A 288358-nucleotide genomic window follows, 5' to 3' on the forward strand; every position below is an offset into this window, starting at 1 on the left:
ACAGTAAATACTATATGTATTTCCAAGCATAAAAAAAAAAAAAAAAAAGCTAGAGGGAAAAAATATAAAATTTGAACCACTGTAGGCAACTGACTTCCAGAAAAATATGTAGGAATATTTTTAATAACTTTTCTTAAGTCTACACCTAATTAAAATACATTCAAAAAGTTATTCACATGACTCAGGTATTTTTAAAATCTCATTTTTTGTGAATAGCCAGTGAATAATATGATTTTGATCTTAATAATAGAATGTAGTCCATATTTTTACATTACCAAAGAGAAACAAAGAAAAAGCAAGTGTCAACAGAATGCTCAGTTCCAAGCTGTTAATTCTTCCAAATTTGAACTGGCGAGTAACACAAGCTGACACTTCTTGTGAGGGCGCAGTCCTGTTTAAATACAACTCCTCTTGAATTTCTGTGGAAAAGAGTGAGTTTGGACACTAGAAATTCACAATCTAGTAAATAAAATATACTTGACAATCCCTCTGGGTGAATATATTGAGCCAAACTCTGACTTCTATGCTTGCCTTAGGCTCCTATCAAGGTCAGACAAGTATTTAATTCGGTTGAATGTTCAAAATCCTAGAAACTTTTCTAAGTACCATAATTAGAGAGGGAGCAAACATAAGTTTTCTCTTAATTGGAAGTTTCTATTTTATATCGCTATCCCCTGAATTCTTAAATCCTGCAGGAAGAGAAGGAAAACTATGTAATACTTTATATCAGCGATTTTCAACTGGTGTGCTGCATGAATTTTTAAAACATGCAATACCTTACTATTTAGTCAAGGTAATGACCTCTTTTCCTTTAGATTGTCAAATTTAAAAAAAAAAAAATGACAGCAGCCAACACAATAGCCATCTAGTGTGAATGAATCAAAATTATACCTATTTTTTGGTCATATTGGCAAAAAATATATTTGTTGGTGTGCCACAGAATTTTAGTAATTTGTTTATGTGTGCCATGAGATAAAAGAAGGTTGAAAATCGCTGCTTTATATCTATTTTGGAAGGAAGAAAGAGGGGGGGATGAGAGAGAGGGAGGAAGGGTAGAAAGAGGAAGGGTAGGAGGGAGAAAGGAAAGAAGGAAGGAAAGGAGTGAGGGAAGGAGGGAGGGTGGGAGGGAGGGGAAGCCCAGAATCTGTGGAAAATGCAACCAGATAAATAGGTGCACTCCAAATGAGGAGCATTGTGCAGGGGTGGCAGAGTGTAGGGTGCCATCTCAAACTAGGACTCTCATGAGAAACAGCCTAGCACGCAATCTGGGGATGTGTCCTGATCAGGAATCAAACAGGCAACCTTTTGGTGCACGGGATGCTGCCCAACCAACTGAGCCACACTGGCCAGGGTCAATTTGACCATATTACTAGTAATTCTTGTTTTTCTTACCTCTGAAACATTTTTTGACTGTTCTTAATGACAAAGCTATATATAACATCACAGTATTGAATATGACTGTGTCCCTGTTCTCATTTCCAAAACCTCCTTAATTGTCATTCATTTAGGTACCTTCCCCAATGGAGTGAAAGTAATTTCCTAATATTCAGGCATCTTTAAATGTCTCATCCCAGTTATAGCATATCATTTCCATGACAAACTATTTACAAAAATAATAGTATGTTTGACCCACAAAAAGTCCCAGAAAAGGAATTATTATTTCCATTCATAGTTAGAACACTGTAGTTTTCTCCCTTTAAAACTATTATATCTCCACATATTCTACTGTATTCACCCCATGATTATACATATAAAACAATTAAATACATTTTTCTCTTGTTCTTCTTACTCATTTAAGAGAACCTGTAAAATGGTCAACATTAAAACAATTCTCCTGGTATTTTGAGAACCATATGCTTACATTTTATTCTCACTGACCAGTTATTAAGAATATTTTCACAAAAATAAACTCAAAATGGATAAAGGACTTAAAATAAGATAGGAAACCATAAAAATATTAGAGGATCCACAGGCAGCAAAATCTCAGACATATGCTGAAGCAATATCTTCACCGATACAGCATCTAGGGCAGGGATGAGCAACCTTTTTGTGAGTGCGTGCCAAATCCAGAAAAATCTCTAACTCAAAATTCTTCTGCGTGACAACCCTAATTTTTTGAGAACATGTTATGCCTACTTGATATCTCTTAAGGTGAAGAATCTTGAAGAAATAATAAAATTCATTCGAGTGACAAAAACACAGTATATGATGATGAAAAATACATTTATTTTTTAATGTATACATGTACACTGATAGTCTGACAGAAAACTTTATGACTCCATTTGATATTATCAGTGGGACTTTTGCTGCTGCATCACTGATGACAGGGATTTTACATCAGGTTTATATTTCGTGACCTTCAGAGATATGCATGAGCTACTACTTTCATCCGTCAGGCTACTCCTATTATGAGACTTAACAAAACTCATCACTGAGAACAAAGATTCACAAGCATATGTGGATGAAACCAAAGCACTGGTCAGATCTAGGAAGGCAGGGAGAGTTAAGGCAGAGGCATAGAAATTGCTCTTCCCCTTTCTTGTCAATCCATGTCTATGGTCTTTAAGATAACTTGTTATGTAAAAATTATTTACTTATCTAAGATGCACCTACACTGGATTTATCTGAAAAATAAAAAAGTCGATATTAAGAAAAAAATTGTAAATGGGAGATTATAAGAGAGGGTTTCGCATGCCAGCAAAATTTACTGGCATGCCATGTTCAGCACGCGTGCCAGGGGTTACCCACCCCTGTCCTAGGGCAATGGAAACTAAAGAGAAAATAATCAAATGATACTACATCAGAATAAAAGCTTCTGCACAGCAAAAGAAACCATCAACAAAACAATAAGAAAGCCCACTGCCTGAGAGAACATATTCACCAATGTTATCACTGATAAGGGTTTAATTTCCAACATTTACAGGGAACTCATACAACTTAACAAAAGGAAGATAAACAATCCAATCAAAAAATGGGCAACAGACCTAAATAGATACTTTTTGAAAGAGGACATAAAGAAGGTCAAGAGACATATGAAAATGCCGGGAGCTGGTCCATGCTTGCTGTTTCAAGGGACCTGGCATATATGGCATACTGTTCTTAATATGTTTGCTCACCTTCTAGGCACTATGTGTTTTAACCAAGGTCACCACTCTGAGAAAGGTTGTTTCCCCAGGTAGGGATTTTCCCCTGAAGTTAGGGAGGGAATAAAACCCCTCAACTAAGTGCCAGGCAGGTCATTAATCACTTTAACTACAAACAATCATGCTTAAGCTACATAATCTTTACTCCCTGGAATGGAGATAAGAAACGCCCTAACCTTTGAAATAGAGATTGATAGGATTGGAATCAACTGGTATAAATACAGATGTAAGAAGACAGAACGAAGAGAGACAGAAATTGGCACAGAACCTACACAGACCGTTCTCTAGAGACAGAAGAACTTCGCTGGAGAGAACATGGCAAAAGATCCTGGACAGAAACTGGCCTCAGAACCTAGAGACAGAACCTAGCGAGAGAACATGGCAAAAGATCCTGGACTGAACCTGACTACAGAAATTGGCAAGAGAACCTGACTAGAACCTGGTGACTGAACCTGGCTGGAGAACCTGGACAGAACCTGGCTGGAGAACCTGGAGAACCTGGCTGGAGAACCTAGCAAGAGACCATGGACACAGAACCTGGCTGGAGATCCTAAACAGAACTTCGCTGGAGATCCAGACCAGAACTTGGCTGGAGATCCTGGCTAGGCTGCTGATCAACTGAACGCTGTCTCCGTGTCATTCCTTCTTCGCCGACTCCGTCCACACCTTTGGGGACCCCTGGACCCACTGGGGTTGGACCCCGGCATGAAAACATGCTCAAAGTCACTAATCATCTGAGAAATACAAATCAAAACAACAATGAGGTACCATCTCACACCTTTCAGAATGGCTATCATCAACAAATCAACAAATGACAAGTGCTGTCGAGGATGCAGAAAAAAAAGGAACACTTGTGCACTGCTGGTGGGAATGCAGACTGGTACAGCCACTATGGAAGACAGTATGGAGTTTCCTCAAAAAGTTAAAAATGGAACTCCCATTTGAGCCAGTGATCCCACTTCTAGGAATATATCCCAAGAAAACAGAAACACCAATCAGAAAGGATATATGCACTCCTTTGTTCATAGCAGCACAATTCACCATAGCTAAGATTTGGAAACAGTCTAAGTGTCCATCAACAAATGAGTGGATTAAAAAACTGGTACATCTACACAATGGAATACTATGCTGCGGTAAAAAAGAAGAAATTCCTACCATTTGCAACAGCATGGATGGAACTGGAGAGCAGTATGCTAAGTGAAATAAGCCAGTCAGAGAAAGATAAATATCACATGATCTCACTCATTTGTGGAATATAATGAACAACATAAACTGATGAACAAAAACAGATCCAGAGACAGAGAAGCATTGATCAGACCATCAAACCTCAGAGGGAAGGTAGGGGCAGGGGGGTAAGGGGGCGAGATCAACCAAAGGACTTATATACATGCATATAAGCCTAACCAATGGACACAGACACCAGGGGGGTGAGAGCATGAGTGGGGGGATTGGGAGGGAGTGGGGGGATAAGGACACATATGTAATACCTTAATCAATAAAGAAAAAAATGAAGGGCAAAATAAATGAAAAATAAAAATAATTTAAAATAATAATAATAAAAGAGTATCTTCAAATAATATTATTAGTGATTAGCTATATTCCTTGTGAGTCAGACTCACTGGAGTTGGGTCTTCCCTAAATTCAGGAAATATTTTTCTGCAAAGAAATCTTTTATCTAAACAAAATACTTTTTATCTAGGATATCTTAGAATGAGTCATCTGTCAGTTAACATCTGTGGTTCGGCCATTAGAATATCCTCTAAAATGTTTGCACTTTCTTTTTTTTTAATTGTTTTATGGCTTAAAGTATTACAAAGAGTATTACATATGTCTCCTTTTTTTCCCCCCCGCCGTTGACAATCCCCTGGCCTCCCCTTCCCACCAGTGTCTTATGTCCATTGGTTATGCTTATATGCATGCATACAAGTCCTTCAGTTGATCTCTAACTGCCCCCTCCTGCCCCCAACCCTCCCCGGCCTTTCCGATGTAGTTTGATAGTCTGTTCAAGGCTGCTCTGCCCCTGTATCTATTTTTGTTCATAAGTTTATAATGGTCTTTATTATCCATAAATGAGTGAGATCATGTGGTGTTTTTCCTTCATTGACTGGCTTATTTCACTCAGCATAATGCTCTCCAGTTCTATCCATGCTGTTGCAAATGGTAGGAACTTCTTCTTTTTTACAGCAGCATAGTATTCCATTGTGTAGATGTACCACAGTTTTCTAATCCATTCATCTGCTGATGAGCACTTAGGCTGTTTCCAAATCTTAGCTATGGTGAATTGTGCTGCTATGAACATAGGGGTGCATATATCCTTTCTGACTGGTGTTTCTGTTTTCTTGGGATATATTCCTAGAAGTGGGATCACTGGCTCAAATGGGAGTTCCATTTTTAACTTTTTGAGGAAACGCCATACTATCTTCCATAGTGGCTGCACCAGTCTGTCTACATTCCCACCAGCAGTGCACAAGGGTTCCTTTTTCTCCACATCCTCTCCAGCACTTGTCGTTTGTTGATTTGTTGATGATAGCCAGTCTGACAGGTGTGAGATGGTACCTCATTGTTGTTTTGATTTGCATCTCTCGGATGATTAGTGACTTGGAGCATGTTTTCATATGTCTCTTGGCTTTCTGAATGTCCTCTTTTGAAAAGTGTCTATTTAGGTCCTTTGCCCATTTTTTGATTGGATTGTTTATCTTCCTTTTGTTAAGTTGTATGAGTTCCCTCTAATGTTGAAGATTAAACCCTTACTGGTGATAACATTGGCAAATATGTTTTCCCATGAAGTGGGCTTTCTTGTTGTTTTGTTGATGGTTTCTTTTGCTGTGCAGAAGCTTTTTATTTTGATGTAGTCCCATTTGTTTATTTTCTCTTTAGTTTCCAATGCCCTAGGAGCTGTATCGGTGAAGAAATTGCTTCAGCATATGTCTGATATTTAGTTGCCTTTGGATTCCTCTAGTATTTGTATGGTTTCCCTGTTTGCACTCTTGGCATCCTGGCAAGGCCACCACCTCCATCCCTCAGGCCACGTGTCACACTGGTACCAGAGGAAATGCTTATATAGTGAGTTTTCTTTAAGAAGAACACTACAAAAAAAAAAAAAAAAGAAGGAAAAACACTATGCTTTTAGACTATACTTTTGCAGGAAGTTTATTTTTGGAGAGTCCCAAAATAATACATATTTTAGTCTTTCTATTTGTGTGGGTGTTACTCACTGGCAGGCCAGGCACCCCAAAAGAAAAAGACATTCTAGGAATGTGCCAAGCCTGCCAGGTGTGGGACATCCAGCACATTCCAAGGAAGGCGTGCCAATTGATAACTTATTTCAGTTCCAAATCTTCTCTCTGTAAGTGGTAGACATGATTCAAAATGATGATTTAAAAATATTCTAGTTCACAGCCGGCCAGCATGGCTCAGTGCTTGAGTGTTCCTATAAACCAGGAGGTCACAGTTTGATTCTTGGTCTTGGCATATGCCCAGGTTGTGAGTTCGATCCCCAGTGTGCGGTGTGTAGGAGGCAGCCGATGAATGATTCTCTCTCATCATTGATGTTTTTATCTCTCTCTCCCTCTCCCTTCCACTCTGATATCAATAAAAATATATTTTTAAAAAGAAATTATTCTAGTCCAAATCACCATAACAAAACTAATAGCAAGCAGTGTTTACACTGAAGTACATGTTTTGTGAAGACATTGCAACAGATTTGAAAAAGCAAATGGCCAAAGTCAAAACTTAATGGGAAAATGGAAAGAACCATCACTAAAGAATTTCTAGTCATCATTTTGTTTCTATAAATCCAAAGGTCCTCTGACAATAAAGAGTGATTTATTTGCACCCTAGGTTTGGTGCTCAGAATGACAGGAAACGAGGGAGCATCTGTCTATGAGTCAGTGGTTCCACATTAAAGGAAGATACTTCCTTTAGAAATAATCATTCAAAGTGATTCAGAGAAGGGGATATTTTTAGTAAGTCATTTACTCAAAACACTTCGCTTGAAGAGCAAATATCAATTTATTCTCAGAGAATATAGTTAAATATTCTGAGTTGAAGTAAGGACTCTGACATTTAAAATTAAATATGAAAGCAAGAGCAAGGACTTAATAAATAAGAGCACATATTTGTGCCTTACAAATGAAACCACCCAGAGGAAAACCAGGAATGAATGGTAGGAAAGAACAGCTGGCATATATTGTCACTGACCTACTCAATGAAGACCCTTATTTCTATCTAGGATAGAAACATACCCTTTAAATCTTTATTACCAGACTCAAAACAGGAAATATACAATGAGTAATCCATCTCTCATTTTCCTTTCTTCAAGTAGCATTGTAGAAAGTTGCAACAATGTTTTGAAGGTGCATTTTAAAGGTTTTCCTTAATGGCTTAGTATTATTTTGGATAATAGCCAGTGTTGTTTTCATGAAATGGAGTACCCTCCATAACCAAGACCTATCAACACAAGTAAATTGCCGGGGTCCAACCCCAGCAGGTCCAGGGATTCCCAAAGGTGTGGACGGAGTGGGTGAAGAAGGAATGACACGGAGACAGCGTTCAGTTGATCAGCAGCCTAGCCAGGATCTCCAGCCAAGTTCTGGTCTCCGATCTCCAGAGAGGTTCTGCCGTTTATTGTCTTGTTACATCCGTATTTATCCCAGTTGATTTTAATCCTGTCAATTTCTATTACAAAGGTTAGGGCGTTTCTTATCTCCATTCCAGGGAGTAAAGATTATGTAGCTTAAGCATGATTGTTTGTAGTGATTAACTACCCGCCTGGCACTTAGTTAAGGAGTTTCATCCCCTCCCTGACTTCAGGGAAAAATTCCTACCTGGGGAAACAACCTTTCTAGGAGAGGCATCCCCTCCCTGACTTCAGGGAAAAATTCCTACCTGGGGAAACAACCTTTCTCAGAGAGGTGACCTTGGTTAAAACACACAGCGCTAAGGGGAGCAAACATATTAAGAACAGTATGCTATATACACCAGGTCCCTTGAAACATATGCTGTGCAGATGTTTCTTTCCTGCAGCGACTGTGTCAAGCAGCAAGGATGGACCGGCTTCCGGCAGTAAATGCTATTAAAATTTGGAATAAACAGGAAATAGAAAGAGAGTGAGACCTCACTTTTATAAATAAATTTTCAATGGAAGAAACATGTCTATTAGCAACATAACTACTCATAATGCCTGTAGAACTCTGAGAACACTATGACCAATGGATTAAGTTAAAAAATTTTCAGTTATACTGGAGGAAGACTTGACTTTGGTTGGTAAACACACAGTACAAAATACAGACTATATATTATAGAATTGTACACTTAAAACCTATATAATTTTATTAACTAATGTCACCTTAATCCTGTATAATAAAAGCCTAATATGAAAATTGTCCTCTTGACTGGGAGTTCAACTGGGAGTTCGACCAGGGGGCAGGGCTGGCAGCCACTAGGGACACTACCTGTGCATGAATTTTGTGCACTGGGCCTCTAGTAAATTCAATAAAAATTTAAAATTTTCCAAATTCAAAAATAGTACACAGCGGTAAGCAAAAGTAGGTTTACAGTTGTGAGTATGCAAAACAGAGTTTATTCTTGAATTATTTATTTAGTAAATATTGCATTATTTATTTATTTTTTTAAGATTCTTAATTAAATCTTTATTGTTCAGATTATTACATTTGTTTACATTATTTATTATTATTACTATTAATTTACTTTTGCCCAAACTTGTATATAAACTGGAAAAGGTAAACAAAAGTTTTTAAAAATTCACAATTCAGCAAAAGTCACCATTAATATTTTGAAATATTTTCTTCCAGTAGTTTTCAACATATTTTTGGATTTTTAAAAAAACTGTGATATAAGTGCCCTAGCTGGTTTGGCTCAGTAGATAAAACGTCAGGCCTGTGGACTGAAGGGTCCCAGGTTCAATTCTGGTCAAGGTCACATGCCTGGGTTGCAGGCTCAATCCCCTGTGGAGGGCATGCAGGAGGCAGCCAATTGATGATTTTTCTCTCATTATTGATGTTTCTATATTGAACATCAATTGCAATTGAATTCAATTGCAAATCTTGCTTGAATTTTGGGACACGCTATATCTCTCTCTCTCCCTTTCCCTTCCTCCCTGAAATCAATAAAAATATATTTTTAAAAATTTGTGATATAAATAATATGTAACATTATATTAGTTTCAGGTGTACAACAAAATGATTCAATATTTATATATATGGCAAAATGATTAGCACATTACCTAGTTAACATTCATCATCACATCTAGTTATAATTTTTTTCCTTGTGATGAGAACTTTTAAGATCTGCTCTCTTAGCAACTTTCAAATACAGAACTATTACTCTAGTCAGCATGCTCAACCAGGACTTGTTTATTTTATTTTGCCTTTACCTACCCCTGCCTCTGGAAATCACTAATCTACTCTCTTTGTGAGTTTACTTTGTTTTTGTTTGTTTGTTTTCTTATTCCTCACCTGAGGACAGGGAGTAGAAGGGAGGGGGGGAGACAGAGAGAGAGAAAATCGATATGAGAGAGACACATCTATTGGTTGCCTCTGCATGCTTTGAGCCTGCAACGGAGGTGTGTACCCTTGACCGAAATCAAACCCAGGACGCTTCAGTCCACAGGCTCTAACCAGCTAAGACTGAGTTTTTTTGTTTGTTTGTTTTTAGATTTCACTTACAAGGGATATCATATTTGTCTTTCTCTGTCTGAATTTATTTCACTTAACATAATGCCCTCAAGTTCCACCCATGTGTCACAAATGGCTGGATTTCCTTTTTCTTAATAGCTGAATAATATTCCACTGTATATCTATATGTCACATTTTCTTTATCCATTCATCCATGTTAATGGGCACTCAGGCTGCTTGCATGTCTTGGCTATTGTAGGTAATACTGCAATGAACATCAAAATGCATTTATCTTTTCAAGTTAGTGTTTTCATTTTCTTTGGATAAATACCTAGAAGTAGAATTGCTGCATCACATGGTAGTTCTATTTTTAATTTTTTTTCAGGAACCTCCATGTTGACTTCTATAGTTGCTGCACCAATTTACATTCCCACCAAGTGTGCACAAGGATTCCCTTTGCCACATTTCTTAATAATTATTGTTGCTTCTTGTCTTCTTTATAATAGCCATTCTAATGGGTGTGAGGTTATATCTCATTGTGTTTTGATTTGCATTTCCCTGATGGTGAGTTGTGTTGAATACCTTGTCATACATCTGTTGGCCATGTATGTCTTCTTTGAGAAAATGTCTATTCAGAACCTCTGATGTATTTTAATGGATTGGTTTTTGTTATTGAATTGTATGAGGTTTTTGTATATTTTGGATATTAACTCATCAGTCAAGTGATTTGCAAATATTTTCTCCTAATCTGTAGGTCACCTTTTTCATTTTCTTAATGGTTTCATTTTGTTGTGCAAAAGCTTTTTAGTTTGATGTCTATTCTTGCTTTTGTTGCTTTTGTTTTTGTTGTCAAATCCAAAAAAATCATCACCAAGACCCATGTCAAGGAGCTTACTGCCTATGTTTTCTTCTAGGAGTTTTGTGGTTTTATGTCTTACATTCAAGTCTTTAATCCATTTTGAATTAATTTTTGTGGGTGGTGTAAGAAAGTGGTCCAGTTTCATTCTTTCGCTTGTGGTCCAGTTTTCCCAGTCACCATTTATTGAAGAAACTGTCTTTCCTATTGTATATCTTGGCTCCTTTTTCATAAAATAATTGATCATATGCATGGGTTTATTCTGGGATCTCCTTTCTGTTCCATTGATCTATATGTATGTTTTTATGACAATGTCATATTGTCTTAATTACCTGTAACTTTGTAATATAATTTGAAATCAGGAAGAATTATACCTCCATCTTTGTTCTTTCTCAAGATTACTTTGGCTAGTTGAGGTCTTTTGTGGTCCCATATAAATTTTAGGATTGTGTGTTCTATTTCAGTGCAAAATGCCTTTAGAATTTTGATAGGGATTGCACTGGGTCTGTAGATTGCTTTGGATGCTATGAACATTTTAACAATATTATTTCTTCTAATCCATGAACACGAAATATTTTTTTCATTTATTTGTATCTTTTTCAATTTTTTTCATCAATGTCTCAGAATTTTTAGTATATAGGTCTTTCACCTTCTTGGTTAAATCTATTCCTAGGTATTTTATTCTTTTTGATGAAATTATAAATGGGTTGTTTTCTTCATTTCCATGATATTTTGTTATTAGTATATCAAAATGCAACAGATATTTGTATATTAATCTTATATTCTGCAACTTTATGAATTTGTTTAATTAGTTTTAACAGGTTTTCCTGGAGGAGTTTTTACGGGTTTCTCTATATAAAATAGTAACAATTTTATTTTTTTCTTTGTGATTGAGATGCTTCTATTTTTTCTTCTTGCCTAATTGCTCTGAAAGGATTACCAATACTACATTGAATAAGAGTGACAAAGGGGGGGATCCTTGCCTAGTTCCTGCTCTTAAAGGAAAAGTTTTTAGTTTTTAACTATTGACTATGATGTTAGCTGTAGGTTTGTTTGGCCTTTACTATGTTGAATTACATTCCCTCTACACCTGTTTGTTAAGAATTTGTATCATAAATGTATGTTGAATTTTGTCAAATGCTTTTTCTTTATCTATTGAGTTATATGATTTTTATTCATCACTTTGTTAATGCAGTGTATATCACATTGACTGATTTGTATATGTCAAACCATCCTTGCATCCCTGAAATAAATCCCGCTTGATCATAGTGTATGATCTTTTTAATGAATTGTTAAATTTGGTATACTAATATTTTGTTGAGGATTTTTGCATCTATGTTTATCAGGGATATTGGCCTGTGATTTTCTTTTATTGTGGTATCCTTGTCTAGTTTTGATAACAGGGTAATGCTGGCCTTGTAAAATGAGTTTGGAAGTGGTCCTGCCTGCTCTTTTATTTTTTGGAAGAATTTGAAAAGAATTAGTATTCATTTTCCTTTAAAGGTTTGGAAGAATTTACCAATGAGGCCATCTGGTATTGGACTTTCATTTTGGGGGGAGGCTTTTGATTATGGATTCAGTCTCTTTACCAGTAATGAATCTGTTCAGATTCAGTCTTCATAAATTGTATGTTTCTAGGAACTCATCCACTTCTAAGTTGTCCGATTGTTGGCATATAATTGTTCATCATAGTCTCTTTTGATTCTTCATATTTCTGTGCTATCAGTGAAATGCCTCCTCTTTCATTTCTGATTTCATTTCTTTTAATGCTCTCTCTCTCTTTTTTTCTTGGTAAGTCTAGCTAATGATTTGTCAGTTTTGTTTATGTTTTCAAAAAATCAGCTCTTAGTTTCATTAATCTTTTCTACTGTCTTTTTAGTCTCTATTTCATTTATTTTGCTCTGATTTTTATTATTGTCTTCCTCCTACTAATATAATAATTGCAATCTTATTGTAAGCATAGTTTTGTATTCTTTTTTTTTTTAAATTTATTGCTTAAAGTATTACAAAGGGTATTACATATGTGTCCATTTTATCCCCCCGCCCTATACAGTCCCCTAGCCTCCCCTATCCCCCAATGTCTTATGTCCACTGGTTATGCTTATATGCATGCATACAAGTCCTTTAGTTGATCTCTTACCCCCCTACCTCCTGCCCCCCAACCCTCCCCGGCCTTCCCGCTGCAGTTTGACAATCTATTTGAGGCAGCTCTGCCTCTGTATCTATTATTGTTCAAAAGTTTATAATGGTCTCTATTATCCATGAATGAGTGAGATCATGTGGTATTTCTCCTTCATTGACTGGCTTATTTCACTTAGCATAATGCTCTCCAGTTCCATCCATGACGTTGCAAATGGTAAGAGTTCCTTCCTTTTTAGAGCAGCATAGTATTCCATCATGTAGATGTACCACAGTTTTCTAATCCATTCATCTACTGATGGGCACTTAGGCTGTTTCCAGATCTTAGCTATGGTGAATTGTGCTGCTATGAACATAGGGGTGCATATATCCTTTCTGATTGGTGTTTCTGGTTTCTTGGGATATATTCCTAGGAGTGGGATCACAGGGTCAAATGGGAGTTCCATTTTCAGTTTTTTAAGGAAACTCCATACTGTCTTCCATAGTGGCTGCACCAGTCTGCATTCCCACCAGCAGTGCACAAGTGTTCCTTTTTCTCCACATCCTCTCCAGCACTTGTCGTTTGTTGATTTGTTGATGATAGCCAGTCTGACAGGTGTGAGATGGTACCTCATTGTTGTTTTGATTTGCATCTCTCGGATGATTAGTGACTTGGAGCATGTTTTCATATGTCTCTTGGCTTTCTGAATGTCCTCTTTTGAAAGGTGTCTATTTAGGTCCTTTGCCCATTTTTTTGATTGGATTGTTTATCTTCCTTTTGTTGAGTTGTATGAGTTCCCTAGTTTTGTATTCTGACTCCCACTATTATAACACTAACGTCTCACTGTATTATTGTAAATTTTTAATGACACTAAAATATTTCATTGAATAGATATACCATGTTTTCTTAACCAACCCTTTATGGCTTTCTTTTTATTTTTTGCATTTCAGATAATGCTGTGATAAACATATTTTTTCATGAAGCTTTTTTAAATATCTGATTTGTTTCTGAAAATCAGCTTCCAAAATTGTAAATACTAGTTCAAACACTAAGCACAATTTGAGGAATCTAAAAACATTAAGCTAAATTGCTTTCAAACATGTTTTCTAATTTACATCCCCACCAGCTGTGCATGCCAACTTAGACATTTTTTCTTTTTTTTAATATATATTTTTATTGATCGGCTGCCTCCTGCATGCCCCCTTCTGGGGATCACGCCTGCAACCTGGGTATGTGCCCTGACCAGGAATCAAACTGTGACCTCCTGGTTCATAGGTCAGTGCTCAACCACTGAGCCACCTGGCCAGACTCAGACATTTTTCAAAGAGATCTAGCCCACTCCACACTAATTCCAAAATAAATAAATTATTATGAGGAAATAGAAATGACATTTAAATTAAATATTTCTTAATGCTTGATATTACTTTCAAGGTTACTTCAAGTATACAATTATAGAATTTTTATTTTAATGATACTGCTGTTAAATGTGTTTTCAAAGAAGCCTTAAAACCATTTTAGAAAATTCATCAAAATTAATTAAGGTCAAATTTATTATTCAATAGTTATACCAAATCAAGATTTGTAAAGACCAAAAATAATCACTAGTCAGGGAAGCTAAAGTAGCTGATACTCATGGACATTAAGTGAAACTTCACTTTGGAATATAAGACTGTGAAAGCCTAGTGTTAGATGTTATGTTTTAAGAGATTCGAAGAGGTCTTTATTTAACTCTTTTTTTTTTATGTTGAAACACAACATACTGTGGACTAAAAAATTAGCAGCCTAAATTTTCTATACTTTTATTTTCTTAACTAAACAAAATGTTAAACCATCTCTCTGGTTACTTACACAAAATAAGTGATAAGACATTCCCAGAAGAGAACATGATCTAATAATACTTACAGTACCATGAAAATCAAGAATTTCTGATGCGACTCCCACCTTCCTCATTTACTTCTGCAGCCTCGAATTTAACTACTTTTTAGTTCTATCTCTCCCCTTAAAAAAAAAACTGTGCAGAGTAGCGATTTGTTTCACATTTTGGTAAGCATGGGGGTCGAGGATGGGAATAGGTAGGGAGTGTAGCAGCCAATAAAAATTCTGAGGTTCTTAGAAATATATCTCACTATAAAATATTATTACAGTCATGAAAATCAGAAATTACCTAGTTGCTCATCTATAGCCACAGCAGCAAACAAACACACTTTTAAAAAGAGCTAGGCGAGGAAGGGGGCCCAGGAAGTAATATGTATTGAATTGCTACACTGAGGTAAACAGTGTGCTGGATTATTTGTGTGCTTTATTTAATTGAGTCTTTAAAACAATTAAAAAACCAAGGCTCAGGAAGGTTAAATGATTTCCCAATTGAGCATGGCCAGCCAACCACAGAATTAGTATCTAAAAATAAGTCTGACTCCCAAATCATGCGCATGTCCTCACAGTGTACCCAGAAGGACAGGGTGGTCAATTCTGCTACAGAACGAGCAAGAGAACCAAGGAAGTCATATTTGTCTGGATTAAACACCTCAGTTTACAAACCCTTTAACTTTAATATAAGGTAGAACATGGGATTTCAAAAGAAAGGAAGAACAGGGACGTGAAACTAAGTTTCAGCAAGGAAGGCACATGAGCAATTAAAAATAAAACTTCCATGATTTGCTCCCACAGGCAAGGAAAATAGTTTTTATTAATCCTGCTTAAACCAATGTGATTTGAGTTCGTTACAGTATTATAACCACTGGTGACAAACCAGAGAATTTATTGTATCCTTGCACAAGTAAGGACTTCTTTGAAGCAGGAAGTGCATGAGAAATGAGACCAAGTTATTAACGCCTCGGTGTGCAGCTTTCTGTTATGCATGCAGAGGGCCCTACATCTGCACCTCATGGGTGTTGGGAGTGCCGGCCTACACAGTCCAGACCAGGAAGTCTATACTCCATTCTGACTGGGAAACCAGGATGTCCCGCCCTAGTTGGGCACTAAAACACAGTGGAGTTAGAAAGTCAGAAGGAAATTTGCACACCATCCAAACTAATACTTTAAAAATGGGGGTCAGTGTCTTTAAACACACTGGTCGTTAACAGCAGAGTCCCAGATTAGAAAGCTCAAATTTCAGAAATTCAACTATTCCTCCAAAATAAATGCATACTTTCATTTGCAAAGTAGGGCATCATTACCTAAAGATAACAGCATCTGCAGAAATACTTACTTAGCAACTAAATCACAAGGTCTTCCTTAGAGCTTCCTTTAGGCTAGAAATAGTCCCTGCTTAGCCAGCTGGCCTGGAAAACTAGTGACAAACATAAAACCCAAAAGAATTGCAAAGCTTGTTCTATCCCCTCATGTACTTGGGAGAGTGTCTGTAGCACTTTTTTGAGAATGGGGGTTATAAAGCTAATGAAGGAAATGCCTGAATTTTCTTCCTTTGTGGCATGTTTTCATCTCTGGAAATACCCCCCTTTCTGATTAATCAAATATGCAATGTTTTATTCAATTGATTCTTAAATTTAAGGCTGGCACTATTTGCAAAGACTATGTTAGCCATGACTTACTCAGTGGCCCCAGGTCTGCCACCAGTGAGCCCAAGGAGAGCACAGACCCTGGGCTGTGTCAGAACTGCCCGTAACTGCAGTGCCTGGGCCCATGGGAGCACAGAGTGATGCTGATTGCCAGGTGGCCTAAGGATTCTGGGAGAAGGATACTTTCAATGGCCTGGGTCTAAAAACGCACTTAAAAGTTCCCATTGCTACTATCCTAATTTTGTCATATTGTTTTTCTAATTTATTTTATTTGCCAAGAAAGTAAATATTTCCATATAAATGTTATACTGATTATAAAGAAAAGAATGAGTTTATGTCATATTTATTCCTCTAATTTACAACAAGCTGTATTTTAAATTCATACATGAGCACATAAAAAGAGACAATAACTGTACAACATATTATCTCTAGAAAATGTCAATTATTATTTATTTTGACCTAAATATAGAGACAGAAAAACTCATCAAACAGAACTTCCTTGAATCACTAATATCATCATATTTTCATGGAACACTCATGATATGTAAGATATCATCATAAATGGTGATGGAAAAAATTAAATTAAATTTTAAAAAGAAAGAAAGATATCACCCTTGCTGGGGTCCAACCCCAGCAGGTACAGGGGTCCCCAAAGGTGTGGACGGAGTCGGCGAAGAAGGAACGACACAGAGGCAGCGTTCAGTTGATCAGCATGGTTGGGTTCTCTTGCCTGGTTCTATTGCCAGGTTCTGTAGGTTCTCCAGCCAGGTTCTGTAGCCAGGTTCTCTCGCTAGGTTCTCCAGCCAGGTTCTGTCCAGGTTCTCCAGCCAGGTTCAGTCACCAGGTTCTAGTCAGGTTCTCTTGCCATGTTCTATCCAGGTTCTGTAGCCAGGTTCTGTCTCTAGGTTCTTCAGCCAGGTTCTCTCGCTAGGTTCTGTCTCTAGGTTCTGTGGCCAGTTTCTGTCCAGGATCTTTTGCCATGTTCTCTCCAGCGAAGTTCTTCTGTCTCTAGGTTCTGTGTAGGTTCTGTGTCCTGTTGTCTTGTTACATCTGTATTTATACCAGTTGATTCCAATCCTATCAATCTCTATTCCAAAGGTTAGGGCGTTTCTTATCTCCATTCCAGGGAGTAAAGATTATGTAGCTTAAGCATGATTGTTCGTAGTTAAAGTGATTAATGACCTGCCTGGCACTTAGTTGAGGGGTTTTATTCCCTCCCTAACTTCAGGGGAAAATCCCTACCTGGGGAAACAACCTTTCTCAGAGTGGTGACCTTGGTTAAAACACATAGTGCCAAGAAGGTGAGCAAACATATTAAGAACAATATGCCATATATGCCAGGTCCCTTGAAACAGCAAGGATGGACCAGCTCCCGGCAGGCCTAACTGGTTTGGCTCAGTGGATAGAGCATTGGCCTGCAGACTGAAGGGTCCCAGGTTTGATTCTGGTCAAGGGCATGTACCTTGGTTGTGGGCACCTCCCCAGTGGGGGACGTGCAGGGGGCAGCTGATCAATGTTTCTCTCTCATCGATGTTTCTAACTTTCTATCCCTCTCCCTTCCTCTCTGTAAAAAATCAATAAAATATATTTTAAAAAAAGAAAGATATCATCAAATGTATTATAGAGTTGTACACTTGAAACCTGTACGATTTTATTAACCAACTAGAGGCCCAGTGCATGAAAATTCGTGCATGGGGGTGAGGGGGTCCCTCAGCCCAGCCTGCATCCTCTCGCAGTCCGGGAGCCCTCAGGGGATGTCTGGCTAAGCCACAGTCTGGCCTCCCTCTGCAGGAGGCAATTAGGTGGGCCAATCAGGGGATAGCCCCCCTGATCGCCCCTCCACCACTGCTGATCACTGCCGCCCCCCTCCCCATCACCATCCCCTCTCTCTGCCCACTGGCATGCGCCTTGACTGGCCTGGTGCCTCCTGCTCGCCAGCCCTGCCCCCCGCTGACTGGTCGTTCTGCTTTTCGGTCCATTTGCATATTATGCTTTTATTATATAGACTGTTACCCCAATAAATTCAATAAAAAAGACAGGTATCATAGATGCTGAGGAAATAGGAAGATCTATGAAATAAAAACCCTGCTTCCATTGATTCTGGTTTGAGTAAAGCTAAGAAATACACACTTAAAATTCAGTGCAGGTCAGTATACAAAGTACCCTGCACACCTGCTACCTGTTTTATTGTGGCTCATGAACTAAGACTGCCTTTTATATTTTTAAATGGTTGGACAAAATTCAAAAATCTCATATATCACGGCACTTGAAAATTGTTTGAATGTAAAATTTCAGTGTCCAAAAAGTTCTGTTGAAACACAGCTACACACTTCCTTAACATTTTGTCTATATCTGCTTTCATGATACAACAGCAGAGTTGAAAGTTGCTGCAAAGACTGTATGGCCTTAAAAGGCTGAAATAGTTACTATCTGGCTGTTCTCAGGAAAAAAAAAAAAAAGTGTGTCAATCTCTGTTCTAGAGGATCAAGGAAAGTTTTATGATTGATCTGCGTTTTGAATCAATTCCTAAAGGATATGGTCGAATTTGTACTGGTAAATGGTGAGGAGGGTGTTTGTTTTCAGGGAAACAATGACCAAAGCATAGCACTGGGAAGTCCCATGGCTTGTACAGAAGGTAGAGAACGTGTCAGTGCTGCTGGGGTGGAGAGTCCATGCTGAAGGTAGGAGAACATCCATTGAAAAGACATTGGAGGGTGAAGACGAAAGAAGTGCTTCTCCCCACCCCCACCCCCAAACCACTTCCACTTTCTGTGGAAAATAAAAACCAATTAAGGGTGGGTGTTGTTGTTTTTTTATCAAAGGGCAATGTACTCAAAGGAAAGTTTTTCAAAAAACTGATTTTGTAACAATATGTGAGATGGATAGGAGGTTGGCTGGGAGAGGATGAAAAGATAATGGAGAATGAAAACAAAGATTTAGAAAGAGACCCTCAAGTAGTTCTGTCAGTAAAGAAGGAATGTGGATAATCGTATGGCTGCCTCATACAGAAATCTGCAAAGAGGATACACTTAATATATCCTGCTTGGATAAAAGCACAAATGGATAAAAAGAAGGAAGGAGAAGGGAGGAAGGGAAAGAAAGAGGGAGGGAGGGTAAAATCATGGACAGAGTTTGTCAATTGACTGAGTGAAGTAGAGAACAAATGCATGAACCAAGTTTAACTTTAGGTTTTTAGGCAACAAAGAGGCATTCACAAGAAAATATCTAGCAACAAGTCAGAAATATGAGATGCTAGCTCTGGAGCAAAATCAGAATGGAGCTAGAGATCAGAAGCATTATCTACCTTCAGAGATCAGCCACTGTGACAGTCCCAACAAACTTCTCATGGATAATTGGTAGGAGCTTATTATGTTCATATTTATGTTAGCATGGGTATGGAACGCTAAAGCTTCAAGCGAAAGTTGTAAAGACAGGATCTGTCACTGTGTCTAGCAGTTTGCAAGGTCTACTAAAGGGAACCCTATTAGCATAGCAGTCATTGGTCTCAGAGATTTTACACCCCCATGATTATCATTATTTCCATCAATAGCAGAGAGAAAGAGAGATGGGGGGAGAGAGGAAGGGATAGGTATCAAGGTACCACTCTGTTCTTTGGAAACAGATGTTTGTTTCTGGAACATTATGATACAGACTAGGTGACCAGTAGAAAATACTGACTTCATTTTTCCCTCACCTAGATATCTCTTAAGTAGAATCTGGGAAATGGGTTTTTTAAAGTATGCTTATAAATGTTCTGTATTTATTTGCAAAGCTGCCCTGGAACACTTTCCTGATCATGCTCATTTCCAGCAATTATTTTAAATTATGTTTTAACAATTAAATGATTCTAGGAACACAGAAAGGGACAATAACAATCTTATGGTATGACACACTTTCTGCGAAGTGCACTGAAGCCAGAGGGTTGAAACAAATAAAGTAGTTTTTATCTCTAGCAAACTTACTCAAAAGACATGTGTGTGTGTGTGTGTGTGTGTGTGTGTGTATATATATATATATATATATGGAAACCTGTAGGCAGTTCCCCATTTCCTGATGAACATTGGCTTTTCTTGAAATATATGCTTAGCCATGACATCTAGCAAAGGATCTCTCTGTGTTTTAGAAGTGGCGTTATCAGAACAATGGCATGCAGGGAATGAAAAGTATCTCCACTGGGGATTTATGTTCATTAAGAACTCAGAAAACACAGAATCGGCACCTGCTACAGGATAATATTAGGCTTACAAAGCAAAACAAAGATTTCAACACAAAGCTAAAGATATTTACACTAGTTGGGATAGTTACTGAACTGAGTCAGGAGAAAATTAAAACAGAAATGACTACTTACGAAGGCACCCAAAGTCCAGAATATTAAGACACTGTTAGATACAAAGAATTTAGATTTGTGCCGGAAAACAATAGAAAAGATACTATAGATCAGATTACAAAGGAAGGAAGGGTGGGACCAGCCCTGCCAGTTCTTACGATTCATTCTGCCCACATACACATCTTACAGGGACTTTTCTATTTTTGATTGAGGCAGAAATGCCTCAGATTTTACACGCCTGTTATGAATAACACTGAGACCCTCAAGGATAGCAACAGGAACCTAAAATGGTTTTCTGGGTGTTTATCTACAGAATGTAACACAAGACATTGTCCTTGCTGTCCCCAACCAATAACAAGGCCCTTTCCACCTCCTTCCTGTAACTGGGGGCCCTCCTGTCAGCATTATGACTGTGACAATGAAATGAACAGGAATCCTCAAAACTGCTTCCCGAGGCTCATAGGTCATGGTTCAAACCAAGCAGAGTGCATGTTCCTGCTCCAGTGCTCTTATTATTTACCATAATAACTCCTTGAATTTAAATAATAGCTTTCCTCCAAGGAGCACAAAATGTTCTCAAACATATACTCCGTAACTTTTCTTATCCTCACCCATGGGTATGCTTTTATTGTTTTTAGAGAGAGAGGAAGGGAGAGGGACAAAGAGATAGAGAAACATTGGCTGGTTGCCTTCTCTACGTGCCCCAAACTAGGTATATGCCCTGACTGGGAATTGAACTCGTAGGTGCATGGGACGATGCTCCAACCAACTGAGGCACACCAGCCAGGGCTCTCATATACCTTGCTTTATTCAGCCTTACTACTTCCCTTAAATAAAGGAAAGTAAGAATTTGTTGATTCCATTTGAGATGGAAGAACTGAAAGACAGTAATTTAATGAATGATCAAATGTGATGCCAGAATGTGCATGGTCTTTTAACCTAGCATTTCTAAGTCAAAAGCCTATTCTCTATTTGCTATATTATAATTAAACTGGAGGCCCAGTACATGAAATTCGTGTGCGGGTGAAGTCCCTAGGCCTGGCCTGCAGTCAGGGCCATCTTTCCCAGCTGCTCGCAGCCGACCCTGGCCCCCACCGCCACCCACCCCTGGTTCCCCGTTTGCCACCGGGTGGTCAGTGCCTGATGGCCAGGGGAAGGGACCAAGAGGTCGGCTGTTCCTGCCCGCTCGCCAGCCCCACCCCTGCCACGGGTGGCCATCAGGCAATCAGAGCCTGCTGGCCGGGGAAAGGGACCAAGAGGTTGTCAGTGCACCTCATAGTGACTGATCCAGCGGTTATTCTGGCCATTCTGCCGTTAGGGTCAATTTGCATATTACCCTTTTATTATATAGGACTGGTGCATGGGTGGGGGCCAGCAGTCCTGCCCTGAAGGGGACCCCCTATCGGGGTGGGGGGGTCCCTGCTAGGGGGCGGGGCCAGCCGGGGCGAGGGGCCGCAGGGTTTGCCGGCCAGCGCCAGCCCCAATCAGAGTGGGGGTCCCTGCTGGGGGTCAGGCCCACCTGGGTGAGGGGCCACAGGCAGTTTGGAGGCCAGCCACACCCCCAGCTTTGTCAGGATGGAAGTCCAAAGAGACACCCGGAAGATGTCCGGTCTATCTGGTCTAATTAGCATATTACCCTTTTATTAGTACAGATAAACTATCTCTGACAGGCGATAGCTTTTACTTGGTTAATTTGGAAAAAGCCCAAAGAATTAAAGGTAATTCTTGATTCCAAGTTTGAATACAAATAATATTTATTAAGAAATAATAAGCAAAATATTTTCAGCATTGTCATTATAATATCAAATTTTCTAGTATAACAAATAATATTTGGCTGTACAATAATTAAGTATCTAAGTCTAGTGGCTATCCTGTATCTGGTAACTGTCAGTTTTCAGTTTTCCAATATTCATGACTAAGGAGTCAACTTAAAAAGAGTGAGAGGAGACTTCAGATTTCCTTAAACCCTGAGGAAGTTCTTAGGAGCAAACAGAAAATGTGAAATCACAGGCATTGTTAGTGTGCTCCTTGGCAGGTCAAAAAATACTTCTTAGAGATGATTATTGAAGAAGGAAATCAGACTACGGATGTCAAATTGTCAAAACAGAAAGAAGAAGGCAACAGAAGGTGCTGCACAGAAAAGGGAATGGGGCCTCGTGGCTCCTTACAGAAAGCATTAGAAGAGAGGGCAGGGTCGGAGGCTGTGGCTGAGATATATAGCATGAACAGAACATAGGGCACGTGGGAATAGGCCTGCAGGTTTATTGAAGAAGAAAAGGCTGTGACCAATGTGTTTCGGATCCAAGGAGAGCCTTTATAGGACATCTCTGACCAAGACTAATTTAGTTTACGATTACTGTGTGACAGGCATTGTGTTAAGTATTTTCCACATATTACCTCATGTGACTCTTACTAGTCTCAACGTAGGTGTTATTTTGCCCAGTGTAGAGATGAGAAATCGGGTTATGAGATGTTATCCAACCACTGCTACTAATTGAAAAAGTCAGAATAAGAGCCTAGAATGACCTATCTCCACAGCTTGCTTTTAACCGCTCTGCCATGCTGGCTAATTTTGAGAAAAAAGATTTTAAACCTCTGAGAAAAGCTAACAAGGACTTTTTCTCAAGGATTTTATCTCGTACACCAGTTCCTCTAGGCTTCCCTTTTTCTCTTGAACTAAAATCCTCCCCCGTTTACCAAGGGAGGGTGGGTCAGAAAAACATTCACATATTATGCCTATTACTCATGTCTCACAGGAACCTGTAAGACAACCCTGCTGGGTAGTCACGAGCAGAGGCGTATGAAGAATCTCTAGTACCTGAGTGAGCTCCAAGATTTATACTTCTCCCCGGCCCACTTTTCTTTATACCAGTTTTAGAACTAAATATCATCACACACACACACACACACACACACACACACACACACACACGCACTGCGCACCTAACCCCAGTAAGTCAAGAACAGCCACAAGTGCTCATCATGTGCAGACCTATGTAGTAAAAGCTGTGGCCAGCTCTGCACTCTATTTGGTTTTGTTCCTGCTGGGTTCAGCTGTTCCCACCGTGGCACAAACATCCTTTTGCCATCAGTAGAGAGAAATAGCATATTCACATCACCCCTTCCCAGCCAACAGGATAACGTGCTGTCATCAAATAGAAGCTCTAACAGTCACATCGGTAACAGTCTCTGAACTAAGTAACGCAGACAAAGCCGGTCACAGCCTTGCTTTCTTCTCCTCCATCATCTCCCACTCTTCTCTTCTCACACCCCAGGCTGACGTCATCCACATGGAATTATTTTCCAATCCAGAAATACACCGTGCTCTTTCATGATTCTGGGTCTTTGAAAATGCTATTCATTTTCCCTGCCTGTTATTTCCTCTCTGAGTCAATTGACAAATGTATTATCCCTCAAGATCTAGCTCAAAAGTCTTCTCTAGAAATCCTCCTCAATTTTCTGTCCTTCCCCTTCTGTGCTCCCGTGGAACTTAGCATGCCTCTATTCTGATGCCCATTATTTTACACATAGAATTTATTCACATGTTTTATCGCCCCAGTCAATCTGTGAATCCCAGCACCTACAGCTGTGCCCAACATGTAATAAACATTAGATAGTGACTAGATGGTCTGCGAGGGAATGAAGGAACAAGCATAAGAACCTATGCTTTTCCTCAAATGCCTTGAAGTTTTCCTACTTTGGTGTTACTGACATCATTGTTCTCCATGCATTGAAATAAAGGCTGTAAATGTTGCTATTTTTCCTTCCAATAGAAAAAAATTCTGCTTGAGGTTAGTGGGACTGTAGAATTGGCAAGCTCACAGGACCCACGCTCCAGAACCACAAAGAGGTGGAGGACTAGGAAGGAAGTGAGTAAGAAGGGCAGCATGCTCACTGGGAGCTGTTATCACCACAGATACCAACAATAGCTCTGATTTACATAAGTTGCTTCAACACTAGGAGTAGTCTTGATTCCTTGGCCTATTTTCCTCTCAGGTGACAGTGCTTGGCTTTCTGGCCCTTGACAGTCGTAAGCCCTGCTGCTGAGTCATTTGTTGCAGTTCTCTCTGGCATCATTCCTGTGCAGAGAATGTATTTCCTCTTCCTATTCATCAACATTGCTTTCTTGATAAATTCTGCAGCTACTGTCGTTATGGTGTCTAAGTCACCCTTTGCCCTTAGAAATTACATTGTGTGGGTAATGAACATTTTGTCTAAAATGTTTTCATGTTACATTTTCTGATTTATTCTCAAAATATTATCTTAGAATAAGAAATAAGAATAAAGGGGTAAAAGAAAAAATATATACTTTTAAAAGCAAGAACATAAAAAGTATAAACTATTTGTGTTAATTGACTTTATATTCACACAAAGACTTCCAACATTTTAAGTGAACAGAATGTACAGGGGGAAATAGAGTAATGGAAAAATCTTACTAAAGGTATTTCAATAATCCATTCAACCAGCATATACTTGGCACTCTGCAATTGACAAGGTCAAGTAACAGAATCCTAACTGGTTCATAATCTACAGGAAAGGCTCTAATTATAATGCAAAGTGATAAGAGGGAGAATAGACATAATCTATGTAATGGGTATAAATCTCACCTTACAAATTTACATGCACAAGAAATATGCTTATTATATTCTATAACTAGAGGCCCAGTGCATGACATTCGTGCACTGTGTGTGTGTGTGGGGGGGGGGGGGGGTGTCCCTCAGCCCGGCCTGCACCCTCTCACAGTCTGGGACCCCTGTGGGGAGCGGGCCTAAGCCAGCTGTTGGACATCCCTCGAGGGGTCCTTAGCCTCTCCTGCCACCACCTTTGGGCTCTCCAGCCATGAGTCTGGCTTGTGGCTAAGCGGCATTCCCCCTGTGGGAACACACTGGCCATCAGGGGGCACTCCTGTGTTGAGTGTCTGCCCCCTGGTGGTCAGTGTGCACCATAGTGACCGGTCATTCTGCATATTAGGGTTTTATTACATAGGATTATTCTTTTTTTATAGTTGTACATTTTTTATTTTAGTCAATTATAGTTTATATTCAAATTACTTTGTATTAATTTTAGGTATACAGCATAGTAATAACTAAAGGATAATAGAAATAAAACATGCTATAAAACTAACCAGGATGAACTCATTGGTCTTACTAAAAAGTTTAAATTTTTCCTATAATGGAGTATTGATTTAAGTAGAGGAGTGACCAAATCAGTTATAAATGATAAAGATATGGAGCAAGACTAGACACAAAAGATAGCAGTTTGATAATTAGGCAAAGTCTGTAGTGGTCCAGGAAAGGAGATTAAAATATAGGATATAACTTTCTGCTCCTCTGTAATAGAACTGTATATTTCACCCTTGCTACAGCTTTGTGGAAGGGAAGGCTAAGTGAACTTCGCCTTGGCCTTGGACTCAGTCATGTCTTTTCTTTGACATGACTGAAAGGACGTTAGTGGGCATGGAACAAGTATAAGCTTGAAATGTGCTTGTGCACTTGAGGTAGCCTTTTGAACTCTGGGGATCTGCCATGAGAAGAACATGCCCCATAGCCACTGAAATCCAGCCTAGGCCTCAGCCTGAGACACATGTAGCAGCCTGAACCCAACTTGCAGCCTGCAGCTCAAGCCCAGCCTACAGAATCCAGACTTACCCCCTAAATGAGTCATGGAAATTTTAAAAAGTGTTGTTGTAAGGTGGCCATTGAATTTTAGAGTAGTTTCTGATAAGGTACTCTGGATTCTAAAACTTGCATTTCTTTTTCCACCAGCAGCTTTAGTAAGGGCATTTTTCTTTTAAACATGCTGGCCTCCTCTTCACACTGCCTTCTCTGCTTTTGACAATGCTACTTTCAAAGTGATCGGAAAGTCCTTGAGGAAGCCTGTTACTTTGTTTCCATGAAAAAACAAAAGTAAAAACAAAAATAAACCCAGAAGAGTACCAACTCATTGTTTGGAAGAAAATCCTGAACTCAATGAAAAAAACACCAATGCAAATGCTTCAAAACAGAAAGTTAAGGATTAATAATGTAAGTTGGGGGATTTTTAAGATGAACTTTTATAGATGTGTTTTTAGAAAGAAGTTTTTCACAAACTGGATTTGAACCATGTTATAGGTATCAATGACTGCATATTTACAGAGTTGTTTATCTCAGTCTATGATTATGTATTTAAAATGTAAAGCAAGGAGAGAGAGAATAGTAAGAAGGTCTTTGAGCCGCAATTCTCCTCCCACTTTATACTGCTAAAAAGAAGGCCTTCTGAGGCCAGCACACACTCTCCTGGATGGCTGCATTGAAATGAGGCATTATTTACGGCAGAAAAACCCTGGCAGGTTATAGAGTTATAGGGTTTTTCAAGGGCTCGTACAGCAAGATCACAGCTTCATGGCTAGGTGTAGAGCTTTCCTTGAAGAGAGTTTATCTTCTCATTGTCAATCATCCTGGATGAAATCCAATATGAGTCATAATATGTGGATTTAGAGTCTTATATTGATGTTAGCATCTTCATTTTGGGCCCAGAAATTTGGACAGGGCTCTGAGTCATGGACATACTGGGACATTCCTGGCAAGATGTCAGTCAGTCTGAAGTTGGACCAATAACAAATCTGAGGTTCTGTCTACCCTAAAATAAGTGACTTTTAGTCCTGGTCGAATGGCTTAGTTGATTGGAGCATTGTCCTGTACACCAAAAGGTTGTGGGTTCGATTCCTGGTCAGGGCACATACCTAAGTTGCAGGTTCATTCCCTACTCAGGGCATGTATGGAAGACAACTAGTGTTTCTCTTTCTCTCTCTCTCTCTCTCTCTCTCTCTCTCTCTCTCTCTCTCTCTCATCAATAAAAAAACATATCCTCGCCCTGACCGGTTTGGCTCAGTGGATAGAGCGTCAGCCTACAGACTGAAGGGTTCAATTCTGGTCAGGGGCATATACCTTGGTTGCAGGCAGGTCCCCAGTAGGGGGTGTGCAGGAGGCAGCTGATAGATGTTTCTCTCTCATCAATGTTTCTAACTCTCTATCTCTCTCCCTTCCTCGCTGTAAAAAATCAATAAAATATATTTAAAAAAACAACAACAAAAAACACATCCTTGAGAAGATATCCTTGAGATATCCTTGAGAATTAAATAAATAAATAAATAAATAAATAAATAAATAAATAAATAAAAGCAGCCACTTTTATAGCCATGGTAACGTACTGTCTTTGTTGTACTTTCCTTCTAAAGTCTAGTCAACTATTTAACCTGATCTCGGTTGTGCTGTGGGGAGTTAAGAGGGGTCTGTCTCATTTTTCAGATAGGGAAGAGCCAGCGTCAGGCTTGCATGAAATCAGAAAGGCAGAAGTGGTAGTGATTATTTGGGGAGGACAAGAAAGCTGAGCCCATATGTTTAGTGGTCTCATGAGCAGGACCGACCACAGAAGCAGCCGTATAATGAGGAGGCCACCTGCTTCTGAGCAGGTGCGAAGCAGGACTCAGGAAAACTCTCAGGAGTAAAAAAAAAAGACCTATTTCTGGTGCCTACAATAGTAGAGGCTCGAGCTGTGATGAGTGGGGAATTAAAAGAAAGCATGATCTTATTTTATGGTTGCTAGCTGGTAAAAATCTGGCTTGTCAAATAGCAGCAATTACTCAATTTACCACTAAATAATACTTTCCCAATTTATGAAAGACCTTTTTCTTAAAACCCAAAATGAATGCAATCCTATAAGAAAGATTAAGAGTATAATCCAAAATGTAAATTCTCAACTATAAATACATTTTTCACTTAAAAAATTCTACCTTTGTAAACAATAACTAACTTATCTGGCAAATAACTGCTGACAGGGATATATGGAAGGAATGTAGATGGCTGGGCATTTTGTGAAGGCCCTTAGTAAAAACTTATCTAAAATAAGATGCTTTTATCAATGCCAAGAACATATTAAGGAGAGTGAGGAAATCACATTCTTGGCTTTTTAAAGTCGCATTTGGCTTCTCTCTTTAAAGGCTACTCTCCTGAAATCAAAGCACTGATGTTTAAAAAAAATGTATACCTTAAAAAATGCAGAACGTCGTTTTTTGGTTAATTATTTATAACAGCTTAAAACAGTTTGGTTTCTGTAGCCAAGTTAATTTAAGAACCAGACTGAGGAAAAGAAGCACAAGCTTTTTCTTCTTGTCCTAAAAAAGAAGACGGATCTGGTGTTTTCGAGTGAAGTTTTAATTGATAATATTTAATATTATTTAAAAACTGTGTTTTAACAAAATGCTTGGCATTTGACTTATTCACTTGTAAGGTTTATAAAATAGAAGCATGACTGATTTTTGTGAGTAAGGATCAGTTACAGCATAATGTATGACAAGGAAAGAGTATCCCTTTCTATGAAGCCTTTAGTAAGAGCAAAGTCATCCATTCACCTCTCAGGCCATTGCATTTTTCTATAACTTCTTTGTATGCATATTGTATATTCGGGACCATCTTAAATATTTTAAATAAGAGACTGAATTGGTAGTATAGAAAATAAAACAAGAAAAAATTTAATCAGGATAATTAATCTAATTTTCTGATACACATCCCTGTTTTTCAAAAAGAGAAAATATAGATTTCATTAAAAGCCATTGAATCTTTTAAATGTGTTTTTAAATAATTCTCTAAGTAATCTAAGCTCTCAACATGGTTAAAATGAGACAGTCAGTCTAATGTGAAGTGGAAAATGGAGATACTTTGTGGGGGGGAGTTATTTATTTATTTTATTAAATTTATTCAGGTGACATTGGTTAATAAGATTTCATAGGTTTCAAGTACACATTCCTATGATACATGATGTGGATGTTGCATTGTGTACTCACCACCCAATTGTCTTCAGCCACCATATATTTGGTCCCCTCTACCCTTTACTTCCCCCAGTCCCCTTCTCTCTGGTAACAATAATACTGTTGTCTGTGTCATGAAAATACTTTTGCTTCTCATAAAATGGAGAAACAACTGTTCATTTCAATTTTAAATCTTTAAGATCTTAATACATTCTTGAGAATCAGTATTTTTTGCTTTCATTCACAATTACAGTCTAGACTGCTGCTTAATTAATATTTATTTACTTATTTATTTGTAGAACACATGAACCTGGGCCTGATTAGCACTGGACATTTGCATGGCCCTGCCAGAACTATAAGCAGCAGGACATGAGGGACCTAACTCTCTAATAATGCCAACACTTTTTTATCAAGAGGCAAAATTAAAAACCTATATGTACTACTAAAAAAAAATATTTCAAATTTATTATTTGAACTTCAAAAGCTGCATAAAAACTAAATAATCAGAAAAAAACAAAATGGCGGCATAGGTAAACACCAGAAATTGCTGCCTCACACAACCACTTCAAAAATACAACTAAAAGACAAAATGGACATCATCCAGAACCACAGGAAGGCTGGCTGAGTGGAAATTCTACAACTAGAAGGAAAGAGAAAAACACACTGAGACTCAGAGGAGGTGCGGAAGTAAAGTGCAGAGGTATCGAGGCACACGCAGCAAGGGCTGGCAACTGAGGACACGGTTGTCTTTTTCAATCAGGAGGGAGTCTCAAGCTCCCGACTGCTCTGAACTCCAGCTCCGGCTGAGTCTCTGGAGACCCAGACTCATACGGGGAGAAACTGGACTGTCTGGCATTGGTCGGAACTCGAGGGCGGCTTTCCCTCAGAGGTGCTTGCAGTGATTACCGGGACACTGAGACATGGGGCCTCTTAGGGTAGGACTGAGGAGCAGCCATTGCTGCTTGCTCCGCACTGTTGATCCCTTGAGACCCCGCCCCACCAAGGCTGTGCACAGAGGCTTTTGCATATGAAAGGCCTGGCCCTTTGCAATCTGAAAATTACCTAACAAACTGCAGCTGGGTCAGAGAGACCCAGAACTTCCAAAAGAAGGCCCAAGGCCCATGGCCCAAGGCCCCAGAGCAGCTTGCATTGCTTCACAGCTGGGCCTCATCTGGGCACCTCCAAATCTCAAACAAAGAAGAGGAATCTGCAGATCTCTCCATAGCTCCTGCTGGGTAGCCTCAGGCAGAGGCTAAATTAGCACCTCCTTAGATCCAAGAGCCAGTGTACCCAGTGGTCAGAGGGGGACCATCCAGATTACAACTCCTCAGATCCATAAGGGACACACTCAGGGGGCAGACTCAGTGAGCACCAAAGCTCCACTGAAGCAAGTCTTGCCCCAGAAGGGTGTCTCCAGCACAGAAGTTATCCCACCATAGACACAGCTGATTCTCACAGCCAATTGGCCTGGAGGTCAATTCCTCCCAGTGATCCTACAACAATCAAGGCATAACTACAACAAGACTGTGCACAAAGCCCACAAGGGGGTGCACCAAGAGTGTCCACCTCAGGTAACTGGGGAGGCTGAGCCACTGGGCCCTATAGGAAACCTAGCACACAAAACCACTCTACCAACACAGGGAAGCATAAAAAATGTGGAGACAAAGAAACAGGTCACAAATGACAGAAATGGAGGAAAGCAAACTACTGGATATAGAGTTCAAAAACACACTTTTAAGGTTTTTCAAGAATTTTCTAGAAACCACTGATAAATTTAGTGAGACCCTCAAGAAATCTAGTGAGACTCTTGAGGTTATGAAAAAGGACCAACTAGAAACTAAGCATACACTGACTGAAATAAAGGATATTATACAGACTCCCAACAGCAGACTAGAGGATCGCAAGAATCAAGTCAAAGATTTGAAATACGAAGAAGCAAAAAACACCCAACCAGAAAAGCAAAATGAAAAAAGAATCCAAAAATATGAAGATAGTGTAAGGAGCCTCTGAGACAACTTCAAGCGTACCAACATCTGAATTATGGGGGTGTCAGAAGAAGAGAGCAAGCAAGATATTGAAAACCTATTTGAAGAAATAATGACAGAAAACTTCCCCTACCTGATCAAAGAAATAGACTTACAAGTCCAGGAAGCATAGAGAACTCCAAACAAAAGGAATCCAAAGAGGACCACACCAAGACACATCATAATTAAAATGCCAAGAGCAAAAGACAAGGAGAGAATATTAAAAGCAGCAAGAGAAAAACAGTCAGTTACCTACAAGGAAATACCCATATGACTTTCAGCTGATTTCTCAACAGAAACTATGCAGGCCAGAAGGGAGTGGCAAGAAATATTCAAAATGATGAATACTTGTCTATGGCCATACCACCCTGAACGCGCCCGATCTCGTCAAAATGATGAATACCAAGAACCTACAACCAAGATTACTTAACCCAGCAAAGCTATCATTCAGAATTGAAGGTCAGATAAAGAGCTTCACAGATAAGAAAAAGTTAAAGGAGTTCATCACCACCAAACCAGTATTATATGAAATGCTGAAAGGTATCCTTTAAGAAGAGGAAGAAGAAAAAGGTAAAGATACAAATTATGAACAACAAATACACATCTATCAACAAGTGAATCTAAAAATCAAGTGAATAAATAATCTGTTGAACAGAATAAACTGGTGAATATAATAGAATCAGGGCCATAGAAAGGGAGTGTACTGACTATTCTCAGGGGGGAAAGGAGTATGGGGGGTGCGGGAAGAGACTGGACAAAAATCGTACACCTATGGATGAAGACAGTGGTGGGGGGTAAGGGCAGAGGGTGGGGTGGAAACCGGGTCGGGGGGAGCTATGGGGGGGAAAAAGAGGAACAACTGTAATCTGAACAATAAAGATTTAATTAAAAAATAAAAACTAAATAATCATCGATAAGACCGTCAAACCTCAGAGGAAAGGCAGGGGAGGGTGGGGTGAAGCAAGAGAGATCAACCAAAGGACTTGTATGTATGTATATAAGCGTAACCAATGGACACAGATACTAGGGGGGTGAGGGCATGAGTGGGGGGGCAATAGGGGAATAAGGACACATATGTAAAACCTTAGTCAATTAGGAAAAAATAAACAAAAACAAAACTAAATATTTCTACTAGTATATAATTTCTAAAAATGCTCCCTTATTGCTTCCTAAAAATATATCTTTTCAAAGCATAATGGTATCATCATAAATAGAAACAAATGGGGAGGAATATCAGCATGCCAGCCCAAAGAACTTACGTGCATAAAAATGAAGTGTGTTAAGACTTTTCTATTATTAATGAAATGGAGTTTCACAAGGAAATGCAAGGAGACAAGAGTAGTAGCAAAGTCATGAATTAAATAGTGACTGAAAAGCAGGAGTTCCTAGTTCCCTGGCACATGACACCTACCAACTAAAGTTTATCCAGTGATGGAATAGAACTATTGCTTCAAAAAAGTAGAATCAACATACAGAAGAATTATTCCAGTACCAAGATGTTAAGGTGAGTGACATCAGGTACTTATTGCGGTTATTTTAACAGCTTGTACACCAAAAACATCATGTGCCTTCCTTGGCTGCGCATAGGTAAGGGCTCTCTATGATGTATGTTTTCCTTACACCAAAAGGAAAGTCAGACCTACTGTTTATTGTGTCTGAACTTGCTACTCTAAAGATGAATTTTGCAACTCTGACAACATTATAAAAATATTAATAGTGAAAGAGGAGTCTCAGAATGTAGCAGAGGTTAGTTCATACATACCACTTACCACCAAAATACACCAATAACCATGCACAGCTTTTGTGCCAATCTCTGTAATGCCCTTGAAATTACTCCTGAAATAGCCACTTTAAAAAGCTTGCAATGAAGGTAAAGTAGTTTTTCCAATATCTTTGTAACAGAAAGGGCAAGAGGCTTTATTTTTAATTAAGCTCATTTCACAGTTCATCAATCTTCATTTAAGTACTTTGAGAAAAATATGTCTTATTCATTTATGATTCCTCAGCACTTAATTATCATAACAAGTATTATTTAATTAGTCCTTATAAAAGCGTATTAAATAGAATAATAAATTTTAAAAATACAATGTCTAGGATATTTTTATCTATATATTTATTTGTAATGTAAGGGTAACATAGTAGCAAGCACTAGAGAAATGATCTATCAGGATCATGCGTCAAGTGCCCAAAAGTAATAGTGTGCAACTTATTTTATTCCCTAAGGCTTAGAGTCCATGTTTACAAATAAAGTAAACACTAAATGTACCATAAGAATTAAGGAAAATAAAAGATCAGTGAATTATGTTATTTTAGAGTCCTTTAATACTTACTCCTGAAAGTTTGAGACAATGTTCCTAAGAAGTTTGACAGGGTTTTTGTAGCTCAACTAATATATACAGAATAGAATTCTTTATTTACAATGGACAATATCACCTTTAAATAATAATAGCAAATAGGTTTTCTTGGCAACTTGTCAAGAAACACAAAATCATTGAGAGTCCCAGAACAGGAATAGCTAATGTTGGGGTAAAATAAGTAAGAAAAAATAAATACATGCTATGACTCAACCGATCACCATACCTTCTGAACACATTTATTGTTTAAGGTATACAAATTTTACCTTTCTTATTTTCATGTCAAATATCACTTCAGTTTTTGGAACTACTTTTCAGGCTATTGGATTACCTTCAAACATAAACTGTGTTCTTACATGTGCACAACTATACTTTCAACCCTACCTATCTTCCCTGCCTACCCCAACATGCAAGAGGGGAAAAGTCACTCATTTGCAACAATGAATGTTTAATAGATGGCTCTTATCTCCCCTGGCAGTATGAATGACCATGGAAAAAAGCAGAACACAAAGAGATTGGATCGGGCCTAAACCGGCAGTCAGACATCCCCCGAAGGGTCCCAGATTGGAGAGGGTGCAGCTGGGGCTGAGAAACACCGCCCTCCCCCGTGCATGAATTTTGTGCACCAGGCCACTAGTCATAATAATAAAAGGCCCAGAGGTATCACAACCAAACGACTGGTTACCATGAGGTGGCATTGACCACCTCAACCTGGGTCCTGTGGGTGGCGGCGGCAGCCAGAGTGAAGCAGACCAGTTCCCAGGTGTCTGGCAGCAGCTGGAGCAAAGCAGCCTGGGTTCTGGGTGCAGAGGGAAACCAATGCCGGCAGCTGGATGAAGGAAGGCTTATTCTTGCACGAATCTTCAGACATCAGGCCTCTAGTTTAAATAAATAAATAAATAAATAAATAAATAAATAAATAAATAAATAAAATGGAGCAATAAAAATGTAAGAAGATAATAAGTACTATTTATGTTCATCTTGAGATAGTGAAATTTTAGTACAGAGAAAAATTACTATAAGTAAAGGTGAAAAATACATGACAAGAAAAATGTTTGTAATATACATGACAAAGGGTTACTGTCCACTGTGAAACAGAGAAGAGGGCATTGTGACTAGGCTTGGAAGTCACCTGCAAAATTAGCATTTCCCAAAATTAACATTTCCCAAAATATAAACAAATCCACAGGTGCACACTATTTCTCTCCAGTGCTCTAACTTAGTAAATGAATAGAAAGGATAAGGTAAAATTAATGTAATACTAGCAAGAATGTGACCAATTTGAGAATATACACATCTTTGTGAAGAAGCCTTACAAACCAATAAGAAAAAGCAAACACCTCAATAGTAACTAAGAAAAGGGCATAAATAATCAATTCACAGAAGTATAAAAATAGATAAAAAGTTTACTTTTTTAATCTAACAACCTGACCATGACTAAAAGAATGATAAAATCCAATTTGGGATGAAAATAGAAAAATTGGCACTCCTACACTTTTTGTCAATACAAATTACTTCAGCTCTTCTGTATGGCAGATGCTTATACTGCAAATAAAAGATGATCATGATATTGTCAAAGAGAAGGCAAATTTAAAAAAAGAAAAAATATAATGTGTCCCTTTTATTAATATGAGGAAATTTTTGTCAACTTGTTAATGATTGATGTGATGTTATGTTTTGTGAAAGAGTTCTTATCTTTTAGAGGTAAATATTGAAGCATTTATTAATGAAATGATAGATCATCTGGTTTTGCTTTAAAATAATTCAAGGCTAAAGGCATAGGGGAAGGTGTAGCAAAAACAAGATGGCACATCTTGATCATTGTCGATGACACATGGGTTTTATTACAGTTTTTCTACTTTTTTACATGTCAAAAAAATCCAGAGTAACAAGTTTTTAAACTATTTATATACTAACAACCAGATTTTGTATGAAATAAGATCAAATTTTAAAAAGAACAGATGGAAAGATACCAAAAGTTAACAGTGATTTCACTCATATGTGGAATCTAATAAACAAAATGAACTAACAAGCATTAGTTAGATCCATAAATAGAGAGCAGGATGACAGCTGTCAGGGGAGGAGGTGGCTGGTGGGGCTGGAGGGATTGAATAAAAAAGAACAAACTCATAGAGAGAGGGAAGCCAGGTGGGGCTAGTGGTGGAGGTATAAGGGGGATGAATGGTGATGGACCGACTTGTCTTGGGGTGGTGAGCACACTATACAGTGTGCAGATGATATGTTGTAGAATTATGCACCTGAAACCTGTATAATTTTGTTAACCAGGAGGGCAGTAAGGGGTGACCAGGCCAGCGGGGTGGGCAATTAGGGGTGACCAGGCTGGCAGGGGCGGTAGTTGGAGTCTACAAGTCTAGCAGTAGGGGTAGTAAGGGGTGACCAGGCCGGTGGGGGCTGGGCAGTTGGGGGCAACTAGGCAAGCAGGGGGGGCAGTTAGGGGCAATCAGGCAGGCAGGCAAGTGAGCAGTTAGGAGTCAGTGGCCTCGGATTGTGAGAGGGATGTCCAACTGCCAGTTTAGGCCCAATCCCCAGGATCAAGCCTAAACCTGCAGTTGGATATCCCCCAAGGGGTATCAAATTGCAGAGGGTGCAGGCTGGGCTGAGGGGACGTCCCCCCCTCCCCCGTGCATGAATTTCATGCACCGGGCCTCTAGTAAGCTATAAGCAACATACAGCAAGATAAAAGTATGCCTTAAGATATTTCAATTATTCAGGCAGATACCATTGTAATGGGACTTGTTAAGCAGTAATGTTAGAGTCTACCAAAATAAAGTAGAACTGTGCTTTAAATGAATTTTTTAAATAGCAGTGAACTATATCTGTCCCTTACATTTGGGTAGAGCAGAGTATTATAAGATCAAAGAGAAAAGTGAGTTTACAATATAATGTTTGAGAGGAGAAAATTGGCCTCTCTGCCTCCTCCTCCCACACCAACCCATCAAGTTTGCTGAATATTTATTTTATAAAGATACAAGAGTCTGATAATTATCATTATTATCATCACAACACTGTACGAAGTATATTCCATTTATAATCACTGATCGTCATAAACATCTCTACAGGTTTATATAAGTACCCTCTACTATAGGAGGAAATCGAAAAGGATGAAATATGTAGTTCAAAGTCACAAAGCCTGGATTCATATACTGTTTCTATCTTATGCCAAATCTGTGCTCTTTTGATTCCACTACATATCATTTATAGACAGAGCACATTATGTGGATTGATGGGGAATGAGATGGGGGCAGGAAAACATGAGATATGGCAAGATTAAAGAGAGAATAAATACTCATTTCATCTGTGATGGTTGTTCTTATTCTATTTTCCAGCAATAAATATGTATTAAAGGAATTTATAACAATGTTTTAAATTTACAAAGGCATCTCTCTTGCCATTTGCTGCATACCAATGTGTCCTGGGATGATTCATGGATTCAGAGGATATTAAAACTAGACGGAGTAGTGGAGTCATCTAATGGAATATTTTCCTCTTACGAAAAAAATGGTTATGAAAGAATATTGTGAGGTGCTTCTTCATCTATAAGCTCAATTGCTGTACCTGTTTTGATACCAAAAAACAATTGGGTGTGAATTGTATTTTGTTTGAAAACTCCTCCAGTAGCATATATACTCTTAAATGCAGTGACTATCACATACAGGGTGGGGCAAAAGTAGGTTTACAGTTGTGACTACGCAAAACACCAGTTTATTCTTATATTATTATTTGTTAATTATTATATTGTTTTCCATATGAGCAACTGTAAATTTACTTTTGCCCCACCCTGTATATTTCAGTAAATGGGTTACAGAAGGGGCAAGTCACTGAACTGTAAGTAGAAGCCTGAGGCTTTGGTTTTACTTGGATTTCTAACACGCTGAGTGACTTTGATTACTTAAATAAGAGTTTTTCAACCTGTGTGCCATGGCAGGCACACTGGAGTGCCACAAGAATTTTTAAAACATGCGATACCTGACTACTTAATCAGGGGCACTGATCTCTTTTCTCTTAGATTATCAAATTTAAAAATGACATAATTTTGTATCACCACCCTCACTGAAAGCAAAGAAATAGACACCTATAAGATTCAAATATTTCTGAGTGACATTCAAAAAATTTTTATAAGTGTCTCTCCCAGTTCAACACAAGAATAGCTCCTATTAAACAAATAATAGCACCCCTTAAAGTCATTAATAAATAAAATGTTTGTAAATTGAGTCATATATTTAATATTTAAGTGAAAGGCTTCTTTTAAAAATACTTTCGTAAAATATAAATTCATTTTGTGAAGTGAATAATTAATCCCTGGATTATATGTTTTATGTTTAAAGTTTTTATGCTTATTTATTCCATTTGCTAGGAATTTGGTAACCCTGAGTTTTTGCTGTAAGACTACATTTTGCATTTGCTTTATTTATGGATACATTCCAAAGCTTGTTGGATTTTTAGTTAGTTTATGCCACATGTCGGCTCAACTTATATGTTCACTTTTCCTGCATTTCAATTAATATATTTAGTCTTTATTCTGTATTTTTAGCCAAATGAATAGTGTTCAGGGTAATATGAAAACAAACCTTTAGTTAAACATAAAAATAGTCTAAAGAACTATTTAAAAATATGACTGACAGATGTTCAATAAAATGCCCTGTTTTTCTAATAATTAAAAAGCAATTGATTGAAAAGACAAAAACATATGTCTTATCCCTTTTGTGTTATAACTGGTAGCATTTCAATTGCCCAAGGCTTTGTTCATATTCTTTCATGGTTGATGTTTGCATAGATGTTTCTTCTATAATTGAAAACTGGGAATACATATTCCGTTTACGCCTAGGAGATCCATTATATCACTAGCCTCTTCAGATCTTTTCTTGTTAAATCTTAATTGAATAAAATATAAAAGCCTTGAATTGTGTTGCTTGTCAAAATGCAGGATACAGCAGCATCTCAGCTGAGATTTCTGTATGTTCCTGAGTTTCTAAAGAAAATATTATTTTGATTTTTATGGCTTGCATCTTTTAGTCAACTGCAGAAATTGCTTGGACATATGAAAAAAAAAATGTAGGTTGAAATTTAAATAAGATCATCTGTTTCCAAAGTCCTTCTTTTAATTACTTAAAAGAAGAAAATAGGCTCTCTGTAGTTTCCAAAGGAATAGATACTGAAGGGTGTAAGAACTGTGTCTAGATTCATTTTTATTTTGCTTGTGGAAGTCCATTTATTTCTTTGTCCAAGATTGTGTTTATGGAGGTATGTTTCTGGGTTCTCTATTCTGTGCCATTGATCTGTTTGTCTGCTCTTTTGCCAATACCACAATCTCTGATTACTGTAAGTTTACAGTAAGTCTTCAAGTCAGAGAGTGTCAGTCTTTCAACTTTGTTCCTCTCCTTCGATATTGTGGTAGTTTTTCTGGGTTATTTGCTTCTCCACATAAACTAAGAATTAATTTGTTGATAACCACAAAATAACTTGCTGAGATTTGATTTGGATTGCATTGAATCGATAAATGATGATGGGAAGAACTCAACCCTTGACAATATTTTGTCTTCTTTCCATGAACATGGACTATCTCTACATTTATTTAGTTTTTCTTTGATTTTTGTTCTTCAGATTTTTGTAGTTTTCCTCATATAGGTCTTATACATATTAGGTTTATATCTATGTATTTCATTTGGGGGTGCTTATGCAAATGGTATTGTGTTTTTTTAATTTCAAAATCCACTTTTTCATTGCTGGTGTATAAGAAAGTGATTGACAATTCCAATCTTGTCTCTGAAATATCCTGACTGTGGGAACTTGACTAGCTTATTTAACATCCCTGAGCTTCAGGTGTTTCAACTGTAAAATCAGGATAATAATTTTCCTGACACTGTGTTTCAGCATTTAGCAAAGTAACAAGTATGTAGTATGCACTTAATGTATTTGATGTTGTCCTAAACTATTTAAATAAGGCCAATAATTCATAAGAGTGTATATGTGCATTCCAAATGTGTGTCTGTGTTACAGGGAATATACATTTCAGTTTCTCAGAGTATAGCATAGATTCTTATGTTGTTATCATCCTTTTTTATATATATCACCTTTATATTTTTTTTCACTTCCCGTTTTAATTCTAAACATAGAAGGGATGATTTCTAGACAATCAATAGAACAGCTGCTGGAGGAAAAAATAGAAATAAAATGGCTAAATGATTAAAGGTTGATACTTAGAAGAATAGTTTTGCAGTTAACAGCTGTACATCCCAGAAATAAAATATCTGATAAATACATGAGAACAAAGACTAAAAATTGCTATCTAATATTTAGAATTCATAGCTGGAGAGCTGAGAACTATTGAAAAACAATGACACATTTTTAGCATTGTGCTTAATTTTCTTAACAGCTTAGAGTTTCATAAGAAATAGGGAAAACAATAAATCCCCTTACAAACTCTAAATTTTATGGCATTTCAGGCATAAATGAAAACTGTGAAATATACTTTAGATATCATCTTAAGTTTTTAAAACATGTTTTGAATACTGATCAATCAATGTAGGTCATTGTAAACAGCAGTGTTCTCCTTTAGCTCTAACAATTTGTCTCCGTTCTTGTCCTCTGATCTTGGTCTCTGGGTCTACCCCACACGCTGCATCACACACACACACACACACACACACACACACACACACACACACACCACCAGTCTTTTGTACCCTTAAAGGTGTACTCCTTCTGTCTTCTCTATGTGATGAGAAAGCATATGGAACTAAAAGCCTGGGTACCCTTCTGTGTAGTCACATTTGCTAAATGTGACACATTGGGCAAGTTTTTTTGCCTCATTGTAAAATGGGGATTAAAGTGAGCTAACATCTAACACAGACATTTAAGAAGAAAAATTGCTGTGCATAAGCTTTGTCGTTTGACGTAATCCCATTTGTTTATTTTTTCCTTCCCCCCAACCTTGTCTTAGAGATATATTGGCAAAAATATTGCTAAGAGAGATGTCTGAGATTTTAATATGTTTTCTTTTAGAATTTTTATGGTTTTTGTAACTTACATTTAAGTCTTTTATCCATTTTGAGTTTCTTCTTCTGTATGGTGTCAGGGGGTGGTCTAGTTTCTTTTTTTTTGCATGTACCTGTGAATTTTCCCAACACTTTATTAAAGAGACTGTCTTTACTCCATTGTATGCTCTTGCCTTCTTTGTCAAATATTAATTAACCATAAAGATGTGGGTTGATTTTTGGGATCTCTGTTCTGTTCCATTGATCTATAAATCTGTTCTTATTCCAGTATCAAGCTGTTTTGGTTGCAAGTATCATCCAAATGCAAGATCTTATCGTTAATCTCAGGTAGTACTGTGAAATGGGTAGTAAAAATGTTCCCAAATCTTATAAGGCCACCAATCCTACTGGACTAGGATCCCAGTTTTATGAATGTGTTTAATTCAAGTGACCTCCTAAAATCCCTATCTCTAAATATGGTCACATGGGAAATTGAGGGGACACAATTCAGTCTATATAGCATAGACCCAGATGTCTTCTTTAAGAAAAGCAATACAGAGTTAGTACAGAGCCTTTCAAAGATCCCTGAAACGGCTTTCTCCAGTTTCATAGTAACTATTTAAAAGGTCTATTAGGTGTTCATTCAGATCAAACTAGAGGGTGTGAGGGGAAGGGTGCAGGTAGCATAGTGAAAAGAGAGACTTGGAAAACAAACCTAAACTCAATGAGCATGACTGAATAAAGCAGGAGGCCATCCTGCAGGAAGTGTTGACAATGGCCATTTCAGAAACCCCAACCCCTCCACTGCAGCAATGGCCACCAATGTCCATGTCAAACAATGGAGCCTAAGAGGACTTGCTCAGTATCACTGGTGCAATACCCCCTGGGGACCTCAGAAATAAGTAGAACAGGTTCTGAAGTGAGCTGGAGGGCCAAATATAACAGGTGGGGTGTCTGCCAGAGAACTCACTGAAACTGTGATTCCCCATACAGTGGTGGAGGCTGGTGGAGCCTGGGGACACACAAATTACATCACCTTGTGACTTCACCCAGGTTAGCATGACTCTAACTGTAATAGTCAAATTTAGACTAAAATATTCTACTGTCACCCATGTTAAACTCTCAAAGTCAGCCCAAGCAGAGTGTCCATGTATTCTCATTTTCTAATAGTACAACTGTAAGGACATTTTCTTCCTTAGGATGACCGGCAGTTTCACTTTGGCCTGAGGAATTTGGGGGATGTAGTCCTTTCACTGCTAAAACCTGGACAGGCCAGGAAAACTGGGCACTCGGTCACCCTGCCTAAGTCTAGCTCCTACCCTGAGAAGGTAGGAGATTTCCGCTGGTGGAACAAGAGAAAATATTGTCTCCAGGTCCCCAAACATAGGTTGCCTGGCCCCATCAAGTAATCTTTAGTTGTGATTTTACTCAGAATCAGAGCTTTCTTCTTCTGTAGACTCCTGAAAGAAAGGCCACTATTTGAAACAATTTGGAACTCAGAGCCCTTGTGTTAATAGAAACATGTGGCTGGCCCATGGCTGTCATTTGCTTATTTGATTTTTAAAGAAACTTAATGTGATAATTTAAGTTAAATAATTTACATTAAAATATTATTTATCTTGATTACCGAGTTTTGGATGCTTCTTAAATTTTACTCCCAAAGCAGATGCCTCATTTGTTTCACCCTAGTCCAGGCCTGCCAATAAGCAACAGGCTTGGACCTCAGGTTCTGAGTGGTTTCTGGTGGACAATCAGTGGCCCTCGAAAGTCCAGTCCTCAGTATCTCCAATCAAGTACATCAAACCCTCAGTCAACTACACTGTGGTCCCACCAGCCTAACAAGTGTACCCTGTTATACTCAAGTGTACAGTAAGTAACAACATTGAGCTTATGTTATGGGACCTGTTCCATGCTTGTGTTAAAATTAAATGATCTGATTCTTTGAAGATAAATGTACAGTAGGTGCTTTTAATCCCAGCAAAGGTGTATAATCGAGTGCAGAACAGCATAGTGTTAGAAAGAACAGTTCTTGAAATCAAATGAGATCCCTGACATTAACCACTATAAGTATCATGGCAAGTTAAATAACTTTGATGAATTTCAGTCCTATAAACTGTAAAACAAAGACCTACCTCATCAAATGTTTATGAGGATTATGTAAATTAACAAATATAAAGTGTAAATCAGCTACCTGGCACCAAGTGTTCTGTGAATATAATTCTCTTTCTTGCTTCACGTTTCCTTCCTGGCCTCCTTACCACTTCTCACACACAAAAAAACATTTTTGTGACTAATATAATGTTTGTGGATCTAGAATTTTGTTTTAAGAAGACATTGGACGTATTTTCAAATGTCTTAGAAAGACAACATTTTATTTTGCATTGTACCCTCAGGTTCAAAGTATAGCTTGTTTTGTATTCCCCTGAACTATTTACTGTCTGAAACGTAAATAATCAGACTAAAGATTTTTAAAATCCAACATGATTTAAAAATACATATATTTATTGAGCCCAGCAGTTTTCCTTTCCAGGTTCCCTTGATAGTACTGGTACTCACTTCAGATTTCTAAAACTTTAAAAAAATGTTAAGATTAGAATGCGGCTGTGTTCAGTGCTCTCGACCAGGAGCTGCCCTTGGGCACAAGGACTCTCCTTCATGCTCTCCCCATCCCTGAGCTCACTCTTCCACAGTGCTTCCTCTATAAGTTAAAAGCTTTCTATCGTTCTCACAGAGAGAAAAACCACTCAGAACCATCTCAAGTATTTTTCAATTAAAAAGCAAAACAACCAACAATTTGATTTAGAAAGTACATGATAAAAGAAGCAAGTAGTAAAATAAAAATGATTACCCCTCTGGCTATTGTTTTATACAGAGTATATGAATATAGAGGCAACCAAATTTTTTTAACCTCTTGTTTTGTGCTACAATAATATTTTAAGAACACTAGATCTCAAAACAATCATCTATTAATAACATCTACATTTCATTGGAGAATAAAGTACTTTCAGAGTCTAGTTTTTTGCTTGTGATTCACTACTTAATGAAATTCTATTATATATAGCAACTAATGGAACATACTCAAGCCTCCTGCCATCATAGGCATATTAGAAAATTACTACTTATATGAACATAATTATGCTTATTTTAATTGATGGAACTTATAATAAGTTATAAGAAAATGTTAAAGGAACTAGTGGCAATTATGTTTGCATATGTTGTTGTTTTTTCCCGAAAAGTTATGTCATCAGCTGTGTGTGTGTGTGTCTGCACGCATGTGCATGTGTATGTTTGTGACATGCATAAGAGACTTGGTTTTATCCTTTGAGTTTTACTTAATCAAATGAGGTTAGAGCTAGAAGAGATCTTGGAGGGCTCCTAGTGCAACACATCATTTTACAGGCAGTGAACATGTTAATGGCTTGCCCAAGGCCAAAAAGCTGGAGTGAGGGAGATCCAGAGCTATAGCCTAGGTTTCCTGGTTTCCCGGCCAGTGCTTGTCCTACCCAGCTCTACACCAGGAGTGCTTCATTGGCCTCCCTGCATCTTCCTGTCCACAAATGTATTTATATGATAAAGAGAATGAGCTACTCACATCACAGTCCCCTTCAGGAAAAAGTGGAGCTGAATGATAGCTTCAAAGTGAAAGGTTTAAGGAAATGAACTCTAATAAAGTAGACAACACAAGATATAAACATTTAGTGAAACTTCAGGCAAGAAGAGGAGCTCCTGTCTCTTTTCCTTGTCCTCTTTAAAAATAAAAGAAAAAATTATAAATGTCTTTAGTTTGAGGGGGGGAAATGCTGTATTAGTGAGTCAGACTTTCAAAATAATGTGAGCAAAGGAAGTGACTGCCAATGCGTGGGCGAGATTTTTTTTAGAAGTCACATAAAAAAAAATAGCTTTATGTGTACAGTTCTGAAACATTCTTCCTCTCCTCTTCAGGGCTTCCTCAAATGACCAGGCTGCCATGGACTAATTTAGGTTTATTTTGCTTTCTCACCTCCTGATTCATGCATCCCAAGATTTAGCCTAAGAATGCTATCATTTTCTTCCAGAATAATAAGTATCTTAATACTTCTGTGACTTTGCTATTTTTCTTTTACTTGTCTGGAATGTCATTTTTCTCCTTCTCAACTTCCCAAAATCTTAGGCATATATTAACACTTAATTTATTACTACCTCCTCCTTGAAGCCTTTATGGATCCGCAAATGTATAAACAGTGACTGCTTCCCATAGCCGTTTTAGAGAAATTAGTCTGCCTTGTTCTGTAGAGAGTTTGGCTGTCTTTCCTGTAATATTCAGATCTACTTGAGACCTAGAAAAATATGTAAATTTTATACATGCCAGGGACATGTGGGATTCCAGAATAAACACAAAAAAGTCAGCCTACATACTTAAGGGTCTCAGGTTCAATTCTGGTCAATCAAATCATCGCTGTTGCATACTTTAAATATATACAATTTTATGTGTCAATTATACATCAATAAAGCTGGGGAAAATGAGCAGGGCCTCAGGTCCGCTGACAATCCTCTGAGAAACCATGTAGAACTCTATTCCGAGATGAGGACAGTGGGGTAGAAATCTCTTGTTTGAAGGTTGCTCCTGGGGAGATTAACTCAAAGTCTCCAACTCAAAGCAATATTGTCTCTGGGCTGCTAATTCTGCTTAAGGAGCTAACTCAAAGCCAGCCCTATTCTTAGGCCAAGCATTCCTCCAACTAGCCAGAGAAGGCCCCGAGGCAAAGATGTAAGTGTTTGAGGCAGGAAGCTGTTGGCAGGTCCTGCAATTGGCCACCACAGCTATAGATGATCTTCAAGATGGGCTCAGAGGGCATAGGCAGAGTAGGCCATAAGCAGTTACTGTTGCGTTTACTTCGGCTGTTGAGTTTAAATGAATCTAGTTGCCCCACTTAAAACGAAATGCTGAGAAAGTACTGACTTTACTCTCGTCTAAGAAAACTGAGGGTGGTTGTTTTTTTAAGTATAATTTCCTTACCAAACCAAAATATATATATATCAGATTTGATTTTCTCTGAATTACTGAGTTACAAAAACATTTTACTTTCAGGAATAAGTTAGATTGTTCCTGATAGAAGCTACTCTCCAAGAGTAGGTTTGGAAGCTGCTTTTTGTCCGAAGTATATTCTTTATTTTCCTTGAGATTTTGTCATTTTCACATTTAAGAATAACATATGCTAATTATAGAAATATAAAATACACAAGAAAAAAGAAAATAATTCATTGGTTTCACCAAATACCTGAACAGAAAAATAACATGGGATTTTCCTGACCACAGGGCCCAAGCATTTTCTTTAATGAGATTATACACTAAACACTGCCTCACCTATGTTAGATTATTGATAATTTATTGTATTATTAAAGGACACTCTTATTTCCTGTCATTTAAAAAAATTCCTTAAGCAGAATTAGCAGCCTAGAGACAATATTGCTGCTTATATTACAGACATGTAGAACTTTAAAAGATATTCATCTGTTATTTATTTCTAATTATAACACACTTTTCTAGCTAGGAAAATGCACTTAGCCTGATGTTGATATTTGGAATGTGTTGAAGCTTCATCATTGGCCTAGTATGTGACAATTTTTGTGAATGTTCTGTAGATTCCCAAAAAGTGTTTATGGTCTCAGCTTTTTAAAGGATATGCTTGTACTACCTTCTTCACACTGAAATCTTGAGCATTTCTTAGGCAACAGTATTGCCTACCATCTTGCATATACTTTTCTTAATCAAGCACTGCAATGGGGTCCTAACAATACACCAGTTTGGAAAATTACTAGTATTATGCCCTGAGAAAAATCAATGGTAGAAACTGCTCTCCTCCTCATTACAAACTGGAAAGATACACTTCTCTAAAAGTATCCAAAACATGTTGAGAGAGAGATTTCGCCAGGAGGACAGCAGAACGGTGAGAACGTATGTCCAGAATATATGCAGAGAAATCCATTCCATTCAATCCTAGTGCACACTGCAGAGGACACAGAGAATACACTCTGGTAGAAGGATCCCTCTGACGAAGTGTACTGTTCAAAATCAAGCACAAAGCATTCCTCAATGTTTCTCATGAGGCCAGCTGTGTTCTTCCTGGAACCCCATGCTCCCTTAATATTGACAGAGAACACAATATTGATAAACGAAGTTGCAAGTGTAAAGGAAGACATTTTAGTCCTAGCATTTTCCAGTCATCATCCATTTCCCATTACATTCTCTGAAGAACCAAGAGCTTACTAATCCAGAAATGTCCCTGTTACTTAAGAAAAAAATATTAAAGAAGAATACTTAAATGAAATGAACTAGAATCCTAGTGAAGTACATCTTTTGTACTACCAAAGATAAAGCCAAATAGTAAGGTGGAACACATAGAGACCACAAGTGGATTATGAACAAAGGCTCTAAGCAGTGATGAAATTCAGCTCCTATAGACAGTTAACTACTTTCTATTCTTTCTGGAAAGAAAGACTTTGTAGAACTTGACCTTGCTGGAGCTCTCTCAAGAAAAAAGTAAATAAAAACCTTGCAGTCTTTGCTCAAGGTTTATAACCACACAAATATCTGTAAGACAGAAAGCCCTATATTTAATTTTATCTTGAATACTTTAGCTGTCACTAAAGATTCCAATTTTGCACCACATCTATGACTGGTCTTAACATTACAAAATTGTTTCTCTGTGAATATATGTTTGCTTCATGTTCAGATACAAACTCATAAACAAAGTTTTAAATAGTGACCTGTGGTTAAATTGGGAACTGACTACATTAATTTCACCGGACAGAAAGTTTTTCACTCAGGATAATGATGAATCATCAGAACACATTGCTTCAGAGTTTAAGAAACTGATTTCCTATCCTGAAAGAGTTAATCATTATCATATACCAAGAAATCCAAATTCTAAGAAAGTACCTTATAAATTAGAACAGTCCCACCATTTTCTAACATAAACTCTATTGTCCTAGGTCTATGGAAGTTAGAGTCTGTGGGTTTGGGTGGTGTAGGAAAACATCACCACCAATTTCCTAATTAGAAAAAAAAAAGCCTTTTATTCTATTTTTATGACATATACATTCATAGTAATATAGATTGACAACTGTGAGTCAGATGTATTTTTAGAAATTGTTGGTTTATTTAGAAATGAAATTACATTATGAATGTAAAAGTAAAAGAACCGGTCATCAGTGTATTGGTGAATGGGTATTGAAGGAATTCCTATGTGGTTGATTTATTTTACAAATAGATTTGTAATCTTTACAAAGACATTACTAATTGTTCCACTTGCATACATGTAATTAAAAGGAGGTTTATGGCTCCAACACTGTTACAGTAGCAGAAAAATATGTCCAGCCATCGGGCTAGAAATTGGGAATTGGCTTTGACTTGAACAATGGTAAATATGCTACCAAATCTAGGAATAATGCTGACCAAACTTGTAGCTCACCCTTACTTAAAATGAATATTACAACTAATAACATTTTTAAACACCAACATTACCATGTACTGTGAATTTTCTACACATCTTTAATCTTCACAGAAAGCTTCTGTATACTGTGGGCATTGTTCTCCCACTTTATTGATACAGGAGCTGAGACTAAGGAAGGTGAAGTAACTTGTCTAAAACCCTAGAGAAAAGACAGCATTTAGAATATGTATTTTTGATCACTGTATGTATCATTCGTGCTCAAAAGTACCAAACTCACTGGTCCCCAATTAGTGAGTTCCTACCAAGCTCACTAAAATCAGGCCTAGAAGCCAAAGTATAAAGTCTGTAGTACAGCATATAATTCAGTGAACTGGAGTAATGCATTTTGAAAAAAAATTAAGTATATTAGGGTATGAGACATTTAGATAAAGTCTAGCTAATTCCTTGGGTTTCTACTTTACTTAACTTTTCTTCATATTCATTTAAAAAATAAATGAGATTGAAAGCACAGATAATCACAACTAAGCTCTTAGTCATTCTTATTTTATTATGAATATACTTGGCAAAAACCTTCTCTTGAGTTCTCTAAATTAGATAAACAGTCCCAGAAACTCACGTTATGAACAATGGCTAAAATTTTTTTAAGGAATAATAATGGTAACTGTGTCTTTTGATTTTTTAAAGTACAACTGAGTAACTGAGTGTAACAACAGTTTCCTAAGTGCTAGTAGTGCTCCTCTTCCCTACAGTATCATACTTGCTCCCCTGGTCCAGCTATCTATGAAAAATAATTTACCCATTAAGAAATTAAAGTTTAGCATCTCAGGATACATGGGAAAAAGGCTCTTTTTAACATTGCCAGTGCCTTTTGGGGGTGATCCTAATACAAAATGTATATTTCAGGTGGTTTATACTTATAATGTTTTTCTTAACTATGAATAAAAATGCACATATGGACAAATAATAGAGTATACAGAAGTAGTTGTCATTGAAGTCTCATATTCTAAATTTTAGTAATTACTAATAAATGGTGATAAAAAGCTGGAATTTAGACTTGACAAATAGACACTTAAGATAATGAAAAAGTTGGCAGTAGGCTTTGCCATGGTATACATTCAAGACAGCAATTTCAAAATCCATCTCCCTTATTTTGTAACTTTGATGGAGCTGTTACAAAATGGGTGAGATTCATTTAAATTATTTCCTCCACCCAAAGAACCTGACCTTGACAGACATGGACTAAATGAATCCAACCTGTTTTTCAATTTCGGAATTTACTGGGAAGCTATCCAACCAAGAAGAAATAACAACTGTCTAGTGTAGGAGAAACAAAATCACATACAGCAGAGCCAAGCAAAAACATAGTTAAGGGAGGCCACATTGATCTCAGTAGAAAGTAGGCTGAATTTGTAGGAATACTCAGTCCCAAAATCAACCTTTGACTAAGGGTACAGAGAAGAGGACAATGAAACATGTATCCAGGGAAAAAAAGAGAAAGAAAGAAGAAGAAAAAAGGCCTTTCTTTGAATTGTTCAGTGAGTCCTTCAGAGTTGCCATCTGGTGGAATGCCAAAAGCAACAGAGAGAATTTCTGGCAAATATTTTGCCATCCCATACCTAAAGGCTAGTATACCTGTGTGATGGGACTATGTTGAGACTAGCCTTGGGGTAGAGAGGATTCCTTTAAAAGAAAATAAAGTAGGTTGGAGGCAGAAGTAGTGCCAGTACCGGAAATTCTAGACTAAAGTTAAAGCAAGAAGTGAAATGATGCCTTCATGTACTTTTTAATAAATACTGATATATGGACCTTGACCATATACTTAGATGGGATCTTTCAGTAAGCCTGCAAGGAACCTGATCCTCTGGAAAATATAAAGATACCTTCATATAAACTCTAAAACCATGGGAATGTAGCAGTTAACAAAGTGTCTCTGCCTTTTCTTAGGAGGAAAAAAAAAGGGCATTGTCTGAAAAAGAAAGGGTATGTGTTCTGCTATTAGAACCCAAAATCTTTCTTCTATTTAGAATCTGATATTTTTTTTAAAACTATAGTATTGGCTTTCTCCTTGCCTTGCAACAAAATGAATTTGGGTTTGTTATACGCAAATGACATGCATACTAGTAGTTGCCTAAATGATGTTATTTAAGGAGCATTAGAAAAGCCTCTCAAACAGACACCCAACAGCAGACCAGAGGAGCACAAGAATCAAGTCAAAGATTTGAAATGTGAAGAAGCAAAAAACACCCAACCGGAAAAGCAAAATGAAAAAGAATCCGAAAATACGAAGATAGTGTAAGGAGCCTCTGGGACAGCTTCAAGCGTACCAACATCAGAATTATAGGGGTGCCAGAAGATGAGAGAGAGCAAGATATTGAAAACCTATTTGAAGAAATAATGACAGAAAACTTCCCCTTCCTGGTGAAAGAAATGGACTTACAGGTCCAGGAAACGCAGAGAACTCCAAACAAAAGGAATCCAAAGAGGACCACACCAAGACACATCATAATTAAAATGCCAAGAGCAAAAGACAAAGAGAGAATCTTAAAAGCAGCAAGAGAAAAACAGTCAGTTACCTACAAGGGAATACCCATACGACTGTCAGCTGATTTCTCAACAGAAACTTTGCAGGCCAGAAGGGAATGGCAAGATATATTCAAAGTGATGAATACCAAGAACCTACAACCAAGATGACTTTATCCAGCAAAGCTATCATTCAGAATTGAAGGTCAGATAAAGAGCTTCACAGATAAGGAAAAGCTAAAGGAGTTCATCACCACCAAACCAGTATTATATGAAATGCTGAAAGGTATCCTTTAAGAAGAGGAAGAAGAAGAAAAAGGTAAAGATACAAATTATGAACAACAAATATGCATCTATCAACAAGTGAATCTAAGAATCAAGTGAATAAATAATCTGATGAACAGAATGAACTGGTGATTATAATAGAATCAGGGACATAGAAAGGGAATGGACTGACTATTCTTGGGGGGGTAAGGGGTGTGGGAGATGCGGGAAGAGACTGGACAAAATTGTGCACCTATGGATGAGGACAGTGGGTGGGGAGTGAGGGCAGAGGGTGGGGTGGGAACTGGGAGGAGGGGAGTTATGGGGGGAAAAAAGAGGAACAAATGTAATAATCTGAACAATAAAGATTTAATTGAAAAAAAAAAAAAGAAAAGAAAAGCCTCTCAAAAATTTCCCCTAGGCCAGATATTCCATTATTACAGAGTTAACTATTGGTTCATTGGATTGCCATTTCTATGGGTACACAGTTACAACACACTAATATTCCAGAGGGGGATATTTATTAGGCTAGTATGTGGCACAATGTTTCACTGATAATGTGTATACCAGATTGCATTCCATAGTAGCAACTATCTGAGAGGAATGCAGTTGGTGATAAGGCACAGGTAAACTTTGGTTAGAAAGAAAAGTAAGGAATATAGAAGAGGGACTTTGGTGACTTGATCACTGGAGAACCTCACTCCAAAATCAGTGATAAACATATATATGCACAAAATCCAATAGGCCTGAAAATATATTTCCAGCCAACAAAATATACCTCAACCTCACCCTTGGCTTTACTAATATAATTATGTTCCAGATTTTATTGCTATTAAAAAAATCCATCAGACTGTTCAAATAGAACCTCTGGAAACTGAGACCCAGAAATGTTAAGTGATGTGCCCAAGGTTACTGACAAGTTGATGGCAGAATCCCTTGCGGACAGCTAGGTCAGCTTCCTTCCTGTTATTCTATGTCAGTGTTTGCCAATCTTCAGTCATTTCTATTTCCTCTTTACTTTTTGCCCTATCTAAAAATCACTAGTACTATCATAATTTTTTTCTAAAATTCATTTACTGTTTTTTACTTAATACATCTACACAAAGAAGGAACTGTGTCACAGTCGTGAATAGAAAAACAAAATAATTTGACATAAATAGAATCAATAACTATTAAAACAATAGAGTAAAAATAACAAAATTGTCTTACCTGATGAAAACTCTGTCAGAGGCCTGTTCTGCCTTGTTAAAATTGAAGATTCAAGAAATTTAGACATAAATTAACACCCAATTATTACTTCCTCCTTGATATAATCACAAGGATTGAATAATGTTCGCAGCAGTAGGGCCACCCAGATCTTGGTTTCTAATATTATTCTCCAATAAAAAGAACTAGAATCCTTGCAGAAATTGTTGATTCTATGGCTGTGGCAGTATGATAGGAAAAATCCCCCCCTCCCCCCCACAGGCCCATATCCTAATCCCCAGAATTTGTGAATATAGTATGGAAATGGAAAAAAAGAGAATAAATTTACAGTGGAGAAATCTGACAAACATATCTCAGCCAGGTAATCAAGGTTAACATTAACAGCAATAAATTGACAGCATCTACTCCTGATATAATGTAATGAGAATGGCACCCTACCTCTCCTGTTTCTTTCTCAAAACTCATTATGACAGTCTAATCATGAGAAAAACTTCAAACAAACCCCATTTGAGGAGAATTCTACAGAATACCTGACCAGTATTTCTCAAAATTGTCAGAGTCTTCAACAAGAAGGAAAGCTCGAGAAACTGTCACAGCCAAAAGGAGCCTAAAGAGACATAACTAAATACAATGTGGTATCCTTCATAGGATTCTGAAACAGAAAAGACAGTAGGTAAAAACTAAGAAAATCTGAACAAAGTGTGGACTGTAGTTAATAATAACATATATATATCATTTCATTGGTTGTGCCAAATGTACCATACTAATGTGAGATATTAACAAAAGGGGAAATAGAGTGTAGAGTATAATAGAATTCACTGTATTCTCTTTATAACTTTTCTGTAAATCTAAAGCTATTCTAATATTTTTAAAGTTATTTTTATCATTGCAGAGAGATTTCAGAGGGATAAATGTTTTATGCAAGATCTTAAAGGAAGTAATAACTGGTTTGGTGGCTAATTGGACAAAATAGATGAAAAAATAATGAATGAGTCATAGATTATGCCAAAGTTTTGACCTGAGTCGTCAGGAAAATAAAATGCCAGTGACAAAGAGAAAAAATGAGAGAGAAGACTTGCTGGTGATTGAGCAAATGATAAGCTTGGGACAAAACAAAGTTAAGGCAAAAATGGCCAATTCAGCCCTACCCAATTTGGCCCAGTGGATAGAGCATCGGCCTAAGGACTAAAGGGTCCTGGATTCAATTCTGGTCAAGGGCACATACCTCAGTCGCAGAATCGATCCTCTCCCCTGGTCGGGGCTCATATGGGAGACAACCAATCGGTATCTCTCTCACACTGAAGTTTCTTTCTCTGTGTCTTTCCCCCTCCCTTCCACTTTCTCTAAAAATTAATGGGAAAATATCCTTGGGTGAGGATTTAAAAAAAAAAAAAAGACAATTTAGGTATAAATATAATCAGCAGCTAGAGATAAAGAACTTGGTGTTGGCTGAAAATTCATGAATTGAAATGTAAATTTAATCAACCAACCAGTAAATATATATGAAACAACTGCTTATAAGGCCCTGTATGGAGAAAGGGGAGGGAGTATGTACTAAAATGCAAATTATTGGAGTGTCAAGGCATATGCCTGCATAAAAATAACAACAGAAAATAATGCATAGTGTCGGATAAGACATAGCAAAAATAAGCATTATAAAAGTTCTGTGTAAAAGCCCCAACGAGTACACTTGGTCAATGTAAATGAGGTTGCTGAGGAAACAGATGGGGTGATAAACTGAATGTTTGTGTCCCCCTCCTCATTCATGTGCTGAAGCCCCAGTGTGGCTATATTTTCAGGTGGGACCACGAAGGAAGTGATTAAATTTAAATGAGGTCATAAAAGTGGGACCCTGATCCAATAGGATTAGTGCCCATAAAGGATACCCTCCCCCCCAGCATGCACCAGTGAAAAGCCATGTGTGGACATAGTGAGAAGATAGCCATCTGCAAGCAAAGAGTAGAGCTCTCACCAGAAACCAAGTCAACTGAAATCTTACCTTGGCCTTCCAGCCTCCAGAACTGTGAGAAAATAAATTTCTATTGTTTAAGCCTGTGATATTTAGTGATGGCAGCCTGAGTAAATAATAATATAGATGGTCTTAAGAGGGTAAATAAGGAGAGTGGCAAGAGAAAACCAAGACCGTTCAAGCCTAAAACTTTGGCATAATCTATGACTCATTCATTATTTTTCATCTTTTTTATCCGAGTAATCACCAAACCAGTTGCTACTTCCTTTAAGATCTTGCATAAAACATTTATCCCTCTAAAATCTCTCTGCAATTAAGAAAGGAGAGCAGTAAGAAGAAAACCAAGATAACCTAGCAACAAGGAAGCCAAAGATAAAAAAAGGCTTAATTTATTTATTTAAAAGTATTGATTGAGAATTTATTTTGTGCCGAACACTGTATTAGATCTCAAGGATACATAATAAATAATATACAACTCCTACCTACATAGAACTTACATTCTGTGAATGTATCATAAACAAGAAATAGTAGACAGATACATAAGTAGATAGAGATCATGAAAGTGCTGTGAAGGGAGATACAATGAAGAGTAATTACATATGGTATAGGTATGTCTTGAATAGTCAAGGAAGAACTCTCTGTGAGATGGCATTTATGCTGAGACCTAAAGGATAAAAATGAGCTAGCTGTGCAATAATGCCAAAGTGAGAAATTTGTAGGCATAGAGAACAGGAATCACAAAGGTCATGCCATCAGAAAGTACTTGGAAATTTGAGAAACAGAAGAGAAGCCAATGGGATTCACATATTGTAATCAAGAACAAGATGGAGGTGACTTTGTAAAGATAGATATTTGCCAGCCTAAGAACTATAGATCTATTTGTAAGACAGTGAGAAGACATTGAATGGTCTATGAAACAAGTGACAGGGCTGATTTGTTTTTTACATGCTAATTGTTTCCTATATTTTAAAAAAAATAAGAACAAGAAAAGAAGCAAAGAGACCAGCTAGGGAGTTATTTCAAATAATACAGAATAGAGATTATAATCACTTAATTTAGGATGATGGTGTACATATAGAGGAAAATGGCTACTCAGGTATTTTTGGTGGTAGAAACAAAAGAACTGGATGATGGATAGAATGTGGGGAATTGTAGAAAAAGAGAAAATAAAGCTGAGACTTAAGTTTTATTTAAGAAAATGGATCAATGGTGGTGCCAAATATGGAGATGAAGAAGTGTAGCAGAAGACTAGACTTGTGAAGAAAATCAAAAGTTCAGTTTTGGACATTGGACTGGAAATTTAATTTTGAAAGCCATTAGCATATACAAGGTACTTAGATTTATAAGACCAAATGAGACCACTTAAGGAGAAAGTTCTGATAGAATTGAAGAAAGGCTAGCTCTGAGCCTTGGCAAAGCAACAGTGAACTAAGAGGAAAACCAGAAGAGTATGTCACAGAGCCAAGGGAGGAAAATGTTTCCAGGAGGGTGTGTTCGGCTGTGTCAACTGTTGTCAAGGCAATACATCAAAGAACAGAGGAGTCAGGTTTGGCAATGTGGGGATTGTGGGAGACCTTGACAAAAGGGGTTTTGGTGCATGCAGAGGTGGAAATGGAAAACAAATTAGAAAGAGGGAAGACTTAATAATTGGAAGAAATAAAGAGGTGCTAGTGAGCAATCTCATGTTCAACATGTTTAACAGAAAGATGTAGAGGAATTGAGCAATATCTGCAAAAGAATGTGAGATCAACAGAAGAATGTTTACTTTTTAAAAACAAACAAACAAACATGGGATTAACATCAGGTATGTTAATTGGCATGATCCAAAGCAAAGAGTGAGAGGTAAAGGAGTAGATCCCAGTCCACAAGAAAAAGAGGACTAAATCTGGAGAAAAGTGGAAGGACTTGCATTTGATAGGGGCAGGGATATTTCCTTCACTCTGACCAATAGGGCATAGGTTCCGTTTGGTTAGATTAGGGTGGGAGGATAGTTAAGCTCAGGGAAAGGGTATTAAGATTGAAACAGTCATCTGAGAAAGGGAAAAGCAAATTCACTATGAAAACATACAAGAGTACTACAGTATTGAATGGACATTGCTGTTTTGGTCATGAATTTTAAGTATATCAGTCGGCCTAGTGTTTTCCACCACTGTTCAGAAGTGCAGACAAGGAGAGGTGTCTGTATATTGGAGATTATAGTACAGTTAAAGAGCTGCAGCAATGAGAGACCAGAATGAGTAAAATAAAATAGGAGGTGATGTCATAAAGTAGGATACTTTGAATAAAAGCTTAGGAGGCGTTTTCTTTACTGGTGATGACAAATTCCAGTGCTCATGTGAGTAGGTGACAAAGGTGATGTTGAGGAAGAGAGTGAAGGAGGGGAGGTCAGGAAACAGAGAGGCTAAGTGTAGGGTATTTCATTCACACGGCTCTTGCAATTACTAAGAACAATGACAGGAATTGAGATGTACAGGAAGGCAGAGAGTCAGTAGTTCAAGTCTTAAGTGAATAAGGACAGATGATTAGGAAGGTAGCTATGAATTATCACCAAGAACACTTCATATACAGTAAAACTAGATAGGAACCTACAGACTAACTGCTCAGCTAAGCTTATGAAGCTATTGTCCTGAACACAGCGCAGCATGACTCTATAAAGGAAAATATATATACTGTTAATTAACTTCTGAAATAAATACCTTCATTTTTTAAATTGCACACTTCTTTCAATCAAGAATTTTTAATTGTCTAACCACTATGCTGTACACCTGAAACTAATACAAATAATATTGAATATAAGCAATAATTTAAAAAATTTTTAAATTAAAAAATAAATTCAATTAAAAATAATTTTGAGCATATACTACAATATATACTTATTTATAAAGTACATATGACTCTAAAGATATTTACTATAAAAGATATTTTAAAGATGAAAATTTATATAAAATAAACTACATTTAAATCTATTTTATTTTATTAATATAATAAAACCTTTTGGTTCTCACCAGAAAATTAGTATTAATCATTTTATAATGAAAAATACTTTATTTTTTAAAACCCTGATCTAAACTTTGTAACTGGGTGATCTGAAGGTCTGATACTGTTTCGTTTATATCAGTACATGGTTTTAATGACTTTTAGCTGAAAAAAGAAACCTCATAAAATATTTATATCCAAATGAAAGAAGTATTTCATTGACTGTGTTTACCATTTTCTTATACTCATTTTTCAATCTCCTCTACAAAGTATACAAAGGTTTTCAGTAAATTTTATTTAGTAAATTTCAATTTACCCTAATGCTAATTGGCTTTCTTAAACCAATCAAAAGTGCAACATTTTTTACTAGAGGAATCCAAAGGCAACAAAATCTCAGACATATGCTGAAGCAATTTCTTCACTGATACCACTCCTAGGGAATTGGAAACTAAACAGAAAATAAACAAATGGGACTACATCAAAATAAAAAGCTTCTGCACAGCAAAAGAAACCATCAACAAAACAACAAGAAAGCCCACTGCATGGGAAAACATATTTGCCAATGTTATCACCAATAAGGGTTTAATCTCCAACATTTAGAGGGAACTCATACAACTTAACAGAAGGAAGATAAACAATCCAATCAAAAATGGGCAAAGGACCTAAATAGACACTTTTCAAAAGAGGACATTCAGAAAGCCAAGAGACATATGAAAACATGCTCAAAGTCACTAATCATCCGAGAGATGCAAATCAAAACAACAATGAGGTACCATCTCACACCTGTCAGAATGGCTATCATCAACAAATCCACAAACAACAAGTGCTGGAGAGGATGCAGAGAAAAGGGAACCCTCCTTCACTGCTGGTGGGAATGCAGACTGGTGCAGCCACTATGGAAGACAGTATAGAGTTTCCTCAAAAACCTAAAAATGGAACTCCCATTTGACCCAGTGATTCCACTTCTAGGAATATATCCCAAGAAACCGGAAACACCAATCAGAAAGGATACACGCATCCCTATGTTCATAGCAGTACAATTTACCATAGCTAAAATTTGGAAAAAGCCTAAGTGCCCATCAGCAGATGAATGGATTAGAAAACTGTGGTACATCTACACAACGGAATACTATGCTGCTGTAAAAAAGAAGGAATTCCTACCATTTGCAACAGTATGGATGGAACTGGAGAGCATTATGCTAAGTGAAATAAACCAGTCAATGAAAGAAAAATACCACATGATCTCACTCATTTATGGATAATAAAGACCATTATAAACTGATGAACAAAAATAGATACAGAGGCAGAGCAGCATCAAACAGACTGTCAAACTATAGGGGAAAGCCAGGGAGGGTGGCGGGGGGTGGGGGGGTAAGAGATCAACCGAAGGACTTGTATGCATGCATGTAAGTGTAACCAATGGACACAAGACACTGGGGGGTAGGGGAGGCTGGGGGAAGGTCAAGGGGGGGAAGAAAAAGGAGACATATGTACTACTCTTTGTAATACTTTAAGCAATAAAACAAAATTTTTAAAAAAGTGCAAGATTTTTATGTTTGTAACAAATTTCAAACTCACTGAAATTATTTAGATAACTTAGAATAAGTTGGGAAGCTCTCTGTAGGTGTGCAGCTCAGGGAGTATTTATAAGTGCTATACTTAATCATTTTCAGTTACAATATCATATGAAGATGAATATTTTATAAAGGTTTATATCAGTGATGGCGAACCTTTTGAGCTCGGCATGTCAGCATTTTGAAAAACCCTAACTTAACTCTGGTGCCGTGTCACATATAGAAATTTTTTGATATTTGCAACCATAGTAAAACAAAGATTTATATTTTTGATATTTATTTTGTATATTTAAATGCCATTTAACAAATAAAAATCAACCAAAAAAAAATGAGTTCGTGTGTCACCTCTGACACGCTTGTCATAGGTTCGCCATCACTGGTTTATATTAAAAATGTTTTCCCTATGAAGTCCCCTTTTCTTGTCACTCCTGGGTCCAGAGGATTGCACTGTTAGATGAGGATATAACACATAAACCTTCTCTGTAGGCTCTGAACCTAAGCAATATAAATACTCTTCTAAGATACAGTATGAACCTCTTATTGTATAAAATATGTTCATGATAACATCTCCTCTAATTATATAATATTTCAAATAATATAGGAGATATAATCATCTGCTCTATTCAACCAAGCACATATGAACTACTATGTGGTGATACGACTTCATACAAATGTGGGCACCAGTGAAAAATATTCCACATTGTGAGACTCTTTCCTCAATCATACCTCACATACTATATGTGAAGTGTGAGCATCTGAGAAAAGGTCTGATTTTAGTCAGATCCATATTCACAGATCTCCTCAGTCAAACACTAGAGGTCTGATGCATGAAATTTTGCAAGAGTAGGCCTTCCTTCCCCCAGCTGCTGGCACCAGCTTCCCTCACAGCCTGGGACCTGGGTTTCCCCCACAGCCCCAGCTTCATCTGGAAGGTCATCTGGAAGGACATCAGGTCTAATTAGCATATTATGCTTTTATTATTATACATAAGTTTAATATATTTATCTTTCTATTGAATTAACTATGCACCCTTTCTTGCGACATGCATCTCATTATGGAGAGAAGATACAATCAATGCCTACTTTGCAACAATTCTCTCCATGGTAGTGGTGAAGTCATCAGACATCTATGCCCCATAAAGAAGGAGAGAGATGCCATAGGTGGTTTGGCTCAGTGGATAGTGAGTCAGCCTGTGGACTATAAGGGCCTCGGGTTTGATTCCCATCAAGAACACATGCCCTGGTTGCAGGCTGGATTCCCAGAAGGGAGCATCAATGATTCTCTCTCATCATTGATGTTTCTATCTCTCTCCCTCTCCCTTCCTCTCTGAAATAAAAAAAACAACAAAACAAAACCATTTTTTAATAAAGGAGAGAGAGAGCCTAATAAGAAAATAATTTTCATAAATTATGAAAATTAATTTTAATCAACTTTGGAAAAGATAGAAGGCAATGCTTTTTAAAGTAGATGATCCTTTCTTCAAGTAGTATTTGTTAATATCTTAGTCAGCATTTAAATATAAATTAATTATTAACTTTCTCTTAGATTCCATTGGCTAGAATTCAATCTTATGAACAAACCTAACTGCAAGGATTGCTGGGTAACATTTAGTGGTTTGTCCACAAATGAAAGAAAAATGGTGTAGAGAACACAGATTAACCTGTACCAAAGACTGCCATATACACATGCTTTGCAAATAATTAAATCTAGTATTTCTACTTAGTCTCAAGAATTTCAAAAGAATATATCAGGGTCTTTTGTTTTCTGGAAGGCTACAGGCATTATAGATATTGAGATGCTGGAAAGATTCTATTTACTCTTACTCTTCCAAAGATATAACCTTTATTTTGTGATTGATGAGGGAAGCAGTCATACTCAAAGTATGAAACAACTATGCTCCTTAAAGGAGTTTTCTCTCTTTAAAGAATGGAGGGTATTGGTACTAGCATCAGATTCCAGCCCCCTCCCCTCCTCCCCCTTCCCAGAGTTGGTTCTCCCTCAACACTTTTTCAAATTCATCTTTCCCATCCTTCCCTAATTAACTTGGATGTTTGTGGATAGTATCTTAAGCATCATGATGTCAATGTGAAGCATTTACCCTTGTAAGATCCATCTGATTCCCTTTGTTTTGTGGTTGCTCTTTTTAATTTCTTTCAAACAAAACAAAACAAAAAAAATCATGGAAGGAAATTTCTACACAACAATACAAACTCTTCACAATTTTTGGAAAGAAACTAAGTACAGGAATTTTTTTTTATAATACTAACCCCAAGCATTATTTTCTTAAACTAAATATAGCATGCTATAGTAAGAATTCAGGAAAACTATGGTCTGTCTATATATTAAGATGCTAATGGAAACACATTCATTTCTTTGACTGATAATACTCTCTCCCCTGCTATTCCATTCTTCAATCCAACAGTGTATTAAATTCAGAATTAGAAGACTCAGTTCTAGTTCGTTCCCTGCCACTTAGTAACTATGAATTTTGGCAAACTACTTCCTCTAAATATATTTATTAATTTGTAAAATGAGGAAAACAAGAACTGCTTTGCCTCACCAGGATGTTATAATGTAGAAATGAGATGCAACATATGACAGCTTTATAAATCACTATACAGATTACATTTTTTACATCATCATTAATGGTCTTAGGATCAGAGTAACAAGGATCTGAGCCAGGGTGTTTTCTTATTTCTGACATTACCTCATGCTCTTGGCCATGGTTGTTGACCTTCATGGCATTGTGCCAGAGATACCTTTTTGTGTTTTTATTCCGTTCCTGGTTTCCTGCTAGGATATGTTGTTTTTACTTCTGTTTTTATGCAGAATTTATTCTTTAACAAATGAATTTCAGTTCATTGTAATTTTTTATATAACTAGAGCTCAGTCATTTATAAAATTGTTTTATTAAATTATAAATCAATTTATTTCAAGATGATTAAATAATTTTAAAAGACCAATAGAAGTGCTCAAAAGGTTTTGCAAAAACAGAAATCTATTGCTGCATCTTAATTATAAAAAAGAGCTTTTTGACAAAATTTTAATATGAAGAGAAAACATAATAAAGAAAACAACTAAATTTCATCATGTAATCAAAGGTAACAAATAAAAATATGTATATAAATTCTAATGATTTATTATAATGTAATGAAATATATATGTATATATATATATATATATATATATATATGACATTAAGTTTTCTGTGCCCACAAATGTTCCTTTATTTTCAGATCAACTGTTGCAGAGTTACTGGTTTACTCAGACTTTCCCTAGGAAACAGTCACCATCTGCCTGATTAGTCTGTTTCCTTGGTATCCTGCCTGTTCTAGCTATTTAAGTTTCTGCTCTATTTCAAGAAATGCACTCAATAGGATGGTCACATCTGTTATCATTTGAAAAGAGGTACACATATTCAAAAAACAAGTAATAGAGCTTTGATATCTTATTAACTGTAAACAGGATATGTCTTTTTTCATCTACCTTACCTTAAATGCTAACAAAGAATGGCATGATCTTTAAGGTCTCTCCTTCAAATACCATGAATCTAAAATAAAAAGGAGTGCTCAAATAGTAAAGTTACCACTTGAACATTTTCCTTATGTTCATATTTATAAGCACATACAGAAAACAATACCATCTGTTAAGAAATAGTTAACTGAATACTAGCACAAAATAACAAAGTCATATTCCATGCCCTTCCCTACCTTATCCCCATAACAAATAGAGTCACTATGTTATATTATTCCCCTCATTCGTTAAATAAACATTTACCAAGGGCCTGCTGTCATTAGGCACCATGCCAGGCTCCAAAACTGCCACAATGAGTAAGTCACAACTCTTGCTTCAAGGACCTCCAAGGCCCCATGCAGTGGTTTTGCTTTTCCTTTAGTTCACATACTTACTACACTTGCTTTATGTCAAAAACTTAACTAGTTGTCTTGCCTCTAAACTCTCCTTACATCTCATTGGTTCTCCATGCTGCTGCCAAATCATTCATTTATTCATTCAGTGGCCCCTCTGTTAGTCACTGGTCCAATGCTAAGACTATAGCACTGAACAAGCCAACCAAATTCGCTGCCCTCGGGGGCCATGTGTTCTAGTGTAAGAAGTAAGACCACATATAAAAGAGTAAAGTCTCTCGTGCTGTAACTTTGTCTCAATCCTCACTTGCTCTTAATACTTAAAAATACAACTTGTCGGGCCTTCCTCAATGTGCTTTTCCCTCTTTTTCACTGCTTCTTTTAAACTTTTTTTAAGTATATTTTTTTATTTATTTCAGCGAGGAAGGGAGAGATAGAAACATCAATGATGAAAGAGAATCATTGATTAGCTGCCTCCTGCACGGCCCCCACTGGGGATTGAGCCCCCAACCCAGGCATGTACCCTTGACAGGAATCGAACCCAGGACCCTTAGGTCTGCAGGCTGACGCTCTATCCACTGAGCCAAACCAGCTAGGGCCACTGCTTCCTTTACAAATTATTCCCTTTAATTAGGCTGGCTTGTCGTTTTTGTTTGTTTGTTTTTTAATTTACTGTTTAAATGCCCACACCGATCTTTTTTTCCTCTCTTCTGGCTACCTTCCTGCTCCTACCAAATTCTCTGTTAAGTCTTTCCTGACTAACTAAACCAAGGTGCCGTCCCTCTTCTGGCTTTCCCATAGTATTTATTAACTGTTACCATGTTGTTAAGCACATGTTTTCTGGTAGCATAGTCAGATGCTTTTGTACAAGTATGTATGCATTTCATATTTCCTCCAGATCCTCAGTTCCTTTAGGGCAAAACCTTTCTTTTGTGTTTCAGTATCTTCAATACTAATTTTAGTGAAGATATCGATGAACTTGTCCTTCTTTCAGAATTAGGTTAATCACCTATTCAATACATAGTCCCTTTAAGCAGTAGTCATTTTCAAATAATTAAACCATTTTATATACAATTTTCCTCACATAAAAGAGTACTTCATGTAAAGAAAAATTACAATTAACTAATACCAAATTAGGAAGTTTTTTTCTCTCAAGCCTTGATAAAATTTCTACAGAAAGTTTACAAAATTAACAGGACCTTTTTGTCTCTCCTATTTTTGTATTCTCCAGAGTGCATTCTTTCCATGACCTTCCCTACCTTATCCCCACAACAAAGAGTCACTTTGCTCCAGGCACTATGCTGAACATTTCATGAATATTATCTTCAAATCTTACCCTCATCCTATGATAGCCACTAGTACTTCCATTTCACTTACAAGAAGACAGACTTCCATTTCCAGCAATCTGGCAATCTACTAGTATATCTGAAAAACTTCCCCAAACACACACATATCACACATACCCGGTAAAATATAAGAAACATACTTTTAAATGCATATAGCTGAGCTTGCAAGAAAGTAAAGGAAATCCTCAGAGGTCAAACACCAAGAGAAAACTAAAAACTAGAGCTACAGATTGTGAGTTGGTCTTAGGGCGGGGCATGAGATATGCTTGCATTCACTGTAAGCATAGCTAAATAGGAAGGCAAGGCTTGGACCTGGCGAGTTTGGGGGATTAAACTGAGACTCTTTGCAAAAACATGGATTTACTGGGATCCAGTGAAAGGGTTAAAAAAAAAAAAAAAAAGGTTAACCCAGTGACACCAGAAAACAGGAAATCTTGTGATTTCACTGAATTCTGGGTCAGAAAACAAGGTTTCTTCATAATTTGCTTCAGAACAGCATTCAGATTTTAGATTAGATTAGATTTTACCCTCAGGGCCTGGAAACCTTTAAACCAAGAAATTCTCAGCCTCAGGGTCAACTCCCTACCTCTGGTTCACCTAAGCCGGCCTATTCTCTTCTCCCCGTGTGTGCGTTAAAATCAAAGTTAATAATACTCATGGGAAGACTTGCAGAAGCAAATACCAAATCAGTCTATAAAATGATTCTCTTTATCTTTGGATATATTTTGAGTGTTATTAATATAGCCATTCCAATGTGTGTTGGCTATCCTTTTACATTTAAAACTATGTCTTATTATTTGAAGTGAGTTTCTTGTAGATAGTATATAATTAGGTCTATCTTTTTTTTAATCAAATCTGTCAATTTCTGCTTTTAATTGGTATAGAAGTTCTCATAGAGATCTCTGAACTTCTCTCTCTCTCTCTCTCTGTCTCTCTCTCTCTGTCTCTCCCTTTCTCCTTCTCTCCCTCTCTCCCCTCTCCTCTGCCCCTTCTCCCCATATTCTGATGTGTAACTCCAGCCTCCTTGGCCTTTCCATATTCCACATTTCTAGTTTCATCGCCTCACCTCAAAAAAACTGCCAACTTTCTCCTGTATACCCTTTCCCTGGAAATCCTTAATCATGGATCTCACTTTATTTGTTTCCCATCTCTCAGGGATCATTGTCTTTGTTGCTTAATATGTTATTTTTTTAAACATATTTTTATTGATTTCAGAAAGAAAGGAAGAGGGAGAGAAATTCAGAGACCTGTATGAGGAGACTCATTGACTGACTGCCTCCTGCATGCCCCACACTGGGGACTGAGCCTGCAACTCGGGCATGCGCCTTGACTGGGAATCGAACCTGGTTTATAGGTCGACACTCAATCACTGAGCCATACTGGCTGGGCAATGTCTGTTATTTTAAAAAAACAAAACTGTTGCTCCATTTATTTTGTCTACATTTTTAGTTGTTTCAGGAGGATAAATATTATTCCTATTACTTCATCTAGCCTAGATGTGGAAGTAAAAGTACAAGACATTTTAGAAGGGTACATTGTGCAGGATTCCCACAAAGAAAGCTGTGATTAAAATGTTCTCATAATCCAAAACACACGAGGAAATAAGTCATCATGACTTAAAGTCAACAAACAGCATAGTTAGACCCCCTAAGAACTTTAGAAAATAGAATTATTAGATAATGACTACAACATAAGTATGTTCAAATGATTCAAGGGCAGGTAGATAGCTCTGGTGTGGGGGTGGGGAGAGTAATAAGGAATTGAGCAAAAACAGAAAAGACAAAGAGAAAGAATTATGGACACATGGACACGGGTAACAGCGCGGTGATTGTGGTGGGCGGTGGTGGAGGAGGGTATGGGAGGGATAAATGGTGATGGAAAACATGAAAGAAAGAAAGAAAGAAAGAAAGAAAGAAAGAAAGAAAGAAAGAAAGAAAGAAAGAAAGAAAGAAACCCTAAAACCCTGACATTCTCAAACAGTGCCAGAAAATACCAAATAGAACTTCTAGAACTAAAAATTATAGTCAGTGAAATTACCTATATAGAAATTGAAGTTCTTTAAGCTTAATTTGCCTAAAATCATCTAACTTGTATGTGGTAGATCTGGAACACAAGCTGTTCTAACTAAAAACAATGCCTGTGGTCTTTTCATTGTCTGTATCCTGAACTTAGTGGAAAAATGAATGAGCAATGAAGGCTTTCCATATGTGATGTCTTTTGATTTAATGTAACTAATACTTGAATCAGTGATAATGAAATTAACATAACTTTATAATGATTAACACACATGCTTTACTAATCTAAGTGCAGCTCGTTTTATTGAACTGAAATTAATAACATTGTGCTTACTTTATTTCAACTTCAGACCATATCAACTTGAAAACAATTTTCATTTTTTATTTTTCTTGTATCCTTCCACCCCACTGTCTTTTTTAAAAAAAAATCAGAGATGGAGAAGGGAATGCTTTGACTTTTGGCTTGAATCACTCACAAGAGAGATCTGGCTTGAGAACAGACCATACCACATTCACCAAACTTTTCTTCTTATTCTTTTACGTAACATTTTTGCAGAAGTGAACCCTGATAAAAATGAAGCTACATAAGTAGAAAAATTTTAGTGAGAATTCAATGCAAATGTGCCTTTAATAAACATCAAGCAGTTTCAATCTTAATTTCAAATCAAAGAATATTTGAATCTTAGAACTCAAATAGAAATAAATGGTTTTATATACACACTAGAGGCCCGGTGCACAAAATTTGTGCATGTGTGGGGTGGGTGTCCCTCAGCCCAGCCAGCACCCTCTCCAATCTGGGACCCCTTGATGGACTGCCCATTTAGGCCCGATCCCTGTGGAGATCCAGGATTGCTGACTCCCAACCGCTCGCCTGCCTGCCTGCCTGATTCCCCCTAACCGCTTCTGCCTGCCAGCCTGATCACCCCCTAACCACTCCCCTGCCAGCCCGATTGCCCCCAACTGCCCTTCCCTGCAGGCCCGATTATCCCTAACTGCCCTCCCCTGCTGGCCTGGTCACCCCCAACTACCCTCCCTTGAAGGCCTGGTCACTCCCAACTGCCCTCCCCTGCAGGTCTGGGTCCCCCATAACTGCCCTCCCCTGCTGGCCATCTTGTGTCCACATGGGTACAGCCATCTTGTGTGTTGGAGTGATTGTCAATTTGCATATTACCTCTTTATTATATGGGATGTTTGTAAATATATACATATATATTTATTTATCTTGGTGGTTACTAATCTAAATGGCATACTGTTCTTATTCTAACTTTGCCTTAACAGCACAAAACTATAGTGAAGAGAAAGACCCTTTGTTCACAAAAGAAATAATAAATAGCTACAAACTATGACATAATGTCCTAAAGTTGGGGTGTGATATTGACTCATAACAACTAGTCAGACACACTAATGGAGTATTGTAATACAACTTCAGTCGAATGGAAAGACATTGCATTTTCAAGAACTTTTGATAGATGTCTTCAGATGCATTTTGCTTGGGGTTTTTTTTGTTTGTTTGTTTTATTAATCCTCACCTGAAGATATTTTCCCACTGATTTTTAGAGAGAGTGGTTAAGAGAGGGAAAAAACAGAGAGAAACATTGATGTGAGAGAAACACATTGATTGGTTGCTTCCTGCACGAGCCCCAACCAGGACCTGGCTGGGGAGAAGTCTGCAATCAGGGTACATGCCTTTGATTGGAATTAAAACTGGGACCCTTTGGTCCACAAGCCAATGCTCTATCCACTGAACCAAACTGGCTAGGACTTCAGGAGCATTTTGTACTGTCCTCCTCTCAGGCTTTTCCTTCCTCTTGGTTGGGCAAGAGTTATTTCTAAATGCTTGGAAAATTATAACTTTTTATTCCCAATTGTTGGTTGATGAGATGAGGTTCTGCTCATCTCTTGCTAAAACCTCCTTTCCTATTGTTCGAAAGATCTTTTTACAAAGTAAAATATATATTACAATATCACTCTTCTTTTCGCTATGGAACTTTTCAAACCTACCTAAAAGCAGAAGGATTGGGATGATAAACCTCAAAGTATCATCATCATCTAGCTTTAACAAGTATTCATGTTTTGCCAGTTTTATAATAATTTTTTTCTCAAATTTGTTAATAGGTATAGATATTATTTTAAAGGGGATCTTTCTTTAAACCTGTGTTCCTCAATCAGATCATAACTGTAAATGGTTGTATTCTATTTCTCTATGTAAAGAGAATCATGAGCCATTCAGAGGAAAGGGGATACATGAAGCATATTTCCTCTACAGAAAGCAGGAAGTAATTCCTTACTTTGTTAAAAACACAACATACAAAAGACCTCTATTTAACTTTCAAAAAGTGTGGTGTCAGAAATCTCTTTGACATACAAAAAAATTTCCAAAATTTTGGATAAATCATCTTATTTCACATTTATTTATGCAACTTTCTCTTTTTCCTCCTTGGTATTTTCATTCAACAGTTGACGTTTGTGTGTAGTGGAGGAAAGAAGAAGCATTGCAAGCAGGTTCCTTGATCTCCCATTATCCAAACTTGTAAATATAATAGAAGCTTTCCCTGAATGCCAAAGATAATTAAAATATGAAAGTTCTAATGTTACTTCCTCCTTTTAATAATAACTCACTATGAAAGTCAAAGATTTTTTAAACGTAGGATATGTGTGTAATGCAGCTGTGGGGTCCCTCTTTGGCGGTCGAACGACCCTTGCACAGGGGTCGCCTAAGACCATCCTGCATATCAGATATTTACATTACGATTCATAACAGTAGCAACATTACAGTTATGAAGTAGCAACGAAAATAATTTTATGGTTGGGTCACAACATGAGGAACTGTATTTAAAGGACCAGAAGGTTGAGAACCACTGGTGTAATGGGAGAAAAGGCAAAGTAAAGACAATAAGTGCATGAATGGAGAAAATTATATTTAGAGAGAAAAAGGAGGTAGATGATCACTTCACTCTTTATACTAAAAGAAATTCCAGATGAATTGAAGATTTAAATAGCTTAAAACTGAAACCATAAAAGCACCAGAAGATAACTTGAGAGAATTTCTCAAAATAATCTTATAATGGAGACGGTCTTTTTAACTATGACACAAACCCAGGAGCCATAAAGGAACCTAGCTGGATGACATGTCCATGTTTAGTTGCAATTAAGTGCCAAAGGGGAACAGAATTGTCAAAGACTGGCTTGAAGCAGTTAGAATTCATTGCTCAAGCTGGACACATTGTCATCCTGAACAACATCAAGATTCAGTCAGCAAGAAAGAGTTAGGATGAGGTTTATGAATAAACAACTAACAAGATCTGCCATTAAATCACTGTGTCCTTTCCTTGCAGAATCCTTAAATCTTGTCATAGATTTGTCTAATTTTATCTTCTGCTAAAATTTTATTTTAATTACAGAAGTAACAATAAATGCTAATTTATCAAACAGTTAATCAATAATATAAATTATAAAATATTTACTATGACAGAATATAAGACTGATATAAAACTTTTAGAAATAACTTTATTATTGTTATGAGAAGCACATGACATAGCCTTAATTAAAAACATTTATCTAGTCTATATAAAAGAAAACATTATTTTCTCCATTTACAAAACAAGAAAATTTCAAATCAATTTAAAAATAAAAATAATTACTATAAGGAACAGCAAATTATTTTAGATGAAAATGAATCATATTTTTATTCAGAACTTTTCTTCACATCAGATGAACAATATAATATGAAGGCTTTATAGTTCCAAAATATAGGAAAGATTAAGTATTACCACATCCTCTTCCAATAACTACTGAACTAGGTAAATTTATTCATGTGATGTTATGATGATTAGTTTAATAGAATATTTTTAAAAGCTAAACTTACTTATATCATCTAAGAACAAAGATTATATAAACAGCATATTGTCCATGACCTCAGTCAAAATGTTCCAGGAAATAGTCATCAATATATAATGCATTTAAGAAACTTCAGGCCAAAATCATATCACGGTTTGGCTAATGCCAAGTCTTAAAAGACTCACTATTTTCCCTTAGGAAAGCACAATTTTAAACAAGTCAGGCTATATGCATAAGCCATAAATTTTTAAATGCCTAGAAAAATAATCTGGCACTGTATTTTTCAACCTACTCTATTTTCTTTGATTTTTCAATAAAAAAATCTTTGACATGCTTTTCTAGTTCATTCAAGCATCCCCCAGAATATAGAAATATAATGACTATCTTTTTTTATTAGCTAAGACATCAACTTTTGGATTTGCTAATAAACAAAGCAATTAGAGAAATGGTAAAACTAAATCAGTTCTAATAATTCAGTCCAAAAGACCAAGGATTACCCACCCCAAACAAAAACCTAATTATTTATCCTATCTATCATGAATGTTTGAATTCTGTAGATTAATCCATGCATTTTGTCCTAACTATGACTATGTAGACAGTTACCTAAATAATTAAGATTTTAAAGCCTTTTCATTCTTCAATAATCTTCATAATCTTATGGAAGATATTTTTGGTTATTTCCAAATGGTAGCAAAAGCTTATTTATAATTCAGATTTTAGTCCATATAAACTTGTATCATTTTCTAACCATTAGCATAATACCAAATCACCATTATGTTTTACTATATTTGACTATTTGTTATAGCCTGATTGCCTTTATTAATTAGTCAGCTTTGCTTCAGTAACAAATGATCCTAGAAATGTTAGTTAAAATAATAATGGCTCATTCCTTGCTTACATTACATGTTGGATGACAAATTTGCCTGTGGTTTTGCTGCATGGATCTTCTTATTCAAGAACAAGACTCTGCACAGAACTTTCTATTCTTACGGCAGTAGGAAAGAGCAACATTGTTGGCAGAAATATTCAATGGTATATGTCACTTCTGTTTACATATCATTGGCCAAAGCAAATCACATGGCCAAACCTGACAATGGCCAAACCTGCCATTGGTAGGACAGCACTGCAAATACATGGCCAGGGGTGGGGACATATAATTCTCTTACAAATAAACAGGGAGCAAATCCTGAGGAATATAATCTACCAGTTCTGTCCTCTGAGGTTTAATATATTGGAGTCATTAAAAACAAACAAGAAAGTAAGCACATAAGCCTCTGTCATCTTTGATTCTCACATGTAATCAGTTACAAACTCCCTTAACAAAAGATGGAAGGGAGTTGGAGGATAAGTACCCCCAGTCTCCTCACTCCTCAAGCAGGATAACTCTGAGATGTGATTAACTTGGTTTCCCATAGTTCTCCCATGGAATTGAGGCCCACCCTTGCCCATAGAGATTGCCTATTTGACAACAGACACTTTATTGGCTTCCTTCCCTTCCCTATCTCCCTACTCCTCTCTGCAATGGAGTTTCTTGGGATCACCACTAATTTACAATCCAATTCATGTCTCAGGGTCTGCTTCTGGGTACACTCAACCTAAGCCAGTAGTTCTCAACCTTGGCTGCCCATTAGAATCACCTGGGAATCTTTTTAAAATCCCGATTTCTGGGCCTCATCCTCCGGAAATTGTTTCTTTGTTATGGGGTGAGGCCACAACATTAGTAACAAAGAAACAGAATTTCCGGAGGATGAGGCCCAGAAATCAGGATTTTAAAAAGATTCCCAGGTGATTCTAATGTGCAGCCAAGGTTGAGAACCACTGTTAGGGGCAGAGGAAGGATTTAAATACAGTCTACCTGTCCCAGCATCCCAGGTTTGGGGCTGATTTACTGTCTGCATTATTATACTGCGACACTCTGTGAACACTCAACAAAAACTCTGTCAAGTGACTATAAAATCTTGACAAAATATATTCATTCAGCTTAGTCTTTTCTTCCTTAATATAATCTATCTCAGTGTGAAATGCTGCATTTGTTTATGTGGCCAGTTGATTAAATATCTTTCTCACTCTAAAATGTATGCTCCATAAGAGCAAAACAAAGACCATGCATATTTGGCTCACTATTGTTTCCCTGGCACTTAGAAATTTGTAAGTGCAAGCAAACAAGTAGTGGAAGCCGTCAGTAAGCAGGAATCATGAGGTAGGGAGGTATAGAAAGAGAGGTGGTTGGTACAGTCAAAACCAAGAGAAGCAGTGGCTGTATTGAGCAAAGAAACAGAACAAAGTAGCGATAGAGTACTTCAGTCGAGGAAAAGGTGCCACCACTCAAGGAGATAATCACACAGTTCCCATTCTTCAGACATAACCACAGCATTATGCCTGTTAGCTCCCCAGAGCTCTCTGGATCCTGAACAGTTAGATATTACGGTTCCCTATGAGACTAGATATTTTGTTGTGGAACAGTTTTCCTGTTCTATGTTACTTCCCCAGGAATCCTTATTATAAACCTTTAGCACTTGAGGTAAATTGATCACACCTTTGGCACTCAAAAGCTTACAGATCTGTCAATTGACAATAATGTCGTCATACTTTTTCAGAGTTGTGAAAGAGACAATGGACCAGGAAGCACTTTGACAACTTTAAAATTTTCTACAAATTCAAGACATGGCTTTTGGACTACCTTAATACAACATGTAATCAAATTATTTCCTCAAAAACACTGTTGTAATATTCATGATAGTTTTTCTTAAGTATTTCCCATTTGGTTGTCAATAAGGTATTTCATGTCCAATACATAATCACTTTTGCTTCTATTATATCATCTAGTAAAAATATATGTTAAAAAAAAAGAAATGACAGAAAATATATTTGGAACCAAGCAATAAGTAGATACTCTTAGAATATCACTCCCTCTGGTCAACGCCGCTTCTGTGATAATAAACATTACTGGGAAATGAGTTCTCACCCCAGTCACACCTTGATAACCCTGAATGAATGTCTTTGTCATTTGAGCTAAATAGCCTTAGTAGGTCAAAGAGTAGGATACATTAAATATAAAGTGGTTCAAGTTATAGCAACATTCAATAGTACCTATATTTAACAGAAATAAGTTACTGTCAAGCCCACACCCACTTGGCATACACCTGTTCTGTGCATGCAATGGCTTCTCACTGCAAACACCAGTAACTTTCTACCTGAGGGCTTTCTCTTAGCCATGGGAGATGCTTGCACACAGTTCGGAAGTGTTGGGGAGGAGATACTTCCAGGAGCAGCCCACAACCAATGACAAATAGAGACTTTTTTGTATAAATAAAAATCATGGTTTCTGTCCCTCAGACATGACAACTCTCCATGGGTTCGGTGCTATCTCCCAGAGCTCCCCAGTGGGACTGAGCCCCAGATGCTCTTACCAATAACCTGCTCATTAACACATCCTGCATTGGTTTTCTTCCCTTCCCTTCCCTATTGTCCTACTGAAATTTCCTGGGATCACTTTCCAAAAAACAATACTCCTACTTTCAGAGTCTGCTTCTCTGGAAACTCAAACTAAGATACCTGGTCTGTAAACCAATACCAACTTTTTAGTAAATCCATGGAAAAATGAAAAAGAAGGATATAACATACAATAAAGGGTCTGCTGTCAATGCACATTTTATAAAGCTACATTTATGTAATTCAAAAGATTTTTTAAAATCTGGAATTATTTCCTTTCCTTTTTTTTCTCCTGCCCTTCCTTCCTCTCACCCTCTGTCTCCCCATTTTTTCTGTCTTTCTGCCTTGAAATGTCCTTTCCTTTTATGAAATAGTGGTAAGAAATGGTAATAACAACAAAATACTTTTCACTTAACAAAATGTTAAAGTTGACAATTCATAACAATTTAAGTCTCTGTTTTTGTTGAAGCCTTAGTAGTCTGAAAAACCCAGATATTTGAAAATTACTACTTTGCTATATGTTATATTTCATTGTTATTTTAACAATGAGAAAAAGAATGAAGAGACACTTAAAAAATAAAAAAAAAAGTTGTGTTAAGAAAATAGGCAGAGTTGAAAAGTTATTTAAAGGAACATGTGAATTTGAATTTTTATAGTCAGAAATATCTTAGAAAAGTGGCTTTAATTTAGTAAAGTTATATAAATCACAATTTCTTCTGATGTTCTTAAGACATTCACCTTCTTTTATTTATAATTTTCTCAACTCAAGGTTCCATTCAACCCTTTCATTGTATAGATATTTTAAAGACTATTAAAGAGGCTTGTGAATTAGATATGCTGATTTTAGAGGTGAAGGGGACTCTCAGGTGGACTTAAGAATGTAACCAAAATTAGAGACTTTCCAGGACTCCCAGGTAGAGAGGTCAAAGGTTAGTTGGATTCCATGACTGTGCTTCCAGGTGATGTTTAAATTGTTGCTGACACAGACAAAGAATGGGAGTGGTAATTATGAGAAAAATATGGACTGGAGTCTTACTCACCTGACTCCCTCATTTCCTTTGACCTGAAAGTATTGCACTTGCTTTTTTCTTCTACTTCAACCTTGGGTCACTATCATTTATAGGAACCACGGCACAGAAAGGAAACATAGAAATGATCCTGGTCAGAGGAAAATAGTAGGCAAAGAAAAACAGACTAGAAATAATGAAGGGAACAGATTTCTTATAAAGAATAATGAAATATCAGCAAAATAAATGACAAAACTTTTTTTAAAAATTAAAAATACATTTTTCTACACTTCTTTCAAGAAAAGGGATATTTAGGTCCAACTGCTCTACGCACCTTTAACCATATATAGGTTTAGATGTTCCAAGAGGGCTCCTGCATTGGCTTCCTTTGAAGTTTATTTTCCCACCTCAGAGATTGTGCTATTCTTTAATTTTCCCATGGTGTTTATAATTTTCAAAAATCATATTTGGTTGTTATACCACATGCTGCAATCTCTGAAGAATTATTTACTTTTTCATCAAAATAATTTCCTTTAACCTATACTGCCTCAATGTTATTTTCTCAAAACACTTCTCTAATAAGGAAATTTGTTGTCTTGAGGATTTTAAGATGAGGTGAGCAAATGCAATAGGGATACTGGGGGTTAGGAATAAAGACTTTATTTCAAATTTCAGGGTCAATGAAACCTTTTGACACTATTTGCATAAGCTTAGAAGCCTGTTTGTACAGCTAAGTATGTACTAGGGTATCAAACACAATTTGGAATTCTTTAAACACAGCTGTAAGCTCTTTATCATTTCTTGCTTAATCTTCTCCTCAGGTGTTACTCATATATTTCTTGTGAACACCTTGAGGTTACTAAGAATTACCTTTCATACACTGAAGTATCAAAATATTTCAGAATATTTGGGTTTCCAATAAAATCAGAGTAAGCCAAAATCATTTTTTTTAATTAAATGTTCAGATTCCTTTCACCCACAAGTCTTTATCCAGCATTTTTAATCATTTATTCATTAAATAGTTTAATTTAATATTTGGATTAACATTAAACCATAGTAGTAACTGTCCTTAAAGATTGTTTTACTAAAGGTAAAAGCTATTTTTCCTCTCTTTTCTTTTGTATATTGTTCTGCTTTTCAGTACCTCCCTGTTTAATATTATCTGTGAATTTAATTAACAGACTGTTTACTTCCCTTTGTTAACTGATGTTACATAACACCACACCTAACACCAATTCCTGCAGAATCCCTGTAAGGCTTTTCTCCACATAGATATTTCATAGTTGGGTTTTTTGTTTGTTTGTTTGTTTTTTGTTAATTGTTCTTTAGTTTTTGACTCATGAAACTTCAAGGAGCATATCTATGTTGGGAAATTCAGAGGAGAAAAAAGGAAAACACAGTAGAAATTGAGGGGGAAATTATCAGAAAAAAAAAAAAGAGCATGAGACTATAAATGAGAAAAGGACAGAATATCAAGGTGAGTAGAAAAAAAAGGCAATAGACAAAAGAAGGTAGAAACATTTAACCCTTTTGGAAAAAATAAAAAGTTACTGAAGAAAGACAACTGATTTGAGATTAAGAAAGTACAAAAGAAAGAGTAAAGATCTGTCTAATAAAAGGAGTAATTTAAAAATACCTCTTCAAAATATGTGGTAATCTTTTTACTTTTTATTTTATTTTTTTAATATTTTTTATTGATTTTTTAGAGAGAGGAAGGGAGAGAGATAGTCAGAAACATCGATGAGAGAGAAACATCGATCAGCTGCCTCCTGCACACCTCCCACTGGGGATGTGCCCGCAACCCAGGCACATGCCCTTGACCGGAATCGAACCCGGGACCCTTCAGTCCGCAGGCCGACGCTCTATCCACTGAGCCAAACTGGTTTCGGCTGTGGTAATCTTTTTAGATGAAAAGGGCAATACAACTGTAAGATTGAACATAAGGTAAAATTAATGTTTGATTGATTTACAAATAGACTTTTAGTATTTCTTTCCTACTAGTTGAGCTATTGATGGCCAAAGATGTGAGCTGGTCTATTCCAGAACTGGTTAAAAGGATGAAGAGCTGTTCAAAGGAAGCCAAGCACTGGGAGAGGCAGTATTTGTATAGTATTTTAGTAGTATAGTATTACCAGAGGCCTGGTACACGGATTCATGCACTGGTGGGGCCCCTTGGCCTGGCCTGCGCCCTCTCATAATCCAGGACCCCTCGGGGGATGTCAGAGAGCCAGTTTTGGCCCAATCTCCGCAGGCCAGGCTGAGGGAACCCTCCAGTGCACGAATCTGTACACTGGGACTTTAGAATACATAGAAGATCTTTGGTTAATCTTTTCCCATCCTTCCCCTCACTCTTTCCCTCTGAAATTCATCAGTCTGTTCCATGTTTCCATGCCTGTGCATTGAGCATCTGCCCCCTGGTGGTCTGTGTGTGTCATAGTTACTGGTCAAATGGTCAAAAGGTTGCTTAGGCTTTTATATGTATAGATAGTGAAGTATTGTAGACACATACACTAGAAAGCAATAAAACTCAGCATTTAATTGGTGTTGGGCTGCATTAAATATTGGCCTTTAATTGCCAAAGAATTTTCATAAAAAGGGAAGGAGGTAATTCTACAAAGTAGAGTAGTGAGTCTGATCTCAAACCTGTGTGAGCAGTTAGAGAAATCAGTGATACCCAAGAGTTGGTGATAATCTTCAGTCCAACCTCCTACATTCAAAGGCTGATGGTGGTAATTGAGGTGGGAGTTTTGGAGGATTGGGATGCTAACACACAGTGGATTTGAAACATAGGCTACATGTAAATTCATTGGCAGTGGGTGAATAGGCACTTTGATGGTCTAACTCTGAGGATCTAAGTTTAAAAATATACACAAGAAAAGGTGTTTTTAGATAGGCAACTGTAGAACTTCATTATTCTCTATAGTATGGAATTACCTTATTATGCATATTCTCATTTTCTAACGTCCTTTCCAAAATAGCACAGAACTTAGTAACCCAATACCTACATCGCTATCCCACCTACCTAGTGAATAACACTGAGTTGGTTTTCTTACTCATTTTTATTTCTTTCAGAACCATTTTTAGGTATCACATACCTCCTTCCTGATTAGCATACTACAGTACAGTGGTTTTTAAATGTGTAAACTTGAAGGCTCATTAAATCATAGATTGCTGCAGTTGCTGATTCAGAAGATCTGGGATGGCCCACCCAAATTTGCATTTCTAATAAGGTCCTAAGATAATGCTGGTCTGAGACCACTCTTGAGACTAGTCCATCTCCATTCTCCCAAGGAGTACATGGCAAAAGAGGTAAGCCCAATAAGGGGTCTTCATGATTACTGTTAATCAAGTTTGTCTCTGGCTTGGTAAATAGGCTTAAGCAGACTTCTAAAGTAAAAGAAAATGTCTTGCAGGCACCCTGCCACCTCTTTCAGTGGTCTTTTGCTTTTTCCCTGAACCTTTATTACAGCCTCTTCCCATCCTCAATATGCTCCTGTGTTGGTTTGATCATCCTTAGCAGAGAAAATATTGATCTCAAAGTTCAATATTCAATGGTATTTAATATGGGATTCTTCCTGGGAGAATTTAAAAGATAAGAACAATATATGAACCCAAAAAGGCAAGGTTACCTGCACTGTAGTTTCAAATACTAGTAAAGGGAATGATTCCTCCACCTATATGAATGCATATAATAGTTTACATATATCCTATCTAATAAAAGAGAAAAAGAATAATTAACCGTACCTCCACTACGCTTCCCATTGGCTAATCAGGGCGATGTGCAAATTAACTGCCAACAAAGATGGCGGCCGGCAGCCACGCAGCTGAAGCAAGCAGGAGGCTTGCTTGCTCCAGTGATGGAGGAAGCCAAGGTTCCCCGCCTGCTGCAGCCAGGCTCTAAGCTCCGAAATCAACATAGTTTCAATTATAGAAGCTAAACAAACCCCAGATACCTGCTTTCAGCAGGCGGTGGCCTCAGAGCTGGAGCCAGCTCTCAGCTCCAGTGACAGCAACAATGTTTCAATTATAGAAGGTAAATAAATCCCAGAATAAAAAAAAAAAAAAGAAAAAAAGGAGAGGCTGGGAGCTTCAGTTGCCAGCCAGCCTGAAAACGGCCCTCAGCCCGTCACCCAGACTGGCCAGGCACCCCAGTGGGGACCCCATCCTAAAGGGGGTGTGACCAGCTGCAAACAGCCATCAGCCCCTAACCCAGGCTGGCCAGGCACCCAAGCGAGACCCCCACCCTGATCTGGGACACCCTTCAAGGCAAACCAGCTGGCCCCCACCCGTGCACCAGGCCTCTATCCTATATAGTAAAAGGGTAATATGCAAACTGACCCTAACAGCAGAAAGACTGGGAATGACTGGTCACTATGACACACACTGACCACCAGGGGGCAGACGCTCAATGCAGGAACTGCCCTCTGGTGCTCAGTGCGCTCCCACATGGGAGAGCTCTGCTCAGCCACAAGCCAGGCTGATGGCTGCCAGTACAGTGGTGGTGGTGGGAGCCTCTCCTGCCTCCTCAGCAGCGCTAAGGATGTCCGACTGCAGCTTAGGTCTGCTCCCCACTGGCAAGTGGACATCCCCCGAGGGCTGCCGAGCTGCCAGAGGGATGTCTGATTGCCAGCTTAGGCCCAATCCCCTGGGGAGCAGGCCTAAGCCAGCAGGTGGTCATCCCCTGAGGGGTCCCAGGCTGTGAGAGGGCACAGGCTGGGCTAAGGGACTCCCCTCCCACTCCGAGTGCACAAATTTTTGTGCACCGAGCCTCTAGTCCCAGTATAAAAGACAAAACAAAACCCTTCTCTTGGGATATATTAAGGGTGAGATTTCAATTTATTGGTAACTTTTGAACCTATACATAACTGGCACTTTTAGGACCTTGACATCTGTCCTGTTGAAGGTGCTCTGTGCATCATCACACATGCATTGTGGAAAATGCTCTGCTGTCTTTCTCACCTGAGGACAAAAGAGCACTGACTGTTATCCTATATGGCACCCCTCCTCTTCACACCCCATTAAGACCTACCAGACTTGCAATGGCATGGTGTGTGTGTGTGAGAGAGAGGTAGAGAGAGAGAGAGGGAGAGGCGTGTGGGGGAGGGAGGCGCCGTGAAGAAAACGTGTATAGTTGTAGAAATCTGACTTCACAACCATTATTGCTACCAAAATTCTTAGCCTTCTCCATATGGCACCCCCAATCCGTTCTGTTTTCTTGAGTTTCAGAACCTACAACAGTGGGGCTTGACTTATGAGTGTTCCCACTAACAAGTTTGTTGAGATACCAGCTGTCTCTGGGCAGATTTTTTGCATTGCCTTGATAGAGTAATTTGAGTTAACGAGCTCCTTAACGAGCTGGGTCTCCGAACCAATTCAACTCGTAAGTCAAGGCCGCACTGTATTTTATTTTAGTTTGTAATGGTCATATAGCGATTTAGATTATGTAACAAAAATGAAAACATGAAGAGTCCCGCCTCAACCTTGGAAGCAACCTGCAGCCTCTCCTCCCAGGCTCGGCCGTTAGATTTCCACGCCGCAGGCTGGGTCAGGAAGCAGGGACCGCACCGGCTTAGCGCGCCACCCTTCCCTCTCGCACCACCCTTCCCTCTCCCACCTCCCTTCCTCTCTCCCACTCCCGCTCCCGCCGGCCTCTCCGGCTCTCCCGACGCCCGGCGGCCACCGGCTTCGGTACCCCGCCCTCCCCTCCTCCGCCCCACCGGCCCATCGCACAAAGCCCAGGGAGACCGGCGCGCGCCGCGGGCCCCACGGACGGGAAAGGCGGCCCCGCCGCCACGCGCTCTCCCCGGACCGTCCCCGCGAGCGCGCGCCCGCGCTTCCTTCGCTCCCGACTCTTCCCTTTCCTCCCGCGGGCCCGGCCCCCGCCCGCGCCTGCGCAGACGCGCGCTCCCCCCCTCCCCGCCCTTTCTCCCCCCGCCCCCCCGCCCCTCCGCCGGCGCTCCGCCCTCCTTTCTCTCGCGTCGGTTTCCCTGAGCGCTCCAGGTTGGGAGCAGTTCGGCCGATTTCCCCACTCCCCCGCCCCCCTCCTTCTGTTCTCCCCACCCCTCCCGTCCCCAGCCCGGTGGACGATGCGGCGGCTGCAGCGGCCCCAGCCCCGGCAGCGGCACCGGCGGTGGCTGCGGTGGGGGTGGCCGGAACTCGGGTGGTGAAGCGGCAGCGGCGGCGGCGGCGGCGGCGGCCGGAGGGGCGGCAGCTGCCCCGCCGCGCTCCCGGCGCTTCCCTTCCTCTCTCGTGCAGCCAGGAAGTTTCTCGCTTCTGTGCATGTGTGCGCGTGAGTGTGGGTGGATGAGGTGAAGGTTTGGGCGGCAGCGGTGCAGGCGCTGGGTTTTTTGCCCACTTCGCTTCCCGTCACCCGGGAGCCTGGGCTGTGGCCCGAGGAGGGGGCGCGGCGACGGGCTCCCTCCTTTTGTTGTTGTTTCCTCCGCCTGGGGTCCTGAAGGGGGGACGCGCCGGGGCGGGGCGGCTCGGAGCCCGGGCCTGGTGGCCCGCGGGGCTCCCGGGCGGGCCGGGCGAGGCCGAGCCGAGCGGGCTTCAACATGATGGCGGCCGAGGCCGGCGGTGAGGAGGGCGGCCCGGTGACCGCCGGGGCCGCGGGAGGCGGCGCGGCCGCGGGCGCCAGTTCCTATCCGGCGGCGTGTCGGGTGAGGATCCCCGCGGCCCTGCCGGTGGCCGCCGCCCCCTATCCCGGGCTGTCGGAGGGCAGAGCGGCCGGGACTCTGGATGGCGGAGCCGCGCTGGGATCGGGGTTCCCGGGAGCCGGGTGTGGGGCCGGGGCGCTGGGGGGAGCCGGACTGTCAGGGGGAGGCGCCGCTGCTGGCGTGGCCGGTGCCGCCGCCGCCGCCGGACCTGGCGGGGAGATGGCTCTCGCCAGAGGGACCACTGCGTTGCCTGCCGAGCCCTTCGGGGCAGGCGGCGGATTCCCCCCTCTGCCGCCGCCTCCCCAGCTGCCCGCGTTGGGGGCGGGCCTGGGAACCGTGGACGAAGGGGACTCTCTGGATGGACCCGAATACGAGGAAGAAGAGGTGGCCATCCCGCTGACCGCTCCTCCAACGAACCAGTAAGTGAAGCCCGCTGCTCGGGGGCCGGGGAGAAGTGGGAAAACATGCCCGTTCTGTCAGCTGTGATTTGTTCCGAAAAGTTTGGAGGCTTCAGGTTCCGTGCGTAGGGATTTAATTGGATCGCTTATCTTCCCTACAGGCATACTCCCTGGCGTCTTTGTATGTTTATTGCTCCTCTGGGAAGATAAGTTTTTAAGATGGGAAGCTTGGGAAAATGTGTATCAGGTGAGAACCGGATATGGTTCTGCCCCTTCCAAGCAGAGTGGCGTCCGGGGATTCAGCTGAGCTTGCAGCTACCGAGGCAGCTGTGGTTCATTGTGTCGTGTCACCGTGTGTGTGCTCCTTGTTGAAGCGAGGTGCGGGAAGCTTTGCATGGGAGTGTTTGAATGAGTATTGCCCCAGTACTGTTTGCAACATGCCTTGGTCGGAATGCGTTGTTTTTGCTGCACTGCAAATCTACACTTCAGCCTCTTGAAAGCATAGCGATGCAAAAAGGTCTTTGGATCACTCAGGAAAACGTGGGTCAGCGAGAAAGGAAAGGAGATTTATGAATTACAGGTGTGCTTACGGGCCCATACTCCAACAGTGTCTGTAACTTGTGCTTTAGAGTTCTCATTTGTTAATATCAGTGCGATTTTTTTTTAATAGTTGATACTTTGTAAGTACAGCGTTGAAATAAAGTTAAGAGCGTGCTTCCCTTCAACACTTTTTGTTGGTGGGCAATGCAATATTTCTAAATTAATGTTGACGGTACTGCAGAATACATAGAACAAGGACTTTTCTGTATAGAGTTAGTATCTCCCTCTTGTTCCCTTCATAAGTGAATTTAGGTATGAATTTATATGTAAAGGTGGGACCTCTTGATGGGAAGTGGTATAGTAGGCAAAACTTGTTTTATTAATCTCTCACATCTGTCCTAATTGACTTTTAGAATTTGACAACCTTGGTGAGTATCAGAGGAAAAAAGATTTGGTTCATGTGTTGAGACTGGAAGTATTATTATTTTGGGGGATGGGATGGTCTATTTCTTTAGAGGATTTAGAAGCAATTAAACAAATTAGGAAAAGATTTTGTAATACTAGTCCATTTTGACTTATGACTATATCTTTTGGTACTTAGGTGGAAAAGTGAAGTTAATCTTATGTCAGTCATGGTATAGGGGTATTGTATTCATTTTATATTGTTCAATAGAGTCCCTTTGTTTTTTGTCTAATTTTATCCCAACTTATATCATGTCTAGTATTGCAGACTTTCCTGAAAGGTGTTCAGAGAGTGATACAATTCTAATTTACACACTGTTACACATCTTCAAGCCTTTTTGCAAAAAAAAAAAAAAAAAATCAGTAAGTTAAATATAAAGTGCCCACTATATATACTCAGCACTGTGGTTATAATAAACAAAGTACAACTTTTTATACTGAAAGAATATAGTCTTATGCCAGTTCATAACTGAATTAAATTAGGCATATTTAGTATATTGTAGTTTTAAATATTTAAAAGGTATAATTTATTTAATAGAGCAGTTTTAGGTTGAGAGTAAAATTGAGCAGAGAATACAGAGCCTTCCCATTCAATTTTTAATAATAAACATGAATGATTGCATAGGAAAAATTGTATTTGTGAGTTCATTGTGTGAGGTTTTCATTATTATATGTATTTGAGAATTCAAATATTTATGTGACTATGTATATGAGATTTGTTCTATTTTAAAAAAGTACCTCCATTTCTAGTATGTTTTTAAATTTATCACTGAGAAGTACAAATTTCCCTCTTTTCTTTATCTTAGATATCAACCCAGAGTCACTGGAGGCAATACAGTGTAGTGGTTAAGCGTCAAAATTCTGAAGTTAGACAAGATTTGGGTTGGAATCCTGACACTACCACTTACTAGCTGTGTGATCTTGGAAAGGTCAGTTTCCCCATCTATAAAATGGGGATGATAATGGTACCTTCCTCATATGGTTGTTTTCAAGGTTTAATGGGAACCCTGAACATATTCAGTAACAGTACCTGACATATAGTAAGTGTTCAACAAATGGTCTCCCAAAATAACAATAATATAATTTTATTATCATTAAATTGACTACTAATTCTGTTGGAGTAGGGAGTCCCTTACTGATAGCTATTTTAGAGAATGTTTTGAACTCCAAAGTCCTGTCTACAACAATTAATTATATTAAAAATTTTATTTTAACTTCATAAAGCTAAGCAGGTTTATGAAGAGATGAAATTCGTGTTTTCTATTTCTATTTTTAAATGGAAGAACGAAGCCTTAATCCCTTGGTTAAATAATGACAAATCTTTCATAAAAGTATTAAATGTTTTGGACTAAATTAATATTTGATTACTGGTGATGGGTTGTCTTACTTACTGATAACATGATAGGAGGTTCAAGTTACTGGATTGAGTCCACAGTGGTTTGTTAGGCTGGGTTTCCCTGGTCATAGAGTTCAGCTTTGTATCCAGCTAGTTTGATGCTGTTGGTTTTAAGAGAGTCAAGTGACAGTATGTAGATTGACCAGTGTAAATATAATAATGCCATTAGTATTTTGTATCTGGTTTTTCTGTATACGTGGTGAATCATTAGTTTCATGTTTGTTAGTTTTGTTAAGGCCAGAAAAGTTTGTGTAATTTTAACTATCACATTTATTTGAATATTTTCCTTTCTGTAAGTTCTGAGGGAAAAAAAATTTAAAAAGAAAAAAATTATTTCCATATATTTTTATGCTAAAAAATTTCAATACTCAAAACTGCTAACAAATTTCTTTTTCAAGAAAGAAAAAATTTAAGTTAGTTTGTCACTGGTATTCCCTGTAATTTTATGGAGCTGCTTCTCATTATTCTTGTTATATTTTTCTATTTTCCCTAAAGGTAAGGGAGAGAAAGTAAAGGAATGTTGGTCTCTTAGTATACCTTAAAAAAAAAAATTATATACACACACACACTAATAAAAGTGTAATATGCTAATTAGACCAAATGACCTTCCAGACAAAGCCATGGTGGCTGAGGCCAAGGCTGAGGCAGTTAGGGGTGATCAGGCAGGCAGCGAGCAGTTAGGGGTGATCAGACCAGCAGGGGAGCAGTTAGGGGGTAATCAGGCCGGCAGGTTAGGGGCGAGCAGTTAGGAGCCAAGGGTCCCGGTTTGTGAGAGGGATGTCTGGGCCTAAACTGGCAGTTGGACATCCCCTGAGGGGTCCCAGATTGGCGAGGGTGCAGGCTGGGCTGAGGGGACCCCCCCCCTCCGTACTTGAATTTTGTACACCGGGCTCTTCTCTCTCTCTCTCTCTCTCTCTCTCTCTCTCTCTCTCTCTCTCTCTCTCTCTCTCTGCAGTAGCAGAAGGACCTTGAGCTGAATCCAACAGATATACTAGTATAAGACTTGCTCTTAGTGTATTTGAAATCTGTTGTTGTAATTAGTTGTTATCATTTAAACATTGGAAGACTTCAGCATAGTTCAGTGGTTGAGCATTGACCTATGAACCAGGAGGTCACAATTCAATTTCTAGTCAGGGCACATGCCCAGGTTTCAGGCTCCATCCCTAGTGTGGGGTATGGAGGAGGCAGCTGATCAGTGATTCTCTCTCATCACTGATGTTTCTATTTTTCTATCTCTCTCTCCCTCTCCCTTCCTCTCAAATCGATCACAGTCTATTTTTAAGAAATTGGAAGACTTCACATTTAAGAAGGCTCAATTTCCAGTATCTCTTGAGAAATCACAGGTTGCTGTTTCTTCTTGAGAGTAGATTGCTAGAGCCCAGTGGAGGTTGTCTCTTTGAGGTGGGGTCTGAGTTTTCCATTTTGCTGTAGTCTCCACCAGGCCTGCTTTGCCATTGATATTATTTGCCTGGCATCTGGCCAAGATCTTACCCTGGATCTAATAAGCAGGCTTCTCAGGCCTGAAACAAAGGAAAATGAAATAAGGAATTTAAATAATACCTTTTTCCCCTTAAAAAATAATCTCACTGTCTCTACAAAAGTAAAATAATTCTTAAGTCAAATAATTGTTAAAGTTAATGTTAGTACATGTAGTGTTCATTAACTCTGTCACTGATAGCATTATAACTATGGGTGAGTCATTATTTCCTAATAAAAATAGGGGTGAGAATTGCAAAGATTAGTTGTGGACACAGTGGTTGCTGACCAGGACCCAGATTTTGTACCATATTTTTAGTGGATGCTTAATTTAAGGGATTACAACAATGAGTAAGATGCTCCTTTTCCCAGTGAGTCTCTCAGAGAGTTTTGGATCTAGTAGGAAGTTAAATAAACCTATTATTATGATTCAGGATAGATTAAGATAAATATAATGAGTGTAGTATGAGGAATGGGTCATGGGGGTTAAAAGAATAAGACATTGATACAAAGAGGATCAGTAAAGTCTGAGGAAAAGTAGGAGGTATGTTTTCCTTGCTGCATAATTTATTATCTGAACATGAAGTTATTGGTTCCTATTGCCTAATGATTTTATCAGGTAAAAAAAGAATTATGAGTTAAATCAGTATAAACTTTTGACCTTAGTGAAGAGTCTGAACTCTTATTTACCTGTGGTCTGGAGGGAGGTTGAAGGAGGTGCCTGTAGTTACTAAGAATACAGAGCACAACCAAAGGCTAGAATTGGTCAGGGTCATTGAAAACCAGACAAAGGCTGACAGACAAAAAATAAAAAGGACAGCTGTAAATTAGGAAGAAGAAAGGGAAAACTTAGAAGGGAGCATAAGGGGGTGGGGCAGAGAGGAGGGGAGGAGAGGATGGCGGGTGGGGGGGGGAGGGGGGGGAGTAGGGAATGGGGTAGGGAGAGGGAGAGTGTATGTTATGCCATGCCATCCACCAGCTGTCCCAGCTGAGGCACCAGACTTATGCATTAAGACACCTTGGATGTTCATGTGTCATCTTTTGGCTATATCCGTCCTCTCACCCTCCCTTTCTCCTCCTCTCACTTTCTCTTACCCTCTCCTCTCTCCATCCCTATAGTCTCTCTACTTCATTAGGTTGAGCTTCTTCACAGCATGGCAGCTGGGTTCCACAACAGCGTTTCAAGAGGACAGGACTCTCTGTGTTATCACTTATCAAGTCTCTGTATTCTTCATGTGTGTTAATATTCCAATGACCAATGCTAATTACATGACCCAGTGCAGATTTAGTATGGGATGTTGGTTATTGCTAATTGTTTGAATATGCAAGGGCATTAATACTGGGAGTTGAGATTTCTTGGGGACACCAAAGTTATAGCCTACTCCATGTTTTCATCTACATGTAATATCAGATAATACTAGAATGCCAGTGGTAAGGGAGGAAGTAGGAGAAAGGACAAGTACTTGCAAGTTCTTTCCTTAGGCTCAGCATGATTGTCTTTTATTACACGATTCAAATATATCCACAATAGGTTTTGCTTCTTACCACCATTATCTTAATTTTAAATAAAAATATTAAGTATGGACGTTGGTTATGGCTCATTGTTTGAATATGCAAGTATATAGAAGGTAGGTGTGTTATCTTGAAATTATCTGCAGTACATTTCAGTTGTGAGCCAAGTTAAAAATAGTTGTCAGATACAGTTTACTTCTCCACAAGTTTAATCACATCGCAACAGGATTTAGGGTATGATTTTAGGTGTTTCAGTAATTATGTGATTTTTGTTAGTAAAACAATGAACATTATGGTGGACAAAAAATATATAAAAATATACACTCTAATTGGAAGATGAGGCATTAATGATAGAGAATTAAGATGATAAAATTAAATTACAGACATAAATTAGTGTCCATAATTTTTTAGATATGTTTAGATTTGAGTAATACTTAGAATTAATTTTTTTAAGGAAAGGGATGGAAAGGCAGAGGTGGCTTATTTATTATTTACCATATGCTAGGTACTTTACATAGATTATCTCATTTAATTCTCACAACTAGTGCAATAGGTATTCACATTCTTATCGTTGAGAACACTTAAGTGATAGACTTGGAATTCTAATGCAAAAACTATATTTTTTCTTTTGCCTTGCCCCCTTTCAGTACATGTAACATATATATGTGCACTCATACAAAACTTAATATACTTCAGGGCTGGCCAGTTGCTGGGTGTTATGGACGGAAATGTGCCCTCCCCCCCAAAAAAAACCAAAACAACCAAACAAAACACCCAAATTATATGTTGAAGACCTAACCCCAAGTTTGACTATATATGGTGGTAGGCCTTTAAGGAGGTAGTTAAGATTAAATAAGGCCATATGGGTGGTTCTATAATCCAAAAGGACTGTTATTCACATAAGAAGAGGAAGAGACACTAGGATTGCATATGCACAAAGAGAAAGCCATGTGAGAAGCTGGCCATTTGAAAGCCAAGGAGAGAGGCCTCGCTAGAAGTCAACTCTTGGCACCTTAATCTTGAACTCAGCCTCCAGAACTATGATAAAATAAATGTCTGGTGTTTAAGCATCTACTCTGTGGTACTTTGTTATGGTAGCCCAAGTTGACTGATACGTTGGGTAACCTTGCATCTTTAAAAGTGGTTTCGGATGATTTTGGAGCAGATTGAATGCATATCCACTACTTGAAAAATAGCGTCCTCATTCATTTATTTCTTTCATTGTAAGAAAGAAAAACTTTGTTTCTTTTTTACCTTCTTTCTTTTTTAAAAAATATATTTTATTGATTTTTTACAGAGAGGAAGGGAGAGGAATAGAGAGTTAGAAACATCAATGAGAGAGAAACATCTATCAGTTGCCTCCTGCACACCCCCTACTGGGGATGAGCCTGCAACCAAGGTACATGTCCTTGACCAGAATCGAAACTGGGACCCTTCAGTCCTCAAGCCGACGCTCTATCCACTGAGCCAAATTGGTTAGGGTTTTACCTTCTTTATGAGTTAGTGATGTGTCTCCTCTTTTGACTATAGCTATGTTGAGAGATGGAAAATATTTAAATGCATGTCCGATCACTATAGCGTAAAAAGAGTTTTCACATGACCATGGATTGTAGTCATGGAATATCCTGTGGTTGAGACATTACTCCAGCAAATTTTGTGTATTCATTCTGTGTTCATTGTTGTAACAATGCTACTTTTAAATTGCTGTTCTCTTGTATATCTGTCTTATGCTAAGGGAATGACCTAGAAGTCTCCCTCAACTCTTAAGTCTTTTTATTTTTTTGTAGAAATAACCCACTAAACTGGAGTCACAGTTAAGAAATTATATAATAATAGAACCATATTTCTGCTCCATGCATGTCTATCTAAATATTGAATTACCTCTCAAATTTTTAAAATTAAACTTTATTTTCAGATAATTATAAATTCATATTCAGTTGTAAGAATAACAAAGATGCACCCTTCACTCATTTTTTTCTTATTTGCAACATCTTGTATCACAACAGGATATTGACATTGATAAAATTCACTTATCTTATTCATATTTCACCCAGCTCTGCATACACGTGTGTGTGTGTGTGTGTGTGTGTGTGTAGTATATATTTAGTTCCATTCAGTTTTATCATGTGTAGATTTGTGTAATCATCACAATAATAAAGATATAGAACACTTTCATTGACACCAGGATTCTTTGTGCTGTCTTTTTATTTTTGTGTGTGTGCTGCCTTCTTATAACCAAACTTGTCTCCCTTCTCCACTTCCTCCATCACTAATCCCTGGCAACCACTAATCTGTTCTTCATTTTGTTATTTCAAAAAGATTATATAAATGGACTCATATAGTATGAAATCCTTTTGGGATTAGCATTTTTAAAAGTGGCTTCCCTCAAGATTCCCCTCAATATTCATTCACTTTGTTGCATGTATCCATACTTTGTTCATTTTTGTTGCTGAGTAGTATTCCGTGTTAGGGATGTACTACACTTTGGCTATTAGGAAAAAAACCTGCTATGAACATTTATGTTTATGTTTTTGTGTGAACGTAAGTTTTCATTTTTGTCAGATAAATACCCAAGAGTGCAGTTGCTGAATGGCATGGTAATTAATATATGCTCAGTTTAATAAGAAACTGTCAATCTGTTTTCTAGAGTGGCTGTGTCCTTATATATTATCACTATTAATATATGAGTGATCCTGATTTTCTGTATCCATATCAGCATGTAATATTGTCACCATTTTTTATTTTAGCTATTCTCATAGATGTTTAGTGATATCTTATGGTTTTAATTTGCATTTCCCTAATGGCCAATGATGTTAAAAAATTTTTCAGGTGCTAATTTGCTATCTGTATATCTTTGGTGAAATGTCTGTTTATCTCTTTTGCCCATTTTCCAATAGTTTTTTTTTAAAATATATTTTTATTGATTTCAGAGAAGAAGGGAGAGGGAGAGGGAGAGATAGAAACATCAATGATGAGAGAGAATCATTGATCAGCTGCCTCCTGCACTCCCCCCACTGGGGATCGAGCCCACAACCTGGGCATGAGCCTTTGGAATCCAACCTGGGGCCTTTCAGTTTGCAGGCCGATGCTCTATCCACTGAGCCAAACTGGCTAGGGCCCAATAGGTTTTTTTTTTTATTGCTGAGTTTTATGTATTCTAATTATTCTGTGTTTGATATGTGGTATTCAAATATTTTTTCCATTCTATAGCTTGTCTTTTTCTGCTCTTAACAGAGCAACAGTTTTTAATTTTGAAGAGGCTTAATTTATTTATATTTTCTTTTGTAGGTTGTACTTTTAACAATTTTTTAGGAAGGGGGAGAGAGAGGGAGAAAGGGAGAAGGAGAGAGAGGCAGAGAGGGAGGGAGGGAGAGAGAAGAGGGGTTGCCTCCCTCAACCTAGGTATGTGTGCTGACCTGGAATTGAACCTGCTACTTTTTGGTATAAGGGATGATACTCCAACCAGTTGAGCCACACTGGCCAGGGCTGTAGGTTGTACTTTGCCTATTCTAGGTCTCAACGATTTTCTCCTATGATTATTTCTAAAAGTTTTATGTTTTACATTAAGTCCATGATCCATTTTGATTTCATTTTCATAAAAGATATGGAGTTAAAATTGAGGTTCATAGTTTTGCCTATAGATATCCAATTGCTCTAGCAACATTTGTTGAAAAGGTGAATATCCTCTTTCCATTGAATTACTTGTGCACTTTTGTCTAAAATCAATTGGGCATTTATGTGTGGATTTACTTTTGGTTCTCTTTTGTGGTCCATTGAGATATCTCTCTGTCTCTCTCTCTCTCTCTCTCTCTCTCTCTCTCTCTCTCTCTGACACACACTGACCACCAGGGGGCAGACGCTCAATGCAGGAGCTGCCCCCTGGTGGTCAGTGCACTCCCACAGGGGGAGCTCTGCTCAGCCACAAGCCAGGCTGACGGCTGCCAGCACAGCGGTGGTGGTGGGAGCCTCTCCCACCTCATCAGCAGCGCTAAGGATGTCTGACTGCAGCTTAGGCCTGCTCCCTGATGGCAAGTGGACATCCCCCTAGGGCTCCCGAGCTGCCAGAGGGATGTCCAACTAAGTCACCAGTGGACATCCCCTGAGGGGTCCCAGACTGCGAGAGGGCACAGGCCAGGCTGAGGCCCCCCCCCCCCCGCCCCCCCCGCCCCCCCCGCCCTCACGTGCACAAATTTTTGTGCACCGGGCCTCTAATTATATCTATATCTATATGTATATCTATATATCTATATCTTCATCTGCTATTAATACACTTTTGATTACCGTAGCTATGTAGTAAGCCTTAATATTGGGTAGGGTGATTCCTCTCACTTTTCATTAAGGTTTTAGCTATTCTAAGGCTTGTGTCTTTACATATGAATATTATAACAAGCTTGTCCATGTCTACAAGAACTTTGCTGAAATTTTCATAGGATTGTATTAAACCTATAGATCAGTTTGGGGAGAATTGACATCTTTACCATATTGACATGGTATATATCTCCATTTACTTAGGTCCTTGATTTCTTTATTCAGCATTTTAATAATTTGTAGTGTATTATTCCTATACACATATTGTTAAATTCATAATGTTTTTTCTTTGGAGCAATATTACAAATGTTATGTTTTTAATTTGTTTCTCCATGTTCATTTTTAGTCTGTAGAAATGCTGTTGATTTTTGTATGTTGGTCTTGTATCCTGTGACCTTGCTAGACTTACCTTTAGTTTTAAGAGGCTTTTTACAGATTCCTTGGGATTTTTTACAATTATGTCAACTGCAAATAGGAACATTTTTATTGCTTTCCTTCTAATCTTATATGTCTTTTATTCCTTTTTTTTGTCTCATTGCAGTGGCTAGAAATTCTATAATATTGAACGAGAGTGGTGAGAGCAGATATCCTTGCTTTGTTATTTGTCTTAGGTGGAAAGCGTTTAGTACTAATTTCACTATTAAGTATGTGTAGGCTCTTTTGGAGCGGGGAGGGAGATAGATACTTTCCATTAAGTTGAGATAGATCACCTCTCTTCCTAATTTACTCAGAGTTTTTATTATGAATGGGTGCTGGATTTTGTCAAATGCTTTATCTGAGTTAATTTATGTGATCATATCATTACTTTATTTTTATTTTTATTTTTTAGCTTGTTGATATAGTAGACTACACTGATTTTGTAATGTAGAACAAGCCTTACATACCTGGAATAAATCCCACTTGGTTATGGTGTATAATGCATTTCAAACATTGGAGAATTTAGGTTGTTGATCTGTTGAGGATTTTTGTGTCTAAGTTCATGAGAGATACTGGTGTGTAGTTTTCTTGTGAGATCCTTTTCTTATTTAAGTATTTGGGTAATACTGGTATCATAGAATGAGGTAGGACATGTTCCATCCTTGTCTGTTTTTTGGAAGTGTTTGTGAAGTATTCCTCTTAATTCTTTAAATATTTGGTAGAGTTCTCTAGAAAAAATATCTCAGCCTGGGATTTCATTTTATACAGATTTTAAATTACAAATTTTTAAATAGTTACAGGATTATATATATATATTTTATTTTGGTTGAGTTTTGGTAATACTGTATGTGGCTTTTGAAGAAATTGGTTCATTTGTCTAATTTATGAGTATAAATTTATTTATATTATTCCCTGATTACCCTTTTAACAGCTATGGAATATTCAAAGATATAATCTTTTATTCCTGATATTGATAATTCGTATATTCTCTCCTTTTTTGCTTTGTCAGTCTTGCCAAAGATGGATCAGTTTTATTTGTTTTTTCCCCAAAGGATTTAGCTTTCTGTTTAATGGATTTTTCTCTCTAGTTTTATTTTCAGTTTCATTAATTTTTGCTTTTATTGTTATTATTTTATTGCTTTTTTTCTGTTGATTGTTTTGGGTTGATTTTCCTCCGATTTCTCTGGTTTCTTGAGCTAGGAATTTAATGTATTTGAGGACTTTTCTATTTCCTAATGTAAGCATTTAATGTTCTATCTTTCCCTCTTAGCACTGGATCTCACATCTCTTGATATGCTGTCTTTTTATTCAATTCTGTGTTTTAACTTTGAGACTTACTTTTTGACCCATGGATAATTTAGAAGTGTGTAGTTGAATTTTCAAGTGTTTTGAGATTTACCAGTTGTCTTTCTGTTATTGATTTCAAATTAGAATTAATTATGGTGAGGGAACATGTTTTTATGATTTCCATACTTTGAAATTTGTTGATGTTTGTTTTATGGCCCAGAATATGGTCTTTTTTGGTGAGAATTCCATGGATGTTTTAAAACATGTGTATTTGCCTGTGTGTGTGTGTGTGTGTTGTTCTCTACATGTCAATTATATACTTTGAATTTATTATATTTAGAATTTTCAATCTTTGCTGATTTTCTGTTTAGTATTTTTGTGAGTTTCTGAGAGGAAAGTGTTGAAGTTCCTGACTTTAATCATAAATTTGTCTGTTTCTCCTTTCAGCTCTATCAGTTTTTGCTTCATGTATTTTGGAGCTCTATTTTTTGGTGTGTACACATTTAGGATTGTTCTGTATTCTTGGTGGATTGATTCTTTTATCATTATATGTTGTTCCTCTTTTTGTCTCTAACTATTATTTTTGCTGTAAAGTATATCTATTATTAATGAGTCACTACTTTTACTTTGTCTAAATGCACTTTTCCCCCATCCTTTTACTTTTCATGTCTTATTTTCAGTGGGTTAATTATCGACAGCCTATAATCAGGTCATTTTAAAAATTCCACACTACTAGTCTCTGCCTTTACTTGGTGTACTTTAACTATTTACATTTACAGTAATTTTGCTTATTTTTTAATATACTTTTATTGGTTTAAGAGAGGAAGGGAGAAGGGAGAGAGAGAGGTAGAAACATCAATGATGAGAGAGAATCATTGATTGGCTGCCTCCTGCATGTCCCACACTGGGAATTGAGCCTGCAACCCCAGGCATGCGCCCTGACTGGGAATCGAACTGTGACCTCCTGGTTCATAGGTTGATGTTCAACCACGGAGCCACGCCAGCCGGGCTACAGTAATTATTGCTACGTTAGGAATTTCAGTGAATTTTTTTGTTCTCATTTCTCTGTTTCTCTTTTCTTGCACTCCTATGGGTTGCTTGAATTAGGATTTCATCCTGATTTATCTATAATGTTTTTTGTTTTTGTTGTTATTCCTTACCCGAGGATATTATTTTCAATTGATTTTTAGAGAGAGTGGAAGGGAAGGAAGGGAGGGAGGGAGGGGGGCGGAAAAAAAGAGAGAGAGAGAGAGAGAGAGAGAAACATAGATGTGAAAGAGATACATTGGTTGGTTGCCTCTGGCATGTGCCCTAATGGGACCAACCTGCAGCCCTTTGTTACGTGGCTTGATGCTCTAACCCAGCCGAGGGCAAACTACGGCCCGCGGGCCAGATCCGGCCTGTTTGAAATGAATAAAACTAAAAAAAAAAAAGACCGTACCCTTTTATGTAATGATGTTTACTTTGAATTTATATTAGTTCACACAAACACTCCATCCATGCTTTTGTTCTGGCCCTCCGGTCCAGTTTAAGAACCCATTGTGGCCCTCGAGTCAAAAAGTTTGCCCACCCCTGCCTGAGTCTAACCACTAGCAAACACCAGCCAGGGCTATATTGCTTTTTTAATTTTTTAAATATATCTTTATTGATTTCAGAGAGGAAGGGAGAAGGAAAGAGAGAAACATCAATGATGAGAGAGAACCATTGATTGGCTGCCTCCTACATGTACTGGGGATTAAGCCTGCAACCCAGGCATATGCCCTTGACTGGAATTGAACCTGGGACCCTTCAGTCTGCAGGCTGATGCTCTGTCCACTGAGCCAAACCAGCTAGGGCAATGTTTGTTTGTTATAGATGTGAAAGAGATACATGGATATTAAAATATACTTATGTAATTTACCACTACTTGTTGGTATAAACTTTTTATCAGTTTGAGTGAAGTGTGGAAATTCTTCCTTTTAGATCCCTTTGCCCTCCCACTTTGTAAATATTATTGTTTTGAGTATTTTTGCTGCACAGTACATTGAGCAGACATTAGACAGTGTGGATTTTTTTATGTACAGTTCTGTTCTATGAAGTAAATTCACACTGTTGTACAACCATTACCACCCTCCATCTCTGGAACTTTTTCATTTTCCCCAACTTAGACTCTGTGTCCCTTAACGCTAACTCACCATTCTCCTCTTCATTATATACTTCTGCAGTACTCAGTGCTTTCACCACTAGTAATTATTTAATTACATGTTTCTTTCTTCTACTGTTAAAATATAAATGCTTGTGAGGGAGGTAATAGTAATTGTGGTATTTGTTGTGTCCTCACTATCTGGCATATTGTAAAACCGATGCAAATAAATTACATGTATAATGTAAACAAGAAAAAAAAAGAAAAAGTGTTGGATTCAGTGGTTAAAGGTAGTAACTTTTATATATAAAGTCCGGTGACTAGAACGATTGGAATGACCAATGGCTATGATGCACACTGTGGCAGCCAACTGGCCTGATCCGGGCCCCAATCGGTCCCCCATCCGGCCGGCCTGGCCCCCGATCAGCCCCTACCACCCTGATCTGGGGTGGGGATGGCCAGCTAACTTCCTGCGGCCTATCCCCCCAGGTGGCCTAGCCCAATGGAACCCCATCGGGGTGTGCTGGTTGGACCCCACCTGTGCACGAATTCATGCACCAGGCCTCTAGTCCTATATAATAAAAGGATAATATTCAAATAGACCGAACAGCAAAACAATCGAATAACCAAAGCGTAATATGCTAATGACATGCTAAGGCTGCTAAACCGCTCGCTATGATGTCCACTGACCACCAGGGGGCAGACAGTCAGCTGGTTGACCATTCACTATGACATGCACTGACCACCAGGGGCAGATGCTCCGACCGGTAGATTAGCTTGCTGCTGGGGTCCAGCCCATCAGGACTGAGCAAGATGGGTTGGACACGCCCTGGAGCCCTCACATGGTTCCTCCCTGGCCCAGTCGTGCACAGTGGAGTCCCTCAGCCTGGCCTGCACCCTCTCGTAATCCGAGACCCCTTGGGGGATGTTGAGAGCAGGTTTGAGCCCGATCTTGCAGGCCACTCCCCCTGGGAGGGTGCCAGATGCAGGGCTCATGGTTGGAAGTGCTACTGTGGCAGCACGAGCCTCTCCTGATCGGGACTGATTGGGCGTGAGCCTGCGGCAGGCACAGTGGGGCCGGGATGAGTGGGAGCAGCAGGTAGGAGCTGCAGGCGGCATTGGACTATGGGTTTCAGCCTGATCTCTGCAGGCCACCCAGAGGGACCCTACCCATGCACGAATTCATGCACCAGACCTCTAGTCCTTCCTATCTAATAATAGACAAGCATGGTAATTAACCATACCTCTGCTATGCTTCCCATTGGCTAATCAGCAGGATATGCAAATTAACTGCCAACAAAGATGGCGGCCAGCAGCCACACAGCTGAAGCGAACATGAGGCTTGCTTGCTCCAGTGATGGAGGAAGCCAAGGTTCCCCGCTTGCGGCGGCCCAGCTCTGAGCTCCAGATGCAACAGAGTTTCAATTATAGAAGCTAAACAAACCCCAGATACCTGCTTTCAGCCAGCCACAGCCTCAGAGATAGAGCTGGCTCTCAGCTCCAGTGACAACTATAGAAGGTAAATAAATTCCAGAAAAAAAAAAAAAAAAAAAAAAAGAGACTGGGAGCTTCAGTCGCCTGCCAGCCCGAAAACGGCCCTCAGCCCCTCATCTAGGCTGGCCAGGCACCCCAGTGGGGACCGCCACCCTGAAGGGGGTCTGACCAGCTGCAAACAGCCATCAGCCCATCATCCAGGCTGGCCAGGCACCCCAGTGGGGACCCCCCACCCTGAAGGGGGTGTGACCAGCTGAAAACAGCCATCAGCCCCTCAACCAGGCTGGCCAGGCACCCAAGTGGGATCCCCACCCTGATCCGGGACACCCTTCAGGGCAAACCAGCCGGCCCCCACCCGTGCACTCTATCCTATATAGTAAAAGGGTAATATGCAAACAGACCCTAACAGCAGAAAGACTGGGAATGACTGGTCACTATGACCACCAGGGGCAGATGCTCAATGCAGGAACTGCCCTCTGGTGGTCAGTGCGCTCCCATATGGGGGAGCTCTGCTCAGCCACAAGCCAGGCTGATGGCTGCCAGTACAGCAGTGGTGGTGGGAGCCTCTCCGACATCCTCAGCAGCGCTAAGGATGTCTGACTGCAGCTTAGGTCTGCTCCCTGCTGGCAAGTGGACATCCCCCGAGGACTGCTTGGCTGCCAGAGGGATGTCTGATTGCCATCTTAGGCCCAATCCCCCGGGGAGCAGGCCTAAGCCAGCAAGTGGTCACCCCCGAGGGGTCCCAGACTGCGAGAGGGCACAGGCCGGGCTGAGGGACCCCCTCCTACCCCGAGTGCACAAATTTTTGTGCACCGGGCCTCTAGTATATAATAAAGAGGTAATATGCAAATTAACCCTCATGCCCTCATAAGATGGCTGCCTACAACCAGGCTGGCCAGGGGGGTTAGTGAGGGACGACCAAACGACTGAACAGCAGGCTGTGTGGGGTGACTAGGCCGGTGGGGGGGCTGTGAGGGGCTACCAGGCCAGCATGGGGGGGCAGTAAGGGATGACCAGGCCGGCGGGGGGGTGGGGTGGGCGGGGCAGTTAGGAGTGACTAGGCTGGCAGGGACGGAGCAGTTGAGGGTAACCTGGCAAGCAGGGGGGACGGTTAGGTGCGATCAGGCTGGTGGGGGGGGGCAGTGAGGGGCGATCAGGCCGGCACGCAGAGGCAGTGCGGGGCGATCAGGCCAGTGGGGGTGGTGGGGGCAGTTAGGGGCGACCAGGCAGGTAGGCAGAGTGATTAGGAGCCAACCGTCCAGGATTTTGAGTGGGATGTCCGACTGCCGGTTATCCCCCAAGGGGTCCCAGATTGGAGAGGGTGCAGGCTGGGCTGAGGGTCCCCCCTGCTCTTCCCCCCCTCCCCATATGCATGATTGTACACTGGGCCTCTAGTAGATAATAAAAATGCTGGTTGAGTGAAATAGTGAGTGCTTGTAGAAAGGCTTAAAAGGAATGGCGGTGTTTTTACCAACTCAGTTTTTTTTTTTTTTAAATTAAGTTTTTAGAGCAATTTAAAAAGAATATATATTTTATTGTTTGTTTTTGTTTTTTTTTTTACAGAGAAGAAGGGAGAGGGATAGAGAGTTAGAAACATCGATGAGAGAGATATATCGATCAGCTGCCTCCTGCACACTCCCTACTGGGGATGTGCCCGCAACCAAGGTACATGCCCTTGACTGGAATCGAATCTGGGACCCTTCAGTCCACAGGCCAACGCTCTATCCACTGAGACAAACCAGTCAGGGCAAGCAATTTTAGGTTCAAAGTAAGATTGAATAGTAAGTACAGAGAATTCTCATATATTCCCTGTCCCTGCATTATCAACTTCCTCTACTATCAACACCCCTTAGCACAGTGGTACATTTGCTAAAATCAATGAATCTATATTCATCATTATTACCCCAAATCCATGGTTTCCAGTGTAATCCACTCTTGGTGCTGTTCTCAATGTAAAATTACATCTATCCACCATTGTAGTATCATACTGCCTTAACAGAGCTGTTTCTCTATTGCCACCTAATTATCTCTCCTTCCCCTCCTCAACCCCTGGCAATCTTTCTATTGTTTCCATAGTTTTGCTTGTTCCAGAATGTCATATAGCTGGAATCATACTGTATGTAGTCTTTCAGTTTGACTTTACACTTAATGGTGTGTATTTATGGTTCCTATGTCTTTTCATTACTGGGTAGCTCATTTCTTTTTAGTGCTGAACATTATTCCATTTTGTGGATGCACCTCATTTTATCCATTCACCCACTAAAGGACATCTTAATTGCTTCCAGATTTTGGCAGTTATGAATACAATTGTTATAAACATCTGTATTGGAGGTTTTTATATGGACATAAGTTTTTGATTCATTTGGGAAAATACTAAGGTGTGCAAATGCTGTATTACATGGCAAGAATGTTTAGTTTTTAAGAAACCCCCAAACTTCCATAGTAGTATCATTTTGATTCCCACCAGCAATGGATGAAAATTCCTGCTGCTTCACATCCTTGCCAGCATTAGTGTTGGGTTTGGTTAATCTAATGTTAGTGCTTATAGGTAGATGTGTTTTTTGCAAATATTTTCTCCCAGTCTGGCTTGTCTTCTCAGTCTCTGGATACTGTCTTTCATAGAGCAGAAATTTTGAATTTTAATGAAACCTAGTTACCTATGTCTTTGATGAGTAATGCCTTTGGTGTTGTATCTAAAAACTCATCACCCTCTTGAAGATCATCTAGGTCAGTGGATCCCAACCTTTTTTTGGACATGCCCTATAGCAGTGGTTCTCAACCTCCTGGCCCTTTAAATACAGTTCCTCACTCATGTTGTGACCCAACCATAAGATTATTTTCGTTGCTACTTCATAACTGTAATGTTGCTACTGTGATGAATCGTAATGTAAATATCTGATATGCAGGATGGTCTTAGGCGACCCCTGTGAAAGGGTTGTTCGACCGCCAAAGGGGTCGCGACCCACAGGTTGAGAACCGCTGCCCTAAAGCATCTCTAAAATCTTAATGTACTCTCCCACCCCCGTGACACATAATTCTTATTATTCAATAAGTGAACTCCTATTCACATGGAGGAAGCCTAAAAGGCCATTCATTTGGTCTAAACAAGCTTCCAAAGAATATGACATCCATGAAAGAGAAAAATAGAAGAACGAAAGGACAGTTGAAGTACTGAGAAGGAAATCACTAAGAAATTGTTTAAAAAATAATGATATGAAGTGATATGAAAAATAGCAAATAAAGTTTCAAAACATATAATAGAGAACTGAAATGTATAAATACGTCACAACATATATTTATATTAGGCCCCTAGAACCAGAAGAAATGCAAAAAATTTACTGTGAATAACTCATTCTTGAATTGTCTCCCTTAAAAATCAAATTGCCCCCAGTGGGGTATGTGCCCCACATTGGGAACCACTGATCTAGGTTTTTCTCTTATGTTATTTTTTAGGACTTTAAAGTTTTACATTTTACATTTAGGTTTGTGCTCCCTTTTGAATTAATTTTTGTGAAAGATGTAAGGTCTTTGTCTAGGTTTGTTTCTTTGCATATGGAAGTCCAGTTATTGCAGCACTAGAAATGTGTGCACTGGTAGGGTCCCTAGTGGCTACTGGCTGCCGGCTGGGGCCTCCCTCCCTTCCTCCGGCCGCCCTCGCCCCCTGGTTGAACTCTCAGAGGAACTCCTGGTCGAGGGGACATTTTGCATACTATGCTTTTATTATTTAGGATCATCTGTTCTAAAAACTGTCTTTGCTCTATTCTATTGCCTTTTCTTCTTTGTCCAAGATGAGTTGACTATATTTATATGGGTCTATCACTGGGTTCTCTGTTCTGGCCCATTTACCTGTTTGTTCTTCCACCAATACAACCCTATCTTGATTACTGTTTTTTTTTTTAATATATTTTATTGATTTTTTACAGAGAGGAAGGGACAGGGGATAGAGAGTTAGAAACATCAATGAGAGAGAAACATCAATCAGCTGCCTCCTGCACACGTCCCACTTGGGATGTGCCCGCAACCAAGGTACATGCCCTTGACCGGAACCGAACCTGGGACCTTTCAGTCTGCAGGCCGACGCTCTATCCACTGAGCTAAACTGGTTAGGGCTGTTTTGTTTTTTTTTAAAACATGTTTTTATTGATTTTTTAGAGAGGAGTAAGGGAAAAGGATAGAGAGATGGAAACATCGATGAGAGAAGAATATCATCGATTGGCTGCCTCGTGCATGCATCCCCACTGGGGATTGAGCCCAAAACCCAGACATGTGCCATGATGGGAATCCAACCAATGACCTTTTGGTTCCTGGGTCGATACTCAACCAGTGAGCCATACCGGCCGATTGGTTCCTGTGGTTTTAAAGTAAATCTTAAAGTCAGGTAATATCAGACTTTGTTCTCCTTCAGTCTGAGTTGGCTATTCTAGGTCATGCTTCTCCAATAAACTTTAGAATTACAGTTGACTTTTAAGTAGCATAAATGTGAACTGTACAACATGTAGACTAGAGGCCCGTTGCATGAAGATTCGCACAATAGGCCTTCCTTCCCCTGGCTGCCGGCACCAGTTTTCCTCCGCAGCACCCGGGACCCAGGCCTTTGGTCCGACCACAGCAGCGAGGCTTGGCTTCTCCGCTGCAGCCGGAGCGGAGAAGCCAAGCCTCTTCAGTCTTCAGTCTTCACTCCATGCCTGCATATGCAAATTAATCGCCAACTTTGTTGGGTTAATTTGCATACTCATCCTGATTGGCTGGTGGGCGTAGCAGAGTGACACCAATTTGCATGTTTCTCTTTTATTAAGTGTAGATTTTTTTCAATGAATACTGTAAATGTATGTTCTCTTATGATTTTCTTTTCTTTTTTTTCCTATGTGGGATGTTTGATCTCGAGCCTGCAGGGAGCAAACTGGCTCCAGACTTCTCCAGGTCCACATTTCTTTGCCTCCAATTCTTACATGTCCAAAGACAGGGAACCACAGACATGCCTTTGTAGGTGGTTTGATTTTCTTAATAACATTTTCTTTAGCATACAATATAAATATATAGTATAACATACAAAATATATGTTAATCAATAGTTTATGTTTTTGGGAAGGCTTTCAGTAGGCTATTAGTCGTTAAGTTTTGGAGAGTCAGAAGTTATACAGGGATTTTCATCTGCATGGAGGAGTTGGCACTGCTGATCACTGCGTTGTTCAAAGGTCAACTGTAGTTTATTGATACTTACAAAATGAGTTGCTGGGATTATGATTGGGATTGCCCACAATGTAGATCAAGTTGGGGGAAAAACGACATCTTGACAATGCACATGGAAAATCAGAGTTTTCATCAGAGTTTTGTAGTTTTCCTCATATGGGTCTTATACATATTTTGTCAGATTTATACCTGTGCATTTCTTTTTTGGGGTGCTATTAATATAAATGGTAATGTTTTTCAAATTTCAAATTCCACTCATTTATAGCAGGTACTACAGTATATAGGAAAGCTATTGGCTTTTGTATATTAACCTGTATCCTACAACCCTGCTATAATATTAGTTTTAGGAATTTTTTTGTTGATTCTTTTGGATTTTTTAATATATGGACAATCATGTCACCTGTGCAGTTCCTTCCTAGTTATATACCTTTTATTTCCTTTACTTGTCTAATTTGTTAAGACTTCCAGTGTGGCCCTATCTGGTTTGACTCAGTGGATAGAGCGTTGGCCTGTGGACTAAAAGGTCCCAGGTTCGATTCCAGTCAAGGGCATGTACCTTGGTTGCAGGCTCCTCCCAGGCTTGGGCCCTGGTTTGGGCTCCTGCTGAGGCAACCAATTGGTGTTTCTCTCACATCGATGTTTCTGCCTTTCCCTCTCTATTCTACTCTCCTTAAAAGTCAATGAAAAAATATCCTTGGGTGAGGATCAACAAAAACCGAAAGACAAACAAACAAAAAAGACTGTAATCAGGTGGTGAGAGAAGGCATCATTGCCTTGTTTCCCAACTTAGTGGGAGAACTTCTAGTTTCTCCCTATTAAGGGTGATGTCAGTTGTAAGTATTTTGTAAAGTCCTTTAAAGTTGTCAGACTTTCACAAATTAAGGAAGTTACCTCATGCTCCCAGATTTTTAAGAGGTTTTGTCGTATTATTAATGGGTGTTGGATTTTGTGGAATGTGATTATATGGTCATGTGATTTTTCTTCTCTAGTTTGTTGATGGGTGATGGATTACATTAATGGATTTTCAATTGTTGAGCCAGCATTGCATACCTGGGATAAATTTCACTTGGTAATGGTGTATAATTTTTATATAATGTTGTATTTGATTTGCTAATAATTTGTAATTTGTAGAGGATTTTTGTATTTGTGTTCTTGAGAGATACTGATGTGTAGTTTCCTTGTCAGTTTTTCGTTTGGTTTGGTATTCGGATAACCATGGCCTCATAGAATCAGAAGGAATTCCCTCTACTGTTACTTTCTGGAAGGGATTGTAGAGAATTGGTAAAATTTCTTCCTGAAATGTTTGGTATAATTCACAAGTGATTGCATCTGGGCATGATGCTTTCTGTTTTGGAAGGTGGTTGTTGATTTAATTTCTTTAATAGATATAACCTATTCAGATTGTCTGTTCTTGTGTGTGTTTTGGCATATTGTGTCCATTTTATTTAGGTTATTAAACTTGTGGGCATTGAGTTGCTCAGTGTGTTTCTTTACTGTCTTTTGATGTCCCTCTTTTTTTTATTATTAATTAAATCTTTATTGTTCAGATTATTACATTTGTTCCTCTTCCCCCCCCCCCCATAACTCCCCTCCACCCAGTTCCCAGCCCACCCTCCACCCTCACTCCCCACCCACTGTCCTCATCCATAGGTGCACGATTTTTGTCCAGTCTCTTCCCGCATCCCCCTCATCCCTTTCCCCCCCAAGAATAGCCAGTCCACTCCCTTTCTATGCCCCTGATTCTATTATAATCACCAGTTCCTTCTGTTCATCAGATTATTCACTTGATTTTCAGGTTCACTTGTTGATAGATTTGTATTTGTTCATAATGTGTATCTTTACCTTTTTCTTCTTCTTCCTCTTCTTAAAGGATACCTTTCAGCATTTCATATAATACTGGTTTGGTGGTGATGAACTCCTTTAACTTTTTCTTATCTGTGAAGCTCTTTATCTGACCTTCCATTTTGAATGATAGCTTTGCTGGATAAAGTAATCTTGGTTGTAGGTTCTTGGCATTCATCACTTTTAATATTTCTTGCCACTTCCTTCTGGCCTGCAAAGTTTCTGTTGAGAAATCAGCTGACAGTCGTATGGGTACTCCCTTGTAGGTAACTGACTTTCTTTCTCTTGCCACTTTTAAGATTCTCTCTTTGTCTTTTGCTCTTGGCATTTTAATTATGATGTGTCTTGGTGTGGTCCTCTTTTGATTCCTTTTGTTTGGAGTTCTCTGCACTTCCTGGACTTGTAAGTCTATTTCTTTCACCAGGTGGGGGAAGTTTTCTGTCATTATTTCTTCAAATAGGTTTTCAATATCTTGCTCTCTCTCTTCTTCTGGCACCCCTATAATTCAGATGTTGGCACGCTTGAAGCTGTCCCAGAGGCTCCTTACACTATCTTCATATTTTTGGATTCTTTTTTCATTTTGCTTTTCTGGTTGGGTGTTTTTTGCTTCTTTGTATTTCAAATCTTTGACTTGATTCTTGTAATCCTCTAGTCTGCTGTTGGGAATCTGTATAATATTCTTTATTTCAGTCAGTGTATGCTTAATTTCTAGTTGATCCTTTATCACAACCTCGAGGGTCTCATTAGATTTCTTGTAGATCTCATTAAGTTTATCGGCAGTTTCTAGAAAATTCTTGAAAAACCTTAAAAGTGTGGTTTTGAACTCTATATCCAGTAGTTTGCTTTCCTCTATTTCTGTCATTTGTGTCCTTTTTCTTTGTCTCCGCATTTTTTATGCTTCCCTGTGTTGATAAAGTGGTTTTCTGTGCTGAGTGTCCTCTAGGGCCCAGTGGTTCAGCCTCCCCAATCACCTGAGGTGGACACTCTTGGTGCACCCCCTTGTGGTCTTTGTGCACAGTCTTGTTGTAGTTAAGCCTTGATTGTTGTAGGTATCACTGAGAGGAATTGACCTCCAGGCCAATAGGCTGTGAGAATCAGCTGTGTCTGCAGTGGGATAACTTCTGTGCTGGAGACACCCCTCTGGGGCAAGACTTGCTTCAATGGGGCTTTGGTGCTCACTGAGTCTGCCCCCTGAGTGTGTCCTTTATGGTTCCATGGAGCTGTAAACTGGATAATCCCACTCTGACCTCTGGGTACATTGGCTCCTGGATCTCTAGGGAGGTTGCTAATCTAGCCTTTGCCTGAGGCTATCCAGCAAAAGCCTCCCTGTAGGGCTTGGGTGGGGCAGGTCCCATGGGATCAACAGGGCGGGGCTAGCAGTTATGGTGTTTCTGCTTCTCAGTATCCTGGAAATCCCTGCCAGCCCCTCTGAGAGAAAGCTGCCCTCGAGTTCTGACCAATGCAAGACAGTCCTGCTTCTCCTGTTTGAGTCTGGGCCCCTAGAGACTCACCCGGAACTGGAGCTCAGAGCCTGAGACTCCCTCCTGATTGAAAACGACAACCGCGCCATCAGCCGCCAGCCCTCTCCGCATGCACCTCCGCACCTTAGTATTTTACTTCCGCACTGCACCTCCTCTGAGTCTCCGTATGCTTTTCTCTTTCCTTCTAGTTGTAGAATTTCCACTCAGCCAGCCTACCTGTGGTTCTGGATGATGTCCGATCCGTCTTTTGTATTTTTGAAGGTGTTGTTTGAGGCAGCAAACTCCAGTGTTTACCAATGCCGCCATCTTGGTTTCTCTCCTGATGTCCCTCTTCAATTTTTAATATTAGTAATTTGTCTTCTTTTTTCTTTTTTCTGGTTAGAGAGGCTTACCGATTTTATTGATCTTTTCAAAGAACCAAGTTTTGGTTTCATTGTTTTTTCTCAATTGATACCCTGTTTTTAATTTCAGTTTCAAAAAATGGAGTTTAACTTTGTTTCTTCTGCTTGCTTTGGGTTTAATTTGCTGTTTTCCTAGTTTCCCAAGACGGAAGATTAGATTATTGATTTTAAATCTCTTCTAATTTATGCATTTAGTGCTGTAAATTTCTAAGGACTGTTTTCACTAGATACTACAAATTTTAATAAGTTGTACATTTATCATTTGGTTCAAAATATATTTTGACACATGTATTATATGGAGGATATTGTTTAATTTTTAAGCATTTTGGGATTTCCAAACTACATTCCTGTTACTGATTTTTATTTTAATACCATTGTTCCTGAAACCAGACATTGTGTAACCTCTATTTTAAATTTGTTATTATTTTTTTAAATTTTATGGCCCATAGTCTGTGATGAATTTTCTTTTTTTTCTTTTTTTTTTATATATTCTTTTATTGATTAAGATATTACATATGTGTACCCTCTACCCCCCCCCCAACCCCCCCCCTCTGCTCATCCCCTCACCCCCCCGTTGTCCGTGTCCATTGGTTAGGCCTATATGCTTGCATATAAGTCCTTTGGTTGATCCTTCCCCCTTGCCCCCACCCTCCCCTACCTTCCCTCCAAGGCCCGACAGTCCAATCAAAGCCTCTCCGTCTCTGGATCAGTCCTTGTTCATCAGTTTATGTTGTTCATTATATTCCACAAATAAGTGAGATCTTGTGGTATTTATCCGCTCTCCAGTTCCATCCATGCTGTGGCAAATGGTAAAAGTTCCTTTTTCTTCTTCCTCTTCTTAAAGAATACCTTTCAGCATTTCATATAATGCTGGTTTGGTGGTGATGAACTCCTTTAGCTTTTTCTTATCTGTGAAGCTCTTTATCTGACCTTCCATTCTGAATGATAGCTTTGCTGGATAAAGTAATCTTGGTTGCAGGTTCTTGCTATTCATCTCTTTGAATATTTCTTGCCACTCTCTTCTGGCCTGCATGGTTTCTGTTGAGAAATCAGCTGACAGTCGAATGGGTACTCCCTTGTAGGTAACTGACTGTCTTTCTCTTGCTGCTTTTAAGATTCTCTATCTTCTGCTCTTGGCATTTTAATTATGATGTGTCTTGGTGTGGTCCTCTTTGAATTCCTTTTGTTTGGGGTTCTCTGCGCTTCCTGGACTTGTAAGTCCATTTCTTTCACCAGGTGGGGGAAGTTTTCTGTCATTATTTCTTCAAAAAGGTTTTCAATATCTTGCCCTCTCTCTCCTTCTGGCACCCCTATAATTCTGATGTTGGTACGCTTGAAGTTGTCCCAGAGGTTCCTTACACTATCTTCATATTTTTTGAATCTCTTTTCTTTTGTCTTTTTCAGTTGGGTATTTTTTGTTTCTTTGTATTTCAAATCTTTGACTTGATTCTTGGGGTCCTCTTGTCTGCTGTTGGATCTCTGTAGATTATTCTTTATTTCAGTCAGTGTATGCTTAATTTCTAGTTGGTCCTTTTTCATGTCCTCCATGGTCTCACTATACTCCTTGAGGGATTCATTAAATTTATCGGCGGTTTCCATAAAATTCTTGACAAACCTTATAAACGTGACCTTGAACTCTATATCCAGTCATCTGCCCTCCTCCGTTTCTGCCAATTGTGACCTGTTTCTTTGTCTCCGCATTTTGGCTGCTTCCCTGTGTTGATAGAGTGGCCCTGCGCGCCAGGTGTCCTGTAGGGCCCAGTGGCTCAGCCTCCCCAGTTACCTGGGGTGGACACTCTTGGTGCCTTGGTTGTTGTAGGATCACTGGGAGGAATTGACCTCCAGGCCAATTGGCTGTGGGAAGCAGCTGTGTCTGAAGTGGGAGAATGGTCCCCCTCTGACCACTGGGTACAGTGGCTCCTGGATCTAAGGAGGTGCTAATTCAGCCTCTGCCTGAGGCCACACAGCAGGAGCCACGAAGAGGCTCAGCTGTGAAGCAATGCAAGCCGCTGCGGGGCCTTGGGCCTTCTCTTGGAAGTTCCGGGTCTGCTTGGCTGGGCTGTAGTTAGGTACATTCACATGCAAAAGCCTCTGCTGCAGCCTGGGTGGGGCGGGGTCTCAGGGAGTCGAAAGGGCGGAGAAAGAAGCTATGGCTGATTCTCCGCGCCCGGAGTCGTGCGTCTCAGTGTCCCGGTAACGGCTGCAAGCACCTCTGAGGGAAATCCGCCCTCAAGTTCGCCCGCTGCTGCCTGACAGAGCAGCCTCTCCCCATATGAGTCCTGGGTCCCCAGAGACTTCCCAGAACCGGATTTCAGAGCAGTCGGGAGCTTGTGATTCAAAAAGACAGCCGCGTCCTCAGGTGCCACCCCCTTTCCGCGCTCGCGAGCCGCCGCAGTACCTCTGCACTCAACCTCCGCAGCTCCTCTGGCTCTCAGCGTGCTTTTCTTTTCTTCTAGTTGTAGAAATTACACTCAGGCAGCCTTCCTGTTGTTCTGGATGATGTTTGCTCCGTCCTTTGGGATATTTTTCAATTGTTGTGGGAGGCGACTATTTCCCGGTGTTTATCTATGCCGCCATCTTAGTTTCTCCGATGAATTTTCTATTTGAGCTTGAGAAGAATGTGTTATCTGCACAGCCATCTTGAGAAAGAAGGATGAAGTTTGAGGAATTATGCGAATGTATATGAAACAGCATGGTATTGGTATAAAAACAGACATAGATCAGTGGAATAGAATAGAGGCCCAGAAATCAATCCACACCTTTGTGGTCAATAAATATTTGACAAAGGAGACAAGAATGTACAATGGAGTAAAGATAGTCTATTCAATAATGGTGTTGGGGAAATTGGACAGGTATGGGCAAAAAAAAAAAAGAAATTAGACCACCAATTTACACAAGAATAAACTCAAAATGGATTAAAGACTTAAAAATGTTAGACTTGAAATCATAAAAATCCTAGAAGACAATATAGGCAGTAAAATCTCAGACATTTCTTATAGCAGTATTTTTTCTGATATATCTCCTTGGCAAGGGAAACAAAAGAAAAATAAATGGGACTACAATGAACTAAAAAGTTTTTGCACAGCAAAGGAAATCATCAACGAAATGAAAGTACAGCCTACTGAATGGGAAAACATATTGGCCAATGACACATCATATGGGGTTAATAGCCAAAATTTATAAAGAACTTAAAAAACTCAACACTAAAAAACAATCCTGATTAAAAAATGGGCAAAGGGCCTGAGTAGACACTTCTCCAAAGAGGACATACAGCTGACCAATAGACATGAAAAGATGTTCAGTGTAACTAATCATCAAAGAAATGCAAATTGAAACCACAATTAGACATCACCTCACACCTGTCAGAACGGCTGTCATTAAATCAACAAACCACAAGTGCCAAGGATGTGGAGAAAAGGGAACCCTCATGCAGTGTTGCTGGGAATGCAGACTGGTGCAGCCCCTGTGGAAAACAGTCTGGAGTTATCTCAAAAACTTAAAAATGAAACTGCTTTATGACCCAGCAGTTCCTCCTCTGGGAATATATTCACAGAAATCCGAAACACTAATTTGAAAAAATATATGTGTTCCGATGTTCATTGCAGTATTATTTACAATAGCCAACATTTGGAAGCAGCACAAGTGTCCATCAGTAGATGAGTGGATAAAAAACTCTGGTACATTAACACAATGGAATACTATTTAGCAGTAAAAATGAAGGAACTTTTACCTTTTGTGACAGCAGGGATGAACCTAGAGGGTTTTATGATAAGTGAAATAAGCCAATCAGAGAAAGAGAAATACCATATTGATTATACTTATTTGTGGAATCTAATAAACAACAAAATAGAACAGACTGACAGCTGTTGAAAGGGAGAGGTTTTTTTAGGGTGGAGGCGGGACTGGGTGAAATACATAAAAGGATAAAGAAAAAAACATCTCATAGACACAGACATATGTATGTTGATTACCAGAATGATAGGCTGGTAGGGGTAGGTAGATGGGTAAAGGGGGGATAAATGATGATGGAAGGAGACTAGACTATGGATGGTGAATACAATACAATACAATATGCAGATAATGTATTATAGAATTGTATGCCTGAAACCTATATAATTTTATTAATCAATGTCACCTCAATAAAATTCAGTTAAAAAAAATCTTATCTGCTCTTGTTGGATGGAATAATTTATAGGTGTCAATTTTATCTAGTTGATTGATGGTATTGTTGGAGGTCAGCTGTGTCCTTGATGAATTTCTGTCTGCTGGATCTGTCCATTTCTGATTGAGAGTTGTTAGTCTGCAACTATAATTGTGAATTCATATATTTCACCTTGCAGTTCTATCAGTTTTTTCTCACGTATTTTGACTCTGTTGTTACGTGCATCTACGCTGAATATTATATCTTCTTGGAGTATTGACCCCTGTATCATTATCTTTATTTCTTGCTCTGATGTCTGCTCTGTCTGAAATTAATACAGCTACTCGCCTTTTTTTTTTTTTTTAAACTAAGTGTTAGCATTATATATTTTTCTTCTCTTAACTTTTTACATATAGGTACAGGTTTTTTTTTTGGGGGGGTGATAAGAACTTTTAAATCTCCATCTTTTTACTTTTAATCTTTGTGTCTTTATGTTTATTTAAAGTTGATTTCTTATAGAAATATATATTTGGGTCTTGTTTTTGTGTGTGTGCGTGTCTGTGTGTTTTATCTAGTCTGACAATCTTTCAATTGACCTTTAAAGTTATTGATACAGTTGGTTTAATAGCTACTATATTTATTGTTTTATTTGTTGCCTTTGTTCTTGTTTTTGTCTGACACACTTTTTCTGCCTTTTGCAGTTTTGATTATTTTATATGATTCCATTTTTTCTTACTTAGCAAATCAGCTTTTCATTTTACTTTTTCTGTTTTTTCCCCCAAAGAGTTTGCAGTATACATTTACAACTGATTCAAGTTCACTTTAAATCAGTACTATACTGCTTCACAGATAGTGCAAGTCCTTTATAATGACAAAACATTTCTAATTCCCTCTCTTGTCTCTTGTATTGTTGCTGTCATTCATTTTACTTATATATAAGCATACAATCAAATACATTATTGCTGTTATTATTAGAAAAAAACTTATCTGTTAAATCAATAAGAAAAGTAAAACTTTTTGTTTTACCTTCATGTATTCATTCTCTGATTTTTTTTCTTTTTTTAATGTAGTTTTTTGATCTATGTCATGTCTCTTCTCTTTGAAAACTTTTAACTTTTGTGACAAAACAGATCTTTGAACAAATTCCCTCAGTTTTTCTTGATCTGAGATAATCTTTATTTCCCCTGCACTTTTGAAAGATAATTTTACAGAGTACAGAATTCTACGTTGGTGATTTCTTTCAATACTTCAAATATTTCACTCCACTCTCTTCTTTCTTGTATGGTTTTTGAGAGAAGTTGGATTTAATTTTCATCTTTGCTCCTCTGTGGGCAAGGTATTTCCCCTTCTGGCTTCCTTGAAGATTTTTTCTTTACCTTTGATTTTCTGATGTTTGAATATTGTATGTTTGAGCATAATTCTTCTTGGTGTTTTAGTTTCCTGGATCTGTGGTTTGGTGTCTGACAATTTGGGGAAATTCTTAGTCATTATTGCTTAAAGATTTCTTGTCTTTCTATTTTTCTTTGGTATTCTCATTACATGTATCTTATATTTTTTGTAGTTGTTCCATAATTCTTGGATATTCTGTGTGTTTTTTTCCCTCAGTTTTTTTTTTAAAGTTTTTATTGTCATATCCTTAGTTGTTTTCAGGCTATTATTGAGCTCATCAAAGGCATTCTTTATTTCTGTTATGGTATTTTGATCTCTAACATTTCTTTTTGATACTTTTGTGGAATTTACATTTCTTTGCATACTTTGTCCTTCTGTTCTTTCATGTTGTCTACTTAATATTTTTGTTTTTGTTCTTTTAACCCTCTCAGTTGGAACAGGATAGCTATAGAGGGCTGGAGTTGAGTATTTCCTTTTCCTTACGTGGAAAGCTAGAGCTGGCTGGGGTAGGTGTAGGGTATTTCCCTTCTCTCAGGTGGGTTGGACTCTTGATAAATAAAGAAAACCCAGCAGATTAGCCTGTGATAAATTAATTTCTCCCTTATTATGAAGAACTAGAATGCTCTGGTGTTTCTCAAAATGGTTCCTTTCCCTCCCCTGCCAGAACATGAAGTGATTTTTCTCAACTATTCCCTAGCAGGAGCCGTAGAGTTCCTGAAGTTTTTAACTCTGAGGGTTGGTGCACCCCCAAGCCTTCAATAATTTGTCAATCACAGTTCAAGTTTTCTTATTCTGTTGCTGGTTCTCAGGGAGGTTTCTGGGCAAATTATGCTTCTCTTTGTCCACCTGTCTCTTTCTCAGTTTTTGCAGTGGTTTGCCCCACGATTCCACTTGTCTAATGGATTTAAGAACAATTGTTGATTTTTATTTTATTTTATCTTTTTCAGTTTGTTAAGCTTCTTACTTGTTAGTACACAGTAACAACTTCTAAGTTCCTTGTATGTTACTGGAAACTGGAAGTTTGCTGGGAGCTGGTCCATCCTTGCTGTTTCAAAGGACCTGGCATATATGGCATACTGTTCTTAATATGTTTGCTCACCTTCTTGGCACTATGTGTTTTAACCAAGGTCTCCTCTCTGAGAAAGGTTGTTTCCCCAGGTAGGGATTTTCCCCTGAAGTTAGGGAGGGAATAAAACCCCTCAACTAAGTGCCAGGCGGGTAATTAATCACTTTAACTATGAGTAATCATGCTTAAGCTACATAATCTTTACTCTCTGGAATGGAGATAAGAAACGCCCTAACCTTTGGAATAGAGATTGATAGGATTGAATCAACTGGTATAAATACAGATGTATAAGACAGCAAGACACAGAACTTGGAACACAGGACTTAGAAGACAGAATCAAGAGAGACAGAAATTGGCACAGAACCTACACAGAATGTTCTCTAGAGACAGAAGAACTTCGCTGGAGAGAACATGGCAAAAGATCCTGGACAGAAACTGGCCTCAGAACCTAGAGACAGAACCTAGCGAGAGAACATGGCAAAAGGTCCTGGACTGAACCTGACTACAGAAATTGGCAAGAGAACCTGACTAGAACCTGGTGACTGAACCTGGCTAGAGAACCTGGAGAACCTAGCCAGAGAACATGGACACAGAACCTCGCTGGAGATCCAGACCAGAACTTGGCTGGAGATCCTGGCTAGGCTGCTGATCAACTGAACACTGTCTCCGTGTCATTCCTTCTTCGCCGACTCCGTCCACACCTTTGGGGACCTCTGGACCCGCTGGGGTTGGACCCCAGCATATGGCGCCCGAACAGGGACCCCTAGGTAAGCGCCCCACACTTGGGATGGATAGGACTCCACCGTAGGAAGAGGGTGGATAGTCTTCGCCGACTCCATCTAGACCTTTGGGAACTCCTGGAACAGGATTCCCCTAGGTAAGCCCCCCTCCCCCCCATTGAGAACCCCACACTCGGGACGGATAGGACTCCACCAGGGTACTGCAGACCCCCCTACAGAGGATAAGTAGGGTAAGAAGGTGGATAGTACAGAACTCAGATTGAGAAGATGTTCCATACTGAGTTCAAAGAAAGAAGACTCTGTATTGATTCTTAGATTGAGAAGATGTGCCATACTGAGTCCAAAGAAAGAAGACTCTGTATTGATTCTTAGATTGACAAGATGTGCCATACTGAGTCTAAAGAAATAAGACTCTGTATTGATCTTTTAACACATATGCTTGCTAGCAGAGGAATTAAGGTTACTCCCAGTCAGACAGAACGTTTTATACAAGAAGTATGTCCATGCTTTTCTGAGGAAGGAAAGGTAAATGTAAAGGCATGGGAGGAGGTAGGCCCAAGGAGCCTTATCCTTAACCCCACTGCAGCCTTTCCACCCCGGGAAAGTGCAGGATTGGCAAGCTCTCCCAGGGGTGATAGATCAGGACTCAGGTAATAGCGGAAAGCGCCAATCCTACTCTTAAAATGGATACAAGAGAGCATTTTGGGTTTTTCTTTTTAATGCCTGCTTTTAAAAAATAAAAAAGGGGGAATTTGCTGGGAGCCGGTCCATCCTTGCTGTTTCAAAGGACCTGGCATATATGGCATACTGTTCTTAATATGTTTGCTCACCTTCTTGGCACTATGTGTTTTAACCAAGGTCTCCTCTCTGAGAAAGGTTGTTTCCCCAGGTAGGGATTTTCCCCTGAAGTTAGGGAGGGAATAAAACCCCTCAACTAAGTGCCAGGCGGGTAATTAATCACTTTAACTATGAGTAATCATGCTTAAGCTACATAATCTTTACTCTCTGGAATGGAGATAAGAAACGCCCTAACCTTTGGAATAGAGATTGATAGGATTGAATCAACTGGTATAAATACAGATGTAATAAGACAGCAAGACACAGAACTTGGAACACAGGACTTAGAAGACAGAATCAAGAGAGACAGAAATTGGCACAGAACCTACACAGAATGTTCTCTAGAGACAGAAGAACTTCGCTGGAGAGAACATGGCAAAAGATCCTGGACAGAAACTGGCCTCAGAACCTAGAGACAGAACCTAGCGAGAGAACATGGCAAAAGGTCCTGGACTGAACCTGACTACAGAAATTGGCAAGAGAACCTGACTAGAACCTGGTGACTGAACCTGGCTAGAGAACCTGGAGAACCTAGCCAGAGAACATGGACACAGAACCTCGCTGGAGATCCAGACCAAAACTTGGCTGGAGATCCTGGCTAGGCTGCTGATCAACTGAACACTGTCTCCGTGTCATTCCTTCTTCGCCGACTCCGTCCACACCTTTGGGGACCCCTGGACCTGCTGGGGTTGGACCCCAGCAGAAGTTGATTAAAGGAGTATTAAGTTAAAAGTTTTAAAGAGGTTAAAATAATTTGGTTTTAGGAATTTGGAGGCTAAAATCTTCCAGAGAATGGTACCTAGAGAGGGTAGCAAAGCAAGGGGAGCAGGTTTTTAAAATTAGCCAAGAGAAGTAATTTGAATAAGAATAATTTTATTTCTAGTATCTTTTAAAACAGTCATTTAGGTTGGATTTCTTGTTTTACTCAAATATATGCAAAATCAAATGCTTTATTTTTCAATGTATTTAATATATCTAGTCAAAATGTAGAGAATTAAGGTAGAGATTTTTTTCATTAGAAGAAAGCATTTTGAACAAATACAGTGAATTACTAGACAGTCAGCAAGTGTCTACTGTCTTTAGCTTCTCATAGCGTTTGTAAATTGTACACTGCATTATTCATAAGAATTGGTATTCTGTGACTTTAAAATGTATTTTTATTGATTTTAAATATATATATTTTTTATTGACTTCAGAAAGGAAGGGAGAGGGAGAGAGATAGAAACATCAATGATGAAAGATAATCATTGACCCGGCTGCCTTCTGCATGCTCCATATTGGGGATCGAGCCTGCAACTTGGCCATGTGCCCTGGCCTTGAATTGAACTGTGACCTTTTGATTCATAGGTCCACGTTCAACTACGGAGCTACACTGGCCAGCCTTTTGTGACTTTTGAGAGTTAAATAATTTGGGATTATGCTTTTGGAAATCCAGAATAGTACAGGATTTCTAAGAGTCTTTACTATATTAAACAAACTTTTTTTTGTTAACTCTGCTTTTCCTAAATTTAATTACTTGCTTAGTGAACATTCTTGGTAGAACATGTTTTGAGAAACATAGTGATAGCAAATAGCCAGGTTTCTATCCATCTAGTACTTACAGGGGAAGTGGTTCAGAGGAAGAATCCATAGTTTAGGCTTTGGAAAACCTGAGTTTCTGTTCTTAATGCTTGTAGCGAATCACTATATTTATTGAAAAATTTATTTAATTCATGATTCAATTTTCCTTTTGTGAAATTTGGTAACTTTTTTTCTAATTTACACTGATGTTGATGTTTTATAATTATCAAAAAAGCTTTAGTAAAACACATATAAGGTTTGTGTATGATTCTTATAGAAGATGAACCTACCTTCTGGGGCAGATAACTTGATTTGAATTTTGACAGAAATCAGAAACCTTGCCATGCCGAAACCCGGGCATGTGCTGCCCTCACCAGGAATTGAACCAGGACATCCTGGTTCATGGGTCAACAATGCTCAACCACGGAACCACACTGGCTGGGTGCATCATAATTTTTTATCTCAATAAATTTTAACAAGTAGTATATATGTATTAGTGCATAGGTATTGTCTATGTATTAATACATACTAATACATTATTAATACTCTGTATTAATACATAGAAATACATTATTTCTATTATTTATAAATAATACCTATGCAATCCATATTTAAATCAAGGAACATAATATTATTAGCATCCTAGAAGTCCTTTTGTGCTTGCTGTCAGTCTAATAACCATATGCCCTCTCCCAAAGGTAAACACAATCCTGATTTTTTACATTCTAGATTATTTTTGAATTTTATATAAATTGAATTCTATATAAATTGAATCATATAATATGCATTCTTTTGTGTTACTTTACAAACTTTATGAGATTTGCCCATGTTGCATGTAACACTATTTCACTCATTGCATTGCATTGTGACTATGACACAGTTTATTATCCTACTATTGATAGACATGACATTTAGCTTGTTTCCTGATTTGCCTCTTACAAATAGTATTGCTACAAATTTTCTTGCAGTGTTTTTTGATTAATATCTGTATATATAGTTATGTTGTATACCTAGGATTAGAATTGCTGGGTCATAGGATGTTCATATAAGTTTAATAGTTTTGCAGAGTGCTTGTACCAATTTACATTCTCAGTAGTATTGTTTGAGAATTACAGTTACTCCACATTTTACAACATTTGGTATTGCTTATTCTTTTGATTGTAGCTAGTTTGGTGGTGAGTGACGAAATAGCCCTTGTGGTTTTAATTTGGATTTTCCTGATATGATGGATAATGACGGTGTGCATGTTTTTATATTTAATGATTTACTTGGACAACCTCTTCCATAAATTGCCATTTTTTTCTGTTGGCTTTTATTTTATCTTACTAATTTCTCCTGGCTATGAGTCCTTTTTTGGATGTATATCTTACTAGTACAGATACTGATTTTGTATCTTTCCTTTTTAATTGCTTAATGCTATCTTTAATGAACAGAAGTTCTTCACTTTACTATATCAATTTTTCTCTTTATGATTGGTGCTTTTATTGTGGTCATGAATAATAAATCATTGCCTTTGCCGTAAGGGCATGAATATATCTGCGTATGCTTTTTCTAAAAGCTTTATTGTACTTTACTTTTAGATATAACATGCATATGGAATTAATTTTTTGTTCATGGAGCATGGGAAGGGGTCAAGATTATTTTATTTTTAATATGGCTATCTAGTTGACCCAGTAATTAAAAGATCTCTCTTTTTCAGGGTTATTATCATTGTCATAAATTGATGTCAGTCTCTGTGTGAGTCTGTTAACATGTCAATTCTGTTTCTTTGGTTTATTTGTCTATCTTTGCAATTAGCCTTGGTAAATGATAGCATAGCTGTTTTTCTGTAGGACTGTAGGATTTCTTCCTTTTTTATTACTGAAATTGATAATATATGACGTTTTTATTCTTTTGATTAGTCTTGCTAGAAGCATCAATTTTATAATCTTTCCAAAAGCCAACTCTTAATTTTTTTTCTGAATTGTTAGATGTTTGCTTTTGATTTCATTAATTTTGTTTTTTACTACTTTGTTGCCTTTTCCAGGATTAACTTCTTCTTTCTCTTTTCCTGAGAAAGATACTTAATTTTGTCATTCTCCCTTTTTAAATAAAAGTATTTAAGATTGCAGGTTTCACGCTTAAGTGTAGCTTCAGTTGTATGTCACAACATTTTATATGTCTTATCTTCTTTATCATTTATTTAAATAACTTTGTTTTCCATTGTGATTTCTTTGAGTCAAGAGTTAAGGAATACATATTCTTAATTTCCAAATAGTTGTATTCTGACTTTTGTTGTTGTTGTTAGCTTTTTCTTTTTCTTTCTTTTTTTGTTTATCAATTATTAAGAGAAGTGTTAGAGTTTCAACCTAGTAAGGTTTATATTTTGATGTTACAGTCTTGGGTATATGTCCTGTTAGCTTAGTTATAAATTCCTAGTGAAATTGACCCCCCCCCCTTTTTAAAATAATGAAATCCCCCTTATTATGCTTCTTTAATAATTTCTTGTCTTAAAATCTAGTTTGTCTGACATTATTTTTGTTTTGATTAGTGCTAGCATGGTCTTTTCCTATCCTTTTACTTTCAACCTTTCTGGGCTCTTTTATTTAAGATGTATGTCTTCTAAGTGTTTTTCATTTTCTTGTCCATTCTGTACAAGCTTGATCTTTTAGTTGTTGCCCTGGAGATGACAACACATTGCATTGACTTACTGCAGTCTACTGAAAATATTTACTTTTACCACTTCCTTAACAATGCTATAACTTAGCACACTCGACTCTTCTTACACTTCTGCTTTTTATATGATTGTTTTGAATTTTTCACTGTACATATGCTTTAATACTTATTAGATATTATTCTTTTATACAGTCAATGTTTATTTAGATTTCCCCATATATTTACTCTGTTTGCTTTATATTTAACTAGAGGACCGATGAACAAAATTCATGGAAGGGGCTTGGCCCTCACAGCTCCAGCTGCCTCGGCTGGCCCTCGCAGCCCTGGTTGGCCCTCGCAGCCTTGGCCAGCCCTCGCAGCCCTGGCTTCGTCCAGAAGGTCATCTGACTGTTCAGTCTAATTCGAATATTAGCTCTTTATTATATAGGATTTCCATTCATTTCTGTGGGAACCTTTTTTTTTTTTTTTTTTTGCCTATAGAACTTCTTGTAGTATTTCTTTTAGTTAAACAACTGGAAAAAATATTAGTTTGTGTTTACCTGAAAAACATGCTTGTTTTTGTTTTTGGAAGATCTTGGTTCTGGGCATAAAATTCTAGGTTTGCAGTTATTTTCTTTCAGAAATGTGAAGATAATCCATTCTCTCAGGCATTCTGTTGCTAAATCAGTGAAGATATTTATTAGTATTTATTTGAAGATAATGTCTTTTTATTCTGACTTTTAAAATTCGGTCTTGTCTTTGGTTTTTAGCATTTTTACCATGGTGTACCTAGATATGGCTCTTCTCTCTCTTCTCTTCTCTTCTCTTCTCTTCTCTTCTCTTCTCTTCTCTTCTCTTCTCTATACCTGCTTGCTTGGGGTATACTGAGGTTCTTAAATATGTGGGTTGATAGCCTTTATTGTAGTTGGAAAATTCTTGGCCGTTTTCTCTTCAGCTCTTGATTTTCTTCCATTCTCTTTCTCTCCTTCTGAGACTCCACATACACATTTGTTAACCACTTTTTAAAAATTATGTCACATTTATTCTTTGTGCTCTTTTAAAATATTTCTATCCAATTTCATTTTTGTGTTTCAGTAAGGATATTTTACGTGAAAGTTGTCCATTTATTAGCTTTAAAAAATATATACCCAATATGCTGTTAATCTCATATATTTAGTTCTTAATGTTGTGAATTTGATTACTTTTTAATCACTTCAATTTTATGGTTAAATTTTATGTTTACCTTTTTAATATTTTCTTGAGTTGTTAAACTTCTGATAATTTCAGATTTATTCACCTGTGGTTATAAAATGGATAATTTGTGACATTTTTCTTCCTCTCTTCAGTCTTGCTAGAATTTGTTGATTTTATTAGTCTCTCCAACCAACTTTTGATTATTTTAGAAGTTTTATATTATACCTTTGTTTTTATATTTTTGCTTGTTTTTTTTTATTGGTTCCTGCATATTGGCATGCTGTTAATTTTTAATTAAATACAAGACATGTATTAGACTAGAGGCCCGGTGTACAAAATTCGTGCAGGGAGGTGGGGGGGTCCCCTCAGCCCACCCTGCACCCTCTCCAATCCGGGACCCCTTGGGGGATGTCCGACTGCCGGTGTTCTCCAATCCTGGGAATCGGGCCTAAACCGGCAGTCGGACATCCCTCTCACAATTCTGGACCACTGGCTCCTAATAGCTCACCTACCTGCCTGGTTGCCCCTAAATGCCCCCCCTGCCGACCTGGTCACCCCTAACTGCTGCCTGCTGCTGGCCAAGTCACCCCCAACTGCCTCCTCCCTGCCAGCCTGGTTGCCTCTTACCACCCCCCTCCCCCCCCCCCCCCCCCCCGCCCCCGACTTCCTGCCAGCCTGGTTGCCTCCCACAGCCAGCTGTTCAGTCGTTGGTCATCCTTCACTAACCCCCCTGCCGGCCTGGTCGCCCCATGCAGCCTGCTTCTTCAATTGTTTGGTCGTCCCTCACTAAACCCCCTGCCGGCCTGGTTGTATGCAGCCATCATGTGATGGCGTGAGAGTTATTTGCATATTACCTCTGTATTATATAGGATAATTTATAGTGGATCTGAATGATAATTGGCTAAAGAGAATGATCTTCCTTTATTCCCCTTAGCAAATGGAATGCAGTCAAAGCACCTTAATCACAAAATTTTCAAATACTTCATTGTGCTATACAGAGTCTTTGCTGAGTGTCATCCCTGTAGCTTCAGGATTCATTAAATGTCTCCAGAGGGAAATAGTTCAGTCTGGGGTTCAGGTCTGTCAGTCTCTTTTTCATGACCAGAATCCTGGCCCTTCAAGTCTCTAATGTGTTTCACCAGTTCTGTTAGATGGCCAAAACCTCTAGTGGATCTTTTCATCCCCGTTCCCCCCCGCCTGTCCCCCCAGGACTCAGGTAGAAGACCTGGGTCTTTTTTTTTTTTTTTCTTTCAGGAATTCTTAGCCTCTTGCTTTGGTCAAATACTCAGAACGAAGTTGCAAAGTGGCTGCTGAATGGCATTCTGCTTTCTCTGAAATTCTGGCTTCTCAGTACTAAGATTGCCTTAGCAACTTTTGGATGACTTGAAATAGACAATCTCTCCCCCCGCCCCCCCATATTTTATTTGCCTTTTGTAGTTATTCTTGGTGGGAGGATTGATCTGCTACAAATACTGTTAAAAGTATTACATGAATACCTCTTGTGAAAAAACAAGCACACAAAAAACAGGGAAAGTCTCCACTTCTTTATACCTCCACAATGCCACTGCTCTTAGTAGTAAATCATTGATTGCTATTATATATGTATATGTTTTATGCAGAACTCTAGAGAAAAGCGGTGGTCACTTAGAGGGTATACTGTATAATATACACAGATGCTTTTTATTTTTTGCTTTTACCCACCAAAGCTAGGGTCAGGTAACTTTTTTTTGGAGACAATGCTACCTTTTTCTTTTTCCCCAAAGTGTACACCTACTACCTGAAAAGAGCCATGAAACCTATGTTAGTGCCTGCTGGTAACTTTTCTGATGATATTGGTGGTTATTGGTGGAGGTCCCTAAAACCACCCTTAGGTTTAGTGATTTTCTAGGACTAACAGAACTCAGCAAAGCTGTTATACTTACAGTAAAAGTTTATTAGAGTAAAACGATACAGATTAAAATCATCAAAGGAAGAAAGTGCCTAAGGCAGAGAGCAGGGGAGCAGACTAGCTGCTAGTTGTTCTTTCCCAGTGGAGTCATACAGACAGTGCTTAATTACCCCAGCAGCAATATGTGACAATATACATGAAGTACCACCAGGAAAACTCCCCTGACCCTTGTGTCCAGAACTTGGGGGTTTTAGGGAGAGGAGAGGTTGGTCATGTAGGCCTGGAGCCTCTGTGTGGCTGACCTTAGTTACTTTTGACTCCAGAAATCAAACTAATAATATGTGGTCCCCACCACAAATACCAATGTTATTGCTAATTATCTGGCATGGCTCATTTTCAAGGCTTAGAGGTCTGGGTTAGGGCCAGATGTGCAGAGTTTAGACAACCTAGGCCTACTTTGCATAGTGGAATGTGAAGATATGAAAGACTTGGAAGATTTCATAGCTCAGTGGATTGATCTATCTATCTATCTATCTATCTATATATTTCTGAACAATCAATATTGCCAAATGACTATTGGATGATGCTACAAAATATGCATGAATAAATAATAGATTGATTTTAATGGAGCAGAGTACATAATGTTTATAAGTATGATCCGATTGTATAGGGTGGGGCAAAAGTAGGATTCCAGTTGTGAGTACACAATACAAAGTTTATTCCTGCATTATTGTTTATTAATTATTGTATTATTTTCCATACGAATAACTGTAAACCTCTTTTTGCCCCACCCTGTACATTTCATCTGACTTTAAGTAACTGCATTATCAGTCTTCATATACCTTGAATCAAATAGTATATAGCAACTGATTGAATTTAGAAACAGATATGAGAATCCAGATGTCTTAAGTTAGCTATCAAAGAATTGTATAAAAATGTGAGGGCTCGATCCCCTATAGGGGGTGTGCAGGAGGAGTTGATACATGTTTCCCTTTCCCTCTCACTTCCTCTCTATCTAAAATCAATAAAAGCATATTTAAAAAATAAAATAATGTAAACTAATGCTACTCTTTTCATTAAGTGGATTTTAAAAACATAAAGAGTAGGTCTTGTTTATTAATAACTACATTTGTGTTCATTAAAAATTAATTGTAAACATTTTAAATGTTCTCAGTTTTAATTTATATCAATAATATTGACAGATAGAACCTACATAAACAAATTTCTTTTGGGTCCAGTAACTTTTTAAATATGTGAAAGGACCTAGGGACCAAAATCTTGGTAATAAAAGGATGAGACCAAAGATAAACTAAGGAAACAGTAGGCTTGTAAATGGGATTACCCAGATAACTGGACAGGGATTTGAATGCTGTCATAAATCTCCATTTTTATCTCTTTATCTGTTAGGTCCTGTCAGCCTCATTCTTACTATAGATTGGCTCTTCTAAGTGGTGGAAAAAATAACAAATAAACAAAAAATCTTTCTTTGACATTGCATCCTGTAACTTTTATCATCAGAGTGCAATTTTTGGATCTAATGTGAAAAAGAAAAAATACTTGAAAAGAAGTTTGACTCTGCTTGATTCAGTGCTCACCATGGATGATTGATTTTGATTAAACCAGTTCTTAAAAAAAAAAAAAGAAAAGAAAAGAAAGCTTTTTCAGAAACCATATTGTTGGAATTGGGGGAGGGGAGAAAGAGGACCCAGAGAAAGGGTGTGAGTCTGTCTTCTCTGAATGCAATGGGTGCTGAACAGGCAGCTTTCAAATCAGCATCTTTGAATGTCAGCAAGCTGTATGGATTGCAAAAATAATGTGAATTTAGAGTAGGAGAAGTAGGGGTATCCAGGTGAGGGAACTCATATTTCTACTTAAGTATGTTTCTGTGAGAGAATTTATGTGATCACTAGCATTATATACTAAGTGGTTTTTAGATTTAAAACATCACTTTGGCCAACAGTGGTCTTTAGATGATTGAGGAGGTGGGATATTGGCTCTGCCTGGTGGCTTAGGTATTCCCGGTGGGCAGAGTGATTAAATTTTTTGAATGGGGGTGGAAGGATAGTGCAGGTTGAGGAAACAGCATGAATGGGAGAATGCAAGGCATTCTGTAGTTTGGCTAGAATAATGTGGATTCCCGTAAGGGATTATGACTTCAGAATTTCAGCGTAGGCAGGGATTTTTGACTAATTTGTTTTTCTCAACCATACACCTGTCAGTGCTTACTGTGTTCAAAGAATTATATAACTGCTAGAATAGACAATTGTGAAGATAACTTAAATGCCCTCATTATCCTCAACTACCTTTCAATTTAATGGAGAAAACAGATGTGAAAATGACTATATTGCATATAAGGCAAAATGTCAAAAAAATAAAAGAAATAAGCTGAGAGCATGGTAAAAATTATTTATGACCAGAGGATGAAAGAGATGGCATTTGAGTTTGTCATTGCTAGTCATTGAAGAATGACAAAGGGCTGGCAATGAGGGCATTCCAAAGGAAAGGAGTTGGATGATCAAAGGGATAGAGGTTTAAGAGTGCATGCTTGATATGTTTTGGAAGTGGCAAACAGTCCTGTGAGGAATGGAAAAATCATAAAAATTACTGAATGCCATGCCAATAGTTTGGACTTAATTCTGTAAGCAATGGGACTATTTCAGTTTTTGAGTTGTGATTTAGGTGTAGTTGTTTCTAAAGGTATTATTACAGATGTAGAAGTAAATGGAAGAGCAATGAAGCTAGACCTATTGCAAGAATTGTTACACATGATGAGGAAGGCCATTGACAGTGGGAAAGGAAAAGATTAGGTAGATAAAAGGGCACTGAGAATTTGGAATTTTAAGGCTTTTTGACTGATTGCATAGAGGAATGAATAAGTCAGAGATAATGAGAGGTTTACACTAGGTTGAATCATGTAATTGCTTTATTGTGACCCTAAAAAAACAATAATATATGGTTTTGACTAATAGCTTGGGTGAGTAAATTGATGTATGACATAAGTAAAGATGAGAAGTGGGAGAGAAAGAAGTTAGTAGAAGAGATGTGGGGAGAATGAGGGTGAGGTCATTTTTTTTTTTTTTTTTTTATGTATTGGGTTTGAGTTATCTGTTGAGATACCCAGATTGAAAAGTCCAGGAGCTGTTGGAAATCAGGTCTGTCCTTCAGGTCAACTGGAGAGATACGAATAAATTACATTGGTTAATACTCTATCATGACACCAAATGAGTATGCTGAATATTTGACCGATTACATAAGTGGTGTGCACTCTTTATTTTGGAGATTCTAAACAAAATTTTCTTTAATATTATACCAGTTTTTGAGGACATTATATTTGGGAACTAGGCAGAATGAGGTTTACAAATTATTTAAAATGTAAAGAGTTTTATGTTAAAATGGGTATATTCTGATTTTCCTATTCACTGTATTCATGAATAAGTAGAGAATTGTGTTGCAGCTCTTATTAATGGCTAACAGTTAAAAGCTTCCTTTTAAAAAACCTTGTGTTTTTAAAGAATATGCTATATTCTGGGATTTTCAGAGAACATCTTCATTGGATAAGTATAGAGTAATGTTTGATACTCATGTTAGAATATGGGAGAGGGTCATAAATTGATATTTTTCTATGTACTATTAAACAAGCAGCAGCAGATTGAGAATAAGTCTTGTTTTCCAGTTTTTATGTATTAGTATTCAAGGAAATTAAATACTTCCTAGCATTTATGGTTTTTTGTTTGCTTGAGAACAATGTTGATATAAAATAGTGTACACTACAGGTAAAAAAATAAACCTAATTTTAAAAAATGAATATGTAGGGCTATCCTTCAGATTCTATTAGTGAAAGTTCAAATTTTTAATCAAAATTTTCTATGGTTTCTTAGTTTAGTTGTAATTTAGTTTATTTACAATTTCATTAAATTTTAAAAAAATAAATAGATATTCAAATCTATCAAAGTTATATATTTAAACTGACATTTCTTTGTGTATAAATTTCAGATAGTTATTGATGTTTGATTTGTTTTTGTTAGAATGTCTTGAGACCAGATCTATTTATTTGAAACAATAAGCTAGAAGAGTATAAATTTAAAGCAAATATGAAGAATAATTATTAGCTTATACGTTTGCTCTCCGGTCTTTAACAAATGCTCTCTCACATATTGTTCTGGTCAAGGTACCTACCTGGAGAACAATTCTTTCTTTGGATGGTTAAAATTGTTATTTTATTGAGGACCTATTGGTTTCATAATGCACTTGAAGAAATGTAAAGACTCATTATGAAAAAACTAGCTTTTCAAAAGTTAGTGAAAGCTTATTCTGACTTTCAGATAAGCAGTAGACAGTTAAATTAAAAAAAAAAAATCATTTTAGAGAGGGAAATTGGTTGGTTCCTGTATATACCCCGACCAGGAATTGAACTTGGCAACCTTGGCTTTTTGAGTTACCCGGCCAAAGCAATAGACAGTTAAATTTGACAATCACAGACATACTTCAGAACCTAAACTCATTTTCTTTTTCATCTTTCTCTTTTCTAAATTCTGCACCTTCCTCCCTCCAAGGTAGGTTGGAGCCTTTTGTGATGTCTTTCAAATATCTAGTTGAATAGTTTATACTTCATTTAGTAATGGTTAGATAGCCATTTGTAGACTTTTGAATTAGGATGAAACGATTAAGCATATAGTTTAGGAAGAGCCTGTTAGGAAGATGAATCTTTCCTCAGTTGTAGGGAGAGTTGAAAAGTATAGAGGAAAAGAGGGCCTGAACTAGAGTAATCAGTGTGTGAATGGAAAACTGGAGAATAATTTGTTGGAAGTAGTTTTATGAGTAAAGATATAGGAAGGAATCAGAGTTGCTTTTGAAGTTTTGAGTCTGAACACTAGAAAGGATGCTGATGCCATTAACACCATAGAAGAATAAAGAGGAAGAGGAGTGTGTTTGTGTGTATGTAGAGTTGCTAATTTTTAAGATTTGGATATTCACTTAAAGTGAAGATTCTTAGCAGCTACTTGTTAACCTAGGCCTGAAGCTTAGGAGTAAAGCCAGGATTAGAGAGAAGAATTTGGGGATCATACTCATAGAGTTATAGTTTGAGCTGAAGGGTATTGATATTTCCACAAGTCAGAATAAATAAATAGAAAATTCTGTTGAAATAAATCCATTAGAAATGCTTTAGTTTTAAGATGCCCTTTGGCTAAATTGCATAATCTTTTCACTTCCATTAAAAAATGTTATATAAGAAAAACATCTTGAAAGCACAGAGGGATAAAACAGTGCCTAAAATATAGCAGGTGCTTAAAAGAGATTTGTTGCCCAGCCAGAGTGGCTCAGTGGTTGAGTATCAACCTGTGAACCAGGAGATCATGGTTTGATTCCCAGTCGGGGCACATGCCCAGGTTGTGGGCTCGATCCCCAGTGTGGGGCGTGCAGGAGGCAACTGATGAATGATTTGCTCTCATCATTGAAATTTCAATCTTTCTTCCTCTTCCTTTTTTTCTGAAATCAATAAATATATATTTAAAAATAATAAAAGAGATTTGAATGCATAAATGTAATTTGGTTGGTATATAAGGAACATCAAGGAAAATAATGGGCATATTATGGAACACTGAGTGCTATGGTGTAATACCCATGCCTTCCCACCACCCCTGTAGGGTTCTTGCTAGGACTGCTTGAGAGAATAGATCTGAGAATATTTTGAACTTTTAAAATGTTCTTTGAGATATATTTCTGCCTAAGGAACATTGTTAGTGTAGTCCAGTGGTCGGAAAACTGTGGCCCCTTGAGTGTGGCTCTTACACAAAATACCACATGTGAGCGCGCACGTACAGTACGATTGAAACTTTGTGGCTACACTTAAGGGGCCAAAGAGCCGCATGTGGCTCGCAAGCCACAGTTTGCCAACCACTGGTCTAGTCTAATTGGAAAGCTTATATTCTTTCCATTTCATCTGATAAGAATTTGACTTGTGAAGTATATTTTGAAAGTTTAAGGTATTCTTATGTTTCTATATCTATATATAAACTTTTTTTGCCTGTACTTTTCCCTCTTTTTCACCTTTTTAAAAAACTAATAAATCTTTATTGTTCAGTTTATTGCAGGTGTTCCTCTTTTTTCCTGCCATAGCTCCCCTCCACCCGGTTCCCACCCCACCCCACCCCATGCCCTTACTCCCCTCCACTGTCCTCGTCCATAGGTGTAAGATTTTTGTCCAATCTCTTCCCGCACCTCCCGCACCCTCTTCCCCCCGAGAGTTGCCAATTCACTCCCTTTCTATGCTCCCGATTCTATTATATTCACCAGTTTATTTTGTTCATCAGATTTTTTTATTCACTTGATTTTTAGTTTCACTTGTTGATAGCTGTGTATTTGTTGTCACTTTGTTCATAATTTTTATCCTTACCTTTTTCTTTTTCTTGCTCTTCTTAAAGAATACCTTTCAGCATTTCATATAATATTGGTTTGGTGGTGATGAACTCCTTTAGCTTTTTCTTATCTGTGAAGCTCTTTATCTGACCTTCAATTCCAAATGATAGCTTTGCCGGTTAGAGTAATCTTGGTTGTAGGGTCTTGCTATTCATCACTTTGAATATTTCTTGCCATTCCCTTTTGGCCTGCATAGTTTCTGTTGAGAAATCAGCTGACAGTCATATGGGTACTCCCTTGTAGGTAACTGATTTTCTTTCTCTTGCTGCTTTTAGGATTCTCTCTTTATCTTTTGCTCTTGGCATTTTAATTACGATGTGCCTTGGTGTGGTCCTCTTTGGATTCCTCTTATTTGGGGTTCTCTGCGCTTCCTGGACTTGTAAGTCTATTTCTTTCACCAGGTAGGGTAAGTCTATTTCTTTCACCAGGTAGGGGAAACTTTCTGTCATTATTTCTTCAAATAGGTTTTCAATATCTTGCTCTCTCTTTTCTTCTGGCACCCCCATAATTCGGATGTTGGTACGCTTGAAGTTGTCCCAGAGGCTCCTTACACTATCTTCATATTTTTGGATTCTTTTTTCTTTTTGCTTTTCGGGTTGGGTTTTTTTTGTGTGTTCATATTTCAAATCTTTGACTTGATTCTCGGGATCCTCTAGTCTGCTGTTGGATCTCTGTATATTATTCTTTATTTCAGTCAGTGAATGCTTAATTTCTGCTTGGTCCTTTTTCATACCTTTGAGGGTCTCACTAAATTTCTCAGAGGTTTCTAGAAGATTCTTGAGTAACCTCATAATCGTGGTTTTGAACTCTATATCCAGTAGTTTGCTTTCCTCCATTTCTGTCATTTGTGACCTGTTTCTTTGTTTCCACATTTTGGCTGCTTCCCTGTGTTAATAGAGTGGCCTTGTGTGCTAGGTGTCCTATAGGGCCCAGTGGCTCAGCCTCCCCAATCACCTAAGGTGGACACACTTGGTGCACCCCTTTGTGGGCTGTGTGCACACTCTTATTGTAGTTAAGCCTTGACTGCTGTTGGTATCACTGGGAGGAATTGACCTCCAGTCCAATTGGCTGTGAGGACAAGCTGTGTCTACAATGGAAGAACTGCTGTGCTGGAGACACCTTTATGTGGCAGGACTTGCTTCAGTGGGGCTTTGGTGCTCACTGAGTCTGCCCCTTGAGTGTGTCACTTATGCATGTGAAGAGTTGTAATCTGATATGGCCTCACACTGACCTCTGTGTACACTGGCTCTTGGATCTCCAAGGAGGTGCAAAGTCAGCCACTGCCTGAGACCACCCAGCAGGAGCTACAGTGAGATCTGCAGATTCCTCCTCTTTGTTTGGGATTTAGAAGTGCCCAGATGAGGCCCAGCTGTGAAGCAAGGCAGGCTGCTGCTGCCGCCGAGCATTAGGCCTTCTTTTGGAAGCTTTGGAGCTCTCTGACCTAGCTGCAGCATGTTAGGCTGCAAAAGGACAGGCCATTCATATACAAAAGCTGCTGGGCACATCTTGGGTGTGGTTGTAAATTGGGTGGGGCGAGGTCTCAGGGAATCATCAGGGCGTAGCAAACAGCAATGGTGCCAGTCAGCCCTGCGTCTCTGTGTCCTGCACAGGAACAATGATTGCTGCGAGCACCTCTGAGAGAAAGCTGCCCTCATGTTCCTGTCCCAAGCCAGACAGTCCTGTTTCTCCCCGTATGAGTCTGGGTCTCCAGAGTCTCGCTCAGAACTGGAGCTCTGAGCAATCAGGAGCTTGTATCTCCCTCCGTTTGAAAAAAAATAATAGTGCAGCCAGTTGTCAGCCTGTTTCGTGCGCACCTCCGCACCTCTGCACCTCATACCAGTCTTAATGCACTTTTCTCTTACCTTCTAGTTGTAGAACTTCCACTCAGCCAGCCCTCTTGTGGTTCTGGATGATATCTGTTCTGTTTTTTAGTTGTAGTTTTGATGTAGTTGTGAGAGGCAGTAAGTACAGGTGTTCACCTATGCTGCCATCTTGGTTCTCCTCTCTCTTTATTTATATGTGTGTGTGTGTGTGTGTGTGTGTGTGTATGTATGTATGTATGTGTATATATATATGTGTGTATATATATATATATATATATACACACACACACATATATATACATATACATATGTGTGTATATATATATATATACATATATATATATATATATATATGAAGGGAGAGGGAGAGAGAGATAGAAACATCTATGATGAGAGAAAATCATGGATCGGCTGCTTCTTGCACACCCCCTACTGGGGATCAAGCCCACAATCGGGCATGTGCCTTTGACAGTCGAACCCAGGACCCTTCAGTCTGCAGACTGACGCTGTATCTGCTGAGCCAAACCAGTTAGGGCTTTTTCACCTTCTTAATCTCTTGCTTTCTCAGAATTAGTTGCTACTCATCTTTTATATTTCCGTTTAGCAATCAGTTTTTTCAGGAAGTGTATGCTAAAATCTTGAGAGTGATATTTTTCTATATGCCCCCACATTCTAGTACTTACTGTATCAGGTTGAAATTGCTTGTTTTATCTCTATTTTCTACCAGATCAAAAACTTCTATGTCATAGTGTTCTATGGTGTTAATTTGTTTTTCTACCATTATCTCAATGCTTGACATACACTTTGTTGGAGATGGACTAAATAAAAGGCAATGTTAAACTAAAGTTTGCTCTTAACTTTCAGTTTTGGTGCTTTAAAGATATATATTCTAAAATACAGGGTAAGAAATGTTTTAGCTGCAATAGGGAGGAATCACCATACCCTCCAAAGTTTTAGATTGAGCATTGCAAAATTAAAAACCAACACACACACACACACACACACACACACACCAGTATTTGTTTTTAAGTAAAAGATTGCTTCAAGGCAGTTTACAACTATGTTGCAGCAATGCATTGGATCAGATGGCCCACAAGAAATTTCATTGCCCTCTTTCCATGCATTTAGTGGTGTGACACTGTAATTGTTGAAGTTCTAAGAAAAACTCAACTGTAAAAATTGGTAGTTTCTGAAGAATGACATAGATATAAGACATTGAGCATATGAGGTAGGAACTGATGTTAGCCTTCTGCTGGTAGGTATTGTATTTTTCTTATTTTTTTTTAAACATTTTTGATTATTGCATACCATTTTTGGAGAGAGCGCCTTTTTCTACTCTTCATTATATGTTTTCTAGGGTGATTGGAGTTAAGGGTAGTGAGAATAAGAGTTAGTTGAGTGCATTTTAATATAAACTTTTGCCTGCATAGCTTGATGTTGGTGCCCATCTTTTGTGTATTAGTCTTTCAGTGGACTGATTTTTTTGGTGGCTAGAGTGTGTGACAATGCTGTTTCTTTCAAAATACTTCCTCCAGATGAAAACCTTTTTTTGGATTCTGCAAATATGTTATCAGTTGCAAAAGCAAATAGAATTTCTGATCTTGCCTTGAGCTGATTTGATCTGAGGTATAAAACTAAGTACATAAGTATATACACTTGATATTTGCCTGAACATAAATCTACCAAAGTTGTCTAACATATGATTGTTTCTCCTTAAGTTTGTGATGTAGTTGGTCGAAGAAGTTCTACACATATTATGCTTAACCTAGTAGTTGTTCAAGTGAATTTACTAGGAACTAAATTTTAGCTTCTACATAATGGTAAAATGACAGTATTAGGTATATTTTCTTTACTTTCCCCTTCACTTTAAAAAGTCAGGGTTTTTGTTGTTGTTTTTTTTTTTGTTTGTTTGTTTTTTAAAATATATATTTTATTGATTTTTTACAGAGAGGAAGGGAGAGAGACAGAGAGCTAGAAACATCGATGGGAGAGAAACATCGATCAGCCGCCTCCTGCACATCTCCTACTGGGGATGTGCCCGCAACCCAGGTACATGCCCTTGACCGGAATTGAACCTGGGACCTTTCAGTCTGCAGGCCGACGCTCTATCCACTGAGCCAAACCGGTTTCGGCTGTTGTTGTTTTTTTTAAAAAAAACCAGAAAACTATTTATTGCAAAGGTACAAAAGTGTCACAGCAGAGATGTACAGCCATAATTTTGGTGGTAGCTGTGGGTGGGGTGGCACTGGGCATGCACCACAGGAACAAGGGCCACGACAGAGGGTCTCTTCTCAATAATTTATATCAGGGTAAAAGCAGCACAAAAATAAATATTGAAATGAAATTGCTGAACACTGAGGCGAGGGGCTGGGGTGAGCTTGCAGACGGAGGCCTGCCCCTGGGAAAGGCAGGTGCCCTCAGGAAGGACTCCAGTCTGAAGCACAGGAGACAGAAAACAAACCTATGTGACAGGGGCCCTCACCTCTTCTCTTAATTAAAAACCCATATATTAAATGTGACAGTGAAGTTTCAGTAATCTGAAAGGAAAAACATAAGGGACACCGCCAGTCTTACTTTCGTGACCCCTGTCCCCAGGGGGTGGGCTGGGGGGGAGCCACCTGTGTGTCCCGTCCCCCCCCCCCCCCCCCCCCCCCCGACCAGGCACTCTGGGAACTCTGCAGAGCTGCTGAGCGGGACCAGGCACTCTGGGAACTCTGCAGAGCTGCTGAGCGGGACACCTGGCCAGGCCCCTGGCCCAGTCGGTGGAGCCTGCAGAGGGCAGAGGGAAGATGGGGGGTGGTGGGCAGAGCTCCAACCTGGACCTACAGACTGCAGCTCTGCTGTAAATTTACAGTATCAAACAGGAAAAGGTATAAAATCTGACGATAAAATGTGTATGGAATCAATCTCTCTCTCTCTCTCTCTCTCTCTCTCTCTCTCTCTCTCTCTCCCCCCCTCTCCCTCTCCCTCTCCCTCTCCCCCTCCCTCTCCCTCTCCCTCTCCCTCTCCCTCTCCCTCTCCCTCTCCCTCTCCCTCTCCCTCTCCCTCTCCCTAGAGTCCTTACTGATATCCAGTGTGGATCACCTAACATAGCTATGGCATCGACAGCTGCCTCACACCCAGTCTCCGTTCTAGGGTGCAGCTCGCTCAGCCTCCGCTGGCCCCAGGGCACAGCCATGAGCCAGCCAGTCACGTCCTGTCCTTCTGTGATAGACAAAGTGAGGACGTGGCACCTTCTACTCCCTTCTCCAGTGCAGCGGGCACCCTGCCCGGGGTGGGGGCTACATTGCTTGCTTGGTCTTCCTGGGTTGGGGGCTGGAGCCCTAGCTTCATTCAGGCCAGTTGTGGGGCTGGGGCCTGCAGCTCACCCAGCCTCTTCCCAGGATGGGCTGGACATGGTGGGCACACCTGCAGCAGCTCTCCGAGGTCATCTGTGACTGGGAGGCAAAGGTTGCAGAGGCAGAGGTTGCAGGAGATGATTAAGCACCAAGGTTGCAGAGTCCCCTATCCTCTTTGCTCTGACAGACCATGCAGGCGCCCCAGGAGGCTGGTCTGCATCACCTTCTGGCGCCTCCTGAGGCCACAGCCCCTGACTCTGTCACCACCTCTCAGTGCGTTTCTCCAGCCAACAGCCCCACCCTGTTCCAGGTGACAGGGCCTCCTTCCCACAGTGGACCGGCCTGGGGTCTTCCCACTCTAACCCCTGCTTACCTTTAATACCTTGTTCTGTTTGCAATTAGTCCTCATAACCTGGGCACCGTCACCTGGACAGAACTGCCTGGAAATCGTAACTGGCATGCCTCGGGGGTGCGGCCCAGTTTCTTTTTCTTAACCATCAGCCCAGACAGTTTGACTGTAGGAACTATGTTTGTTAAAAGGAAATATGGGGCCTTTAGGAGAATAAAGTAGTCTTAGCAAATTTGTGTGTGTATGTCTAGCCAACCTGAAATAACCAATTTAATTTCAGAAAAGGACAAGCACGTGTAAGAAAATCTGGTTAGCATCTTTGAGAGTTACAGAAAAACTTAGAAGTTTGTAGTGTGATCAAGCACACAGAGTCCCAAGTGATTCTGGTGATAGAAGAACTTTCTTGGCAGTTGTATTTCTGCAGATATATTTCTCTGTAAGAACTTCCGTGCTGTTGGTGACATAGCTAAGAGGAAGGGCATAGTGGAAAGTAAAGGTGATCTGGGAACTAAAATTTGGTTTCCTTTTTAGAAGGAAGTCTGTTGATAGTAGCCCTATTGTAATTGTTTTCTACTGTAGTGGGCAGTTTCCATTAAAGATTGTCAAGTTAGTTTTAAGTAATTGTGCAGTTTGAATGAAGTATCTATCTGTATTCAGGCTAGGTTGTTTGCTCATTGCCTAGATTTCTATATTATTCCTGGTTAGGGGAGGCCAACTAAAAAGCACAAAGGCCCCTCTTAGGCCCCTCAACTGTGCTCCAACGATACACAACATGTGTTAAGAAAACATTTATGTGATTCCAAACTTAGAAGTGACGTGATTCCTGCATCTTGTCCAACTTGCCTTTTTTATTGTTTTATTTAATATATAGTTTTTTTCTGGGATACTATGGTATTTTAGATGAAGTAATTGTGTATTTTCTAAGGAAATGAAATCAAGGGACTCCACATCTTCCTGTAACATTTCTCAACCGAAATTTGCAAAGCTAGCTGAAAAACATGTATTTAAAATTTCCTGTTGTTTCCTTTCCTAATCTTTGGGGGATGGAGGTAGAGAATGAGAATGAATGAATTTGCCTTTAGATACAAGAACATTATCACAGCATGTCAAGTGCATTCTGTTCTTGCCATCCTTCAAAGAATACAGGTTGGGGCAAAAGTAGGCAAAACAGTTTATTCTTGTATTATTTAATAATTATTGTACTATTTTCCATATGAACAACTCTAAAACCTACATTTGCTTTACCCTGTATATCCATATTGGGGAAAGAGTGGTGCTATTTGAAGGTTTTTTTCTAGAGTTGCCAGGAGAAGTGGAAGAATTTCTAGTTTATAAATACTACAGTCCTCCAGCCCCAATTAACATGATCTGTAATGTTCTAAAAGGAGTCTTTGGGGAAAAAATTTCTTTTTAACATCAATGCTTTATCAGAAATAAGAATTGGTTTCTACTGTTCTCTTCTAAATTTTAATGGAAGGTAAAGAAGAATAAAAAATAGGAAGATAATTGTGGCTTAGATGATTCATTATCAACAATCATAAAATTTGTGATTTTCATTGATGAAGTTGTATTAATGAGTACGGTAGTTTTTTATGTGTATACTAGAGGCCTATTGCACAAAAAGATTCGTGCAATAGGCCTTCCCTTCCCCTGGCTGCCGGCCACTGGTTTTCCTCCGGCACCTGGGACCCAGGCCTTTGCTCCAGCCGGAGCTGCCTTCAGTCTTCGCTGCTCCAGCTGGAGCCACCTTCAAGCCTTCGCTGCTCCAGCCGGAGCTGCCTTCAGTCTTTGCTCCACCACTTCGCGCCTATGTATGCAAATTAACCACCATCTTTGTTGGAGGGTAATTTGCATATCTCTCTGATTAGCCAAATAGGCATAGCAAAGGTATGGTCAATTACCATGTTTGTCTATTATTAGATAGGATAATTTATATGTATATATGTATTAGTCATTTAATAATATCAAGCCAACCTTGTATGAGATAGGTACTGTTATTATTTTATAGATGAGGAAACTAAGGTTTGAAAAATAAGTAATTTGCCCTTATTTGTACAGTGAGGTGGCAGAGCTAGGTAGGATTAAAACATAAGCAGTGGCTTTAGAGTCTTTACCCTTAACCATTACGCTAGAGACTATGTAGTTCTTTTTCATTTTTATATTTTTCTTTGAAGAAGTTTAAGACAAATATTTAATTTATTCTGAGATTGAGATAATTTTCCCAAATTTACAAGTGAGACACAAAATGTAGTGACTTGACCATAGTTATGGAAATGGTTTCTGCTAAATCTTGGTTTTACCAGAGGGCTTAGTTTCTTTTGAAGGAGTTTAGGGGGTGTCAGTATAGACATTTTCCTTTGAGCTCTATCAGCCTAAGTTGTTTTCATATTTTAGACAAAGATAGCTGTCCTCAAAGATTAGAGCTTGCTTATTGTAGACATTAAAGAAAAAAAATTACCTTTTTTTTTTTCTGCATTGGCAGGGAGGTCTAATTGGACTTCTAAAGTTTTTCTAATATTGTTTTATGATTCAACACATCTTCCTTTATTCAACAAATATTTTTAAAATTAATATTATATGTGCCAGGTTCACTCTGTGAGTTATAACTGCCACTGATATAAGCAGAGTAGAAAATTTAATTTAGGTGTTTTAGCCCACAGATAAATGGTAATCTTCACATTACACTCAGAGTATCTTCATACCCCTAATATAACCCTTCACTTTGTGTTTTTGCAAATATTCTAGATTCCAATTGCATTTCTTACTCTTGTTGTTTATTTGAAAACGGTCACCAGCAAGATTATCATTAAAGAGATATAATAAAGCTTTGACTGTAAATATTTAAACAGTTTTTTCTTTCATTTCCTTGTATTGATGCTACTGTAACTATTTGAACAATGATTAAGTGTAGCATTTTTATTAAATTGAATTTTTTAGGCAAATATCTACTAAGGAAGTGACTCCTTAGGGAGTGTTATATCTTTGGTATGGGGAGCATGTTTTGAGAAGATATATTACACATTTTTTATATAGAATAAATTATAGATTTCTCAAAGATAGTATGTTTTTGGCAGCTGAGGTTAAATATAATATATAATGATTCTTTATGAGAAATTGCCAACTGGAGACTCTCAGTCTCCTGGTATGTAAAATTTTTATGTTTATCAAAAAAATCATAGGTTAAAAAAGATTGAGAGAGATTGTTTGAAAGTAGACCCAAGGACTAATGATCAGGATATAGATTTTTACATAGGTTCTTTAAATCTGTGAAGTATTTAAATCAAGTTATATCACATTAGATTTGTGATTTATAAAACAGTTTTAGCTGCATATCCTGATGCTATATGCAATTTAAATAAAATGATTATTTTTATCTAATATGATAATTTCTTTTTATTTCTAATTTTTAAAATAAAATAAAGGCTGTATGCAGTAACAGTTTAATTTAAGTTCTTTTTATGCTTCAATAGTAACTTTAAAACATCAGTGCAGATACTTTAAAAATATTTTTGTTACTATGATTCACCTTGATAATTTGAAGTAAACAATAAAGATAATTCAAGAAATTCTAAGTTTTAAGACCATTTGATTTTTTTTTTTATAGAACAGTCCAACACTTATAATAGGGGGATGTTTTAATACTTTTTGAGGATTTATTGTTGGACAATTTAATTTCAGTTTATAATCATAATCAATAATTGGCATGTTTTGTTTTTTGTGTTCAAAGCTTATTATGAGCTTTGGGCATGAAGGGAGTCAGTAATATTCAGGAAACAAAGTTATTTTTATTTTATTTTTTATTTAAAGTATTACATATGTCTTCTTTTTCCCCATTGACTCCCCCACCCCCCTGCCTCCCTCAGGACAAGCCCCCACTGCTCCAGTGTCCATGTCCTAACATGCGTGCATACAAGTCCTTTGGTTGATCCTCTTACCCAAAGTTATTATTTTAGATCAATGTTTCTGTCTTGAACTTAATACCCATTTTAATGCCAAGATCTTCCAGATGGTACACATATATAAGTAAAAATCACAAGTATATCTGTTATACTAATATATCAGTCAAGGTCTTTAGTTAGGTATTTATTATACACTAGTGCCCTGGTGCACATTGAAAGGAAATTAATTAGAAGAAATATTTTAATATCGCTATTTTCGTCTTGCTAATGAAAAGAAAATAGGATTCTACAGAGTCTCCTATCTACCTACTCCAGGACTTCTGTGAGGATCAAATGAGATGCACGGGAAAATGCTTCACAAACATTTGGTTAAACTATAAAATTTTTGCACCTGGCTATAAAACAAGTCGGAATCCTGGGCTGAAGAAACTCCAAGGATGCTAGTCGCTAGGGAGAGGAAGCCAGGCATTGGCTACGTGACGTCATTACCCAGTGCCCACAGCGACTGTTTCTGGGTTGGGCTGGGCTATGGGCTGCATTTTGCACCATGGGGTCTTGGCAGCGTTGGTTATGATTTGGTGGGGTGTCACTCCGGGGTGGTGGCAAGGCCTGTGTCCCACTTGGGGGAAGCTGAGTGTTGTTTTGTCAGCACCAGGTCCGTGGTGCCATTTGTTTTTAAATGGCTAGTGCGCATCATAGCAGCTCCTGCGTTGAGCGTCTTTCCCCTGGTGGTCAGTGCACATCATAGCTACTGGTTGGACAGACAGACACTTAGCCATACACACACACACACACACACACACACACACACACTCTCTCTCTCTCTCTCTCTCTCTCTCTCTCTCTCTCTCTCTCTAGAGGCCCAGTGCACAGATCTGTGCACTGATAGGGTCCCTCGGTGGATGTCAGAAGCCTGTTTCAGCCAGATCCCCGTAGGCCTGGCGGAGGGACCCCACCAGTGCACGAATCTGTGCAGCGGGCTGGTTTTGGCTGGATCCCCGCAGGCCAGATCCAGGGACCCCACAGGTGCACGAATTGGGTGGTCATTGCATGTCATAGCTACCAGTGGCTTTTATATATATAGATTAGTAATTGTGTAATGCCTCTTGTACCTCTATTGTCTCATGGTGAGTTCACAAGATAAAGGAAATTGAATAAAATATTTTAATCTTGATATTTTGCATAAAATACAACAGGAATTTAAGATCAAGTACACAAAAATAGGAACTTAAAATTGTCCTTAATTTTGTCTTTGATTTATAAATCTGCTCTTTGGTGTTACTCCACTGTAATAAAGAATTACCAGCTTTATATACTAAGGAAGTTCCATGTACAGTAGGTCCTCGGGTTACGTTGGAGATCTGTTCCTACAGTGTGACGTAACGTGATTTTCACCGTAAGTCGGAACCCACCTACATAAGCACCTAGGTCACTCACATGGAGCACTTACACAGCAGTAATGAAGTGAAACAGCAAAAAAAATTTTTAAAGAAAGATAACAATTCCTAACCTTTACTTGTGGTAAATAAATAATAAAAAACATAAAACACATATGTACATACATTGAAATGACAGAACTTTTTATTTTATTTTATAAATAAATGGGAGATGGCGACGTAACCACGAAACGACGCATGTCGAGTCTGATGTAACCCGAGGACTGTCTGTATTTTCACAACTAAGTAAACTTCTGTCCTAGAGTTTCAAAATTTTGTCCAGATCATATATTGTTAAATTTTAGATCTTTAAGGAACTTTCAATGATCATTAGTCTAAACTTTTCCTTTTAAATTAAAAAACAAACATGAAAAAAACTATGCTCTTCAAAGTTAAATTTACTTGTCAATAACCTCAGAGGTAATGGCTGAAAGACTAGAATTTTAGAGGAATGCAATGTTAATTGTTCTTTCCCTTCTTCTAAATACTGTTTAAAATTGTTTTTCATATTAAGTTATAATGAAATTCCATGATTATTTCATAATTTTATTTCAGTCTTATGCACAGACTACCAGGTAAATGGGCTGGTTTTTAGAAAAAAACTAAAAATAATTAGTTTGAGAAGTTTAAGGTGTTTTTTTTTTTTTTTAAATAAACTAAGGAGTCAAGAATAATACTAACCATTTATTATAGCAAAAGTAGTCATAGTAGTTCAGCAGTTTTGCCTGACTTATCTCTAAATATTAAATATCTCAATGTAATATCAATGTTTATTGTTTTCCTTGGAATGTGTCAAATTAGAGTCCAAGTACCAGAGGATATATTTTGGGTGACTAACATTAAAAGTGTAAAAATATTTCATAAAAATTACTTCGTAGATTTGTTACCATGACCATATGAAAATTCCAATCTATTTCTAAGTATACTTCTGTTTCTATCAATCCAGGAGACTTTTATAGGCATAGTACGAGGGATGCCAGAGTTTTAGCCAGTCATCTAAGCAGAGCATCTGGTAGTATGTTAGGTAGAATGTAGTTAAACTGAGAGCAGAAAAGTTAAAACGACAAAAGGTACTACTTATTCCTCACATGTTTGTCAAATAAATTTGAGGAGTTGAGTTCAAATGAGTCATTATGGAGTAGATCATTGTAAGACCAAAGTAAATAATCAGCTTATTGATGAAATAGGAAATTAGAAAGTAGCCGTTAGTGTCATTCTATTTTCCTATTCTAGGGCAAAACACTAAAATGGAATAAAGTTTTATTTTCTCACAGATGTCATGTGCTTTGTTCTGTCCAATCTTGGTTCCTTAGTATGTAGAGAAAGTAATAAAGTAATCATTTGTTTCCATTGTCCATCTTACTCTTATTTTTCTAAGTATTTGATTGCAGTAAGTGTTTGTATCTTGAACATACAGACAGTCCGGTGGTAGAGAGATGGGCAGCAATGGAAGCACTTAATTAGGTGAGACGATTACGCCTGAGCTTGTAGAATAAATTGAAAACTAAGTAAATGAATTCTTCTGGAGAGACTGAGAAGTTAAAAACGATTGAGTTAGAACTGGAAAAACTGCTTCAGAGTACAGTGTAAATGTTCATGTTACAAAGGTATTTACAACTGCTAGTAACTCAGCTGTCATTAATATTTTTATGGTTGCTATTGTTATTCTAATCTTACAATTTTTCCCCTTAGGTGGTATCATGGAAAACTTGATAGAACTATGGCAGAGGAACGCCTCAGACAGGCAGGGAAGTCCGGCAGCTACCTCATCAGAGAGAGTGATCGGAGGCCAGGGTCCTTTGTGCTTTCATTTCTTAGCCAGACAAATGTTGTCAACCATTTTAGGTAAGTTTTTATTTCTATTATGAGGCTGTATAATACAGCTGTTTTGCTATACTATTCGTAAAACTATCTATTTTAATAAAGGTGAATGACTCAATGACATTTAAATAATGGACAAGGAAATTTGTTTTCATTTAAATGATTTATCAGCGATTTAGAATAGATGTTGAATGTTTATATTTTTCTTTAAAAGCCAGTATCATTACTGGTGTTACTGTACTAATCCCAAATGTAATTATTACTTTTAAAGTATAAATTCTTTCAATTAAAAGGAAACTTTGAGTGATAAAGTGGAAATACAGAATAACAAAAAATACAGGAAACAATTTTTAAGAGTCAAGGTGTGTGCCCCTTAATTCATTTTAGCTACACTGTTCTGAAACTCTTTACAAATATTTATTTCAATTAAATGTGCATGTAGGTATTTGCAAATATACATAATCAAAGTCTGTATGTATAAATATATATACATATTTTATTTGCTTTTATTTTTATGGGCATGAAAAAATCATCTAGTGCCTATAATGTTAATGGATAAAATGTTTGTATACCTTGATTTTTAGATTTTAATATCAACTTTAAGAGGTCTGTTATATTCTGCACTGTATTAGTACCACATGTAGAATGGAAATTATTATACTGTGTAAATATTTCAAGAGATCTATAAGCTGCTTTTAGCCAGAGGTTTTTATTAAAATGCTGTTGAGTCATTCATAGGGAAAATGAGAAGACATATGTGAGGATGGATTCACAAATATTTTAATGAATTATGTAATTGAGATTTATCATGTGTTAACATATATATTTCTTATGAAATGCATGCATATATATTTGCAGAAGAAATAACCTCAAGTAATTAGCATATGGTGAAGATACTAATAAGTAATGTTTTAATATAGGGATGCAGTTAAAAGAGTATGAAAATTATGGGTTTATAATTATGGAACTTGGTCTTCAAAATTATCTATAAAGGTTTTTGTTACACTGTATTTTTTCCTATACAAATAGGATTATTGCTATGTGTGGAGATTACTACATTGGTGGAAGACGTTTTTCTTCACTGTCAGACCTAATAGGTTATTACAGTCATGTTTCGTGTTTGCTTAAAGGAGAAAAATTGCTTTATCCAGTTGCACCACCAGAGGCAAGTAAAACTTGAATAAAATATCTTTCAAAACTTTATTATTTCACTTTACTAATTGGAATATCTCTCATTCAGTTTCTTGTGATGTTTATCCTATATAATAAAAGGCTAATATGCAAATTGTCCCCTTGGGAGTTAACTGACCAGGAGTTCGACGGCTCGCTATGATGTGTGCTGACCACGCTGGGGGGGGCGGGGCACGGAAAAAAAGGAAAGCCTGGTAGCTGGCAGCCAGGGGAAGGAAGGCCCGATTGGCCCCAATTGCCAGCCAGGCTTAGGGACCCTACCCGTGCTTATTTGCCACAGTAAAAGGTCAGGAATTGTTATCTTTCTTTTGAATTTTTTTTACTGTTTCACTTCATTAACTGCTGTGTATGTGCTCCGTGTGAGTGCCGTAGGTGCTTATGTAGGTGGGTTCCGACATACAGCGAAAATCGCATTACATCACACGGTAGGAACGGATATCCGATGTAACCCAAGGACCTACTGTAATTTTGTATTTAAGTTACTTGATTTTTTATAATATTGTATAGTGATAGCCTAACAAATGCCTTCTATCTATATCTATATCTATATCTATATCTATATCTATATATATATCTAGATATATCTAGATATATATATATATATATACACCCACACACACACACTCTAATAAAAGACAAACATGCAAATTGACCATACCTCTGCTATGTCTTAAGCCACGCCCACCAGCTAATCAGAGCGACTGTATCCAAATTAACCCAACCAAGATGGCGGCTGGCAGCCACGGAGCTGAAGCGAGTAGGAGGCTTGGTTTCTCCTGTGATGGAGGAAGCCAAGCTTCCCGGCTGGCTCTGAGCTCCACTCAAAGCAAAAAAGTTCAATTATAGAAGATAAATAAACCCTAGATACCTGCTTTCAGCCAGCCCTGGCCACGGAGCTGGAGCGAGCAGGAGTTGGCTCTGAGCTCCACTGAAGACAACAAAGTTTCAATTGTAGAAGGTAAATAAATCCTAGAATAAAAAAAAAGAAAAAAAGGAGAGGCTGGGAGCTTCCGTTGCCGGGGGGCTTGGCCAGCCTGAAAACAGCCCTCAGCCACTCACCCAGACTGGCCTGGCATCCCAGTGGGAACCCCCCCCCCCCCAAAGGGGGTGTGGCAAGCCTGCAAACAGCCATCAGCCCCTCACCCAGGCTGGCCAGGCACCCCAGTGGGGACCCCCACTCTGAGGGGGTGTGACCAGCTGCAAACAGCCATTAGCCCCTCACCCAGGCTGGCCAGGTACCTAAGCGGGACCCCCACCCTGATCCAGGACACTCTTCAGGGCACAAACCAGCCAGCCTCCACCCATGCACCAGGCCTCTATCCTATATAATAAAAGGGTAATATGCAAACTGACCCTAACAGCAGAAAGACTGGGAATGACTGTTCACTATGACAAACACTGACCACCAGGGGCCAGATGCTTGATGCAGGAGCTGCCCCCTGGTGGTCAGTGTGCTCCCACAGGGGCAGCTCTGCTCAGCCACAAGCCAGGCTGCCGGCTGCCAGTATAGCCATGGTGGTAGGAGCCTCTCCCACCTGCTCAGCAGCGCTAAGGATGTCCGACTGCAGCTTAGGCTTGCTCCTCACTGGCAAGTGGACATCCCCCGAGGGCTCCCGGGCTGCCAGAGTGATGTCTGACTGCCAGCTTATGCCCAATTCCCCAGGGAGCGGGCCTAAACCAGCAGGTGGTCATCCCCCAAGGGGTCCCAGACTGCGAGAGGGCACAGGCCAGGCTGAGGGACCCCCCTGAGCGCACAAATTTTTGTGCACTGGACCTCTAGTATATATAATCAGAGACTCCTCTCTCTCTCTCTCTCTCTCTCTCTCTCTCTCTATATATATATATATATATATATATATGATCAGAGAAAGGTTAATTTATATGTTCCATATAGTTTATTTCAAACTAGAGGCCCAGTGAACGAAATTCGAGCACGGGTGTGGTTCCTAGTCTGGGCTGGCGATCGAAGCGCGAGCGTCCGGTGTGGAAGGGCAGGTCCCAGCTGACCTTTGGGCCTTGGGCAGCACCTGAGCCCCTGTGCACCCCCTTCAACCTGAGTCACGGCATCCAGAGATGCAGTGAGCACGGCTGGACGCCACAGGCCGGGGCGCAGCATGGGCTGCTGGGCCGCCTAGCAGCGCTGCACAGAAGCTGGGTGAGCAGTGCGCTCTCTTCTGGCCAGCCTTGCAGACCGGCTTCTGCGTGAACCCATGGGGAGCCTGACCGGCCCCTCCAGTTCCAGTGGCTGCAGCCCAGCTCATCTAGAAGAGGTCGCGTGGATGCCCAGCACCTGAGCGCTGGGGCTTCCCTGGCGCGCAAGCCCTGGTGTGCCAGGGGAAGTTAGGAGGGGGAGTGAGAGCGAGTTCGGTGGACACCCCCTGTTCTCACTGCACCTCCATCCCCGTCACTTCCACCCCTAGGTAGCTGGCGAGAGGTTGCAGTTTCCCTCCCAGGCGCCACCACCCACCTCCAGTTCCCCATTCCAGCCCGGGGCCTGGCCCTGATCAGGTGATCAGGGTCTGCCGGCTGCTGGTCGCTGTCTGTAGGGCCATCAGTTGGGGCCAGGCTCCCAGCATGGCTCTCTCAGTGCCTGGGAGCCAGGTGGCGGCCTGATGCTGCTGATGGTGGCCATCTGCGGGGCGATCGGTGGAGCAGTCGGGTCCTGCTCGCACTGGCCTTGGCTGGCGCTGCCTGCTCACCATCCTGCCACGGTCCCGCTCTCGTTGGGGCCCGTCGGTGCTCATCGGGGCTGGCAGCGTCTCCACTGCTGCCCGCTGCCAGCACTGCGTCGCCAACGCCTGCCCTGTCCCATGCCGCCCCACATCATAGCAAGCGGTTGAACTTCCGATTGAACTCCTGGTCGAACAATTTGAATATTAGGCTTTTATTATATAGGATTTACTGATTGCTCCTAATGCTTGATAAAACATAAGTTATACTATTGCAAGAAATTCTATAAAAATAACAATAAAAACAAGACAAACATTTATAGGCTTTGGGTATTTAGAGCATCAGTAAGACATAGTTTGAATGAGTCTATTGGTTTTTATTGGCTTTCACTTTGTGTGGACATACTTGATTTGACTTTGCTATAAGAAGGTTATTTACTTTTGTAAATCATTGTTTATGGTTTTTAGCCAGTAGAAGATAGGAGGCGTGTTCGAGCCATTCTGCCTTACACAAAAGTTCCAGATACTGATGAAATAAGGTATTTATAACATATTCTCATTTGTTGGCATTTGAAAGACTTTGCTAACTTATTTCTCTTGGATCAGAAAGGTTTTGGAATTTGAGGAAATAACATGCAGCAAGGTAAAGGTGCTTTTAATATTGAATCTGATGTTTTGTAATCATAGTTGGCTTGTCTGTTTAGATTGTGGATTTGGATCAGAGTGGCCACAGTGAAGATGACAGGAGAAATAACTTAGCTTTTATTAGACTATCTCTGAAAGTAAGGAGAGTTCTGTTATATTCTATACTCTATTTTAATTTTATTACTACAAGACATCTGTTTCTCAACTGTTCATGATAATACTAAGACATTTGCCTTTTTCAATGTGACATTTGCACTGATAGTACAAAAGCAGTTGACAGTAAAACTGCTGGCCTTAGCACAAATCAAGATAGTAGCTGTATACCAAGCATGTCAAACTAGCAGCCCATGGGCCGCATGTGGCCCACAACAAATATTTTTGAGGCCCAGCCAATATAATGGTATGTAAGAAATGTTTTAATAAAAATTTTGTAACTTAATTTTTACAATATCCTGTTATATATAATCTATAACAACAAAAGCATAATAAGCTAATTAGACCGACATCCTTCCAAATGAAGCTGGGACTGCAAGGGAAGCCCCGGTCCCAGGTGCCTGCTGGCGGCCAGAGGGAAGCCCGGGCCCCGGGTGCCAGAGGGAAGCTGGTGCCGGCAGCCAGATCAAGGAAGGCCTACTCTTGCACGAATTTTGTGCATTGGGCCTCTAGTTACTAACAATGAACTACAACGTTCGCTAATGACTGATTACTATAATCGTGTTGCATTCATTTCCCTTATGCCCCTTATGTGCAGGCGCACCGTATCTCTCCACAAATACCAGCAGCAAATATTTTAGCAGCCGATTGCCACACCATCAGTCTTATACTGACTTGTTTGATGTGCGCAACAGGAAATATTTCCCTTTCGGAGATAAGAAAAATAGGTTTATTTGTGTTACACTTATTAATTTGTACAGTTATTCAGTTGTCTGGTAAGTTAATGTTCAAGAAAAATATTAATTTTTATTAAAATGTTCTATTATTTTATGTTAACGATTATTCATTTATTTCAGCCCCTTGTATTCAGCATGTCTCTGTCGAAATAAACCTACATTGCTATGAAAATTGAAGCTTTTGTTTTTTTTTGTGGCCCACATAAACTTGAACCTTGTTTATTTGGCCCATGTTAGCCTTTCAGTTTGACATGCTTGCTGTACACATTCGCAGTTAGACAAACAAAAAAGCCAGTTTCACTTAAGGTTGTTGTTGTTGTTTTATTATTAATTCTCACCCGAGGATATTTTTCTGTTGATCTATTTTTTATTTTTTATTGATTTCAGAGAGGAAAGGAGAGGGAAAGATAGAAACATCAATGATGAGAGAGAATCATTGATTGGCCGCCTCCTGCATGCCTCCCACTGGGGATTGAGCCCGCAACCTAGACATGTGCCCTTGACCGGAATCGAACCTGGGACCCTTCAGTCCGCAGGCCCATGCTTTATCCACTGAGCCAAACCAGCTAGGGCTTTCTATTAATTTTTAAAGAGAGTGGAAGGGAGGGGGAGAGAAAGAGAAATATTGATGTGAGAGAGACACATTTGATCAGTTGCCTGCCGCACGAGCTCCCACCAGGACCAGGGATTGAGCCTGCAACCATTGTATGTGCCCTTTACCAGAATTGAACCTGGGATGGACCTTTCTGTCCAAGGCTGATGCTCTATCCACTGAACCAAACTGGCTAGGGCTTAAGATTGTTCTTGATTAGACAGTAAGAAATACTTATTTTATTAAATCTCAACCCTTGGCTGTGCCTCTTTTTTTTTTTTTTAAGTAAGTTTACCTTTTTTTTTTTTTTTAAATACTTTTATTGATTTTTAGAGGGAGAGAAAGAGAAACATTGGTGTGAGAGTGCAACATTGATTGGCTGCCTACTGCCTGCCCCTTTATAGGGGATTGAGCCCACAACCCAGGTATGTGCCCTGGTTGGGAATTGAACTGGCAACCTTTCAGCATAGGGGACGATGCCCAACCAACTGAGGCACACCAGCCAGGGCACTACGCCTCTTGTAAATATTCTGTGTGATGAAATGGGAAGTATTATATGAATAAAGCTAGCATATCCGCTGTGAAGTTCAGTATCTTGAGGAATAGCAGTGGGTTCAGAGCTGAAACAGGTGCTGCTTTTGTGCACACCATTTTTACTTAATACAATGACTAAGAGGAAAACTATGATTATTCATTCTCAAGTATTTGACTTTTTTTTTTTTTTTTAAAGAAAGCAAAGTGAATATGTTATTTCAAGGGAGATAACTGGCAGTATTTTTTTGCCAGTGACAAAATTTAATTTGAGCTTTCAAGCAAAAATTAGAATTTTGGAAATCTTATATCTGCTTCAGGAATTTGACAGCTTTCCAAATATGTAATGAGAGTGGTAGAAATATTAAAGAATGTGATGTTTTGATAGTGTATAATGTGTTTACATCTGGAAGATCTGCATAGCTCAGTGAATCAGTATTTTCTAAATGATCCAGCATGATGTTACAAAATTATGTATAAGTAAAAGATCCATTCAAAGTATGAGATCTGTCATTGGAATGGGTACAGAAAGTTTATTGATAGTTTTGGATTCCACATTACAACTAACGTTAAAGAAAGTGACACTTGTTGAGTTTTTGTTAAAATATCATCTGTAATTATCTGAAAGGCTATTAAAATATTCATCACTTTCACAACTACATATTTGTGTGAAGTCAGATATTCTTCATGTATTTTAAGCAAAATATCATATTGCAACAGATTAAATGAAAAAAAGATATGAGAGTCCATCAGTTTTTAGTTAAGCCAGACATTGAGATTTGCAAAAACATAAAACATGAATATTCTCACTAAAATCAACAACTATATAATTATTTTTCATACTCTTTGTTACTATGTAATGGGGTATATTATTATTAGTAGCATAGTAGTAAAGGAATTAGTATATATTTTAAAATATTTATATTTCAAATTCTAATATGATTAAGTATCAACAGCTATAACCCATATAAATAAAAACCTTTTAAAGTATCAATTTTTAAGAATGTAAAGGTGTCCTAAGAGACTGCCTCAGAATCGAGAAATACTGATCTAAGAAGATGAAAATTTTAACAAGAATTTGAATTGTATACATTTTAATTTTACTATATAAATATGTATGAAGTTAAGAGTCTTTTTGAAATTTGGATATACCTGTGAAGTTTTTTAGGTAAAAATATCTGAAGATTGATGAGATTTAGCAAAGCACTTTAACCCCTTATGGTGAAAAATGCAGAATAATATAGAATGAATCTTTTAATTATATTGTTTGTGCTAAGAAGTTTTTTTAATTTTTAACCCGTTGCGGTCGTATTAAATTTGGACATGGGTGTCGTACTGGTCGGAATTAATTTCCATTGAAAGAGCAGTGATACATAACATGCAAGATTATGAAGGATAAACAAGATTTATTAATTCTTTTTTGGAACTACGTCACTACTAGTACAATCTCTGCAAACGTTACCACTTTCTACGTCAGAGTCAGTATTCAAGGTGCCAAAATAAAACTCTTCATCGTTACTTTCAGATTCGCAGTACACTTCTTTCGGTAACTTTCTTTTTGCCATTTTGGAGTATTTTGAAATATTTTAACAAGCGAGAATGCTTAATTACAGTTAAACGTAATTTGTAAAGCTTTATTTGAAATTCTGCGAAGTATCTCCGAAGCTTGTCGATTTCTTCACTCTCAAAAGGCGACTGACTGGCCACGGTGTTTTGCATGGCGAGTGTGGAACAACCGCGTTTGTTTATATTGAGTTTCGATATCTCCGATTTGTTGGGGCAGTGTTTTGGTTCGTGACAAGGTCGCTTCGACACTTAAGAGCTTTCAGAGAAATTATGAACTGATACATGAATGAATAGAGTTAAGATTCGTACGGTTCCTTGCTGTGGTGGCTGAGAGCAGACATACGACCGGAACGGTAAAAAAGCTTTGGTGGCTGAGAGTAGACAAACGACCGCAAAGGGTTAATTTTTTGTGTGTTTTTGCACCATAAAAAGTTAGTAGTATAGCAACAATGACAGAAGCCAAAAATAAAGTAAAAACTTAGATGACTGCTTTTGACCAATAAATGACACTTGTCACTTCTCATTTCTCTTTTTTCTTGTCCATATGTACTCCCTTTTTTACTCATTAATAACTATTTTATTGAATGTATTAACGTAGTTGGTTTTAAAAAGGAAAAATTTACTTTTAAGTGTTAAAGTCTGCTTCTGTTCAGCTAGTAAAATATTGGTTACCATTAACAAGATTTGTAGAAATCAAGATAGAATGCACAAAGCCCCCTAACCTCCTTGAAGGGATTATGCAGGGGAAAAATACATTATATATGACACATAAACAAGGGCCAACAACTGTTGTATGGTGACAGCCAGAGGGAAAGGGGGGTGGGAGGAGGTAGAAACCGGCAAAAGGGGGGGGATAAATGGGTAGGGAAAAAGACTTGACTTTGGATGGTGAGCACATGATGCAGTGTGTAGATGATGTTTAATGAGTTGTATACTTGAAACCTATATGGTTTTATTAACCAGTGTCACCCCAATAAACTTTTTAAAAAGTAAAATAAAAGTAAGCAATTTAAAAGATAGAATGCTGTATTCCATACTTATTCAAATTGAGTACCACATCTAAAGTGTTGTATACAAGAATTTTGTTCTTAAACTTGTCCAGAAAACCATGCAGCTTGAGATAGCCTGGAAAAAGTTTTTTAGATTTACCTAATTGAACTTCAGTTTGTGAATATTAAGACTGAAAGAAAAATGGATAAAGGAATATATGACACATACGAATTTTGGAATAGGATCAATGGTAGTATCCTACCAATCTTGAAACCTTAAGCCTTCAGAGGCATTTATTCAAGCCTAAAAAGAAAAGTTCAAGGAATTACTGATGGTTTTATATTGATGACATACATCAACAACATATTTCTCCTGTGATTGTGTGGAGGTTGAAAACATCTAGATTCCTATGAGAAGAAACTAGGTAGTATAGGCATCCCTCTAGTCAGAAATAGATAAAAAAAACATGCATGTGTCCTCATAATATATTCCTTGGTACCACTTTTAAAGAAAGAATGCTATACTTGTTGGCTCATGGATGTCTGAATGAATTAAATAAAACAATATTTTTAGTAGAAAATTGTTAATTCTTATAAGCTTTTTCATGATAAGGCTAATTGTGCTTATGTCAAATAAACTTTTTCTAAAGTAAGTATCTTGTGTATGTGTAATGAGTTAATTATTTTGTGTTTATAATTTTATATCTAATTTACCTCTGAAAGATAACATTGACACTTAAATTTTCAAATTCAGGTTTCTTGGAGTTATACCCCAAAGCCCTACAATACACATATAATTATTGTTTACAAAAATTCCAATTTGAATCTAACCTTAATCCAATGATACATACAGTCCAGAGACCTTTATTAATCTGTTTTACCCACGAGGAAATTAATTCAGATTTTTTAAATTATAAAACATTTACTTGTAGATAATGCCAGAAATAGGACAAAAATCTCAGGGTATTTGACTCTAATCTGTTGCATTTTCCAGTATCATATTATCTCTGTGGTGTGTTACATGATTACTCAAATTTTCAAGTTTAAAATTTTTAAGGTCAATACCTTTATACTTGCTCTTTTCAGTTTCTTAAAAGGAGATATGTTCATCGTTCATAATGAATTAGAAGATGGGTGGATGTGGGTTACAAATCTAAGAACAGATGAACAAGGCCTAATTGTTGAAGACCTAGTAGAAGAGGTGGTAAGTTTTGTTCTGTTCTTCTCACTCTCAGAATTTTAAATCTCTGTAAAATTGTGGAACTTGTCTATAAACACGGAAATTATCTATGAATGAATACATTTTTATCTATAATAAACCTCAGTTTACAAATTTTTATTAAAATGTATTTTCTATTAGTGATAGCTATTTATTTATTAAAAACATAGCCAAGATGGCATATTTTGATCTATAGCTGCCAATTTTCAGAAGGTTTCTTAAGTTTCTAAGAATTAAAAAAAATGTATTAGCATTTGTGCTTATTTGTATTCTTTTTGTCGTCTTGATATTCCTCATAATTGATGTTATGTCACTGATCATTGAATCTCAAATTCTTTGTCTCCCAAATCTACATATAATTTTCTAGTAACCTTGGAAAAACTCAGTTATATTATACACATATTATCATATGGTTCTACATTTTAAATATTCCCCTTGTTTTTATTGTCATCACATAATACATAATACATCACATAATAGTAACAGTATAAATAATCATATTTGCATATTTTCAGGTAGGAGGTCAGCATTCCAGCAGCATTTGCATTTCAGAGACAATACTAAAAGTATCACTGAAACATAGCAAGTATTATTTTACAAATTTGGAATAACCTTGCCTTTTGGATTTGTCCAGAAAAATGGAATGTTTTTTTGTCACCTTTTACAACCCTCAGAGCTAATGTTTTTATTTTTTTATTTTATTTTGTTTATTTTTCCTTGATTTTTATTTTTATTTTTTTACTTTTTATTTTTTAAATATATTTTATCGATTTTTTACAGAGAGGAAGGGAATGGGATAGAGAGAGAGAAACATCGATCAGCTGCCTCCTGCACACCCCCTACTGGGGACGTGCCCGCAACCAAAGTACATGCCCTTGACTGGAATCGAACTTGGGACCTTAGAGTCTGCAGGCCGACGCTCTATCCACTGAGCCAAACCAGTCAGGGCTTTCCTTGATTTTTAGAGAGAGTGGAAGGGTGGGGGAGAGAGAGAGAGAGAGAGAGAAAGAGAAAGAAATAGCGATGTGAGAGAGGTACATCTATTGGTTGCCTCCCACATGTACCCCAACCAGGGCCAAGGATTGAGCCTGCAACGGAGGCTTGACCAAAGTGGAACCCGGGACCCTTCATTCTGCAAGCCAATGCTCTATCCATTGATCCTACCCAGCCAGGACTAATGTTTTTAAATTATGCCATGAACCTGGAAATAAGCTATGAAACCTGTGCCCTGATTGTTCCGGGAACACAGCAGTGGAAAATATTTTTCTTTGCTATTCTCTTGTCTGCCTATTCTGGCAGCCAGATCTTGATATGTAGAAGTAAGTTATATGAGGAGTTAAGGAAATGGTATGATATATTCTATACTCATAGTCACATAGTTATTTAGTAGAAGAGCCAAGATTAGAATTTCGAATCCTTAGATTAGTATTCTGTGTTCTACAGTAGGAGAGATATTTATTCCATATAGGCAAAAAGTGTTCAAACTGAAGAAACTTACTACCTGTATTGGTTTTACTACAAAATTTCTTAAGGTAAAGCTTTTATGTTGGAATTTTCTCCTCCTGCTGTAATCCTCTGCCCCCCCCCCCCCCCCCCGCCCTTTTTCTGGTCATTTAAAGGAATTACAGTATAATTAAACTTTTCCTGAGTGTTTTGGAATTCTGGGTCAAATTTAACAAGATATACTTTATTAAGAATAAGTGAAAGTTACCTGAAGAGTACAGAAAAAAAAAGTTGCTCAATTTAAGATAAGGAGACATGACCTAAAACCTATACAAGGAAAGGGGGAAACAAAAGAGCGAGAGAAAGTTAACTCAGTATGAGTAAACAGTGTGAAAACAGTGTGATGTGCCTTCTAAAAATGAATATAGTAATACTTTAAATTACTAGTGACCTAGTTACAAGTTGGAGTTACAAAAAATATTTTACTCTAATATTCAGAATAAATTTTCATAATTATCTTCATTGGAATATAGTGATGATTCCTTGTAGATTGAAAAGCCATCAAAGAATGTCTAGATTTCAGGCATTCAGTTCAGTTGGTGATTGGATTTAAATAGTTTCCCACTCTGAAACTCCAATTACAGTTCTCCAGGCACATTTAGACTTTCATGTTTTAACTCTAGAATGTAAACTGAGTTTTGTCTCTGACTCAGTTATGTATCCCCATTGTCTTGAATAGTGTCTGGCATTAGTAGGCATTCAGTAAATGTTTGTTGAATGAATGATTGTCTCTGTGTCTATTCTTTTCCGTCTTCCTTGGCATTTCTGCCCTGCTAGGCTGCCTTGTAAAATTGATCATCTTTATCCGTTCAGTTTAGGTGTTGCCCTTTCTTTCACAGAGGTTTTATGCATTTCTAGATTTTCTTAGGCTAAATTGTTCCATCTTATGTTTCCATAGCACCTTAATTTTATATTTCATTACATTATAAAACATTGATTTATTGTGTAAACCTCTTCTGTAGAGATTAACTCCTTTTGGACAATGGTAATATATTACGTTTTTATGTAATGTTTTCTAGTACACTGCTTTGTAATATAATGGGCATTCAGTGAATGTTTGATTTTAGTTTGGTTAGGTATTTAATGAGTGAGAAGTATATCCATATATGCAGTCAGGTCATTTTTCTATTCTCTTTCATTATTCATTGAAAACTTAGTGCCAGGTACTAAGCTTGGTAAAACTACAGTTCAAGTTATACTGGGTATGGCAAAAGGTTTACAGTTGTTCACATGGAAAATAATACAATAATTAGCTCTGTGTTTTGTGCACTCACAGCTATAAACCTATTCTTGCCCTTCCCTGTATTTTCAGTGAAAATTATATGCCTAGCATTGTGTTAGTGGTTGTGTTGGTGATGAATGTTAACAAAGAAGCACTAAGAGTTTAAGATGCTTATAGTCACTATAATAGAATGAATAACACTGGTATATCTTAAATAATAGGAGTGTCAAATAGAGTAAGATAAAGTTCAAAAGATGATATAAAAAGGATGTCCTTTCTATTCTAAGGAAAATTTCATATTTACATTTTAGGGACTCAGTTCCTCACTTATAAGATGGTGTTTCAGATAGATCCTGTCTAGATGGTTTAGGTTTTAACAGGAAGCAGTGAGTGGAAAGGACATTTTAAGTAAAATAAGTTACAGTGTTGGGAGAATGTAGATAAGCAAATAGGTAAGTTATGTGTGACAGTGGAATAGATACTTAAAGAGAATTGTTAGCATGAGAATGGAAACATAGGTTTGAGTCATATGATAAAGGATTTTGGTTGTAAAATGAGGAATTTGTTAGGCAGTAGAGGGGTATTAAAGGTTTGGTTTTAAAAAATGTATTTGTTTTCATCTTGGTGTTTCTTAATGTAAGACAAACTGATGAATCCAGATTGGAGTGGCAGGGTAGGGCACTAGTTGGGCTACTGTAATAGTTTAGGAAAAGAGCCTGAATTAGAGTAGTCACAGTAAGTAAGAAGAATAAGGAGAGAGTTTTTGTAAAGATATTTCTGCAACAGAAACACCTTTAAAAAAAAATATATATATATATATATATATGTATAAATAAATATGAAGGGCAGGGGAGAAATGTTTCAAGGAATGATTTTTATTAATTTAAAAATAGATTAATAGTTAATTATATAAAATACTGTCTTAATGTCTTTCCCTTTAGGGCCGAGAAGAAGATCCACATGAAGGCAAAATGTGAGTTTGTATTAATTATTAAAAGGGGGGGGGGAAATTGTAAACCTACTAATTGGGTAACTTTGGACAAAAAATATTTTTTTAAAAATTAATACTTTGAGAACCTAGTGATAAAGTGTTATTTTTAAATAATGAAGGTGGCTTATACCTATATATAACTTTTATATCACTAAAGACTCTTCAGTAAACATTACATTAATAACATTATGAATGTCACAATTTCTTATATTTATTTATTGATTTACTAATAGCATTTTCTGTTTTAATCACCATGCTTTTTTATGTATTTTACTAGAAGCCCGGTGCACGAATTCATGCACCAGTGGGGTCCCTTGGGCTGGCCTTTGGGATTGGGCCAAAACTGGCTCTCCAATATTCCCAAGGGGCCCTGGATTGTGAGAGGGCACATGCCAGGCCGAGGGACCCCATCAGTGCATGATTGGGGCCAGGGAGGGATGCGGGAGGTTGGCCAGCCGGGGAGGAACCACGGGAGGGCTCTAGGACGTGTCCGGCCTGTCTCGCTCAGTCCCAATGGGCCAGACCCCAGCAGCAAGCTAACCTACCAGTTGGAGCATCTGCCCCCTAGTGGTCAGTGCACGTCATAGCGACTACTCCACTGGTTGTTTGCCCCCTGGTGGTCAGTGTACGTCATAGCAAGGGGTTGGGCGGCCTTAGCATATCATTAGCCTGTTACACTTTGATTGGTTGAATGGATGACCGGACACTTAGCATATTAGGCTTTTATATAGGACTAGAGGCCCAGTGCACAAAATTCGTACACTCAGCGGGGTGGGCCCCTCAGCCCAACCTGTACCCTCTCTCAGTCTGGAAGCTGTCAGTCGGACATCCAGTGGGAGAGGCTCTCACTACCGCGGCTGCGCTTGCCAGCTGTGAGCCGGGCTTCTGGCTGAGCAGCACTCCCCCTGTGGAAGTGCACTGATCACCAGGGGACAGCTCATGCGTTGAGCATTGCCCCCTGGTGGTCAGTGTGCATCATAGCGAGCAGTCGTTCCGCCATTGGGTCGATTTGCATATTAGCCTTTTATCACATAGGATGATTCAAGTATTTGAATGGGTGGGTAGAGAACTTTTCCTCCAGATCATTGTTCTTTCCCATATAAGACTCTGCAAGGACTTTCTTTTCATAATCTTTTTAGGCTGATTTTATGTATCTTGTAAGGGCTAATTCAAAGACCAAGCATTACTACACTGATACTTGCCACATTCGTCTTTTATATTCCAGAAGTTATTAACTTTAAACAATAACCTCTTATGGGAAATCACTCTATATGGTGTTTCAGCTTTGCTTTAATTGTATTATTGTTCTTGAAAATCTTAACTTTGTGGGTTTTTTTAAATTTTTTTTTTATTTAGGGAGAGGGATTTGTTGTTCCATCTACTTATGCTTTCATTGGTCGTTTCCTGTATGTGCTCCGACCTGGGAACCAAACCCGCAACCTTGGCTTATCAGGAAAACACTAACCATCTAAACTACCTGGCCAGGGATAAGATCTGAACTCTTAATCCCAATTCTGTTCGACTCATTTTAATAAACTTCATCTTCTAATATCTTTTTGGTGGAACACTTTTTTCATGTCATTCTGTTAGCATTAATCGGTGGAATTTAAAGCTTGCCTCTCAAATATTTGCTTATTTTGTTTCCGATCATTAGAACATAAAACATTAAGCTAAATACTACACTTTATTTAGTTCCCCACTCTTCCTCCAGTGGAATATATGAGGTTTTTTTTTTATGAGTTCACTTTCTGTATCTTTCTATGTTGCTGCAAAATAGGCTCCATCAGTGAAACCGTATCTTATTGACTCTATTAGTTTGAAGTCTCCCTACTATCAGGAATTACAGATTCTAATGAATGCCTGGAGGGTACATACAGATAATAGAAACAAATGAAATGGACTAGTTGAATATCTCATTTTTTTCAAATTAAAATATCCTTGATCCTTATTTTCTCTCCTGATAGAGATCAAGGTACATGGAAACAACATTGTGGTAATAAACAGCAACTGGCACCCACTCTTTACATTAGGGAAGACTGAGGGGATTAAAAAACTAGAAAGTGTTTGCTTGCAGTATGGTAACCCCTCTAACTGATGTGTGCAAGAATGGGAGTCTAGTGTTGTGAAATCCTCTTGTATTTCAAGAGCAGCTAGAAATCTATATTTTTATCCCTATTAAAATAATACCATATATTTATTTTAAAAAAGAAAAATGTCAAGTGTTAGTAAATATTTAAAACAATATCCAGTTTTCTTATTCCCACTTTCACTTGGAAATCATTTTTTATTTAATAACATTTCAATTCAGTTTTTTGAACTTTATAATTCTCTATTCATTAACTATTTAGCATAAGCTAAATTTGCATTGTTGGTTTATGTATTTGTCATCTTCTAATTTCTTAAGGTGGAGACTGGCAATGAAGCATCCTCAGTAATGCCCATCAGTGCTCTTTGAGATTAAATAGGTGGTATAACTTCAGCTGTGGTTTTTCCAGCTCCCTATTTCTGTAATATAGGTGCCAAGTCCTGATAATTTTATCTTCTAAAACATTTCTTGAATGTTTGCCTTCTTCTCAATCTTAACTGTATTCTAGTTCAGGCTCTTTTCATCTCTTACCAGGACTTGATGTAGCAACAGCCTCCAAGTTGTCTTCCTTAATACTAGCTTCTGCAGATCCTTTCTTCTAATAGTCAGAATTATCTGTCTAAAACATGTATCTGACTGTATCACTTTATCACTTAAGACTTTTTAATGGTTCTCTACCATCTTTACCTGGTAGAACCTAAAAGGATTCTCTGATCTAGCTCTTGTGCCCTTTTCGAGTGCTCCCTCATATCATTTCTAGTATTATACTCTCCAGCTTGTAGATCTTCAAATGCATACTATTGTTTTTCTCCTTTGCACAAGGTACCTCCTAGGCCAGAAATCTCCTCCATTGTTTTTGGTTAATTCCTATTAAAGACTTAACTCATATATCACTCTTCCGAAGAAGTCTTCCTTTACTGTATGCTCTCTACAGAATTGGTGCCCTTTCTCTGTTATTCCAAAAGTGCCCTGAGCACATAATTTTCTTTCACTATGCTTTATTACTTTTTCTACATTGTTTTTATAGTTATACAGTATTTGTGTCACTTTTTCTTACTAGTGTGGGGACTTCCTAAAAAAACAGATTGGTTTTTCTGTTAGTGGTATAAACTGTGTGCTTGTAATATTTACATGTTACATATAGGGAATAAATGTATGAATGAAGAAACTCAAATCTAATCCTTTCAGAAAACGATATTACCGATTTGTTCTCTAAACTTCATTTGCTGTCCCTCCTCCTTAGAATTCCCTTTTCCCCCTTTATTCTAGCTATGTAAATATAGGATTGGCCTTGGAGGTCATTTAATCAACTCTTCCCTGGAATATAGAAATCCTGTCTTAGCATTTGTAGTAAATAATCATTTAGAATATAATTGAGTGCAATATAGAACCTTACTACTTTTTAACACCACCCAGATTGCTCTAGTTGTTGTATATTTGGCTTTGCATTGTTCATAATTTGCATTGAGAGTCCCAGGAGATCTGTTAATGGTTAGCATAGAGTTAAAGAGATAATTTAAAAGTTTAACTTCCCATTCATTCACATTTCATGTGAAAAGGTAAAAATTCAGTTACATTTTAATACTTTGATCAGTAATAGCATGGCTAGTTTAAAACAGTGTGAATAGCCTCTAAACCTGTAACATTGGATTTTAGACCACTTATATTTTTATTCTGGTAGTATTTCTACTTTATGCCACTATTAAAGGCAATTGTAGACCCTAAGAATATATGGCAAAGTGGTAGAGAGTTGATCTGGAGTTGTCATCTATTAAATCTTATTTTCTGATTTTCAGTAAACTCTGAATCAGCCTTATTTTTTAATTTTTATTTGAAGAGAGAACTTATCACATATTATATGGAAATTCACTTTGAGAGAAATATGAGAAGAATGTCTACCTTTTTTTTTTTTATTCTGGTTAATTTTGTAGTGGGCTCTACCTATACCACCCCTTCCTTCCAATAAAAAGAAAAGAGAACACTAGCTGTGATGTAAGGATGTAACAGTTTGTCATTATCAGGATTAAAATCATTGCTGTTTTTGTGTTGGTAATTAATATGGAAATTGTAGTTCATACTAGATTGTTCCTAATTTTTCTTTTGTTGAATTTATGCATGTTTATAAAGTGTTGTAACTTAGATGTAAAAGGAATGAGATAATTGATCACTTGTATTGCATTTATTTTATCAGTTTGAATTATACTCAACAGCCAAAAATACTGTTCTCTTTTTAAGATGGTTCCATGGGAAAATTTCCAAGCAAGAAGCTTATAATTTACTAATGACAGGTACTCGTATATTCACTTGTCTTTTCTGATGTCTTCATTTAAAAATACTTTAAAAAAGCAAACCAACTATTTTAGTATGTTATTTTGCCTTTAGCATTCATTTGATATTTATGCATATTGTAATTTCTTACCCAGCACTGAGAAACTTGTGTTTTTGTTTTTTGGTATTTTTCATTGAAAGCATACATGCAGTATAACATTCAGTAAAGTATGTTTTCCTTCTGCCTCAGGCCCCTGTCCTCCTCTTCTCCAAAAGCAGCACCAGATGAGAGGGTTTTTGTTGTTGTTTCTGAAGCTTTCTGTCTCTTCCTTACCCCTAAACACACCCTACACATACCACCCCACACACACTCATAGAAACATACAACATACTTTTTTTATATTAGAATATATTTGGGGAAATTGTGTCATATCTGCATATATAAATTTTCATTTCTCCTTTTTAATGATCATGAGCTTTCCATTGTATAAAAACCATAATTATGATCATTGTTTTAATTATTATTATTATTTCTTGCTATTTACCTGCAGCATATGTTACTGCATTTATCTTTCTGCACTTATAGAATTATGTAACTGGACTTTTAGAATATATTAATTTGAACATTTCCCAAATTGTGGTTATAGAGATATGCAGTGTAACAACTGACTTCTGTTGTGGGTTTATATTTAAAACAAAAACTATTCTATCAACATCCTAACTAAATATTTAAGACAAAATTATTTAACTACCAAATATTTCTTCAGCAAACCATACCATATTAGGATCTGAAACAAGTTACATGCAATCTGTAATTTAGAATTCTTCGTCCTTTAAAGAACAACCAGAGTTCAAGAGTTTCTATGTTTTCTGTATGTGGTAAATAAACTACTGATAAAGATGTTATCCGAGTTACTTGGAGCCATAAGGCATTGCATTTTAATGTAGTTACTGTGTTGCTCTTTTGAAAAATTTGAGGCAGTTTTAGAACTGTTCAATTTTATTGTGAGGATGTCGGTTAACTAGGTTAAACATAAAGAACATGATAATGCTATTTGGTAGTAAGGAAGGCCAAATGCTCAACCAAAATGACATGTTATCAGCTTTCAGTGGGACCAAAATATTTATTTTGTGAATTTACTGAATTTTGGGTATAAGTTTATATGCACACCACCAAATACTTGTACTCACTGTTGTTTTTATTTTTATTTTTTTAATTTTAAAATATATTTTATTGATTTTTTTACAGAGAGGAGAAGAGAGGGATAGAGAGTTAGAAACACCAGTGAGAGAGAAACATTGATCAGCTGCCTCTTGCACACCTCTTACTGGAGATGTGCCTGCAACCAAGGTACATGCCCTTGACCGGAATCGAACCTGGGACCTTCCAGTCCGCAGGCTGACGTTCTATCCACTGAGCCAAACCGGTTAGGGCTCACTGTTGTTTTTAGGCATATTAAGTTGAAAGGAGGTAAACTTAATTTCCTTACATTAATCTTTTGTTTTTATTGGATATGTGCTCTTTAAGAATCTTGTGATTTTTCTCCCCTGAAAAGTACACAGGCACATGCATACACAATTTTGCATTAATTCCAATTCTTTATATTGAACATGAAATGACTTGGTAGTAAGTGTCTGGGTGGAATGATTGGAACAACTTGTAATTTACATAAAAATTAAGTTTGATATTTTGAGTGTTCATTGTGTTTTCCTAAAAGCAAGCAAGTTCTGATTTATGTCATTAGGATTTAAACAGAGAGAATGCAAATGCATCTTAGTATTGAGTCACTGCCAATTAAAGATATCAAAAAGACGTCTCTAAAATTAATATGAAGATATTTTATATATAATGATTTGCTTCTATATGACTTTTCAGGACTGTAACTATTGAATGAAATATAGTGCATGTGTATTGATTTTTATAAGTTGTGCAAATATTTCAGTTGTTTTGAATTTACCTTTGTAAACTTTTGTTACCATTTTATTTTAGTCTCTACTTTTTAGTATTTAATCAGAAGCATTGATAAAGTACAGAATATCCTTAAGCAAAATTCACTGTAACTTTTTTGGATTTTTCTTTACTAAATGGATTTACCAAAAAAATGGCATTTTAACTAGTATTCCCTAACTGTGCTTAGATTATTTTTTTCCAAGTTTGACAGGTATTGACATTATTAACCAGTAGTCACTGTTGCAAACTTCTGTCCTGTATTATATAATAAAGACAAGCAACGTCATGGGTTTTGTGACTCATAACAAGAAAAAAATTTTTTTAAGTCTTAAGATTATCTTTATTATAAAATAAGTTCCTGGTGAAAATTAGCATGCATTTATGATTTTTTTTAAAAAATATATTTTATTGATTTTTTACAGAGAGGAAGGGAGAGAGATAGAAACATCGATGAGAGAGAAACATCGATCAGCTGCCTCCTGCACATCTCCTACTGGGGATGTGCCCGCAACCCAGGTACATGCCCTTGACCGGAATCGAACCTGGGACCTTTCAGTCCGCAGGCCGACGCTCTATCCACTGAGCCAAACCGGTTTCAGCAGCATGCATTTATGATTTTTGATTGTACTATTGTAATTATATTAATTAATGCTGTTTATTTGATAATTAGGGGATAAAACTAATAGCTTAATTTTTACAGTTGGCCAAGTCTGCAGTTTTCTTGTGAGGCCCTCAGACAATACTCCTGGTGACTATTCACTTTATTTTCGGACCAGTGAAAATATTCAGCGATTTAAAATATGTCCAACACCAAACAATCAGTTTATGATGGGAGGCCGATATTATAACAGGTAAGTTGAGAGAAAATTTTTAGTTCTCTTTTACTTTTGCAAAAAATAGTCAAAATCTCAGTAATATAACTATCATATTAAAAATTAATATTTGACTTTTTAAAATCTAAAGGTATAAAACCTTTAATAATTTAGTAGTAATGTCCAAGAATTCTTTAGACATGAATATAAATTAATAACTTATTTTCCTCAAATTTATACAATTTTTTGATTATTTATGAACAAGCTATATGCAACAAATTTGCCAGATCATTATCTATAGGAGAGCAAAACACTTAAGAAATGAAAATACATTCTTTAATCAGTGAGTCATTTTAATAGGAAAAAAGTTGTTAAAGAGTAACCAGAGTCTTACTACAAATGTAATTGGATTGTTCTCAAATTGATATTTCTTATTTGTAATTATTGATTCTTCTCATCTTTAAAATTCTAAGTAAACTCTTTGCTTGCAAAACTCAGAATGGATTTTAGTCACTTGATTAGGTAATCTATAATAATAAAAGCATAATATGCTAATTAGACTGTATGTCCTTCCGGACGACCTTCTGGGCGAAGCTGGGGCTGCGAGGGAAGCCCGGGTCCTGAGTGCCTGCTGGCGGCCGGAGGGAAGCCAGTGGTGGCAGCTGGGGGAAGGAAGGCCTATTCTTGCACGAATTTCGTGCATCGGGCCTCTAGTAGTTAATAAAGAAATCATATGCCAGGATGTCACCTGTTTTTTCCTGCATAACAGAAAGTCATCTTTTTTTTTTTTTTTAAATATATTTTATTGATTTTTTACAGAGAGGAAGGGAGAGAGATAGAGAGTTAGAAACATCGATGAGACAGAAACATCAATCAGCTGCCTCCCGCACATTTCCTACTGGGGATGTGCCCACAACCCAGGTACATGCCCTTGACCGGAATCGAACCTGGGACCTTTCAGTCCGCAGGCCGATGCTCTATCCACTATGAGCCAAACCGGTTTTGGCAGTCATCTTTCATTTTATATTGACTATAAAAGTTTTCCCTTACTGGATAACTCTAGATAGTATTGTTTTCCTATTTTGAGTTTTGCATAAGCTAAAATGAAAGTTCAAATATGGTGTCTGTCATTCTTTGTTCCATTTAGAATTTCTTCCAATTCCAGCTTGACGTTGAGTATATAGGGATTCACGAGCTGGTTTATTTGGAAAACACAAAATAACAAAAAAACACACACCAAAAACAGTTCTTACTGCTTGTGAGAAGTTACTAGACACTTATAAAGTATCAAATGGAAGATGTGAGTCTACAGATCTTTTGCACACCTTACAAATAAGCTGCTGAGTACCTTCTACATTACAGTCTGATCTAGACATTCTCACTGCAATTTGAGCTCTTTAGGAAGGTAAATTAATATTCCCCAGCCCTAGCTGGTTTGGCTCAGTGGATAGAGCGTCTGCCTGTGGACTGAAGGGTCCCAGGTTTGATTCCGGCCAAGGGCACATGCCTGGGTTGCAGGCTCGATCCCCAGTAGGGGGCGTGCAGAAGGCAGCTGATCATTGATTCTCTCTCAACACTGATGTTTCTCTCTCTCTCTCTTCCTCTCTAAAATTAATAAAAAATATATTTAAAAAAATATTCCCCATTGTCCAGTTTTCTGGGGATTTAGAATCTATAAAACTGAATTTTAAACACATACTCTTAACTGAATTGATAAATGCCTATCTTGACACTTTTCTAAAAGATAAAATAATTGCCTTGGCCAGTGGCTCAGTTGGTTGCAGTGTTGTCCTTATGGATGTTTCTCAAAATCATCAATAAGGCTTACAATAATCCTACATGTAAGATTCCTCCTACTCTTTCTTTTTTTTTTCTTCGGCTTTCATCTGCTATATATATGTTTTATGACCTAACTATATTATTGTCATTATAAAAGCAGAATATGTAAATGATTTGATGATAAAAATTCTTAGTTTAATACTTGCTAATTCACTACTTGCTAATAAGTAAATGGCATTTCTCTGTGAGTTTCTTCTTTCAGTCTCATAAATACTCTTATTAAAAATTTAAAAAGTAGACTTTTAATTCTTTTCTTAATAGTGACTTTTAAGTATGTGTATAAACAATTGGAATCTTTGACTAAGGTATTCTGATTGTAAACCCATATTAGGAACATTCTTATTTTTCTAAAATAATACGACTATTATGATTTTATAGTCTGTTAATGTATTCTGGTAATATGCTTTGGAAAAAATTGCAAACACATCACTTTTACTATGAGACAGATGATAACAATGTAAATAATTTTTATTTTAACAGTATTGGGGACATCATAGATCACTATCGGAAAGAACAAATTGTTGAAGGTTATTATCTTAAGGAACCTGTACCAATGCAGGTCAGTGTTTTCTTTTTGCAATAATTAGCATTTTATTTCAAAATGCATTTTTGGTATATGTATGTACACACTCAAGCATTTAAAATTGGATTGAATTTAAAACTTTATATTTTTCCTGATTGTCATACTTCTTTTTGTAATTGGGGTACCAGGAGCGGTTAGCACTTAAAACATATTATTCCTAAAAGTCACAGTGTTATGTGAAGTCATGCAGTAAAAACCGCAGAGTAATGGGAAAAGTGTGGTTAGGGGCACAACACTAAAACTTCATCAGTGACGCTTAAAGAACCTAATAAAAATCTATCATAGTTTTTACGCATATTAAGTAGTTAATAAATGAACACTACAATAAATATGGCATTTTACCTTGAAAAAGATCAGGTTTACTTGTGGAAGTCGCCATTGGAAGGGTTTTGAATACTATGAGGTGGAAAGAAGAGGATTACCTGAAATAGATGGCATTATAACACCAGATGTGGGTAGATGAGTATAGCATATAACACTCGGGGCACTGAGGGGATCTGAGTTGTGTTTTGTATATTCCCCATATTTCAATCAGCTGGTTGCAGTTTTCTGCATTTACCGAGTGTATCTCACATATGTATCTGTACATAAGCAAACAGGATTTAACTTTATGCTTAAATTGGTTCCTAATTTTCCATTATGTTGGGACAGATTTAAGTTTACAAAATGTCATTTGCTGTAAACTACAACAAAACCGACTGTACAGTACTCCCCTCTTATCCAAGGGTAATATGTTCCAAGTCCCCCCAATGGATACCTGAAACTGCAGATCAGCAGTTCTCAACCTGTGGGTCGCGACCCCTTTGGGTGTCAAACGACCCTTTCACAGGGGTCGCCTAAGACCATAGGAAAACACATTTATAATTACATATTGTTTTTGTGATTAATCACTATGCTTTAATTATGTTCAATTTGTAACAATGAAATTGGGGGTCACCGCAACATGAGGAACTGTATTAAAAGGTTGTGGCATTAGGAAGGCTGAGAACCACTGCTGTAGATATTTTCCTACACATACATACCTATCATAAAGTTTAGTTTATAAATTAGGTACAGTAAGAGATTAACAACAATAACTAATAAAATAGAACAATTGAAACATTATCCTATCTATTAAAGAGGGAATATGCTAATTGACCACTGTCACAAAGATGGTGGTGCCCACAGCCAATAAGGAGGTAATATACTAATTGACTGCCAAGCCCTCAAAATGGCAGCACCTACAGCCAGTAAGGAGGGAATATGCTAATTGCCCTGCACTCAAAGATGGCAGTGCCCATGCCACAAGATGGCGGCCCCCAGTCCCCTCAGCCCCCCGGCCGCCCAGGGCTGCCTGAGGCTCAGGTAACCAGGGCCGAGGCTTTCGCTGCTGACAGTGGCAGCAGTAGAGGTGTGATGGGGCATCGCCTTCCCCTGATCACCAGGTTGCTTCCCACTCCTGAGGGCTCCCGGACTGTGAGAGGGGGCAGGCTGGGCTGAGGGACCCCATCCCCACAGTGCATGAATTTTCATGTACTGAGCCTCTAGTCCTATATAAGAAAGAGGCAATATGCAAATTGACCATCACTCCAACACACAAGATGGCCAGCAGGGGAGGGCAGTTGGGGATGACCAGGCCAGCAGGGGTGGGCAGTTAGGGGCAACCAGGCTGGCAAGGGAGGGAAGTTAGGGGTGACCGGGCCAGCAGGGGAGGGCAGTTAGAGGTGACCAGGCCTGTAGGGGAGGGCAGTTAGGGGTGACTGGGCCAGCAGGGGAGCAGTTAGGCATCGATCAGGCTGGCAGGGGAGTGGTTAGGGGCGATCAAGCAGGCAGGCAGGCAGGAAGGCGAGCAGATGGGAACCAGCAGTCCTGGATTGTGAGAAAGATGTCCGACTGCCCGTTTAGGTATCGGGCCTAAACGGGCAGTCGGACATCCCTCGAGGGGTCCCAGATTGGAGAGGGTGCAGGCTAGTCTGAGGGACACCCCCCCCCGCCTGTGCATGAATTTTGTGCACTGGGCCTCTAGTCCTATCTAATAGAGAAACATGGTAATTAACCGTAACTTCGCTACCCTTCCCATTGGCTAATCAGCAAGATATGCAAATTAACTGCCAACCAAGATGGCGGCCGGCAGCCAGGCAGCTGAAGCGAACAGGAGGCTTGCTTTCTCCAGTGATGGAGGAAGCCAAGGTTCCCTGCCTGCCGCTGCTGGCCTCTGAGCTGCAGTCTAAGAAACAATGTTGCAATTATAGAAGCTAAACAATCCCCAGAAACCTGCTTTCAGCCAGCCGGGCCTCAGAGCTGAGCTGAAACATTGTTTCAATTATAGAATCCAAACAAACCGGAGGTCTCAGAGCTGGCGCCGAGCCTCAGAGCTAAAGCCAGCTCTCAGTTTCAGTGAAAGCCATAGAAGGTAAATAAATCCCAGAATAAAAGAAAAAAAGAAAAAAAGGAGAGGTTGGGAGCTTCAGTAACCCGCCAGCCTGAAAACGTCCCTCAGCCAATCACCCAGGCTGGCCAGGCACCCAAGTGGGACCCCCACCCTGATCTGGGACACCCTTCAGGGCAAACCAGCCGGCCCCCACCCATTCACCAGGCCTCTATCCTATATAGTAAAAGGGTAATATGCAAACTGACCCTAACAGCAGAAAGACTGGGAATGACTGGTCACTATGACACACACTGACCACCAGGGGGCAGACGCTCAATGCAGGAGCTGCCTTCTGGTGGTCAGGGGTCTCTCACATGGGAGGAGCTCTGCTCAGCCACAAGCCAGGCAGATGGCTGCCAGTACAGCGGTGGTGGCGGTAGCCTCTCCTGCCTCCTCAGCAGCGCTAAGGATGTCCGACTGCAGTTTTGGCCTGCTCCCCGCTGGCAAGTGGACATCCCCCAAGGGCTGCTGGGCTGCCAGAGGGATGTCTGATTGACATCTTAGGCCCAATCCCTCGGGGAGCGGGCCTAAGCTAGCAGGTGGTCATCCCCTGAGGGGTCCCAGAATGCGAGAGGGCACAGGCCGGGCTGAGGGACACCCCTCCCCCCCCCGAGTGCACAAATTTTTGTGCATTGGGCTTCTAGTATATATATAAAAGCCAAGCTACCGAAATGACTGGTCACTATGATGTGCACTGGGGCAGCCAACAAGGCCAGTCGGGGCCCTGTTCAGGCCCCCCAAACTGCCCTCATCCACTCCCACTGCCCCGGCCCCGATTGCCCCCATAGGGGCAGACAACCGGACCCCACCCATGCATGAATTTGTGCACTGGGCCTCAAGTATTGTAATAAAAGTTATGTGAATTTGGTCTCTCTCAAAATATTTTATTGTACAGTACTCACCTTTCTTGTGATAATGTGAGATGATACAATGTCTACGTGATGAGATGAAGTGAGGTAAATGACATAGGTGATGTAACTTAGTGTTAGGCTACTAGAAGGGTTACTTGAAAATAAGCACTGTGATACCTCAACAGTTGATCTGAGATGGCTCATGGGCAAGAAGCAGATACAGCATGGATCACTGGAAAAAGGGATGATATATGTCCTAGGCGGGATTTCATCACAGTACTCAAAATAGCATGCAATTTAAACTTATAAATTGTTTCATTTCTGGAATTTTCCATTCAATATTTCTGAACAGTGATTGACTTCAGGTAATTGGAAAACATAGAAAACAAAACCAGAGATAAAGGGATTTTGAACTATATTTTTGAAAATACATTTTTCATACTGTATTTTTGAAAATAGGTAATTAGTTGTCTGTTTTTGAGAAATGGTAAAGAAACCTTTTTGAGAATTTCTTTGGAAAGCAAATGACCTCTTAATATATGTGTTACAATCATTTAGATTTTAGTACTTAAAATATTTTCTTAATGTCTAGGTAGACACATAATCTTGTTTTTAATTTGTAGTTGAGTGTATTTTATTTAATTTCAATCAAGAATTCATGAAACAATTTTAATACTTTTTTTAAAAACTCAGGATCAAGAACAAGTACTCAATGATACAGTGGATGGAAAAGAAATATATAATACAATTCGTCGAAAAACAAAAGATGCCTTTTATAAAAATATTGTTAAAAAAGGTTACCTTCTAAAAAAGGGTAAGTGTAAACCTTAAGACTAAAGATTCAATTTCAGTATTTTGTTATTTAAATAGAAGCATTGTGCTTACATTGAGATATGTTACCTAATAAGTTGTTTTGACATGAATTATTCGTAATTGACCCTTGATTAGAGAGCTTTTAAAGTTTTAGGAAACAGCTTATGTATTTCCAATTGTCTTTAAGTCCTGAGGTCAGTTCCAGTGCTAGGCATTTGATTCTTTGCCTCGTTCTTACATCATAACACCACCCCCACCCCATTTTTTAAAAGAGAAACTTGGCATATTTATGGTATTATTTTATAGATTGGCCTCAATCTGACTTGAGAAATGTTAGGGGGCTGGAAGGGCACATGGTTACTGGAAGAGTTTTATTTTTAATTGTTGTGTGTGTTTTTATGACTGAAAAAATTACTCCTAAATAAAAAATTTTGAAGAGTTTATCATAATGAAATTTCCAAAAATATAGGTTAGATACCCTTGTCATTTACTCTGATTCATTAAAAAAGAAGCAATATAACAATATTCAGTTTTCTACAGGTAAATTATAAACATTTTCTCATTTTCTAAGGATTAGTATGTTATTTAAGCTTTGGAATAAAAATTAAAATATTTTCTTTTCAGTAATGATAATTTTTATGATTTTAATATGTATGACATCATTCATCATTTGGCTAAGGGAACTTTTCTTTTTCTAACAGGCAAAGGAAAACGGTGGAAAAATTTATATTTTATTTTAGAGGGCAGTGATGCCCAACTTATTTATTTTGAGAGTGAAAAACGAGCTACAAAACCAAAAGGATTAATAGATCTCAGTGTATGTTCTGTCTATGTTGTTCATGACAGTCTCTTTGACAGGTAAGAAATTGGTTTCCTGTTTCTTTTGTAACTGTTTTATTAATAAAAATAGTGGGTGTGTTCAGATCATTTCAAATAATAGAAAACCAATTTTGAGAGCCTTAAAATCATCCGAAGATATCAGATTTACTTTCTAGGATAATTTTTGTCTTCCTTACTTACTTCAGACTAATCTGTGCATAAAATTCTACTCCACTGTATTAGTTAGAACTTTGGAACAACATTTCCTATAGTAAGACTTGACCTGTGTATAGCATGTTTCTTCTCGGTCCCTATCACCAATCATTTGAGTGACTTACCCTGAGACTAGTTATTTTCACCCTATTTTATAACATTCTCTGTTAACTTAGTGCATCTGATAGTGGTAGGTGTATATTCATTTGTATTGTTAACTTGATAGGCGTGTTTCTAAGTAATGTGACATTGAGAAACAATCCTACTAATAATAGACAAACAGGGTAATTGACCGTACTTTCCCTACGCTTCCCATTGGCTAATCAGTGAGATATGCAAATTAATCGCCATCTGGTGGTTAATTTGCATATGTAGGCGGGACGTGGCGGAGCGAAGAGTGAAGGCGGCTCTGGCCGGAGCAAAGGCCTGGGTTCCCAGTGCCGAAGGAAAACCGGTGCAGGGAGCCAGGGGAAGGGGAGGCCTATTGCACGAATTTTTTCATGCAACAGGCCTTTAGTCTACACTAATAATAGACAAATATGTAAATTGACCACCCCTCTGCAATGCCCACAGCCAATCAGGAGTGAGTATGCAAATTAACCTGACAAAGATGGTGGGCCTGTGGGCAGTGCGCATGCACGCAGGTGCTGAGCAGCTGGGGGTGGGGTGGGAGAGCAGGCGGCTTGGGGGGCTTGGCAGAGCAGGAGAGCGGACAGAGAGCAGGCGGTTTAAGGGCTTGGGAGAGTGGACTGAGAGCAGGTGGCTTGGGGGTGTGAAAGCCCAGAGTGTAGGGAGCACCAGGAATTCTGGGAATCATAGTTCTGGTGGCAGCCCCTGGACCAGGAGTGGAAGCCCAGAGCGCGGGGAACACCAGGAACTCTGGGAATCATAGTTCTGGTGGCAGATGCATTGCGGGATTTCCTAGACCAGGGGTGGGCAAACTTTTTGACTCGAGGGCCACAATGGGACTCAGAAGAAGGAGCTGCGGCCGTATTTCCCGACGTTGCCATGTTAACACTGCTGCTGGTGAAGGGGCGGAGGGGAGAGCAAGAGAATCCTCCACTCTTTCGGCTCCGCGGGCCGGATAGAACAGCCGAACAGGCCGGATCCGGCCCGTGGGCTGTAGTTTGCCCACCCCTGGTCTAGACACTCGAGCAAAGTGATCCTGGAGCAAGTTACTCTTGCAGGTGGGGGATGGAGAGAAAGCAAAGGTGAGAGACATAAGTAAAGTCAGAGTGTCAAGGAAAAATTCAAAGGAAGATATCCTGCAACTTCTAGGAAATCTCCACCAATGGAACAAAGAAAAAAAAATGCCTCTATTATTCTGTGAGCAACAAACCACACTGGGTTGGGGTCTCAGACAATTCGCTCATATGATTGCAAAAACAGAAACTCCTGGATTGGAGAGGGCTCCCCTGAGGGCTCCCAGATTGGAGAGGATGCAGGTTGGGCTAAGGGACCACCCCCCCACCCCCCCACCTGCCTACCCACCCCCCTGCACAAATTTCGTGCACCGGGCCCCTAGTTGAAATATAAAAGTAATTGTTTTAGTAGGAGAATATCTCAGATTTGATAATAAAACATTTTTCTTACCCATATTTTAAAGTTTAGAAAAATATATAAAATGTATACACTACAGCTAAATCCTGAACATCACAAGGCAAATCCAGCTGTTGATTACATCTAGTTTTTTTGCTCAAGTACAAGAGTCTTTCTTTACCTTCCATCATCTGTATTATCAGTAATCCATTTTAGAATCTTTTTAGATATATTAACCATTCTTATTACTTACTGTTATGATTAATAAAACACAAAGCAATTAAAATGTTTTTAGCAACTTGTTTTTCTGCTGTAGGATGGCATTTCTAGTTTTATACTAACTAAATTGGTAAAACTACATGAGAGATACCTGTAGAGTGACAACTTCGTCATTTCTTTTTTCCAAATTGTTTTGGAGATCACAGTAGTGTTATTTATGAGTTTAAGAGATAGTCAGTTTTTTGTTTTTGTTTTTTGTTTTTGTATTTTTTTTTGATAGTTTTTTTAAATGGTTAAAATAGCTTTGTGAAATGCTGAACTGAATAGTTTCCCTACAGCAGCGCTTTTTGGAGTCTCAGCTAGTGTTTGTAATGTGAATCATTAAAAGTGGAGTAGAATATTAAGTATTTCACTAATTTATTTGACTTTGATACCCTCCCCCCTTTTTTCTGAACACTTCATAATATCCCATAAAAATAGCTGTTCCAAAAAGTAAACAAAAATAAAACACAAGGAAAAAAGTTTTGGTAAGACATCTGGCTCCTTTTCAGCTTTTTGCTTTGCCTTCCTTTGTGTGTGCTGGATTCTTTCTCACAGAGCAGTTTCCTTCATGGTACCAAGGTGACAAATAACATCAGAGAAAGGAGTGAGCATTCCCTCCAGATCTATTGAAAATCCAGAGAATAGGATTGAGCCACCTCTAGCAGTTTCTAGTCTTGGGTTCCCTGAGGTAGCAATAGAATGGAGACCATTGCGTGCCCAGCCCTACTACTGGAGGTCATCCCACCCAAACAGTGAGGATATTTTGTTCTATGGGGTATAAAATGGATGTCAGGGAGATAGTCACACTATAGCTTATTTGTGCTATCATTAGTTGCAAGAGGGAAGAGAATTTGGAGACTTAGCTTATTGAGATGAGTAATATGAAATAGGTGGTTTAAACTATTGAAGGATAAGTATGAATCCATTTAAGTAAGGCAGAGCTTCAGTATGTCATGAATAAGTTATAGCTGTTCTTAAAATATTAGTGGTTGTAAAAATTATAACACTTGAAGTTATATGGTTCTATAAACTGTTGAAATTCTTGTTTTATTGTGGCAAAAGAATTGGTACGTAACACTGTAGGCAGAAAGTTCTCTATAGAGGCCATACCTCAGTACTTCTCTGTGACTTGCTTATTGTATCACCCAGATACTCTGAATATTATTTTATTCACTGTTTTTTGTTGATCATCAATGTAGTTAACTTTCTATGTTCATGTTTAAAATTTAGTTTCATTTTGTTTTTCATACATTTTTTCTGTTAACACAGAAGTTAAAATTGCATTACTGTAAAATATGAGGGCTTTCTTGAAAAACATAACTAATTTATATATTTTTCATTATGTTATGTTATGATTGACTTTAATGTACAAATATTTATTTTCCCACCATACCATAAAGGCAATTTTGTGCTTAAAACTGGCAAGTCATTAAATTCACAAGATAGAAATAATAGTCTTAATTTTAAAAATCCAACCCATTAAGTAGGCCACTTAATAAGAAATGCATAGAATTTAGATAAAGTCCAATAAATATTGTCTTCCTCAGCTTAAATATTGCATAATAGTTACTGAATAAATCATCGGTGCCAAGTACATTGTGCTGGCACCATACTGCTAAAGAACTGTGAGCTTCAAAAACACCAGTCTCTCTCTCCTCCCTTCCCCTAATCCTCTCCTCTCATATTTCTGTTCCTGCAGTATCAGGTTAACACTTGTTAAGAGATCCTGCAATTACAGCTAAAGCTAAAGCCAAATATGCTTCATAGAGCTGGAGAGCTGCTTGTTTTATCAGTCTGCATGAAAACTGCCAACTCTGTGTTTGAGACCAAAAAGCAAAAGAACTAGAAGAGATACCATACCACTTTCAAATGCTAATAGATTGTGTTCTGATTACGATTGTCAGTAAATGAATTGATGAGTCGAAAGGTACAGCGAATACATTTTCACTGCAGACTTGGAAGTAAATTATTGGGCATTCAAAGAAACTAGGAAGATATTATGGAAATAGTATTTTAAGTTTCTGATGATAAGGCTTCATGATAGAAATATTTAAAAGATTTACATCAAAAATTATTCTGGAAAATAAGCAATACAGAGATGCTCTGATATGTAATAGTTTGTATACTTGAATTCCATATGAAATAATATTTTTACATAGAACCTAATAAAATCCATGCTGCGTTAGCTGCATGTTTTTAGTTTTATGGGAAGAAATGGGATCAGTATACCACTGTCCTGTTTGATATCAGAGTATATAAGCTATCTAAAGCAGCGGTCACCAACCTTTCGGACCTCACAGACTACTGGTTGGCGACCACTGATCTAAAGTTTATGATCTAGGAAAAAGAAAACTTTGATGAGTGATTCTCACTTTGCAGATTTATTGAAGAATGGGTAAACTTCCTCAAGTTGGAAGTACAGCACAAAAAGATACTAACATGTTCTGAAAGTTTTTGGATTCAAAGCAGAAATTCAACTTTGGAAAAGTGAGGTTAAAAATGCCTCACTAGTAATACTTATAATTTGAATAATATGAATCTTAAAGAATTATTAAGATCAATAAAGCAACAGCTATATAGTTTGAGGAAAGGCTTTACCATTATTTTGATGAACTTTATATTAACATGCAACTGGATTGAAAACCCGTTTGTAGTATCAAAAGAAAGGTCAACGTTAGATTTGCCAAGTAAAGAAAAGACCTTCTGGAGTTGAAAGATCAGATCTTTTAAATGCAATTTTAAAAGACATAATTATTCCTATTCTGGTTAATGATATTAAGAAAGGTGTTTCTGTCAGGTAGTGTAAAGCAGTAAATACACATTTACCATTTGCTACCAAATCATCACTTGCTTATTGTGCAGTTTCTTGTTGAAAGTGACTCAAGAATTTGAAGACATTTGTAAAAGTCTGGGTCAAGAATTTTATTTAATGACTAGAGGCCCGATACATGAATTCATGCATGGGTGGGGTCCCTTGGCCTGGCTGGCAATCGGGGCCATTTGGGGCCATCTCACCCAGTCCTGATGGGGGTCAGCTTGCCGGGAGGAGGGACTGCGGGAGGTTGGCTGACTGTGGGAGGTTAGCTGTGGGAGCGCACTCCTGCATTGAGCAGCTGCCCCCTGGTGGTCAGGGCGTGTCATAGCTATCTGCTGGTTGTCCAGTTGTAACAGTCGCTTAGGCTTTTAATATATAGACTAGTGGTCTGGTGCACGAAATTCATGCACGGGGGTGGGGGGGTGTCCCTCAGCCCGGCCTGCACCCTCTCCAATTTGGGACCCCTCAGGGGATGTCCAACTGTCGGTGTAAACTGGCAGTTGGACATTCCTCTCGTAATCTGGGACCGCTGGCTCCTAACTACTCACCTGCCTGCCTGCCCAATCACCCCTAACCACTCTGCCTGCCGGCCTTCTTGCCTCCAACTGCCCCCCTACCCCCCTGCTGGCCTGCTCATCCCCAACTGCCCCCCCCCCCCGCACCGCTGTTCTGATTGTCCCCAACTGCCCTCTCCAGCTGGCCTCATGGCCCCCAATTGCCCGCCTTGGCCAGTCTCCTGGTCTAATTAGCATATTACCCTTTTATTAGTATAGACTAGGGACCCGGTGCACAAAATTCATTCACTGGGGGTGGGGGGGGTTGGTCCCTTAGCCTAGCCTGCCCTCTCTCACATTCTGGGAGCCCTCAGGGGATGTCCTACTGACGGTTTAGGCCCTCTCCCTCCTCCCCTTGGGGAGCAGGCCTAAGCCGCAGTCTGGCCTCACTTTGTGGGAGGCGACTGGGCTGATCAGGGGAAGGCACCAGCCCCATCACCCCACTGCTGCAGCCACTGCCAATCACCGCAGCCACAAAGGTGTTTTCATCAACACGGACTCCAGTCCCTTCACCATGAAAAAATGACAACTTTCTTTAGGCATTTTCAAGATGTGTCTTCCATAGGATATGAAATTTCTTTATTTTTTTATCCTTACCTGAGGATATGTTTCCATTCGTTTTTAGAGAATGTGGAAGAGAAAGGGTAAAACAGAAACATCAAAGTGAGAGGAACTCTGATTGGTTGTCTCCTGCATGAGCGCTGACCTGGGCCCCAGCCAGGGAAGAGCCTGCAACCTAGGTACACGCCCTTGGTCAGAAATGAACCCAGACCCTGTGGTAGGCAGGCCGAGGCATTATCTACTGAGCCAAATCAGCCAAGACAGGATGTGATATTTCTTAGACCCTCCAGCAGCAGACCTTCGTATTTTTCTCCAGGAGTGAGGTGGAAAAACCCTATATCACCTTCTTGGATTCTTATTACCCAAGTTACTAAGAATATTACCAGTGGCATACAGGGAGCTTAGCCAATGAGCGGTCAGAAAAGGTGTTTCCTTTGTAGTTCACACGGATCCCCAGCTTGGCCCCTGCCCAGGCCTGAGGCCTTAGGCCAGGCATTAGGCCTGAGCAGGGGACCCCAAGTCCCGGGCGATTGCCGGCTCCGCCCATGCCCAGGCCTCAGGCCTCTGGCTGGGGCGTTAGGCTTGGGCAAGGGACCCGCAGCCTGCTCTGATAGCAGGTTCCGCCCATGCCCAGGCCAGAGGAGCGTCAGGCCTGGGCAGGGGACTCCCAGGCAGCTCCGATCGCCTGCCCAGTCCTAAGACCTCTGGTCGGGGCCTTAGGCCTGGGCAGGGGACCCCCAGCCCGCTCCGATCAAAGGCTCTGCCCCTGCCCAGGCCTCAGGCTTCTAGCTGGGGCGATCACTGGCTCCCCCTCCCTGGGTGGCATCTGGTGCTGCCCGCCCCACCTGCAGTATGCAAATTTAACGGCCATCTTTGTTGGGTTAATTTGCATACTCTTCTGATTGGCTGGTGGGCGTAGTGAAGGTACAGTTAATTAGCATCTTTGTCTTTTATTAGTGTAGATGTAGATACCAAGTCTAAACTTACTATGGAAAAGTTATATCCATGGGAAGTAACACAAGTTTTTCTGTTGTTTTTTTTTTAATGTTTAATTTCTTTATTGGTTAAGGTATTACAAGTGTGTCCTCATCCCCCCCCAATAACCCTCAACCTCCCCCCTTCCCCACATTCATGCTCTCATACCCCTATTGTCCATGTCCATTGGTTTGACTTATATGCGCACATACATATCCTTTGGTTGATCTTTTCCCCTTACCCCCACCCTCCCCTACTTTCCCTCTGGGGATTGATAGTCTGATCACTGTTTCTCTGTCTTTGGATCTGGCCCTGTTCATCAGTCTATGTTGTTCTCTGTAATCCACAAATGAGTGAGATCATGTGGTATTTATCTTTCTCTGACTTTCTTATTTCACTTAACATAATGCTCTCCAGTTCCATCCATGCTGCTGCAAATGGCAAGAGTTCCTTCTTTTTTTTTTTACTGCAGCGTAGTATTCCATTGTGTAGATATATCCATGGGAAGTAACAAAAGTTTCTTATTTTAAAAAGTGGTGTTTTTTCCCCCGAGGTATGCCAGTTTACCATCTCAACTGTATTTGTGTGTGCATTACTGTAAAATAGTTGGGAAATTCCAAGAAATCCTGAGTTGAATGCCAAGGAAAACAGCATCTGTAACATATATTTCAAGGAAGTGAAAAGATACCTCTACCAGATAATAGGACTAGTGAAAAACAGGGTAATACCAAATTATGTATCAGAAAATGGACATATAGCACAAAGGAGGAATTGTGGATAAATGCTGTTATCTTTTTCTTTGTTGTATTATCAAATATATGGCAGGCATTGAACATTTCTTGCATTTTGCAAGCATAGAATCCAGTACACTGATGGACTTTCAGCATTAAGGTGCAGTCTAATGTGAAGTTAAAGGCAGCCCTCTGCAATAGATGTGATGGTATGCATGTTCAGGAATGTTGTGAAGGAATTGCTCATTTGGCTGTTTTCCTGTCCACTCTGATTGCACAGCTGCACAAATTTTTCAGATTATTTTCAATATTAAGAGGTCTTTTAGTCTCTATTTCTTTATATGAAGCTTCTGACTCTTAATATTGCTTTACTTTATTAAAATTTTTTTTTGTTTTTAAACGTCTCCTGAGGATACTTTTCCATTGCTTTTTAGAGAGTGAAAAGGAGCAGAGAGACACAGAGAAACATTCATGTGAGAGAGACACATCAACTGGCTGCCTCCCACACGCATCCCCACCAGGGCTAGGAATCAAAAGACACCTGTCCTTAACTGGGATCAAATCTAGGATCCTTCAGTCCACAGGCCAACACTGAATCACTGAGCCAAACTGGCCAGGGCTATTTTTTAAATTTTTATTTACTTTATGGTGGTGGTATTGGTAACTAAAATTATATAGGTTTTGGTGTACAATTCTATAGCATATCATCTTTATATAGTTTTATGTGTTCACCACCCAAATTCAAGTCTTCTGTCACCATTTATCTCCCTTTACCCTTTTACACTGTTTTACTTTAAATAACCATTTCAGGGCACAAGTTAAAGACATTTCAAAGATACAGAGCTATTGTATTGAAATATATGTGGGAACTTTTACATCTTTATCTTTATACTATTGCAGTATTTGTTTTCATTAAGGTTTTTTTGCTGGATATTAAATTTGAGGTTGGCAATTATGTTCTTTCAGCATTTTAAAGATTGTTTTCTGCCCTGCAACATTTTTGTTTTCATTCTAATTGTTTCTCTTTTAGAGATAACGTATCTCTCTTTTTTTCCTCTCTCTCTTCAAGGTACTGTCTTTTTCTTTTCTCTGGATGCTTTGACATGCGTTCCTTATCTTAGATTTTTAGCAGTTAAACCAAAATGTGCCTACAGTAATTTTCCTTTAAAATTTATCCTAATGTTTGTAGAACTTATTCATTAACCTCAGACCTGTTGTCTATTGCCAGTTTTAGAAAGTTCTTGGTCAGTAGCTCTCTAAATAGTCTTCCACATTATCTTTCATCTTCTGGGAGTTGTGCTGCACATTATATCTTCTTACTATGTCCATTTGTCTGTTATATAGTTTTCTATGCTTTTCATCATTTTTCCTTCTCTATGACTTAGGCTGGATTTTTTTCTGATTTGTCTTTCAGTTCACTAATCCATTCTTTTAAAATTTAATGCATTTATTAAGTCTTAATTTAATTGATTTTAGAGTGAGAGGAAGGGAGAAAGGAAGGAGAGAGAGAGAGATCAATTGGTTGTTCCACTTACTTAGGCATTCATTGGTTGCTTCCTGTATGTTCCCTGACCCAAGAGAGAACTCACGACCTTAGCATATCTGGATGACACTCTAACCAATGGGGCTACCCAGCCAGGATCTCCATTTAATTCTTTTATAGAGCTAGTTAGCTGGAAAAATTCTCTTGTTATCTATCTCCTTGAACATTGTAATTACAGTGTTTGAAAGTTCATATCCAACCTCAATATCTGATTATGTGGCTTTTTGGCCCTATGAAGTGTGGCTCTTCCACAAAATACCACATGCGGGCACACATACAGTGCAATTGAAACTTTGTGGCCCATGCGCAGAAGTTGGTTTTCAGCCTGGGCGAGTCTATTTGGAAGAAGTACTGTTGATATTTGGCTCTGTTGACTAATGAGTTTGCCGACCACTGTCCTAGACACTAGAGCAAAGTGAGCCTGGAGCAAGTTACTGTTGTGGTGGAAGATGGAGGGAAAGCAAAGGTGAGAGACATAAGTAAAATCAGAGTGTCTAGGAAAAATTAAAGGGAAGATATCCTAGAACTTCCAGGAAATCTCCACCAATGAAGCAAAGAAAAAAAAATGCCTCTATTATTCTGTGAGCAACAAACCACACTGGGTTGGGGTCTCAGACAATTCGCTCATATGATTGCAAAGACAGACAGAAACTCCCAGATTGGAGAGGGTGCAGGTCGGGCTGAGGGATCCACCCCCCAGTGCACGAACCTTCGTGCACTGGGACGCTAGTAAAATTATAAACAAGAAAATGAAAATTGACCCATCTACTCAGAGATAACCACTAAGAACATTTTTGGTCTACAAATATGTTTGTAGTCTTTTTCCAGTGCAGATAAATGTATATTTTATATCATCCTGAATCAATACATTTAGTAACATTTTATTTGCTTTTAAAAAGTGTTTAGAATAGCTATGTGAAATTCTAACATTTTTGCTTCAATTCCTTTGTAAGTTTTCTATTTCTAATGTCCTTTAAAATTAATTTATACAGTAGCTTTAAAGTTTTTAAACTTTGACAGATAAATAAAATTTTAAAAATTTTTGTCTAAAAAGTTTTCTAAAATATATGCAACGGACATTTTCTTTTTAGTAATGACCTGGTACAATGGAGAATTTCTCTAAGAGTTATGTTAATTTTATATAAATTATTTAATATATTGTGATTTTTTTTTAAGTAGTTTATAAGTTTTTTAAGTTAATAGTACTTTTTGTTAAGCTGCCTAATAACTTTTTTGTTTGTATTTAAAGGCCAAACTGTTTTCAGATAGTAGTTCAGCACTTTAGTGAAGAACATTACATCTTTTACTTTGCAGGCGAAACTCCAGAACAAGCAGAGGTAAGTTAATTGTTTCTTCAGTGTAAACATTTAGCCCATGTTTTCTTTAATTTATTTTTCAATTACAGTTGACATTAATTCATACACACACACACACACACACACACACACAGAGAGATTAGAAATTTATATACTTCACAAGCCTTTGTTTTGTGATAAAAAGGATGTTTGAAATGTAATCATCTTTTTATTTTAAGGAATGAGATCTTTCAGGTATAAAACTTATTTTTTTAAAGAAATGCAGAAAAACACAGTGAAGGGTTATTATAAATGAAAACTCCATTTTAAATTGGCCTTTAAATATTCTGTGATGTTGAGTCCAACTGAGAATGCTTATTTAAAATCCTCTTCGCGGAAAGGTTATAGATATTCTCAGTACAATCAAAAGGTAAGCCAGTTAGTTTTGCTCACAAGTGTTGTTATTTTTCACTGGTTGAATTCCATATCCAAAAACAGAAGTTCGGTCATCAGAAAGAAAACTATTTTAGGAATTTTTTATAAGTCTTAAGTATAATGTCTGCTTTTTGGACTAGCCAATGATCTATTTGCAATGCCCTTCTAAAAACCTTTAGTGTATAACTAATACTATGAAGAAATAATGTTTTTTAAAAAATTCCTTTTAAGATATTTTGAGTTTTTTGAATCATATTTCCTGTTTTTTAGTGGTATTTTGTGAAAATATGGCTATATTTCTGCTTCTATTCTATGGAAGGAACTTGAAGGTGGTTAAGAGGTCAAAGAAAGCAACTACTTTGTAAGCAACTTCGTTGGAAATAGAAGATAATTTGCCTTTGAGGCAGATGCTGTGGATGCTTTCATAATTTATGAAAATATCCATTAAAAATTATGAAAATATCTTAGACTCTAGAATAACTTGATAAATGAAACATTGTTTTATGACTCATAATCAAGTCATATTTCAAATCTTTGCAAGATATCTCAAATACTCAGCATATAACACAAAAACATTTTATATGTATATATCCCTAATTTTTTATTAAACGTAGATGAAAAAGTGGGGCTCAAAACATTTGGTAACCTTTTTTTAAATATTAGAAATTGAATTGGGAAGGAAATTTAAACTTTACTATCCCATCTTCTAGTTATTTTACCGTGTCCTCTTTCTAAATAAAGATGTGTTACATACCTTGATATTTCAGTATGTTTTGCATGTCTCACCGAGCTGTATGAATAGAACATTTTATTATTGCATTTTTATATACTTTTTCTATATTCTGTATTTCCAAATACTAGTGTCCAAAATACCACTGATATTTCCAATTTTCATTACTTTGGTGGCTCTCTTCTGGTTACTCTCTGCTATTTCTTTTAAAAAATTGATTTCAGAGAAGAAGGGAGAGGGAGAGATAGAAACATCAATGATGAGAGAAAATCATTGATTGGCTGCCTTCTGCATGCCCCACACTAAGGATCAGTCCTGCAACCCAGGCATATGCCCAGACTGGGAATCATACTGTGACCTCCTGGTTCATAGGTCAACTCTCAACTACTGAGCCGTACAGGCTTGACCTCTCTTCTATTCCTAAAAGCTGTAATAATTGATCTTAATTTGCTCCTACTATAAAGATGTTCTCTAAACACTGACAAAGTTCAGGTTCATTGAAATAGCCTACAAATTAAAGAAATAATTGAGTAAAGCAATGGTATATAGAGCTTTCTAGAAACATGTACTCCAAAGTGAAATATTTAGATTTATTTTTCATAGATGTAAAATTTCTCTCTCTCCAGAGCACTAGATGGGTTAAACATTTTTAAAGGTAGCTATAATTTAATTTGAATATTCGGGTAAACATTTTAAAATCTAATGTTATATTTCAAACACATATATAACCCAGATACCCTTATACATGTCTACTTATATCATAGTCTAATGTTGAAGATTAAAATGCTTGTCATCAAATTAGTCATCACATTATCCACTGGTTTTGCAGGCAGCCCTCCTTTCATAAAATACGTCAAGTAAATTCTGCTTTAGGTATTTCAAGTGTAACAGCTTACCTATTCAAAAATATTTTGGTTAATTAATGTACCCTTCTTTGTACACTTAACATTAATTTAGAAAATCTACAGAAACACAAGTTTTTCAGAATTAAACTTTTTTAAATCATTGTTTTACTTTATTGGGGTACAAACATATTGCAGTACTGTGAGCTTAAAAAATGGCAATCTCAAAAAGGAAAGAATATTGAATTAACAAATTGATGATTGGAAATTAAACTGTACTACAGTATATTTCTTTGAACTGTTGTTATTTCTTGTAGGATTGGATGAAAGGTCTGCAGGCATTTTGCAATTTACGGAAAAGTAGTCCAGGGACATCTAATAAACGCTTGCGTCAGGTGAAACTTAATTTTCTTTGATTTGTGACTGTCACATTTTGTTTTATCACTTTGTTCTTTATTTTTATTACATTATGAACTGTTTGGGGCAGTATTTCAGATACTTTATAGAGTTCTTAAGAGAAATTAATTTTGTCAGGCAATTTAAAGCTCCCACTTGCTTCAGTAGCAGGAGAAATAGTTATTTCCTTACGAAAGAGAATTTTCTTTATATACCTGCTGGGCATATAATGGCATCTTTTAAATACATTACCAAGGGTGTTTTTTTCCCCTCCACTCAAAATAAAAATACCAAACCAACAGTAACAGAAACTATTCTGTTGGGCACTTTTATTTTCTTTTTTCCTTAAAAATGCCTATTTCAAAAATGTGGAACTAAAAGTACTTATTGAAAAAATCATCTTCCTTGAATTACTAATCCCAATAATTTTTCATTTTATAGAATTTATTTTTGAAATGTCATTTCATAACTCTTAGATAGTATCCTATACTATCTTAATTGAAACATTAACATGTCCTGTATGTTCATTCATAGAGAGTTAGGCTAGGCTCTTTCTTTCAAAGTGTATAAAGTCAACTTTATATTCTCCGTTTCTTTTGCTTTTTTTTTTTTTTTTATAGTTATCCCTAGATAATTGGTTAAATATCAAGAAATTTTAACATTCTTGATTTTCGGGGTGATTTTAGTACAGTGTTTATTGACCAAAGTTACTCGTGTTTTATTTATAGGAATTTTCCAATAAGCTTGATGATTTGAACATATTGTTCTATTGGAAATGGATATTAATATTTAGATTACTATTTTATATCATCCCCTGTACCAACAGACTGACTCCACAAGGAAATTTATACACATAATCACTATGTGCTCTCAAAACATATGTTAACATTTTGTAAGCAATGGAAAAGCATGTTGAATTTTTACAGATTGTCTTGTGTGAAATTTTAGCCATGAAATTATCATTTATAGGTATAATATAATATGCTATAGCTAATAGCTCTTGAAACCCTCATGTCAGGTACTCTACTATGTGCTTTACACATATTATTTTGAATCTTTACAGCAACTTGCAGTGTAAACTTTGTTTTAATTTTATGTCTGAGGAAGGTGAGGCTCAGATAAGCAACTTTCCTAATGCAGGTAATAGGTGGCAGGAGGGAAAAGAAGACGTGATACTAGAAGGTATCTGGTCTAAGTTTTGGCATCAAAACTAACAAATATCTATTCTTTTTTGGATCTGTTTCCTTTTCTGTAGAATGAAAAGGTAGAGTGTGTTTTAAAAATACTTTATAACTGTGGAATTCTTTTCGAAATTAAATCTTTCAATGAGCATTATGTAACAAATAGGATTTTGATTTGAGTTGTGACAGTTTACTTATGTTAATAAAGATTCCTTTTCCTTTTCTCTGAACCATGGTTTTATATTAAAAGGTATATTTCACTTTCTGCAAGAATATAATTAGAGGAATAACTTGTAAAACAAAATTACAGTTATAGTAATTGCTTTAGAAACTTAATGCATAATATTTGAAATCTGGTGTAACAATTTTTTTGCTTTCTTTAGGTCAGCAGCCTTGTTTTACATATTGAAGAAGCCCATAAACTCCCAATAAAACATTTTACTAATCCATATTGCAACATCTACCTGAACAGTGTCCAGGTAGCAAAAACTCATGCAAGGGAAGGCCAAAACCCTGTATGGTCAGAAGAGTTTGTCTTTGAGTAAGTCTTGTTTTATCGTTACATTAAATCATTTTCTTTTATCATACTGCATTTTCATTCCTTACTTTTTCTTTATTATGTATGTATGTATGTATGTATGTATGTATTTATTTTTGTTTCTGCATCTAAACTGTCAGAATAGGGCACCAAGTCCAGTCATTTTGATAGTACTTCCCCCTCCTTCCCCCCCCCACACACACTTTTTTTTTAGTAATGTGCTATGTCCTTTGTTTTCCACCTAGTAATTAATATGAATTAGCATTTAGTGACAAGTCCTAAACCATTTACTAACATACAAATATAAAATGTTACGAAGGTTTCCAGGATTTACCTGAGGAGGTTATAAAGATGTTAGGGAAAGTGTAATTTACTGGTCTATATTCCCATATACCAAGCAATAAAACATTTTGAATCTAGTTGTAAATCTAACATATTCAGGTTGTTTAGTAGCAAACTAGGAGCCTTATTGGATACTAGAAATAAATGAATTAAATAGCTTAATGCCAGGACATTTTGTTAATTCTATTTCTTTTTGCTCTTTTAGTGATCTTCCTCCTGACATCAACAGATTTGAAATAACTCTTAGTAATAAAACAAAGAAAAGCAAAGATCCTGATATCTGTAAGTTGATACAGAAATTTCTTTCTAAACTAAAAGACAAACATGTTTTGTGTACTTTTAAAATCCATAATGTACTATAATAGAAAATGGAAATTAAAAATAGAAGTACAAGTAGTATAATTTGAGGTAGTTTTTTTGTACTTCTAAAAATAATTGATATGACTAAATTATACATACTCTAAACTGAAGCCCTTAAGATTAAATTACATATCTATTCACCCTCCCCTTCCTAATGAGTAGGAAGAACAAGAAAACAGTGAAAGTGGTCATCTTTCTGTTGTTCTTCCCCTATCCCTTCTTACCCTTTTTAGGTTTTTCCTTTTCTACTTTGCAAGTAAGTGGGAAAAAGCACTCTATTTAAAACACTTTTTTCTATATACACGAGTGTACTATTTGTTCACTTTTTCCCTGCCTGTTGCTGAAACAGGTGGCAGTGGGATTTAGCATTTCACATATCTGTGAATTAGGTTAATACCTTCTTAAAAGTCATGTTTAGAGAAAGAAGTGCTTTGTATTAACAGATAGGTCCAAGCCTGAATCTTTCTCTATAAAATGTTTACTTTATTTCCCTAATAATGCCTGTATCCTAAATCATTGCCTGTAACAGAGTTTGACACATAGTAGACATTCAAGAAATGAATGAAGTAAATATTAAATGAAGTAAACTTCTTTAATAAAAGCATTTAACACTGTAGAGAAGGCAAAATATCAGAATAATTTACGTGTACGACTAATTTATAATGTCATCTTTTTAGATAGTAATCATTTGATGTTTTTCTATCCAAGTATTTATGCGCTGCCAATTGAGCCGGTTACAGAAAGGGCATGCCACAGATGAATGGTTTTTGCTCAGCTCCCATATACCATTAAAAGGTATTGAACCAGGATCCCTGCGTGTCCGGGCACGATATTCTATGGAAAAAATCATGCCAGAAGAAGAATACAGCGAATTTAAAGAGGTAATCAGTTATTTACCAGTCTACTTATTTTTTACAGCATTAACAGAAATATTTAACATTTAATAAAAGATCCATTAAGTGTAATAATTCCATAGCTTAGTGTCACACTAACAGACAAAAGAGGGTTGAACACCCTTTGGTAGTATGAGGTTAGTCTCAGGAAACAAAAATATGTAGGCTACAAACTTATTCTTTTTTAAATAAATTTTTTCAATACAACATATTTGTAAATACCTTGTCTAATAAAGAGGGAATTTGCTAATTGAACCTCATGCCGTTGCAAACATGGCAGCATCCACAGCCAATAAGGAAGGAATATGCTAATTGACTATCCTGCTCTGAAAGACGGTGGTGCCCACAGCCAATAAGAAGGAAATATGCTAATTGACTGCCACGCCCTCAAGGATGGTGGCACCCAGTCCCCTCAGCCCCCCAGCCGCCCGTGGTTTACACTGCTGGCAGTGGCAGCAGCAGAGGTGTGATGGTGTCGCCTTCCTCTGATGGCCGGGTCGCCTCCCGCCCCTGAGGGCTCCCAGACTGTGAGAGGGGGCAGGCCGGGCTGAAGGACACCCTCCTCCCACCCCCCCAGTGCATGAATTTTCATATACTGGGCCTCTAGTAAGAACGTAAAAGAACATATTTTGTTAATCTCACTGCGAATGCGTAATGCTGTACTTTCAACAATCTTTCTTGATGTCATTTTTAGCTTATACTGCAAAAGGACCTTCATGTAGTCTATGCTTTATCACATGTGTGTGGACAGGATCGAACACTACTGGCTAGCATCCTACTGAGGATTTTCCTTCATGAAAAACTTGAATCATTGTTGCTATGTACACTAAATGACAGAGAAATAAGCATGGAAGGTACAGTATGGATGTGTTAATGTGATACTTTTAAAAATTTGGTCAACACTTAGATTTTAAATAGCAAATATATGTGGATTCTATGTTAGAATATATTAAACAGTTTAATCATCTTGCAAAATAAATTATTTTTTCCTTTATTAAAAATTAGTTAGAATGCCAGTTCTGATTCTTGTGCTGGCTTGGTATGGGTGGTGGTTATTTTAATACAAGTTTCTGTCATGACGAATTAGTATTAGAAGTCATAAGAAAGTGACTTCTGTGTGCAGATCAATGACTTCTAGTCCTTTATTAAGAACAGTGTGATATACATACTATGTTCTTTTACTTTTTACTTACTAATTTATTGCACAGAAATTGGTGCCAGCTGAATTTCATTTCTAAATTCTACAGATAAGTAGTTCCTGGGCACTATAGCTAGGCACACAGTGCTTTGTAACAGCTTACAAATATGTCAGAATAATAACTTCTAGCCAGCACTTTGACTCAGTGACAGTGTTTGCCTCTAGGCTCCCCCAAATAAACTGTAAAATCTAAAACTATTTACTTTTAATCATAGAAAATGTAATATACAGATGTGTCAGGAAAGATCAAGTGGTGATATGTATTTTACACTGGCAATATTTGTGTTTTTTAGAATTTTATTTAAATCACTATTGGCCCAGTGCATTAATTTCATGCACATCAAAAGGGAATTATTTAGCCCTAACCAGTTTGACTCAGTATATAGAGCGTCGGCCTGCGGACTGAAGGGTCCCAGGTTCGATCCGGTCAAGGGCATGTACTTTGGTTGTGGGCACATCCCCAGTAGGGGGTGTGCAGGAGGCAGTTGATCGATGTTTCTCTCTCATTGATGTTTCTAACTCTCTATCCCTCTCCCTTCCTCTCTGTAAAAAGTCAATAAAATAAATTTTTTAAACAAGGAATTAGAGGAAATATTTTAATATTGCTATTTGCCCTTTCTCTATAATAGAAGTGTCAGAGATGAAAGAAAATTAGTAAAATGTATATCAAAATCTCCCTCTTGTCAGAGTCTGGGGCGCACTGCAGGATCCAGAGTCAAGTCCCTGTCCACCCATGCGCACCTCAAAATTGCACAAGACCCAGATTGGGCTGGCCCCACCCCCGTCAAGCCCTGCAGGGTGGGGGGAGGAGCCTCAGGTCCCCTGGCCTGGCGCAAGGGTGCAATGAACATTTGCATATTAGCTTTTTATTATATAGGATTAGTAACCATGTTTTAGGCTCATACATTAATTTGGGGGTTTTATGTTAACTAGTCTAAACCTTTTTTTTTTTTTTTTTTGGTATGAACACGATAATAGTAATCCCTTCTCCTGTTTATAATCTAATGCAATAATAGATATAGTAGGTCCTCGGGTTACATTGGAGATCCGTTCCTATGGCACAGCATAACGCGATTTTCGCCTTAAGTTGGAACCCACCTACATAAGCACCTACGTCACTCACATGGAGCACATACACAGCAGTAATGAAGTGAAACAACAGTTAAAATAGTTTAAAAGAAAGATAACAATTCCTGACCTTTACTTGTGGTAAATAAATAATGGAAAACATAAAGCACATATGTACATACATCGAAATGATGGGACTTTTTCTTTTTTTAATATATTTTATTGATTTTTTACAGAGAGGAAGGGAGAGAGAGAGTTAGAAACATCGATGAGAGAGAAACATTGATCAGCCGCCTCCTGCACATCTCCTACTGGGGATGTGCCCGCAACCCAGGTACATGCCCTTGACTGGAATTGAACCTAGGACCTTTCAGTCTGCAGGCCGACGCTCTATCCACTGAGCCAAACCGGTTTCGGCGGGATTTTTTTTTTTTTATAAACTAATGGGAAATGGCGATGTAACCACGAAACAACATATGTCGAGTCTGATGTAACCTGAAGACTGTCTGTATTAGCTTTTTGAAGACTTAAGTCTATAGAATATAGGATGTCATTATAATCAGTACTTTAATGCTGGATGGAAATAAGCATACTTAAATGGTTAAAATCATTGAAGTAAAAATGAATTTATTTAATTTCTAGTCGGTTCACATTAGTACAGTTATTTACAGATAACCTTTTAATATATTTATGTAGATGAAGCCACTACCTTATTTCGAGCCACAACACTTGCAAGCACCTTGATGGAGCAGTATATGAAAGCCACTGCTACACAATTTGTCCATCATGCTTTGAAAGACTCCATTTTAAAGATAATGGAAAGCAAGCAATCTTGTGAGGTATGACAAACAGCATATTTTAATAGGTAATACTTTATAGTTAACTAGAGGCCTGGTGCATGAATTCATGCACAAGTGGGGTCCGTTGGCCTGGCCTATGGGATTGGGCCAAAACCAGCTCTCTGACATCCCCCGAGAGGTCCCAGATTGAGAGAGGGCACATGCCAGGTCAGGGGACCCCACAGGTGCACGATTGGGGCCGGGGAGGGTCATGGGAGGGCTCCAAGGTGTGTCCAGCCCGTCTCGCTCAGTCCTGATTGGCCAGACCCCAGCAGCAAGCTAACCTACCAGTCAGAGCATCTGCCCCCTAGTGGTCAGTGCACATCATAGTGACTGGTCAACTGTCTGCCCCCTGGTGGTCAGTGCACATTATAGTGAGCAGTTGAGTGCCTTAGCATATCATTAGCATATTACACTTTGATTGATTGAACGGACGACTGGACACTTAGCATATTAGGCTTTTATTATATAGGAAGGATTACATTTTAAAGGAACTACATTAGCTTTCTAAAATTATCAGAGCAGTTATACCTGTTGTACTACTACTTTTGGAAAATGTTACCTAAAACAGATTTTTTTTTTCTTAAAGATGGCTTTACTTGGGGATTAAAACCTCATATTGCACCAGGAATTCATGAAAGTACTTTATTATTTCTCCTACTATACTGATAAATATATGCTACTTTCAGAAGTTGGGAGTAACAGAATCTTAAGTTTCTGTTGTATAACCTAGTTAAATTCTATGTAGCTCATCACAACATTTAGATTTGTCCTTAAGGCATTTTGGGGGTGTGTGGGATAATATGATATAATCTTCACAAAAGAAAAAAAAAGGCTGCAGTGTAAATTCCTAGTAAATCATTGAAGAGAAAGAGTGGTATCTCACTTATGGCTATTCTCTCATTTTATTCTGAAGGTAGAGCAACTACAGAAGATACTAAATATATTTTTAACTCTAATAAAATAAATTGCTTTTGACAGTGTACACTGAGAACATGTTAATTCTGCATTAAGTTGTCAGTTTTTACTAATTAGAGAATTAGTGTTGAAAACTTGAGGTAACACCACAGATGGTCTAACTAGTAAGGATATAGGAATTCAGCAAGTCTGCAGAGTGTCCGGTTGCTGGATCCAGGCTGGGGAATTTAGACATCTCTAGAGAAATGTACTCCAGTCTAGATCAGGACACTTACATTTCAGGGAAAAGTTTTGAGAAGGGTTCATGATTCTGCCCCAGGCATTTGGTATTTTCTAGTGATAAATAAGTCTTATCCCATTCAGAAAAGCCATTTTTTCCCTCAAATAAATAGAATTAAGACAGACATTACAATAACAGTATGGTGATCTTTCTTCCCATTTAAATACTACTAGTATATTTGTGACTATTTGGCCACTAAAACTGTGCTTTTTTTTGTTTTTTATTTTTTGTCTTTTATCTTAGAATACTGTATTTAAAATTAAGTCTAACCCAATTTTATGTGAATGTAAAGATCTATGGTAAAATCTGATAAAATGAACAGAAGAGAACTTTAATACTGGCATTGATTCCAAAGCAACTGAAAGTTGTTGAATAATCATAGCTTGCTCTTCAATTCAGTACAGTTGAACCTGGAACAATCTGGAGTGGGGAGGGTTAAGGGTGCTCTCCAACTCCCACTCCTGCATGGTCAAACCCACATAAAATTCATGACTCCCTCAAAACTTAGTTTTCCTTCTGTATTGCTGGGGGTTTGGTTCCAGGACCCCCATGTATATAAAAATCTGTGGATGTGCAAGTTTATTATATGAAAATCACAGATCAGTGCTACAGTTGGCCCTTTGCATTCATCCTCCCAACCACAGATAAAAAAGTAAAGGTATTTATTGAAAAAGTCCTCGTATAAATGGACCGGTACAGTTGAAAACGATGTTGTTCAAGGGTCAACTGTAATTGGAAATTAATGGTAACAAACCCAAGGAGCTTCATAGCATATACTACTTTAAAATTCCCACTTATATTCCCCCCCTCACCTGCCGAAAGTCTAATACAGATGGAAAAAATAGAGAACCTTGAAAAGAACTGTTTGATTACTTTGATTCATTTGTGTTTATCATTGCCAAGATGCATTTATATTGATTTATTCCTTCTCTTAGTTAAGTCCATCAAAATTAGAAAAAAATGAAGATGTGAACACTAATTTAGCACACCTATTGAACATACTTTCAGAGCTTGTGGAGAAAATATTCATGGCTTCAGAAATACTTCCACCGTAAGTGGTGAATTTTAATTTGACAAGAAATTGTGTCTGCATTTTGAAAAATTTGTATTTCTAAAATGTAAGCTTTTCCACTGTGCTGATGTTAGGATACTTTGAAAGAGGGGTTTTAATTTTTACAAAATGAATTGTGTTTAAGAAGACTGACTTGAAGAAGCGTGTGAAATATTTATGTTAAGTAAAACAAATCATGTTTTTATACAAACTCATGTCTGATTTATATAGTGACTTGGGGAATGAATAGAGGTATAGTCTTAGATTTGAGGAAATGATAAAAGACATATCTCTATCCAGTCTGCTTAATGGCTTCCAGTGTTAGTTAACTCAATCAGGTAGAAGTTGTTAAAGTCAACAACTCCCCAAAACCTGAACTCATTAGTTCCTCTGCATCCTTATCCCAATACTTTTTTCATAAATTATTATAATCTAAATATGGTAAGATTTCTTCCAAAGCAAATGTAAAAAAATTGGTTAAATGGTTAATGATGAAAACTTGATTCTCTCATTACTTTGGGAAAAGGTCAGTTGCATTAAAATGTTATGTATTTGGTAAATTAAACTTTGGGTATATTGAAATCAGTATTTTCACTTGCTTTCTGTATTGAGATGATTGTGTTATTTTGGCAGGACACTGAGATATATTTATGGGTGTTTACAGAAATCTGTTCAGCACAAGTGGCCTACAAATACCACCATGAGAACAAGAGTTGTTAGGTAAGGCTAAGCAGTTCATTTATTACATCACTGTATATGGTACACACTGAGAGTCCAGAGGATAATTGTGAAAATTTGAAGACTATTTGAAGACTCAGAGTACACAGTGTACAATTCAAAACCTTTTCTTTTTATTCTGAACCCTGTTGAGTATGTTCTGAGTTCAGATGGCTCCTAAACTAACTTTCAGTGTTGTTGGGGTGTTCTGGGGTTTTTTTGGAAGTTACTATGACTACCGAGATAACTTTTGCATTTTCTAAAAACCCAAACATTCATTTATAGTCAGTTAACTATTGGAGATTTTTATTTTATAGAATGAGGTTAAAAGTCAAATAATCAACAAAATCTGTAGTTAACTTTATAGTACTCTTTATACACACACACCCCCACATATACATACTTACCTATAGACAAAGGGAGGAAGAAAGGAAGGAAAGAAAAACAGAGATTAACTTGGTGCTAAGAAGAGCAATAATTGAGCCATTTTGATATTAATTGGTTTGTAACACAGTTTGTGACCGTGGGCTAATCGCCAATCAGAGCCTCTAGTTCTGAAGTTTTGTTGGTATACTCATTGTGCAGCAATTAGGAGAAACTGCAAAGTTAGTGGCTAAGACAGAACTAAAGACTAAACTTCTAAGACACAATCTAATATTGTATTTAAAAAATATATGTATTTTTTACTGATTTCAGAGAGGAAGGGAGGAGAGAGAGAGAGAAACATCAATGATGAAAGAGAGTAATTGACCGGCTACCTCCTGCATGCCTTTCTGGGGATTGAGCCCACAACCCAGGCATGTGCCCTGACCAGGAATGGAACTGTGAGACCTGATTCATAGGTTAATGCTCAATCACTTAGCCACACAGGCTGGGCCCCAATTTAATATTCTGAGTACTATTGCAGGCTTTTGTAAAGCACACCCCAATCCATTCAAACCAATTGGGAAATTAGTGATAAAGCATCAGAGAATATAGTAGTCTAATAATGATAGAATTTACTATTTAGAATATATTTTGCCAGTCATGTTCTGCCCCTTAAAAATATTACCCAACCACTAAAAAAAACCGTAACATACAATTAGTTTTGAAAGTGTGTGTTAATCTGGCCCCCAACCTAAATTTTTTAGAGGCTTCTAGTCTTTATAGGTAAAAATCTTAGAATCATATGACCAAAATATTTAAAAATTATAGGTTCTGTATTTCTTGGCTTTAGTAGTGATTGAGAATAAAAAAGAATCACAAGCGTATTCTGCACAATTATATGTGTGATGTAAATGAACACTTCTGTAAACTCTTAAGTTTCAAACAAGTGTATGTGTTAAGCAGGCACAGCAGGAAATTCTGCTGTGGACTGTTTGCTACTGCTGGGTATTTTAAGGGGCATTTATACCCAAGGTGATGATTTTTGCTCCTAATAAGCTTTTAAATGTATGTGTAGGTACTTAGTATCCCTCTTAAAACAGAAAGTAGATTTGCACATTGAAACTCTTTTATGCTTTGATGTTGCCTCTAACACTTAAGTATCAAAATATGTTCAGGTAGAATCTGTACAAGAGTCTTCATAAATACAAAATAAACCCAAATTTAAAGACTTAATCATTGTTAGCGTATATTCTAATTGCAACTGCATATTCACTTTCTAAGAGTCCAAAATTAATGAAGTGTCAGATTTTGGAAGGTAAATGCTGAGAATAGAGATGGTACTGATGATTTTAGCCTCTAAAAGGAATTTTATCAACTATCCTATATAATAAAAGGCTAATATGCAAATCAACCAGTGGAACAACCAGTTGCTATGACGCACACTGACCACCAGGGGGCAGACGCTCAATGTAGGAGCTGCCCCCTGGTGGTCAGTGTGCCCCCACAGGGGAAGCGCTTCTCAGCCAGAAGCTGGGCTCACAGCTGACAAGCACAGCGGTGGTGGCGGGAGCCTCTCCCGCTTCCCTGGCAGTCAGATATCCCCCGAGGGCTCCCAGACTGCGAGAGGGCACAGGCTGGGCTAAGGGACACACACACACACACCACCACCACCACCACCACCACCACCACCCCCTCCCCCAACCCAGGTGCACAAATTTTGTGCACCAGGCATCTAGTTTTGTTAATAATGCTTGTCTTTATAAGAGGCAAATAAGAGGTCAACTGTTAGTGTGTATTCCTCTTAAAAGGAAATTAGAGAAAAATTGTCTACATGAAAACATATACTCTATCAGTAACTGAAGGTGGCAGGTTAGGAAAAAGCTTAATAGCTTGCAGTCTTACATAATATATTGTTCTCTAAGAGAGTAAGATTAACAGGTAAAAATCATATATGACAATGTTGTTAAGCCATGTTCTTTAACATTACTTTTTGGTTTTTATTATTTTGTAATTTGAGAACATATTTAACTTGAGAAAGCTTATCTTTTTCTTTATGGCCATAAAAGCTTTTCAGCATCCTATTATATATTTTTTAATTTGTCAAGGAGTCACCTGTTCCCTAGTAAAATGGATTCTTATTTTCATATCACTTATCAACAGAATCAATAGAATGAACTTATGTCAGACTTTACTGGGTTGTTCTGTTTAAAATACAGAAAGAAAATTGAGATAATGTAAGTTTTAAGACCTTTCAGAACTATGTATCCATATAAAGGTTTATTTGTGCTCCTGTAATTTTTCCAGAAATTCTTAGTGTTTTTAAGGACACTGCTTTCTCAAATTAAATTTAAAATGTACTACTAGCTTGGAATAAATAAATAGTAGCCAAGATACTAAGTACTATAAATATTTAAATCTGCCCAACATAAACCTAAAATTCCAAAATTGGGAAAAGTGAGTATGTTTAAGGATATACATTTTTGTTTTTTTTAAATATACTTTATTGATTTTTTACAGAGAGGAAGGGAGAGGGATAGAGTTAGAAACATCGATGAGAGAGAAACATTGATCAGCTGCACACTCCCTGCTGAGGATGTGCCCGCCACCAGGGTACATGCCCCTGACCAGAATCGAACCTGGGATCCTTCAGTCCGCAGGCCGACGCTCTATCCACTGAGCCAAACCGGTTAGGGAAGGATATAGATGTTCTTAAAGTAAGACACTGTTAGCTATTTTCTTAAAGCTCTGTTTGTGGTTCCCTATATTAGTTCAAAGTTCATGGTTCTATGAGTATTAAAGATTTTTATTTTTTTAATGTAGTAGTTTTCTAAAAAAATAAAATTATTTCCTCCCATTCAGTGGTTTTGTTTTTCTTCGACTTATCTGTCCTGCCATCCTGAATCCACGGATGTTTAACATCATCTCAGGTAATCAATTTTTGATACATTTTTAAATTAAAAAATTAGAATAAAACTTCATTCTATTTAATGAGGTTACATGGTTTCTCTTTACCTTTTCTTGCCATTTTGCTTCTTTTACCCTTCTCATCTAATGAAGCCAGAGGTGGCATGATTAGATACATACTCCTTTTTTCCCCATTTCTACTTGTGTCTCAAACTCTTATTACAATGCCTTTTTCCTATCTGCATCTTGTCCTTTTCATGCTGGGGAGAAGAGCTTTCTGTGTGCTATATTTGCAGTAGTGCTCTGTGAATACTTAAAGTGGCTCTTTAGAGATTTTCCATTAGGAATTTCTTATCACCAGTTATATAATGTTTATCAGCCGTTTTTTAATTCCAATAAACCAGATACAATTTTGCTTATTACCTGTATGTCCACTATGTAATGACTTGCAGATGTTGTACGTGATATTTGTGACTCAATGTAATAATGAGCCATTATTAGAATAAGGAGTCTGAACCATTTTTATCTTAATGATTTAAAGCTAAGAGTTGTATTAAAAATATTTAGGATTATCTTAATTTTTACCTTTATAGCCACCCAATTTCTGTTATTGTCTTCTATCATTACTAAAATGGTTAAATCTATGGTCTATTAAAATTTAAGGGTTTAGAATTCTTTTGGAGAGATTTACTTATCTGAATGTTGGCCTCTGAACCACTAGGCAATACTATCTATAGTTTATAGCTTGAGATACAAAGAGTAAAATCTAGTAAAATCAGGCATTCATACTCCCTATAGGTTTTTACTATTAAATTTTAGTAATTATCTCGTTTCAGGGCTTGCGTTTAATAGGTACTTTTCATTTACATCCTACTATGTATATTCTATAAAGAATTGTTTCCTGACTAATCTTTAACATATTTTAACAGTTTATGAAATTGCATGTTTTTCTCTTAAAAATAGAGCAGGGGTTATCCCAGACTGAGCTTTACAGTGAATTATTTGGTCAGTTGGGGGTTGGAGCTGAGAATTGCTCAGAGTGCAAACTGCTAACCTGAGTGGGTTGAAATTAGCTTTGTGAATTGTCACGGAGATTGTATGGAGTGATAGGTTTTATGTTTAAGAAAATAAAGCTTTGAGGTATTCTGAAACATTCATTAGTTGGGAATTGCTGAGTTGCAAAACTAGAAGCATTGAGAAGTGCTTCAACATTTTCCCCTTTTACTCAAGTTTTTTTTGAATTGTAGAGGTCACATATTTTCAAAAAAAGTATGAGTTCTGAATGGGAGAACATTAGTATTTTAACAGGAAAGAAATATTAATGTCCTAAATTTATAATGGTCTTACCTGGAAGTACTTTTGGAGTTGGTCTCATTAGCTCTGCCTAATTCTCTTACAGATTCCCCATCTCCTATTGCTGCAAGAACACTGATATTAGTGGCTAAGTCTGTACAGAACTTAGCTAATCTTGTGGAATTTGGAGCCAAGGTAAAAACATTTTTTATTCTTTAAAATATTCATGAATGAAATTTGACATAAAATCATAAAATATAGCTTAAATGTACAATAATATGTACAATAATGGGTAGTTCATAGAGAATTTTTATTTTTGTTGATACGTTATTTTAAAAAATGTTTTGTTTAGATTTTACATTGTATATAATGGAATTTTTAAGACCACTATTCTAGCCATTATAGAAAACAATATCTTCAATTTTCAGTATAAAAAACTGTATCTTCAGTCAGTCAGCATATGTTAAATGCTTGCCAACCCATCTTTAAAAATTTATTTCACAATAAACATTCACTATAAATTTTAAAACTTGGATGAACTTTTAAAAAACGCATGTGAGATCCCATGACTGAAGGTTAATATTAATATCATGATAAGGATCATACTATATCACCTGATGTCGTCATAATGTAACAAACTTGCTGTACCTGGAAATATTTAACTTTTATAGTGCTTAATGATTATTTAGTATGCCACCATGTAGGTAGATGTTAAATAGTTCTCTAATAGCTATTTAGATGGCTTCCAATTTGGCACTATCATAAATATTGCTGTAACAAGTGTCTATGTCTTCCCTTCCAAACTCATCTAGTTATTATCTTAAACTAACTTTGGAATAAAATTATAAGACTTTTTGCTCCCCACAGCCTTGATGAAAAATAAGCATAATGATACTTTGGTGTTTCATTACTCATACAGAAATTGAATGATTTTTCATGTTTATTTCTTGGAATTAATGAGGTCTTTATCTCATCTCCTTATTGAACTTAAACTGATTTTAAAAGTGCTTGTGTTAATACTAACCTCCTATAATACAACATAGCATATAAGATTTTAGTATGAAGAGCAGTTTGTATGTCTGGCTTAGTTCTTGGATTTATCGAAGTCATACATATTTTCCTATTATAGTCCTTAGCACACTGTATTTTAATTCCCTACATTTTCGGCTAGATTCTACCCTCAGGGTTGAACCCATGTTTGTCTTGGTGCTTGACAAATAATATTTTCTTAGTAGTTATTTTTGAATGAATTACATATGAGCAGTTTGTATCTGCTAGGCTATGTGTTCTGATTTGTTCTCATTCCAGAATTTATTTTTTCATTTAAAAATTCCAGTTCACTAGTATAGCTGTTTGCTTATATCAGAATGAAAATATTGTCACTGTGAACATGTATTGCTACTGATACAGATACATAAGAATTCTTACTACATGTATGTTTTGTTATGTAGATCAGACAGTGTTTGTTTTTGATACATATAAAGTGAGCTTTTTGTTTATATTTTTAGGAACCCTATATGGAAGGTGTCAATCCTTTCATCAAAAGTAACAAACATCGTATGATCATGTTTTTGGATGAACTTGGGGTATGTATATAACTTTTTAAGTACTTTGAGACCTATAGTTAATAGAGCTGAGAGTAAACTCATTTTAGCAACAAACTTTTTTTTTAAAATATATTTTATTGATTTTTTTTACAGAGAGGAAGGGAAAGGGATAGAAAGCTAGAAACATCGACGAGAGAGAAACATCGACCAGCTGCCTCCTGTACACCCCCCACTGGGGATGTGCCCACAACCAAGGTACATGCCCTTGACTGGAATCGAACCTGGGACCCCCGAGTCTGCAGGCCGACGCTCTATCCACTGAGCCAAACCAGTCAGGGCAGCAACAAACTTTTAAAGAGATTTTCTATCCAGAACTAAAAAAACTGCATACTTTTGTTTACCTTCTTAAACAAAATATTTTGACTATAGTTTTAACCATTCTTAGACTAAATGATTTATACCAAGCATACATTATTGGAGCTTTTGGATTTGTGTCATTTTCTAGTTTTCCTTCATTATTCTATTAGCTGTTTTACCTTACTATTGTGACATTCTTTTGCTACTTTCAAGTAAATGGACTGGAGAATGAATATTCTTATGGCTTTCTAGGAATAACATACATGGATTTGGAGTTATACTTCATTCAGTTAGTACGACTACCTATACCTTAGTTGGGCCTTTATAAGTAAAATAGTGATTATGAAATTAAGAATGGGAGTTTTAAAGAAAATAATTTCTAAGACCGTGGATTTCTTATTCTTAGTACAATTTAATTAGTTATAAATTTTCAGATATTGATTCAATTTAAAATCAAATAAATGTATTTGCTATTCAGTTCATATATATAGAAACCAAAAAGGGAACATATATATGTGAATTTAGACATGGTATTAGGGAATACTCCAGTAGGAAAGTGAGATGCTCATGTTCTGCCTCAATGCATTCAAATTCAGTTAATAACAGAAAAACAACAACTATACCGCTATGCAGTCAAACCTATCAGGACTGCTTGTGGGCCCCTAGTTTGCAATTTTAGGTATAAAAAAAATACTGTAGAAATATGGATCTATGCTGTAAATAATTTCTTATGAAACAAAGTGGGGCAAATAATTGTGTTCATCATGTTTCCATATGTGACCTCCTGGGAAGTTTTGAAGATAGAAATACTTCTAGTTTCTAAGAAATCTAGTTGGTCAGTGGTTGAAAACTGTTTATCCAATATTTAAGGCTAGCTCATTTTATCTTAAGCCACATTTCTAGGTTTTCAGATTCATGGTTGGAACTCCATTTTCCATAATCATAATTATCTACAGTTCAGCTTTCTCTACCACTGCCACATGTGTAGTCTAGCCTATCAAATTTTCAAGACTCACCTGAAATCTCTCCTTCAGGAAGGCTTTGCTGAGCCCTAAAAAACTGAAATTTCTTTTGCTTCTTAAGTATATTCTGCATGTCTGTGATACAAAATTCTATATTGCTATGATCAGTTTTGTCATATCAACTAGACTGTAAGCTCTCTCAGGGCAAATACTAGTGTCTTTCATTACTGAGTCATTTAATAAATAAGAATGAATTATATTCTAATTATTTCTTTATACTAAACAGTGTTTTGCAGTATTTAGGAATTGTACAGCAAATATTGTCACCATTCTGGAGCCCATGTCATATTTTATTCTGAGGCTGAGGCTCAAAATATCAGTATTTAGTGTTAATAAAGTAGTACTATCAATGTCCTATAGTGACTGTTACTTTACGAACCTTATCTGAAGTAACATAATTAACACTGATCATATTCACACATTAGCAAGTGTTTTGGGAATAGGCTTGACACATTCTTCTCACATATGTTGATAAATTTAGACAAACTATGATATCTTAATAATGAGATTCAGTCTGAAAGGAATTTTAAGTTAGGTTGCATTTAATCCATATTAGCAACCAATACAGACAGTACTTACATTTTTTGGCATGTGTTCCACATTTAAAAACAAAACCAAACAAACGTCTATAAAGTTCATGAAACCCATTTATTTAGAATAGCAATAATAATGCACAGTGTTCAGCCATGCTGTGGAAGAAAATGGTTTTGATGTGAATACCAAGATCACAAAATCTGTTTAGCGGAATTAGCACTGAATATTTCATTCCAGTAAGTCCTTAGGATTTTAACAGAAATTTAAAAGGATATATTATGTGTTAATTCTATTATAACCAATTAGGATCTTTTCAGAAGAAATTTTAAGATTTATATTTCTAAATGCAGTTTTATGATTTCCTTAAAGAATGTACCTGAACTTCCGGACACTACAGAGCATTCTAGGACTGACCTCTCCCGTGATTTAGCAGCATTGCATGAGATTTGTGTGGCCCATTCAGATGAACTGAGAACGCTCAGTAATGAGCGTGGTGCACAGCAGGTAGGTTTTTACCAGTCTTCATCAACAATGTTTCATTAACAGTTCCATTCTCTGAGAGGTAATAAGTAGCTGAGTTATGGTCAACATTTTTATCAGTTATATTTACATTTTAAAGAATGAACCATAATCCCAGTAAGGCTCTCAGCAGACAGCAATAATAGGCTCAGAGTATGTATTTTTGATATTGCAAAATGTCAAATTTTGCTGTTTTATATAAATTGTTACCTCTGCAGAAAAAATGATACACTTCAGTGGCATGTGTGAAAATGGGAAATGAGCTAATAAGTCAGCAGTGATGTGGCTTTGTCTCTCACACACCGTACATGTGCAAGTGATTCACAAACAGAATTATTCAGAAAGTTTGATAAAAATATTTCAAGCTCCAGATCCAGAAATTCTAGATGTGACATTGGAAACTGCGATTACTAATAAGCTCTTCCAGATTAGGTCACTACATTGGCCAACCATTTGTCAGGGACCTTATAGGACAAAGGACTGAGTTTTCTTCAATCTGAGATTCTAAAATCAAAGTTTAAGATAATAATCTGGCTCATTAAGGTTCTGATCACTTTAGAAACTTGGGTAGAGTATGTACCATGGGCCTACTAATATGCCCATGGCATGCATAATTTTCTCCTTGCTATACTGGGGCTAGGTTTATTATTACTTAAATCTTTATTGGAGGATTTGGCCCAATTAAAACTTTGTAAGACAGGTAAAGGTGATATTTGTTTTAATTTTAAGCCAAATGTAATCATGATTCTTTAAAGTAATCACTATGCTACAAGCTCATTGCCCTTATGTGATCTTATTGGGCTTAAGATGTATCATTCATAAATCTGTGTTCTGGACTAAGATGTGAGAATGCCAAACACATGAATGAATTTATAGTCACTTTAGTGTACAAAAGTCTAACTTAAAAAATATTATGACTAAATCTACTCCAAAATTTTCACAAGTTTATGATTTTAATGGATTATGGCTTTTTTTCAAATTTAGGTTTCCATACCTGAAATTTCTGACCAAGCTTTCATTCATTTACTAATTATTTTCATACCATTTTTCTTTGTCTAGCATGTACTGAAAAAGCTTCTGGCTATAACAGAACTGCTTCAACAAAAACAAAACCAGTATACAAAAACCAATGATGTCAGGTAGCAGCCTTCACCCAAGTGTCTGCATGGATTCAGCATGCCAACATGGTAATTCACATCAGTATGTTTCCTTTGCTCTTGCCAAAAAATAGCACACCTTTCCACATTCCAGTGATGTGTGAGCTATGCAAACAAAACCCTAGATTCTGCTGGTGGATAATTGTACCAGCAGCTTTGTAAGCTATCTGTGCAGGATATTTGCACTTTTTCCACATATGGAATCAATCTTTACCAACCTCTGAGCCTTGGTGTACAGATCACCTTTCATACAACATATGACTGTACTTTGAGAATATATTTTCAATACATCCAATTGCCAAAGTTTTGCTCTCTCTTGGGAAAAGAACTATGAAATCAACTGACAAGAAAAAGCATTCTCTGTCAACAAGTGAGTACAACTGGATTGCATACTATTCTTACTGTAACTTCTTCCTGATTAGGAATATGACCGTTTGACTGTTATTTGTTACAGTTTCCAGAATTTGCCATTATAATAGGAACAACCTTTGCTGTATACTTTTTTTAAAATACTGTGCTACTTCTCTTGCTAGAACTGTTGAAAGAAAATATAGATGGAACTATTGCTCATCAGCTTTATTTTTTAAACATACCACTTATTTGTTCAAACTGTATTTAGATCTCATAATGCTTTTGTTAAATGTTTACAACAGTAAATAGTTTAAATTCAATAAATATTGGTCATTGTACTGATCGATGCATGTTACCCAAACATTTTAGACTACCAATTTCTTTTGTGTTAAAAAAACACCTAGAATGCTTTTTGTTGAAAGTATTCATTAATTTCCAAATTGATTATGCAAACAACCTCATGAGTCACTTAACAGCTATCCATCTTTGAACTTCTGACTACTTGTTGTATCTGCTGGGTATTTAGTTTGTATAGTTTTATTTGCTTCTGTATGTGTATCTTTGTGAAGTATTCACAAGGGTTAAGTTAAAATAAAACCAAGGGATATTAACTAATTGATTACTCTGTCTAAATACAGGTAAGCATTTAATTTAATTTTCTTCCTTGTTTAGAAACAGTTCAAATTTAGTATTAAAGCAAGGCCCAAAGAGAAGATAAACCTTCAGGTCATTTTTTTTTTTTTTTGCTAATGGTCTCTTTAGAAGGATCATATTAATTCATTCACTCCTATAACTGTATAGGGGATAGGTATTAAGCAGCATATCAAAAGTGGATGAGACAGGAACCAAAGGAGATTATTAGGAAAATCATTTCCCACACTAAAGAAATTTTCTAAAGGCCTATATTCCAAGAGCAACATTTTATTATATCCCCCTGATTAAAATGTAGGAAAAAACAAAGTGTTAAGTATGAGGGTTTAAAAGATTTCTGTGGAGGCAGCTAGCCCTGGTATAGCTATAATCACAGTTGAATAATGACAGAAAACTCAGCTTACCCTGTACTATACCTTTTATTAATGTCAATTCAGTTCTACTTTTTCTCTGTATCATATTCCTTTCCTTTCCCTCCCTCCTGCTTTTCAGCGGGATCACCACAGTAGTATCCAACTTGGTCTCCTTCCAAAAACCTAGTGCTAGGAGGTTGGTTCCCTCCCAGTCTCTTAAGCTACAATAGGAAACTTGTTATTTACCTTTGCAGGCCTTGCAGTAACTAGCTGGTCAATGATGAAATAAAACCTCTAAAACTGGGTAGGAAAATCTGAAATAAATGTGGCCCTTGCTTTGATGCCAGTTTAGTGACCTAAAAGAGAAACAAGGTATTGGTGAACAGCTTCCAATTCTGGCTAGAGCCTAGCAGCCCTGGTACTTAACCTGGCCTGCAGGACTGTCAATTTAGGCTCCTCCACTTTTGTAAGTCACACTTCATGAATTTTATTCCTCTCATTCTAAAAATAAACCAAAAAAGCTCATACCTAAAATGAAAGGAATTATTAAAGAGAATACATGTGCAGTAAATATTGTGTTCAAATACTAAGATGTAATTAAAATGGTACCTACACTCCTATAGAAAGCGCAGCCATGGATGCATTGACAATGAGGAAAGGTATGTATCCATAAAACAGATTCAGGGCAGTTGAGTTTCTCAGAATTCCTTCAACCCAGTTTTCCAGAAGAAATCTGGACAAATATACATAATTTGGTTCCAACTTAGAAACTGAATAGTAAGATTACAATTAATAATTAAACAAATGCTATTAATAGCCAACATTTATTGAACACTTAGTATACAGAGGCATTATTTTCCTTTGGGGAAAAAATAGGCACAGAACTTTAGTAATTTACCCAAAGTGGAGGTAGCCATGATTCACACCAAAGTAATCTGGTGCTACAGTCTGTGCATTTATATCTACTTCTTTCTATTTAAAATAAATTTCTAGAATAATATACTTAATCTGAAAATTTTCTACTAACTGTAACACATTTATATGGTAATCTAACAGGTTAATTATAAAAATGAACATATAATTTGCTGCTACCCAACCTTTAGGTTTTTAATCTAGACAACTACTAAAGACTGCTTGTTTGATTTCTTTTTAAGAAAACCATTTGGAGATGTTTTCAGTTAACTAATTGAGGAAAAAAAATACCTGGTTCACTAGCTTTCATACATTCTGTAGTTAAGTGGTAACATACAAATAGCTAAGTACATCAGATGGCATTTGAGAAACCACATATAATGGTGCCTTTTTTCACAAGGGATGTTTGCTTATTTGCCTATGTTGTTTTAAACAAAATACAATAAGTTACAGCTTTGGCTACTATAGGAAGACTAATTTGATTATTAGTCATGGGGGTGGGGGGTCAGATTATCCAAACCAGGTGCTATTCTGGGTCCTTTGAACATATCTTATTTTACATCAAGCTACCCTGAAAGGAAAAACTTTCAAATAAATAAAGTTTACTGTACTTTGATGCTTTCACATTATTTCATTTTTAAAGAAACTTAAATGCCAGATATGCTTCATCCTTCTGTTGATTTGTTAGCATTGACAAATCAATTTCAAATGGTTAGAGAGAATCTACCAGGTCATCATCAGTCCATTCTTCCTAAGAAGGAAAGAAGATGAAATAAGGATAACATTATATTGAAGTATAACCAATATTGTTTACCTCCTTGCCTCCCTTTATGAAAATGTTCTGGTCCCACAGACTACTCTGATTACAGGACAAAGGTTATAGTTATGACCTTCTGCCTCTGATTATTCATTTATATCTAACTTGCCAGGTTACAATTTCTTTTTAAGGACGAGAGAAGAATCCTTGGAGACTAAAAATGTATAGCATGTATGTCTATATCCCTTTAATGACCATAGGAAGGATTCTTCAGCAAGTAACTATTATACTGCTTCAGAACACACTAATAAGTGAGAAAAATCTCTAATAATGGACCATGTACATGGAGGAGGATGCAAAAAAGTATGAATGCTTTCAATATATTTTTTTTTTTCACACACACATACATATATAATGCTTGCACTCTGGAAGAATAAAATCTTAATAGTATGGTCATACCAGAATGCACAATAAGAATAATAGATACCTTTGGAGAACATACCTCCTCATGTTTGGATTTCTTTGAGACATAATCATCATCTTCATAGCCTTTCCTCTTCTTCCTGTAATTAGGCAACCATCAAGAAGCAATGTAATAAACGGCAACATAGTCTTAATTTATTTTATAGTTATATGAAACACATTTTTTGAAAACAAAGCCTGGATACATGGAAAGAGATGAAGAATTATAAAGACAATATCTTTCAAATTAATCCTTAAATTCAATGTAATTCTAATTAAAACCCTAATAAAATTTTTCATGGAACTCATCAAGTCTAAATCTGAAAAAGAAGTGTGGGGACTGTATCACAGTTCTCATCAAAACATCATACATAAAAGCTATGATAACTAAAAGTGTGGTATTAGCAAATACTAAAACAAATTAAAATGGTTAGATAGGTAAAACAACTATATATAGGAATTTATCTGTAATAATGCAAATTGTGAAATATTTAAAAATGGCTGTTACAACAGGTTATTTGAAAATATGAGATTTCTACCTCAGATCATTCACAATTTTAAACGTTTTTAACAGTTGAAAAGGCAAACTAGGTTAAGAAAAGGTATTTAGATATAAAAGCATAACGCAAATGATAAATTTCCTTACATGTCACAAAGTGAAAGAAACAACAGAAGAAAAATAGGTGTATAATAGATAAGTATATAAAATATAGATCTACAAATCAAGAAAGTAACACCAGAAAATTGAGCAAGGGTTTTAAATAAGCAATATAGAAGAAATACAAATGACTGTTAAACATACAAATGTTAATGCCTCAGAGTAATAGGGGAAATGCAAATTAAAATACTAATTTTTTTTTCATCCAGACAAGGAAGAGTTAAAGATACTATTAAATGTTGTATTATATGTGTGAAAACATCAATAAAAAGAGAAAAACTTTATTTTATACACTAATACAGGAGAAAAGGTGGCAAAGGTAAACACTGTAAGTTACCTCTGAGGACGAAACGGGGGTTTCGCTTTTGGTCAAAGAGAATTTTGGTTTACCTGTACTGACTGACTTTCATAATGATGATATAGCTATTACTTGTGTAATAAAAAAGATAAAAGAATTTTAAAGACGAAAACAAATATTTTATCCTAAAATAGTGCTTACCAGTGTGCAATAAATACAGAAACTGAGCATGTGTTTAGAAACTTTTATAGAAATTTGATAAATTATGACTATCGAATCTAATAAAATTTAAGCTTGTATTGTATGTTTTTTACTCATTTTTTAGTAATTTGTTATATTTTATAAACATATAGGTCTGTAATGAATTAAAAACAACAACAGCCCTTTAGTTTGAGAAGCACCCTTCAAGTCCACATAGAAATGTAGAATCTGCTTAGCACAATACAAAGTGGGTGGTAAATCTGAGTAAGATGTAAACTCTGGCAATTAGGAATTTTAGGTTATGGTCCGTTCAATTAACTAGCTAGAAGGGTAAGATTAATAAATTCTATTGTTTAATCCAGAGGTTGAAAAATTTTTTGTTGAAGGGACAGATAGTAGATATATTACGCCTTGTAGGCTATAACCATCAGTTTCTGCCTCAAATACCCAACTCTTCTTCTATAGTGTGAAAACAGCCATAGATAGTATGAAAACGAAGTGTGTAGTTACGTTCCAATAAAACTATTTCTAAAAACAGGTAGTGGGGCTGGATTTGGCCCATGGGCTATATAATATAGTTTGCCGAGCCATAGTTTAAGCCCATTTCAAATCTCTTATAAAAAGAAAATTACCAGTGCTGCAATTCAGTAATCCCCTCTATCTGTGGGGAGTGGGGGAAATTGTTCCAAGACCCCCCAGTGGATGCCTGAAATTGCAGACAGTACCAAACTATAGGTACTGTTTTTTCCTATAGATTCAAACCTATGATAAAGTTTAATTCTAAATTAGGCACAGTAAGAGATTAACAATCTATAATAATAAAAGCATAATATGCTAATTAGACCAGACAGCCAAACCTTCCAGACAAAGCCGGGGCTGCAAACCGCCGTGGCTGCGAGAGCTGAGCCCCTTGCATGAATTTTGTGCATCGGGCCTCTAGTAACTAATAAAATGTAATAACATACTGTAATAAGTTATACAGTCTCTCAAATTACCTTATTGTACTGTACATACAGTGTGGATATGCTGGACAAAAAGTTTCATGTCCCAGGTGGGACAGAGTGAGACATTGCATGATTTCATCATACTACTCAGAATTGTACACAATTTTAAAATTTATGAATTATTTCTAGAATTTTTCATTTAATATTTTTAGACCACAGTGGACTATTTTCACTCATTAAAGTCAACATTCTTTTCTTCTCTGTAATCATTCCTGTTAGTTACCAATGAAACCCAGGAGTGAAATCAACCAATTTTAAGTTCTATGCTAAGCCACAGTTTACAGTTTTTCTATTCCTGTAACCTGACCAGATTCTCAACTGTTTAAACTCCTAAAAGACTACATTTATGTAGATCCTTCAATTTGCAAAGCATGAAGATCCTGAATATGGTGATTTCCACATACAGCCTACAAGTCACTGAGAGACATTATGGGTATTCTTTATGGCTGCAAAAGAAGGTCTAACAGCACATTTTACTATCGGTTCCATCTTTAATATAGTTTACCTCTGAAAGAAAATATGCCATTTCCCTAGAGTAGTTAAAATAAGTTTGGAACAGTATACTTGGTCCTCAGACAAGATCTTAAACCTGCAAAAAATCCAAAAATTAAAAGGGCAAGGAGTTCAGGGAGTCCCATTATCTATTTTTGAATAACACTCTCCCAACTACTTACGTAATTACGTTAAGTGCAAGCTCAGCAGAATGACATCTCTCCAACTTCTGCTTCAGAATAGCAACTTCTTCAGGTCTCGGTGGTTCATATTTCTTTACCAAGTTTCTCATGCCTATGCGGAGAAAAAAATTAGCCTATATAATAAAAGCCTAATATGCAAATTGTTCAACTGGGAGTTCGACTGCTCGCTATGACGTGTGCTGACTACCAGGGGGCAGCACGGAACGTGGCGGGTGCCAGCAGCGGGCGGCAGTGAAGGTACTACTGGCTCTGGTGACAGCGGGACTGCGGCGGGATGGTGGAGTAGGTGAGCTGGTGGCGCTAAGCCAAGGTGGGTGGGAGCAGGGTCTCAATCGCCTCGCAGACAGGGACCGGCAGGGGGCCTAGCCCCAACTGATCGCCCCACAGGTGGGATGGTGGAGCAGGTTGTGGGGGGGGGGGGAGGTTGACAGGCGGGGCTGCGAGCCTGGGAGCACAAGCTGGGGCCCGATCCATGCAGGCCACCCCGATGGACCCCACCCAGGCACGAATTCGTGCACTGGGCCTCCAGTACTAGATAATAAGCCTTGTTCTCATAAGGTAGTAGAATTTTTTTTCACATTGTTATGGAACAACATAAAACACTTGAAATGATGTGATTCTCCTTTTCAGGATTTGTACTCTGCATTATAATATAATGAACACCATATTTCTAGCTCAATTATAGCTGCCTGCACTTATGCTATATTACATATAGCATAAAGATAAGCATGCCCTACAATATAGTCAGTATTTTTTTCAAATCCTATTGTGCTCAGTTTTAAAGCTTTTTATAGTAATTCCTTCATGATTTAGTCAACATGCTTTCCCTGACACCAACCATATTCATAACATTCTCTCCTGGGTCAAGAGTGTACTTATTAACAAAGGAAACCATCTATAATCTATAATAATAACAAAAGCATAATATACTAATTGGACCAGACGTCCTTCCAGAGGAAGCCCAGTTCCTTGGTGCCTGCCGACAGCCAGAGGGAAGCCCGGGTCCCAGGTGCCAGAGGGAAGCTGGTGCCAGCAGCTGGGGGAAGGCCTACTCTTGCATGAATTTCGTGCACTGGGCCTCTAGTTAGCCTATATAATAAAAGCCTAATATGCAAATCAGTAGAATGGCTGGTCACTATGGTGTGCACTGACCACTAGGGGACAGACGCTCAATGCAGGAGCTGCCCCCTGATGGTCAGTGTGCTCCCACAGGGGGAACACTGCTCAGCCAGAAGCTGGGCTCATGGCTGGTGAGTGCAGTGGCAGGAGCCTCTTCCGCCTCTGCTGCAGGCAGGCGGTAAGGAGCAAGGGGTCCTGGACTGCGCGAGACCCGGACTGCAAGAGGGATGTCTGACTGCTGGCTTAGGGGATTGGGCCTAAGCAGGCAGGAGGACATTCCCTAAGGGGTCCCGGTCTGCGAGAGGGTGCAGGCCGGGCTAAGTGACCCCCCCCCCTTCCCCCCAGTGCACGAATCTCGTGCACCAGGCCTCTAGTTACATAATATGTAATAAAGGGAGGAAGCATAGTAAAAATGTATAATTGATGATTCTCTGCTTTAATAAAATATAGAACCCATGTAATGAAACATCAAGAAAACAAAAAAATGTCCTTTATAGGCTTAAAGCAAACTACTATGTCAGTGACTTTATAATTGCAGAAGCCTCCTCTACCTAAACTGTTATCCAACAACAATAAATCAAATAATATAAGTATCAAAATTTATAAAGGAAATGATGAGAGATCCAGGGCTTATTATTAGCCAGCCACATACTCCAAATGGGTGACTATTCTAATAACTTATTTCATAATGCAAATAAAGCAGTGTTTTCAACTGAATTAATACTTGTGACTCAATGCCCCAGGATAGTATCTTGGTTCTGCAAAAAGATGGATAAGATACCTTAATATTGTTAAAGTTCTGAGTATTTCATCAAGAGCTATTCCTTATTTCATGTTAAAAGAAGAGGAGTAAAATTTAGAAGACATCAGCAATAAAACTGTCAGCTATATAATGATCACAGTTTATTATCTTTTAGGCCCTTTCTAACTACTAAATTCCATGTTCCAATTTACAGCTTTGGAAGTGAACCCTGTAGTAGTATAACTGAAAACCTATAATTTATCATTCATAAATCAATTAAAAGGGGGAAGCTCTTAAGATCACTTCAAACAGATAGCAAGAAATGATGCTTCTATGTCCTGAAGCATTTTAAACTTTAAAAACATAAAAATTATACCCATTTTCTATTATCATCTAAGATCCAGATCTTCAATCTCAAATTTTACTGGTTTATTCAGCATTTCATTAAACTACAAACTGAATTAACAAGGACATTGGCACAAAAAGTTTTGGGGAAAAATACAATTTACTTTTAATCCTAAAGAGTAGGCAAGTAGCCATGAGAGCATTCAGTGCCACAGACAAGAATGAAGAACAGATGGGGGCTGGCTAATCTGGCCAGATCAGTTAAGTGGAGGTTCTACTCAACCCCTAAAACAGCTTCTCAACATCAGCACTATGATCGTTTGGGCTGGATAATTCTTTGTTGCAAGGGGCTATATTAGTTTCCTAAGGTTACTATTAAAAATTGCCATAAACTTAGTACGGCTTAAAATAACATAAACGTATCCTTTCTTAGTTCTAAAGCCCAAGAATCTGAAATCAATTTCACTAGGCCACAATCAAAATGTTGGCAAAGCCACCCCCTCTCAGGAGGCCTCAGGGCAGGGGTGGTGAACCTTTTTTATGCCAAGAGTCATTTGAATAATTATAACATCATTCGCCAGCCATACAAAATTACCAACTTCAAAATTAGCCTGCTCACACAATTTGCAATAGCTAAGATTTGGAAACAGCTTAAGTGCCCATCAGCAGATGAGTGGATTAAAAAAATGTGGTACATCTACACACTGGAATACTATGCTGCTATAAAAAAGAAAGAACTCTTTCCATTTGCAACAGCATGGATGGACCTGGAGAGCATTATGCTAACTGAAATAAGCCAGTCGGAGAAAGATAAATATCACATGTTTCACTCATTTGTGGAATATAATGAACAGCATAAACTGATGAACCCAAAAATAGATCCAGAAACAAAGACGCATCAAACCTCAGAGGGAAGGCAGGGGAGGGTGGGGAGGAGGGTAAGAGATCAACCAAAGGAATTGTATGCATGCTTATAAGCATGACCATTGGACACAGAAGTAAGGGGGGTGAGGTCATGTGCTGGCGAGTGGGAGCAGCCAGGGAGAGGACAATGGGGGAAAAAGGTAACATATGTAATATTTAAATAAAGAATTTTAAAAAAGAATTAGCCTGCTGTATTTGGTCATTTAATTAATTCATCCCTAATGCCTAGACAGGGATAGGTCCTCCAGCTAGACTATCCCCACTCCTACCCCAGGGGGAAATTGATTCCTTCCCTTTTCCAGCTTCTGGTGGCTACCAGCATTCCTTGGCTTGTGGCCATAATACTCCAATTTTCAAGGTCAGCATCATCAAATCTCCCTCTGCTGTCTTCACATTGCCTTCTGTGTGTCACACCTCCCTCTCTGCCTTTTTTAACAAGGACTCCTGTGATTGTATCTAGGCCTTACCTGGATAATCCAAGATAATCTCCCCATATCAAGATTCTTAACTTTATAACATCTGCATATATGTTAAGACTTTTAGTCGCCAGGGATTAGGACATGAATATCTTTGAGGGAGATTATTTTTCAGCTTTCCAAGGGGCTTTACTGTGAATTATAAGATATTTAGCAGCATTCTTACTTCTACCTACTAGATGCTGATAGCAGCCACCATTATGCCCCAAGTTGTGACAGCCAAAAAGGTCTCCAGATACTGCAAAAATAGCAACCAGTTGAGAACCACAGTTTTTGTAATATTAACTAACAAAATGACTAGCAAATGACACATGCTAACTAACTAGTTAAAGCTGATGTATCTACAAAATAGAAGTTCCAAATTTAAATATCCCTAAATTTAGTTTCCTATAGATCTTTTTCAGTGCCTATCACATATTTGGTTACACTTTAAAAGAACCCTGTTTTAAAACTTAACCCTTTCTAAATCTGATTGTATTTTTACTTTCTTAAGTTCTATATGTATAAAAACTGCTTTTTGTGCATCTTCTATTTGATCCCCACCAATATACCCTTCATGCCTCCATGATACAATAATTCAATGACAGTAAACATAAACAATCTGTTATCTCAAGTTAAATATTAAGATATTTTACAAAGTAACTTTGTTACAGAATATTTTATAAAGTTTTCTTTTTTCTTTTACTTACTTTTCATTACATCTAATAACTGTGACAAGCAAGTTCTGTTCTCTTTCAGCATCAGACTTTCTGATAAATAACTGGTAAAAGAGGAAAAAAGTTGTAATCTATTAGACACATACAGCATCTTGAAAAAACCTGACAAATTATTTTCCTCCATGTTCATTTCATCATCAAGGTCAATTAAAAACTTTTTTCTTATTGATTTTAGAGAGAGAGAGGGAGGGAGTTTGGAAGGAAGGGAGGAAGAAAGGGAAAGAGGGAGGGAAAGGGCACAAAACACTGATTTGTTGTTCCAGTTATTTATGCATTCATTGGTTGATTCCTGTATGTGCCCTGACCTGGGATCAAAACAATGACCATAGGTATATGTATCAAGATGACGCTCTAACCAACTGAGCAACCCGGCCAAGGCTCATCATCAAGGCAATTTTAAAATTAATTTATTCACAATGTATTAAAAAACAGTAATTTGAACTCCACAAAGCTATAATGTATAGCTCTTATAGTCTTACTGATTTGCAATTTATATTACATTAAAACGTGTTTAATTTCTATAATATATAAGCTTAGAGGTATGAAAATAACAGTAGCAACAGTTATTACATTTAATATTAAGTGTTTAATATATAAACTTTATGAGTCTGAACCTCATTTTACAGACGAGGACTCGAGTAACAGACAAGTCATGGCGATATAAATTGCCCAATATAAAGGAAAGAAGTAAAAGAGGTGGAACCCGGCACAAGTGAGGGTTTTCTCTCCTTACTACCAAGTCCATGTTAATTATAGTTGTTCCTGGGACTTAACTATTCCAACCAGTGAGAATATCATCCCATGCCTTAAAATTCGATTACATCTTATTTACATTGAGTCCAAATCAAAGGTATTAATAGTTTTTCATGGATGAATATAAAGCTCAATTACCCATTTTTTTCCAGAACCAATGACAGTAGTATGAAAGTGTAATCTTTATATTTAAGTGTTTACTCTGACGTTTTATGTACCTGAATTTGATCTATAATTGATAACAGCCCAAGTGAACAGATTCTTAAGGCATAAGTAACATTTCAAAGATAAACACAAAAACATTAATTCTTCTCTTGGGTAAAATAGTTACAAAAATAGAAAGACAATTCTTTAAGAAACTGTGTTGAGATATGTGTTTTAAACTATCCAGATTATTTAAATTATATTAGAGGTTTTATTTGTTTGTTTTTTAATTCAGGGGAAGAGAGAGAAGAGAAAGATAGAAACATCAATGATGTGAGAGAATCACTGATTGGCTGCCTCCTGCATGTACCCCCACTGGAGATCGAGCCACAACTGAGGCATGTGCCCTGACTAGGAACTGAACCTTGACCTCCTGGTTCACAGGTCAGCACTCAACCACTGAGCCATACCAGCCGGGCAAATTATATTAGAGTTTTGTTAATTAAGTTTAATATTAGATTTTCATCATCTATTGTGGGAGATAACTTTAGATATAGAAATCAGTAACTCCCTTTACAACTAATATATTACTGGTTATCAGTAATTAAAAACAATTTGTTTTCCTTTTCCCCTTTCTTGTAAAACTCCTTCTTAAGTATAAAAATAATGCATTTGGTTCTAATAATGCATTTGCTGACCACATTCTTTAACTCTGAAATTATTTTCAGTTAGCAACTTTTAATTTCAATCTTGAATTAGAATTTTAATTTTGATTTAAAAAATCCAAAGGCAAGCAAGAATATCTAAGCAGTCAAACTAGGAAATTAGAAATAAAGCTCTAAATCCAATGAAAAAGAAGAAAACCTAGAACTAACAACAGAACATCCTATGAGTAATAATCTAAAGCATCCAGAATATAACAATAGCACAAGGGCTTTCTATCCCTTTTTGAAATCAGGAATAATGTAAAAGCAATTATCCTACTCTCTTTCATTCAGGGTGACAGAGTAGGTTAGCATTGTGCCCACCTCCTCCCATGACCATATAAAAACTACAATAAAATTATAGAACCATCACAGAAAACCATCTTTAGAACAGGATAGAAAACAGAAGCCACACCAAGACTGGTAAAAGGGATAGAGATGCAAAATGAGCTGTTCCATCACCCAGGGTGTGGCAATTAAGAGTTAGAAGGGAGACTTCCATTCAAGATGGTGGAGAAGGTAAACATGGTACTTGCACCCTCCAAAAACCACATTAAAATTACAACTACAGAACAACCATCATTGAGAACCATGTGAAATCTAGCTGAACGTAAGTCCTATAACTAAGGATATAAAGAAGCCACCTTGAGATTGGTAGGAGGGCGGAGATGCAGAACAGAGTGGTGCATCTCCCATGATTTTTAATCACCCATGTGTGGTGATTAAAAATCACAAGGCATATCTTGGCTGTGGAGGTCCCAGTAGGAATTAAGGAGTCCTAGCCTCACACTAGGCTCCCCAGCCCAGAGTCGTAGTCTTGGGAAGAGAAGATCCAATAACTTCTGGCTGTGAAAAGCAGTGGAGATTGTGGCTGAGTAAGAGGGAGGGCTGCTGGAGTCCCAGGCTATCCTCTTAAAGGGCTCATGTATGGACTTACTCCCTGAGATCCAGCACTGGGGCAGCAGTTGGAAAGGCACCACAGACATTCAAGAAGGAACTGAATGGTCTGGCTTTGGGGCAAGGGCTGGAGGGTTAGCTTTCTCCCACACAGAGTGCTGGCAGAGGCTATTGCTTCTTTGCTGAGCCCTCCCCCTGCAGATGCAGACAGGCACCACATCTGAGTTTCCATCAACGCGTTTAACACTGTTTGTGCCCTGGAAATTTCCCGAGACCTGCCCCACCCTACTTGTTGGCCCACCCAATCGACTTCCAATGGCTTTTCCATATACACATCCTGTCTTGGCTTATGATCTGGATTTTCCTATATTCTCTCAAAGGTTCACAAACCCCAAACAAGCAACATCTGGCCTCAGCATGCTGCTAGCCTCTTGCTAAGTGGGCACTAGCAGCCAGACTCAGTTCACAGCTTGGCCTCTCCTGGGCAACTCCAAGCCCAGCACAAGTAACAATCATCTACATTATATTTTTGAGGCTCATGCTGGGTGGCCTTGGGCAGAGCACAGATGGTAGCTGACCATGGCCTACACCTTCCAGGAGGCCCCAGAGACAGTGCAACATGGTAGCTAGCTTCAGACCATGTTGAAGTATCACCTGACTACTCCACAAGTGACACACTCAAGGGGCGGATACTGCTGGCATCAGAGCTCTCTGCTGAAGCAAATTCTGCTCTATAGGGTCAGCCCCTGCATAGCAGCTCCAACACTGTAGTTGCTAATCGGCCTGGGAGTTGATCCCTCCCATTCACAAACCAATAGCAATCAAAGCTCAACTACAACAGGAGGGTGTACACAACTGCATGGGGTCGCACTTGGAGCACCCAGCTCAGGGGACCAGAGAGGCTGCACCACTGGTTCCTATAGGACACCTACTACATAAGGCCACCACACCAGAAAATCCACCTAAATACATAGAAACAAAAACTGAGAGGCAGCCAAAATGGTAGACTAAGACACATGTCCCAAATAAAAGAATGGGAGAAATCTCCAGAAAAAAGAATTAAATGCAACAGAGGCAAGCAAACTACCAATTACAGAGTTCAAAACAATGGTTATAAAAATGCTCAATGGATGCAGTGAAAATTTCAGCAGCATAAAAAAGGACACAGAAACCATAAAAAAGAACCAGTAAGAAATGAAGAACATAACAACTGAAATTAAGAATATACTAGAAGGAAATCAACAGCAGATTAGATGAAGCAGAGGACCAAATCAGTGATTGGGAAGGTAAGGTAGCAGAAAACACCCATTCAGAGCAGCAGAAATTTTTTTTTTTAAAAAAAGAGAAAATAGTTTAAGGGACCTTTGGGACAACACCAAGTATAATAACACCCTCATTTTAGGGGTACCAGGAGGAGAAGAGAAAAAGCAAGGGACTGAGAACCTAATTGATAATGACCGAAAACTTCCCTAATCTGGTGAAGAAAAAAAGCTCCGAAGTCTAGGAAGTATAGAGATGAACACACCAAGACACATCTAATTAAAATCCCAAAGTTGCCCTAGCCAGTTTGGCTCAGTGGATAGAGCGTTGGCCTGCGGACTGAAGGGTCCCAGGTTCGATTCTGGCCAAGGGCACATGCCCGGGTTGCGGGCTTGATCCCCAGTAGGGGGATGCAGGAGGCAGCCAATCAATGACTCTCTAATATCATTGATGTTTCTATCTCTCTCTCCCTCTTTCTTCCTCTTTAAAATCAATAAATACATATATTTTAAAAAAATACTAATTAAATAAAATCCCAAAAGTTAAAGACAAAGGGAGAATTTTAAAAGCAGCAAGAGAAAAGCAATTAGTTACATACAAGGGAGCTCCCATAAGACTGTGAGTTAATTTCTCAACAGGAACTTTTGCAGGCCAAAAGGGATTGGCACAAAATATTCAAAGTGATGAAAAGCAAGAACCTACAACCAAGATTACTCTACCCAGCAAAGCTATCATTTAGAATTGAAGGACAGATAAAGAACTTCATCATGACCAAACCAGTATTGCAAGGTATGTTAAAGTATCATCTTTAGGAAGATCAAAAATATAAATGAACTGGTAATAAATACATACCTATCAACAATTACTGTAAGTGCAAATGGATTAAATGCTCCAATCAAAAGACTGATTGAATGGATAGCTGATTGGATATGAAAACAATACCATCACATGCACTGTCTACAAAAGACTCACTTCCGATCAAGAGACATATACAGACTGAAAGTAAACGGATAGAAAAAGACGTTTCATGAAAAAGGAAAGAAAACAACGAAACAAAAGCTGGGTCAGCAATATTCATACCAGACAAAATAGCCCCTAAAACAAAGGCAATATATATAAAGAGACATAAAGAAGGACCCAGTAATTCCACACCTGGACATTTATCTGGAGAAACTCAAAACACTAAATCGGAAGGACATATGCATCCATATGCTCATTGCAGCATCTATTCTATATATATAAAAGCCTAAGTGGTTGTCCAACTGGTAGTTATGACACGTAATGACCACCAGGAGGCAGAGGCTCCGACCGTAGCTATGATGTGCACTGACCACCAGGGGGCAGATGCTCAACACAGGTGCTGTCGAGCTGCAGTGACTTGGCAGCTGCAGTTCTTGGGTGATGCACCCGGAACCAGAGAGGAGGGAGCCCAAATTCAGGGTGCGTCACTCAAGAACTGCCCTCTCGCAATCCAGGAACCCTCGGGGGATGTTGGAGAGCCGGTTTCGGCCCAATCCTTGTAGGCCAGGCCAAGGGACGCCACCAGTGCACGAATCCGTGCACTAGGCCTCTATCTATTTGTAAAAGCCAAGATATGAAAGCAACTTACGTGTCCATCAATAGATGAATGAATAAAGAAGTGGTGCATTTATATAGGGTGGGGCAAAAGTAGGTTACAGTTGTTCATATGTAAAAAAAAATAATACAAGAATACACTCTGTTTTGCATACCCACCACTGTAAACCTACTTTTGCCTCACCTTGTACAATGAAAGATGACTTAGCCATAAAAAAGAACAAAATCTCGCCATCTGCCACAACAAAGATGTACCTAGAGAGTATTGTGCTGAGTTAAGTCTGAGAAAGACAAATGCCATATTATTTCACTTATATGTGGAATCTAAAAAAGTAAACAAACAAGCAGAATAGAAACAGATTCATAGATGCAGAGAATATTTTGATAGTTGCCAAATGGAAGGGGAGTTGGGGGCTAGATGAAAAAGATAAAGGGAGTAAAACATACAAATTGGTAGCTACAGAACAGTTATGGGGATGTTACTTTTACCATAGGGACTATAATCAATAAAAATGTAATAACTATGTATAGTGTCATATGGGTACTAGTTTATTAGGTGATCACTTTGTAAGTTAGATAAATGTTTATTTACTAGGTTATACATCTGAAACTAATAGGACACATACTAATGAGGCCACACTGACCACACTAGGAGATGTAACAGATATACTTAAAACACAGAAAGACACATGGAGGTAGCCAAAATGAGACAGAAACAAGTCTCAGATGAAATAATGAGACAAAACTTTAAAAAAATAACTAAATGAAATGGAGGCAAGCAATCTACCAGATACAGAATTCAAAACACTGGTTATAAGGATGCTCAATAAACTTAGGAGAACAGATGAAGTCAGTGAGAACACACACAAAGAGAAACCATTAAATAAACAGTCAGAAATTTAGAATATAATAACTGAAATGAAGAATACATTAGACAGAATCAACAGCATATTAGATAAAACAAATAATCAAATCAGTGATTTGGAATACTAGGCAGCAAAAAATACCCAATCGAAACAGCAAAAAGAAAAAAGAATAAAAAATGTGAGGATAGTTTAAGGTACTTGTGGGATAAGATTAAACATTCACTACTTGCATCATAGGGGTACCAGAAGAAAGGTAAGAGTACAGGATTGAGAAAATATATATGTATATGTATGTATGTATGTATGTGTGTATGTGTGTGTATGTGTGTATATGTGTGTATATACACACACACACACATATATATATATCCATCCCTTGCCAATGTAGGAACACCTAAATATGTAAAGCAAATATTGATGGACATAAAGGAGAGATCAACAGTAACACAGTAATAGCAGGGGACTTTAACACCCTATTAATATAAATAGACTGATTATCCAGGCAGAAAATCAACAAGGAAACATTGGCCTTAAATGAAAAGTTAGACCAAATGCATGTAATTGATGTTTTTAGAACAGTTCTCTCAAAAAAAGTGATCTAAACTGTTCTAAAAATTGGTATTTTTAGAACAGTTCTCTCATTCTTTTCAAGTACAACTGGAACATTTTCCAGGATCGACCACATGTTAGGCCACATTTAAGAAGATTGAAATTATATCAAGCACCTTCTCCAATACAATGTTAAGAAACTAGAAATCAATTACAGAAGAAAATGGAAAAACACAAACACATGGAGGCTAAATAACAAGCTACTAAACAATGAATGGGTTAACAATGAGGGTCAAGAAGAAATCAAAAGATACCTTGAGACAAATGAAAGTGAAAACATAACAACCCAAAATCTATGGGATATAGTTCTAAGAGGGAAATTCACAGTAATCCAGGCCTACCTCAAGAAACAAGAAAAATCTCAAATAAACAATATAACCTTATACCTAAAAAGGAACTAGAAAATGAGCAAAGCCCAAAATAAGTAGAAGGAAATAATAAAGATCAGAGATGAAATAACAGTCTAAAAACATATAAAAGATCATTAAAACCAAGAGCTGTGTTGTTGTTTTTTTGAGACGATAAAGAAAAGTGATAAACCTTTAACCAGACTCATCACAAAAAGAGAGAACCAAAATAAAATCAAGAAGTGAAGATTTAATGACTGACAACACAAGAATGCACAGGATTATAAGGAAATACTATGAACAATTATATTCCAACAAATTAGACAACCTGGAAGAAACATACAATCTTTGAAGACTGAATCAAAAAGATACAGAAAATATGAACAGACCAATTAACTACTAATATAATCAAATCGGTAAAAAAAAATCCCAACAAAAAACTTTTGGACCAGAAAGCTTCACAGGTGACTTTTAACACACATTCTAAGAATTAACACCAATTCTTCTCAAATCATTCCAAAAAAATTGAAGAGGAGGGAAGGGTCCCAAGCTCATTGTGTGAAGCCAATATTAATTACCTTGAATCCAGAACCAGACAAAGACATTATAAAAAATGAAAATTAAATTTTAAAAAGAAAAAAAAATTATAGGCCGAAATCCTTAATGAACATAGATGCAAAAATCCTGAACAAAATATTAGCAAACTAAATTTAGCGATACATTTAATAAATCATAAACCATAATCCATTGGGACTTATTCTTGGAATGCAAAGTTGGTTCCATATCCACAATCAATTAATGCAATATACCACATAAACAAAATGAAAGATAAAAATCATATCAATAGATGCAGAAAAAGCATCTGACAAAAGCCACCATCCATTTATGATAAAAACTCTCAGCAAAGTGGGAATAGAGAGAACATACGTTAATATAATAAATGTCATACATGACAAATCCACAGCTGACATCATACTCAAGGTGAAAAGCTAAAAATGTTTTCCTTAAGATCAGGAACAAGACATCCTTCCATTTTTATTCAACATAGTATTGGAAGTTGTAGCCACAGCAATCAGACAAGAAAAAGAAATAAAAGGCATACAAATTGGAAAGGAAGAAGTAAAGCTGTCACTATTTGCAGCTGACTTGATACAACAAGAACCCTAAAGCTTTCCCCAAAAAACTACTAGAACTAATAAATGAATTCAGTAAAACAGCAGGATACAAAATTACTGTTCAGAAATCATTTGCATTTTTAAACATCAATAACAAACTATCAGAGAAGCTAAGGAAAGAAATCCAACTGCATGAGGGGGAAACGAAATACACTTAACCAAGGAGTTAAAAGACCTGTACTAATACTTAGAAAATTACAAGACAATGAAAAGACAAATAAATGGAAGCAAATACCATGTTCAAAGATAGAAATAATGAACATCATTTAAATGCCCATACTACCCAAAGCAATTTATAGAATGAATGCAATTCTTATCAAAATACCAGTGGCAATTTTCACAGAATTAGTACAAATGATTCTAAAATTTATATGGAACCACAAAAGACCCCAAATAGCCAAGCAATCTTGATAAAAAAACTACAAAGTTAGATGCATCATGCTGCCTGATATCAAACTATACTACAAGGCTATAGTAATAAAAACAGCATGTGTAGATCAATAAAATAGAATAGAGAGTACAGTCTAGAAATAAGCCCACGCCTATATAGACAAAGGAGACAAGAATATACAATGGGGTAAAGACAGTCTCTTCAATAAATTGTGTTGGGAAAAATGGACAGATACATGCAAAAGAAAATAAAACTAGACCACTTTCTTAGACCATATAGAAAAATAAACTCAAAATGGTTAAAGACTAAACATAAGACCTGAAACCATAAAACTCCTAGATAAAAACACTGGCAATACACTTTTGTACATCGCTCTTAATAAGTCTCCTCAGACAAGGGAAACAAAAGAAAATATAAACAAATGGGACTACTGCAAACTAAAAAGGTTTTGCACAGAAAAAGAACACATAAAAAATTATGATACATAAACACATTAATCAAACATTTGATTATCTGAATTCTAGAAAGAGACTTTCTTCCCTTAGAGACTAAAAGCCTCACACCTGAACTCCACTGATATCAATTATTTGCATGAATATCTTTTTTAATTAAGTCAAGGATTTATATATTATTATTATATTCCTAAAGTATAGTACAGTTTAGGCACTCAGTAAAGGCTTGCTTAAGTAATTAGATAGATGTATATATCACTTTGGGATTAAATGTATATATTTATTTACAGTTGGCAAGCTGTATTTGTAGAGAAGAGGCATACCATAAATTAAGCAAAATGCAAGCCCACAAATCCTTATCTTGGGTTTGTTTTGAAATTAAAAGTAACCTGGTGTATATACTATGATGTCCGGGGCAGTATTCAGTAATTAGTAATATTAATATTTCACAAGAAAACATATTTCCATTAAATGAAAGACTAAATCAACGTCTGCTCATGTCTGCTGCCCCATATCAATGGATTTTGAAATTAAGGATGAGGGATGACATGTAGAACACCTTCCTCAGCTATTTCAAGGATTAAAATAAATCAGAACTTCAAAGATCTTAAAAAAATTAATACAAAAGTTCAAAAAGTTGAGTTTGCTGCCAGACTGTGCTGGAGTTATAAATACAAATAATGCAGGAATAATAATATTTAATTAATCTGTACTGAAGATATTTTTATAAGAATCAAGTGAATTCAATTTATGTAAAGTGCTTATCATAGAACCTGGTTCTCATTGTGCATTTATGTACTAAGTATTACTATTTACAACTGAATTGCAATTCATTTGGACATTCTTTAAAGTACTATTCATTCAATAAATCTTTACTAAATTCCATATGCCACACATACTTTATAGCAGGAGAATAATGATAAATCAAGGCAGACATATTTTGGCACTCATGTTGACCACTACTTCACAAAACTTTTAAATTTGCCATATACTGATAGCTGTATCAGTCTTTTGAAGATCAACCTGATTTACTTCTACTTTAGTCACAAACGAATCCTCTTAGCTCAAAAATATCATACTCGATTTTTAAAGATTTCCTTAAAAAGTGATTTCATTTCTTCCCTCAGCTGCCCTAACCCTTCCAGCCATAGGAGATATAAAGGACTATATTCACAAAATGAACCTTACTTAAAAACTCAGATTCCAGTAGAAAATAAGCTAAGTAACTGAATGATCTAAGTTAAAACACAAATTAATACCTTTCCATAGTAATTCCTGCTCTGGAAGCACTGGATAAAATGGCAGTCAGGGCGATTTGAGAAGGTGTGTATAAAAGGTAAGCATCCGTCAGCGCAACTCTATTAAGAAAGTCATCTGCTGTTTTTCTCAAAATCTCTGGATTCTCCAACATGGGATAGCGGGTCTAGAAAGAAAGTTTGCAAATGTTATTACTTATGAGGGTTTAATGAAGTGACAGTTCGAAATATTCAAATTAATCAGAAATTAACACAAGATGCTTTTATAAAACTTTTTTCTATACTCTAGTAACAACAATCTTTCCATGTAAGATTATTTTGTACTCCACATTAGAATGTACTGAAAGTGCAGTTGTTAAGAAACATATGCTTTAAAATAATATAGCTCAAGTTCCCAGCATAGTACTTGGCTATTCTGATTTATGTTAATCTCTTTTTGTCCTTTTCCACAAAAGGAAGTATGGGAAAGGAGGCTCTTAGAAATTCCATTGGGTCTGAAGTTGAAATACATACTTCCCAGGTAATCCAGGTGATTCGATGTAAGACAATATTTAGAAACCAAAGCATCACCTCATTTTGATTTGAAATTCCTCTACTTAGCGTTTACTTTTGGAAAGAAGCAAATGGAAATAAATCTTGGTTTAATTACAGAATTATTTTTAGAATATGCCTAAGAAATATGGAAGTTCCCATATTTCCTGACAATTCTTACCCTTTAACATGAGCCCTAAATCCTTGGATTTACTGTAGATACCCACAATCAGCTCCAAAAGCAGTAAGAAATCTTTTCCATAATCTGAAACAAAAATTCAGATATAGCCTTGGCCTGTTTTGTTCAGTAGTTAGAGGTCGGTCCTTGGACTGAAGGGTCATGGGTTCAATTCTGGTCAAGCGCACATACCTCAGTTGCAGGCTCTATCCCCGGCCCTGGGTCAGGGTGCATGTGGGAGGCAACCAATCGATGTGGCTCTCTCACATCAATGTTTCTCTCCCTCTGTCTCTCCCCCTTCCTTCAACTCTCTCTAAAAATCAATGGGAAAAAAAAAAATCCTCAGGTGAGGATTCACACACACACACACACACACAATCAGATACAATTGTGTAGTCACACCCAGGTGTAGTCATGATCCCAAAATGCCTAACCTCTGACATTCCACTTTTCCCAATACATTTGCTCAATTATTTCACAGCTATTCTTTGTCTTCCTCCTTAGAACTTTTGGTCTCTATCTCTCTACTTGTTTCTACTCACCCGTGTTCTCTGGTCCTTATTTCCCTCCTGATTTCCCTGTACCATATGTTACCAACACATTGCTGGCAAAAGTTCAACAGGTGAATTCAACAAACCTCCTGTTTTGCAATCATACCTAGATTTCTGGTGCTGCTAGAGAAAACAATACAACTAAGAGGTCTGGTATTATTATTATAAACTAGAGGCCTCGTGCACGAATTCGTGCACAGGTGGGGTCCCTCGGCCTGGCCAGCGATTGGGCCAATCAGGGCCGTGTTACGGGAAGTTGGCTGGCCAGGGGGATGGACCGTGGGAGCACACAGACAACCAGGGGGCAGCTCCAGCGTTGAGTGTCTGCCCCCTGGTGGTCAGTGTGTGTCATAGCTACCGGCCAGTCATCTGGTCATAACGATCACTTAGGCTTTTTATATATATAGATTTAGGTTCCCTTATCTTAGCAAGGCTCTCAACACTGCCTACCTATAATGTTCCATAGAAAACATGTTCTATTTTTCAATGTCTATGTTAAACATTCTCCATCTCTCTCAATGTTTTTACTAATTCTCAGAAACTCTATCACTCATAGAAAATGATATCTGCTCTTAACAAAAAAACTCTGTGTCCTGCACCACTAAATTTCCAGGCATAACACTGTTTTCCCCTTCCCTGCCTTAAAAGAGCGACTGTTCCAAGGCCAATCCTTGCACCTTGCTTTGAAACCCACGGCAGGCCCTTCTAACTTACTCCAAAGAGAAACTTGAGCTACAGATTTTCCACCTTTCCGTTTAAGCTTTCTCTCATTACCAGCTCCCCACATCAGTTTCTTCCACAAAACAAAACTCAACAGAAAGCCGTCCCTTTCCTCTTTTTCTAGCAGTTCCCTCATCTTCTCAATAACCCCATCTTCTTTTTCCACTTCAAAGACAAGCTGTCTAATCCAAGTTACATATAACTGTTTGCTCACTTATTTATTCCCCAAATGGCTCCAATCTGCTTTCACCCTGCATACGCCACAGAGACTACTTTCACCCAAATCACTTTTCTGGCACTAAATCCAGCAAGCGTTAACCATCTACTTCTACTCTGCCTGAATTCTGAGTGGGAGTGGGGAGTTGCTCATATTCATCTTCGAAAAGTTTACTTCCTTTCACTTTTCTAGAAAGTCCTACCTCTCTGGGTTATTTTTCAGTCTTCTTACTAGATTCTTATATTTCTCTACCTACCCTTTATATGATCCTCATTTAAATTTTCCACTTTCAGTTTTCCTGGGGCAATGATGCCCGAGTCTAGCCATTGTCTCTTACCTCCAGATACAAATGACTACCCACCTGGATGTGTGGCAGCCAATGGAAACTCAGCAGGTTTCAAACCAATTTCATCAACCCCCGGGTCCCTCTGCAGAACTCCCACTCCCCCAAGGGGTGGGGGTCCTCACTTGTCCTCACTCTCTTTATGTAATTAAACCTCAAGGTCTATTGATTCTGTTTACTATCTCTGAAGTCCATTAAGCTCTCTGTACCCCCTACTGCTACATAAGTCAAACTAACAGCATAGTAACTGGTATCCTTTAATCCATTCTAATACATTCTCCACATTACCATGACACATACAGATGTGCAATAAGTATATGATGCACACTGATGCATGAATTTGCAAACATGATTTGTTTAAAGGAGTAAACTTAATTTGACCTTCTCCAGACTTAACCTTTCACTGGTTTACCCCTGCTCTATTCAAAACCCTTAACATCACTTCCAGTCTTGGCTCCACCTTCCACTCAGGCAGCACTCTGTGGCAGTCTTCCCCTCTACCTCTAAGCTGTTTAGGTTCTTCAGTGCAACATGGTTCTTGAATCTGGGCCTTCGACTGGTGAAGTCCTGCTGGGATGCTCTTTCACCGCCAAATTTCTACTCATGCTATGAACTTCACTTTCCCCCCACCACTGCTTTTCAAGAAAGTGGAGGGAGGGGAGGGCGGTGAAACATCAATGTGAGAGAGACACAAGGACTGGTTGCCTCCACACACTCCCCTACCAGGGGTGGAGAGCAAACCCACAACCCAGGTACATGCCCTTGAACAGGAATTGAACCTGAGACCCTTCAGTGCATGGACTGATGCTCTAACCATTGAGAAACACTAGCCAGAGCTGAACTTTATTTTTATTTACTTTTTTTGAACTTCACTTTAAAATGACACTTTCTCAGAACTGCCTTCCCTTCCTCTCAATTCTGCTATCTCCTTCAAACGTATCCTGTATTTTCCTCTCTGTAACACTGAGCACAATGAATATGATTATTTTTCCCATTAGATTATAAGGCAAATAAATGTTGAGGCTGTTCTTGGCTTCATCATCGAGGACGATGTTTGGCATATAGAAGGTACCCAAATTTCACCTTTTAAATGAGATGAATGACCCAGTTTCTGATTCATGTTTGACTTTATGCTAACTATCCAAGTCCTTTTTCAAGGTCAAAACTTAAGGCGTTTTTATCGATATTTATTTACTTACATTTTTTACGCCTATACTTTGATTCCAGATCACAATGTATTAAAACTAGAGGTCACTTAACAATTTTCTAGTTTAAAATTAAGAATTTTTTTTAAGGTTCTTTAAATAAAATCTATGACAGTATACTTCAGAGTTACAAGAAATCTTTGTAACCCACCCTGGGTTATCCTTCCTATGGTTATTGGCTTATTAAAAAATGTTGTGATTATTTCAGAATTCAGATTAATAAAAGTGGCCCAATTTAGAAAAATTTAAGGAAGAAAATGATGTTCACAGGTTAACCAGTCAATGTAAAAATATTAAGTGTAACACAGTTGGGGCAATAAGCCTTCTCTCTAAATCTACTCCAGGTCTGTGATATTAACCATGGTTGCTGCTACCAAACCAAACAGGAGAAGCAGCACCTACTACTTATTTCCTGTATGCTTAAGTTTTAAAAGCATTACTCTAAATTCACAATGTTCTTTCTTATGACCCCTGAATCAGTATTTGCAGATCTACTAAATCAGAAGCTCTGGAACTGCAGCCCAACAAGGAGTTACCAAGCCCTCCAGGTGATTCCTGATGTACACTGAAGTTTGAGAACTACTGCCATGGAGGTCCAGGCCATGCTCACTTTTTAGCTGAGCCCATGTTTTAACAATTAAGATAATTAAAAGTTATAAAATTTTGGATTCTTTTGCTTATAGAACGATAGCAAAGGAGTACACTCTACTAGTTTACTTTTTACCAAAAAGATTACCTTTAAATCAATGAGAAAGCCTTCAAATGGTCTATAAGGATTGTGGACAATAAGGTGGAAATTAAGTTGCTGTATAAGAAGCAGTTCATATTCCAAAATCTGTTCAAGTGCCTTCTCCTGTCCAAGAGGGCTCTCCCGCAGATTTCCAACAAATTGTAGACTAGATACATTGAATTCATCCACTTTGCAGGCCAAAAATGCACACGTGAGCCTAGAGGAAAATATAAGGAATATGATGAGGGATCTTAAATTCAGAATAGAATGCAAATCTTAATTACCCTTTACTAGAATGTAATTTTCTCTCTCACACATATAACCAGGGATATGTATATACTTTGAAAAATATGTAAATATTTTATTCCTAAAACTACATTCTAAAATTGACTAATAGTCACAAGTGACTATAGTAGGCATTACAGGATATATAATATATAATATATATGTATATACATACATGTATATATGTACTATATATATATATAGAGAGAGAGAGAGAAATAGTTTTGTTCAAAGTTTTAAATCCATAGGAGACTATGAAATTAGGTTGAACTGTGCAGTACTGCCACAGCATTCAACCATTACTGACATACTGGCAGTTTCATATAGTTCAACCTAAATATCTGGAAGAACAAAGTAATTGAGGAATAGGAGTACTTTGTATCATGAAATACAGATGGAAGAGAAAAATATACAATAGTACACATATACATATACCATATGAATATGGGATAAAAGATAGGTTAAAGAGCTACCTTTGTAGAAGGCTTATCAGTGGAAGTCTCCAAGTGTATTTAAATAGGGGATTATTAACTTCTGAACAAACCTATGCAACTCTCATAACCAGTAATAAAATCACCACAAAAATCAAGATTGGAAGTAACAAGGGCTTGATCTAGATTGGTAGAAATGGGAAAAAAGGAGAAAAAAACAAACAGGGACAAAGCAATTGACAGAAATCTCTTTGATGAGTCTCATACTATTTTCAATTTTACCTTTAATAATAAGCATAGTGTTCGGCAGAGCTCAGAAACACAAAGACCTTTGTTCAATTTAAATTAATCCTATATGGACCTGTAAGACTTGTAAACTAACTGGATGTAGAAAGACAGGAGTTACCACTAATGATTCTCACTCAGCAACTAGGGGAAGAAAGGTACCACTAACAGAAAGGGGTATTAGGGAAGCTAGCTTGGAAAACACACACAATTTGAATCTGGACAAGTTAAAGTTCAGATGCCATCAGTATTACAGGGAAGTGTTACAGATATATAAGAAGTATGCTTAGGGGATCTTCAGTTCAGAATAGAATGCAAGTCTAAATTACCTTTTACTAGGAAGTATTTTCACACAAACACAAACACAAACACACACACACACACTCAAGTGGTATAAAGGTCTTCTTAAATAAAAATCAATAAATTAGACAGACTTATACTCACATTATTATCCGGGGGTGATATTCCATTACTGAGTTATTGAGATAAAAACGCTTGAAATACATACAAGCTGTACCCTAAGGTTAAAAAAATATATATTATCAGAATCTATTCACACATACATTATATGTTAAATTTAGTTAAAAAAATTTATTTGTCGAAAGTTTCTTTGAAAACATTTATTTGCAAAGAACTATGCACCCCTATCTTCATTGCAGCATAGTCATGGTGGCCAAGACATGGAAACAACCAGTGTCCTTCAATAGGATTGGCTAAAGAAGATATAGTACAGATATACGATGAAATACTAGTTAGCCATAAGAAAAGATGAAATACTGTCATTGCAACAACATGGATGGACCTTGAGAATATTATACTAAGTGAAATCAGTCAGAAAAAGCTAAGAACCATGTGATTTCACTCGTATTTGGGATATAAAACTGAAACTCATAGACACAAACAGTAGGGTAGTTACCCGAAGGAAGGTCAAATGGTAACAGAAGATGATTTGACTATGGGTGGTAGGCACACAATGCACTATACAGATCACATATCATAGAAATGTATCACTTAAAAACCTACGTGATTTTATTAACCAATGTCACCTCAATAAATTTACGTTGAAATTTTTTTTAAGGTTATTCATACAAAGTATCAAACCTTAATTCTTCTTTAATCAAAATAACTGTGATGAAATGTTACAGAAACACCACAGCCAAGACCCTTTGTTGTCCTTTACCACCCACCCTGGGTTATCCTTCCTATGGTTATTGGCTTATTAAAAAATGTTGTGATTGCCCTAACTGGTTTGGCTCAGTGGATAGAGCGTCGGCCTGAGGACTGAAGGGTCCCAGGTTCGATTCCAGTCAAGGGCATGTACCTTGGTTGCGGGCACATGCCCAGTAGGGGGTGTGCAGGAGGCAGCTGATAGATGTTTCTAACTCTCTATCCCTCTCCCTTCCTCTGTAAAAAAATCAATAAAATATATTAAAAAAATAAATAAATAAAAATAAAAAATAAAAAATGTTGTGATTATTTTAGAATTCAGATTAATAAAAGTGGCCCAATTTAGAAAAATTTAAGGAAGAAAATGATGTTCACAGGTTAACCAGTCAATGTAAAAATATTAAGTATAACACAGTTGGGGCAATAAGCCTTCTCTCTAAATCTACTCCAGGTCTGTGATATTAACCATGGTTGCTGCTACCAAACCAAACAGGAGAAGCAGCACCTACTGTTTACTGACTGCAAGCATGTGCCAGGCTCTGTGCCACACACAAAACTACCATCTTGTTTAAACCGTACAACAGCTGATGAAACATTGCTATCTTCACTCTACAGAGAAGAAAACTGAGAGTATCAATGAATTAACTGACTTGGTCAAGGTCTCACATTTTAATAAGGGACAGGGCTGGATTCAACAAAGACTTGCCAGCACTTTTAACCACTATGTCATATGGCTAGAACCAATGAAATAAACATTTATCTATTTCATGATAGAAAAAAGGAGTATTTCCTTTTATATATCTTATGTGAAACAAAAAACAAAATTCTTAGTTAATTATAAATAAGCATCTATTTATATAAAAGCCAAGTGACCATCAGACGGGTCACTATGACATGCACTGCAGCTGGCCAACCAGCCCGATTGGGGGGGGCCCCTCCCACCGGCCAGGCCAGATCAGGGGCGGGGCCGGCTGGCCCTGTCCCCAACCAGCCCTCATCAGGGCGGGCCAGCCGGACCCCCACCATGCACGAATTTGTGCACCAGGCCTCTAGTGTTGTATAAAGACAAGTTCCACAAAGTTGTTCATTCAAGGACTCAGTTTCTTCAGCTGAAAAGATCACTTAAACCTACTACTTCATGCTATAATTCTCTTATCAGAAAAGAACTAAATCTAGAGATAGAAGCTAATCAAGTATATCTAAAATTCTTCCTGAATCTTTGATCTTTCCGGTGAAGGTCTAGTAAACTAAGAAGACACTACGAATACTTTTAGACTTAATATGTTCAATAAAGTTCAATTTTTTTCAACTATAAAAATGGAGATTATTTCTTAGGGGGTTAATCCATACTGTGTACTAAGATATTCACTCTGTATGACTTCAAAACTTAAGACTTATAATTAAGAGACTTTCATATTTGATCTTCATGACAAATCTGTGAAATATGGAAAAAATATTTTATACTCCTCCCTCTTTTTTCTGTATCTTTCAGCTTTTTAATCTCAGCTTATCTTCTATAAAAAAATAATACACAAAATATGAACAATTACAGGGACAGTGTATTTAATCCATATAGTCAAAAAATTCTAAATACCTGTTTCTCCTCACCAATGCCCCATCACAGTAAGCACACACCTACACACAAATGGGGTCCTCAGAATCATATATCTGAAACATCATAAGACAATTTTTCACCCAAAGAAAATCTCCAGCTTCTATAAATCAGGTTTAAACATTCCTTATGGCATGAGCTTCAGCTAGGGATCTTTTGATTAAAAATATGAATAACTGCATTATTTCAAACATATTTCTGAGTGTGATACAGATGAAGAAGCACTAATTTATGTTCTGGTCCTAGTTCTACTGAGGACCTGGAGGGAAAATAATTTAATTTTTTCTTTCTTTATAAAGTGAGGATGTCACGGCTTATCATACATCTAGAAGACCTCAGAATTCTTCTATGAAATTAGACTTGAAACATAAGATATAATATAGGAATTCATAATTTAAGACAGTTATTAAAAAATATATAATGTGACAAAAACTTAAATACATAAATTATATACTTATATAACTAAGCTGCATTCCTGAAAGAAGTGGATACAGGATTGAGCTATAAATTTAGAAGAGTTCATATTTCAGAAGTCAGCCAAAGGACATACTTCATCGCTAACATAACTTACCACCACAGACCTCGGCATTGCTGGCTTAAACACTGAACAAAATTCCAATAATCTTTTCTCATAGTATTTGCAGAGTGTCATTTCTTCATGAGGCTCAAGAAAGACTGGATCATTAGGAAGAACCTTTAGATCAAAAGTTACAACAAAAGTTCAGTAAATTAAATGATCTTAAAATATTTTTCCCTGTCCAGATTAGTTTATATCTCCAGCCAAAGGGAAATACACTACATCTCATTTTCTCTTTATAGAATTGTTAAATATTACATAAAATAGCATTAGGAAAATATTTAATTAACTAAAACTATACCATCATTTCACAATTTCTCAGAGTGTCAGCTGGACATTGCTTCATTAAGGTATAACCAATCCTGACGGTATGTGTGCATATGCTCACAGGTAAGTGAAATAAAAAAGAAGATATAGCCATAACCGGTTTGGCTCAGTGGATACAGCGTCGGCCTGCGGACTGAAAGGTCCCAGGTTCCATTCTGGTCAAGGGCATGTACCTTGGTTGTGGGCACATCACCAGTAGGAGGTGTGCAGAAGGCTGATCAATGTTTCTCTCTCATCGATGTTTCTAACTCTCTATCTCTCTCCCTTCCTCTCTGTAAAAAATCAATAAAATATTTTTAAAAAAGAAGATATACACTGCTAATAATTGGAAAGTTTTCAAGATCCCTTTCTCAGTCACACAGCTTGAAATAAAAATCAACAAGTATCTCAAGGATAATTCTGACTCTGAAAACATTACCTCTCATCCATCTTTGTAAACTCTCTACAGGATACACTTGATGGTTAGCAAATACAACTTTACAACAAATATCCATTAGTTGCTGTTACTGCTTTAATTACAACTACCAAAATAAAAGATATATTGAAGTCCTGACCTCCCAGTACAGGCATACCTTGGAGATATTGCGGGTTCCGTTCCAGACCACCGCAATAAAGCAAACAGTAATCTTTTTACAGGTGGAGGGTCTTGCCTTCAATTTGTAAAAAAACAAAACATCTGTGAAGCACAGTAAGTGACACTCAATAAACTGAGGTATGCCTGTACCTCAGAACGTAACCTTATTTAGAAACTAGAGGCCGGGCGCACCGTGCGCGGGAACGGGTCCCTAGGCTTGGCCTGCGATCAGGGCCATCTTCCCCGCAGCCGGCCCGACCCCTGCCGCCACCCACCCCTGGTTCCCCATTTGCCATCGGGTGATCGGTGCTTGACGGCTGGGGGAAGGGACTGAGAGGTTGGCTGTTCCTGCCCGCTTGCCAGCCCCGGCCCCGCAGGGGGTGGCCATCAGGCGATCAGAGCCTGCCGGCCGGGGAAAGAGACCAAGAGGTGGTCAGTGTGCCTCATAGTGACTGGTCGAGCGGTCATTCTGCTGTTAGGGTCAATTTGCATATTACCCTTTATTATATAGGAAAGTCTCTTCAGGTGTAATTAGTTAAGGTTAGATCATACTGGAGTAGGATGGCTCCTAATTCAATATGACTGTTACCCTTGACATGTGCAGACACAGGCACAGAGAGAACAGGATGCCAAGATGAAGGTGGAGGTTGGTGTTATGCTTCCACAAGCAAAAGGACACCTGAGGCTACCAGAAGCTGGAAGAGGAAAAGAAGAATCTTCTAGAAGCTGCAGAGAACACGGATGGACCAACCCCTTGATCTCAGACTTCCAGCCTCCAGACTATGAAACAATACATTTCTCTTGTTTTTAGGCACCCGGTTTGTGGTTTAAAAAAAATTTTTTTCTTTAATGGCAGCCCTAGGAAACTCACACAGGCCCTAATTTTATAGACAGCATGTAATTGTGGTTTAGGGCAGGAATGCCGGGACTAAATTCTTTGGGTTCCAACCCTGGCTCTGCCACTTACTCGCAACATAGCCTAGAGAAGCTCTTCAACCTCCTTGTCCCGTTTCCTCGGCTGTTAAGGGCAAGGAAATAACAGCACCTACCTCAGGGGATTGAAAGGGCTCATATGTGCCAGATACTCAGAACAGCGCCTAGCAAACAGCATGATGCATACATACTAAGGACGGCTTTGAGCAGCACAAGCTTAAAGCGATAAGAAATACGTGACCGAGGTAAAGAAGCACAGTATCTCAGTTCCACGCCTGAGACGTCGAACACTTGCTGGAGGGAGGCTTTGTGCTCGCGAGGGAAGATGACACATTAGAGTGACGGGAGCTAATAACAGGAAGGAGGTGGCTGGCAGGCCACCATCCTCCTCCAACGGTTTGTGCTGACGGCCTCGTCTGCCGGCCTCCAACCTGCCCCAGCCAATCCATTCACCACCGGGACGCTAGAGGGCTTTTTCTAGGACAGACCTTGATCAAGTTCATTTGCCATTGAAAACCTTTCACAAGTTCTCAATCCCTTCATTGTCAGATTCAAACTCCTTATTTCCGCTTACGAATCGCCCACCGTCCCCAGCCTTTCCTGCACAAACGCTTAGCTTCCGCCGCACACGACCTTCCTGCAGCGTTTCAGGAGCCCGCCCGCCCGCCCGCCCGCCCGGCGGCTCCCGGCTTCCCACTTTTCACCTGGGGCTCTGGCCGCCTGGGATGGCCTGGCCCCGTCTCCCTGCATCCGCTACCGGGGAAAGCCTTCCTCGGCACCCCGGCGTGGCCAGGAAACGGCCCTGGTCCCGCACCACGCTGACGTCCCGCACCGTCTCCTCTTCGCCATGCTACCGGTTACTCGTCCGTCGCTGTACCTACAGCGCCTGCCAAGGTGCTCGCCTGTTTACTCAACAGACAACCGCGCGCCGCGCAGTCAGGAGAGGGGAGGTGTGCAGCGAGCCCCCGGGGAGGAGAGGCGCGGGCCCCGCAGCGGGTCAGGAGTTTAGAGGCCAGGAGAGCAGCCGGCGGCCGTCCGAGTCCTCACCTTCCCGTTCGCCACCGCCTTGCATTTGAACTTGCGGTTGGCGTCGGCCCGCAGTCGCGCCAGCTGCTCCTCGCTGGCGAAAGTCCAGTGCCGCTTCTGGCTACTGTTGTGGTACATTCTCAGCAGTCAGGGCAGGAAAACAACTTCACTTTTCCAGGCCCAGGAAGTCTGGAGGAAAGGACCCCAAAAGCCACGACGACGCGGTGGAAAGCACCTAACCCGGGACAGCTGAAGGCATCTGGCTGGCCGGCGCGGGGGCACTGACGTCACGATCACGTGATCACTCCGTCCGCACTCGCGCTTCCGGTGCGGAGTAGAACGTCTCTTGCGTGGTCTGGCCACCACCTGCTACGTAAGTGGGCGGAGCCTACGGATGTGTCCCCTCCTTTCGGTGAGCCCCGGCACTGGCTCCGCCCCTCTCCTGCAAAACTTAAAGGAGAAGCGACAGGCGGGGTGTCTGGAGGAATACAAATTGAGCATATGGAGAGGCTAACATAAATAATTCACAGAGGGTAACCAGAAGCAAATGTACTTTTATATATTCCGTGTCAATTTTTTAAATTTTGTTTTTCTGAAAGGCATTTGACAACTCCTTTAGTTTTATGTAAAGAGAAATAAAAATGGCATTTGGGACAGATGGCAGAATTTGATTTTCACAGGGATATGAGTAAAATTGCTGAATGTCATAGTTCATTTTGGAAGACAAATATGAAAAATCTGGTGTAACTATTTTTTAAAATCTTTAATAAATCTTAGTCTATTAGGTTAACAGCATACTTTTGGGATATAGAAGAAATTGTACCTAACTTAACCAACTACAGAATAAAGTTGTTGCTGATGCCCTAACATTAATACTCATGTATGATTTCTCTTATTAAGGTGAGCGAGGCTAGCCAATCTGCCTGAGTGATATTTCCCTTTCCACCTGTAGAGCACAAACATTGCTTGTGCTACCACTACAGCAGAAGGCAGACTGTGGGCTTATAACTTGGCGCCTTCACCCACTTTCATTTCTAGTTTCAAGTAGCAAGTGTTTCTCTCCACTTGTATGTTTTATTTATAGAAAAGTTAAAACACTAAGAATAGAGAGAAATGTATTTTTTATTTTAAAAATTATTTCATATTTTGCTGTTCTCCATCCAGACAAGTTTTCTTTAGTTTGTTAATTCCTGTAATTATAAAAGGAACATCAGCCGAAGCCGGTTTGGCTCAGTGGATAGAGCGTCGGCCTGCGGACTGAAAGGTCCCAGGTTCGATTCTGGTCAAGGGCATGTACCTGGGTTGCGGGCACATCCCCAGCAGGAGATGTGCAGGAGGCAGCTGGTCGATGTTTCTAACTCTCTATCTCTCTTCCTTCCTCTCTGTAAAAAATCAATAAAAATAAATAAATAAAAAAAATAAAAGGAACATCAGATCATTGTTACCAGGCACACAGTATGTGGTAAGCAGAATAAAAGTGAATGCTTGCCCCTCAGCCCCTGGAATTCCGTTCTTGAATGTCACTCTCAGTGCTAATGTGGATGCATATGCAGGTATCTTGCTTACTTTTAAAACAGGAGTATTTTAATGTCACATGTGTACATGCAACTCATTCTTTTCAATAGCTGCATAATATTCCAGAACATACTTTTATCATCATTAATCATATTAAACAATGGCCCTATCTGTGGAAAATCCTGTCATTTCCAGACAATTTATTTTGTGTTGTCTGCTGTTTCCATGACGCCTATCTCAGGCGCAGACACCCCTGTTTGTGAATATCTCTATGCTGACATGTTCCAGCTAAGACTAAGATCCCAATGGACATGAAGAATCACAGGATATTTGCAATTCAAATTTAAAAGATGAAAACAAAAAGGCTAGTAGAAAAATGGACAACTAATGTAAATGGAGAATCCCTAGATCTGGGAAGAGAGAAATATATTAAAATAATTATCAATGCATGGCCAATTTCCTTCTACTCCTTGCCCCACCCCATTACTTTAAAATAACAATTTCTCTGCCACTTGACGGAGATGTTTCAAACAAGCAACAAACAAAAAACAAACAATTAATTTATACTTCCCAGAGGGTAATAGAAAAACTCAAAACTTGGAACCAAAGATATTACTGCCAGCTTGTGTGGCTCAGTGGTTGAGCATCAACTTGTGAACCAGGAGGTCAAGGTTCGATTCTGGGTTTGCAGGCTCAGTCCCCAGTGGAGGGCGTGCAGGAGGCAGCCAATTAATGATTCTCTCTCATCACTGACGTTTCTATCTCTCTCTCTCCTCCTTTTCTCTCTGAAATTGAAAGGAGTTTTAGGGATAAAATAGGCAGGTTTAGGGAGTTTTAGGAATAAAGAGGATTCGTGGGGGAGGAATGCATAGGTGAGGGCTTGAAGCAACCAGAAGGCATACATTCACAGAGAATAAAAAAAGACACCACATGCCCCAGCCGGTTTGGCTCAGGGAATAGAGCGTCGGCCTGCTGACTGAAGAGTCCCAGGTTCAATTCCCATCAAGGGCACATGCCTGAGTTGTGGCCTCAAGGGGAAATGCAGGAGGCAGCCAATCAACAGTTCTATTTCATCACTGATGTTTCTCTCTCTCTCTTCCTTTTCCCATCCTCTCTGAAATCAATAAAAGTATTTTTTTTTTTTTTAAAAAAAAGGTGCCACAGGATAAGGGGAGAGGAAGACATCCATTCATAGTAGGTAAGGAAAAGCCACAGAGTATGGGAAAAAAGGAAACAAACTTTCACAGAGGATAGATAAATGCCGACAAATGGCAAAAAGAGGAAAACAGATTTTTTCATGGGAGATAGAGAAATGTTACAAGATAAGGGGGAGTGAGGGAGGGGCCCCACATGGGGTTTATGTTTTGAAGCTGATATTCTGCAGAAAGAGTGACCAGTTAGATGAGCATAGGGTCATAAAGTGGGGAAGGGTCCAATTAGAAGGGAGCATAAAGAAAACAAGAACTACAGCCTTTATAAACCCTAGGAAAGGGGGCCTGTGGCTTAGCCCCGTGGAGCCCCCTCCCTACGTGAGAGTTTGTATTTGCACCCTTTTCATCTACCACCTTTTGTCTGTGGCTTCATCCTTCGAATCCATCTGGACAAGAACCCAGGACAGAAATAACCCTTGCATCCTGCTCAAGAAAACAACCTGAATCAAAATCAATAAAAATATATTTTGAAAAAGTTATTACTAATTCATTAGGCACTATCCAGAAGTGAATGTTAACAGGAAAGGTCACAGTGACTTACTTAAGTAAACACAATCTCATTTATTGCGCCACCTTTGTTAAACTGTGTTTAGTAGGTACTTTTAGATAAACTAAGTATTTTGCCTGCAGGCATTGCCTCAAGGCCAACGGTTGCCAGTCAGAGATCAAGTGATGTAGAGCAGTTTTCACCTGTTGGTCACCCACTGCAGAAAGGCTCTAGAGACTTACCCACGTGCTATGCCAAAGTTTCCCTTCTCTCTTGCTTTAGGATAACCTTCCCTCTTCAGGCTCTGCCCTAGCATCTTAATATTTTAGGGTAATAAAGATCAGAGGGCTTGATTTTAGGATTAAAGTAAGAAAAGGGAATAAGAAGGCTGACAGAGGGAATCAATAAATATGTGTGCAACTGGAATAATTTTGCAGTCTAATAAGTGGTCTGATTTATAGTCCTTATTTCCCAAACACATTAGTATATTCATAGTTTCTGATTTTAGTGCCACAAGAGAAAAAAAGGTGGTGGTGGTGGGCAGAATAAAACCATATCTATGCTCACAAAACACACAATGTCTCTCTTGCTTTCAAATCTGACACAAAACTGTACCCCTTCAGCTTCTTTTCTTTTCTTTTTTTTTAAAATTTCTTTATAGATTAAGTTATTACATATGTGTCCTTATCCCCACATTACCCCTCCCCCCCACACTCATGCCTTCACCCCCCTGTTGTCTGTGTCCATTGGTTAGGCATATATGCTTGCATATAAGTCCTTTGGTTGATCTCTCCCCCTTACTCCCACCCTCCCCTACCTTCCCAGCTTCTGACATGGGTATCTGACATTCTAAATATACACCAAGTGGCCAGATTATTATGACCACCCCATCACTACTTCGTTGGGCCACCTTTTGCCTTCAATACTGCAGCGATTCTTCTTGGCATTGACTCTACCAGATGTTAAAAGGTGATGCGAGGAATCTGACACATTGCCTGATGAATAGCACTGTCCAGTTCTGTGAGATTTGATGGTTGTGGAACCAGCTGCCTGATGGCTCTTTTAACTTCGTCCCACAAATGCTCAATTGGATTGAGATCTGGTTATTGTGGGGGCCACCTAAGCAAGGTAAAGTCTCCCTCATGTTCTTGAAACCACTCCTGCACAATACGAGCACCGTGGCATGGTCCATTGTCTTGTTGGAAGAAGCCATCTCCATTGGGATACGCCATCAACATGATAGGATGAACTTGATCAGCAACGATACTTAGGTATGATGTGCTATTCAGACGTGTTCCACACGAATTAAAGGGCCCAAATCATGCCAGGAAAACATGCCTCAAACCATAACACTGCCCCCACCAGCTTGAAGGGTTGTACTCATGCATGTGGGGTGCATGCTTTCATGCTATTTCCGCCAAATTCTCACTCTGCCATCTGCATGATGCAACTGGAAATGTGATTCATTGGACCACATGACTTTTTTTCCAATGCTCGACTGTCCAATCCTTGTGTTCCTGTGCGAATTGGAGATGTTTTATCTTGGTAACTGCAGACAGCAAAGGTGTTTGAACGGGCCTTCAGCTGTTTTGCTGATACTGGCTCCATGGCTCTGAGCGCCAACAATCATCCCATGTTCAAAGGCTGTTAAATCGCATTGTTTACCCATATCTTCAGAAAAAAAAAAATCACTTCTATCGTGGTAAACAACCTGCTTCCTATTTATAATGGTCTGGCCCTCTAGCAACTTCAGCACGAAATTATAGCTAATTTGCCTATAAATGTCAGGTGGTCATAATAATCTGACCACTCAGTGTAGCTTTACAATGATGTTCAAAAACAATTAAGCCATTTGCAATTCTAGTTGATATATATAATTAGCATTGGCTCTAAAATTCTTTTCTAGTTTTTATTTTCCAATTATCAAGTTGGACTAAGAGAAGAAGAGGAACTGCCTATGGCAAATACCTAGTTAGATTATCCAAAACAAAGTGCTTCTAAAAGAATAGAAAAGAAATAAACACAACAAACAGCATTTAAAAATACCCTTGATCTTAATGTAACCTCCCTAAATTGAAACACTTTTTCTTTTGTTTTAGGACTACCTAAAATTAAGGTGTAAAGAGGCTTGACAATATATTGAGGAGAGAATTCTCTAAATTCATGTCCATTTCTGCATACCTTACTAAATCACTGCTATACTCAAGTCCTGATACTAATTGGTAGGTGGCAGTGATGATGGTAATAGTGACATAAAAATGGCTCTTTTACAGTTCCTACTTCAGGGTCCTTAAAGTGTAATGGAACAATTATGCACAAACACAGCCCTCTGTCAATGACAGCAACCTTGGATAGGGCCCTATAGGGAGCAAGCTAATAAGTTTTCTTATCCCTGAATGCCAGTATCTGATACTAATGTAGATAAAACACCTATGTGGTTTGAATCCAATGGAAGACACAGAGCCTAGTTCTTTCATCCCCAACCAGTCACAGTTCGGTTAAAATGTTAGTGTCTCTTTCTGCTAGCCAGGGGTGGGTGGTCCACTTGAAGGTCATGCCATGCATTTTTAAAAAATCACTGTTAATAACAATCCTATATAATAAAAAGCTAATATGCAAATCGACCAAACGGCAGAATGACCAGTCACTATGACGTGCACTGGCCACCAGGGGGCAGACGCTCAATGCAGGAGCTGCCCCCTGGTGGTCAGTGTGCTCCCACTGGGGGAGCGCTGCTCAGCCAGAAGCCAGGCTCAGCGCAGCAGTGGTGGCAGGAGCTTCTCCTGCCTCTGTGGCAGACAGGAGGTAAGAAGCGATGGGTCCCACACTGTGAGAGCCCCAGACTTTGAGACGGATGTCTGACTGCTGGCTTAGGCCCCGAGGGATCCTGGACTGCAAGAAGGCGCAGGCCAGGCTGAGGAACCCCCTGCTCCCCCAATGCATAAATCTTGTGCACCAGCCTCTAGTAATAATAATAAAAAAAACACCAAAGTTGTCCTTAGTGTTAGTTCTATTACAATCATGATTGGGAGTGCTCTGTTACCACCCTTTCCTTTATATTTCTTTTTAAATACCAATTAATCAAAAGTGAGTCATTTCCAACACAGTTCTGTAACAATTAACAGGGTGGAAATATTTTATTTTTTACTCAGTAGATCTCATGTTTCAGAGCTCAGGATCTAAAATCAGAATCCCACCTTGACTACTTGCTACTGAGTATTCTTGGGCAAGCCACTTCAGTCTACTTCATCCCCAGTTTTATCCTTTGAACAATGAAGAACATAGTTATAGCTATTTCATAAAGTGGTTGTGAGGATTAAATTAGTCAATGCATGTGAAGATATAGCAGAGTGAATGGCTTCTACAAATTGTTCAATAAATACCAGTTATTACTTAATGGAAATATATAGAATAGGCTAATTGAGGATATAATATTTATGTCAGTGGTTCTCAACCTTCCTAATGCTGCAACCCTTTAATACAGTTCCTCATGTTGTGGTGACCCCCAACCATAAAATTATTTTCGTTGCTACTTCATAACTGTAATTTTGCTACTGTTATGAATCTTAATGTAAATATCTGATATGCAGGATGTATTTTCATTGTTACAAATTGAACATAATTAAAGCATAGTGATTAATCACAAAAACAATATGTAATTATATATGTGTTTTCCGATGGTCTTAGGTGACCCCTGTGAAAGGGTTGTTCGACCCCCTAAGGCAGGGGTCCTCAAACTACGGCCCGCAGGCCACATGCAAATACAAATATTGTATTTGTTCCCATTTTTTGTTTGTTTGTTTTTTTTAAAATATATTTTATTGATTTTTTTACAGAGCGGGAGAGGGATAGAGAGTTAGAAACATCGATGAGAGAGAAACATCTATCAGCTGCCTCCTGCACACTCCCTACTGGGGATGTGCCCGCAACCACGGTACATGCCCTTGACTGGAATCGAACCTGGGACCCTTCAGTCCGCAGGCCGACGCTCTATCCATTGAGCCAAACAGGTTAGGGCGCGTTTTGTTTTTTTACTTCAAAATAAGATATGTGCAGTGTGCATGGGAATTTGTTCATAGTTTTTTTTTTTTAAACTATAGTCCGGCCCTCCAACGGTCTGAGGGACAGTGAACTGGCCCCCTGTTTAAAAAGTTTGAGGACCCCTGCCCTAAGGGGTCGCAACCCACAGGTTGAGAACAGCTGATTTATGTGAATTTGAATTGTTATTGATATTGAGGGAAGGAGCACTTTAGGTGGATGGGATATGCTTGGGCAAAGTAAATGGGCACAAAATACAAGGTGCAAATCTAGAGGCCAGGAAAGAGCATAGCTTGGTTGGTTGGAGGACAAAGTGAATTAACAGATAAGAACTAGTAAGAAGATTAACAGTGGGTCTTGAATGTCAAGCTGAGTAATCTGTATGTAATAGAGTAAAATTTTTTGAGTTGAGAGTAAAATTATCAGCGTCGCATTACTTTAATTTGGAAAGTATTTGTGATTGTTTAGATAATGAGGACTTTATAAACTCCACATTAAAATAGAACGAGGAGGTCAATTCTCATGGGGAGGCCCCAATGTCTTCTCTTGGGAGTAGCTACATCAAACTCAGGGTTATGAAGGTGAATTCCCCACCATGCTCCCAGATAGGGAGGTAGGCAGTATATCATGTATATCATATAGCAGATGCTATATGAGATGTAATACATTTATATAGTACCTTTTGGGTATAATTCCAGAGCAGGGCCTGGGAATCTGTGTTTATAAACATCTTAGGTTTTTCTGATGATTAACATTAGGTTTGGAAGTTTTTGCAGATGTAAAATTTGTAGGACTTGGCAAAGTCCTATAGGTTGGATGGGGTGGTGGGATGAAAGAGAAGTAGCAACTCTAAAGGAATGACTTTCAAATATGAATAAGCAGAACAGTTATCCATGAGCTTGTTAAAATGCAAACCAGAGGTTCCCATTCAATAGGTCTGGAGTGGAGCCCTAGGAATCTGGATTCTGAAACAAGAGTTCTCTTGAGTTCAGCGGTTTTCAAACATTAGCGTTCAACATTCCCATGTAAAGAGCTTGTAAAAACAAATATTACTGGGCTGCAGGTCCAAGAAGATGGATTTCTAACTGGTTCTGGATGATGCCGGGAACATGGATCACACTCTGAGAACTGCTATTTCAGTTGTGTCAATGCAGTTGAATTTTAAACCCAGATGATGGGGAAAATGACAATGCCCTTATCACAGTTGGTCTGGTATGTTAGGTGGATTACTGGAAGCTACACTTTTATTTCAAGTTACCTTTGTGAGATAAAATAATGAATGTTGGCCTTATGTTTCTACACACACAAATGAGCATGGTGAAATTCAACATCCGTTTGAAAAAAATTACTAATAACCACATTCTCACTGGCTGAAAAAGATGAAGAAAAAATTCATTCTTCCACAATTGGATTAAAATATCCTTTGGTAATAGAGTCATAAGAAATGCCAACCTCTTTAATTATTATACCGCTGTTGCTGTAGAGTCTAAAACTTAGATGATAAAATTATTTGAAGGGCTGACTTGTTTTCAGGATGTCTGTGCTCTGTTCAGTGTTCTAAGACAGACGTCGGCAAACTCCGGTCACAGACCAAAGCCAGCCCATGTCTGTTTCTGTATGGCCTACAAGCTAGGAATGGGTTTTAAATATTTTAAATGGTTGAGAAAAGAATAATATGTAACAACACATGAAAATTATATGAAATTCACATTTTGGCATCCAAAACTACATATCATATTTTATATATTAGGAGATTTTGTGTGAGTGTGTGTGTGTGTGTGTGTGTGTGTGTGTGTGTGTGTGTGATTTACTACAAGGAATTGGCTCATGCAGTTATGGAGGCTGAGAAGTCTCTTGATTGGCTTTCTGCAAACTGGAGATGTAAGGGAATTGATGGTGTCAGTTCTAGTCTGAGCAGAGCAGAGCAATGTCCCAACGGGAAAACAGGTAGAGTGTGGATTCACCTTTACTCCCTCCTTTCGTTCCATTCAGGTCCCCCGCAGACTGGATGAGGCCCGCTGACCTTGGGGAGGACGTTCTGCTTCACTCAGTCTACCCGGCCATGCTGTCCAGGAGCATGCTCACCCAAAACCATGCCCAACCAAGTACCTGGGCACCCCTGTTTCAGTCAGGTTGACACATAAAATTAACCATCGCTATAATAAAGTGTTATTGCAACCCAGCCATGCTCGTTCATTTATATAGTGTCATTTATGGCTGCTTTCATGCTAAACAGCAGAACTGAATAGTTGAGACAGAGACCAAAAATATTTACAATCTGACTCCCTAAGAAAAAAGTTTGCGAACTGCCATTCTAAGAGAGTGCTTTTAAAATTTTAATGTAAGTACACATCACCTAGGGTTCTTGTTAAAATGCAGACTTGGATTCAGTGGGTGGAGACCAAGAGTCTCCATTTCTGGCATGATCCCAGGTGAGACCAATATTGCTGGTCTGTAAACTGCATTCTATTTCTCGGTTTTTGGGCTAGTTACTGTCCCTGACTGCAGTGCTGGAAACTCCTATTTATACAAATTTCTTTTAGTTCCATCCAGTTTAAATCCTGTTAATTCTGTTACTTTTCCTAACTGTTCTAGCTTACTGTGATCTCTTCTTCATTGTACTTTACTTCACTTTTATGGCCTTTGAAAGTAATCTACATTGCCTTGTTGTTTGATTTTTTATTGTGTGACTATCTTAATTCCCCCTTCAAATATTTAAATTTCCTCAAAATAGGGATCCTGTTATTTAGACACCTATCACCTATGATGTTCACATAACACCTTACATCTGGCAAATATTCTAAAATATATTTATTAAATTAATTACTGTTCCACATTTAGAAAAGACAATTATTGTCAACAGTGCCAGTACAGTGAGTGAGGTAATATTTTTATCCATTCACATATTTAGAACGAATTTATTTTTCTTTAATTGATTTTGATATATTTTAGTCGTAAAGATTATGTTTCTATCAGAACAAAGACAGTTTTGAAGTAAAAATATAAATCTTTGTCATAATATATTAAATTAGATTATAGAGTTGAAATTTAAACTTGGTTTAAACCTTGAGATGAAAAGTGCCACTTAATTATGAACTGGCAAAGTGCTTATTGAGCAAGTTGTCTGGAGGCTGGAGAATTAGAAATACAATGTTAATTTCACTAGTTTAATAATCTCATTTTCAGAATTTGCTTGAAGAGATATTGAGAAATTACAATAGCCAATCATGTATGAAAGTTTACAGACTATGAAGATGTCTTGTTTTGCCATTAAGAATCACACCTTCTAAGCTTTTAAAGAAAATTAGGTGAATAGTTAAGTAAGATGAGAAACTTCTGCAGTCATAAAACTAATCAGTTTATTTTGCTCTTCTAATCAATTTTAAATTTCTACCCGAATTATTTAAGTATATGCCAAGAATAATAATGGTATGAATATGAAGTGACTTTCAAAAATCCTATTGAGATAAAAAATAATTATGTTTGGCATTTTAAGTCCTCAAAGCCACACTCTTTTTATATTTTACTTAAAAACAACTGTGATAATTTCACTATTTAATAGATTTTTAAGGTTAATAAATGCAAATAAATACCTTTTTAAAAATGTTGTGCCCAAGGAACAACTATAAAGAAATTTCATATGTAAAGAATTATATATCAGATTTGCATAAAATATCTGAGTTCTAAAACTTTTCAGGTGTCAATACATATTTTTCTTCTAAAAACACATTAATTTTGGCTTTAAAAATATATTTCTACTAATATTCTCATGTTAACAAGCAAACAGGATCAGAAGGAAAAAAGCCATCAAATGACTTGATACATCGCAATTTATCCACATGGTGGAGCCATGCAGCTAGATCCTGGAGACACTGGCTTTATTATACTAACCATTTTAAAATAATTTATGGTAAATACAACCAACCAAATTTCCTGTTCTACATCCAGGTTTCTCTGGTACTATTAGCTTAGTGCCTTATTATCTCTCACTTAGCATTAGTGCAGCTTATTTCATTCCAAAACTCCAGTTCGCCAACCTTGGCTGCACTTTAGAATCACCTGGGCAGTTTTAAGAAACCCTTATGCTTGGGCCCTACCTGAGGCTAACTGAACAAGAATCTTTGCAGGGAGGGCTCTGAGCACTGGCAAGTTTCGAGGCTCCCCTTTAAAATCCAATCACTATATTTCTAGTGTCATCACCACCATCTCCCATCAAGTTCAACACACACAGAGACTCAGCATACACAATTACTTACAGGCTCCTAAACTCACCAGGTTTCTTCACACCACCAGGCGTGGGCTCATATCCCTATGAACACTAATTAATATTTATTGAATGGCTAAATGAATAATATAAAATGGCTCTTGACTTAGCCACAAATGTTAGAGTTGAAAATTTTAGATAGAAAAGAAGTACAATATAGAAAAAGCTTTCAAATGTTTCTTTTGAATGGAATAAGTTGGCAGAACACAGTGTCTGCTTTAGAATATATTTAACATTTGTTGGTTAATCCTATGCCACATTCTGCACTCCAAGCCACCAAAAGGTAAGCAAACACTGGGAGTTGTTTCTTGCTGTGCACAAGCTTTTTAGTTTGATATAGTCCCATTTATTCATTTTCCTTGCTTGGAAAATAAATGCAAAAATGAATGAATGGGACTATATCAAACTAACGGTCAAATTCATAAAATTTTCTCACTTTTCACTCATGTTAAATTTACCATTTAGAATTTTATAACATGAACATAGAACAACATGTCTTCTAACCATGTCTTCTCTTGAACTCTTTATGCTACAACCATTGCATTCCTAGCATGTGATCTTATTCAGTGTTGACTGCCTGTCTTCCTTCCACACACTGCCATCAGCAGAGAGGATAGGTGAGGGGCTTGGGGAAGGGAAGAGCAAAAAACAGTTCAATTTGTGTAGGAAATCATCTCAGGAGAGCATGGCATTACCACATTGATCAAAGGCAAGAGTAGTTTTAATCCAACCCCTGGATAAAAAGTACATCCACATTCAGAGGGCTGCAGTCATGTGGCATGGAACCTATAGAAGGGAGGGGCAATGGCACCAGGGGCCAGTAGCCAGGGGTACATAACGTAAAAAACACCCTTAGATACTAGACCAGAGGTGACACTGTGGTCAGAACGGATGCTCAGGAGAGCTCACTCACAAACCTAGACACATAGTTCAAGCCCAAGATTCGGCAATGGATTCTTGGTAACCCAGTCCTGAACTTGTCTTATATTTGATGATAATGTCAACCAACATCTGCTGCCTGTAAGTGCCATTGTGGCAACCCAATCTCACTTGATTCCTTGAAAAGAAATGCTGTGTTGACATTGGGAGTTATCTACTCATCAGCTTGCCCTCCTGGAACAGGGACCAACTGTGGCATCCAGGACAACTCCATCGGCGTGAGTCCCAGAGTTCCTGGGAGTATTTGATTGACTTCAAACCCTGGGAAGAGAGTCGGAGTGTTCCCCAAAGTGAAGAAATGGGTACTGAAGCTCTTGTGGTTCATGATTTGAGCTCAGAGAACACTGTCTAGAGCAGTGGTTTTCAACCTTCCTAATGCCGCGACCCTTTAATACAGTTCCTCATGTTGTGTTGACCCCCAATTTCATTGTTACAAATTAAACATAATTAAAGCATAGTGATTAATCACAAAAACAATATGTAATTATATATGTGTTTTCTGATGGTCTTAGGCAACCCCTGTGAAAGGGTCGTTCGACCCTAAAGGGGTCGCGACCCACAGGTTGAGAACCTCAGGTCTAGAGACACCACCACCCATGGACCAGAGGATGCTTTAGGAAATTTATAGAAAGGCACACCAAAGTGTGGAGCTCTTCTGGAACTAGAAATATGCTGATTTACGCATATGCTATAGTCTATTATTTTACTGCTTCAATTCTAACTTTTTACAGTTTTAAGATTTTAGACTTAAAAATTAATTTATATTTGTTTATTGTTTAAACTAGTTCCCCTTTAAAATCCATGTACCACTTAGGACATAATGTTAATTGAAAACATTACTTTTAAACTATCAATAATTTTTCAAGAGTTTGGTATACTTTATCTGGAAAACAACAGATATTCCATGTCATTGGGATGAGAATTGATTCAGCTCCTGAAGCTACTCTCAATAAATAATGGTTCAATGTTCCTCTTACTCCTGTTTAAATACTCATATTTAATATTTGTATTTTCTAATTTTACATGAATGGCTCAGCTTATCTATAGTTTCTAATTAAAATAATTTGTGGTTAATGAGTGTATTATCTCATTAAACTATTAGATTAACTTATATTTTGTAATAGTTTGCTATAATCATGCCCAATATTTTATTTGCTCCTAACAATAAATACAGGCCATATAATTAGCTGCCTTTGACAGATGACAAAATTAAGGTGAGTGACTTAAGGTTGTTCAAGGTTATATAATTGGTGTTGCAGCCATGAATAGAAGTGGGCTTGCTGGACTCCTCATCTGATGCTCTCATGCTTGTAATAACTACCACGTGCTTTCCCCAGACACACCTGTCATGACTAAGTTCGTATTTATTCTAAGTCTTTTTCAATGTTCACTATGTCAAAAAAGATAACATGTCATTTTTCTTTTTTCTTGATGCCTCTATTGCTTCAAGGGAATATAGATTTAATATTCAATAGTGAATATTAAATACATCTATTAAACATGATATATGACAAGAAATCCTTCTCCTGCATTCAGGATTTTACTGTTACCCAACATTCTGAGTATGTGTCAAGGCAGTGGACACAGTGGATTCTCCTGCCAGTCACCTTTAACTACGTAAATATCGCAGCTTCTCAGGACTATAGACAAGAGAATCTTGCTCTATGTTTTTTAAATTCTGAATAAAGAACAGAAAGTATTGGTACCCTTACATGCTTAGTAACTGGTAAGTGAACTGGGCTTTATATTTTCAAGTGATGTAGGCACAAGCTGCTCTCAGGGTTCTATCAGGGCTTCTTGTCACTCACTCCCTAAGATCCCAGAGATCTGATAGGCTCATTATGATCCCTTAGTTGTGCAGGCTGACTTCACACAGTTATGGAGTGGTATAGCATAATGGGGAACACAAGACTCTTGCTTCGTTATTTACTAACTAGGGGCCTGGTGCACGAAATTCGTGCAGTGTGTGTGTGTGTGTGTGTGTGTGTGTGTGTGTGTGTGGAGTGTCCCTCAGCCCAGCCTGCCCCCTCTCACATACTGGGAGCCCGCAGGCGTTGACCCCCATCACCCTCCAATCGCAGGATCGGCCCCTTGCTCAGGCCTGACGCCTCTGACAGAGGCGTCAGGCCTGGGCAGGGGACCCTCATTCCCCCACATCACTGGTTCTGCCCCCAGCCCAGGCCTGATGCCTCTGGCCCAGGCATCAGGCCTGGACAGGGGACCCCCAGACCCCTCCGATTGCTGGCTCTGCCCCTTGCCCAGGCCTGATGCCTCGGCCAGAGGCGTAGGCCCCCATCACCCTCCGATCGCCTGATTGGCCCCTTGCCCAGGCCTGACGCCTCTGCCAGAGGTGTCAGGCTTGGACAGGGGACCCCCACTTCCCCCCAATCACTGGCTCTGGCCCCCGCCCAGGCCTGAGGCCTCTGGCCCAGGAATCAGGCCTGGGGAGGGGACCCCCATCTCCCTCTGATCGCTTGCTCCACCCCCCGCCCAAGCCTGACGCCTCTGACCCAGGCTTCAGGCCTGGGCAAGGGGACCATCATGTCCCCCCAATCCCCGGCTCTGCCCCCCACCCAGGCCTGATGCCTCGGCCAGAGGAGTTGACCCTCATCACCCTCCAATCACCAATCACCGGATCGGCCCCTTGACCAGGCCTGAGGCCTCCGGCAGAGGTGTCAGGCCTGGGCAGGGGACCCCCAGCTCCCCGCAGTTGCAGGCTTCGCCCCTGCCCAGGCCTAACGCCTCTGGCTGAGGTGTCCGGCCCAGGCAGCAGGGACCTGCAGTGGCAGCGGGGGGCGCCGCGATCGTGGGCTTCGCTTTAGGCCCAGGCAAGGGACCCCTAGCTCCTGGGACTGCCAGCTTCGACAGTGCCCAGCTCCCTTCGCCGACTCCACCCCTACTTCCTGCTATCACTGGCCAGGGCGGCAAAGGCACCTGATTTTCCGATCATGGCTGGGGGGCAGGGCAAAGGCGGCCCCAGGTCTTAGCTCCCCCCTGGGTTTCCGATCACTGTCAGTGGCAGGGGGCTTCTTCCTGCTTTCCCTTTCGCCTCCCTGCATTGTGCCTACATATGCAAATTGACCACCATCTTGTTGGCAGTTAACTGCCAATCTTAGTTGGCAGTTAATTTGCATATAGCCCTGATTAGCCAATGAAAAGGGTAGCGCCGTACGCCAAGTACCATTTTTCTCTTTTATTAGTGTAGATTGCGGGTTTTGGTCAATCCACCTGTTTTATTTCCATGTGTACTCACATCAACATGTAGGTTTTTTTTAATACAGAATGTCTCAAATGAAATAAGTTCACACTCTTTTTTAGTGACTTGAAATCTTTGCTTCTTTGGTATTTTATTACCAAAATATCCAAGGTCCTTAACAATGGTTTTATGATAGTCCATGTTCATCTGTAGAAGGTTGAGGAAGAAGTAAATTTAGTGAGTACTGGGAACAAAAGTTCAATATTCTATACTATTGCTTTCTAGTCCTTTCTTCTTTCCCATTTTTTTTATTATAAAAGTTCAGTTTTAAAAATATTGTCTCCCACAATATCCAATGTCATGTATAGGAAGAAGAGACATGACAGGTAATGGCATACATTAGAAAAATAGATGATAGCTTTTACTATGAATTTTTTTTATCTGTTCATGCACTTCAGATTCCCTCAGGAACATGGTGCTCCTGGCTAAACCCTCTGCAGAACATGTGTGCAGTTAAAGTAGTGCAGCCCACTCTATCTTTATGGCCCTGTTCCTCATGTCCACCTCACAACCACTACAATTATTATTTCATATCTGAATTTATTAAAGGGTTGAAGAAAACTAAGAGCAATGGAGAAAGAATTATCAGTGAGTATGTTAGATATGGCTTTCCCAGAACCCAAAGGGAAAGCACCCAAGGATTTTCACCTTTCCTGAGGGGCCTCCTGGGAAGGTGTCTCCGTTCTCAACCTCATTCTAAGAGTTTCTCCTTCACAACCTCTCAAACTACTGTGAGAAACTTTCTACCTCATCCACAAGGATTAATTTTATTCCAGAATCTATTTTCTCTTCTCCTAAAATTCTGTTCTTTCAACAGGGACTCATGAAGGACAATTCAGATTAAACATTCACACTGCAAATCTCATAGAAAGATCTAGAATGGGAGTGGCCTTTCCAAACTTAGTCTCTAAAAGTCTCCCAAATGATGTGAGTTGCAGATGGGTATCTTTACTCTTACTGTTCAGTGAGTACCTATTGAATCATACACACATGCACACACACGCACACATATACATCCCCCTCTACCAGGGCAAATATTAAGGAGAGACTAAACCCATAAAGAAAAGAACTTTCTTTCTTGTAATTTTCAAGGCCGCCATTATACAAAATTATTCCTAGTATTGTCTTTTCATGTAACCCCCATCTCCAACTTGTGTTTCCTAAAGCTACTAGTGCAACCAAAGAACTTGCATGCATATATGCATAACTCATTGACACAGACAATGGAATGGTGCAGGCCTGGGCAGGGGTTTGGAGTAGAGGGTGGGAATGGGAAGGGGACATAAGTAATACTTTCAAAAATAAAGATTTAAAAAAATAGGTATAACTAATTCATGTTTCTTATGGCTGCTTTCTTAGCTGTATATGACCAAACCAAAATATGAATATAATCACTTTTAAATAATGCAACATTATTCTTTTCTCAGATTTTGAGGGTCAAATGGCAGTGGAGGCAAGAAATAAAAGAAAAGGCTTCATTTTTGATAGTTAACAACTGTAGGATGGAATTGTTTTGGTTAATGTACTTATGGAGATACTATTTGAAGTAATAGCCAAATAAAATTAGTGTTTTAAAACTATTGGAAGCTTGAAACTCTTTGTGTGCTTGACAGTATAAGGTAAGCACTAAACTTGATATTAAATTATAGGTATGCAACTAAAACTTACTTAACACAAATGTGGTAAAGGGGAAGGAGCAATTATTTGCATTTTGTTAAAGGATAAACTTGTTTAATGATAACTTTAATTGTTGAAATAACAGTAAAGAAGCAATATGTTGTTTGAAATAAACTTAGATATTGCAAACCTGCTATATTGAAGAAAATTTTCTATGAACTTTTTGTAAAAATGTTATTTTTCTTTTTTTTGTTAATCCTCACCTTAAGATATTTTTCCACTGATTTTTAGAGAGAGTGGAAGGAAAGGGGAGAGACAGAGAGAGACACATCAATTGTTTGCCTCTTGCACCAGGCTAGGGATCAAGCCTGCAACCAAGGTACGTGCACTTGACCAGAATCAAACCTGGGACTCTTCAGTCCTTGGGCCAACACTCTATCCACTGAGCCAAACCAGCTAGGGCAAAATATTACTATTACAGAATTTACCAGATGACCAAAAAAATATGCAGGAGTACCAAGGGCACAGGAAAAACCCATTTATTTCCAGACATTTCACACGTACCGGTACAGTGACTCAGGGGAGTCTGTTTCTCTCCAAATCCTGAGCCTCCCAATATGGAGGAAGCTTTCCCTTTATACCCCTTTGGTTTCTTTGTCCCCCAAATATGGATCATACTTCTGGACCTTTCGCAGGCTTTGCAAAAAGCCCAATGTGCTGGGATGGGGGCAGTGGGACCACATCTCAAGGCCTGGCCCGATGCCAGCACTGATAACTCTGTCTGGGGATGATTTATGGCCTCTCTAAAATGGGAGTTGTATTTTGGGTAAACAGGTCTTGCAGGACCAGATAATTAAAGGGGCAGTGACTAGATTCAGATTGCTAGGCCCCCCTCCCCAAGTCTCATTTTTTCCATCATTACTATTTATTTAATTCTGACATATAAAAACATAAAAGGAGAAAGAATATTGACCAGGAAAATGCAAAAGAATTATGTAATTATAATGCCAGGTTATATCTAATTTTCCCATAGCAAGTAAGACAAATCCTTGAAATTTGAGCAAAATGAAACCTAAATTTTATACTTGGCCAGAGAGATATAAAGATCCTTTGATATCATATCATCTGTTAAACTTTTTTTTAAAGAAATGTAACATACAATTACTGAACTTGAAATTTTCACCTTAAGTTTGTATTCTGGGTCAAGTTTAGCTATAAAGTTTGATTATTTATTAAGCTATTGACTTCATAAATTTATATTTGTCTCTCAGTGTTTGCAATAACTGTGTACATAAGCTATCTTCTCTTCTCTTGCATTAATACATTTTTGTGTGAAAATCTCTTGTCCTTTTATGGATATATATATTAATTATGACTGAATCTAATTTAAGTGTTTTGCATACAGAATTTTCAAATTTTAACTTTCTGGCCTATAGTTTACATAGTCTAAGCAGATGCTCTTTTAAATGGTTTGGACTTATTCATAAGATGGAATAGTATGACTTTTGGTGCAAAGTAAAGCACCCAAAGATATAGACATCTTGTAAAAATAAGTAACAGACTAAAATCCAATACCCTTTCAAGCCTATATCCTGCGCTATTTATTAATGTAGTTAATTAATACATGTTAAGCACTTATAAAAGTTTCTGGCATATAATCCGAACACAAGAACTGCAAGGCTCAAGGATTTGTGATTCCCCTTGGCCCATAGTCATAAAACGATAATTTTGAATGATTGCAGTGGTTTTCTATTTAAGCTTATTTGGAGAGCTTTAAAAAGTCTCCATGTTTAGGCTTCACCCTCAGTGGTATACATAAAATTCTTTTGGAAGATTTCTCTGCTGGCAAGCTTAGGAAATTTTTTTTTAATATATATTTTTATTGATTTCAGAGAGGAAGGGAGAGGGAGAGAGAGATAGAAACATCAATGATGATAGAGAATCACTGATTGGCTGCCTCCTGCACACACCCTACTGGGGATTGAGCCTGCAACCTGGGCATGTGCCCTTGGACAGAATCAAACCCAGGACCTTTCAGTCAGCAGGCCAATGCTCTATCTATTGAGCTAACACGGCTAGGGCAAGCTTAGACAATTCTTAAAAGCATACAGCCACTGCACATTTTGTAGCTATAAAGTAGATTTTATGACATTTGAGTTCAGAAAACCAACAAAAATTTATAGGTCAAATAAGTCGCCTATTCTTGATACTTAAAGTTAGATTCAAGAGATATATTACCTAACCAATATATTTAGTGGACCATCACATTTTTACTAGCCTCATCCACTCTTTCTAATATCACCACAGTTTCTTTAGTGCAGTGATTTTCAACCTTTTTCATCTCATGGCACACACAAACTAATTACTAAAATTCTGCGGCACACCAAAAAATATTATTGCCAATCTGACAAAAAATGTAGGTACAATTTTGATTCATTCACACCAGACAGCGGGTTCACTGACCAACCAGAGAAAATTTCTCTGATATTTTACGTCTCTAACTGGAAAAATATTCAAAATATATTGTTATATTATTTTCAAAGTTATTTATAAAGTTATAGAAATACATGTGGAAGGTATGAGTTGTAAGAGCAAGAATTTGTTGGAGGGAAAAATACAAACCCTGAATTTGCTAAATGACAATTGATCCAGAGTGACAAGAAAAATATGTTTGGCTATGCAGAACTGTACCATGTTTTCTAATTGCATTTAGTGGGTTTTTTTTTTTTTTTTTTATCACATCCTTCTTTAACTTAGGGGAATGAGAATACAAATCTCTGCCTTGTTTGGATGTTACCCACTGAAGAACAAACATTAATTAATAGTTAATGGATTAACAATTCAAGTATCCTGTCTGGTTCCAAAAGTACTCTTAAAGGTGGGAAAGCCATATTAACTGCAGTAAGCTGTAATATCTAGCTGGTTCTGCTGATCCCAAATCATAAGATTTTTGCTTTGCAAGGGGCTCTGTAAGTCATCTAGTCTGAACCTTCAATTGAGGCTACTTAAGGGAAGTTTTCAGAGACTTCAAAGGCTTCATACGACCGTATATTTGCTAGGACTACTTATTACAGCTAAACCCTCCAAGGCTTTTGAATGTACCCATGTACTGAAGAAATTATTCAGCTTGCTGAAGGTCACTTATTAAAATGTGGCTCTCGGCTACTAGGAGAGAAAGGAAAGTGTAAAGGTGAGGAGAGGCTGGAGGAAGCTCTGGAGGTAAGGATCCGCAGCTCTGCCCAGGCTGTCGGCTTGGGTGTGCAGGGTCGATTTTATACACAATAGGCAGGCGGCCAATCTACCAAGAGATAAGGTACACATGGTTGTCACACATTAACATGATGTTACTATATTCTTCCAAGTTATGGAATTGTTTTGTGATTTTCTTTAGCCCTTCTTTCCCCAGGAAATCTTTGGGTTTGAAGAATTTCGCCTTTTTAAAAAAAAGTATAGCATGGCTGGTGTGGCTCAGTGGTTGAGCATTGACCTATGAATTAGGAGGCCACAGTTCAATTCCTTGTCAGGGCACATGCCCGGTTTGGGCTCTATCCTCAGTAGTGGGCATGCAGGAGGCAGCCAATCAATGATTTTCTCTCATCATTGATGTTTCTTTCTCTCTCTCCCTTCCTCCTCTCTGAAATCAATAAAAATATTTTTAAAAATTATGAACGGAATATCATAGATATTTACTATTATGTGGGATGCTTATAAAACTGAGACCCAAAGGTTCTAGTTTTGCATGGTGTAGCATTTCAAGAACACCCCAAAAAGGGATTCCAATCTTCTCACACATCCTGTCTCTCCTGGAGCCCCTTAAGTTTCCTTGAATCCATGCTCCATCCTCCTGCGCTTCCCCATGTGGAACATAGCAGACACTTCACCACCTCCCACCGCATTCAGCCTCCTATGAAAGGTAGTTAGTCTTGCATTGTTTTTATGGAGTGGATTTTAAACTCTCTGTCAGAGAGCAGGAGCTGCAGAAGCTAAATGGTACATATCCAAATGCACTTCCCCTGGGGGATTGGTGTGGGCCACGAGATAGTGAGGGAAAGGGTGCCGATTTCACTCATAAAGTCTTGTCCCACTGGAGGTTATGTAAATTGGCAAACATTACTTCCCTAGATATGCAGTCTCCTCAAATAGCTCTGTGGTTTTCATGCACCAATGACTAACATTTGAACCAAACAGACCATAAGTTAATTCAACAATTTTCAACTCATAAATGCTCTGATTGGTCAAGCACAGAGTTGATGCCTCATGATGTCTATTAGCACTGCTACTAACTTGCATTTGTGATTTGTGTGCAACAATAAAGTAAGGCTATATTCATATGAGGAACATTATGGGTAGAAAGGAGACATCACAAAGGGCTGCACCCTTACATCAAATTATGGAGTAAATAAAAACAGACAACTTTGGGAGAATGTGAGTTGTCTTGTGTGTGACTCTTCCTCTAGTACTCTGATGTGCTTTTGGGGGAGCAGAAACAGGACCCATTTAGACAGACAGTTTGGATGTTACCTGCCCCTTTCTCTCTACATTCTCTCCTCCTACATTGCATGGGGATTGGGTATTCATCACATTTACAGCTAAATTATCAAATTTTTAAAAAGTGATTCCTGTATTTATTTTGGGGTCACAGGAAAGATAGTCTTTATCTAGGAAAAAGGGGAATTAAAATTAGTATGGTTAATAGCAATTTACTATTTTCCTCTTTATAACCCTTTAAAAACAAATTTGGATTTCTCTCTAGACCTTAGATATATCTGAGATTGTCAAAGCTTATGATATACACATATGAAAGGAGAGTTCCAGAGACAATTTGAATATGTCTACGGAAGGAAAATTTGAAGGCATCTGTTTGTTTTTGAGACTGCCTACAAAAGCTATTAAGAAACCAGTGGATGAATTTTGGTTCTGATTAGGCTAATAGAGATTTTGAGACAACTTGCTATATTTGTATATTTGATAGATTTTGAGACAACTTGCTATATTTGTATATTTGATAGATTACTATTAAATTGGGGGGATGGTGTTTTGGTATTGCACAGAATGTCACATTATTATTATTATTATTATTATTATTATTATTTTATTTTATTTTTTTAAAAAATCCTAACCCAAGGATTTTTAGAGAGTGAAACAGAGGGCGGAGGGAAGGAGAGAAACATCGATGTGAGAGAGACACATCAATTGGTTGCCTCCCACATGCACCCGATGGAAACTGCAAACCAGGTATATGCCCCAGACCAGGAATCAAACCCAAGACCCTCTAGTGTGCAGGCTAATGCTCTAACCAGTTAGCTACACTGGCTAGGGCCAGAATGTCACTCTTGAGAGCCCAGGGAAACAACCTTTTAAATTAATATGGTTATCTGAGGAGGTCTTCCTAAGTGTTCTGTATAGTAGCTATGCTCAGGGACCATTCTTTATTATCACTCAAGAGGACACAGCCTGTGTGTGTTATGAGGCAGTGAGGGCAGTATAAGAGAAAGTCGCAGTTTTATAAAAGAATAAAGGAAGCAGACTGACTGAATGGAATTTTAGAACAAGTTGTACCCACTGATACATCTGGTTCATAATTAGCAACTTTTGATCTATGGTTCTTTCAGATCAGTTTAATTTTTTTCTGGCAGTACTTTAGCTGAGTTAGTTGCACAATTATTTACTATGGCTATAGCTTTTTTATATCACCAACTGTCTTCAGAATTTGGTAGATATTGTTTACCCTTTGTCCTGTGTATTCAATTCAATTTAACACATGTTTACAGAACACACATGCAATAAATACTAGAAAACCAGAGTGAAACAAAAAAATAGTAGAGGAACTGATTACTTGATGTCCTTTAAATGCATAAATGATAGTAATTAGAACTGTACTTTTTCCTGTATTCATTCACAGTAGTTAGTGTGTATTGTCAATTTTCAGAGTTTTTGTTTTTATAGAGTCAGTTTGGGTTTTGAGTGGGCTGCTGAGATGTCCAGGGGGAAGGAAGCCCATAGGGGATTTATAAGAAGAGTCGCATTGGTGGCTTATAGCTGTTTTACCGGCATGTCCGCTTTCTTTCGCCTCAGGATGCTCTTACTTGGCTAGCAGGTCTGTGTGTGTACCTCAGCCTGGCCCCAGGACCTCGGGGGTCTCCGTCCTCTTGTGCTGGTTCTTAGAATTTGCTCCCACAGAGTCACTTGGATCATGCTGCCTGCCAGTGACTGCCGCTCAGAAAGATCTCAAGGCTCCGTACTGACCCAGGAAGCCCTGGGACTCTGAGCTGCCAAGCCTTGTCCTGTCCAGGCCTGACAAGTTTTATTCTCTTCCGCAGTCACAAGTGTGACTTGGAAATTGGTGTTTTTGCATACTTGTATGTGTGAATGCAGTGCCTTGTAGCCACTAGCACATGAGCATATAGCAGTTTTAGGGGATTGGTTCTGTGCTTCATTTCCCAGAATGTAGTACCATATAGATTTTCTGAGAAATGTGTGTGTAGCAGGATAATATACCAATTTTTGTCCTTTTTGTTTTCTGTTTGTATGCTACCCTGTGATGTTGCCCTTCTTGAGAGGCAATGATGCCAGAGAGTGGGATGGGCAGGCTGAATACAAGGGATTAGCAGCAATAACCCTGCAAGGGAAGCCACCCTCTTTATCCACTACTCAGGTCTCCCTGGTTGAGCTTTAAGTAACACAGGGGATCTGAATGCTAAGTACCTGATTCTAAATTATTTCGGTAGCAAACCAGCACTGTCCAAAAAGAATTTGGAAATTTGATAAATGTGAAATACACTTTTATAAGTTAAGAGACACCTCCAAAAGTGTCTCTTTCCTGTTAGTGTGCTATTGCTTTTGCACTTTTTGTGACTTGAACCTAAAAATAGTTTTCTCTTGCAAAGAGAAGTTGCAAAGCCAAATTTTAAAAAATATTAGAAGACTGTCATTATATCCTTAACATTTAAAAATGTTCCTTTCTAAACTAGTGGCCAAAAAGTAATCTCTAGACTAGTTGGTATAAGAAAGTCAAGAAAGTCACTCTAATAACTTCATTCTAATTCTTTCTAGGGCTTTTATTTTAAAGTCTTTAAATTATTCTTTTCTGAATTCTGCACTTATTTTATTGATGTTTTGACATTAGAGTATTAACATTTTGATGTGATTAGTTGTTTATTAAATATTTATTAAATGTGAAGTGATATGCTGAATATGGTTTTTCATATTTGCTGATAAGCACTTTACATATATCTATATTTATACATCTCATATTACACAAGCAGGCATAATTTTGGTATCTGAGATCGCACACAGCCTAAGTTAAAAAGCTGTTATGATATCTGAAAACAACTATTGATGAAAAGTCTTCACTTGCCTACCTATTACCTCTCAAACACTGACCTATTTTGAAAAATTAGTTATCTATTATTTTCTTAAATTTTCTAATAATTGATAAAATCTAGAGTAATGAATAGGTTGGTGTATAATCCTGAAAAAATATTTCTAATTTGAGTAAAACTGGTTAAATGCACAGAACAATGCTGTCTAATCTCTCTATATAAAAGCCTAAGCGACCGAATGACTGGTTGACTGGTTGCTATGACTGGTTCACTGACCACGAGGGGGCAGGTGCTCAATGCAGGAGCCGCCCCTTGGTAGTCAGGGTCAGGGTGCTGCCACAGCCGGCCAACCTCCCGTGGTCCCTCCTGCGCCCCCTCCCCCCCCCAGCCAGGCCTCTAGTCTATTATAAAATAGATGAAATTAATATAAGAACCAGATTTCAGCATATGTAGGAATGAAAGTGACTTGTAAGATGTTGAAGCAAGCAGCAACAAACAATTTATGGTACATTACATCATGTTTAACTTATTAAAGCAATAAATATTTTTAGAACTCCCATTGTATACAAATTGCTTGTCTTAGGTGCAGTAGGAACCAAAGACGAATCAGATGTAAATTCTACACTTAAGGATTTATAATTTAGTGGGGAAGAAAAGACCATAAGTAGCTATAATGGAGGCTCAAAAACCTTGAGATCTGAAGAGAGACTAATTTTCAGGGTAGCTGATGCTAGAGTCAAGAAAGGAGACAGAGCAACTCTCCAGAGGAAGTCGATTTTAGCTGGTCCTTGATGAATGAGAAAGATTTTAGCCTCACAAAAAAGGATAGGGTATATAGGTAGAAAAAATAATAGCAAGGACAAGGTTCTTGAGGGAACACAGGACAAATCTGATTTAGAAATGGTACTAGATATATAAGCATTTCTCAAAGATTTTTTTCTGCATGGAAAGTTTTACCACATTAATAATGGTGATTCTATGTTGCTTTTCAGGATCAATTCAGACTTGATTCTTTAACTAAGGCATCTCTTTTGATTATAGCTCCAGTGAAATTAATTCTATTTGCAATCACAAGCACGTGCCAGTTTCGCAAGTATGGTGCTATGTTAGGGAGTCATTAATTCATTTATTATTTTTGTCAATATTGATATTAGTGGCATTAAGCCTTAGGCAGCAAAAATAAAAATAACTTATTTATATCAAATGGGAGAGATTAGTTAAAATAATATGAGTTAATATTTTATGTTATCAATAAAATATATGAGCAATTATTTATTCAATATATTTTGACTTTATGTTTTATATCTGGGATCCTACTTATACGCTGTCTATATCAGATCTATAGGCATTTTTTTAGTGATTTCTTATATTACTTATATATTTAGCTTGAATTCCCTCTACCTGTCTCCCCAAATTTGATAAGTATTCAATTGGTTTTATTCTAATTATTCTATGGCTTGATTATTCATAACATGTAACATTCTTGCTCCTTTACTGTGTCAAGGCTAAGTAGCAGGCAGTTCAGTATTGATTTCTTGTTTATTCCTCTTCCTTGCTGATATCATGGTGCTAATATTTGGGACTCCTTTTCTCTCCTCCAATGCTGTAATTCCCCCACAGTAGGGTAAGACACTTTCTGCCACTGTGAGCAGTGCAGACACTGGTTTTAGATCGGCGAACTACACATTGGTAGCAGGTGCCTGATATGCCCCATGTCACATGCCCTCAGCCTGCCTCGGGCTTGAGCAAAAATCTATGTGGACAGTTTCTATGCACAGCTCTACTTCTAGTGCCTCTCTGCTTTTCTACTTTAAGCCTTTTGCAAGCATAGAACTATTGAGCCAGGAACAGGGCAGTATGGAACTGCCAGGGAGTTAATGCCTGGAGCAACCTTCAACTAGTGGAGGACAGGAGTTGATGGATCAGCCTCATCCTCCTGTCTGTCAAGGGACAACTCTAAAGTCAGGTTTATCAGAGAAGCCCCAGGTTTATGGAGCCCCCATTGTCCATGACGTTAACCAGCCCCCTAGCATAACCTTTACTGACTATCTCCCCCCCCCCCCCCCCCGCCAACCACCCGTCTCACCTTCCACTCCCTCATTCCTGTTTCAGGGGACTCACCTCCCAAATAAACCACCTGCATCCAAGCCAAGGTCTCAGGCTTTGCTTTGTGAAGGAACAAAAAAAAAAATCACTATTCCTAAAAAGAATTGGGTACTTTAAAATATCAAGGTTAGGTAATGAGGTGACTAAAGAACTTACATATGGGCCCCTCGATAGAAAGCTGAGATGGGAAAACCTGAGCCCTGCGTATGTGAATGGACTGTCATCAAAATGCTAATTTGTAAATCAGTTGTTTTAAATGTGGAATGATTTCCTCATGGAAAAACACAATGGTGGCTATGTTTCCAAATAACAGAAATGAATTAAGTGCACAAATAACTAAAAAAAAGTAATATATGTAATTTATCTTGTTTTATGGAATCACATTGTATTAGTTTGCATGAGCTGCCATAATGAAATACCACAGACTGGTGGCTCAAACAACAGAAATGTATTTTCTCACACTTTTGGGGGCTAGAAGTCTGAAACCAAGGGGTTAGCATGGTTGGTGTCTTCTGAGGTCTCTCTCCTTGGCTTGTACCTAATGGCTGTCTCCTCTCTATGTGGTCACCTGTTCTTCCCTCTATACATGTCTGTGTCCAAATCTCCTCTTCTTATAAGAACAGTCATATTGGAATATGTCCCTCCGTAATGACCTCATTTTGGCTTAATTGCCTCATTAAAGACCCATCTCCAAATACTAGTAAATTTACATTGTGAGTTACTTGGAGCTAGGAATTCAAATATAAATTTGGGGGGAGAGACACAGCTCACCCTATAACAAAAAGTATGTAGTTACAAAGTATTTGATACATGTAAATAAATAATGAAATCCCAATGAAATATAAATTAAATCCCAATGAAATCCCAATTCAACATAAGAATTAGGACATTGTAAAGATCTTTGCAACCACTGTGTGCTCCTTCCTCTCTCATCCCCCTTCTTCCCTCTAAGGAGTAAAGACCACCCTGAATTTTGTTTACCAATTACTTGCCTTTTAATAGATAAACCACATATGCATATATAATTAATACATTGAGGTTCTGGGGGTTTTATAAAAATACCATCATTTTGTATATAGTTTTATGTGATTTTATTTTCCCTCTCAATCTTGTGTCTAAGATTCATCCATAGTGAACATGAAGATATGGTTCATTCATTTCACTCTTGTATAATATTCTATTAGGTGACTATACACGTATGTAGCTATTCATTCTTTGTTTGATAGGATTTAGCTTGTTCCCAGGTGTTACAGTTACTAACCATGCTACTCTTGTATATATTTCTTTCACACATGTAAGACAGATGCTCTATACCCAGGAGTGGAATTACTGGGTTATAGGGGATGATTATTCACCTTAACAGGACAAAATTGTTTGACAAAGTAATAGTGCCAGTGTACCTTCTCACCAACAGTGTCTAAGATTTCTCAATGATTTGTATTGTGACTAATACATAATATTAACAGGTTTGTAAATTTTGCCAATGTAGTAGATGTCAAATAATATAAAGTTCTGTTTTTAATTTATGTTTTACTGACAATTAATAATTGTTATGAGTCTTTTTTCTTTTCTTAAAAAATTATTTTTATTGATTTCAGAGAGGAAGGGAGAGGGAGAGAGAGATAGAAACATCAATGATGAGAGAGAATCATTGATCAGCTGCCTGCTGCATGCCCCACCCTGGGGATCTAGCCCTCAATCCAGGCATGTGCCCTGACAGGGAATAGAACCGTGACTTCCAGGTTCCAGGTTGATGCTCAACTACTGAGCCACCCCTCTTGGGGGCTGAGTCTGTTTTCTTATGTTTATGAGCTATTCATGTTTTCTAAAAAAATGCTGTTGTTTCTTTATATATTTTGGCTATTTTTTTCTAGTGCATCTTCTTTTTATTTATGAGTTTTTCTCTGTACCTGGATGCTAACTTTTTTTGCCCATATTGTTAAAAATATCTTCTTGTAGTTTGTAGTCTACTTTTATTTTCTTTATGTGTATTTTGATGAACAGAAAAACAAATTTAATCCTCACCTGAGGAAATGTTTTCATTGATTTTAAATGGTTTTATAAAAATTGATTTCAGCCGAAACCGGTTTGGCTCAGTGGATAGAGCGTCGGCCTGCAGACTGAAAGGTCCCAGGTTCGATTCCAGTCAAGGGCACGTACCTTGGTTGCGGGCACATCCCCAGTGGGGAGTGTGCAGGAGGCAGCTGATCGATGTTTCTCTCTCATCGATGTTTCTAACTCTCTATCTCTCTCCTTTCCTCTCTGTAAAAACTCAATAAAATATATTTAAAAAAAATTGATTTCAGAGAGAGAGAGGAATGGAGCGAGAAATGGAGAGAGAGAAAGAGATAGAAACATCAATGAGAGAGAAACATCAACCGTCTTCCTCCTGCACTCCCCCTACTTGGAATCGAGCTTGCATCCTGGGCCTGTGGCCTGGCCAGGAATAGAACCTGCAATCGTAGGTCTATGAGAATGCAGGATGATGCTCCCACCTGACCAGGGCATAATTTATTTAGTTAAATGTATTTAAATTTAACAATCTCTTCTTTTCTAATTATTTTTGTGTATTGCTCAAAAATTCTTCCCTATTATGAAGTTGTAATTTTCTCCTAAACCTTTCTGGTATGGATATTGCTTTTAATGTCTTGTTTAAGAAATCCTTTCCTGTCCTGATGTCATAAATATATTTTATCTAAAATGTTTATGGTTTACCCTTCACATTTATATTTTTATTCCTTCGGTAATGGATTTTGGGGTACGGTATGAAGTAGAAACCTAATTCATTTTCCTTCTACATGGATAAATAAATTATTCTATCAATGTTAGAATAAAGCTACTCACTGTGCTTTTGTGTCTACTGATAAGTATTCCAACTGGAACTAAAACTTTAGAAAAAGGAGGAAGTCTATAAGCAGTTATAAGAATATTAGTATATAAATGCTCTGTAGCCTGCTGGCTATGACGAAGAAGGAAATGTAAGTTCCACTGCAGAGATAAGTCTTTTTCAATGTTATAGTGAAAGGAAGATGATAGAAGAAATAAAACAAACAAAAACTAAATGCATGTCCAGTTAGGGCAAAGACATATAGGACATTCACAAGCATGAATGTGGGGCCAGGAACCAGCAGACCTTAACTTAAAATCTGTGTGCTTTTATGAAGTCCTTCATCTATTGCCCAGTCTAATACTTTCATTTTGTCAGACATACATGTAAGAGAGAGAATGAGTGACTCCCCAAAGATACACGGTGAGTTTGGGGCAAAGCTGTAATTGTAGTCAGGTTAGACTTGCGAGGGTAGTAGGCCTTTTACTAAGTAAAAATGACAGGGACAAACATGTTTTTTGTTTTTATCCATCAACACAGTTGAAGACTTTTTTTGACTATTTTTTTTTCTAAATGTATATAAATGTAAATTGCTAGCCTGATGCAAAATAATGCATTTTGAAGATTGTATTTGTTATGCCTATGCCAAAAGGTAAGTTTAAGCCTAAAAATAATTTCTTTTATCATATTCCTAGCATGAGCAGATTTCCTCTTTAAAGCATTATCAGTTTGCTTCACTGTGGAAGACATAAGCAATAAAATACTTCTCTCTTGATAAACAAGTTGAACTTTCTCACCTCCAGTTAGCATGAAGAGTTTTGTTTGACTACTGACGGATAATAGTTTGAGGATAGCATACAAGAGTAACCAAAATGCACATGTTTAGCTTCACTAGATTTCTTTTATAGTGATAAAATGTTACAAAACTCACAAGCTATGATCCATATATTTATGACTTGAGCTTCTATAACTTTATTTTCCCTTGTGGGAAAAGAGACAATAGCTTTAGTAATATGTTTTATAGATAGAATTTTCATTCTTTTACAAAGATGTTCTATCTAGCTTGTGGCTTACAGCACTTGGCTGCCAGGAAATTATTTCTCAGACTATCTGCAAAAGTGACTTTTCCTTTATTGATATACATCAGAAGTTAAGAACTCTGGAGAGAAGTTCTTCCTTTCTTCTTTAAAACAAAATTATTTTGCAAATGGCTAGTGAGCCATCCACTTCTTAGGTTTATAAAGTTGTATATAAATTGCTTCTTAATTTTTTTGCATCCCTAAAACTGGGCCATATCTTTTTTTTTATCCTCACCCAAACATCCATTTTTAGAGAGAGTGGAAGAGAGGGAAAGACAGAGAGAAATATTGATGTGAGAGAAACACATCAATTGGTTCCCTCCTGAACGAGCCCTGGAGCCTGCAACCAAGATACATTCCCATGACTAGAATCGAACTCAGGACCCTTTGGTCCACAAGACGATACTCTATCCACTGAACCATACCAGGAAGTGACTATATCTTAACATTGTTGCTGTATTGGAAGGCATACCAAAACCATAAAATGAGAACAGATATTTTATGGGGAAGTAAAGAACAGGGTGAAGTAAAAAAAAAAAAAGGAATGTTACTGGTAAGAATTTACCTTTAAAGATTTTAAAAAATACATATATTTTATGATTTTTTACAGAGAGGAAGGGAGAGGGATAGAGAGTTAGAAACATTGATCAGCTGCCTCCTGCACACTCCCTACTGGGGATGTGCTCGCAACCAAGTTACATGGCCTTGACCAGAATCGAACCCGGGACCCTTGAGTCCACAGGCCGACGCTCTATCCACTGAGCCAAATCGGCCAGGGCTAACTTTAAAGATTTAAAATAGTCTTGTATCCCACTTAAAAATTTCTTTTGTTCTCACCAATTAACAATGTCCCCAACTGTATTGAAGTGCAATTTACATAAAAATAAATGCATTCATTTTAAGTGAACATTTTGATGAGTTTTTACAAATATACACCCTGATATAACCATTGCAATCAAGATGCAGAAAATTTCCAACATCCCAAAAGATTCCCTTCTGTTTTTCCCTCACTAATCCCGCCCCTGCTCTCTGGTCCAGGCAACCTTGACCTATCACTATTGATTAAATTTGCCTTTTTTAGAGCTTCACATATCAAAAGGTATATACTCTTGCATCTAAAGTCTTTCACTCAGAACAATGTTTTTGATATTTACTCAGGTTGTTGACGGTATCAGAAATTCATTCCTGCCTTTACTGCACGAAATGAAAAAAAAGAAAGAAATTCACTCCGTTTTATTGCTGTTACATTTTGTTGAATGCATATTATAATTTGTTTATATATTTACCTGTTGATGGACAGTCGGTTGTTCTGACTTAAGGCTATTATGAAATAATCTATAAAGTTTCATAAACAAATCTTTGTGTGGACCTGCTTTCCTTGCTCTTGGGTGAATTCCTAAGGGTCAACTTGCTGGATTGGATGGTAAGGAGATATTTGACTTTATAAGAAACTATGCAACTGTTTCCCACAGTAGTTGTCCCATTGTATATCCCTACCAACAATGTATGACAATTCTCACTCCATATTCTTGCTTATACTTAGTATTATCAATTTTTAAATATTTTACCTATTCTAATAAGTTTGTGGTTGTATCTCATTGTGGCTTTAATTTGCATTTCACTAATGATTAAGAGCATCTTTTTCATCTTTTTATTTTCTTATCTACCATTCCTTATAATATCATCCCCTTGGGTTCAACATATAAATTTGGAGGGAACACAAAAATTCAGACCATAGTACAATACAAGCCAAAAATATGAGGCACATACATTAAGTTTTTCTGGTAGCCTTACTAAAAAAATAAAAATATATCACCTGTGAAATTAATTTAACATTTTATTTAACTCATAAACATTTTAACATGTAATCAACATAAAAGTCTTGATGTGACATTTTAACATATTTTTTTTGGTGCTAAATCCTTGAAATCTGGTGTTTTTATACTTATAGAACATCTTAATTCAGACTAGCCATATATCAAGTGTTCAATAGTTTCATGTGGCTAATGGCTATCATACTAGGCAATGTAACTACAGACCAATTTGGGGAGAATTGATACACTAACAGATGTTAACATTTATCATAACATATTTTAATATATTAATTTTTAATTTTAATTAAGTTCAAACATTTTATTTCTTATAATTTATATTTCTATTCATTTCTTCTTTAGTGTATGAGTTATATCAAAGTGTGTTAACTTCCAAATATTTGGGGATTTTTCAGATATCTTTCTGTTATTGACTTCTATTTCAACTCCATTATAGTCACAGAACACACTCTGTCAGACTTTAGTCTCCTTAATCTGGTCCAAATATGTCCTACCTCAATGACCATTCCATGTGTACTTGATAAGAAAGCTTCCAGGCTTTCTAAAAAATAGTAAGACTGCCAAGTATTTCAGGGCCCAGAACTTTTATTTAGTCATTCAGAACCCTATAGTTGCAAGTGACAAAAAATTAACTAACAAACAAATATGGAGAATTTCTCATCTCATGTAACCAATCAATAGCAAGCGCAAGGGTGAATTTGGACACAGATGACAGGATTCATAGACCTAACACAGTCAGGTTTCTTCCTCTCACTGACTCCTGTGTCTGATTGTTCTGAATGTCAGACTCCCAACCCCTCCCCTCCCCCCCCCACACACACCCTTTCATGTGAATTTTCTTCATTGTTGGGAATATGGCTCTAGGCTATCTCAGACTAAGAATCTTCCTAAGAATCTTCCATCTATAGCATTCAAAAGGCAATAGAACTGCACGGATGAACCTGGAGAGCATTATGCTAAGTGAAATAAGCCAGTCAGAGAAAGGTAAATATCACATGATCTCACTCATTTGTGGAATATAATGAACAACATAAACTGATGAACAAAAACAGATCCAGAGACAGAGAAGCATCGATCAGACCATCAAACCACAGAGGGAAGGTAGGGGAGGGTGGGAGTAAAGGGGAGAGATCAACCAAAGGACTTGTATGCATGCATATAAGCCTAACCAATGGACACAGACAACAGGGGGGTGAGGGCATGAGTGTGTGTGTGTGGGGGGGACAGGGGGATAAGGACACATATGTAATACCTTAATCAATAATGAAAAAAAAGCAATAGGAAAATCCTGACAATCTCTAATTAGATCCTACTAAGAAGTCCTCTGGTCCAGCTTGAGTCACCCATTTGGTTTTAGATTAATTACTAGAGCTTCAGGATGGAGCAATAAGTTGGGCTCAGTATGAGTTCCACTCAACTTCTAGCTAGGGAAGTAATATACTAATGGTATATTAGAAATACATGGATAGATGGGCGAAGGAGAAATTCCACAAAACAAGGGGATATTGTTATTACAGTAATGTAATGGGGCAGCATGCTGGTTTAACAAAACAGCTGCAAACATTTCTAAAAACTAAGATTTTGTTTGGCTTCTCTTTCTTTAAGAAAGAATTTTAGAGACAAGGGGGTAGTGAATAGAATGGTTATCCACTTTCACTTTAGACTTAGAGATTTAGCTTCATCAGCAATGCAGAATGTGGAATTAGAAGCACTTTCAAATCTATAGTCAAACTCCACTATTCCCTTAGAAGTAGAAGATCTGATTCAATCCCAATAAACAAATACTTGAGAGCGTCTACTTAAATAACAACAATTATATTTCACATAAACTGCATGAACCATTATGTGCTACTCCTGAACTACCCCTTTTTAGAAATAATTCTCAATTGGATGTCAAAAAATTGTATTTAAAAAATGTCACCAGACCTTAAAATGCTATAATAGGGTTTAGTTCTTCATAGAATCTCATATCAATCAAAGAATGCCAGGCTGCAGGTTAAAGAATACATGACTTTGAAGACTGAGCCCTCAATGTAAAATTCCTCTTTAATTCATGTTAGATTACACCATAACACAAGAAAAGAAAGAAGTTGCATATGTTGTCAACCTTAATGGCAAATGTTACATAGAATTGGCTAATTAAATAATAAGTGGGTTCTGACATATTGAGGTGAATGTCAGAATTCATCAGTGCCAGTGCTATTTGACAGGAGTGATAAATCTTGTTCTCTAGGGTTGATATTTCTCAATACGCTAGTGCATCCTAGGGCATTTAAAATATACTGGGAGGGCTAGATTAGCAGCAGCCCAACTTAGAAATAACTTTTTTGGGGGTGGCATTTTAATTAGCACATATCTGAGAATTCATGCAAAGTGAAAAAACGAGAAGATAATAGTATGTGGTTATATGCACAAAGACACTTCTTATAGAAGGAGATGCTCATGGGAGAGTAGTGTAGAAAACAAAACAGTTTTATTGAGAGAGTTTCCAAGAATGAGGAAAATGGAGACAAACTATTTTCACAGCTTACAATTCACTGTCAAAACTTCAGTGAAGCGAATTTCAACTAGTCAACATTTTACAGTACATCATTGATTTGGATCCTAAATGGTTCAAGGAAATGAATATACAGAGTTATTTCATATTCATGGAGTTTTTCTAATCACTGTTTTAACTCCCCTTTTCCCCATTCTATGATACCTTCTTTCTGTCATAACCTCCAGTTTCCTAGAGACCCCGCTGCCTGAATCTGTTGTAAAAAGTTTATATATCTTACATTAGCCTGCAGGAAATGTTATAAGCTAATTTATTCTTAATAGGAAAATATAGACATCTAAGAAATACTGTGTTATTAGTGTTACCCTGCACCCTTGTAGCCTAAGCCTCTATGAAATCACAAGGATAATCTAGTGAAGACTACTAACCAGTCTGATTTACAGAATCCAAGAAAACCTACTGAACTCCTGGTGCACAATGAAATCATGGTAAATAGAACATAATATCTAAAGCTGACCTCTCCAAAGTTTTGCAAAACTTTATTATGTTCTTCTCTCATTGAAACAGTTTTCACGTTGCCACCTCAGTTTAGCCTTCTCATCATTAGCAAGGATGGAGGAGGAAGCCAGAAAATGAGAGTTTCACTTCCAATTTGGCAGTGACTGTCTTCAGTAGCTCCATCCTTGGAGGATTTGCAGGTGGTGACCTCTGACAGTTCCAGCCAATACACACTTAAAGGCTGAAGGGCTCTGGTGCCTAGGGTCCAGGGATACCACTCATACCACTATGATTTTTTCTCTAACAGCCAGCAACAACAAATAAGTTGACCATAAGAATATATTGGTATTTTGTAGCAGATATACTGACTCATAAAGAATATAGATTATTAATGAGATTGTAGCATGTTTAAAGATCAGTAATAATTGCCATAAATAACATTATCTGTAGAGTAAGAGGCCAAGGATGGAGGACATTATTTAGAGTGTAAGAATGGAGAGAAAATCAACTCAGAGTAATAAGGGAATGTGAATTATCCACTGTAAGATCTTTGCCTGTAGCCTGGGCACACAAGATTGCTCAACTCAATTCAGTATGAATGCCCCACTTTAAAAGTCTTTTCAATAATCTCACCAAGCGCTAAGACTTATATTTTTTGCTTTATTATTCCATACTTGTTGAACTCTATTTCAGAGATCACTCAAATATTCATTAGCTTCCCTGAATTATGAGGAGCAATAAAGTGAAGAAGAAAGCAAGATGACTTTCTTACCAGTTTTACCCACAGTGGAAACAGCAGTGGCAACAACCAACAAAAATGTGTTAGTCACTGAGATTGAAGGGAAGCATATAGTTCAGTCCCATAATGGGCTTATGGTTAATTTATAAATATCCTTTATATAAAGGAAATGTTTAAGTAAATTTGATGCAAAACAAAAAAAATTACTATCTACTTATGAATGGTATTTTTTAATATGTATATATTACTGAGGCCTTAAATACCTTTTATCACTTAGATTTATGTTCCTAAGTGTGCCTTTAAAAGATAAAAACAAAACTAGCTTCCATGTGTAGTAGCTCAACCCAGCTTGTTCATGTCCTCTTAACTTTCTTAAAATTGGAGTTCAATATTTATAAAACAACAACTAAGAGACCTTTCACCTTTTAAAAGCCACATCTAGTGTGAAGTTAAGTCACCAGTGTACTGATTTCTTATCAATTACTTAAAAGAAGGAATTGATCCTTTAAAATATCTAAGCAAAATTCAAGGATATCTTGAAATTCAAAGATATCCAATCAAGTTGGATATCTGTAAGAAACAGATTTATTCTGGACATAGAATGTTACTATAGTTACTATTATACCAATGTAGAAGTATGATTTAAAGATATGCAAAGCACGAGTATGTTTAAAATTTTTGTAAGACATATGTAGTATGGAAAATGGCCTTCAAAATAAGACATATAATATGATCTCAATTTTTGTGGATTGTATGTATTCTACACTAATAATAGACAAATATGTAAATCGACTGTACCTTCACAACAACCCCACAGCCAATCAGGATGGAATATGCAAATTAGCGGGAAAAAGATGGCGGCGGCCATGGAGCTGGCCTGAGCGTGGGAGGCTTGAGTCACTCGGGCCGGCCGCTGAGGGAGGGGCCTGAAAATGGCCCTCAGCCCCTCTCCCAGGCTGGCCACACCACCATCAGGGTGAGGGTCCTGCCTGGGGACTGTGGCCAGCCTGCAAACAGGCATCAGCCCCTCACCCAGGCTGGCCAGGTACCCCAGCGGGGACCCCCACCCTTAAGGGGGTGTGGCCAGCCTGAAAACGGCCCTCAGCCCCTCACCGAGGCTGGCCATGGCCCCCCAGCCGGGACCCTCACCCCATGGGGGCGTGGCTGGCCTGCAAACTGCCCCAACCCCTCGCCTAGGCAGGCACCATCCCCAGTGGGGACACCCCACCCCAATGGGAGCATGGCCGGCCTGCAAACCACCACAGGCCCCTTGCCCAGGCCGCCCCGCCCCCCAAGGGAACCCCCACCCTGATCCAGGTCACCCTTCAGGGCAAACCAGCTGGCCCCCACCTGTGCACCAGGCCTCTATTTATACTAATAAAAGGTTAATATGCTAATTAGACTGGGAGACCTTCCAGATGTTTTGGAAAGAGCCATGGTGGCAGGGCCGAGGTAGAGGCGGTTAGGGGCCAAAGGGGTAGGGCAGTTGTGGGTGATCAGGCTGGTGGGAGGGGCCGTTGGGGGTGAGCAGGCAATCAGTGGGGGTAAGTTGGGGGCGATCAGGCTGGCGGGGGGGTGGGGCAGTTGGAGGTGAGCAGGCCAGCGGGGGCGAGGGGGAGTTGGGCTGAGCAGGCCGGCAGGCAGAGTGGTTAGGGGCAATCAGGCAGGCAGTCAGGTGAGCGGTTAGGAGCCAGCAGTCCTGGATTGTGAGAGGGGTGTCTGACTGCTGGTTTAGGCCCCATCCCTATGGGGGATCCCAGATTGGAGAGGGTGAAGGCTAGGTTGAAGAACACCCCCACCCATGCACGAATTTCATGCACCAGGCCACTAGTATATTTATAAAGTTGGTGTATGTATATGTGTATGTATGATATATATTTATGTAGATGTATATATATTTATATATGTATGTATATATTAATATGACAGTAGTAGGCTTACAGATAAACATTATAAATTCTTTACAGTTTTCCCCAAAATTCTCATAACAAACACATATTATCTTTATGTTAAAAGTTATTGAAAATTGCTCATGTGTTATCAGTACATGTGGGCTAATTAGCTGATACACATTTTAGGGAAACTGTAGGTGGATTCTGAATCTATGCTGCAGGCTATCCTGTGTTCATTGTGAACTGAAGCACTAGTTAAGACACTGGAATTTTCAGCCACAGTTGTACTTCCAATCATAATATTTTACCTATAGTGTCATAAGTGAAGAACAGCAGCAAGTAGATTTATAGAGAAATATCATTAGTATTATAAGCATTTGCAAGCAATTCAATAGGAATTAAAACTAACATATACTTTTAAAAACTAATATATACTTTTAAAAGACAGAATGGTTATAACTGATAGTGTCTTTTCATTTTAAAATGTAGAATCAGATAATTTGAGCATCAAATTAATTATATGCTTATAATAAGTATATATGCAAAATTTCCCACTTATTTTTTTTATCATGGGTTACCTTATTTCTCATCTTTATCAAAATGTGAACATTCTAAGAAAATAAAAACAAGTATTTGAAAACTCTAAGACATATCAACAAAGTACAAATAAAAATGTAATGCTATCTGTAGAAACTTTCTAAATTGTTATTTACACATCTATCTTTAGCTGGTGAAAAGTTTTGCTAGATGAATGGTAACAAAGAGTGGCTTCTGAGACTACTATAAACAAAAGGGTGAAATTGGTATGGGTTTAACACATATTTGTAAGCATGACTTGAGATCATTCCAAAATTATTGCTCTTATGAAGTACATGAGTTATGAGGAATATGGTCTTTATTATTTCTATGTGGTTGGGTGACCAATAAAAGGTTGTAGGCTGCAAGTCAGAGAGTTGGAACATTAATTCATTGTTCATAATTTCAAAAACTAGAGAAAATATTTTTAGAGAACAATATCCTTTGCAATAGATATTTTTTGAAGTGTGTGTAGAAACTTTTCTAACAGCTTTAATATAGCTCTGGGGTCTTACAACAAACCATTTATTGTTACTCACTGAAAAGTAAATGTCATTACTAACCACTGACTTCTAAAGGTTATTCAGATTGCAGTACAGTACATGTTCAAATTATAGTAACTGGTTGTGATGACTTTGGATAGATTTTTCTGACTAATAACTTTATTCTGAAGTTTCACTTGAATTATTTTCTGTGACTTTTTTAGTTTTAGAAAATAAATAACTGAAGCTTTGCATTTGGTGTGGAGAAAATACACTGATGATACTTTGTATTTCCTAATTCTGTGTTTGGAATTGGTCTTCCAAGGTACAGTATACTTGTTTACTCATTGGTTTAAAGAAATAAATTTGGCCCTAGCTGTTTTAGCTCAGTGGATAGAGCGTCAGCCTGTGGACTGAAAGGTCCCGGGTTCGATTCCGGTCAGGGGCATGTGCCTTGGTTGCGGGATGTTTCTCTCTCATCGATGTTTCTAACTCTCTGTCTCTCTCCCTTCCTCTCTGTAAAAAATCAATAAAATATATTTAAAAAAAAGAAATAAATTTGACTGTAAGACTCAATTCATTGTTTTTCTGGAGAAAATAATAGAAATATTTATTTATGGAATGTGATGACTATATTAGTTTATAAGGTATAGATGAACAATTAAAAACTATCCACATATGAAATTTCTGTATACTGATCAAATTTACCTTTTAAATCTCTAAGATGCATTACAAAGTAAAAAGGATGGCTACATAACAGACAAGTAAATCCAAAATTGCTAACAAATAAATGAACATATACCCAACTACTTTTTTGGAAGGAAATGCAAACTAATGTAAAATTAGGTTATTACTTTATATCTGCATAGCAAAATTTAGGAAAAAGGGTAACACCTACTGTTAACTGGGATTTAGAGGAACGGGTATTCTGAAACACTGCAAATAGAAATATAAATTATTTTGAGGAAAACTCTGTCAATATCTATTTAAATTGGAAATAGTCCATGCCCGTTGACCTTCAAATCTCATTCCTGTCATTGTATGACAGATAAAAAACACTGAAATGAAACTATGCACATACAAGAAAATATATACAGTGGCCAAAATATATACAAATATATCATATATAATGGCCAAAAAAGTACATAAAACAAATATATATCAATAGGAGAATGGATGAATAATTTCTGATCATCTTTATTGTGAAACATTATATAGCTACTAGAGGCCCAGTGCACAAGATTCATGCACTTGGGGGAGGGGGGTCCCTCAGCCCAGCCTATGCCCTCTAGCAGTCCAGGAGCCCTGCGGGGAGTGGGCCTAAGCTATCAGTCAGACATACTTAGCACTGCTGCAGAGGCGGGAGAGGCTCCTGCCACTGTTGCTGTGCTCGCCAGCTGTGAGCCAGCTTCTGGCTGAGTGGTCCTCCCCCTGTGGGAGCGCACTGACCACCAGGAGGCAGCTCCTGCTTTGAGCGTCTGCCCCCTGGTGGTCAGTGCACATCATAGCGGCTGGTTGTTCTGCTGTTTGGTTGATTTGCATATTAGCCTTTTATTATATAGGATTACAAATACTGACTTAGGCTTACACCAGTTGACTTAGAGAATTTTTGTGATGTATATAAAAAGCAGATGCAGAGAAATGTGTATATACCACTCCCTCAACATTACAATGCACATACACATTATATATATACTAGAGGTCCGATGAATGAAATTAATGCAAGAGTAGGCCTTCCTTCTCCCGGCTGCCGGCACCAGCTTCCCTCTGGCCCCCAGGACCCGGGCTTCCCTCGCAGCCCTGGCTTTGTCTGGAAGGTCGTCCGGAAGGACGTTGGAAGGATGTCCGGTCTAATTAGCATATTATGCTTTAAAAAAAAATATATATATGCATTTATTGACAAGCCAATTTTTTAAAAATTACAAAATGACAAAACCTTGTCAAAATTAAAACAATATAGATGTATATAAGTTGAAATATGAAAATATCCTTTTTATCCCTTCCCAATGCCACTCTTAAGAGTTTGATGTGCCTTCTTCCAGAACACACAGGTTTGTTTTTCTTTAAACATAATCTAGTATCGTATTCTTTGTAATTTTATTTCACTTGCTTGCCCTCTCCTCCCCTATAGCAGCAAGTCTTAGAGATCCCTCCTTCCAATTCCAATAGCCATGCATCTAACTTACCCTTCAAAGGCTATTTCATAAAATAGATGTATCATAAGTTCTAGAATCTTTTCCATGTTTTTGAACAAATAGGTCATCCTCGATTTCTGTTATTATAATTATTGCTATAAACAACATTCTTTCTCTAAGAACTGTTCCTGCCCTCCCACCAAAGACCACCAGAAAGTAAGTTGCGCTATTGCTTGTCACAGTTAAGAGAGACCACCATCATGGAGGACCATGGAGGATCTCTGTAAGAGAGGGTTAGAAAGCACTTAGAAAATTTGGGTATGGTTAGGCAATTATGGGAAAGAGTCTAGGAAGCTGTCTTTTGTTTTGTTTGTTTTTCTTTGGTCTCACTTCATCAAGGTCAGAAGGTGACCTTGTCTGATGTTGGTGTTCTACCAGATAGTTCATGTCCAGCAGAAGAACACCTCTGTCTAGCTGTAGGTGCCAGGCAAGTAATTAACACCATCAAGGTCTAGCTGTAAGTGTTAGCCCAGTTTCTGCATGTCAGGGGCTGCTTTTCTCTTTCTCAAAATCAATCCTACAGAAATATTTATGCAAGTGTCAGGATCAAGGAGCATGTGTATTTTAAAATTTAAAGATATTCCCAAAAGGCTGTACCAACATACATCCCCCCAACAAGGGAAGGTGATGAAAGGAGAGATGGGAAGCCCCAGTGGGAACTTTCTTCTAATGAATAACTGCTCAGAGCTGATGCATATAGCCACGATGCTTTCATTTGTTATTTCTCTGAAGGGAAACCAAGTGGGAGGAAAACCAGGGAAAGTCTCTATTACCAAGGACCGTAATCAAAACTTTTTATCTCTGTCTTTGGACTTGGGTCAGCATGTCACTAAAATGCAAAACAAAAGCAAAGGCTCATGATGTTTTTGTATCTTTGTCTTTAATTTTCTACAAAACGGAGAAGAAACTATTTTGTTATAAATAATCCTTTAGAAATACATCATCCTATTAGAAGGGAAGCCTCTGTCTGCCATTTATTTTCCCCTGAGGAAGCAGACCTGTGCTTTTACAACTATCTGCCAGTGGGTAGTTTGTTATCATGTTTGGTTTTTAACTCATCTATCTCTTGCTTGGTATGTGACAGTGACCAAGGAAGCAGGAGCAAAGAGTTGTTTCTGGCAGAGAACAATGAATGGAAAAAGAAGGAGCATGAGAATAGCATCACAGAGCAGCATAGAGAAGTATCACAGGCCCATTAAATAGTCCATAAGTGGGAATTAAGCTAAGTTAATTCCCTACGGCATACATTTTTTTTGATCGAGAAATTTAACATATTGGCTTGCACTGCATAAAGAATACCTGATTTCCCTCAGCTTTAGGAATTCAAAAGGGGAAAACAGAGAAAATATTTTACTAAATATGATTCTGATGGTCTTTTGAAAAATGCAATCTCTATAGGGGTAACATCTGGTTATATGCTTTTAACATATAGCAGGTATTACTTTGCTTAATTCTTTGATGTTTCAACTATTTTTCTTTTTTCTAGACAAATTAATAGTCCTCATATCACTGCAGTTGTAGCAAAGCAATCACTGTTCTCCAGGACTTCTCAATGTTTAAAAATTAATTTTTTCCGCTCTTAATTACCACCTGTCTCCTCTTCTTTTTACTTGGTCATTTGTTTTAATTCTCCCCACAATGGTAATAAAGACCTCAAAAATAAAGATGGCTGAGGACTAAACTTGTTTTATTCCAAATGCGTTCCTGAGATAACAGTCTCAAGGCCTGCCTTATTCTGGCCCAATCCTACCGATTTCTTCTTCTTTCTCCATTCAAGTCCTAATTAGTTATCTCCCCCCCCCCCCCCCCACACACACACAGTTCGTGGCTCTAAAGCTCAGCAGTTGAAAAGGCAGAAAGAAGTCAAAGGATTTTTCTTTTTTTAAACAAAGCCTTTTTTATTTTTGTTATTTTTTGAAACAAATCAGGTATTTAATTAGGTTCTTCGTACGAGATTTAGAACACCAGTTTGCGAGGATGAAGCCCACTGCTGAGAGCAAACACAGAGCGGAGGCTCTGTAGCCCTGGAGCCGAGAGACAGCTTTGATTTTTGGAAGGATGTGAGAGCCCATGGCTTTCTTTTTTTTTTTTTTTTTTTTTTTTTTTTTTTTTAATTTTTTTATTGCTTAAAGTATTACAAAGGGTATTACATATGTGTCCATTTTATCCCCCCGCCCTAGACAGTCCCCCAGCCTCCCCTATCCCCCAGTGTCTTATGTCCATTGGTTATGCTTATACGCATGCATACAAGTCCTTTAGTTGATCTCTTACCCCCCTACCTCCTGCCCCCCAACCCTCCCCGGCCTTCCCACTGCAGTTTGACAATCTGTTTGAGGCAGCTCTGCCTCTGAATCTATTATTGTTCAAAAGTTTATAATGGTCTCTATTATCCATGAATGAGTGAGATCATGTGGTATTTTTCCTTCATTGACTGGCTTATTTCACTTAGCATAATGCTCTCCAGTTCCATCCATGACGTTGCAAATGGTAAGAGTTCCTTCCTTTTTAGAGCAGCATAGTATTCCATCGTGTAGATGTACCACAGTTTTCTAATCCATTCATCTACTGAGAGCCCATGGCTTTCTGATCAACCTTGCGCTGCTCTGTGATCTTGTATTTCTCTGTGTCGAAGATCTCACCTCCTGGTGCCTGGGCTTGCACAATGTCTTGAAGTGGGGATTTTCATTCCACTGATAGCGATTTTGGTGGCGATGACAAATTTCTGGTGTGTTCTATGCAGAGGCACTAGATTGAGAGCCAGAGGTCTAGTGACAAGTAGCAAGCTCTGCTCAGCTGCTTCAGGAAACCACCCTCTTGCCTCTGTGGTGAGGATGATCAGAATGGTCCCGGGAGTGAAGCTGGCTGCAGTTTTCTCACATGCTGACTGAAGGGGTTCTTGCCACGGCTCAATAGCTTTCAAGGCACGTCTTCAGCTGGATAATACCTAAGCATTTTGCAAACTTTAACAACTCGGGTATCACCATTCTCGTCACCACCAATTGGTTTTGTGACAGTAGGAAGAACCCTCTCCTATTATTTCTTTCCAAGCCTGGATTTAGCCTCTTGTACATGGCCTTTGGGGAATGCACAGCCAATGTGGAATAACGACCAATTCCTCTGAATAGGACGAAGTTTCAGCTGCAGTGGGTCTTCCCTTCTTAGGCGCCTTGGCCTGAGGTTACCCTTAGCCTTGCCACCAGCATCAGCCTTCTTGGCTCAGGTTTCTTCCTCTTAGTATCCTTCTTCAGCTGCCATCTTGCAAGATGGGAAAGAAAAGGCCTTTTTTAAAAATTTTTAACTTGAGCTAATTTCTTAAGTTGTAGTATATAAAATTTATCATTGTAACTGTTATAAGTGTATGATTTGGTGGCATTAAGTACTAATAAGTTAATTTTAAGTAATAGATAGTATGTGTATTGCATCTTGTTTCTTTGCTGTTTCTCTCTTTGTTGTTTCAAAATTCCAGGAAGTTAAGATTTATCACCAGTGCTTAAGGGGCTACCAAAACTAACTTTTTGTCTATGGCCCAAACTCCAGGGAAATTATCTGCTGACTACTTTCAAAGAAGGATGGGTGATGGGATTACCATTTTTAATAAATATGATGAAAGAAAGCGATACCATCCAAATATAACTGTTCTTATTTAGGGCACCGAGAAGTGATTTTACTATCTAATAGAAATATAATAAAATAGAAAGTAGACATTATTTCCGCAAACAGAAATCATGACATGCAGAATATTCCTTGTTCCTGTTTCTTGCCATTGTTATGTCTGGTATAAATTATCTTGCGGGAGAAAAGGTCAAGACCTTGTGGTCCCCTACTCTAAACTTAGTGGAAATTTCCAGATCAAGCATAGACAATTTTTTTTCATGATAAATGGTCTTGAAGCTAGGTTTCCCAGTCTCTCAGCATACCATTTAACCCATTTATCATTAATTCCAGCACACAACCTCCACTCTGAACTCAAAGCAATTACTTCTCAGTCCCACCCTTTACTTATTCATAAATTTAATTCTTCACTTTTTTTGTAAATAGATTTTTTAGTTGAAAAACAAAACAAAACAGAGAGCTGTAAGGCATACTAATTAAAGTGGGTTGATGGTTAGTGTGAATGTGTGGGGCTGGTCTCGAAACTCATCTAAAGCCTGGTCAGTCTCTTGGGCTGATGTTAAACCTCTCCTTTGTTCTGTATTTTTATGTCATTCTCCACTATATAGATTGGAATCCTTTATTTAAAACTCAATGTTCTCTCACAAGCTTGCTTGACCCTTCGCCTAATTCATGGCACCTTTTCATGGCCTGTAGACTGCCATGTTGTTAGGTTTTTAATTTCAGTTCCCCAAAAATGAGTTGCTGATTGGACGTCTTTGCACAGGCGCAATGAATTGAAAAAAAATTATAGTACAAACTTAAAAGTATGCATTATATTCATAATCTCCTGGCAGACCGACATACCCTGAATGACCCTGAGATAATTTCTGCTTGGGATGAGACTATAATGGAGGTAAACCTATACTCCAACTTTTGTGGTTTAAATTCTTCTTCATAAGGCTTGTTTGGGGTTATGACTAACTTTAGAGTTCCTTTCATTGATTGAGGTGCTTTCTGTAACTCTAACAGATGGTAGGAAACCCACCCCATACTAGAGGCTTTATCTCCTACCAACTTGTTCCAGAATGTCCTTAAGTATTGAATGATGCTAAGAGTTAATAAACAGTTAATGTTATTTTAAAAGGATTAAAAGTTGTTAAAATGTTTTCAACAATCATTAGAGCAAGATATTTTCTTCTTTATACATAAAAAATAAAAAGATTGGCTTTTACTAAATAAGAAGAGGAAGGCTTTAAGTGGTGTGGTCTGACAGTAATTTGTATTAGAGTCTAGAAGAGCACATTTGTAATGTCTTGTGGTAGTACATTTATCTCTTGGTGACAGAAGAAATAATTGCTTTAGAGAGCATATCAGTTACTGTTTAAAAATTTAACTCTTTATTTCCTCACACCCAATGTTACAAAATTGAGAGGAGAAAAACATTATGAGAAATCTAATCCAAGTAAGAAGAGTTATGAAATAATTTTATCAGAAAAAATATATACATTGTCCATTTTCAAGGAATGCTGAAAAGGCTGAAAGAGTAGCGAAGTATTTTTCATTATATATAGGCATATATTTATTTATGAATATTGCCATTATATACTATTACCTTTTTTGCCTGTTTTATCTCTGGAACATTGTTTTCAAGCTCAACATACCTATCTAAAGTGGTTTTTGCTCAAAGATGAACTGTGTCTGATAAGCTGACAATTAGGCTTTGCTGTCCTATTTTTTTTTCCAGTTTGACAGCTTTAATGGCTTCTTGAGTACCAGCTCCCTTTTATCGGTACCTTTGTGTGAAGTCTGTTCATCCTTCAGGTCCTTGATTTCCCCTGAAAAGATCTGTTGACATTTATATCTCCAGTGTCCAGCCAACACCCCAGGGGCAGGAATGGCATCTTATTGGACATCATCAAAATGTGCAGTTCTTGGTTACAAGGGACAAGACACCTCAAAATAGGGATCACAAAATTTACTGTTTAAACTGATTACTTCTGAGAGTGAAAGATATTAATAATTATGCTGGGAAAGCAGATGTAAACTGTCCAAATTAAATCAGAATGCATTATTACTTTTCTTCAAGGCAGCCTGACTGGAAACCAAGGTAGGACACTACTGGATCAAATTTGTAGATGTGAATTGAGTACAGTAGTCCCTCTATACTGTGGGAGACATGATCCAATACCCCAGTGGGTGCCTGAATCCATGAATAGCACTGAACCCCATATATGCTATGATATAGATCTATCTAAGTTTAACTTATATATTGGGCACAGAAAAAGATCATAAATAATAATAGAACAATTATAACAATATACTGTAATAAAAGTTATATAAAGGTGCTCTTTCCCTCAAAAAATCTTATTGCACTGTACTTACCTTTTCACTGAAAGGAAGCACTTTATAGCTTCTCTTTGGCATATCCTAATTGCCAGCATCACAACTCTTGTATTTTGGGGTCATGATTAAATAAAATAAGAGTTACTTAAACACAGTACTGCAATACTAGGACAGTCAATCTGATAACTGAGGTGGAACACTAAGTGACTAATGGGTAGGGGGTGTACACATAGTGGAAACACTGAGCAAAAGGACTAAGTCACATCCATGGAGGGTGAGAGTGAGATTTCATCATGATACTCAGAACACAATTTCAAACTTCTGAATTTTTTATTTGTGGAATTTTCTATTTAATATTTTCAGACCTCAGTTTACCACAGATAACTGAAACCACAGAAAACAAAACCATGAATAAAGGGGGACACTGTTTCTGAGTTGAACCAGTAAAATATTTTTAATTACTTTTATTATTTACTAGGGGCCTGGTGCACGAAATTTGTGCACTGGAGGGGAAGGGGGGGTGTCCCTTAGCCTGGCCTGCACCCTCTCCAATCCGGAACCCCTTCGGGGATGTCTGACTGCCGATTTAGGCCGTATTCCTGCAGGAATAGGGCCTAAATCGGCAGTCGGACATCTCTCTCACAATCCAAGACCGCTGGCTCCTAACCACTCGACTGCCTGCCTGCCTGCCTGATCACCCCTAACCACCTCTGCCTGCTGGCCTGATCGCCCCTAACTGCCTCTGCCTCGGCCCCCGCAACTGGGACTCAGGCTCTCCTCCCTCTGGCCGGCCACAGGCACCTGGGACCCAGGCTGGTTTCAGTAGGGCCAGCCGCAGTCGCAGGTACCTGGGACCACACAAGCGGCTTCACTGGGCAGGCTGCAGGCACCCGGGACCCCAGACGGCTTTGCCGGGGCCTGGCTTTGTCAGGAAGGACGTCCAGTCTAATTAGCATATTACCCTTTTATTAGTATAGATAACTTAATGATAATTAAAAGTCAAACATTAAATATAACTTATTTTGTCTGCCAAAGTGACTCACCTTTAAAAGAATGAAGGTTGTATGTGTGTGTGTGTGTGTGTGTGTATCAGTATGATGCTGGTATTTATTGATCTGCTTGTACTTTTTTTCTGCTTAAGTCTATTGGTTTTGCACTAAGTAGGAACATATAATTTTGAAAGGGATTGATTTTCTAAAAAAGGCCAAGCATGCATTGAAGGAAGGGACTGAATCCTATACTACAATGCATTTGTATTAAATAACATTTAACTTTTGGCTGGCAATAGTAGGCATTCAATAAATGTGATGAATAAAAAAATAAATGAGTGATAAATTCTAGCTTATGTATTTTCCCCCTCTAGGACCTTTGGCTAGCCAGTATTTCCATCTGGTTCATGCTATTTCTTCAATTTATCAAGGTCACTTTGAATACTGATCTTTTCTTCTGAAGTGTTAGCAACCTCTTGTAACTTGGTATCATCTGAAAAACACAACCTGTGTGAAATGTGTGACTGAGTTAAGCTAGGAGTGTCATATTGAACATTTTCTTAAACTAGAACACAGTTGGAAATTATTACATAACCAAAAGCATAATTCATTTCAGTTTTATCAAGCCGTCCTTATCCACTTTTGACTGATTTTTTCTCTTATCATCAATAACCAATTATTCAGCTTTTTCATTAAATAAAAATTAAGATGCACAATAGAGCCTCAGGAAGATTAGAGGACAAGAAAGGTAATAGGCAATAGGTGAGAGCATTAGAGAAATCTCTTGAAAGCATCCTTTATAAGTTATACTCTAGGGCATACCTGTTGTATATTTCTCAATATGTAAGTCTTGACATATAATGTACAGATACAATCTACATAGATAATCCCATAGGGCAGATGTAAATTCTCTATTACATTCACATGGCCTCTTTAAAAAATTTGGTAAAAAATTTTCTTTCCACAAAGAGCTAATTCCTTTCAAGTTCTATAACCAATTCAAAATTTTGTTATCAAGAAATATTTTTTATTTACATAAAGAAATGATATAATCTCTCATTACATTATTTTCAAAATACTTAGTCTTCTAAAATGCACAAGGAAAAATTTTTTTAAAAAAAGATGTGTAGTAGGAGATAAACTAATCACTGACTGTATGTATAACATGAAGGAAATTCTGAAATAATTATCTAGATAATTTTAAGTAAAATTCTCTATTGCCTTCTTATTTATTTATTTATTTATTTATGATAAGTGAGGTCAAAATTGCCTCACTTGAGTGTATATCAACATGGAAACTACCAAACCATTGCTCAAATATTAGTGGATTGTATCTGCATTTTGATCTTTCCCATTCTTATTTTTAAATTTAAAGAAGACTTTTTAGTTTTCTTCCTGTTAAAGAAAAAATGCAAAGTGCCATTTACTAATATGTCAAATAATTTTTTTTGTGTGTCAAATACCTTTTTCATTTTGAGAAAATATAACTATGCAGGTAAAAGATCATTATTTTCATAGAATAAGTTTATAAGAAATTTCCTTTTGTTTATATAACAAGAGAAAAAAAAACAGCCTTCTGATGATAAAGACCCCCTTTCTTAAACATGTTTAAGATTCCAGTAGCATGATGTGTTTTAATAGCTCAGGACTGCAGTCGCAACACCCCCTTTGATCCATAAGTGGCGGTATGTATTTGTAGGAGGAGGTACAGTTGGCAGTGTGAATTCCCAATGTTGATGATGATCTGTATGTCAGAGGCTTCATTTCCAACAATGCTATATGCAAATTAGTTATAGCTGCATGCCAGGGTAGAACACCATTCACAGAGTAATTGCCAGCATTTTTCCTGGTTATTCCATACATGGAATGAAAATAATAACCATTTAGGGACCTATTTCTATAAATTAGCAGAATAAAAGCATTATATTGTACACATTTTTCCCATTACTTTTATCACAATTAGAGGCATTCATTTTTTGTTACGTATTTAATTTATATAAAAATGGAATTTTAATACACCTTCAATATTTAATCTACTCTGCATTTTTAAACACTTAAGTATTTTACATAGTTTAGTGTATGAGGACTGTTTAAAATTTATAAAATAAATTTCTTGCAAATTATTTGAAAGTCTTTAAGTGCTGTATATAAAACACATGATGATTAGATGCTAAGAAATTATTCTCAGTTACTATGGGTAGTACATGTGACACAAATGTTTAAATTAATTTTTGCTTCACCTAAAAGCAAAAATCGTTTGCTATTTCTGACTTCTTCTTTTCTTTTTTTCCTTTCTTGGTTGCTAAGAATAGTACACTTGGACCTAACCACAAATAATGGAAGGGGTAATTATTTCTAGTGACAAGAGCTTAAAATTCTTAAGGAAGAAAATCCAGTACCAGATTTTGAAAGTCTATGAAGTGAGAAAAAGATACTAATGTATGAATCAGTAACAGAAAATTTCTATTATAGCATCTGTGTGCTTTCCTCATTCCATTTAAATTTCCTCTCATTTTAGAAATGCAGTGATATGTACTCCTCCCTTTTCAGTTTCACATGCAAAAATGAAGGAACTGCTTTCCTCCATACGCAAAATGATTTGTAAATGCATTCTGTGAATAAAACACATTAAATGTCATTTGCATATAGTACGTTAACACATGTGAAAAATGGTCCACACAGTACATTAGGAATGGAATAAACAGAAATGACTTTAAAATGCCTGCTATATTTATAACAATTTAAAAAGATAACAAAGCAATGAATTTCAGGTGCATTGGACTTAATTCAGTGACAGTGTTTTCTTTGGAAGAACTTATTTATTTATTTTTGAAACAGTGCTAAGCTGCCAAGATTTTCAGAGCTGACCAGGAGGTGGAGAGCTCATGCAAATGAGCTCTTCTCCTTGCAGGCAGCCCACAATGACTGGTTCAAAAGAACACTTTAACCCAAGATGAGTCTGAACTGAATATCACCATCCAGAAGCCACCCGATGTCTCATGTTAGGTGAGAGGTTGCCTTCCAAGTAATATTCTACTTTCCAAAATTCACTGGCTCTGTTACCATTGAAGGAAGACATCATTTTTTTATTTTTTTTTAAAGTGGAATCCTCATACATTAAAAAAACTTTCTATCTTTAAATTAAATTTCTAGGCAATGTTTCTATTTCTCTCAACTTTTATAACATCCATTAACAGAATACATCTTTATTCCCAGGCTGTCTGAATTATAGATGGCTAAGTTTCAGTGTTTAATAATATATTGAATGTGAAAGAAATGTTGAAAAATATACAACGTGTGTAAGACTCCAAGTTTTATTAGGTTTCCCAGTGTGGGCTGGCACATGATGTAATTTTCAAGAATAGTAAAACGGGGGAATGTTGAATTGGCGAGATGCAAGTCCAGCAGTATATTATAATATCGTCATTTTACCTCAGATTCTGGTTTCGTGTACACTTCCGCCTTCGGTAATTTACATAAACATGCATAGTCTATGAATTATGCATAAACCTATTTTAAATGCAGGGCTTTCAACTCTCACAGTGCACTAGTATACACACCCATTTGATTGGCTCTGCCCTGTTTTCATTACTCGCAATTTCTTGGAACACAAAAGAAGGTGAAAAGGCTGACAGGAATGGACAGTATTTTTCCTGTGTGTGTGGGAAATATTTGTTTCCTTTTCAAGGCAATTGGTGTTGCAAAGTTTTGCCTGTGATTGTTGTTCCTAGTTGTTATTTTTTCCAAGGAAGAATACATTAAAATGTCTGAACCTACAAAACAGCAGTCACGATCAGATACTTTATTTATTTATTTATTTATTTAATATTTAAAGGATGCTGTGGAAATTGTTCTCTATTTGAATAAATGTGAGCACATGTGAGCACATGGCTGTAATGAGGAAGCAACCATTAGATTTTTGGGGCTATCCCAATTGTGCTTGAAATAAATGGGCAATCTTAAAACACTGATGGAATAGTTAGGCATGCTGAAAAGATAAACATTTTTAGTATTATTATTGTGGTTATTCAAGTAGAATTGAATTTTTGATTAATGTACATATAAGTTCTCTGCATTTGAGATATTGTGTGATTTTTCTGTTTTCATGTGAACTTATCTATATAAAATAATTCATCCAACAATATAGGGGAAAAGATATAGATAGTTTTACAAAAGTGGCAGTACATTAAGTAAAAATAATCCAGCCCAGCATGTAAACAGAATTTTAATAAGAAAATATTTTAATCTCTGTTTACTAATCACCCTGTGATTTAATATTTTAATAATATTATTAAAATAATAAAACTATACTTTAAAATGGTGGGATATTTTCATTATTTCTGTTTTTAATGTACTTTTCATTGTTTTCTTTCATTTATTTTCTTCTTATGTACCTCTGGGACTTTGTTCCTTTTTCTATTCTCAGCTCTTTTTTCACTTTTTGCCTAACTTTTCTTTTATTCTCTATTTTAACAGATTGGTGGACATTATTCATCCAATTATGCCTGAAATTATCTTCCCTTTTTGTTAATCCTTTCTTTTAGCTTGTTTCTCTTAACATCAAATTAAGCTTTTATGAGAATTTCTTTCTCCAGATAAATTCTGTACTAATGCTACAGGAAAATGGATATTTGGTCTAAGTGAAAAAGGAGAAGTTTGTGCTGCCAGATTTACTTTCAGAAGTTTTACCTTTGAGGACCATAAAATTTTGATTTCAATCTATTGCAGAGAGAGTTACCAAGTTCTTCCTTTGTGGGTTTACATTAGAGAGAGACACTTGAAGATTAATGGCCAGAGAAAAGCCAAGTTTAGGGTCATTTTATCATAAGTCTATGCATAGGTTTAATGTACTGAGCATCCACACATTCCACAGCAGACAGACTTTAATAAACAGTAGTTAAAGAGGTGTGAAGCTGAAAACTCAGGTTTACACTCAGCTACTGAAACTTAAGGAGGCCAGCAGCAAACTCAAAGTAACGCACTTCACCAAGAGAAGGTGAGGCAATTTGTTTCAGCATTCACTCTGAAAAACAGAATTATCCCGGGTAGACCTTGCATTCTCATTTTGAAAAAAAGACAGAAAAGTTGGAGAAGCATAAGCAGAGCTAGTCAACTATTTTACCTAGTCTATGAATTATGCATAAGCCTTATTTTAAATGCAGGGCTTTCAACTCTCACAGTGCACTAGTACACATACCCATTTGATTGGCTCTGCCCTGTTTTTATTACTCACAATTGTTCAACTTCAAGGGAGTTATTTAACTTCAGTTTAAAATTAGAATTAAGGTTATCTATCTAATTTTTGTGGTTATATTTGGTAGTAAACAATATATTCATTCCTTAAATATATATATATTTATTGATTTCAGAGAGGAAGACACAGGGAGAGATAGAAACACCAATAATGAGAGAGAGAATAAGGAATCGAACCATGACCTCCCAGTTCATAGGTTGACACTCAACCACTGAGCTACACCGGCCAGGCAATACATTCTTATTTAACTAATATGTCTTTGCTTCCTTATATCTGATTTTATTTGGTTTTACTAAATTAATGTGAGTACTTTTAACCCAGACTATTTAACAGAAAAAAATAATAGAAGAATTGATTGATCAGTCAAAACTTCTTTCATAATATTTAGACTCTCGAGAACTATGTAAACTTGAGTAAAGTCTCATATCCACTCTGAAATGCCATGTGAAAAGAGAATTCTGTAAGCTAGGGCAGCTTTCCTACAATGGGAGCCTCAGTTTCCCTATCGTGGTCAGTTGATATATACTAGAATAGATATTTCTGATTAAAAACACTTGGCAGAGAATTTTTTTTAAATTGCTGAAATTGTTGGGTGACATTGGCTAATAAAATGTTATAGCTTTCAAGTGTATATTTTTATAATACATCATCTGTATATTTTGTTATGTAAATGTAGCACAAAAATGTAGCATTTCACCACCCAAAGTCAAATCTTCTTCCTTCACCATTTCTGCCCCTCCCCCTTTATTCTCTTCTACATCCCCCACTTTCCTTTCCCTCCAGTAATCGCCATACTGTTGTCTGTGTCTATGAGTTTTGGGTTTTGCTTAAAACTTTCACCTTTTCACCCAGCCCCCTAATCCTCCTCCCCTCTGATAGCTGTCAGTCAGACAGCTCTTATCTGTATCTATTTTCTTTATTTTGTTCATTAGATTCCAACCACATATAAGTGAAATCATGTGACCTTTGTCTTTCTCTGACTGACTTATTTCACTTAGCATAATACTCTCCAGATCTATCCATGCTATCCCAAATGGTAAGCTTTTCTTCTTTTTTACAGCTGAGTAATATTTCATTACGTAAATGTAGCACAGCTTTTTTATCTACTCATCTACTGATGGGTACTTGGGCTGCTTCCAAATCTTAGCTATCCTATCTAATAATAGACAAACATGGTAATTGACTGTACCTTCGCTACGCCTCCCATTGGCTAATCAGCACGATATGCAAATTATCCGCCAACAAAGATGGCAGTTAATTTGCATACATAGGCTCCAAGCGGTGGAGGGAAGACTGAAGGTGAGCCAGAGCAGCGAAAACGGAAGACTGAAGGCGGCTCCTGCTGGAGTGAAGGCCTGGGTCCCAGGTGCCGGAGGAAAACCTGTGCTTGCAGCCAGGAGAAGGGAAGGCCTATTGCACGAATCTCTTCGTGCAACAGGCCCCTCGTTGTAAATAATGCTGCAATGAACATATGGGTGTGTATATTCTTTCAAATTTGTGTTTTGGGTTTCTTTGATTATACTCCAAGAAGTCGAATTACTGGCAATCTCTCTCTCTATATGTAAAAAGAAATAATATGCAAATGAGGTCAGGACTCCATAACGGTTATGACCAGCTCAGGAGGAGGGGCCAGGCGTGGCCCTGAGCCTGAGAGAACAACATGCAGGTGTGGCCCAGAGCCTGAGAGATCAACACAGAGGAACGCTTGCTCCGAGCCTCTGCGGTGTGGCTGGAGGCAGGCCTCCAGTAGACACACACACACACACACACACACACACATACACACACACACATACACACTCACACATGGGGCACCTGCTCCTAGCCTACATGGTGCAGCTAGGGGCAGGCCCCAAGTGGACACACACACACACACACACACACACACACAAA

The 288358-nt window shown here is 38.0% G+C and overlaps 2 protein-coding genes and 1 pseudogene across 7 annotated transcripts; 1 reads left to right on the forward strand and 2 right to left on the reverse strand.

Annotated features, from left to right (window-relative positions):
- Window positions 1-80755: 80755 nt before the first annotated feature.
- Window positions 80756-225488, forward strand: RASA1 (RAS p21 protein activator 1; the record flags this gene model as incomplete). The annotated part of the gene is made up of 27 exons (XM_081089009.1): window positions 80756-81276; window positions 139586-139738; window positions 140744-140879; window positions 144043-144113; window positions 149874-149991; window positions 153673-153704; window positions 158044-158096; window positions 160728-160878; window positions 163159-163237; window positions 167216-167336; window positions 168037-168193; window positions 178596-178683; window positions 180966-181043; window positions 182609-182766; window positions 183311-183387; window positions 184174-184346; window positions 185053-185212; window positions 187321-187463; window positions 189597-189712; window positions 190346-190432; window positions 193655-193722; window positions 195099-195187; window positions 196501-196578; window positions 196693-196794; window positions 198822-198956; window positions 200031-200158; window positions 225447-225488. 26 exons carry the CDS (start codon window positions 80756-80758, stop codon window positions 200112-200114), a joined length of 3228 nt encoding a protein of 1075 aa, XP_080945135.1. The 3' UTR covers window positions 200115-200158; window positions 225447-225488.
- CCNH (cyclin H) lies at window positions 201225-233231 on the reverse strand. Of its 5 annotated transcripts, none has more exons than XM_081089011.1 (9): window positions 232935-233231; window positions 230048-230170; window positions 227142-227215; window positions 225703-225913; window positions 221225-221388; window positions 210766-210836; window positions 206450-206561; window positions 203640-203715; window positions 201225-203146 (listed from the first exon to the last, which is right to left on the reverse strand). In XM_081089011.1, exons 1-9 carry the CDS (start codon window positions 233049-233051, stop codon window positions 203108-203110), a joined length of 987 nt encoding a protein of 328 aa, XP_080945137.1. In that variant the 5' UTR covers window positions 233052-233231; the 3' UTR covers window positions 201225-203107. The 5 variants fall into 5 exon arrangements, with proteins under 5 accessions (XP_080945137.1, XP_080945138.1, XP_080945140.1 ...); XM_081089012.1 differs by having other exon boundaries at window positions 203655-203715; window positions 232935-233185; XM_081089014.1 differs by having other exon boundaries at window positions 203655-203715; window positions 232592-233050.
- A 43010-nt stretch (window positions 233232-276241) lies between these two features.
- LOC308518395 (large ribosomal subunit protein eL6-like) lies at window positions 276242-277237 on the reverse strand (annotated as a pseudogene). Its single transcript has 2 exons — window positions 276852-277237; window positions 276242-276346 (listed from the first exon to the last, which is right to left on the reverse strand). The product of its transcript is annotated as a large ribosomal subunit protein eL6-like (transcript).
- Between the last annotated feature and the right edge of the window lie 11121 nt (window positions 277238-288358).

Source organism: Myotis nattereri, assembly GCF_964212035.1.
Source record: "Myotis nattereri genome assembly, chromosome: 4".
Taxonomy (NCBI): domain Eukaryota; kingdom Metazoa; phylum Chordata; class Mammalia; order Chiroptera; family Vespertilionidae; genus Myotis; species Myotis nattereri.

Coding starts and splice junctions, on each gene's coding strand:
- CCNH (XM_081089010.1), bottom strand. CDS start 233,051: ATGTACCACAACAGTAGCCAGAAGCGGCACTGGACTTTCGCCAGCGAG. Junction 230,171..232,934: donor AGGCGGTGGCGAACGGGAAG/GTGAGGACTCGG, acceptor TTTGATCTAAAG/GTTCTTCCTAATGATCCAGT. Junction 206,562..210,765: donor GTTATTAGATGTAATGAAAA/GTAAGTAAAAGA, acceptor TTCTCCGCATAG/GCATGAGAAACTTGGTAAAG.